The sequence below is a fragment of the Oryzias latipes genome, chromosome 6, assembly GCF_053564925.1.
Source record: "Oryzias latipes strain Hd-rR chromosome 6, Olatipes_Hd-rR_3.1".
NCBI classification, from domain to species: domain Eukaryota; kingdom Metazoa; phylum Chordata; class Actinopteri; order Beloniformes; family Adrianichthyidae; genus Oryzias; species Oryzias latipes.
In genome coordinates, this window is record NC_136242.1 from 10,014,892 (window position 1) to 10,303,249 (window position 288,358).

Genomic DNA, 288,358 nt, shown 5'->3' on the forward strand with positions numbered 1-288,358 from the left:
GATTTAGGTTCTTTCCTGCCAGCAGAGGGAGACAAAAGCTTGTTTTAAGTTTGACCAGTTGCTTTAAATCACAGTTGAGGTTCTTTTGTGAATATGTCGACAGGCCATTAGAAATGTTCAACTCTGGCAGTGGATGAAATTTGAACAGCCTGCAGATAATTTTCTCCATTTGTGCTAATGCATGGGGCTTAAATTGTTCTAATTGTAAATGACAGTAAAAAGGTTCCATAAAGTCATTTAGGTAAATTCTGTATACTTGTATAGCACTTGTCTACCTTTGTAGAACACTTAAAGCGCTTTGCAGTCACACTCCTACACACACAGATTCACACACGGATGGCAGATCAGCTGCTCCACACTTGCGCCAACCGATAACCACCAGGAGGATGTGGGGTTCAGTGTCTTGCTGAAGGACTCTTCGACACACACCGAGGCGGGAATCAACCCTGTGACCTTCCAATCAGAGCTTCACTGCTCTAACTTTCATCCACAGCCGCCAGTTTTAGATGGCGTATGGCGTATACTTATATAGCGCCTTTCTTCTTACAAGGACAAAGCGCTTTACAGTCACAGACCCATTCACCCAGTCACACACACAGTCACACACTGGTGGTCGCTCCAGATAACCAAAGCTTTGAGACAGTTCTTCATGTAGACGGTTTATAATTTTATGAATGAAAGTTCCTCCTTTGTTCCTTTAATTCTTTTTTCCATAACCAAAAAAAGCGTTTTGAACATAAACCTGGAAAAGGAGTTGTTAATAATCAAAATCCAATTGATTCAGTATTTTGTCAGTAGTGTTTAGCTTTATTAAAACGGTATACTGACTAACAGCAATAAAAATAAATGGAAGTATTTATATATGATCCTCATCAAAGACACAAAAACATTCTCCATTATTTTAAACAAGAACAGAAAAGTAAATATAAATTTACATTTGGTCCAAAGAGTTTTTAATTAAAGTTTTTGAGGGATCCCTCTGATTTTTAAAAAGAGAATAACTGTTCATCACAACCAGCTGGAAGAGCTCTGGGATTTATATTCGGTCTCTGCTGTTGATTACAAATGGTGTGATTCTGCTACTCTGAGGGGCTTTAAAAACATCAATAGAGTCAGAAAAAGATTTTCCTTGGTGTCAATAGATTCTAGCTTTGTCTTTCATTTTAGCAATAAGGCCCCAGTTCAGATCGGGGTTGGGAGCTGTGTGTTGCATGTGTGGGTTTTATCAGGGCACTCCGGCTTCCTTCCACAGTCCAAAAACATGCTTCAAGCTTAACTGGTGCCACTAAATTTGCCCCCTGGTTGTGACCGTCTGTATGGATGTGTGAGTGGGTGCTCTGTCTAAGCTGTACCTCACCTTTACCTAAAGGTTACCAGGTAAGGCTGTCAACCTCGTGACCCTGAAAGAGAAATGAAAATATAAAAATGCCTCAAGTCAAGCAAAAGAAAACAAACTTCAAGGTTCAACTGAGACTTTTCTAATCATTCCCCCTGAGCATAATGGCCACTTGTATAAATGCTCAGTAAACCAATTTCATGCAAACAGTTTCAGTCTGACATTCATCTGATAGCTTTTCAACCACTTTAGGAAGTTTGTGTCTCTGCACTCAGTCAACAACAGTACCTGACCTCAGGCTGGTGAGGTAGAGACGTTTAAAGGCTTCTATTGTTTTATCTGACCTCCATGTTGTGAAAAATGCATTTGAAATCATTGAAAGAATTCCCCATTTTAAACATGGTATGTAGAATTCCAGATGTCTTTTAGTTGTCTTGGGAAACAATATCAGGTTTTACCTTTGTAGTTTCATTTTGTAAGAAATAAAATAAATTACACCAGTCTGATAAGTTTTACTGTTCATTTGATAGTTTTTGATGAACGTTTCCATGAGGAGACATGACACGTTAATATCCATTCGTCCATAAATCAGTGTAGTAATTGTGGAGTTATTTCATAGCGGTGCATTCGTTTATATCCAAATTACACCCATATATATTCCTTTATAGCCTCCTTTAGCATGAATGCATTCAAAAATACTTTAATCCCAAAGGTTCAATTAGAAGTTTTATTACACTTACTGAGGATCAATGTGTTTTTATTTATGTAGACAGAAATAAAGTGTGTGACCTCAGGAAGCAACAACAGTTTGTTTCCATTTATCTCCATATCTTTTTCTCCAGATTACGGTAAACTAATCTGTAATTATGAGGTGTTCCTGCTCTTCTTTGGCTGCATTAGAGAAAAAGTGTGGATCAGCTTTGAGAGCAGCATTATTACAGTTTTTCTCAAATGCTAAAACATTTCACAAACGTGTCCTCCATGTTCTCCAATGTCTAAACATGACACCCTTTTCTAAAACTACGTAAACACAACCACACCTTCTCACTTCCAAACTCAAACTTTAACAGCAAAAGAGCAGCTCGAAGCTTTCAAAACTGTAAACACTATACACATCATTACACACTACAGCAAAACAACGGAAAACACAATTCTCAATTTGTGAGTTTTTTTTTTTCCACAACTGCCAATGCACATTTTTAGAAACTTTACAGTAATGGATGTTCTTAGATCTCTGCAGAGGATTAGGCATTTAGATTTGTGAGTTTCCTATGAAGAGTATAAATCTAAAGTCTGCATGTAAACTGCTGTAACACAACTCAATGGAAAACCAGAATCTATTGCACACTACAGTGCAATAGATCACATCATCCACATCGCAGGCTATATTGTCTCTTGCCAGGCACCGCGGGAAAAACGCCTGAAATGGCGAATCCATCCTTGGAATTTCTCCATTGGGATGTCAGCACAGGCCACTGGCCATCGCGCCCAACTATAATATCCTCTGTGAAAATGTGAACGTGCACAGGTGTTTACAACAACAGCCAATCAGACAGCACAGTATTATCCAGAAGTAACGTAGGCCACTGAGCAACACAGTATCTCCACTAACTGTACTGTGAACATGGATGGATACTTACTTGCACATGCTCATAACATAGGTCTTTGTGTCGCGCAGAGTTGGGCTCAAAAGGAACCCCATAGACTTGTTTCATCTGCATCTTTTGGCGCCGGAGAACTCTGTATATGATGGCCGAGCTGACATCATCAATGTTCTAAAAGTTGACATTATCGGCAATGACTTTGTGTCTGATCTCCTGGTATCTGATGAGGTTGTTCTCACGATCCATATCCGCAATGCAGGTTTCTTGTGCCGCTGTAACCATGGCAACCCTTCCACCTCTATGTGGCATTCTTTCAGCCATAAAGAAAGAAACGTGTTGTCAATTGACACGTTTTACAATACAGTAACAGCTGATTTGAAACCAATAGGCAACTTTCACTGGCTTGTAATATTTTATTGTGACAAAGAAAGCAATAGAGTACAATACCTGTTGTGTTGTGTAAAAGCCCTGATGATGGTGGCCACAGTGAACCTACTCATGTTTGGACAGACTCTTTGTCCTCCTTCAGCCATTGTCATGACATGGTCAATGACAATGTCAATGGCATCTCATCCATAATTATAGTACAAGGTTGTCTTGCTCACCCTCCTTGACCTCCTCCTCTCCCTTGTTGGGCTCCTCTTCCTCCTCTGATTTGAATTCCTCTTCCTTGTTGGGCTTCTCCTCTTCTTCCATGGCCAGCTCTTCTTCCTCCTCTGACTTGAATTCCTCTTCCCCTGACTCTGTCTTCATCCATTGTGTTTGGAATCTTCATCAAACCGTTCACTCTGAACTTGCTTTTATCCATGTGCTCACAGCATTAGCAACAAGTGTCTTCAATTTTGAGTCATTGTGTGTAATCAATGACACTAGGTGTGTTCATTGTGTTCAAATATTGCTGACTGTTGCAAGCATTTTGCATCACATGAGCTTTCATTTGAGTATATGAGCAGAGTTCTTTTACATGTTCAGATTTATGAGAACGGAGGATTGTGTTTTGTGAATTGTGTCTTCGTGTGAAATGTGTTTATGATATTGGAAAAGGTGGCTAGATTTAGTAAATGTGTTTAGACAACTGGTCTTTTGGTTTAGGTGATTGGCTTTTGTGTTTTAGCATTTGAGAAAAACTGTAACTGTCATACTGACATACAGCAGGAGCTTTGACAGTCCTCAGATGACCAAAGTTTACCTGATCAACAGCAAACCTGTGTGTTAGAGCAGCAGATCAGCTGATGTTGAGTCTTATGAAGGTCAAAGGTGAATTCCGAACCTGCAGCTGTGTTGGTTTCCCTGCATCTGTGTTCCAACCTTCACATGTAAATATTGCTCCTCAAGCCTCAGTGGAAGAACAGATGAGGCATTGTTTACTCAATCCATCTAAATTTGTTCCCCAAAGCGCTTTATTGCGCAGATTAGCAGATTACTGGCTGATGGCCTGTTTTTTTTTACATGGCATCAGGGGAAAAAAAAGAGCCTCAGTTAGAACTTCGGTCCATGAGGTTAGAAGGAGAAAAACTTAAAGAAAGTTAATAAATCTTATAGTAAATGCAAACAATCTACACAATGTAAAATTAAGACACACAATAAAAGATCACAAAGCAGAAAACAGTAGAAATTCAGCAAACTGATTCAATTAATTTGATTGATTTAAAAAATGTTATATGCTGCAAATCAAAACATTAAAATAAAACAAAAATAAAAATCTGGTGATTTATTCATAGAGCAAAAAAGAAAAAAAAAACAATTTTAACAAGTTTTGTCCAGAACTGTTATATTAGGGAAAGGCAAAAGAGAGGGAGATAAAATAGGGGGGGGTAAGGAAATAGGAGGAGGATTATAGAAGGGGGGCGGGGGGGGGGGGGGGGGGGAATCATAAAGCAGCAAGTTGGCTCCAAATATGTTCACATAGAAACATGTCAACACCCATACAACACAACAACAGCTCACACACATATACTTATGCATACAAACCATCACATGGAAAGTATTTCACTCAGTCACGCATCTATGCATCTGCCAGTGGCCAGGGCTCCAGAACGGGGCCCCAACCCGGAGGGAAAGCACCCCTAGCCTCAGACAAGCAGCCCACCACCACCCAGGAGTTCTGAGTATCCCGCCACCCCAGGCACAAGCCAGGGCCCCACAAGGGCTGTAGGCAGCCACCCACTCCGCGGGAGGTCCAGGAGAGCGCAAGGGCACCCAAGAGAAGTGAGGGTCCCCGAAGAGCATGGCCCAACCTGGCTCACCCACTGTTGGAATTTAAGAGCGGCCCGCCGCTCGAGGGCAAGGACCAGAACCCACACCATAGAGACACAGACACCCCCAGGCTCAGATGTGATGTGATCCCCGGCTCATGGTCTCACCAAAGAACTCAGGGGTCCCTCTCCCTGCATGGAGGGAGGGCCACTAGGCCCAAGAAGCGAGCACCCAAAGGACATGGCCGTCATTGCCAAGGGGCCTGGTTCTCTCTGCCAGGGATGGGGTAGAGGACAGAAGGTCAGAGGTCCCTCCTTTCTTGTGTGGTGTGTTTGTTTGTGTTTGTTTGTTTGTGTGTGTGTGTGTGTGTGTGTTGGAGTGTATATTGTTGTGGAGTAAAGGGTGTGTCTACTAAAGGAGAGGAGGATGTTTTCTGTCTAAAGCGCAGTTAAAACCATGCGGCAAGCATGGGAGGGGGGAACACTGCCAAGTAGTTCTCCCCCCGAGGTGCCTCGCAGTTTATTTTTATTATAATGCAAATGTTTTAGAGGAACTAATCAGTTTGTAAGTAATGTAGAACATTTTATTCAAAGTTCTGATAAGAAAGGTCAAAGTTTATATCTAAAGAGTCAAAGCTTCTGTCAAAAATCAGGATATCTTCATATGTGGAGCAGAAATCTTCAAAAAAGCTGCAGAGGAAAGAAACATACGAAGAAACTGGATCCAGTCTGGAGGGTTCTTATATTTCAAAGGATTCTGTTGTGTGAAAAAAAAACCTAACTACTCATATTTAATGTAGTCCACAACCAAACACCAAACATTCATTTGAATCCCTTACAGACATGACTGTAACATCCCCAGGCTGGTCACACTGCAGAGATCACACACGGTTACAATGGCTGCTTGTCACTCAACTCAGCTGTTCTTAAAATGTAATCTAATCCCTCCACCTGCTTACACCACCTCCTGCTCAGTGTGTACTCAACATTACACCATCCAGGATGTACCTTCCATCACAGGACCCCCTTCATAGCTGCCCCACGACGTCACCATCGCTACACTTCCCTCACACGCCCTGTGGCACTTTTATGCTAATTGGAAGAAAAAAAATCTGGAAATAATCTGGTATGACGGCACTAATCCCACACTACAAATCACAGGTCTCCTCCACCACAGCTCCACACGGACATCCGCGACTCTCTGCCATCATCTGCCTCAGGTAGGGTCTCTGCCTCCTTACCGCCTCACTTACTGGACAGTTAATGTATAAAAAAAACAAGTAATGAAATGAGAATATAATTGATGTTTTTATATCATCTTCACATGGGATAGATTTAGACCCTAAAAAGGTTTTGATTTATGCTTTGCCGCTCTGGATTTTAACAATATAATCTTCCATCTAAGAAAGGAGACCTTATTATTTTTATTAGACCCAACAGTCTAATAAGGTATTTAATAAGTGTGACTAAAACCCCACACTACTGATAACATTTAAGTTTTTGGCTGTAACGCTGTTTATAATTAAACTAAATGACTTGTCGGCCGTAAACCTCCTGACCTGATCAATCATCCATAACTGCCAAATATAGTTCAGTCTAAGTACTGAGTGGATGGGATGAAGGTGGATTAATTCAGAGAATAGAGTGGTTTTTCTTTTATTTACTGAAAATAACACATTTCCTGTTTTTCCCCCAGACTGTACAAGGCTGATTTAAAGATCTGAAAACATGGCTGTAGTAGTAAGTATCTCCTCTTTAACCCTAAGGAGAAAGGAGTGGTGTTTGGTTCCCTCCAGACTCGCAAACATGTCTAAAGATCCAGCCACTTGAGAAGTTTTTCTTTTTTCTTTTCTGGAAGCAGTGAACTGCTGCAGCAGTCAGCTGCTAATCTCTGATCCCTGCAGCCTGGGCCCACACATATTCCCTAAAATGTATTTACAGGCTTTGCTGGCCTCATGTGAGGCAGATTACCCAAACACTGAGGCCTATTGATCACAACCTCAACACTGCTGGACATGCATTTGTTCTCAAATGGATTTTGAGGCTCACACCTAAGCACCGAACCATGTGACAGAATTCTGTTGACATGGTGAAGGGCTTTGCGCCACTTAAGGCCCTTTTTTTTTTTTACTTCTGCTGGGAAAATGGCAAAAACAGCAAGAAAAAAATTGTTTCAAGAAAAATTATCTTATTTTCTGTCTTGCAAGAAAAATATCTCATCAACAGCAGAAAAAAGGTTCTAGTGACTAGAACCTTTTTTCTTAAAATGAGAACCATTTTCTTATCCTTTTGGCAGATTTTTTTTTGACTAGTTAAAGAATTTTTAACCCATTTTTTAAAGGACTTGTATTTGTCATGTAGAAGTATCACTAAGGAGCCACACTGTGGGCATCCAAAGTTGACAGATGTGCCATAGAGCCTCCATAGACGATGCCTGCTAACTGAGCTGGGATTTACCAGCGTTTTTCTGTGAAAACTGTATCTACACCTAGTTTATGATTGTACTGGTGTCAACCAAGATAAGAGAAACCAGGATTTGAACTGCATGTAAAAAGATTTGAGCTATTGTCTGCTGTGATTTCATGACGCGGCGCTCTGCGATGATAGTGTGAGTCAGTTATCAGTTGCTATTGTGTCAGTAAACCACACAGAATGGAAGCTGGCTGGATCTGTGAACAGGAAGTGCTCCTCTCATTGTTTAGGTGACTCTCTTCCAGGAAAAAAAAGAGACAACGGATAACAACATTGTAAAGAGCATGACTTCCGTGCAGCAACCTTTCTCACATTTACACATTTCAATGGTCGTTGTGGTATTGTACCTGTGGCCATTTGTGTCCTCTCCCATCAGAGTGGAACTTACCGCATGGTCTCAGAGGAGGAGCAGGCTCTCAGGGCCAAGCTGGAGCACCTCACCATCAAAGACCACGGGCCGGTGTTTGGACCCTCCCCCAATGTGCCAGACCACACCAGGCAGAAGGTAGCCTCTCCAGTTCCCCACTCGTCCACGTTGTGGACAGAAAATCCTCTCATACCTCAAAGCAGTATCCCAATCAAACCAAGCAAAGAAACAAAATCAACACACAAAAAAACCCAAAACAGACCTGGAGAACTTTGAAAAAATTAAATTGAATGGAAATATACTTGAAACCTCTTTAAATGCAGCAGCAGCAAAAAATTCTCTACTGAAAATAAAATTTTTTCATTGTTAAAAAGACTTTGACACAAAAGTATTGCATACAGTTAATAACACAAGGATATAGCCTAGGTCCTTAAATAAACACACAAACACAAAGAAAGTTGACTTTGACTTTTGCTAATTTTTAACTCAAGGATTTGTGTTTTATAACTACAGAAATGATTTAAGAAAGGCAACACTTTACCTGTGATGTTTGTAATTCTGAATTAGGTAAACCTTCAGGAATTTTGGCCTGAAGAAAGAAAATCCTTAAAAATGATTTGAAAACAGTTTTAAAGAAAATCGGTACTGAAAGGCTGTGTTATTGTGTACTAGTCAGTTTTCTACATCTTTTATTGCTTCTGTCAAGCTGAACCAAAAGTGGTCAAAAGTGGCCAAAAAGTAGTTTATTTAGGTGTACTTCAAGTAGACTTAGTCTATACTAAAAGTTAGGCAGTACACTTGAAGTACTTTTTATATACTATCTATATATTGTAAACTTAAAATTTTCAAATTTAGTCTAAAGAAGAACTCAGTTAGTATACGTTTTACACTACACATACAAGGTATATAGTATACTTGCTATAGTTATACTCACGTTTAAGTATACTATACTTGCTATACTTATACACATGTTTAAGTATACTATACTTGCTATACCTATACTCACGTTTAAGTATACAATACTTGTATACTTATACTCATGTTTAAGTATGCTATACTTGCTACACCTATACTAACGTTTAAGTAACTATACTAGATATACTCAAGTATACTTAATGAAATAAAGTTCAAGTTGACTACTTTTTGCTAAGAGTAAATAAAATGTAAGAAAACAAAAGTACCAAAAAAGGTTTTTACGGCATCAGAGATGATCTACTTCCTCTGCAGGCCAAGGATGAGCTGAACGAGACGGAGGAGAAGCGAGTTGCTGCAGTGAAGGAGCTGCGAGCGATGATCAAGGAGAAGGCAGATTCTGGGGATGAGTTGAGCAAGGGGGTGCAGGACACCTTTGGGGAGAAACCAGACGCCATGATGGTCCGCTTCATCCGCGCCAGGAAGTATGATGTGGCCAGAGCCTTTGAGCTCATGAAGGGTGAGCCAAGATGGAGATCCGGGAGATTTTTTTTTCAATCAGGTTTAACAGTTTTCATAAAGATCCAGTTTAAAGACACAAGTGGCATACTTCTGGAAAAAGTGTTGAAACATTTAAACCCAGAGCCTCATTTAAATGAAGCATCTGGAAAAGCTTCCACAAGGACCCAAACCTATCAGGTTTAAAGGGATCGTATTTTGTCTCCATTCAGGATATGTGCGTTTCAGGAGAGATTACCCTGAGCTCTTTGAGAATCTGACCCCTGAGGCTGTTCGCAGCACCATCGAGGCCGGATACCCAGGCATCCTGCACAGCAGAGACAAATACGGCCGCGTGGTTCTGCTCTTCAACATCGAGAACTGGGACTACGAGGAGATCACCTTTGATGAGGTACACCGTTTTGCGTCAAGACATGGCTGTCAATAAGATATCAATATGACACCTTAAAGATTCAGTAAATGTAACTTAGAGAAGTGCATTGTTTGAGTTCAGATCCTGCGTGCTTACTGTGTAATCCTGGAGAAGCTGCTGGAGAATGAGGAGACTCAGATCAACGGCTTCTGCATCATCGAGAACTTCAAGGGCTTCACCATGCAGCAAGCATCAGGAATTAAACCCACTGAGCTCAAGAAGATGGTGGACATGCTGCAGGTGGGAAAAGTCCTTCTTTATCAAGAGCGGTTCCAAAATGTTGACAGACTCCTGATCCTGTGGCATCAGCTTAGGCTGAAACAAACCTTCAGCCTTCCTCTCACATCTGGGGGGCTTGTAAGTCACCAAGTGGTGCTGTTCTTTGTGTTTCGCCAGGACTCCTTTCCTGCTCGTTTCAAAGCGGTGCACTTCATCCACCAGCCCTGGTACTTCACCACCACCTACAATGTGGTCAAACCCCTCATGAAGGGCAAGCTGCTAGAAAGAGTGAGTCAGATCCAAAATATCTGGATTTCACTGGAAGATAGTTAGAAGTTCTCCAATGAAGATATAAAAAGGCATTTCCTGCTTAAAAAGATCTCTCTTATTTTAGTTTTATTGACAGACTTTCAAAATAAGAGTCATTTGAACCTGGCACTTGGTAACCTTGATAAATTAGCAGCTAGTGTTCACTTTTTGTATAGATTAGATTAGATTAGATTTGTTTATTAATCCCACGAATGGGAAATTTCCTTGTCACAGTAGCATGGAGTTTGGCACAAGTATGTACAGACAGTAATGAACAAATACACATTTTGAAAGAATATATACACAAATAAGAGTTTTCTGAAATAGTAAACAGGGAAAGAGATTGCAGGAATATAGAGTATATTACTTCTCCATACAGTTGCAGCTTACTTTGTCATTGTTTTGCTTAGCCGGTTAGTTTTGGATTGATGTTTGCGGGGTCTTGAATTAGGCTAAGGAACCCCTGTCCTCCCTCCAGGTGTTTGTCCACGGTGATGAGCTGGAAAACTACTACAAGGAGTTTGACCCGGAGATCCTTCCCTCCGAGTTTAACGGAAAAGGTTCCAAGTACGACGGCAAAGCCACAGCGGCCAAACTGTTCGACTAAATTCACCTGCACTTCCTTGCCAAAATGATGAGAGCCTTCGTTTACTCCAAACCCTGTAAAGTGTGGAGAATTACAGCCGAATTTCGCCGTGTGGTAACATTTATGGATGAGAGATGTGAGCAAGACGTTCAAAAAGATCCCGATGAAGCACATTTATGTAGGAGGAGACTGTAAAATGACTTCGAGTTACAAACCTTTTTGACTGATTTCACCTCGTCATAAAATTCCTTCTTCAAGTCCTAAACCTAATTATTTATTATAGAACAATAAAATGTATTTATTTTGGTCAATTCCTCATTTTTGCTGATCATTTTAAATGTTTTAAAGTTAGCCATAACAGACAGTAGCTCCTGTTGCTTTATGTTCTTGTACAGAGACAGAAAAACAGGCAAGAATCAGTTATTTTCCTTGCTAATTACTGTGACATAACCTCAACAATATGCAGGGCTACATAACCACTGTGGCGGATTTGCATTCTTCAGCAGATTTTCAGGATTTTCAGGAGGTTAGGTAAGCCAACGCAGTGGAAAATAGTGGCTTCACCAGAGGTAGTATTTAACCTAAAATTCAGAAAGTAGTCAGCTTCGGGGAAGATTATGCAACACGCTGACGCTGAGCAACTCCTTTCTGTCTCTCCTTCACTGAAGTGTGCTTTGTTTGGACTTTGGCGGGTCCACACGGCCCGTTTTAACACTGGCAGGTCCCAGCTTTCTCAAATTCCCGTCTCCACTGGAAGAACACGGCTCATATTCCAGAAAGTGCCTCTCTTTCGAGTGTTTTGTGTCACTGCTCTCTTGTAAGATTATTTGAAAGTTTTACCCGCTGTGCACCGTTGATGTCAATAAATGTACATTACACGGTTGAAAATATGCTTTTGTCCATTTTTTATCTAAAAAAAAATATAAAACACAAACAATTTAAGTATGAAAACTTTATTAATGGAAGGGTCTCAGAATACAACACCAATATGATCATTAAAAATGATTTCTGTTAGGAACTAGTGCATGTTTAAGAAAAACAAAGTGCAAGAGACGTTGACAGTCAGTACTTATTGCACGTGAAGACAATAGCAGTCTAGCTGCTGCAGACTGTGATTGAGCTTTTTCAGATGTAAAAAGGTAACATTTTACAAGGAAAATTCGGACTAGATGCTTTCTTTCAAAGAAAACGTGGGAAGTGAAGTAATGAAAAGAGGCCTGTGGCTACAAAATAACAATAATAATAAAACAATCTTCATAAAAATCCTTTTCTCATCACTTCTTTGTTTGGGCCAGAACCCAGCTGAGCTCTCTGCCTCTGTTGGTTTAATGACGTTAAGTCCAACCCGATGACATGAGAAAGGCAGCTCAGAGTGAGCCTCCATCTCCTTTTATCTATTTATTTAAAACTACGGAAGCTCATTCTCATTCAGGACAAAAATACATTAAAGATCATAACGACAATTTAAAAAGCAAAACAAATAACAAGAAAACATTCATTTTAGAAATTAAAACACAATTCCAAAAACCAAAATGTAATTCCAAAAAACAAAACACAATTGCAAAAAGATGAAACGTAAACATTTCAGAAATCAAAAATAATTCCCAGTAATCAAAATGAAATATATATGAAACTAAATAAGAAGAAAGGTATTATGGGAATCACTGATTGGATGATGGCGTTTGAGGGAAAGCAGAAGGATGTTTTATCTGACCGTGGTAAGGAGTTGATTGAGCAATCACTGAACTTTTGGATAATAATAACCAAATACCTTCATTTTCCGCTTTCATACTTTGTTTCATTTTATCAACATTTCCTTTCGATTTCTGGAATGTAACATGGCTTTTTTTATTTTTAGTTTTGCTCTTTTAATTTTGATACATTTTGGCATTGAGTGATTAGTTGAAGTCATTTAAACTCCAGTGAACTTTTCCTTTCCACAGTCCATCTGCAGTCAAGGTGCTTTCCCTCCTTTCTTTCTTGTTCGGTTTGGCTCTAGATGATGTTTTACCGGGTATTGTTTGCGACAACAATAATTTATGCAAACTGAAACTAGAACCGATGAACTGCTCCTCAGATTTAGCAGAACACACTGAATGTATGAAGGCATAGAGAACATTCAACATAGCGGCAACAGTGCAGAGCTAAAGCATGTATAAAGTGCTCAGAGTTTGAAAAACAGCGACATTCTCTTCGCAAGTATTTTCATCCTAACGTGTTTAGGATTTGTGGAAAGCAACAGCTGGAAATCCACAAACCCATCAGTTTGTGGATCGGCTCAATCAGAAAAGTATTTCTAAAGCAAATATCTATAACTTTTCATGACAGCACAGTCAGTGTAGTTGATACGCTGGAAATTCTTCAAATGTTTTGCTTCATCTGATTTGTTGGTGATCATCTAGTTGTTTGTCAGCAGAGAATTTTGAAGAACACGTGTGCAACTTTTACAGAGAGATTACAGACGACCTTGGCCGTCCAGCTGAAGTCCATCCCTCACTTAGACTGAAAACACTGCAGCTATTCTTCCAGTATTATCCTTGAGGGGATTTACCAATCCTCTATCCAGTCTGCATCCAGAATCTATCCTTATTTCACATGCATACAAGAATCTAAAGACCTCTTGGTTCTGAAATGGAAGCACCAAATCCCAGATCTGACGCTCCTTTGTTCCTGGAGATGATCGTACTGTAGGAGTTACCTGCTCAGATCCACCCCTGGGCCTTGGTAGAAGGACTTCATGTACTGGTGGGGGCTGTTCTGTTAGAGCAGCTGTTCTTTCTCCAGTGGCAGATAGAGTCTGAATACTCCACTATGACCTTGTCCAACCAAGACAGAGGCTCTGGGAAGAGGACGGCTCCTTCAAAAAAACCCATGTGGCCTCCGTGCTGCGTCAGGGCGAAAATCACGTTGGGCAACTTCTCTGAAAGACAGAAGGAAGAAAAGAGACTCATTTGACTCCTCTTTTACAGTTTCCTCCACCCATCCATCCATTTTCAGACCCCAGTGATTCCCATTCAGAGTCATGGGGTAAAAGCCAACCATTGACTGTAAAAACAATAGACACCTCAACCCCTCCCTTCTCGTGTTTCCAAAAACAGGAAGTGCCATTTCTTTCTGCCATAATGAATCAGTCCACAGTGATTGGTCCGAGTGGCTCTGTATCATTGTAGCTATGGCAACTGTTGTCACCAGTGCTATACATATGATGACTCAGAGCGACTCGGACCAATCACTGTCGACTGGTTTCAAGATGGTAGTGCCCGTATCAGGAAGCAATGGTGAGGGATTTTGTTTCATGTCACAAGAGCTTCTATGTGTGATGTCACACCTCGATCCGATCATTGTTTTTACAATCCAGCTACTAATGGGCAAAGGTGGGGTACACCCTGAACACCTTGCCAGTCTGTTGCAGGGCCTAACACTCACATTCACACCTAAGGGCAATTTATAGAGTTGGAGAACCGGCGTGGCCTGAGAAAACCCACACACACACGAGGAGAACACCCAACTCCACACAGAACAGACCCAGCCAAGATGTGAACCAAGACCTTCTGGCTATGAGGTGAAAGCTAAGCACTAACCCCTCCACCACCATGCAGCCAGGTTCAGTTACTGAGTGCAAGTGTCTCAGTCTACCCCCAGACCTTCCTTTACACAGAGCTCCATGTAAGGAAGCTTACTGCAGACGCTTGGATTTCCTGACTCATTCCTTCAATCATTAACCAGAGCTAAACCAACAGCTTTTTGTTGTGGCACATTCTATCCAAGTATAATACTGCTGCTCAGAGATCCAATGAACAAGTGAAAGCTTCTCACATTCATTTTACCGGTGAATGTTTTCTTTATAGACCCACTCTAATGAAAACAGTGTTTTTGACATGTTCTTTGAGGAATAGAAAATTAAGCTTTAAACTGCTTTTTTTAAGCATTTTTTTTATTCAAGTTGTTGCAAATCAGAAGCAGACGGAAAAAAAAAGTTGTTGCATTGAAACTACAATCTGCGGGACACAGCCTCCCTGCTCTGCTCCATTCTGATGCAGCCACTTGTAGACAAATACATCTATGTACGTCTTTGTTTTCCTGTCTGAGCCAACACTGCAGTTGGAACGCTCCAACATTGCTCACTATTTTGCTAATGTTAAGTTGGGGGTGATAGGGGCTGTAAGCTAGTGGGAGAGAGTGTAAACAGAGGAATAATGAGAAATGAGCACAGACTTACTCCACACCAACAGCCCCACCCACAACTCAGAGGTGTATTTCTGACAAACTACTGCCACGCTGCAGAAACTGTGTTCTGGAAAACGACACAGCTTCTTTACATTTGACCTAAAAATCATCATTAAAAGACCACTGGGAACACTTTTAAAACAGATTAACAGATGATCTGAGTTGAACTTTCATAAAATGTGATTGCATTTGCTGAATTTCCAGTTCATGGTTAATGAACCAACAGGTGAAAACCTCAGCTGGAAAAGAGGGTGCTGTTGTTTTTGCCATAAAACAGGATCATTTAAAATAATCTTTATTTTTGTTAAAAAACTGAATTGTGTTATTTTATGTATTTTAGTTTTATTATAATTGCTGTTTTTTGTTTTATTTTAGTGCTATTTATTGTGGACTTTTATTTCTTGGTTTTATTATAATCTGTTTTTTCGAGCAATAACAAAGCCATTTCCACATTGTTCATCCATCCATCCCAGTCAAATGGTTAAAAAGAAACATCAAATTGGATGCTAATTTTTTTTAAATACACCTTTTGGTAAGCTGTATTGTACAGAAGCAAAAAAAAACAACATATTTTTCTTAATAGCTGATGAAATTCCAAACCTTTGTCTCCCCTTTTTTGCAGGATCCTGAACTTCAGGAAAAGGCAGTTATGCTTTTATATCGGCCCATGAGAAATCTCCTTCAAATGTGACTGGATCCCTTTAAGTTTTCTGAATTAGCATCTCAAGCCATTTCAACAAGGCTGCTCTGATCTTGTCCACATGCCGTAAATAATTAAGCTTCCCCTTACTTTGAAGTCTGCGCTATTATTGAAAGTGCTCACTGACCTCTGGTTTATGCTAAAGCCGGCAGTTTCCAGACAGAATTACATCATCAGCTTTTGTCAAGTTCACAAGTGAACGCAGCTGCGTGTAATTACAGGTTATGGCATCGAAATGCTGGTATGTGTTGAAGACCACGATGGTCCTACATTTATGTATGATGCAGCAGCCAAGGAGGATCGCATGTCTCTGAAAAATTCAACAAGACTGTCTGAGCTGGCTGCCGCAGCAAGACATGATCAGCACTGGGGGTGTCCAACCTTAAAGGAGGGACAGCAGGTTCAGACACTCCACATTAGCAGAGTTAATGAATGTCATTGGAAAAAATGTTTATGATGAATTCTCCATAGAAAACAAACAAACATGGGTGATGACAAAACAAAGCAAGTAGGACTAAGTGTCCTACCTGACACCAGGGGAATAACAGAAGCTCACTCAACAAAGCAAAGGTTACATTCCTCAGCATGAACAATATTTGGAAGTCATCACAGTACAGTACCAAGACCACAGTGAAACTCTACAACAGCTGTGTTCTGCCAGTGTTCCTGTATGGAGCAGAGTGCTGGAGAATGACACAGCAAGACTTGACAAAACTCTCTAACTTCCACACCAGAAACTTGAAGAGGATATTAAGAATTTTCTGCCCCCCCAAAGATCTCCAATGAAGACCTATTGTCCCGCAGCAATCAAGAAGACACGCCAACAATTATCTTCAACAGACTCTGGACACGGATTGGACACGTATTCAGGAGTGAAGAAAACACGATCATAAAGACAGCACTGGAGACCAGATGGAAAAGAAAAAGAGGACGGCCGAAGATCACCTGGCGCCGAACAGTAGAAGCCAAACAAAAAGAATTTGGACACACCTGGGGAACCATCTACACCTTGGCCCCCAACCCCCAGAAATGGAAAGATTTTGTTGCTGCCCTAAGTGTCTCAAGGCGTGAAGGGCAGTAAGAAGAAGACTCAACTTTTTTGTGTGTGTTAATATGATTTATGACTGCAGAACCAAACTCCACTCCACTGTAATGTTGAAATTTCCGGGCCTTGCAGAACCAATTTGTCTTTGGCACAGATGATAAGTTATACGTTGAAGTACTATCAAGTTGATAATTTGCATAAATATAATGAGATTTGTGCTTCAGGTCTACGGCTGAGCTTGTTTTGCTTATTCTTCTGCAGAAATGAAACTGCAGATTTGACATTTCTACTGTCTACAGTTCCGACTAAAACCTGTTGAAATGATTTGGCTTCTTGTCTATCTGTTTTTATTACATTTTAAATTAAAGGTATATTTGTTTTACTTTTACTTCTGAAAAACATTCAAGAAAGAGGAGCACTTACTCAGCCTAAAGAGCGTAAATTTACAAAAAAAGATAAATAATTTGAGTGTCGTCATACCCCCTGTGTCTGTGGAAACAAGTACAAAAAGTCTTTCCTTTGGAAACTAAACAAAACAATGTAAGTAGTCTGTTACCTGAAAGGTACAACAACTACAGACCTTTGCCATGCTAAACAAAACGTGAACCAACCTGCAAGTGTGTGTGGAATAGCCAGAAGTGAGTGGTGAACCAGTGGATCATCCATGGAGTTTATCAGAAGGAGTGGAACGTGGACCTGAGAACAACATTCAGTCAGTTATTTCAATGCCACGAGAGCTGCAGCAGCAACATTCAAATGATAGATGGAAGCAGACGCTCTGTGGTCTGAAAACACAACAGTCAAGAAAGACTATTCTTGGTTGTGCGATGGTGGCCGCTCACCTTGTGGATGTAGTGCACACAGCTCTCCTTCTCATAGTATTCCCTTAAAGAGCTGTGGCTGTGGAATTTCCTGCAGTGAAGTTCAGTTCATATTATCAGGGTCAGAGTTCAGAGACGGTTGGAGCAGTCAAACGTCAAAACCTTCATTCTTTACCTCATGATGGTGTCATCAATTTGCAGGAGAGACGTGGCTGTAAGCAGTCTGTTCACGTCTGCGGCGTCGATTCTGCTGGACGCCATGCTCAAGAAACTCCGCCTGTTGAAAAAAAGATTTGATAAATGAAAAGTCATTGGTTTGACAATTCTCCTTTTAAATTTTGACAACGGCTTTGAGACAAAAATCTTTCAAAATGAGGTTGATTGATTCATTTTCTCTAGAAAGCATAATAAGAATTTTTTTAAAACACATTATGGGAATTTCCTGATATAAATATTCATCTGCATTAGAAGATGGCGTGTTATTTTCACCTGTGAGAAAGGATGAGCTTCTTCATTTTGTCTGCCAGCACAAAGTTGTAAAGCCTGCGACACTGGTCCCACTGAAGGAAAGTTTCCTGGGCCCTAAGCACGAACAAAAACATACATTCAAGCGAACAACGTTTGACTGACAGCAGGATTTCTATTTGGATGCCAAAAGCATCGAACATTTTGTTGGGATAAACCCTAATGTGTAAATTCCAGTTGTCCAGTCCACCAACCTGAGGGCGCTGTATCCTTGGCAGATGCTGATGCAGCACAGCACTCCATCCTGATTGGATTGGTTTTCTCCCAGGAACTTACAGACGATGTTTCCTCCAAGACTGAAGCCCACAACAACAAGCTGTGTCTGCGGAAAGGAGCGTCTGATGTGGCCCACCATGGCCCCAAACTCCCACGTGCATCCTGAGTATAGGTCACAGTGTACTTTAAAAGCTAAGCAATGATCTAAATTTGCAAACATTCTCTTGTTGGTTCACTTCCCGTTTTTTCGGGGAACCACGTTTTTTCTTCTTTACCGTAGGTGAACATGCGGGGCGAGGTGAGCTCCACATTAGGCAGGGCTCCCAGGTGATTGAGGACAGCGCAGCGGTAACCGTTCCTCTGGGAGTAATCCACAAAGGTCCGGACGTAGTTCTGCTCGCTATGGTTACCAATCCCGGGGCAGATTACCATGGTAATGTCGTCTGATTCATAAACACACACATAGATGAAGTGGAATGCGTGCACAAAAGTGTAAACTTAAGTCACGAGTGAGTGTGAAAGCAGATGCTGATAACGAGTTGATTTAATTGCCTAACATCTTCCACGTGGGATTTTATTCAAGTTGTTTGTGCATTCACTCACAAATCACAAACAGCCAGCTCAGAAGAAAACTCACAAACATGCAACAACTTTTATGGCACCATGTTTGTTTCCGTCCTCAAAATCAGCACTTTAGTGTAATAAGCAACTATCAGGGGTCCCTGACCTTCTGTGCTATGGCTTTTGACAGGTTCAAACAGGTCAAAGGTTGCTGTGGCTCCATCCTGCATTGGGATGAACTTGCGAACGCCACAGGGTGTTGGGGTGTTCACACGCCCCATTTTGCCGTACAGAGCTGTCTGGAGATGACCGCTCTTCCCCCACAGCAAGGGAGGAATGTACCTGAGGTGATATAGTCATCAAAGATTGGCAATACTTCAGTGATGGCAGAAAATCCACAGCAAAGACAGAAGTTTTCTTTCATTTCTAGCCCATGTTTTCATGGAATGAACATTCTGAACTTTAGCTTAACGTGCATGCACACATGTAAAGGTTTGACACGATTCACTGAAAAGACAGTTCCTCAAATTGTCCGACTGGTATAGTCAATGCAAACAAACTGGACCTAATGACAACAACATGCATGTAAAAGTCCCTTCAGATCAAACACACACGTCGCTTAAGATTTATTTAAAAATACAGATTAAAAAAAAGTCTTGATGACTTTTTTGCGGTTGCTTAGCAGCTAAATTAGTCCCCAGAATTTGATTCATAAATGTGTATCTTTGTGTCATAGATTTAAAAAGTCTTATTGGGTAGTCTGTCACTTTTTCACTTTAAGTAAAGTTACTTTTAAGTCGTATCTTGAAACACAAATGGGTCATTTTAACATGCGTGTCATAATTTCAAATGTATTACACACAGTACTATTCATTTTAAAGTCACTGGAGAGAAAAAAAGAAGAACATTTTAGAGAACTTTTTCTTTAAATTGTAATTAAGAAGATTGAATAATAATTTACTATAAAAAAAAAACACATATACAAAAAGATCACAGTAGCTTCAATGGATAAACTTATAATCTCAATGAAACTACTTCAAGATTTAGGTTATATATTAAAAATATCATTTGAACTCTCTTTCCACTCAATACCAGTTTAACCTAAGATGCTACATTGCATACATTCTTCACATTTGAAACTACAGATTTTGAGAAAAATCAATTTTTTTACTGCCCAATACTGATCTGGATGGAAGATTTGAATCTACTGATCAACCTTAAACTTGAGTGCGACCAGTAATCAATGCTCCAAGAAATCCAAAAAAGGCCATGGCTATTTTAGCCCTGGGAAAAACACCCTCACAGTACTGAACCAGTGTTTTGGTTAAAGTGTTGTGCATGTAGCACCTATATGTAACAGAAAAGTGAGTCAAAGATGAAGCCATCCATAGTTTTCTATGTATTTAGGCTGCTCCCTTTAGGGGTTTACTACAGCCACACCTCCATCCTCCATGCTCAAACCAACAACCTTCATGTCCTCCTTTACTATTTCCATTAAATGCATACTTCACGAGTTCAGGAATGCCACACAGCTCTTAAAACATGAGAAACTCACTCTCTGGTCAGTGTTGGGCAGGACTTTAGGACATAGCGGCTGAGCAGTGTGTCCTGGTAGGTCGTCTGCGGTGGTGCAGTCGGACTATTCAGGTTCAAACAGCGGACAATAACATAGAGGACGGCGGCCACTGCCGCAAGCTTCATGCCATCAAAGACAGCAGGCAGATCAGGGCCATAGCTGTGCACCTCACTGCCCTCCAGGGTGGTCATTGTTGGTCAACGAAAAACCTGCAACAGGAGTTTATTGATAAACAAAAAAGTTAACAGACGTTTGGAGGATTCTAGATTAGAGACACATTTTATAAATTCAAATTCGCTGTAGTGTCGTCATTTTTTCCTACATAAATTAAACCCCAAAATCGTGTTTTTAAAGTCCCAATCCAATCATCTTTTGATCTATTGTGAAAGCGTTCCCAGTGTTCTTTTTAATTATGATTATCCTTTTTAGCCAAAATTAAAAAAACAAAAACAAAGGTGTGGGTTGTACTTTTGGCGCAGAGCAACCCCGCCCCCCTTCCCCTCCCTGCTGTTGAGACCAAGAAGCAGGAAGCTTGTGACCCACCCAGTGTATTACTACATCACAAACAAGCTCCTTTTTTTAAACTGCATTTTTAGTCTGCTACTGATTCATAAAATGAAACAGTCAGTAATGTAAAGCTTAGCTTTCTTTGTAAATGACCTTTATCATCAGAAAAATGCCACATAAACATGTCAAAAACACCAAAAACTCGTTTTAGAGCGGGTCAAATCTGATTTTATAATTATACAGAAATAAACTTTTAAAAGCATAAAATACATCGGTAAAGCGTATCCGTCTATGGTGGTCAATTTATTTTAGAAATTTACTACACAGATTACACAGGGGCTTAGTCAGAGACAACATGTGGGTTTATGGTGTATATTTTCAGTTATTTTCATGAAACTACATTTTATGACCAAAGTAAAAACTTGATTTTTGGGATCAGCCTGACCTGAAAATCAGCGGATTTATTTTTCTCCTTGGAGTTGCTGCACAAAAATACCAATATCAAAAAAGTAAAGATGTGATTTTCAGTCTCAAACATGTGTGAAAGAGCCATTAAAACCACAACTTAAACCTCTTTTCCAGAAACATATCAACAAGTCACCACTGACAGTTTTCAAATGTCAGAATCAACATTTTCACAGCTCAGTCAGAGCAGAACAGATAGTGTAGAGAGGAAGGAAGGGATGTTTGAAAAACTGTTTAAATATAAATACAGAATATGACAAACCCCCCTACATTTATTCGCTAAACTGGATCGGGGCAGCTTTCCGAAAGTTAGCTTAAATCAGACTGTTACTCACTCAGGTAAAAGCCGCTCCTAGAATACCGAGGTGCCGCTGAAGACTCCAGCAAAAGTGACCCAAACACGAACAACGCACACGGTGACGTTTCTGTGGTATTTTTTGAACATAAACGACACACTTCCGGTCTTACCGTTCAGCCTGAACGTCTGTCCGGGCTCGGTTTGGACCTTCACTGGGCTCTGAGCTCGACTCCGGTTCTGTTCTGAGAAAGAGCTGATGACCAGCCGCGAACTTTAGATGCCTTCAAGGACTCCTCTCAAAGCTCCGAACTTTATTGCACTGACGCAACCAAACAGATGAAACAGCTTACACTACTTTTTTGAATAAAGCAAAGTTTGAACAATCTTTGCTAACTTTTATTCATCTAATAAAAGAATATTTTTGCCACATTTCTATGCAATTTTTGACTCATAAATCCATTTTCACTTTTCATTTCTTCGTTTCTGTTTGTAAAACTAAAGAATCCTGTACTCGTGAAGGCAGCAAGCTCCGGGTTACTTCCTATCTAATTGAACCTTTATTTACAGTAACAGCCCTTCCCTTTTTGAGTCAGACGTCCCTTTTAGTAATGAAAGGAGTTTTGCGAAGCGGAACATGGAAAAAACAGAGAAAGAAGTTAAAAAGTTCTCTAGAAAGAAAACTGGAGTAAAAAGAAACCCAGAGTGAAAAGAAAAATACACCACTGACCATTAGAACATGTGATGAAGTAATGACAAAAGGTAGAAAGAAACTTTGTCATCTGGGGAGGGTGTGTCCTATTACATAAAATGGCTGAACAAAACTTCAGTTCATTGTTGTGGTAGTTGAGGAACAAATTTCTGACATTGATGAAATTATGAATAACTGCGGATCTCCCTTGGGGGGCCCTGGCTAGTACCTGAGTACGGGGCGGGGGGATGCTCAGAACTCCTGGGTGGTGGTGGGCTGCCCGTTGGGGGGGGGGGCGCTGCTATTTCGGCGGGGTCTTGATGTGGGGAGTACTGGGCACTCTCCCTCCTCACACAGGTGCTTTGTCACCTTTGCACAAACACTTTCCGTGACTGAATCAAATGTTTCACGTGTTGGTCTGAATGCATAAGCATGCGAGTGTGAACGTTATTGCATTGTGTTCAAGTTGACATGTTTGTATGTGAACATTATTGAAGCCAAAGGTGTGTTTGTAACATTTGAGTGTGTGTGCACAGGCCCCGCCCCTTTTACATTTATTATACATGTTGAACCACGACGATGTTGAACCACTACGATTCACAGCTTCCGATTCGCAAGGGCACTAAAGGATCCTTCCGCTGCATTTTTGGCATTTTAGGCACTGAGTCCACCTCAGACCAGGTCCTGTTCAAAAACCGCTGGACCTGGACAGCCAAACCTGGATTAAATTATAATTTAGATCGTAAAAAACACATTAAACACAGTTTCTGATTTGTGAAACCGTCCTCTGAATTTGTGAAAATGTGAAATAGAAGGACCACCTCAGACCAAAAGCAAAGTTAAGCGCACAATTCTCACATCTATTAAGTTGAAGGTGGAATTGCTCAGCCACAGTTAAAGCATAAAACTGTTACTGAAAATACGCATGGGATATACATTTTGTTTGTTTGGAAAACTCGGGTATGCCTACAGATTAAATCCCTGGGGGGGTGGTGGTTTGTGTTTTTATTGCCCAACAGAGGAGGTAAAGGGGACTTTACTAGTTTGGTTTACCATGAGTCATGAGACATGAGTCACACACTGTCTTTTTAGGGATGATTAAAAAGAAACGGTTGGGAAAATGACATAGCTGAAGTAATTCTCTCAACTTTGAGGAAAAATGTGTCCAAAACAGCAACTATTGTATCAGTGGAGCAATAATTTTGTTAGAAGTCATTTTGTGTGTTTTAACCATTTTAGCCAGTATTGTTTCTAACCAAGGTTGTACGGTGGCACAGTGGTCAGCACTCACCTTACAGCGAGAGGGCCCTAGCTAAAATCCTGACTGGGACCTTTCTGTGTGGAGTTTGCATGTTCTCATGCATGTCTGGGTTTTCTCCGGGCTATCCAGGTTCCTCCCACAGTACAAAAACATGCTTTATAGGTGCATTTGTGTCTCTAAATTGCGCCAAGGTGTGCATTTCATTGTGTGTTTTTTTAAGCGTGGGGTCCTGCAACAAACTGGGGACCTGTTCAGGGTGTTCCTCGCCTTCACCCAAGACTAGCTGGGTTGGCTCTGACAGCTTTGTGACCGTGAAAGATATTCAGCAGGTTTTGAAAATGGAAGGATTTTTCTAAACACTGGAGGGCGCCAGCCACCTACACAGCACTTCAATGAGTAGCAATAAGTTTGTTACAAATTCTTCCCAAAATAATGACAATATACACAGGTACATTGATTAAACAAGCAAACAATGTTGTAAAAAAATTACTTTTATAATGTTTCTTTTCAATTTAACTATTTCCATTAAACAAAGCCACAACCAAGAGTAATGTAAACAATATAAACACTGGTATCCAAATGACTAAAATGATATCAGATTTGTTTTTTATTTGTATAAAAAATAGTTCTCCTTTTTATATCTAGTCTATCAGTTTCTCTGCAGTTCTTTATGCGACTTTTTGTCTCGTTTCAGCCTGAGATCGATGTAAAAAAAGAACAAATTAAATTTGTGTTTTACAGGAAACTGCAATTCATGTGTTATGCACTCAGGAATTTTCTATAATATCTCTTTTAGAGGATTTTCACAAGATTTTGGGGTTGGAATAATACTGTGGTCTGGATCGAAGAGTAAAATCTAAAAATCTCCATTCTTTTTTGAAGTTAAGTTTTCTATCTCAAGATGTTTAACTCATTATAGTCGTTTTTGAGGAGAAGCTTTGTCACATTATGGGAGCACATCACAGGGCTCCCCCTTAACAATGAGGTTCAGCCAGTCAGTTTCTCTCTCAAGATTTTAGTGATGCACCACTTTTTAGTTTTCATTTTTTTTCCAAAATACAAAATCTTTAGTCCTTGTCAGATCATTCATTGCATTCTTTATGCCTATTTTTTTTTACATTTTTAATCTCCATGGCTTAAAACAAACTATAGCCAACTTTTGCAGTATAAAAATTTGGAAAATATAAAAGAAATTTGATAGAAAAAAGGCCATCAAAGTGCAGCTGCCTTTTTGCTTTATGTTTTAACGAAACACCAAATGTGGCATCATTACTGTCAGCTGAATTTGGGTTGCCCCAGCGTGTTACTGGACTACACAAAGGTTCCTTTGCCCTCCATGTTGAGTTTATCTTTGCATTTGGTGGCATCTATTGTTGAAGATCTCATTAAATGCTGAAGAAAAGATATGTACAATACAGGAAGCCTTAAAGACTACAGCTGCAGACGGTGTTCTGTCATAAATGCCAAAGAAGTGATTCAAAAATGGGAAATGGCTGACAATCCTGGAAATGTTATTTGACTAATAGCCATTATGGTTCATTTTCATCACATTTCCACTTTTTCTGATAGCACATAAATCAACCTTGACCCACTTCCTATACCAAAATACACTGGTTTTAATCTGCCTTTCAGAAAAGAGTGTCATACAGTTTAGATGTATGACATTTAAAACCAGTGTATCTAACTTGATAATAAATAAAAAGAACTTATGATGCAATGAAGTATCTACGCTAGTAATGATACAAGTATCTCAGAAAGAGGTACTTGACACAATGGGTGTAATTAAGGCAAGTCAAGCTTATTTGTATAGCACATTTTGTGTATAAAGACATTTCAAAATGATTTACATTAAGCATTAAAAACAATTAAAAGACATATAAAAATGTAATGAATTCTTTTTTTAAACTGAATTTGAATTAAGCTTAAAGTATTAGTTTGTATGTCCACTTTTACATACAAAATAATCAAATGCAGGAGGTGTGTCTTTGGGCTGGATTTAAATAAACTGGATGGAGGCTGGATAAAATAAAAGTGTTTTAGCTGATCTAAAGCTTTTTGGAAGTCTGTTCTAGATCTGTGAAGCAGAATGCAGCTTCTCCATGTTTGGTTTTGACTCTAGGAACTGACAAAAGACTGGATCCAGATGACCAGAGTGTAAATATAATATGTGTTTTGAACAGCTTTGGATAATATTTTTTGTAGTTTGGATAAAACTGAATTTTTGTCAACTCTAACTGAAATGAATAAATCGCTAACATGAATAAAATTGGTGTTTCGCTCCTTAAAGAAAAACAAATGTGATGCGTTTTATTCAAAGTAACTACATCTCTAATTTTTCTCTTTTTTTCTTCTTTTGCCTACTCCAGCTGCCTGTTTTCAGTAATGCTCAGTAGTTCAAAACAATCAAGAGGACCAAAATAAAACAAACGTATCAATTAAAAATAGCTTAAATAAAGTATTTGTCCCATTAAGCTGAAATAGGAAACACATTCCAGTTTTTGTAACTTGGGAGTAACAATTACTGCCTGTAACAGTTGTGTAAGTTTGTATGAGCTCCTTTAGGTAAAACCAACTGGAAACAATGATTTCACCAGTTAAATATGGTAATAATTGGCAGAATTGAGTAACAGTTCTTTTCTACTGAAGTGAGGTTAAGACTGCAATCGAACCAAAGCAGCATCTCAACCACAACAGCTTCCTACGGCTAATTTACTGCCCTGTTTTTTCCTCCTTTTTTTCCTATATCCAACAAAATAGAGTAGGGGGCGGGGAAACATTTAAATGGCTCGCCTTGATTGGCTGAGGGCGGGCACGCGCTCACTTCTCTGCGCTTGGTTGCTGCCTGAGGGTTCAGTGTGGAACCACCGCAGTAACAACCTCCAAACCGCTGCCGCGCTCCAACGGAGACACTGTCCGTCAACTAAGTGCAGCTAAAACTCGGACAGACAGCAGAAATGGAGGAAAAGGCGCGTGTCCTAGTCCTGCTACAACTTTTCGCAGTTTGTCTGCTTTTCGGGGTGAACGGTAAGTCGTTACAGCTAACTACCTTAGTTAATTAAATTAGCTGTTTCAGTTATCAAACTGTTAAGTATTTGTTGGACTAAGTTCCTGTACATGGGTCTGTTGTTTTGACGGAGCAGCGTGGGTTGGTTATGAAAGTAGTGAAGAACAAGCTCAACCAACCCTCGAAAATCAGTGTGGGGTTAAGACGGTGTCAGACGGATTTCTGTTATGATCATTGACGGCGGATGGATGTGAAAGTCTGTTGACCCCGGAGGGTCAGAACAAATGGTTACAGCGCGGATGCTGGGGGGATTTTTACACAGTGACTCCTTTAAGAAGCAACAGCAGGCTTTACATGTTGTCTTTTATACTCCAACTTAATGCCTTTGGCGCCAGACTTTGTTTGCTTCAAAACATTTAGGCCAGTTGGACAAAGAGACTATGGCTTCACTGCTCCCATTACTACTCATTCACGTAAAGGAAGAAATTCACAAAGTGATTCTTTTTTTTGTGGACACTTAATGTTTTTTATTACTAGCTTTAAGAACATTTCCTCCTTCAATCCCTTTTATTTGAACGGTTAAAATCCTTTTAGTTAAAATTTTATACTTCTGATTTAGATGAATTAGATATTTGGCAGAGCTCAAACAGAAAAGCACATCTCAACATGTTTGTCTGCTGAACCTTTACAAAAAAAGGTATGGTTGTCCTGGGATAATGATTAGTCATTTAGACAAACTAGTGATCTTCCACAAATGACAAATCTGTATGTTACATTGAGAAGGAGATTAAGAACATTTGAAATGTGTTGCTGCGGCTGGCAAAAGGTTTTAAATGCATCAGAAGCACTAGCTTTAACCTGACTCAGTCCACTCAGCGGGTGGATGCTTGACTTTTCTGTGATCTGCTGACATTAGAGAATCAGAAATTAGTTTTCTGTGTTGGAGCAGACAGTCTTCCCTCAAAGTAGAAAATCTTAAAGACCCACTCTGTTGAAAATTGTGTCTTTAACATGTTCTTGAGGCATTTTTCTGATGATCAGGACAGACTTAGAGAAAATAAGCTTAAAACTCCTTTTAAGAGTATTTCTTTATTCAAGTCGTTGAGAATCAGGAGCAAACGGGAAAAAAAATTGTTTTGAAAAAGCTTGTAGTTGTTACGTACAAACTACAATAGGCAGCTCCATTCTAATGCATCCAATTGTAGACAAATAGATCCAAGTATGTCTTTGTTTTCCTGGCCTGAGCTGGTACCCGGCTCAAAACTGTACGGCTGTATGGCTTATAATTTGCTCACCATTTATGGCGCACCTTTAATGGTAGGCTGGAGGTGTGAGGGGCTGTAAGCTAGCAGGAGAAAGTGTAAACAGGTGGATGACAGGAAGTAAGGGCAGGCTAAAATAATTGTAGTCATGCTGTTGTGTATTTTATGTGGACACGCACGTTTTCCTCTATTTGTAATTAATGGCCACTATAAGGTTGGGTTATTGGAGTCATTGTGTCAAACAGAAGATAAAAAGGAGTTTAATTTCCTGCTCGCTATTCATAATTCTTTTCTTATTTGATAAATCCAGGAACCCACTCACTTTTCTCAGTGTCTAACTCAGTTTAATCAATATCATCTAATGCAGTGTTTTTCAACCAGTGTGCCGCGGCACACTAGTGTGCCGTGGGAGATGGTCAAGTGCGCCGTGGGAAATTGCCCTCATTCACTGATCTAAAAACATTTTCCATCTCCAAGAAATCAGCTCTCTGTGTATCCCAACAGGCCCTGATAAAACACTGAGTAGTTAGGAATATAAAAGATCTTAAAATTACTTTTTCTTTGTGTTTATTTAATTCTCTTAAAGACATTTTGATAAGAATCACGGTACCGTGATTTAGCTGCAGCTATAACTGTGTAAGGAAAAGTCCCGCCCCTTTAACTGTCTCCGCCAATCATTCTTGAAGGCTTAATCACATGTCATCAGTTTGACCAATCAGAAGTGGTTAAAGTCTTCACTTCCCTGTTCTTAATTCTGCTGATAAAGTCGCTCAGTTCTAACAAAAATACCAGCTAGAGCTCGTCTTTAGCTGGTGGTTCATCTCTTAGAAAAAAACAGCCGCAATTTCCTGCTTTTTCGGCCACAATTATCACAAAAATCCACGTGAGATTGCAGGGCAAGCGGGGGGGGGGGGGGGGGGGGGGGGGCTGTCGATCAATACAGACCATGAATTTCTGCTTTTTTTTTTTTTTTTTTTTTTTTTTTTTTTGGATGCTGGTGTGCCGCGGGATTTTTGTCAGGGTTAAAGTGTGCCGTGGCTCAAAAAAGGTTGAAAAACACTGATCTAATGCATTACACAAAGGATGAATCCATCTTCCAAACTTAATCCCTTATGGGGTTGCTTGAGCCTATCCCAGCTACTGTTTGTTAAAGGTGTGTATGCCCAGGACTAGTTGCCAGTCTGTTGCAGGGTCAAACAACCACATCACATACACTCAAGCCTAAGGGACAATTTAGAATAATCAATTTACCTATGAAGCCTGTTTTTGGATACATGGCAAAATAACCCAAAAAATAATTTCCATTTCACTGCAACAGTTTAATTTAAATAAGAGTTAACCCTAGTCTACATAGAGGCCAACATCTAACATAAAAGAGCCCCATCCGATTGGTCAAATGCATAAAAGGATTTATTTGATTTGTCAAATACTTAGCTGCCATAAGATCTTTTGCGAAATGCGTGTTGCATAGCTTGAAATCGCAATAACCATAAAGTTGTGATTTATTGTGCAGGCCTACTTCATAGGTTAATTGGTTACTGTGAATTGTAACTAGGTGCACATTTGAGTGTGCATGGGTGTGTGATTTGTGGCCCTGCGACAGACTGGCGACCTGTCCAGGATGTCCCCTGCCTTCCCCCATGAGTGGCCAGGATAGGCTTCCCTGTGATCCCTAAAGGGACTAAATGGATTTAGAAGATGAAAGAATGAATAAGCTTGAGAATTTAGCTTTGAGAATTTATAAAGCTTTGAGAATTTATGTACCGTATTTTCCTGACCATAAGTCGCTCCGGAGTGGAGCCGGTTTAGCTCGTGCTGGTTTGCGGTGCCTTCCATCCGTGAAACCCAGGTTCAACACCGGGCTGCTCCCTGTTCCCTTCTCTACTTCTATGCCGGTCCCAAGCCCGGTTGCTTTGAGAAGGTTGCGTCAGGAAGGGCATCCGGCGTAAAACATTGCCAAGTTTACCATGCGACTCGGTCGCTGTGGCGACCCCGGATGGGAAAAGCCGAAAGAGAAACAAGTCGCTCCGGAGTATAAGTCGCACCAGCCCAAAAATGCATTATAAAGTAGAAAAAAACACAGATAAGTCGCACTGGACTATAAGTCGCATTTTGATGGTAAATTTATTTGACAAAATCTGAGACCAAGAACTAATAACTTGCACAACCTTATATGACACAATCATAGCAGACTGTTTATCTCATAATTTCACAGTAATTCTTTCTCATACTTATTTATTTATTCCTTTCATGAAGCATCATTGGCCAACTAATACTCTGTTTTCATCCTGTATTTGTAGAAACAGTTGTCATTTTTATTGCATTTCTGAGTCTATAAAATCATTGGAAAATAGAATATTATGTTGTTAGCCTTCAAGATCTTACTGTAAAAAAAGGTTTGCTGATTCTCTGAGTCACTTAACATACTCTGAACACTTAGCATACCTCATACATCAAATTGACCCAGGAACATCATCTCTGTTCCTCACAAATGAACATAACAGGAGGGTTAACAATGTATTTATTTCAATTTATTTCTAATATAAGTCGCTGCGGAGTATAAGTCGCACCCCTTGCCAAACTATGAAAAAAAGGGCGACTTATAGTCCGGAAAATACGGTAATATGTAATTTCAGCCACACAGTTGGTGTATGCCAGTATAACTAACAATATTATTACTTACTCTTTGCAAGAGGTTTGTTTCTGGTTTCTGGTCACAAAGTGGGTAAAATTATATAAACACAGGTGGTGATTAACTTTACTTATTTCACACATTATGGTCCTATGTTTGTTCCATCTACAAATGTCTGTGCTGTACCATCTGCCTGTGTTCGGTCTTCCCTACAGGCTGCTGCTATATCCATTACTGATGGCGATTTTCGTTAATCTTCCCACCAAACCCCTTTTGGAGGGGACATATCTGAATGGTGAATTGCTTTCTTAATCAATGTTTCATGTCAGCATGGAATGTCTTCTAATTTGGGCTTAAATAGAGTTTCTTGTCCTAGTTTCCAATCTGCTATGTTGAATATTTTACACACTGAATTGAGTGCCTTGAATACTAAGCCAAAGAAGAAATCATGGAGCACTTGACAAAAGAGTAAGACATATTTAGCACACTTTTGGTTTGAGCAGTCATGTGAAAATGCAATCAGATGGGTCATTATCAGAGAAACGTATTTAGTGCTGTGTCTTTTTGCTGTGCATTGTTCCCAGCTCTCTGCCAGTTACAGTATTTTTTGTAACTGATTTGAGCACGTTGCTTTTTGATAGTCCGTGACTTCGGTAGGTATTTTTAGTCTAGGCAGCAGATGGCTGTGTTCTGGAGCAGCATTTGCAGATTACACAAGGCTCACCTGGAGTTGGAGTCCTCTTGATTAAAAAAAAAACAAAAACAAAAAAAAAGAGAACTTTAATAAATGTATTTTGTCCTTTTGATTAGTTCATTTCCAGCTCAGTTTCCTTTCTTTTATAACCTGGTGTACTTTGTATTGTAGCTTAGTAGCAGGTATTTGGATTAAATGAGCACTTGAAAAAATGATAACCAGTTTTCAAAAATGCTCATAAATTGCTATGTAGTGTATGACATAACTTTGGTGGAACACAGATTTCCTGAACTGGCAGTGCTCACAATGACAGTTTGTGCAGGACACAGGCGAGGGTAAGCATGTTTTGTTCTCAGACGCTGAAACATTGTTAGCATGTACATGCTCTGATGACACAAGCTTTCATCATCGCTTTAAATAGCATACTTGACACTTGAGGTTCAGTACACGGTAATATATTTTATATTTGATCTTTAGCAGTTTAAGGCCAGTCTGTATGCGTTTTTGTCATCTAAAGGCCACTGTTTTATGAACAGTGCAACTTGGTGGATAAACACCACTATACATCTTTTATGTGAAAATTCAGGGCTGATTTTTGTAGCAAGGTTTTTTTTTTACCATAGTGTTAGTTCTTTGATATTTTTTTTCACTGAAATTTGTTTTGCTGTAATCTTTTTCTGATAATCGACTTGCATGAGAAAAGCTCTTCATAACTGTTAAAGGCAACTTCACCTACTCACACCTGAACATGTTTGTCCCAATTGTGGACAATTATCTAGGAATTCTGTAGTACACTTTTTGTTTTTTCACACTAAATACATTTTGAATCAATTGGAATTTCTGTGTTTTCATGGTCTGTTATTGAGCTCCATGCTTTGGCTGAGCTGTCATGCGAAAGCCATGGAGCATGACTCATAACACAACAACCCTGTATATGAGCTTTCCTGCCAAACAAAACTTCACATTCCTGCCCGTTTGTCCTAATCTGTTACTGCCTTGTCAAAAAGCTCTGCTATGCTGTAAATATTTAATGTAAAATAAGTAAAGTAAATTTTTATTTATATAGCACTTTTCTCAGAGAGCGACTCACAAACCCTAACCCTAACCACTTCACAATGTTAACTTTACATTAATATTGCTCAAAATAGTGGTAATATTTGTATTTATTTATTTGACAACAGTTGATCTAAGTGATTATTAAAAATTATGTTGAATTTCTATTAAAACTAAACTGTAGAAGACAAAGTACTTTGTGAAGTTTGTGTTTTTGCCAGATGTTTTAGCAGAAGATAAAATCATCAGGTCTGTGGTTTTCTCTAAAAAACCCCAGAACAGACCAGAATTAGAGTGTCATGAATGTTGTTGACCTCTAAAACAGAATTTTTCTTTAAAATATAAAATTAAAAATGTCAGTGCTGTTATCATTCTTGATGAGAGTTGTGTGCTGGTGGAGGAAGGAGGTTTGACTGAGGGGGTAGTTTTACCCAAAGATAAGCAGTCAGCATTGTTTGGATAATGATGTATCTGAGGTGGAGGGCAAGTTGGTCACCGAAGACTCCCATGAGTTGTTAAAGGCACTTGAGGGCCCCAGCTCCGGATACGACTCTGATAACACTTGACACTTATAGGAAGTTCACTTCTGGATAAACAGCCAAACAGGATGCATGCAAAGCAGTGCACTCGTTTTTTTTCTTCTTTCTCTTTAAATATGGTTAATTTTACAGCGCACCATCTTTATTGTTATGAATTTTGAATAAGAGTCAGAACTGGCCGACTAAAAAAAAAGTAGTTTTTTTTTTTTTTTTGTCAGCCTATTCTCAGTCTATGAAGACCAGCTTTTGGTTTACAGTTGGCTTGCAGAAAAAAAATCTTGTATAAGTGAAAGAGGGAACACAGTTGATACTGGCTGATGTTGCTTAAAGTTTTCTTAAGCACTATATCCCTTTGCTGTGAGACACAAGAATTTTAATGCAGACTGAGGGGAATGCCACAGTTTTCTTCAAATAAGTTAGTTGTGATCTGTTCTTGGGACTGGTAGCTGGTGCATTGGACTGATCCACATCAGTCGTCTTATGCTTGAACTTCATCCATGATACAGACATGTCCTGTCCTTTAGGTACAAGGTCCGTGGTCATCTTGTTGAGAATTATCTGGTCTGAAACAGGATTTTTACCATCCTTCTCCATGTCTGTGTTTTCACATGAGGTGCATTTTGAAAAGGAAGTAGTTCAGTAAAGCACCTAACCGTGTTGAAACTGACAGAGCTTAATTTAAATGACAGAACATCTCTATTGTCCAGACATTATGGATCATCAAACCACCCAGCCCCACTCGTGTGATTATAGGTCTTTCCTGCAAAGTCCTTTCTTTTACCTTGATGGAGATGCACTGTGAACACCCCTGTCTCCAACATTCCTCTACTAGATTTGCATATTCCCTCCTCCATCCTCATTAGTTTCCTCCATCGTCTCTACCTGTGGCACTGTTGGATCCAGCAAGAACTGCTTAAAAATGACAGAGATTACATCCATGTCAGCCCCAAGGCTGGTCTCGGAGATCCTTTGCGGAAATTTGAAATGTATTACCAGGTCCAACCTTTGCTGCCAATCATTTGCTGTTCCCAGCCGGCCAGTCTGGGCTCTGGGTTGGTGAAAATGAGATTTTGGGTCTTTGTGACAATAAGTGTTGTCTCTGGATGAGGGTAGTTGTGACAGACTCTGTATTCTAGTAGAATACCTGTTCATAGCATTAGCTGCCATCCTGTTGTTTATTGAAACTAAATTATTATTCTACACTAGCTAGAATTGCAGAGTTTTTTTCTTAAATCTGGTTTTAAACCCCCACATTAGATGTAATCAAACAATCATAAAATCCCTTTTGCAGATTAACACTGGAAATTACTCAGTTTGCGACCCTCCAGCTCCAACACGGTCAGTCTGCTCAGCTATTGGAGGAAGAGGTTTGGAAAAGTTTTAATGAAACAAAAACAGATATACTCATTTATTTGCTTTACAGTAAGGCTTGGGTACATTAATATATATATGTTTAAAATAATAAATAGAAAATGAAGAACTAATTTTGTCTAATGTAGTGTAAGTATATTTTTATTTCCATATCACAAAAACAGTCAAATTAAAAAGGTATGCAGAATGACCGGTTGGACAAAATTTACCAGCAGTTTCAGTAGGTACTTAAAAAAAAGTTTCTGTATGGAACGTGGCTGCTGCCATAAGCAACCTTTTTGGGGTCCAGGCTTTTGTATGTCCTACTCTGCTTCCTAATAACACCTAACTAATCCCAGGATGAACTCAAGCATTAGTTGTCTCTATATAGGAAATTAAAGGACATTGAAGTGCTCCCTTGAGTATGTGGGGCGTCAGTTCTGTCACCCATCCAGATCCTAAGTTATACTTTTAGTTTGCTTTGTGGTAGACATCACTGTGTCTGAAGCACCAGCTTCTCCGGAGGGATCCAACCTCAAGTTATGTCCAGCAATTATACAAATGATAAATGTTTGGGTAGTAAAACACATCCCTGTCTTTCTGGCTACAACACTACTCTGTGATTAGTTTATTTAGATGTTGTTATTGTCCCAAAATGTCCAGAGTATAATTTCAAAGCCACTTTTGCACATCTGTCTACATGTTTGCTGAAAAAAAAGTCCTTTTAGTTTGTATATTGGGAATGCATTTATGTGAAGTTTTTGGAAAGCAGAAACTGTCAGCTGTAAATCAGTTCTGCTGAACCATGTCCTTGCTTCTCCATTCCTGGTGTTTACTTCCAGCTCTAGCCGTCAGGATTTCCCTCATGCCCAGTGAGCAGCCAGATTGTTGGGTTCAGACCACACAGCCCTTCCCCGCAAGAACAATCCAGCATTGGTTGTGTTTAGAGAAATGCTTGCTCAGCTGTTCAGCCACAGTGCTAACAGTCATTCAGTACCATAAAAAGGTTAAGGGTTACCAAATTATAAATAAGGAAAATAAATTATTTGTGTGCTGTTACACTGAGTTTGTCATTTTTTTTAAAAAAGCTTAAGGAAATGTTATAAAAAGAAAAATAAGCTTGTCTTTTTTTGTAAATCCAATTGTCTTTTCTTTTTAAGTATGACCCTGGAAATAACAGATGTTATCTGACCTGCCAGGAGGTTTTACAGTGAAATCAGACACAGAACAGTATTTCCCCACGCTGCTTCTTTTTTCTTGATAAGATCGAAACTTTTTTTTTTTGGTAGATTTTCGGTTTCTGGTTGCTCCCAGCTGGAGCAGCTGTTCGTTTAGTCATGACGCTGTATCTAACCGTCGCTTCTGCTTTGCCTGCAGGGGATCCGTGTGAGGTGAATATGTGCAGCAACGGCGGAACCTGTGTGCCTGGGACGGGGACGCCATTCATCTGCATCTGCCATGATGGCTTTTCTGGAGATACTTGCAATGAGACGGAAACAGGTAATGCACACTTTCAAGTGGGAAATGATTATCCCCTTTCCAAATATTTTTAACATACACAGATTATCAGATATTTGGGGTTTTGTTTGCTTGGAAAAGTTCTGCCGAAGCTGCTCTTATTTGCAACTTTAGGGGATTGATACCTCTGTAGTTTTTGATCCTTTTGACATAGTTTTGAGCACTTCCTCATTTACAGGTGTGTTGTTTTTTCTCATGTCTTAAAGGAGCATGCAACCCCAACCCATGTCAGAATGATGGCGTCTGCGAAGCGACGGGGCACTCTCGCCGAGGTGATGTCTTCAACGAGTATGTCTGCAAATGCCAGCCAGGCTATGAGGGGGTTCACTGTCAGACCAGTAAGTCTCCCTTTATGACTGTTGATGGTGCTATCATAACACAATTTGGAGACCCTTTGGTAGATTTAACCCATGAAGTCCCTTATCAGGTTTTCAGACAATACAAAGACAATGCCCTTGATTAAGCTTCCTTTGACTGTTTGGTAAAATAAAAAAGCAGTTATTTTAAGTGTTTGCTGAATTCTACGGTGGCCCAGAAGGGTCACAACACAACAGATTAACTTTACACACAACACATTAACTTTACACACAACACATTAACTTAACACACAACACATTAACTTTACACACAACACATTAACTCACAACACATTAACTCACAACACAACACAATAACTCACAACACAACACATTAACTCACAACACAACACATTAACTCACAACACAACACATTAACTCACAACACAACACATTAACTCACAACACAACACATTAACTCACAACACAACACAATAACTCACAACACAACACATTAACTCACAACACAACACAATAACTCACAACACATTAACTCACAACACAACACATTAACTCACAACGGAAGTAAAGCTGCAATGGAAGTGCTTTTATTCTGAAATTTCCACTGGGCTGAGTGGCTAACTGCCTAACAGAAAGTAACGTCACAGTGAGCTGTGGAGGGAGCATGATTTTCTACAAGAGAAGCTACACAATGTTAACGCAAACTCCTCTGCGCTGCACTCGCACCCCTCTCTGTCGCTGCACGTGCTCCGCTCCTCTCCGTTCTTCAGCCCCCTCCTCTCACACTCACTCGGTCCCCAACACCCCCCACCCACCCACACACCCTCCCAGTCCCTGCACGCGCTCCTCTCCTTTCTTCCGCTCCCTCTTCCTCTTCCTCTCACACACGCACGCGGTCCCCAACACTTGACACGACAAATGTGGAGAGATCGCACTGTCAGGCTTTAAGGAACACAATTTCTAAGAGGCGGGGCGTTGCACTCCCCCAACAACAGGTTAGATGACAGAGCCCGGTCCAATAAGCTCTGCCGTTCACGGAGCTTCAGTAGAACTCCAAAAGCCACATGGCCTAACGTAGGCCGCTATTATATATTCATGAGTGGGAAAAAACCCGCTGAACCGACCTTAAAACCGCACAAATTATGCATTTTTGACCGCAAATTTACACCCAAAACCGCCCAATCTGGCAACGGTGCAGCTAGCTTCTCTTGTAGAAAATCATGCTCCCTCCACAGCTCACTGTGACGTTACTTTCTGTTAGGCAGTTAGCCACTCAGCCCAGTGGAAATTTCAGAATAAAAGCACTTCCATTGCAGCTTTACTTCCGTTGTGAGTTAATGTGTTATGTTGTGAGTTAATGTGTTGTGAGTTATTGTGTTGTGTTGTGAGTTAAAGTGTTGTGTTGTGAGTTATTGTGTTGTGAGTTAATGTGTTGTGTTGTGAGTTAATGTGTTGTGTTGTGAGTTATTGTGTTGTGTTGTGAGTTAATGTGTTTTGTTGTGAGTTAATGTGTTGTGTTGTGAGTTATTGTGTTGTGTTGTGAGTTATTGTGTTGTGTTGTGAGTTAATGTGTTGTGTTGTGAGTTAATGTGTTGTGTTGTGAGTTAATGTGTTGTGTGTTAAGTTAATGTGTTGTGTGTAAAGTTAATGTGTTGTGTGTAAAGTTAATGTGTTGTGTTGCGACCCTTCTGGGCCACCGTAGAATTCTCTAAAAACCCTTTTTAACTATGATAGTAGTCCCATTAAAAGTCTTTGTGCGAACTCTCAACAAAACCAACACCGATCCATGATAAAGCACAATTGTTTTTGTAGTCTGATTTTTTTTTTCCTTGACCACAGCTCACATTTCCCAAAACAATCTGGTTCTAATGCCACTGTTTCTCACAGCCATACAAGTGTGTTTGTGTTCCATCCACCGTTTAATGCAACAAAGTGCTTGTTTTTCTGATAGTCGAATTTATCCTTTTTTGCCAACTGTTTCTGTTGTAGAAATATACAGTTGTTTGCAACTTCATTTATTTGAAAAGAGTAAGGTTTTAACTTTGGAGTATCGCTTTGTCAACATTTTTAGCAATCACACCACTTGTGTACTGCACAATGAAGCAAACCGTGACTGCAAACCGTGACTGCTGCCCGTCGGCCATCGCTCAGCTTAATCTAACTTGATCTTGAATCTGATCCATCACATCGACCAAACAAAGTACTTTTTGGTCAAACATCAGGCATGGGTTGCCTTGTGTGAGTAGGCCAGACGTAACCCGTTTTAGTGGGACAAAATGTATCCCAATTATATTCAGATGCCCTTTTAAATGAAAAAAGTCCTAGGAAATTGTTTTATCATTATCATTGTTTAAATGTATTTGTTTAAATGGGTATTTAAAAGTTAACTCAGATTGACCTTTTTACCTTTTTAGAAAACAGTTATGTGTTTGTTCTGTTTCTCATCCCAGCTAGGAAGAGGGGGTTTTACGGCACACTGTCCTTAGCTGATAAGGAATACTGTTTGAACTTAGAATCCACCCAAATGGGTCATTATACGACACCCCCTAATGAACTTTTCTCTTTGTCTGAAATTGTTACCTCCTACTTAAAATCTTAATAAAAGCAGCACGAGGAGAGGCAGTCCTTTGAGAAGAGCAGCGTGGTGGATGTCTTCTGTCACACTTGCTTCTTCTCCCTCCTGCATGAGAAACTTGATTGTTGTTGTGGTCTGTTGTTTCTCATTGTGTTTTTCTTTAATGTCTAGATGCATTCATCTGACAGAAATAAAAACAAAAAAGGATCAGAGATCTCTCTTTGCTTGTCTAATGTGACACACAAACAAGGAAGCAGTTGTAGTTGGATCTGGCCAGCAGACAAACAGCTGCTGTCCATTTTGGAGACCCATTAAAACGTCACTCAAACCAGGTTGGGTTGGTTGAGGTCAGCTGGCAAAATAAAAGCAACAGAAGAAACAAGCGCTTCCAGTGCTGCACAGACACACATGGCTCCTTTTTGCATGAGATGGCAACAGAATAACCGGGGGCTACATTTACACAGTCTATTTAGTGCTGTGTGTGCAGGACTCTCTAAGTAAGTCTTAATGTATGTTTTTCACTGTGCATTCCTGTTTTTTTTATCACAGGTATCCAGGGGGCAAATTTAAATGCCAAAAAAGGTAACGGTGCAAATTAGACCTGAGAAGAATTAGCCGTGTGTTTTGCTCTGTTTCCTTTTCTTCTTTGGTACATGTTATCTGTGATTTCTTAACTGCATGTAAAAGTTTAAGAAGGAAAAATCGCACATTCAACATGTAGACGCACACATACCCACAAAGTGTGTAACTTCTTTGTTCAGCTTTATCTCAACAAGTTTCAGAGTCAAGGCCAGTTCCAAAGCTAGCAGTGAGATCATGCTGCTCTCAGACCTTGGTTAAATAGTGTTTGTCTTCTGTGTTTTCCTCTTTTCAATTATAAATCCTCTGAGCATATTCAGACTGCTGGTGGGTTAGTATAGTTTGAGATTTTAAACTGGATTATAATATATTGAAATGTAACCACAATATTTTCACTCATTCAAAGCCTTAATTCAATTTTGATTTTTTTGGTTCAAATTATCTCGCGGCTCCTCATAATGTGTCGATCCACTAGTTGTTTAGCACCATTTTTACCCGCTCAATATCAATGGGAGTTAAGACTGTTGGTGAGAAATGCTCTGAGGAAATGCTTCTGCTTAGCCAGCCTGCTTAGCAAGCATTTAGGCTAATTAAATAATATCACAAGGATAACAGTGGCGGGAATTCTTGTGAATGTCTACTGATTTATTTGATGCCCCCTGAGGACTGAATAGTCGGGGAGCGCTCATATTTTTTAGGTAATGATGACTGCTGTGACAGTTAAATTGGTCTCCAAGTCATGTGTCTCATTTTGTGGTCAGAAATGATGACTGTGCCTGCCAGTTCCAGTTGTTTGTGAGAAGCACATGAGGAGTCGCTGCAGATGGCTGACCGTGGTGAAAGCAAGAATGGCTATTGTACTCAAGTATTCAGCAAGCCTTCTTGAATACACTTTGGCTCAGAAACTTCAAAAATGTCACGACCAGGGGAAGACATCAGAAGTTTGATGGGAGACTCGGATTAATAAGTGATTTCAAACTCATAAAAAGAAGAAAACTGGAATCTGATAAGTAGGTGTGAGTGCTGAAAAGCCAAATGTAGAATAAGCAGAAACCAGTGCAGCTGGCACACTACAAACGGAAAAAAAAGAAAAAAGAACAAGATGTGGGTAGACTAATCCCTTTTTAGGTTTGGTATCATGCACAGAAAGGAAGCGCAAAAGACTCAACTGAAATCCTTGTAAGGGCATGAATCAATGGAAAAATTAAAGCTTTGATGAAAAACCCAAGTGGAAGCTCATGCACATGAACAAATGCACACAGCTCATGCTTACATGTACAGTCTGTTCAGCATTCACACATGACTCTTCCCTCATGCCAGTCCAGCCAACAGGAAGTGGCGGTCCACGCTGAGCGATAGAAACGTCAGCTCTGCCACTGTTGCCGGGTAAAGAAAAAAAAAAGTAAACACGGAGGCGGAACGGTGAATTATGTCTGCCTTCCTGACAATGTCACACTTGCTACTCAGGTCTGACTGCAGCAGTTCTGACTGGCCTGTGAAAATGGCCTGAAAGCTTTTGTGAGGCGCTGAGAAAGAGGAGGAGTTATTGTGTTTGAGTGTGTTGGAAGCTCGTCTCAAAAACGAAGGTGAAGCAAAGGGAGCAGCCGCTATCAGTCAGCTCAGGTCAAAGCAGATGGATGGAAACAATCTGGGGAGCAGACGCTGTTAGTGCTAATGATCCACTGAATTCCACATTTCAGAACCCCAGATAAACATAGCTTCTTTGAAGTCACCAAACGGTGTGCGTGAGTGTCCTGACGTGCTGTTTGGATAGTTTTAGCTATTCCCAAGATGTGGTTTTGTGTGGGCAGACTGGCTTTCCCTGAGGAGTACATCCAGGGTGTGTTGCCATGTGTGTTTGTGTTGTCATGGATTTGATGGAGAAGGACGGGACATTCCCAGTTCACTCATCACCACATGAAATGAGCTCACTTGACCTATTGGTTTTCTAAAGCGGCTTTTCACAACATGATCCCCGGTAACATGACAGCTGTTGGGTGATTTGACCGTGGAAACAAACTTTATAGGTCAAAATCAACATCTTGGCAGCAATCAGCACGACTTTATTTTTTTAACCAGGGTTAACAGACTATGTAAATTTGTACAAAGTTATATAGTCAAAAAGTTGATAAACTGTATCAGCCACTTCAGTATTATTGTATGAAACAAAAAATTAAATGTTGTATTAAAACAATAATTTAGACAATCCATCAAACTTTCTCTACTACTATTTAAGCCAAAATAAAAAAATATGAGAAAAATAAGTTCATATTAATTGAGTTAAAGTTTTTTTTATAACTTTAAGTCAATAGATATAGCAAAACATTTTTTTATTTTTTTTAGGTTCAAGTAAATCTGCTGCAGTAGGACGGTCTCATTTGAGACAGGGTTTATTTTATTTTGAAAGGAATTGTCTGCATGAGTGAAATAAGGTAAAAATGTCAGATGTAGAAAAACATATCCCTTTATCACTTTACTTATTTATTACTGTAATTCAATTATTGTAAATATTTAAAAGCAACATTTTATAAATGAATGACTTAATGTCCACAAATACAAAGTTTTTAAACAGTGAGGAGGGACTTTGCAACTCTCACTGAATTATGGTAAATAAGAAAATGACCCAATTGGTTCTTTGCCTGAAAGAGGTTGCAGACCCCTGGTTTAGAATGAGTGAACAGCTGGTGGCGGTTCAAGCCCCTGCAGGAGGTTGAGCAGGTAGTCCAATGATCGAAAGGTTGGCGGTTCGATCCCCGCTCCCCCCAGTCAACTGTCCTTGTGTCCTTGGGCAAAACACTTCACCCTTCTTGCCTCCAGTGTGGCTCAACTGGTGTGTGAATGCGTGTTAATGTTCCGGTGATGGCCAGAGGGGCCGGAGGTGCGAACTGGCAGCCACGCCTCTGTCAGTCTGCGCCAGGGCAGCTGTAGCTACAACCGTAGCTACCATCACCAAGTGTGAATGAACACATTGTAAGTGCTTTGAGAATCTGGAAAATGCAGATAAATCCAATCCATTATTATTATGATGAAGATGAGCTGTCCAGGGTCTGATAGACTCTTGTTCCCCTATAACTCTGATGACAAAGCAGCAGCTTTAGAACGCAAGGATGAACATATAGAGGTCTGAGTCAGATGTTGGTTTGTCTCCAGCAGGGAAAGCCCAATCTTTACTATTTTGGGTTCTACTAGCACTCCCTGGTGTGGTCCAGGCTGACTCTTTCACAATGCACTGAAAACGGCTGGACTAGAAACTCTTCCAGCCTTTTCAATTTATCCAGGTATTTTAAGTATTGTTCTTTGGGAAAAAATAGAAATAGGATCAACTTAAAGATTGGGCTGCCTCAGTGTCGTATAAACATTATGGATTGCACATCTTGTGGCCTGAGGTTTGCTGCAGGAAAATACACAGCACAGAGGGAATCGTAAGGCACCTTCAACTCGTGGGACTGGAGCACCAATCCTGGATGCAGATGGTTTTACAAACTAACACGCACTGTCAGATGAACTCTGCCTTTTATTAATTGGGGGCTGGATTTGAAAAAAGACACGCGAGATGTCTTCTGGTTCCCTCTTCATACAGGGACAGTGTTATATCTTTGTTACCATTATGTTTTTTATTGGTATGAAGAAGCCCAAACCAGAAGCTGAAATTTGAAAATAAGTGGGAAAATATGTAATTTTTGTTTTTCTGACAGTTTAGTTATCTAACAGAATTATCTACAGTTTATTCCAGAATAGATGCTTTTAAAATGTGCAAAACCGTCTTTAACTATTCAGTTTTTGATGTTCCTGTCTCAATGTTGCTGTTTGTTAGTGGGATACACACATTTATCAGCTAAATGGATTAAAGCCAGAAGCAGACGGGTGTAGTCTGGTCCTCAATCCTCTTAAAGGAAAGAGCTCCACCAGGTGACGCACCTCAACACCTGAGCGCATGTCGATTTGTCCTCAGAAACGGATGTAGGTCTTCAGGTACTAGACCTGCATGAGAAGGTTGTTTTTTGTTGCTTTTTTTTGTTAAGTTGAAGAATCCTGTGTAAAATGTATGAGTGCAATCTTGTCACCCAGAAACTAAGGCTGCATATTTCATGTTAGATATATTCCTTTTTTTTATGTGTGGAAATAAATGTTTGAGCACAGAGCTATTTATAGAAAGGGGTGTGGGCAGATCATGGATCTGTGTGTGTGCTCGTTAGATGCAACACATCAATGGTGCCTAAATTGTATATGTGCCATTTAGGCACTTCAGCATAAAGAGCAGAATCAGGATTGAGCCTGAAGGAATGTGTTGAAATCCCCCTGAGTCTGATGTTTTCATTTAAACAGCTTCATGCTGCAGTGCAATTTGGAGATTTTGGGCTATTTAGCAAGTTCAAAGCTGTTTAGTCACACTGAACGATCTGATTGAAAAGATCTAGAACACAGTTTATCTGCCTTTTGTCCTGAGGATTGTTTACCCTCTATCATTTGCCCTTTTTGTTGTTGTTGTTGTTGATTGTGAGAGCGCCATCTGCAGGTGGCAGAAATGATTTCAGAACATTTTGAACATTCAATAAATGCAATGTTATCATTTTCACTCTTAACAAATTATTTTTTGTATACTTTTCTCTCTATGATCTGCTGGTTCGCCCTTAAAACACCCTCTAATATCACTGTATTAATTCTCTAACAAACTCAAAACGTTTGACTCCTGTAGCCTCTGATGGTTCAAAGCATGATCAATAATTCATCTACACTTCTAACTAATCTGCTTTCAGACTTTGGCAGATATTAAATCTTCTGCTGTTCAATTGAAACCACTTTAAGAACAGTGTGATTTATGTCCCCGCAGATGTAAATGACTGTGCTGGCCAGCCGTGTGAGAATGGAGGCGTCTGCAGAGACCTGGATGGAGATTTCAAATGCCACTGTCCATCTCCTTTCGTAGGCAAACACTGCCAATTACGTGAGTGGGACTTAAAAGTACTTTGATTTTTACTTAAAAAGACCAATTAAAAAGATGGACGAGGTCTGTAATGGTCATTATAGATACAGTTCAACTGTGAGACAGAATGATTGATGATTGCATAAAAACTATATGATTTTTATTTCATTTTATTATTATAAAATGCTTTGTTTGAGTAGCCACTCCTTTGTTGCCCGAACTATTTACAGTGAGGTAAATACATATTTGATCACCCTGTGATTTAGCAAGTTCTCCCACTTAGAAAACATGGGTCTAAAATGTTCATCATATGTGCATTTCCACAGTGAGAGACAGAATCTGAAGAAAAATTCAAAAATCACGTTGTATGACTTTTTAAAACAATTTATTTGTATATTACTGTGACAACTAACTATTTGATCACAAATACTTATTGACCTCACTGTATTTGGGGTCATTGATATTCTGGTAGATCCAGCATTAGTCGTCCAGTCCCCTTTGTTTCCACTCCCATGCTTCACAGTGTGTATGGCGATCCTGGGATGTAATTCAGCATCCTTACATTCAAAACATGGTGAGAGTTCATACCAGAGTTCAATTTTGGTTTAATCTGAAAACACGCCTCTCTCCCAATCCTCTTCTGGATCATCTCAAAGGTCTCTGGTGGACTTTAGATGAGCATAAATTTCTGATAATCCACACTTTGAAGGCCATTAACCCGCTTATACCATGGTCACTTACAAAAGAAATAAATATTCAATGAGTTTTTAGGACTTTATTCTTGTTATTTTTTTCGCTTTGGATTGCTTTTTTCACAAAAAGTGTACTGTCTGTTGTGTGGTGCGGCAGAGTGCGTTATCACGGCGCTCCACTGCTCCGACCTCCGATATGGACTGGAGCGGCAAAGGAAAGGGACATGTATGCTAATCGTCAGGATGCGTTAAATAAAGCATCAGTTCAAAGAGAAAGTTCACGTCTTATTGCTTGTTTTTGTCCAGATGATGAAGCTAAAGTTTATTTTAAAGAGGTCAGCGCAGTGATATAGAACATTTAAGCCAGAACTTCTGTTTTAGGCGTGCGGTTATCACTGGATAGTATCACTTTTTAATGCACACCCAGCAGCCAATCAGAATTGAGTATTCAACCGGACCATAGTATAATATTTGTATATACATTTTTGCCATCAGGCTGATTAGCCATTAATTGGCTAACTCGCACAATAAAATAACAAAAAATATCAATTCCTTAATATAAATATATCAAAGAGCTAAAACAGAGAGGTGCAGTATTTCAAATTTTCACTAACCTTTGATATGTTATGATGACATATGATGTAGCTCTCCAGCCGTACAGTTTTGAGCCAGATTCCAGCTCAGAAAAAGGAAAATGAAGACGTTAATGTAGCTTTTTAGCCATTTGTTTCCAAGTGGATGCATTGAATGGAGCGGAGCATGGAAACTTTGTCCCGCCCACTTTAAGTTTCTATGTCACAACTGAGCTTTTTCAAAGAGCATTTTTTACCTGCTCCTGATTCATCACTATTTGAATAAAGAAATACTCAGAAATACAGTTTTAAGCTTAAATCATTTTTCACATTTCCTCTATCATGAGAAAAATGTTACAAGAACATGTTAAAAACACCAAAGATGTGATTTTCATTGGTGTGAGTCTTTTAGGAGAAGTAACAGCTTTTAGAAGGACAACATTCTTGACTATTTGTTGGAGCTAAATACAATACAAATAAATGCAAATAAGTGAATATTAAATCATACTGTGTGATTTCCTAGGTTCTTTTTTTGGCATTCTGTCTCTCACAGCAGAAGTGAATCTATGATTAACATTATTCATCTAAACTTTTTAAGGGGAAGAATTTGCTGAGACTATGATTGTCAAATATGTGTTTCCCAGTTGCAAAAATTACAGGATATTTTTATTAATGCTTTTGTAATGCAAGCATAGTTATGGTATGGATGGACGTGGACGTCAAAGACATCAAGTTTTGGATAAAGGCCAAACCCTCAGATCTAAGATGTTCAGGATGCCATATAAAGATAGCAGGGACCCTAAATTATAAATCAATGCTTTAACTAGACCAATTGGTTCAGTGCTCTGCTCCCTAATGATTTCTGTTACAACACGAGCAGGCTTTTAAGGATATTAGGAAACGATGCTCCCAGTGGAAAAGGCTGCCAACTAAATGTCCCCATCATCTCTTTTTTTTTTTTTCACAGGCTGCATCTCCCTGCTCGGTATGGAAGGAGGCGGCATTGCTGAATCCCAGATTTCTGCCTCATCAGTCCGCTACAGCCTGCTGGGCCTGCAGCGCTGGGGCCCTGAGCTGGCACGGCTCCACAAAAAGGGACTGGTCAACGCCTGGAGTGCAGCTGCTCATGACAAGAACCCATGGATCCAGGTGAGTACATCAATAATTGTTGGTGTAATACTGGCAGTTACATTGATTTATATAGAAGCCATGTGACAACATTATTCTAAAAATGTATTTTCATAAGAAGCTGCAAAACATTGCAAACATTTGTTACCCAAATAAAGTAAAAAGCGAATCAAAAAGTTATATTTTGGTTGTTTTGCAATAATTTTGGGGGGAAAAAATCAATGAAAGTGTACAGTTTGTTTACACTGCAGAAGCGTATGCTCAAACTCTTTATTTCCCAAGTCTTAAAGGGTTTATTCAGCCGCCTGTTCTCTCATTACCAGATCAACATGCAGAGAAAGATGCGCCTCACAGGCATCGTGACGCAGGGAGCCAGTCGCATGGGCTCTGCAGAGTTCATTAAAGCCTTCAAAGTGGCCTCCAGCCTGGATGGCAAAACATACACCATGTACAGAACCGAGGGACAGAGGAAGGACCATGTATGGAGATGTAACTCGAAAAAAATGCAACATTTCAATCAATGAATTTGCTTAACTTCCCCTAGTAGTCTAAGGGGAATCATTAAATGTCAATAAGAAAGCATTAATTTAACTGTCAAAAATGATGAAAATCTGTGTCTCTCTTGGAAAACATTTGAAATGGTGCTTTGTCATCTACCACAGGTGTTTGTGGGGAACGTTGACAATGACAGCACTAAGACCAACCTGTTTGACCCCCCAATCATCGCTCAGTACATCCGTATTGTCCCTGTTGTGTGCCGTAAGGCATGCACCCTGCGCATGGAGCTGGTGGGCTGCGAACTCAACGGTAAACTCACACGGATGCTGCTCAGTGTGTCGTCCCACCACCAAAAAAAAAAAGATTAAAAGAACTCTTCTGATGTCAAAAATCCACATTGGAACAAAGGAAATCCAGGATTTCCTTTTTTTTTAATGAGTTTCCAGTTCCTCTGTAACATTTTCAGTCCTCAACCCAGTAAGTCATTATATTTCAAGGGTTGACTCATAAGGAGAAGGAAGCTCAGATAAGCTGTTCATTCATGAAGAATTTCTCCAAGCCACAACACTCATGCAGCAGCATGAATATGAGTGTTCTTATCATTAAGCTCCAAGTTCTTTTAACTCGATCTGCACTGCAGGAAATGCCTCCATGTTTTAACAAACATCTGTGTGCTTTTGGCCTCATTGCATGAGCAGATGTTTGTGTAGTCTTCATCCTGCATCACTGCTTTAACTCTGCAACTTTTATAGCAGTGTTGTGATAGTTTTCAGTTTTGTTTGTTATTTTTACCAGATTAAAAAAAAGGCATCTATTTTTTATGTTTTTTTGTTACTATTTTACACACCTTGCCTCTTAACAGTGTTTTATAACGCAGGGGGACCACCCACAGACCTGTACTGGTCCGTGGCTCAGTGGCTACCGGGCTGCAGCGAAAATAACACACAGCCTACATTTTTTCTGTTTTATTTATAGTCTGATTCTCTCCACCACATCCGGCTCGAACACGTCAAGTCACTTGATCAAAAATTAAAAAACCATCCACTACTATCTTAAAGCGGCTGCGCTGACCGCTAAAATGAAGCTCCCAAGCTAGCAAATTTAACAAATACAAATGTATTTGGAAGATTTCTTTCAGCAGAAAAGGGGCAGGAAGGAAACATAAGAAGAACAATTTACTTCAAAATAATAGAGGGCGGCATTTAACAGACAAAAACCTTTCCTTCAAAAATGTGCAATTTTTCTGCGACGCGGACGTCACCATGTTGGAACCAGAAATCGTCAGTATGCAGTTATTGGTCTGAGTCAGTCTGGGTCATCGTTTCTATGGCAACTACTCTTGCCAATCAGGAGTGAGGTGATTGGAAGTCCACACGCCAACATTTGAAGGTGGACTGCATGAGACCACATACTTTTCTTAAGGAATCTGATTGGTTAGTTTATAGGTTGAGTAACCTTTGCTAAAGAAAAAAATATAAAAATATTAGGATTGGCAAGAAAAGTTTCAAATATTGTGGCAGTTGTTCCCACACATCAGAATAATAATAATAATGCACAATATTTAGCAACCAACTGTCTAATGTAATTATGATGCTGCTAATAAAGTTGCTCAAACAGCGCAAACATGTAATATTATAGTTAGGAAATATCTGTTTTAGTGACCTTTTTTTTGGTTGTGTTTTTTGGTTGCACCTTAAGTTGGCATCCGTTTTATTTTTATTTTTATTTTTTAGCTTCCACTTTGATAGTAATGTGTTAAGGGAAAATCCAGATCACATTTAAATGGGTCCTAAACAACTCTTCAGCCCCATACAGACCAGTCTGTGAAATTATTGCCTGAAATTAAACCGGTCTAAGGCCTGAAAAAGGTTGGGGACCACTGCTTTAAACCAAAGAATGTTCTTAATAAATCTTATATTTAAATTCTTCCAACCTTTTGGGTTTATGAAAATTTTCCCTAATACCTTTTAGAAAGATAGTTCATGCAGCAGCTGCTTTACTCATCTCTCCTTTGACTTTGAGTTTCACAGATTTAATCTCTCAGACCACATCATCATCCTCAACTGGAATTGTGACAAACAGTTCTTAGCATTTCTTAGCATTTCCGCATGCTCAGTTCAGCATGCTCCCCTCTGCTCAGTGTTTCAGTTGCTCTTGTCTCCTCTGTTGTGTCTTCTGTTGGTGCTCTACTTCACATCTCTGTATGGTCTGGGCTGGTTCTCGTCCATCCTCTTTCTATCACGCTTTCTTTTTCTTTTTTTCCCCCTTTGTTCTCTCGTCTTGGGTGTCTCCACTCTGCCCGCTCTCACCTCCACAGTGTATTCAAACACTTCAGGTTGCTCAGAGCCCATGGGTATGAAGTCCCGATTGGTGTTGGACCGGCAGATCACAGCCTCCAGCTCGTTTCGCACCTGGGGACTTGAGGCTTTCACCTGGCACCCACACTTTGCTCGGCTGGACAAGCAGGGAAAGACCAACGCCTGGACAGCTTCCACCAACAATCGCTCTGAGTGGCTGCAGGTAGGAGAATGCAGGTCAAGGAGCAATTTGAGTGTAGATTTTTGCTGAATTGTCATTTTGTAAACTTGTATGTTTTCAGGTCGACCTGCTGTCTCCAAAGAAGATAACAGGAATCATCACACAGGGGGCCAAAGACTTTGGCTCTGTCCAGTTTATCGTTTCTTTCAAAGTGGCTCATAGTGATGATGGGAAGTCCTGGACTGTAGTGAAGGATGAAACCTCAAAGACAGACAAGGTCAGTCTAACCTCACAGAAGAAAATCACTTTACCAAGACAGTTGGGACTGCAAACATAAAAAACAATCTCAAATGTTGCTCTCATTGATGAGATGTCATGTCTGTTAAAACCACTGACTGTATACGAGAACTGAACTGAGTGAGAGTACCGTCACCCACAGAAAATTGTTTACTTCTGGCTCCCACCAAACTAAATTAATTCATAATTTTTCCGGCATGTGGACGTCACCATGTTGGAACCAGAAATCGTCAGTTTGCAGTTATTGGTCTGAGTCGGTCTGGGTCATCGTTTCTACGGCAACTACTCTTGCCAATCAGGAATGAGATGGTTGGAAGTCACTTGTAGTAATAATAATAATAATAGGTACTTTATTGATCCCACAATGGGGAAATTCTTCTCCGCATTTGACCCATCCCCTGGGGGAGCGGTGAGCTGCAGCCTAACTGCGCTCGGGAGGCAGTAGCGCTAAGGGCCTTGCCTAAGGGCCCTCACTGGGTGATGTTCATTGCTCGCCATTGAAATGGTAATTGACTCAGTTTATTCCCCTCCGGGAATCGAACCCTGGATTCCTGCGTGGTAGCCGCTCACCTTACCAACCGAGCCACCCAGCTGCAAAAAAATGAGGAACGCTTCACGAATTTGCGTGTAATAGGTGGTCGTAGGTGGACTGCATAAGACCTCATACTGTTATTGAGGAATCTGATTAGCTAGTTTATAGTTTGAGTAACTTGCACTACAGAAAAAAATATTTAAAAAAAAATAGTATTAGCAAGAACATGTTAAAAAAAGTTTCAGAGCAAGAATGGTTATTCTGAAAAATACCAAGTAATAGTTGTCTATAGTTCTATAGCAGGCTATTTGCGGCCCTTAAGATGATATTTTGCGGCTCCCGCCTTATTATGAAAGTTTAATGTTAATGTGTCCCGCCAGTTTGTATAAATGACACTTTTATACAATATTTATACAATATGACGAACCAATCACAGTGGGGTTTGTGACTCTTGGGGGCGTGACATTGACCAGGCTTGAAAGCAGGGGAATATTTAGGGAAACCTGACAGCCCCCTCCCTGGACCACATTTAGTACTTACTTACTTTCCTTTTTAGAACGTATTTATTCGCATGTCATTTTCTAAATACATGCAGCCAGTATTGAACTTGTTTCTGGGTCGCACGGATCCAGAGGAAGGTTGGGGTTATGGTTACGGGGGGTTACGCGGCGGTGTATTAACCCCAACCAAATGGTTCTCGTGCGCTGCTGTCACTGCAGCACACCACTCCCGCCGGATATGGGCCAACTGAGGAGAATTAATGACCCATACCCACATGCGTGACAGCTAACGGGGCTTTAACATTAAACACGTGCGAGCAAAAACAAGATTTAGTCTTAGATCCACTAAAAATACGTGTGGAAAATCCAACAATAGACGTGTTTGAGATGGACCAGGATCGTTTGGTAGACAAGACGGCTGCAGGCCGGGGTGGGAGCGCGCTGAGATGAAGGCCAAGCTGCAGCGAGACTGAAGGAGAACAGGAAGTTGGAGTTGTCCTCTCATCTGTATGGGAGGAAGTGCTGCCAAGTGTCCAGCAGTAAGAAGAAGACAAGTGTAGGAGCCATGAATGTGATTGTAGTTCACCTTACTGCCAGTAGGCAGATTCTGTATGTAAGGGAAGACGTCACAGTGTTTGTCAGGTGTTTTGGCCCGGAAGGGCAAAGGGTTTTGACTGCAGTACCGCACGAGTGTAAGAACGCAGGCTGGTCAATGTCAAACGCAGGTATATGTATGTAAAACAACAGCAAATAAATGTCAATTTATCGCCATACAAAATGGGAGTGGACATTTAATGACTGGAGCAAACAGATGCGCGTCAACCTCACCTGGGTCAAAACAATCTCAGTACCTGAGTTGTAGGCTTAGCTCCTTCAACAGGAGAAACCGTGTTCAGAAGAACCCATTGTTAGAGGTTATAGAACTGTAGAATTGGAGTCTTCTTTTTTGTTCAATAGTTATAATTCAACAGTGTTAACTGAACTGTGTTAATAAGGACGTTTAAATCAGAAAACAGCAGATTTAGAAGAGTAAATGAACAGAAATGTATTACTGATTTATTTACTTATTGATTTTTTTATTTACGTATTTTATTTTATTTGAATGAGAGTTTTATAAGTACATTTTGTACAGAAAACAGTTAATAATAGAGTATAGTTAATAGTATATATGTTCCATAGAAATTTACTGTCTCTCAGACACTCATAAACTGCGCGTGTGTGTGCGCTAAAGTTACGGCCCAGCCTGAGCTAGACCCTGCCTTCAGTGGCCCCCGGGTAAATTGAGTTTTAGACCCCTGGCCTATGGGATTCTGGCTTCTTGATACAAACAGGCTCTGCCTATTTGGAATAACTGGGGGACACTCAGTCCAGTTCTCATATACAGTCAAGGGGTTATATGTAGAAAAGGTTCCGCATATAACATTATATTTGACATATTTTAGCCAGCGTTACTTTAAAAACAAATAAAATAAATTGTTTAAAATTCAGTATCTACTATATTTCACATTTAAACTTCACTATCGTACAAACGCTACATTTTCATTGTTCTCAGATGGTGATATAGGTTTACTTTTATTGTTAAATGATTATATACTTTATGTAATTGGGGTCAGATGTTTTGGAAATTATCATATTCCTAAACTTTTTTTAATCCCTACTTTTGTCTTAATAATTTTTACAAAAAAAAACGAGGGCAAAAGTGCTTTTTCCCAGTAAAGTAAACATTTTTAGCTAATGTCCTCTCTTTTATTTAATGTCTGCCTATTTTCTAAATGACTCTTTCCTCTTTGCATGTTATTTACAGGACTGTATCCCTACAATAATCCAAAATTGCTTCAAATGTCTTTATATAGAATATTTTATTGTTAATCACAGCCAACAGTTAATGTTAAACAATTAAAACTGTTTAATTTTATTAAAACATTCTCAAAATATAGAATAATTTTGAATTTTATAATAAATAATACATTTCCTCTTCTTCTTCTGTGCAGATCTTCCCCGGTAACTCTGACAACAATGTTCACAAAAAGAACATTTTTGAGCCGGCGTTCTACAGCAGATACGTGCGCATCCTGCCGTGGGAGTGGCACGAGCGCATCACTCTGCGCATGGAGCTTCTGGGTTGTGATGAGTAGCGCCACATCCAACCCATGTCCTCCTTTTTCTACCTCCTACCCCACCTTGCCCTGGTCCCTCACCCTTTCCCTATTCCTGAGTCACACCTGCACTGCCTTGCTCTCAGCCCTAGGTGGCAGCAAAGATCAGGGTGCTCATGAGCTGCGCTGAGACCCCTGACATCTGTACACAGGAATTTATTCAAGAAAACTTCTGCTTCATCTCTTTCCTTTTTTTTAATGTTATTTTCAGGTAAAATTTAAATTCTGCCTCCTCTGAAGAAAGTCTTTTTCCCCCCCGATCTGTTTGGTTAATAAAACCCGGTAATCCTCTGGTTCCTGTCAGACGTCAAGGGTAACAGGACTACTCTGCTGGTTGGTGTGTTACTTCTGATTCCAGATCAACTCTGACTTGGAGCACTGAACCTCTAAGACCCACAGCTTGTGATGTAAAGAAGCTGCATGAACCACCTCCTACGTGACCTTTTATATAAACACCGTCATCTTCACAGGACATGATCAATTCTGATTTAGAATTGTTTTCTAAAACAAATAAATCCTGATTGGTGCATTTGTAAGTTTCTTCAAATTTGCTTTTTCCCATCAAAGGATAAAAAAAAACTTTAAATGTATAGATGTAGACGTTAACAATCTCAGAGTTTTTTGATATATAGTTTGTTCCTTTTTTTTTGGGATTGCTTTAAAATGTTTAGATCGTAGAGCTGAATTGTGTATTTATAAAAAAAAAACAAAAACAAAGGATTGTTCTAAAACCAAAACAGTATAAATCCTAAAGCTTTGTGTTTTCTTGTGCACCTGACATTTGGCTGCTTCACATCAAAGTGGCCTCTTGCCAACATCTCTGCAGGTTTATGTGCTTTTGGATTCATTTGTAGAAATCTGCTAAATCCAGCATGGATGCAGAAGGAAGTGATTGTTGTTGGAGAGAATCCTCACATTCTGTCAGTATTGCAGATGTGAACTCTGGTCCAGGAAAGATAGACCGGATGTCATAAACAGATACTGAAGGAGTCTATGGCCATCGCTGCTTGATAAATAAAGAAAGCACTTTATTTCTTTGGAAACACAGCGAATGAGATTAACACACACTGCTGTAAGTGCAGATGCAGTGGGTTCAGACAGTTCATGCGTTAGTCCAGTATTATTTTCTGTATTATTTTCTACCAGCTTTTTTTAGTATTGTTTTATTAGCTGCTGTAGCAGATGTGAACCACACAGCGCTCTAGAGTTGGTGATCTGTTAGATTTATGGTATATTAGTTCTTAAAAAGTCACTTTTAATTGGAAAAATTAGAGGATAAAGCTATTTCCCCCTAGTTTACTTTGGTTAAAACCACTTCAGATTTAAAAGTAACTTTTTGGACTTGGACAGCTGTAGATCTACAACCTGATTTTACCTTAGAGTTTTAATACAGTATAATCCAGAACAGTGTTGGTATTATTTGGTAGGTATAGAATATTGGTTTACACATCCTCCATGTACAGTCAAAGCACTCTTTCATTCTCTCAAGTGGCTGTGATATTATCAGTGTTCACCCTATTTTAAGGCACTTTGATAGTCGTGTTTTGATATTGGTAATACTTAAAAAACAAAAAGAAACGAATTGCATTTTGGGTAAACATGTTTATCATCACATGTGCAGTTAAATTAAAATGGAAAGTGTCTCAGTTCAGTGTCTTTGTTATGTTGGTTGTTAATATTTGACATGTAGAAGTGGTGTAGCCGTACTGAGATCTGTCAGCATCAGTGGATGCTAATGTTTGCTGCAGATCATTTATTTTTAATTTTGGGTCCACTGTTGTTGCTCCAGTTCAAAGCTGCAGCCCCCGACACTGCTCTCAAAGCAAATCCAATTAAATCCCAAAGCTGCACTTTTATTGGACCTTCGCCCTGCAACTATATTCCAGACCTTACCCCCTATGAATTATGAAGTATGGGCTTGTGCAATATTATACAGTGCTAGTTTTGTTAACAATGAATAATAATCGGAGATCTTTAAAAATGCATGAGGGGATGGCAGCACCACATAGAGGTTGCACATAATTGTTAGAGTCGAGCGCTGTACAATGTTGTCATCGCTGCAGATGGTTCCAGTCTGCACTGGTTTTAACGGCTGCACGCATTTATGCTTTGAGTCAGTTCGAGTTGAACCCATTTGAGTCTCTTTTGTGACATTTCTCTTCCTTAGTGTTGAATCTGCAGTTAAGATTTAGTTTCTCTGTTTTCTACTATTGAAACATTGCTGTGTTTTATGGTATTTTTTGAATTTATTTGTTGTAATTGAAACTTAGAGTTGTTTTTTTTTTTATTCCAGTATTGTGTTTCTAACTGGAGCTAAAGTTTGGCCTTTGTATCCTAATGAAGAATAAAGATATTAGTTAAAAAAACACTGTTGTTTTTCCTTCAAAGTCCCATTAATGTAAAATCGTTAACAGTGGTCTGTTTATTATGATCATGCCATTTTTAGTCAAACTCAAAAAACCTGTGTTGTTTTCTAGATCCTAGTTTCTGCGGAGCAGCAGTAGGTTGCCTCTGAGTTCTGGGCGGGACAGTTGATGTGTAGCGACATCACCCCTCCTTCCCCTGTCCAGTGCTATAGAGCTTGGAGCAGGGAGCTGGTGACCCCCCCCCCCCCCCCCCCCCAGCGTATTTTCTTCATCACAAATGAGGTCTTTCTCTTTTCATCTGCTCCTGCTTCACAACAATTTGAATAAAGAAATACTCAGAAATGCAATTTTGAGCTTAATTTTTTAAATGTATGTCCTCTTCAAAAAGTTTTTACAAGCACATGTTTAAAACTTCAAAAACATTATTCTCATCAGATGGGTTTTGAATTAGCAGATTTATTCCTTTAAAAAGAATAACGTTAAACTTTGACAATCAACTAATATTCCAATGTTGAAGAAATGGGTAGATGTAAACATTTAAAAGCTTAAAAAATTATAAAACACAAATTTAGAGCAAAATGATAAACGATCTTTATGCGTACAGCAAATTTATGGAACAATCTGAGCAACAAATTGAGTTTTTGAAAAAAACAAACTTGAACTGCTGTGATGTCGACATATGATCGTCACTGAGGGACAGAGAAGTTGATTGATTGGAGATGTTCATCGTATCAGTAAGAAAGGATGTAATTACTCTTATGTCAAATGTAAAAAAAGCATCTTCAGAAGAAGTTCATAGATGGATGGATATGCTTTTACTGTCATTGTACAATGAAGTTGAAATTGAAGCATCATCACCATTTCAAATAACGAAATATAATATGAAATATATCAGTATGTCCAACATGTACAAATGTATAAATATAAACTGTAATAAAGAAATGTCCAAAAATTGTGTGCAAACATGTCAGATGTGCAAGAGGAAAAAACAAAACGGCAATGAGGTAGAGAGTGTTGACGTTGGGTAAATATTAATATAATTGGATAAGCATTATATACATATACACATATATATGCATATGTACATCTTGCACTTTTATGTGAAAGATAATTATTATTACATGTTGGGGGGGAAAAGGTACCAACACAGTTAGTTTTTTTAGTTAAAAAAAAATAAAAATTCATACAATTTTCATTTGTTTTGATATTAATTATAATACAGGTTTGACCTGTTTTCCATTTTGAAGGTGGATGTTTGGACGTCTTAACGCGCAGAAGGTCCTTTTGACTGTTTAGCATTCAAAGCCCCCAGAGACTCGGCTGCTCTGCAATCTTTCAGCAGCGTCTTCACTCGAGCAGGCACCGATTCTTCTCGTCTCATTACAGTGTGTGAAGGTCACTTCAGCAGTGAAATGCCTCTGTAGGGCCCTGCAGGCTTGTGCAATCAATATGAGAATGCGTTCAGACAGTGAAACTGAGGGTTCAATTCTGTAAACTGAGCCTGCACAAGCAGCAACCAACAACAAATCATTTAGTCACAAAGAAGCCTCTTATTCCGACGGATTGCATCACATTTTGGACTCAACTTGTAAATTGAAGGTAATGCTTAAGAAAGTTGAGCAGCGGTCACTGGAACAGCTGTTTTCCCTCTGGGTCTGCCAACAGTCATGAGTCTAAGAGGCTAATAGCAGCTTTCTACTTTTCTTTGTTTCCCCCTTTTAATCTTTGGCTTTAATCTCTGTTTTTTTCTTCTATTGTCCTCTCTCTTAAACAGCCTGAGGAGGAATAGTGGTCCCCAAAACAGTGAGTAAATCCCTCGCATTTAAAGACCCACTCTGATGAAAATCATGTTTTGGGTGTTTTTAACATGTTCTTGTATGTGTAGCAAAAATAAGATTAAAATTGTATTTCTGAATATTTCTTTATTCAAATTGTTGTGGATCAGGAGCAAACAAAAAATGGTGTTGGAAAAGATTGTAGTTGTGACATAGGACCTACAACGGCCAGCCACAACCTCCCTGCTCCGCTCCATTCTGATGCATCCACTTGTAGACAAATAGATCCATGCATGTCTTTGTTTTCCTCGTCCGAGTTGGCATCTGGCCCAAAACTGGATAGCTCCAATATTGCTCGCCATTTTTGTTGCACTGGTAATATTAGGTTGGTGGTGTAAACTAGCGGTAGAGTGTAAACAAAGGGATGATGGAAAGTGGGGGCAGGCTTACTCCATGCCAACAATCCAGCCCACAACTGAGAGGCAAATTTGTAATAAACTACCACCGCGCTGCAGAAACTATGTCCTAGAAAACAAAACCGGTTTAAATTTTGGCTAAAAACAGCATAAGACTTAAGTAAGGGTTAATAGCCGACAAAATGTGCACAGCGTGGAAGCCTGAACCGGTTGCTTCTGCGAAGTGCGTTAAAAAGTAATAAACGCACACTTCGAAGGCCATTAATCCGCTTATACCATGGTCACTTACAAAAGCAATACATATCAACCAGTTTTTAGTCCTTAATTCTTGTATTTTTTCCGATTTGGATCGCTTTTCTCACAAAAAGCGGACTATGTGTTACGTGGTGCGGCACCACCAACGTGGCGCGGCGCCGCACCACGTAACAACCACCGCTGCAGTCAAGATTCGGCGATATATATGTGCTGGTCTTTCTAATGGGCTGAATAAAGCATCAGTTCAGAGAGAAAGTTCACCTCTTACCGGTTGTTTTTGTCCAACTGATGAAGCAAAAGGTTGTTTTAAAGAAGCCGGCGCTGTGATACGAAACATTTTAGCTAGGTGACCGGGACTTTTTTTTTCACCGTGAGTCTATCACTGTGGTTCATCACTTTTTAATGCACACCCAGCAGCCAATCAGAATCGAGTATTCACCCAGACCATGGTATAATCATAATTAAAAGACCACTGGGAAAGCCTGCATGACACATGAAAAGAGGATCAGAGTGGGACTTGAAGCCCACTTTGTCAAATTACAGAAGACTTTATGCAAAAAACTCAAAGGTGATTGTTTGAAATAAAGCTAAATGGTTTCTTTTCTTTTCCACAACTCTAAATGATTAATAATGTAACTGCAGTATTACACATTTTTTATTGTTTACCACAAGAAATGTGCATTTTGCTGATATAAGGAGTTAAAGTTTCAAAAAGAATAAACTTGTGTATTATTTTAAAAGTAAAATTAAAGCCAATTACACGGACAGATGTCGTATAGCTGAGAGCATTTTATTTGCAAATCACAAAGTCATTTAAGGTGAGTGAATATCTGACCACGTTACAGTGTCCTGATTTGACGGCAAGCGTAGTATGGGAGAAAGGAACACTTCAAAGCAGGAAGCTGGAGGCGCTGCATCTGGTTAGAACAGGAAGGATCAGCTCCTGGATAACAACTGCTATTTCAGTACCCATGATAACGGATAACATGTCATCCAAAAAAAGAGGAAAAGCTATATTATTTTTGCTCTGATAAATGTTTTAAGCTGCTGACTTGACAGGCAATAATGGCCTTTTCCACAGCCATGTTCAAAACCACAGCCATCACTTTGGCATTTTGTGTACATTGGTGTGAAATAAAAATAAGAAATTGTAGTGTTGCTTTTTTTCATTACAGTTCATCTTATCTTATGCTTTTTAATCTGGTTGAAGCTGTCCTCCTGAGATGTACCTTTAAAGCTTCTAATGGTCTTTTATTGAAACGGTCCTCTTTAATCACCACAGTCGCTCTGACACCACACTCACACACCTTCTGGGACTAACTGGCCCTTTCTGTTAGCAGCCTCCTCTAATGACAGCGTGCCTGTGCTCACGCCGACACAACAAACTCTTCTTTGCTGTCTGCTCCGGCTCCGCTCATCCCTCTGGCCTCATGACTTGGGCTGCCTGTCGCTGACATTCTTGCCCTCCAAGCCTCAGTCACCCGTTAGTTCACAGGGGCTGCTGGTATTTAAGGCCTCGGGCTAAAGCCTTTCATCTAGGGCTTTGGGAAGAGCACTGGTCTGGTCCCTGCAAACAAACTGGGAGATAATGGCTTCCGAGACGCACGGGGAGGGGAAGGGGCAGCCACCACGCTTCAGAGTGGGGGGCTGAAGACAACAGACAGCCAGAAAATGGTTCAGGCTCATCATCTCATCCGCTGCTGAATACACAGACTTAATGAGGCCAGCCTCACATTTTTAGATGGTTTGAGATCATCAATGCTCTTCAGATCTGGGCTTAATTAATGAAATTAAGTCCTAAACTACTGCAATCCAGGACCTTAAGAAGTTTTTGAACATCCTGAAGGTTAAAAAATGCATTAAGATAACTTCCCCAATGTTTTGTGTTCCCATAAAAGCCTGAAACTACAGACGAGTCTTCAAGATCTTGGACAACCTTTTTGGGTTTCAAAGAAGGTAAAAAGGGTACCGTAGATGAGGGAACATTTTTTGAAATCTTTTCTATTATATATTAAATTCTGGCCCTTTTTTTTGTCATCAAGGTAATTCAAGCACTTGAATATGAGAAACCAGAGCGATAAGATGAGCAACACAACTTTAATGGTTCTTTCAGACATTTTAGGAATTTACACTTAAATCTATTCAGTTTTATTTTGACAAAACGGTTCTTCTGCTCGCAGTTTTACAATAAAAAAGTGATTTATTGAGAAAAATAAAGTTGTTCTGCTTTGAAGGTTTTCTGTTTTCTTCTGAAAGGAAAAGTTGCCATGATACTTGCCATCCACTTCTTTTTAAGATTATTGGTATAATTTTCTGTTGTCGTCATCTGAGGTTAATCGTTCTTCCACTTCGTGATTTTGGTTTGTGATAGAAAACCAGAAATTCTTCCTTTCCCGGATTCAGACTTTTATGATTTGGGACACAGTGGTCCTTTTCTAAATGCAGCCTCACATGAAAACAAAGTAAATCACACTCTGTCTTTATATATTGTGCAATAACAAAGCCAAAATTCTGAGGCTGAATGAAAGACACCCCCCACCCCCAAATAATTCCCTGGGAATCAAGAGAATTTAAAACATTTGGATTTAATGTTTTACATTTTTGAGAAAGATTGTTCAAAATACAAAGGCAGCATATTCAGTCTTCTCAGGACACCAAAAACACACAAGTCACTAAAATGATCAGAGAATTTAAAAGAAACACAGAGGTAACCAAAGCTTTTTTGTAAACTTACTTTTGACAAAATTAATCAAAAAATAACTTTTTTTTAAATTCGTTTTATTTTTTTTATTGAGTATAGAAAGATGGCTGAGATTTGCAGAAATCTAAATGTTCTGGAGCAAACATGGGTTGGAATGATGAGACTGAATGCAGGGTTGTCATGGCCTGACACTATTTGGTTTAATGCTTTTCAGCAAACACTCCTCATAAATACTCAGAGATGGAGAGTTGATGATTTGGGCTCTTAGAAAAGAAACTTGAACTCATTCATTCATCTTCTAAACCAGTTTCGTCCCTTTTGGGGTCCCAGCCTATCCCGGCCACTCATGGGGGAAGGCAGGGGGCATCCTGGACAGGTCGCCAGTCTGTCGCAGGGCCACAAATCACACACCCATCCACACTCACACTCACACATATGGAGAATTTAGATTAACCAATTAAGCTATGAATAAAAAACCACAGAATCAAAAAAGGATCTTTGAAATGTATTCAAGAGTGAAGCGAGCGACTAGTTTTAACCTGGACATTTTATAAATGACTATTCAGCCCACTTTGCCCTCTATTGGGAAAAGTAGTTCCACAGCAATAAGTAGAAGTAGCTAATTGAAATTCCTTCCATCCCTCTGTGTTTTCACTCAGAGCCCAAGGGTTTTACTAGAGTCCACCCCCAAAAAGTCATCAATCATGGTTCGGGCTGAACAGGTTTCCTGCACATCCAAATTCAAACCAGAGTTCTGATGGTTTTTGGACAAAGTCTTTAGCCCCGTTAGCCTATTGATGCAAATTTACATCAATATGGGGTGGCCGTGGTGCAGCGGTAGGGCAGTCGACCCATGATCGTAAGATTGCAGGTTTGATTCCCGCCTTGCTCACCGATGAGTCGATGTGTCCTTGGGCAAGACACTGAACCCCACCTTGCCTCTGGTGGAAGGTTGGTGCCAGTGTGCGAATGTGTGTGTGACTGGGTGAATGGGTCTGTTGCTGTAAAGCTCTTTGGGCCATGTAGGTAGAAAAGCGCTATATATATTTATATATATATATATATATATATATACATCATTGACAAATATTAGGAAATCATCAATACAGGCTGCTGTAGGCTTTGCTGAAGTAACAAAAGCAAAATTTTAAAACGAAAGCGTCATCCTCCAAAATGACTAGTTTATGTTAATAATAATAACAGATAAAACTGTTTGAAATGCGTATTTTTGATCATTTCATTTGTAAGGACCTTCCACTCTGTTGTTCTCATTTGCCACCTGTCCAAAGTCCAATTGTCACCACCAAGAAAAGACTTGAAGCTTCACACTGAAAGGAGCTATATTTGTGAAGGACACCTCCTCATCATCGTCATGAGCATCTATGCAGCTGACAAGATACAGAATAAAAATTAAAATGAATATAGAAAATCATTTGCCGACTGATAAAACTGCTGAAATATATAAATTAATTTAGTTTCTTTGTTAAAACTTCAGTTGTACTCCTCAGTAACAATAATACTATGGTTTCATTTAATATTATTTTTACAAACTATCTATACTTAAAGATGACAAAAAAAGCAGATTTAATTGTTCTTTTATAAATGTATATTTGAAAATTGGTTTTAATTTTTTTTATCTCAAACTTTACTAAATAGTTTTTCAAAACCTTAATAAGTCTCGACAGCATCTTGTTTCTGCTTGTTTCCTTTAGTGAAAAGTAATTTATTTAGCATATTTATTTGATACTCATAGTGACTTTGTTTACAATTATGATTAGAATAAATGAATGCAAGTTCTACAGCCATCACCATAGACTCTATGATTTCCTGTGATTTCATTATGCAGGAATAGGACATGAATACAAGGCAGCTTTGTGTTTTTAATTGAAAACATAGTTGTCAGAATTTGTTGATAAAAAGTATTTTACCAGCATTTATATTATCTGGTCCAAAATCTGTCTTTTACCAAGAGGACTTTCAGTCTGGACCTCTGGTTGTCCTCTGGGAGGGCTTTTCCCTCAACACCTCTAAGTCCACAGTGCGCCCCCACTCTGCTTCAGGGCTGGATCTGGTTTCTGTAAAGCTGACATTATCAGGCAATACCCCATGACTGGAAGCGTAGGGGCTTACATATCAGGGACGTTTGCATTCAGGTATTTATTTATTTGTGGTGTTGGTCTGCAGCACCTTTATGAGGGTGGTGCCTGGTGAAAAAATACGTTTAGTACCCCGGGCTGTTTCAGGGTCAGGGGGGGCAGCTTCCATCTGCACTCCAAAAGCCATCCTCTTCTCAGATAGCTGGGCGGAGGCATGGCAGTACATTCTCGCAGGCCCCCACAGAGACCTGAAATTGCTTTTGTTTTCCACAGTGCCTGCTTGTTCTTGCAGCTGATGGCAGAAATGTGAGACAGTGAGGAAATATTAGCAACACAAAGGCGAGGAAAATGTTTTGTCGACAGCAGTGTGCAGGAGCAACGATGTTGAGCTTTTCAGCTTTGTTTCCTCCACTACATCCACAACATGCCATGCTTTGAAGATCAGATATTCAACCTTTACTGGGACAAAAAACCCTTTTCATTAGGAAGAAAACATTTATGTTCCAAGACTCCCAGGTCAGGGTTTGGTCAGGCTGCATCAGTTTGAAAAAAAGCCGTTAAATCTTAACAATGTTAACTCTTCGTTGGGATCCTTCCCTGCTTTGAAATGAACCCAAACCTGGTGAAAGTGGCTGTTAGTGTTTGTACGAATGAAAAAAGGAGCTATTTTCCTGTTTCATTCTGGAAAGAAGCCATGAAAAACATCAGAGACACTACTTCTGTTGCCAAAAAGGAGAAAAGGTAGGTCAGTTTGGTAAAATGAGACCATGTAAGATTTACCAAAACATGCTTTTTGCAAGTTATAGTATTTCATAAATCTGTATGTTCAGCCATCACTCTTCGTAACCCTTGTGCTGTCCTATGCACTTTAACATTGGGAGTTGGGTCATCTAGACCCACTAGACAGTGCGCTGACATTTTTTCTTCAATGATTTGTGATCTTCACTGGTGTCCATGGATTACATGAAATCTTTCCACCTTTATCCACCTTTGTCATGGTAGGGAGAACACGTTAATGTAAGGGTGGGGTCATCTAAGATAGCACAAGGGATTATTAATAGCATTTCTGCATGTTACTTTTACAGCTGAAAAGGTCAATTCTCATGAAACCATCCACAATCTGAGCTGAATTTTTTTCTTCAAATTACCTTCACCTTGATATTAGTGGAATGTCATAGTCTGAAGATAAAGTTCAGCTTTTTCCATACACAGCGTGTTTCCCCATGTCTACCTACATTGGTTAAGGGGGTTGGAGGTTTTGTGTGTGTGGGGTTCAATTTTTATATTATTGCACTTTCGTTTTTATATACTGTTTAATTTGATTACCGTATACAGCAGTATGTGTTACCTTTAGAATGAAAAGCGCTATATAAACAAAGCTTGATTGATTGATTGATTCAAAATAAGACAATCGCAGTTATAGCTAGTTGATATCTTCTTCAATACTAGTCTGACACTGGGGTAAATGAATCTGTTTATATTTTCTGATTAGAATTGCCTTCTTTAAATTCGGTATCATTCAGTTTCAGCCTGCGTTTAGAGGATAAGATGCAAAAGAGAGTTTATCTGGCTGTGAATCCCCATTTAGAACAGGAGTCACACTGGATGCAGCTGTCAGGAACTGGAGGTGTAAGGGCCAAAATGCAGGAAACGGGGCATGGAGGCAAAAATCTAAAGATTTAATAAATAAACTTAAACAGGACAAAAACTGTGGAGAAACAAAAACCAGGTAAAGCAGATGACCTGACAATGTAAAAATGAAAACCGGACACTTCTGCTTACAGAAGACAAGTAACAGAAATGAAGACAGCTGTGGATGATTAACGTGAACCTGGAGTGACTTAGAGAAGTCAGGACATGACCAGAAACGCCACGGAAAAACCAAATAGAACCACAAAATCCTCACAGGAACGTGCAATTTCATAAAACGCTATTAGTAATTTCATCATTCTGGGGAAAAAGTTGTAGGATGTCTGTGTTTAAAAAATCACCATCTGTATTAAACTTGATTCATGTTAATTACGACTGCATCACATTGTGTCAGTATAGACAACCTTCAGTGTTTTATTGCTTTTATGTCTTCCAAGTCTATGACAAAGTGAACTCATGTTGACAATGATTGACAATCATTTGTTTACATAAAATAAAGAACAGTTGTTTCACTTTTACCTATACAGGTCACATAGCTGTGTAGTTATTTATTAGTAGCTTATTTTAAAATTTTACTTAATTTCTGTACTGTTTAAAGGGCAAAAAAAACTATTGCTTTTGATGCCGTTTTCCGACTTCTTTCCTCTAAAATCCTGTGCACGCCCCTGTTCCTGTATATAGAAAGAGCAGAGAAAATTAAATGTATTGATTCATATTTATACTTTTTTTGCTTAATATTCCTAGAAGTATATCTGAACTGTTTCTTTAACACAAAGCTAAAAACACTGTGGTCTTGAAAAAGTCTTCTGTTAATTGAGATGGTTTTGCACAACTGCTGATTCAGAATCAGATTGTCATTTCAAACGTTTTTTATGTGTTTGTCAGCCTAAACTGAGTCATCCAAACTGGTCTGGTTTTAGTTTTAAACCAACTGTTGAGAAAAATGCTTCACTGCAAAATTGCTGTGTAAATCAGTCACAAGGACTGTGAAGTTAAGTCTACTCCCCCCCCCAGAAAATGACAATTGTCTTTTGTGCAGCTAATCAGCAGTTATATCTGTCAGCTCTAGACTAAAAGGATGAAAATGTCTTTCAGATGTATTTTTCTTTAACATACTATATTCAGACCACTGTGTAAACATTTTTTTTAATTCAAAAACATGGCATTTCTGCAAAGTTTGAAGCTGAATTGAAAACATTCAAAGTTTCTTCAATCATACTGTTTATTTATGGTATTAACTGGTTGAAGCTATACAAAAAAATGACTGATTTCTGGCCAGATTCCTTAGCCCACTATGAAACCATCCTCCAATAAAGGTGATGCAGTTGTGAGCCGATGCGTGTCCTGGCGTGACTCCGTGCGTGTGCTGGGGGGGCTCCTGGAAGTCGAGAGCCCTCCCTGACGTGAGGGGATGCCTCTACTCGTGACGTCATCGCGCTCCTCCGGGTGGAGAGCACGTTTGTGAAACAGACAACAGAAGATGAGGAGACATCTGACTGGAGGCGCGCTGGACGGACTTCTGCTCATCTGTGAGGGATTCTGGAAAATACTGTTTTTCTCTCTCGTTTTTTTTTTTTCTAAAATTGCACACCTTTACCTACAGCCTATTCATTTTTTCTAAGTTTTAAAATAGGATTTATTTTTTTATTGTTTTAATTTCGACTCAATTTAGTGAAGTTTTAAGGGTAAAGGTGCAGCTGGGACTACTTTCCGAGGCAAAAAATGATTTTTGTAAACATTCAAATCTGTTGTTTACGTCACACACTTCTTTGCAGAAAAATCTCTCAGTATTTTGATGAATAATTAACAATATAAAGGAAGGTGAAGGAATAACTACAATGCTTTTTTGTCTTGAGAAAACTGAAAGATTAATTGTAAAGAACAAATGTAGGTCTATATTGTTTATTTTTGATTGATATTTTTCTTTTTAAAAGCAAAGGCAGTCAAAACGCATTTATTAAAGAGTAGCCTACAAGGTTCAGGTTTTCCATAGCATGTTATATGTTTAGTCTTAAAAGTGTGACTTTTTTTTATCAGGAAAAATTGTTGACTCAGTTTTCTGAGCACAAAACACCTGGAAATATTAAAAGGCGTTTCTAGTAAATTTAAGTGAATTTATCATTTATTTGATCTAATTGAGTGCATAAAATGAGATCTTAACCTGCTTCATGCATTTAGTGTTTTGCAGACTTTAGGCTTTGGGCACTGAGTAAAATGGATCGTTTAAATGCATTTGTCCCCACAGAGTCATGCCGAGTCTGCACCGCCCCCTGGTGGTCGTTTGGGTGTACCTCCTGCTGCCCGGAGGCCGGAGCAGCTTCTATGGGTTCAACAATGGCTTTCACTACCAGGATATCAGCAACAGGAATGGGAACGGAGAGAGTATGTGCTTTTTATTTAGCATGAAGTCAAAGGAGAACTTTTATTTGAATATAGTCAATAATGCTAAACTCTGTCATTAGGATGTGTTTTTTTCTTTTAACCACACAGAACAAATCTGCTGCTTCTTCACCAGTGCTGTGCTAATTACTTCCAAACTGTCTCTCATTATATTCCAAATAATGTCATCCTGATGCAACTTTAATTAAGAATTCAAGAAAGTTAAGTGAAAAATGACATTTTCTTCTTTATTAACTTTGGTGCACCGTCTTCCTTTGTCTCCTTTTACTATCAAATATAAGCATGAAAACATTGGTGTGGAATACAATTTAAAAGAAACACGTAAAAGCAATTCTGTACTCTAAGAACTCTGTCTCTGAACAGCAACTAGACACTGTTGTGCTGCAGAAGATAAAAATATGTGAGCTTTGAGATTATTTCAATAATTAACCACTCTAACATTTGATTAAATCTTTTACCGTCATTTGGATCAGCCATCTGACTTGTTAAAATCTGACAGAACCTGAAGGACTTTAAGCTAAAATCCTTACTTGTTTTAAAATTATTATCTTTTTTCCAACGAGCCACATTGTAGGGATAAGGGAGCCGCATGTGGCTGCAGAGCCTCAGGTTGCAGACCCCTGGTTTTGTCCACAACAGATTTACAAAGGGAAAACCGAGACCAAACAGAGAACCAAGGCTTAATTTAAACAAAATTAAAATCTGCATAACTATTAGCAGGTTGATATGACTGAATCTAGCTTACAGCAACCAAACAGACAGATGTTGGCTCTGTGAAGAAACAAGACTAAGCACAATTACAATGAACACTAAACAATACTTTTTGGGGTCTAATAAGGGGATGTTTGGGTCTTATAAGGGAAAATGGTATGTTTAGCTCAGTTGAATTAGCTCCACACTGATTACAAAAAGCTTAAAGTAATCGACCACTCGCAGAAAAAAAGGATTTGATTTGTAACTTAAATAACCACTGGTTACAACAGATGTCTGCAGAAGAGCATCTCTGAATTTACAACATCCAACCTTTAGGCAGACAGACTACAGCAGCAAAAGAAGTCCACACAGGGCACCACTCTTGTCAGTTAAGTACAGGAAACTGAGGCTACAATTCACACAGACTCACCAAAATTGGACAGTAGAAGATTGGAAAAACATTGTCTGGTCTGATGAGTCTCCATTTCTGCCGTGACATTTGGATTGTAGGATCAGAATTTGGCATCAACAACATGAAAGCATGGCTCCATCCTGCCTTGTATCAACGGTTCGGGGTGGTGGTGCTGTCATGGTGTGGGGGATATTTTCTTGGCACACTTTGGGCCCCTTAGTACCAATTGAGCATGGTTCAAACCCCACAGCCTACCTGAGGGTTGTTGCTGACCATGACCATCCCTTTCTGACCACAGTGTACCATCTTCTGATGGCTACTTCCAGCAGGATAAGGGGCCATGTCCTAAAGCTGGAATCATCTCAGACTAGTTTCTTGAACATGTCAATGAGTTCACTGGACTCAAATAGCCTCCACAGTCACCACATCTCAACCCATTAGATCATCTTTGGGATGTGGTGAAACGGGATCATTGATAGCAGCGGACAAATCCTCAGCAACTTCGTGATGCTATCATGTCAACATGGACCAAGCTCTCTGAGGAATGTTTCCAGTGTCTTGTTGAATCTTTGCCACCAAGGATTGAGGCAGTTCTGAAGGAAAAAGGGGTCCAAGGTATACTTAGTAAAGTGGCTGGTGTGTGTACTTGTGCTGTTTTATTTTTGGTACTATGCATCAACATCATCAGGGCTTTCAGTCAGAAGACCCAGAAGAGGTTAAAATTATTAGGATCTTAGATTAGGATTCTCAGTTTTAGTAATTTACTCACTGATGTCAGTATAAATTGAGATTACATCATTCAACACATTTTCCACTGTTTTCTGCCTTCCGAAGTCTACTTCAATGGGATCCGTCTTCTTGTGGAATCGCCCCAGTCTTCAGTGTCAGGCACCAGGGGCAGCAGCGTCACTCTCCCCTGTAAGTACCGTTACGAGCCTGAGCTGACCGCGCCACGCAGGACCCGCGTCAAATGGAGCTGGTTACCTGCTAACGCCATCACAACAGCTGTTTCCTCTGATGCCTTCACCACGGAAACCGAGGTGATGGTCGCCATGGGCAACCGTCACCGCAGCTACGGCGGCTTCCGGGGCCGCGTACGACTGCGGCGCTCAGCTCCAGGAGACATGTCCCTAGTCATCAATGAGCTGCAGCTGAATGACACTGGGCGGTATCGCTGTGAGGTGATCGACGGCCTTGAAGATGAAAGTGTGACCGTGGAGCTGGAGCTGAAGGGTGAGATGCTCTTCGAGACCATCTGTTATAGTATACTGGCACTACAAAACCTGTTAAAAAAATGCAAGTACACTCTTTATTTGGTCTTCATACTTTTGTGATTTAGTGAAATAGCTTTCCTCCAATAGTCAGCACACATTTTTAAGATTTTGAGCCTTATAAAAAAAGAAAAGAAAGTATTTCTAAATGTATGTTTTTATGAAGTTTTGTTTAAAAAATTGGTGTTTATTAATCTACAACACAACATTTTAAAAGCAAAATATCTTAAATTAAAACATTTAAGATGTCACAACAATCCAACATTTGACGAAAGCAGGAAAAACTGCTACAATGATGTTTGTTTTGTGGAAAACAAATGCATTATAGCTAAAACAGGTTTGGGCAACCTAAGAAACTGCAGCTTCATGGTCTCTTGTTTTATTGCCCAGAAAATTCCTATTTATTGACTACTAAATGATCTAAATCTGTATATTCTGTTCATAGGTGTGGTGTTCCCCTACTACTCCAAGAAAGGACGTTACCATTTTAACTTCTTTGCGGCCCATCAAGCATGTCAGGATCAGGAGGCCACTCTGGCTACAGTGGAGCAGCTTTTCTCCGCTTGGGAGGAGGGCCTTGACTGGTGCAATGCAGGATGGTTGGCGGACGGCACAGTGCAGTATCCTATCACGGTGGCGCGCCACAGCTGCGGAGGAGAGGACCTGGCTCCTGGTCTGCGCAGCTATGGTCAACGGCATCGTTTTTTAAACCTTTACGACGCTTTCTGCTTCTCTGCGTCTACGAAGGGTGAGTGTGAGCACGTCGCGGCAGGAGTTTTAGCCTTTTCACTGACTGTTCTGTTCTGCTGTAGGGAATGTCTACTTCTTAAAAGATCAGAAGAAGCTCAACTTCACTCAAGCAGTCCAGGCCTGTGTTAGGGATGGAAGTCAAATTGCCAAAGTGGGTCATCTATATGCTGCATGGAAGCTGGCGGGATTTGACCGCTGCGACGCAGGCTGGTTAGCTGATGGAAGTGTCCGTTATCCCATCACCAAGGCTCGTCTTAACTGTGGTCCACCACAACCAGGAGTGCGCAGCTTTGGATTCCCCCCTCTGCATCGGAAATTTGGTGTCTACTGTTATCGTCAGCCATTTTTAGAGAACAAAAAGTAATTCTGACAGTGAACTGTTTTAAAGCTGCACTGACAGTGAACTGTAACTGCAGAGAGGACAAATAGAAGGAGTTGGTTAATTCTATCTGATTTAAAGTGACAGTAACTCTTTTTTCTCACTTTTTCCTTATCATAATTTATCTTCTATTAATTGTGTCAAACTATTCATACATTCATCATAATCATTGACTGTATATGTAAACTAGAATGAGTGACCCCTACCCCTAGGGTTACAAATAGGAAGTACCCACTGGCTCCAAGAAGCCAGACTCCCATAGACATCAATGGAGAAATAAACAGCTATTACTCTGTCATATTTGTCAGAATAACCATTCTTGATCTGATACCTTTTTTAACTTGTTCCTAATAATCCTAACTTTTGTCATAATATGTTTACTGCAGTGCAAGTTATTCAAGTTATTAACTGACCAATCAGATGCATTCAAAATATTTTAATTGATTGACAGATTCTCCTGAGCCCGCTTTTAAATGGATTTGAAGGGGTGTGGACTTCCGACAAGCTGATTGGCGAGAGTGGTTGCCATAGCAATGTTGACTCAGACCGACTTGGACCAATCACTGCTTATTGACGTAGTCTGGCGACAATTTTGCAGCATAAATATAGCAAATAAAAGGCAACTAAGGTAGTGTGGTTGATGAAGGACCCAAAATGCAGAAACGGGAGGCAGGTGGTTCCAAGAAAAAAGGGATTAATTCACATAAACGAAAGTGCTGCCGAGCAGGGAAACCAAACAGAACCAACTCTCTGTGTAACCAGGTAGACATGGAAGAAGACAACATGGACCAGCACAGAGAAAGGGAGAGACAAGACATATACAAACAGGACTGACAAGACACAGGTGAAAACAATCAGAGGAGATTGGGACCAGGGAAGTAAAACTCAAAACTAAGACATGCAGGAAACCTTCAAAATAAAACAGAAAGCAGAACTAAGGCATACACAACTCTAATCATGACTGTAACAAAACAGTAGGCAAGAATTAAGGCAAAAAAAAACCCCAATCATGACAGCTACATTGACTATTGATTGGAGCCACGAGTGGGAGTAAGCCAATTTTTTTGTGGGTGCCGTCACACTTACTCAGTCCAGTTCTCATGTACAGTCAATGATCATAATGTACCACATGAACATCAGACCCGATGTAATCTGAACTGACTTAAATTCAAACCTGTAACTTTTTTTATGTTATCATCCTTTCTTTGAAAACCCTAAAACCACAGTTTAAAACCTCTGAGTTTGCTCTCATTTAGAGCATCTTAGTATCAAGAGAAGTTGATCAATATGTCATGTGTTGTTCTTTTGTTCTATTGTGGGGTTTTGTCCCAAAGCTGTTGGATGGACTGGAGATCATGGTGGAGAAATGACCGTCAGGTTCGTGCTGCATGAAATCCACACAGAAAATATATATATTTTTGTATGGATCTGTCTGTCAACAAGATCAGGTTCTTACTGTTAAATGTATGACACATAAGATAAGATAAGAGATAAGATCAAACTTTATTCATCCCACAATGGGGAAATTCTTTTTATCTCCAGCAGCAAAAAAAAAAAAAAGAACATTCAGAAGTACAAACAGCAAACAGAAAATAACTAAGAAAAAATACACAGCATAAGCAACTGTGGAAGAATAAAAAAAACTACTGAAAAATAAAGACAACAACAGTTTACAAAATAAGTTAAATGAGTGAATGAAAAAACAAAACACCAAAACACAGAGGGTCCGTGGAGTGTCACTGTAACGCGGTGTTGTACAGTCTGCTGGCTGTGGGGAGGAATGACCCGCGGTAAAGCTCCTTCTTGCAGTGTGGGGGCAACAGTCTCGTGCTGAAGGAGCTGGTCATAACTGAACATTTTAACACAACTAACAAGGCAACTCATCGTGTATTAATTCTTTGTACATTCTCATTTTAGAGGTCTCTTACAATAAAGGAGAATTTGATCCCAGATGAGTTTATTGTTTTGTGGTATTTTTGTGCCCTTCCATTGTATATGTGGGGTTTCTGCTGGGAAAAAATATGCATGTCTATAGTGGGTCTTTGATTCCACATGGGTTTCACAAGTAAAGTCAGTGCATTCATGTTTTGCAGACATTCAGACTCCTCCTCACCTTCCAAAAAAAGGGAAAACCTCTAAAGTCTAAAGGTCTGTTGATTTCTTGAAGAGTTCAGGATCGTCAAACACTCATGTATGTTGTTTCCAGGGCACGCCTACCAACTGAATGTTAGTTATTAGAATAGTTTTGAAGTTTATGCAAACGATTCCTAAAATAATTATTACAAGTGTGGAATCTTTCTTTGGGGTTTTGTCCTGTTAAAGCAATCTTTGAAAACATTTTTTTTTATTTGTTTAAGACAATTCATAGCTGTCAGATCTAAGTGTCCTTAGATCCTATCCTTCCAGTACTTTGTACACATTTTATATACAACAAACTATGAAGCATACATGTTTCCTCTGTTTTAGTCAGAGTTCTTCAAAGTGCTAATGTTAACTGTTACATAAGAAATGACAAATGCTCTACTCTTAGACTTTCTGCACTAAAATCCCAGACTTTTGAGCAGCATAAGGGCACCTTGATGTTTCAAGGGAGTAGAAATTCCATCCCCTCATTTTTCTCTCAAATCTTAAATGCCAACTTGTGATTGTTCTCTGATTAGATTAGAACTGCCATGGAGTCTTGGTCCAGTTTAAACCAGTGTCAAATATATTACGTCATGTGAAATGTGCTGTTTTTGAATGATAACTAAATGGTTGTCAGCTTTATTCTAAATTCTTGTAATATATAAGCTACATTGTTTACATAGGTTGTGGAAGAGGTGACTGTTCCATTAAACATATATTAGTTTGTCATTGTTCTTATGCATTTGTACTGTTTTCCACGGAGTAATTAAAGCACTACAGTACTCTGCTACTTTGCTGTTGTACAGTTAATTGCAAAACAGGTTAGGCTGACACAAATTCCACTCCAGAAAAAAGCTGCTAGTTTTCTGAGTTTCATTGGGCATAGCAATCAAACTATTGTTCTTTAAAAGAAAAAAATATTTCCCTCTTTATTTTATTCATATTTTTCCTTACACTCTTTCCAGCAGGGACTGGTGCTGTAAACAGCTCCGACCTACTTCCGGTGGCTCACCTGACTCAAGTCTGTGAGCCGCGACCATTGACTGTGAAAACAATGGACACCTCAACTCCTCCCTTCTCGTGGCCCAAATAGGAAGTACCATTGCTTCCTGATACGGGCGCCACCAAAATTAAACAGTCCACAGTGAATGGTCCGAGTCGCTCTTAGTCACCGTATCTATAGCAATGGTGAGAGTAATTGCCATAGATACGATGAAAAAGAGCGACTCGGACCATTCACTGTCGACTGGTTCCAACATGGTAGCGCCCGTATCAGGAAGCAATGGTGAAGGATTTTACCTCATTTTGGGATGATCTGGTGGTAATGCATTTTCTATGTGATGTCACACAATGTAATTGTAATTTTATGCCATAAATTGAGCGTTGGAGCGTCTTTTGACATGGGGGATTCATTTTGTCCCATAATATTATGCCGTAGCTCTCAGTAGTGTGAGTTTGGTTGATAAAATGAATGGACATGTAGCAGGAGTGGCTCTGAGCGCTGACTTCTGCCATGAGCCACACCTGACCATACACTGTAAAAAACAATAGACGTGACCAATCACCTGGGGCACTGCACAGCGGGCGTCACAAGAGGTCCCACAGCATCTCACAGCTCATGAAAAGTTGAGCGTGTCATGTGGAATTGTTGGATCCACAGCTCCTCTGTAAAATCACCAACCACAATTTCCCAAAATGGCTTCATCCATAGCCGCTCCCACGTGTCAGAAGCTTGCCGCTCCACGGCCTGAGTAACCCTTGTGCTATCCAAGGCACTTTAACATTGGGAGTTGGGTCATCTAGACCCACTAGACAGTGCTCTGAACCTTTTTTCTTCAATGATTTGTGATCTTCACTGGTGTCCATGGATTACATGAAATCCTTTTCACCTTTATCCACCTTTGACGTGGTAGGGAGAACACGTCAATAAAAAGGTGGGGTCATAGGAGCACAAGGAATAAGGCACAGACGTCTCCTTCGATAGATGATGATGACCGCCAGTGCCGTGACAGTGATTTGAATGTATCTGCTGTAAATCAAAGTATTGTTCACATCCAACGCCATGTTTTCGAATGATTTATCGTTGTGTTTATTCACATAATTAGGATTTGATGGAAACTGTGTAATTGCAAAATTGTGTTTTTTGACATTTCTAGAACTTCGATAAAGTTTTATGCAAATCTGTAATGGAAACACAGCTAATGACTTTATCTCTGTGTTTCTAACTTCACTTAGGCGCTGGCTTTATTGTAAATCCTCTGGGTTTAGTTTTAATTGCCATTTGTCCCTGATGGTTTTTGATGCCAAAGATTTCAGTTCTATTACCATGGGGATTCTTGACTTATCCTGTCAGAAAACATACAAAGTCAAGGATCTGACAAACTCTGTGTTTCCTGTCATTATCTACACCTCACTGATGCGTATGTTCACAGATTTTTAGAAAGCTTTACATTTTCAACCTAGTTATTTTCTTTTAATGCTGCATTTAATGACATAGTTGTTTCAAATCTGATTAAAAAAAGCATACAGCATTTTGAGAGTTTTTTTGAGAAATTAGGTGTTTATAACTAACTTTAAAATGCATTCCTTACTTACTGTAGTTCGTCAGTCGGCGTCCTTACTCCGTTTGATTACTCTTCAGCCAAAAATGCTGGGGTTTAAAAGTGAGATGGGGTTAAAGAGTCTTATAAAACAGCTTCCATAGGGCAACAGAGGCCCCACTGAGTATGTGGCGTGCAGCTTTTTTCTAAACATGTCCGTCTCTTTCACACCACTGGACACACATGAACCCAAACACTCACACTTTCATTATCACCCTGCTGAGATTGTGGCACACATGTGGCCTGTTATTACAACTATAGCACGTGGATCCATAAACGTGCAGAACATGTTACTTCATATACGTATGGCTGTACCCTCTGTGGAAAAACACACAGTCAAAGAGCAGGCCTGTTTGCAGAGATGAAGGTAGCTACTGTAGAAGCGGATGAAGGAGCTATTTACTGAACGTTTCGTTTGCACAGGAAAGTAAAAAAAAAAAAATCAAACTCCATTCCAGGGTTGCTCTCTTTGGCTCAGCTGAGTTCTTTCCAAGAAAAGGGAGCAAATTCTAGCATGTCATTTTCACAAACAGTAATGCAACAGAAAAGGAGTAGCAGTGAGGACATAGAATTCACAGACACGAATGGTTCCAGATTTTATTTGGTGCAGCTCAGTAAGATGGATTTCTCACATCAGGATTCATGATCTGAATTCACAACAGAAGTAATGTCTGTCTGTACGGCGATTTATTGGTAACACAATTTATATTTTTAAATCAATCAATGAAACACAAGCAGTAACACAAAGCCACCAGTTTTCCTCTTTTATTCTTCACACCTCGGAGGTTCACAAAATCCTGCACAAGCTGGATCCAAGTAGACTAGCATCAAATACCCAATGTTTCTGCTCAGCATCACAAAAATCAGTGTTTGGAATAATCAGACATAGACTTAAATATCGTTTTGCTCTCAGAGTGTAAGTAAATCTTGAATTTTAAAAGACACTGTCAGCACTTCTGGTTCAGCTCATCCACATGTTTGATTTTCTCTGATTTCCTTTCTTCATTCTCCACCAAAGTGTCTAAGCCTGCGATCAAAGGTCTTCAAATGCTCTGTTTTTGATTTTGTACACTTGGCTCCAAATGAATCAACACACATGTAAAGGACGAGTAAATCAACAAGTTTCAATGGTTTGCTCTAAAGAGGTTTCACACAGATCCTGCTGTTCAGAGAATTTTAGTAAGAATATTTACAAGGAAAAAAAGCACAGTAGAGAGCAAACACTGATTGTAACTTCAGTGCTGACACAGTTCACAAAACTACATTGATTTTAGGGAGCGGCCCCTAAGTGGATGTGCAGCGTCTGCACCATCAGAAGGTGATGTTCATTAGCGTAACCCCTTGTCAATTTGTTAGGTGTCCGTTACTACAGAAAAAAATACTTTTTGTTGCTCTTTTTTTTTCCTGTTAAAGGTGCACTTGATTTAAGATTCCAGCCAAGATGACAAAAATTACTTCAAAGTGCATGAGTGCTGATTATTTTAAATTCAAGGTGGGTGCACTGAAGTTGTACCTTAAACATGGATTTCTATTCAACTTAAAATAGAAATGAACAATTATTTGATCCTCAATTCTTTTACATTAGAATACTAAATGTGAGATTGTGAAAACAATAAATATTTATGAAGTGTGTTTTGTTTGAGGATGAAGGTGAGGCAGTATTTTGCAAGCCTCGAAATTTTCTTTAAAAATCACACACATCTAAAAAAACTATAGATGTATTTATTAATAATAGTGAGGAACAGCTTCATGTCCTTTAAAGAAAACATAAACTGTAAATGAATTTTTAGATTGTTTCTTCCTCTTACAAAAAGCAATTGCTGTGAAGTGTAGATGTGTAAAATTGTCGTATAATATAGAAAATATGGACTAGATTTCTCTCCATTTAACTGTTTAGAAAATCCTGAATGCTTTTATATGCCTGTATTCTAGCACTGAAATAAATTGAAACTAAAATAAATTAAATCACAACCAGTCTTTTTTGTTAAAGTATAAACTTTCTAAATGTCCATCCATAAAATTAATGCACTGCTGAATATATTTAAAAGTATTGTCATTTACCTTAGTTGATGGCCCAAAAGCAGGAGGCGAGGGGTGAGATTTTGGCACAATGCTCTCATTTTTTATTCAACATCTGACACGGCAGTGTCATTAAAGAAGGCATGGTATCTTTTGATGGGACATTTGCATTAGTGTCCATTCTTCTTTGCAAGACGTCTCGTTTGTGACTCTCTGCTTTTTGTCCTTTCAGTCCTGCTCAGAGCAGCTTCCTCAGCTCCTATTGGCTGCTGACGCCTTTACTTCTTCTCTTCAGGGACCTTTTATGTAATCTACCATTGACATCTGAACAAAGAAGATATGCATACTGGTTACATTCTGAGGACATGGAAAAAATGCCAAATAATAGTTTGTCTGTTAAAAGGCATTTTGATTTATAGTTTTGAATACAAAATATATAATGATACATATCTAAATTGTATCTATTTAGGTAAAACAATTGGAGTGTATCATACACCACAAAGTTAGTTGAATATTTTATGTATCTATTTGTAGACTGTGTATCCAGATGCATATCCAGTCATGTGAAAGGGAAAGATACACAACCCTAATTGTAGCAGTAGACAATAAAACCACAGATGACTAAGAGCAGATTACTTTGCGCTCACATTGGCCATGTTGCTTTCTTTGTTCATTTTTAAAATAACAAAGTAAATCATAATAAAATCTAATGAATTAAAAAGTTGTTGTTTGTCTGAGTTTGTATTTTTCAAGCTACCTCTGACTGACCTAACAGTGTGGTAACTGGCTGTTTTGTATGGTAGGATAGTAAAAAAGGGGGTCGGAATGAACCAAAACTGTGTCTGCTCACCTTCCGTACACTCCACTTGTGGCTCTTCCCACTGCCCACTCGGCATGCAGCGTATGAAGGGTAGGTGGCGCTGCCCGTAACCAGCGTCACACTGGTAGCGGACTGTAGAGTTGACCGGGTAACTTTCTTTGCTGGCTCCAATCAGACTTGCATGTTCCACTGCAGGAGGAGCTCCACACATAACTAAGAAGTGAGGGGAAAAACGGAGAAATCAACACATTTTATTTCATCAGCTATCAAACGATAATAAAATACATTTAAAATTGGTAAAAGTAATTTATCGCATTGTTTACATGCATTTTGCTCGTGTAGAGACATGCATTGGGACACCTTAAATCTGGTAACACCCGACATCACTTGACCAAATCTGATCACATGTTTTTTACACAGCAACTTTGCCGTATGCCATTTCAAGAGTCCATCTCCCTGCACATGTCCACTAATAGCTTTTCCCACAATGACCACTGGTGTTTAACGTTTCTTTGAAAAAAAAAAAAATTAATGATGAGACCTAAAAGATTTGAAGGCATTATAAAATGAAAACTACAGCTGGAGTAAAAGGGAACTATAATCAAAATGTGTTAAAATGGTATGAGATTTTACCCTGTTGAGAAACCAGTTAATTGACCTGTTGCGAATAGAAGTTTATGGAAACTTTGTTTGAAAAATGTATAAATTTCTGTTTGCATGACCTCATGGACTGTGTTTTGAACATAAAACATACTCCAGACCTGTGTGCTGGATGTGTTCAGCCTTGCAGGTGAAAGGAAGGTGGTAATTGCAGGGCACATCATTCCACTGCCCATCGTCGTGTCCAATCGCCACGACACAGTCCTCCCCAGAACCAAAGTAGTTGTCTGGCTGGTTCGGCCTCCAGTTCTCATAAGTCTGGTAAAAGAATTGAAAGAAGTTGTTATCATTCCAAAGAAAAGTACATCTAGAAAACATTCAAAAATCAAGGTGAAGCTCACCCGAGGGCTCCCATCTGTCCAGCGGAAATCATTCTGCACATCTTTATCATTTAGTCCAATCCAATGGTAATCTTTGCTGTTGGCTGGAAAGAAAAATAATTTGTCTTTTACCCATGAATGCAACCGACAATAGACATTTTATTTAAAGGTCCACTCCGATCATTTTTTGGTCTATTTTCAAAGTGTTCCCATTGGTCCTTTAGTAACGAATAATATGTTTTTAGCAAAAAACAAACAAAACCTGAGTCGTTTCCTTGGACACAATTTTTGCAGAGTGGGCAGATTTTTTTAAAATTCACCTCTGAGGTGGGGGTGGGACCATTGGTGCAGAGCAACCCTGCCCCCACCTCCCTGTTGGTGAGAGCTCTCTGTTTAAGCGGAGCAGAGAACTTCTGTTTCACCCAGCGTATTTTCTACATCACAAATACAATCTTTTTCAAAGAACTGTTTTCATTTGCTTTTGATTATTAACGATTTGAATAAAGAAATACCCAGAAATGCATTTTAATCTTAATTTTCTTTATATATATGTTCCCCATCACCAGAAAAATTCCACAAGAGCGTGTTAAAAACAACAAAAACACAATTTTCATTATAGTTGATCTTTAAGACCCAAATGCTATTGAGACCATGATTATCTTATACGCAGACATCTGTAAGGTGACATTAGATCTAAAGGTGACCTACCGTTGATAAAGTGCTGCTCTTCCTGTGAGCTGATGCTGACCAGGTGACTGTTGTGCTCCTGACAGTGTTGCTCTGCATCCGACCAAGTCTTTCGATCCTCCACCCGGAGGTAACAGCTGCCCCCAAACTCCACCCATTCTTCGGGACAGTCCTGGACACCTGCACACAGTCACAGATGAAAAAGCTCTATTAAGGAAACTCTTATTCCACGTCTGACAAGAGCACCAATGAAAAGCCAGAGAATTCACCTGCGATCAAGTCTGGCATCTTCATGACAGCAGGAGTTGCCAATAACACGGAAGGTTTGGTGGTAGGACTTGTGTAAGCGACTTCTGGAGTCACTGCATAAGCTGGTGGTTCTGTGTGTTCCGCCTCACTGAGCACATCTGATCCAGATGGATCAACAGTTGAGCTAAACTCTGTGTATGTTGATGTATCAGCAGGCTTTTCAGGAGTGACTCCACTACCTGATATATCCAAAGTTCCTCTAACTTCATGGCTAATGGCTGACCCACTACCTTCGCCGCTCACCTCCACCCTACCTGAAGTATGCTCCTGGTGTGCCCTTGGTGTTGCAGCCACTTTCAATACATCATCGGTTAGATAGATGATATCAGGATACGGTTCAGGAGACTGTCCAGAAGCAGAGCCACTGCTTGATGTGCCTGATGGGAAACTTCTAGGGGAGCCACTAAAGAACCCTGATCCAGAAGTATCAATTCCTGATGCTTCCTGCTCTTTAGACTGATGTGATGTAAGATCAATGCCATTGTGGTCGATAAAGAAAATGCTATCTCCAGAACCTGACGCAGACACATCTCCTGATCCAGAGGATGATGATTCTCCTGACCCAGACCCGCTTGTACCAAAATAGCCTCCGCTGAAATCAATTCCTCCCTTGCCTAGTTCTTTCTCAGTGGGCTTTGGGGTTTTTGTTACCTCCACCATCTCTTCATCCACAAAGAAGATCTGTGAATCTCCACTGCCACTAAAACCCCCACTTCCACTAAAGCCCCCACTCCCACTTCCGCTTCCACTTCCACTACCAAACCCACTCCCAATTCGAGATCCACTTCCACTCCCACTACCAAATCCAGTCCCAATTTTAGATCCACTTCCACTACCAAATCCAGTTCCAATTCCAGATCCAGTTCCACTGGTGAAGACTGATCCTGATGAACCAGAAGAGCTGTCAATCCCAGATCCAGAAGCAGAACCACTACCCGAAACTCCGGGCACGAAGCTGACAGTACTTCCTCCTTCCGCTTCTTGTGGACCTCCGGAGGAAGACTGGTCTCCAGAATCACCACTCGTGTGACCACTGAAGCTAATGTTGTGTCCTGTCCCAGAATCCTCCCCACTGGTGCTGGTAGAGCCAGACTCCCCAACAGTATCATTGGTGAATGAGGGCTCAGATGTTGGAGCTTCTGAAATGTTAAGACAAATTCAAAGATAAAAAAATCAAACATTATTTTAATAGTCTTATTAAAGGCTTTGATATACTATGTAGATTTTTTTTAATTTAAATAAAACATCTGGTACTTTTTTAAAAACTAATATCTTTCTTAAAAAAAAGAGCACTTAAATAAATCCACAGAAATGCTGAAAAATAAATGGCAGTGATTTGTGCGCTTCAGTGGTTTCATGCATCCATCTTACCAGTAAAGGCAAACTGGTTGTAGATAACAGTCTTGTTAATGACATCACCAATCAATGTGCGATTTACGCTGGTTTCATTTTGAAGAAGAACAGGAATTTTAGCTGGAAGACACAAACAGAACATGCTTAGATACATTTTTGTTGTGAATCAAACTGTGGTTTAGGAGGTTTGACTTTTGAACGTTGTGTTTGATTCTGTTTTGAAAACTTTGAGACAAATGTTTATGTGTAGTTCTAGAGTCCAAAGTCCAGTTGGAGAGAAACTGACTGATGTTCCAGCTGAGTCTATAGTAAGCTTCAAGATGATCTGTTTTTTTTCCAACGATGAGGGTACTTGCTTGCATAGTAAGTTTAAATTGCCAGAGGACACTATATAACTTTGTACAGTTTCCTTTGCTTTTATACACAACCCTCAAGAGCTAAATAAAAAAAGAGACTGTATAATCTCTACATGTTTTGCGTAGTATTTTGATTTCTGCTGACCTATTCTTTAAACCCAGAAGGAGGGTCTGGTAACACTACTAAGGATTTTCTGTCTGTGCCTTAAGGCCTTCATCTCTTTGAACTACACAGGTGCTCATCACAGAGCCCTATACCTGCTTTGTGCGTAATAAGTGAACTCAAAAGTGTTGTCACACATTGCTACACATCACGGCCTATTTGGGAGGTTAGATTATAAAATAAATATTTTAGATTAAAGAGTAAAAAGAGAAGTTATGACTGCAGGTAATGCGCACATGCAATCTAGGTTCAGGACATTCTGAACTAAAAGTAAAAAGACTTTTTTATTTCAATGAGTCACTTAGGCTTGTAATTTGCATTATCAGGAAAGTCGTTGATAAAGACTGAGTGTACTAAGCCAATCTGTTGACCTTTCAGACAATCCCAGAGAAAAATGTTTGAAATGTGTTTGAAGAGGAGGATAAGGTATTAAATTCAGCTATCTCAGCAAGTGGATCTCAGTTTCTGTATTTGTTCATCTGATCCAAGCTTAGGCCTTTTTTCAGTAGACCACACCCAACCTATTCCTACCTGTGAAACAGTAGGCGTCATAGCGTGAGTGCTCATCTGGGAAGCCCGTCTGATTGGGAAATGCATGGATGGTGTGGACACCAACCAGCCCACCCCCACACTGCGACTTGGGAATCGTGATGGGGAAGCGGACACTGCGGTCCATCAGCCAACCTGGGTTGCACTTGTCAAATCCTTGTTTCCAGGCAGCATAGAGCTGACCAGGGGTGGCCAAGGTGGAGTTCAGGCTCTGGCAGTGCTGCACAGCCTCCTCGTAGGAGAAGCTGTCGTAGTCACTGGCAAAGAACACCTCGCCTGGAAGACAACAATGGTTAAATGAAAAAACACAGAGCTTTGGCATGATACAGTTGTTTAGTGTTTTGTGCAGTGATCCACTCAGAATGTCATAGTGCTTACCATTCAAACCCCCCACATAACAATATACATCGTAGCGTTCTGTTGCTGATCTGAAGCCGTAAGATCTTACTCCTGGGCGTGTGTACAGGTTTCCATAACAATGTTTTCTTGGTGTCACCACTGGATACCTAGAAACAAACATTTGGTGGGTTTATATTTCTAGCCTGTAAGGACCTAAATATGATACGCTTGATAAACAGAGTTAAACAATAAACACTTAAAAAAGGGTAAGTCAGTGAACTGGTCCCCACCGAACGGTTTGGTCTTTCACCCAACCGGCATCACATTGGTCTAGTCCATTTTCATAAGCCTCCTGTAGCTGCTGGGGGCTGGCGATGACTGCCCCAATATTCCTGCAAGCTTGCTGAGCCTCCATAAAGGTCAGAGTGTACCGGCCTGTGATGGGTCGGTAATGAAACACCACACCTGGAACAAGAAAAGGATAAGGAAAACAATACAACCATGTCACTTGAACTGGTGTTGACATTGATGTTCTTCTGTCTCACTCAACAGTTCATTTTAGCTTTTAAATTTGGTGTAGCTTGCATAGGAGTGCTGTGTTCTAGTTTCCTTTTGCCAAAAAACAAACAAACATAAAATGTACAAAGAAAACCATGAAAACATGCTTTCATTAGGATTCCTCATGGTAAAAGACATGGAGATTTTGTAAAGTCATACATGGGAGCACACACTGCAACATTACCTCCAAGCATACCTTGAAATGCATAGCGAACTACTATCCTAAAGTATCATCCCCTGAAAGTTTCTTTTTAGTGTTTATGTGCGTTTGTGAGCTTCATTTCTATTAGAGATATGAAGAGTTTAGAAAAGCTCAAGGCTTCTTTGGCTCACCCGTGGAAGAAATGTGCTTGATTGAAATCCCAAACTCACTTTTTTTATCAGTTGGACTAGGTTGAATGGGCAATATGTCCACACCTCCTGTCTTCATTTCATGAGTCCCAGATGACGGAGATGGATCACCTGTCAGTCCAAAGATCCCCGGGGGAGGTGTCGTCAGCATTAAATCTTCAGCTGAGAAGGAAAAAGCTAGGATGGATTTTGAGGGCATATTTTAAAATCTGAAGCTACTTTCAATTAAAAATAAAAAACTCACTTCCGAAGCAAATGGCATCATAGCGGTAGTCTGGATAAGGGTATCCAGTCTGGTTGGGAAACAAGTAGACAGTTCTGACTCCCACCAGTCCCCCTCCACACAGAGGTCGAGCAACATTTATTGGATATCGGACGCTTCTGTCTCCCAGCCAACCAGCGCTACAGACATCCATACCATCCTTCCAGGCAAGGTAAAGCTCTCCAGTGGTGGCTAGCCTGGCACCGAGCTTGGTACACTGATCTTGTGCTTCATAGAAGGAAAACTTTTCAACTGATGTTGAGTAGAAGACTTTACCTGAGAGGAAACAGGTTCGAGAAGAGGATGAAGCATAACAACATCAAACCAAGTATTTATTATCTTAAAACATTGATTCTCAGGAGAGTGCACAGTACCTGTTAACTTCTCAGCAAAACAGTACACATCGTAGGTCTCATTTACATTTCTCAAACCATAGGTTCTTACACCAGGAAAGCTTTCCTTATCTCCAAAGCAACGCCAGCGAGGCTCATGGATGGGGTACCTGGAAATGACAGTATACATTCGAGATAGTGATTTCTTTTCCTGACCTGAATTGCATTTAGAATATCAAAAACCTTCAATCTGTCTTCATTAGATCAACTTTGCTTTTTTGAGAACTGTCTTTAATTGTTCAATTCCTCTTTCATGCCTCTTTTCTTAGCTTAGTCTTCATTTTAGTGAGGATATAAGAGAATACTATCAGACCTGACTGTTTGGTCGGACAGCCATCCGGCATCACACTGCTGGAATCCGTCATCAAAAGCAGCCTGCAGCTGTGCGGGTGTAGCGATGACAGCACTGTTTTGAATACAAGCGGCTTTGGCTTTCTCAAACGTCAAGGTGTAGCGACTGGTAATGGCACGGTAGTGGAACACAACACCTGTACGATTTACAAAATGAGAGGATGGAAAAGTTGGAAGTTGGTTTCAAGAGACACAAAAAAGGGATTCTGGTACTTTTATGTCTGCAGTTTGAGTAAATTTGACAATAAATTTGACAATGTGTGTGATACTTTAAGTCCTAAAAAAAACTATGAATATTGTTGGCATACCCTGAACCAGGATGTCCACAGAGCTGTAGCTGTCCTCCATGCCTTGCATCACCTCACAGTGGTAGGTTCCAGAGTCTTTGGATCTAAGCTCTGTCAGCTCTATGGAGGCATCTGTGGGGACCATGGGGTAGTTGACCATTGTCACTCTGTCTTCATACTCTGGCTTCACATTAACTTTCCCTTCTGATGCTAGAAGGATGGTGATCATTTTCCTGGGTTCCTTAGTGACAAAGGTCCATTTGATGTGGTGGGAGAGTGGGCTGATGGTGGGGGCTCCTGGGTCGTTGACAGTGTTGTCTTGGAAGTAGCATGGCACCATGACTTTGCCACCCAGCAGGGGGCGAAGAGGCGTCTCTACAGGGATGCTTACGTGTAATTTGCCATCCATCTCTGCCAAAACATAAACAAAATGTGTTTTCCCATTAATCCATTAGAATATAACATATGGTGCTGTGAAACCTGCCTGCCTTCATGTAAAAAATTAAAAGCTTTAGTGTCTAAAAACATTTAAAAACAGAAAATATTAAGTAAAAAAAGAAATCAATGCTTTTCCCTTGTTTTTCCTGTCCAGCAGCAGAGCAGACAGACAAGCTGAAATCCTTTGGTTTTATGAATGCAAGTGGGTTTCTATTATACACTTACTAATTATTAAAGTCTGCACTTTTGTTGAAGTAATGTAAAATACCAAGTTTTGCTAAAAATGCAAATATTAGATTTTCCCCTTTGCCTTCAAAAAAAGAAAAAAAAAAATCCCAGAGCTTAACTTTACGAATTTGATATGAGATAAACTTCAGATCTTTTAGACGTCTTTTGTGAAAGTGGTCTTTTAATTATGAACACAGTTTCTGCAGAGCTGCAGGAGTTCATTAGAAATTCACCTCTGAGTTGTGGACAGTTGGCGCAGAGTAAGCCCACCCCCATTTCCTGTCACCCATCTGTTTACTCACTCTCCTGCTGGCTTACAGCCCCTCACACTGTCACAACTACAAGCTTTATTCAACACTACATTTTTGCCTACTCCTGATTCACAACGATTTGAGTAAAGAAATAATCAAAAACACTATTTTAAGCTTGATTATCTCTATATATACTCTGTATGATGAGAAAAACGCAACAAGTTACATTTACTTAAAAAAGTACCATATTAAAGAAAATACAGCCAAAAATAAGTCGGCTGAAGCTTTTTAGATGATCTTACATGTGTTTCATTGAATTTGTTTCATTGAATTCCAGGATCCAGGCTTAGTGTCACATCAGTAACTCACAGAGAAGGATACGCTTGTTCGTTCATACTTTCTTGCAAACTCAATGGATGTGCAGGTTTTTTATAAATGCTCCCTACATTTACAGTTGCCACAGAGGCATCCTTACCATCATAGCTCACAGTTGACATCGCCATGGTGATGGGCAGGGACAAAAACAGCAGAAACAGGGAAGTCATGGCAACCTGGCAAAAATAAAAAATTGGAATTACCTTCTATTTTTTGCAAAACAGACTCATTCAAAGTTTCTAAACACGTTTTCTTTTACATTCTTTCCAGCTTTGACAAACGTTTTCCGTGAAAAATAGACATAAAAAGTACAAAGAAATAAACAGTAATTTAACAGCAGCATGATTGGTAATATTTTTTTAATGTTTCTTCTTTCTTGTATGTTTTTCTCTCTTTTTGTAAAGTCTTGCATTATCTGGAGTATAAAGAGTGTTTGGTTTTTCATCACACTTGTTGGGAAAAAGAGTGTTTCAAGTGTTTCTAGAAACCATTTAACCACAGAAAAGCAATGAAAGGTCCTTTTTGTTCTTCTGCACACATGAACTATTTAACTCTAAAATTAGTTTGGGCTGAAAGGAAAAAGTCTGGTTGATTCATTACTTGCTTTATTTCCATTAGTTTTAAAGCTGCAGCTTCACTGTTCATTTCTTTGAAACTCATGAGCTTTTCCCATAATCCCAGTTGTTTCTGTTTATTATAGCTGTTAATTTTTGTGGGATTTCTCTGCTTCTGCTGGTCTTTGTTTTGGTTCTTATTGAATGAAACATGACATTTTGTTCGGTGTGAGCCAGCTGTAATAGTGATGTGTTTTAAGGAGATGCTCCAGCAGCAGATGGAAGCTTAAAGTTGCTGATCAATAGTCAACAGTGAAGTAAGTCAGTCTTGGTACTGTTGACACAAATTGTACATATATAGTGCACTAAAACATGGAGAATATCTGAACTCTGTAAGATTGTGGTCCCTAAATAAGTACTCTGTTCTGCCTTACCTCTACGTACCAAGTTTTGAGAGTGTAGGTGTACAGTCTGAGCAGCTGGTGTGTGAGGTGCAGCATGTTAAGCTACTTTGTAAAGAGCCAATGACTCATAGTTGCTTTCATACCAGAGATATGGCGATACAAGTCACAAAACCTATTGAGAAAGCAGACGTATGAATCACAAAACTGACTGCTCCTAGCTTTTAAACTATTTGGGAACGAGCTACACAATGGGGTCACATTGACTTCTCAAAGCAGTGGATTCCAAAGGAATCTTCTGGTATATTTTTGCTTTTCATGTGTGATAGCAGGTAATAATTCAATTCTATGAAGGTATGTCAAATACAAACTGCCCCCCCCCCCCCCCCCCCCAAATAGAAGAAAAAACATTTTTATGGTCCATCATAAATTGACATTTTCTAACAGAACATGTTGTATTGTGATGGACATTTAACCAACCTGCTGCCATAAATCGATGTACGGTTATTGAAAAAAACCTTTAGTACCATGAAAAACTTTTATTCTTAACAAAATCAAACACACATGTCTAAACACAATTTGAACTGTGATTCAGTACTGCTGATTCTGCTCTCACAAACAATTCTTTTTGTTTTTTCCCTTCAGAACATCTATATCAGTTCCAGCATCACACTTTTTCATTGTTCATAGATCCAGCACATAAAACTGATGCAAGTTCTAACTGAACCTGCTTTTTTTCTGCAGGACGGGCCTGAGAATGGAAAACTCACTGAACCTTAACCTTCTGTCAACCACCTTTTCTCAATTTGACAATGAATTTTGGTGGCTTGACAGAAAATGACAAAAGATTAAAAACTAAGCCCTGTTAAACAAAATAACTTGTTCTTAGATTCATGGCTACTATTTGCAGCCACATTCACTTGTTCCAATCTCTGTGGTAAAATATGACATGGATGAATGCATTTGCGGGGGCTGCTGGTGTTCCTTAAGGATCTAGCACTTCCAGTACAGCAAGACCAATATTTGCCCTGCTGTCTACGATCTATCTTGAGAGTGAATGTCGGCCCAGTTTGACAGGAAGTACAAAATACCAGACTGTGTCATGCAAAATGAATAAATCAATCCAGTAATAATCATATTTTGCAGAGTTCTGCATATTTTTCTCACACTCAGTTCATGTTGCCTTATGACAAAACTTGATTTTGTCTCTGACTTTCAGCTTTATCTTGATGCATTAACACAATACAAGTCTTTTAGTTATTTTGCTAAGCCAGCCAAATACTTGGTTATTTAGGTCGTGCTTTTCAGTCCCCTAAGAAGTACTCTGCTCTTTTTAAATGCATCATTTGAACTTAATGACGTGCACTTGGATTTGTGACCTAATCTCTCCAGGTCAGAGCAAGCCAATCAGCCGCCTCTCCACAGAGAACCCATTGAGCCAGTGGGGTGGCTGTTTTCTCCCCAGGTCCACTGCTGTGGTATGTTCTGCTCCCAGCTGAGGTGGAGGGCAATAAGGGCTCGGTCTGTTCCATCAGTGAACAGGGGCAGGGCCCTGGGAGGTGTGACCCTGCCAAGGTAAACACACGGCGGGCATCCAACGACACCCCTTCCCCCAACACACACACACAAACACACACCCCACCACCTCTGCTTCCACCCACTCCCTGCTAACTGAGTCCCTCAACAGCAGAACAGAGCTGACATTGATATGTGTGCACACAAGAAACAGACTCCGTCTTATAGATCACTGAGGGGATGTGAGAGAACGCACGTCTGATACTGCTGCGTGCGCACATACACGCCTAATGACACATACTGTAAGGCCCGTGTGTGAAACAGCACACAGGTTGTTGAAACAAGAATTCATGGATGCAATTAAACGATGGTTTGTAAAAATGGATCAAACTTCTGCCACATGAGTCTATTTAGCACATAAATGTGTACCAAAAGAGCGCACATCTTCCAAAATAACTGTCATCATGAAAATAGCAGCGAAAGTCTGCAAACTGTTCATTTCAACTTTCAGAATTACGATTCACAGCATGTGCTTGTGCACCCTGATGTAACCATAGTAACAGGATGCCACCAAGCGCCAGTTTGCTTCGATCTCCCTTCAGTGAAACTGTGTGCTACGACCAAACTGAGGCAGGTTTTTAAAAAGTGTTGCATAGAGTGTGTAAAGACAAAAGAAACATTTCTGTGTTTCCCCACAGAAGACAGAAGAAGAAACCCTGCATTTTTCCTGTATAACTGGGGCCTCCTTTGTTTTAAAAAGTGTAGACCTGCATTCTGTCTTTTCCAGTTTAGTCTAGATCAATTGACATTTACTTTTTAGACTTTAGTGCACTTTTATTTCTAAAGTCTTTAAGCACTTTAAACACATACATTTTTTCCATTCATCCATTTTTAGAATCCCCTAAATCTCTGACTATTTTTGTCTTTCCTGCATGAAATTAATTTTAAAACTAAACAATTGCCTTTTTGAGATGGTATTTGAGAAAAGATAGAGCTTAAAAGTCGTAACATGTAAAAGGGCATCGAGTCAAATCCGACAGCTTTTGTAAAATAAAAAATGTGTTTAGTCGCATTGATTAACCAACAAATAAATGCCCTAAGTCTTCAGAAAAAGAAAGTAACAAACTGAATTCTTTTAGTGATAAACTTCTAAAAGTTTCCTTTTGTTTGACATCTAAAGAGCTCAATAACCATATCCTTGAATCACTGGATAAAGATGTGTAAAAAGATCTCTATACCTCCTCACAGATTCTACCGGTTCTTTGCCAAAGTGTTCGTTGGTGAGCTGTGGACGTACCGTTAATGCCGATGTGCTCCCAAGACCAACGTCTCCAAGGGTCCTGGTTGACTGTGTGCAGGGGAACAGAAAGAGGCACTATTCAGTGCCTACCTCCCATTTAGATGCTGGAAGAAGAGGGAGGGACGCAGAGGGGGAGAGTGAAATGTGGAACTCCTCTACCAGTTGCTCCAAACACCTCAGACTGTCCGATCAGGAGCACAACCCCCCCCCCAAAAAAAAAAAAAGAATCAAGATCCTGACTGAGCAACTACAGGGACTGTTGCACTTTTTGATGAGTTTTCAGCTTATCTTACGTCAGAAGATTTCACAACCGGTCGTGAAACATAATCAGAAATAACATCCATTCACTTTTGTTTCCCTTAGTAGATTTTATACATTTTTTTTATTTTTGTCAGACATGAACTTAATTGACTTTATTTTAGATACAAACCCTTTAACAAGCCATTTAAAATCTACTTTGTAATATTTTGAATTTTTTTCTTCATCAAAAGAAGTTTAGTCGGCTTTTCCTTTAGTTAAACACTTAAATCTAGAAGGAAAATACACTTCTTGCAGTTCCTTTCCTTTGGGCTTTTTCCTTCAGGGGTCACCACAGCGAATCAGCTTCCTCTATCTAACCCTGTCTTCTGCATCCTCTACTCTAACACCAGCTACCGTATCCATGTCTTTGTTCACTGCATCTATAAACCTTCTTTTTGGTCTTCCTCTAGATCTCTTTACCTGGCAGCTTTAGACTCAGCATCCTTTTACCAATATATTCACTGTCTCTCCTCTGATAGGAAAATACACTAAAGACTGGTTAACAGTTACTGGCCTTTGAGATTAAGCTTTTATTTAACATCTGAGGTGATATAATTATAATCAGTAAAATTTTTAGTAGAAGCTGGACTGAACAGACTCAGATTGTAAAAGAAGACAATCTGATTGAAGCAGTACAATTTTCCAAAAAAGAAAAAAGTCACGATTGTATTTCTTTGAGCATATTTGAATGTATTTGGACGCCTGTTTCAGCATGCATACAGTGCACACTGTGTCTGCTGTTTGTGTGGATTCAGTTCAAAATCAAACATGCTAATGTTGGAATGAGGTCGAGGAAAGGCGTGTCTCCCACTCGTCTACAACCCAACCCTATTCAGGGCTGTAAATGCTGACTGTGTGCCGGTGCACCGACGTGCACCTACTCTGTCATCTTCAAAGAAAACAGCTGATTTGCTCTAATTTTGGTCTTGTTTGGGGAGCCAGTGCTTTTCCAGCACCTCCCCACAGATGAAATGGAAACATTGGGTTTAGTTAACGTTGCTTATATCAATTAGCTGTTGTGTGATGATGTACATTAGATAAGTATAGGTACATTTCTGCTTTCTTTAAGGAGGGAAAGGCATATCATCTGTTATATTTAAAGTGCACACATTTCTATATTTATATTTGTGTTTATAATTACACAGAGGCAGTACCTATACTAAAAAGCAACAACTATTTGTGTTGAAGACCAGACTTGAATAGTGAAAGATTCCTTGGTATTCCAGGCAATCTACCTGTAGATACACTTACTAACAATATGCAATTTTTCAAGGTAACAGGACTTTATAGGTTGATCATTTAAACTTTTTGGTATTAATTTAAGTACAATTTACAGTTCGTACTTGGATCCACAGTGAAACGTCTTATAGACTGACCAGTTGGTCTGAAGAACCTGTATAACCTAAGATAACCTGGATGATCCATGAAATCGGAATTTCATGTGGCTTTGAAATCAAAGTGATTTTCTTCAGCTGTCTACAAAACATAAACTTGACATTTAGATTTTTTTTTTAAACTGAAATGTTTTTGCGATTTAGGCTGCACTGACCCCTATGACCCCACATGGGATGAAGGGGGTATAGATAATACATGGGTGGTTGATTTAATTTGGGGATTGTGTTGATTTGGAATAGTTTCCCGTTTACTTCTCTGTGCCACAAGTACTTCCTTGCCATTGCTTGCAGTGACCAGTTTTCCGTTCATTGGTTTTCTTTGTGAGTGCAGAGAACATTATGCTGCTCAGAGCCGACGTGAAAGACTTCTCTGAGTGGGTAAGCACAGAGATACTTGTGTTTTCCTGCCTCTCGACCTCCAAACACGAGAAGCCGCATGCTGGAAACAAGTTTTGCTGACACAGGTTTTCACGTAGCATCGACGTTAATTGAGGCTTTTTTTGCGGGGGTAATAAATATGAACCTCAGGAAAAGTGCTGAGGCGTTTGATTCACTTGATTTCTGTTTTCATGCAAATCACACAAATACACTTCTGTAAAAGGTGACATACACATCACCCTTACTTGGGTAAACAGTATGCATAATCCAATGAATTTAGAAACTGCATAAAAATAAACAATTTAACATCTGTCATGCAGTCAAAGTCCCCCTTCAATGATCATTTCTTTTGTAAAAGCGCTCCCATTTGTCTTTTACTTATGATTATCATGTTTTTTCCCCCAAATCAAAAACCTATATTTTTTTCTCAGGCCTAGTTTCTGCATCACCTCTGAATTGTAGGCGGGACAGTTGGAGCAGTGTAAGCCTTCCCACACTTCCTATCATCCCTTTGTTTACACTCTTTCCCACCAACTTGCAGTCCCTCACAACATTACCAGTGTAACAAAACTAGTGAGCAGTATTGGCGCTATCCAGACGTACAGTTTTGATCCAGAGTCCAGCTCAGAAGAGGAAAACAAAGACGTACATGGATCTTTTTGTCTGCCAGTGGATGTATCAGAATGGAGCAGAGCATGGAGCTTCTCATCCACTGATATTAGCACCCCAACTGAACGTTGACTCCACTGACATGAGGTGAACCAGCATGTAGAACTAGGATGAAGGTCTAAAAGCTTGAAGTCATGTTTTCAGTAAACAGCGCTTTGCTGAACACCAATGAAACTATGGCAGACAGATAAGTGTCAGGAACTGGTGGTGTAGGACCCAATATGCAAGAGACTTGGCTTGGTAGCAGAAACTTAAAAATTTAATAAATTAAGCAGAACATGGATGGAAAAAAGTCACGGAGAAAGAGCCAGTCTCCGGATAAAGTGAAAATACAACAGGAGGGTGACAGATAAACAGGGTGGAGCATAGAGAGGAACATTTTTACCATGTCCCTAACTCCGTCACCTGACTTCAGCCCCTGAGACTAACTGTAGACGCTACCTGCTTCTTTTTAAGGGTGGAAATGGTTACCAACATTTATGAACAATCCTTTCTTTCTGTTTGTCCGTACTAATCTGACTGGTATGATTTCATAATGTTTAGCTCTCTGAGTTGAAACAACAACCTGTTTTTCATCATTTTTTTTTCCACTCCAAGAGACCTATTAGTGTTGGGAACCCAACAAATTACTGAAAATGAGTCTCATCCAGGGTAATTTAAAATTAATTGCATTATATGAAAGGTTAAAGAGTTTTCTTGGGTGCTAATAGGTAACGAAAGAAGGAGGATGAGAGAGGGTGGGAGAGGAGGTTACTATTTTATGGAACAGTGCGTCCTTATGTTGTAACAAAGACCTGCTTCTCTGGTTCTGCTGCATGATGGGGTAGAATCTCTCCACAATTTCTTGACAAGCTGCCAGACTCACATCATCCACACCAGCTTGTCTGGCAGCAGCAAGACCTGATCTGGCTCTGGGAGGGCACAGAAATCTAAGTGGGGCTTTTTCCAAATGTCTCTGGACTGTGTGTGGTTTCCAATGAGGCAGTGGAAAAAAAAGTTAAATGAAAACTTTCAGGGATTTTTATTACAGAATTTATTTAAGAGTAGTTTTCTTGTGATGATGGCGTTTTAATTTTTCTTCCAGCATACGATATTGTGTCCCGAAATGAAAAGAGCAATTGCATTAGCACTGCAACCTTTCTTAGTTTAAATGCATAGTGTTGTTTATCCAAATATAAATACTAAACTCTGGTGACAAAGCAATGAAGCTTATTCTCTAAATTGTGAAGCATAAAACCTGATTCTATCAGGAAATTACTGCATGGATTTAGTGTTACTTACCCTTATGTAACAGATCAGTTTCAAGGCAACATATTCACATGGCTATCCAGATTCTAATTAACATCATGTTAAATTTGCAGGCCTATTTGTAAGGCCTTAGTCACATGCAGAGTGCTGCAGGGGTTTGGGTTGTCTGGCCCATGGGGGGGGTCATAGAGAGGAGTGGCTGCATCTTAAACGGAGGGCAGGTGAGTCCTGCATTTCCCTTGAGGCTCGTACTTCCACCTTAAGGGAGGTCATGAAAATGGAATGCACCAATGTTGTGCGTGTGGTAAATGTATCAGGATGTATTTGTAAAAATAATGTGAGTTACAAGAACTTATGGCAATGCTATCATACTGTGTCTTCACGCCGCTGTCTAGTCAATAGTAAGGTGTGCCTACTGGCTCTTCACCAACCACACGCAAATGATGGACACACAGGGTGTGCAGGTGATAAGTGACTGCTCGTAGGAAGTCCACAGAAATTACGCTCCGACTGCCTAATATCCTCATTTCCACCTGTAAGTTAAAACATTTTCATCCAGTTGAACAACTACATGAACACAAACAGTCTCTCTGACAAATTTCTGTGAGGTTTCGGGCAGTGGCGCTAAAAGTGGGCATGCAGCATATGGGTCGCATAGGGGCGCCAGCCAAAGGGGGCGCCAAACCCAAGTGGCGAAAATTATTTTATAGTCCGTATTTTTTAATTTCACTGCTGTTTGTGCACATATATGATATGATCAGTAACAGAAGCACATTGTAATTGATTGGGCGCCCCCGCCGCAGCCGCTCTTCCTTCCCTCCCTCGGGTCTTAAAGAAAGAGCGCAATCCAGCACGTGTCCGGGACAACGTGCTCTCGCAGAGACGCGTGCGGGGGTGCGCAATTGATTGTTTTTATTTGAATTGTGTGATCATCTGATGACAGGATTAAATGGAAAGGCAAAAGAAAAAACAATCAGAGATCAAAACAGACAACACAAAAGGGACAAAGGTGTGGTGTGATGAAGAAAAGTTTCTCTAAATGGTTGAGAGAGACACAGCAGGTACGTTATAGCGGTGTTAAAAGCAGGCTTGGAAACAAACATTCAGGCCAAAGAAGCAATTAGTAAAATGGTCAAAAGTGACTTGCAGCTGTACTGAGCAGCATTTACAGTATGAATAATCATGAAGAGAAATAAGGAGCTTGTATGTACTGATTTTGTTTCAAATAATTTCTTTAACTAGATGTACCAAAACACTGAAAAGTTTTTTATCCTTTGACTGAAACAGCACTAAATGATGATAAAAGCTGCTCCTATGGGCATTGTGGGAGAAGTATGTGTGGTGGTGGGTTAGATGGTGTTTTTGTTTCTTTTTATAATTGTTAAAAGTTTGGATAATTATTATTTTTTGAGTGACTATTTAGTTAACAGCCTTTTGCTTTTAAAATCACTTTGGCTGAACGACACTTTAGATTTTAGTTGAACATTTGGAGATGTTTAACAGCAATAAATTAAAATATTCTATTCTGTCATGGCCTGTCAGTTACTCCCTCCTCCCCCCTCCTTCCTGTGTTTGACGTGACCAGCTGGATCCACTTACCTCATCCACACCTGCCTTCATAAACTCCTCCAGGATCATCAGCCGGTGCCAGTTCGTTGTTCCTCCTGTGGACGTAAACCTTCTGGATCCTCACCTGGTCGCAGTTCTCCAACGCTGCAGTCACGCCGCTTCAAGAAACCTCCAGCCAGCCGTCTCTCCTCGCCTTGGTTCAAGCTTCGCCTATGCCGTCTCTAGTAGCCTCCAGCCAGCCGCCTAGCCTCGTCTTGGTTCAGCCTCGCTCCCGCCGCTGTTCCCCCTCAAGGAGATCCCAGTTCAAGGTTCCTCCAGCCAGGCCACGCTCTCTCTTCCTGGAAGGAAGTCCTGTCAAGTTCTGGTTCTGATTAAACCACTGAAGTCTTACCGTTGTGTCAAGCCTCTTTCCGGGTTCCAGCATCTGGGTCATTTTTGAACTCACGTTCGAATCATGACAGAACGAACTGGCCAGACGCCTGACCCAGCTGACCCGGAGGGACTTCGTCACGCCATTGCCTTCCAAGGTAACCTGTTGAATCGCCAAGCTGACGCTTTGACGCAAATGTCTTCTGCCCAGCAGGAATTATTTCGCCGTCTCGACGGCATAACGCAATCTCTAATGGAACTGACCGGTCAAACAACTACCCTCGCCACCGGAGCCACCTCCACAGTTTCCGGCAACAGTGCCACTTCCGCTTCCCAGTTTACCCCGGAAAACGTTTGTCTGCAGCCGGAACCCTTTTTCGGGGATGTTTCTGCCTGTGGAGGGTTCCTACTACAATGTGACCTGATTTTCCAACAAGCCCCCAGGTATTATCAAGCCGACCACGCTCGCATTTCTCTCATAGTAAATTCTCTCCGCAGTAAGGCGCTGCAATGGGCTCAAGCCTTCCTAGCCTCTCATCCCATCACGCATCTGCCATTCGAATGCTTCCTGGGAGAATTCCGCCTCGTCTTCGACCAACCCCGAAAGCAGGAAGAAGCCACCCGGCGGTTGCTAAGTCTCAAACAAGGCAACCGCCCGGTAAGCGAACACCTCATAGACTTTCGAATTTTTGCTGTCGAGGCCGGATGGCCGGATCCCGCGCTCAAAGGAGTTTTTTACCAGTCTTTAAATGAGCGTATTAAAGACCATCTTTGCACCCAACCAGAAGCGGACACTTTTGAAGAACTCGTCACGGCCGCCCTTAGGTCGGACCTCCGCCTCCGGGAACGCCAAACTGAGCAAAAAAGTAAGCCTCCGTCGTCACTTGTCAATCCCGTTCGCCACTTACCTCTGGTTGCTCCTGCTAACCCTGCTTCGCCTTCGGTTAAACTAGAAGAACCCATGCAAATTGGTCACTCCAAGCTCTCTTTTGAAGAGAGAAAGAAACGTCGGGATGAGGGATTATGTTTTTACTGTGGGCAGGCGGGTCATCAGGTCTCACAGTGCGCTGTTCGTTTAAACCCCCGAACCCCCCGTTAAATGACAGGCCACGGGGGGTTAATTCGGAAACTTCTCATGTTCCCAAGTTTCTGTATGTTCCTGTCAAAATATGCAATCAAAGCAAAATTTTGGAAACTAAAGCACTTGTAGACTCAGGGGCCGAACATAGTTTGATAGATCAAAGTCTCGTTCATGAACTCTCTCTCCCTGTCGAAGTCCTCGATAACGCTGTTAATGCAGCAGGGCTGAGGGGTAAACAACTGTCATGCATCACCCAACGCACCGGTCCGGTTCTCGTTTTCACCTCCGGTAACCATCGGGAGTACCATCACTTTTTCATCACCCAATGTCCGCAGACACCTTTAATTCTCGGGTTTTCTTGGCTCCAAAAGCACAACCCCTGCTTAGATTGGGGGTCATCCCGTGTTACCAACTGGAGTACTTTCTGTATGGCTAATTGCCTGCAGTCGGCCGTACCCCACACCAAGATACCTGACCCAGGTTCTAGTAATGAAATCGATCTTTCGAACATACCTACCTGTTACCATGACCTTCGTTCCGTTTCTTGCAAATCCAGGGCTAATGCCTTACCTCCTCATCGTCCTTACGACTGCGCCATCGAATTGCTTAATGGAGCTCCTCTCCCTAAGAGCAAATTGTACAATCTTTCTGGTCCGGAGAAGAGCTCCATGGAGGCTTATATTCAGGAGGCACTATCCCTTGGTCACATACGTCCTTCTTCTTCACCGGTCGCTGCTGGTTTCTTTTTTGTGGAGAAGAAGGATAAGACGTTGCGTCCATGTATTGACTTTAGAGAATTGAACCAGATCACTGTTAAAGATAGGTATTCTCTACCGTTACTTGAGTCAGTTTTCAATTCTGTTCAGCAAGCTAAGTTTTTCACTAAGCTTGATCTCAGGAACGCTTATCACCTGGTACGCATGCGCGAAGATGATGAGTGGAAAACGGCTTTCAACACCCCGTTGGGCCACTTTGAATATCTCGTTATGCCGTTTGGTCTCACCAACGCTCCTGCGGTGTTCCAGCGTTTGGTGAATGACGTTCTCAGGGATTTTCTGAACCGATTTGTATTCGTGTATCTCGACGATATTCTGGTCTTTTCCGCCGACGAGACCCAACACGAACATCATGTCCGTCTGGTCCTAGAACGTCTTCTTGCCAATCAGTTATTCGTCAAGGCCGAGAAGTGTGCTTTTCATGTTTCCTCCGTCCCCTTCCTGGGTTATATCATTGAGGCGGGTAATATTCGCCCCGACCCCGCCAAAATCGAGGGCGTCGTACAGTGGGAGACACCTCAATCCCGTAAAAAGTTTCAACAGTTCCTTGGGTTCTCCAATTTCTACCGTCGTTTCATTCGGGACTATAGTACCATCGCTGCTCCCCTCACACGGCTTACTTCCACCAACCGCCCCTTCGTCTGGGACTCTGCCGCTGATGCCGCTTTCAAACGGCTCAAAACCCTGTTTGTATCTGCTCCCATCCTCATTCAACCCGATGTGACCAAACAATTTATCGTGGAAGTTGACGCCTCAGACTCTGGAGTGGGTGCGGTGTTATCCCAGCGCGAGGACAGTTCTGGGAAGCTCAAACCATGCGCCTTTTTTTCACGCAAGTTGAGCCCAACCGAACAAAACTACGATGTGGGCAATCGTGAATTGTTGGCTATCAAACTCGCGTTGGAAGAATGGCGCCACTGGCTGGAGGGGGCGGAACGACAATTTATCATCTGGACCGATCACAAAAACTTGGCTTACCTACGCAGTGCTAGACGGCTCAACTCACGCCAGGCTAGATGGTGTCTATTTTTTGACCGCTTCAACTTCGTCATCTCCTACCGACCAGGCAGTCGTAACGTCAAGCCGGATGCCTTATCCCGGATTCACTCCATCACAGAAAACCGCACTGACTCGACCATATTACCTACGTCTTGTTTCATTGGAAATCTCACTTGGGAGATCGAGACCAGGGTGCAGCAGGCCCAGAATGAGATCCCCGCCGGGGTTGCCGGTCCTCAGGGCTCTCTCTACGTTCCTGACTCCCTCAGATCCGATGTCCTCGCCTGGGGTCATACCTCCCGTATCGCCTGCCACGGCGGGGTTTATCGCACTATTCGGCTCATCAAGCGTCGCTTTTTCTGGCCCTCCCTAGAACGCGACGTTAAAGAATACATTGCGGCCTGCACCACATGTGCCCGCTCCAAGACCTCCAACAGACCTCCCTCTGGTCTCCTGCAACCCCTACCTCTTCCGAGCCGCCCCTGGTCCCACATTGCGGTGGACTTTGTCACAGGGCTACCACCTTCTCAAGGTCACTCAGTCATACTCACGGTCATTGATCGTTTCTCCAAGGCCGCCCAGTTCATCCCTCTCCCTCAGTTGCCCTCCGCTTCCGAGACAGCTGACGTCCTCGTCAATAATGTTTTCAGGCATCATGGTATACCTAGTGACATTGTCTCTGATCATGGTCCCCAGTTCACGTCCCAGGTCTGGAAGGCCTTTTGCTCTGCCCTGGGGGCCACGGTCAGTCTGACCTCCGGTTACCACCCTCAGGCTAACGGTCAAGCGGAGCGGGCCAATCAAGAGCTGGAGGCCGCCCTCAGGTGCCTGGCATCCCAGAACCAGTCTGACTGGTCTAAGTATCTGGTTTGGGCAGAATATGCCCACAACAACCACTCCTCCACTGCCACGGGCATGTCCCCTTTTGAGGCCTCTCTGGGTTACTCACCCCCACTGTTTCCTTCCCAGGAATTGGATCTGGCGGTGCCCTCGGTCCAGCTCCACCTTCAACGTTGTCGGGACATCTGGCTTCAGACCAGGGCCGCTCTTCTCCGGACCGTCGAGGGTAACCGCCAGATAGCCAACCGCCACAGGGGGGTGAGTCCAGAATACCAACCTGGCCAAAAGGTGTGGTTGTCCTCCAGAAACATTCCCATCCAGGCTTCGTCCCGTAAACTGTCACCTAGGTTTATTGGGCCTTACACCATTGAGCGGGTCATCAACCCCTCATGTGTTCGACTTCGTCTCCCGGCTGCCCTACAGATCCACCCTACGTTTCACGTGTCACAGATCAAACCAGTCTCTGAGAGCCCGTTGTGCCCGCCGTCCGCTTCCCCACCACCCGCCCGTACCATCGATGGGGCTCCCGCCTTCACGGTCTCTGCGATCTTGGACGTCCGGCGTCGGGGTCGTGGGGTCCAGTTCTTGGTGGATTGGGAGGGGTATGGTCCGGAGGAACGTTCGTGGATCTCGCGTTCGCTCATCCTGGACCATACCCTCATCGACGACTTCTATGCTGCCCATCCTGATCGTCGCCCTGGTTCGCCTGGTGGCGATCGTTGAGGGGGGGGGGTACTGTCATGGCCTGTCAGTTACTCCCTCCTCCCCCCTCCTTCCTGTGTTTGACGCGACCAGCTGGATCCACTTACCTCATCCACACCTGCCTTCATAAACTCCTCTAGGATCATCAGCCGGTGCCAGTTCGTTGTTCCTCCTATGGACGTAAACCTTCTGGATCCTCACCTGGTCGCAGTTCTCCAACGCTGCAGTCACGCCGCTTCAAGAAACCTCCAGCCAGCTGTCTCTCCTCGCCTTGGTTCAAGCTTCGCCTACGCCGTCTCTAGTAGCCTCCAGCCAGCCGCCTAGCCTCGTCTTGGTTCAGCCTCGCTCCCGCCGCTGTTCCCCCTCAAGGAGATCCCAGTTCAAGGTTCCTCCAGCCAGGCCACGCTCTCTCTTCCTGGAAGGAAGTCCTGTCAAGTTCTGGTTCTGATTAAACCACTGAAGTCTTACCGTTGTGTCAAGCCTCTTTCCGGGTTCCAGCATCTGGGTCATTTTTGAACTCACGTTCGAATCATGACACTATTCTATGACACCACTAACTGATATCCAACACAAATATTATTTAAAATGAAAAATGTTTTCATTTTTACTTATAGTTTAGTCAGTGTATTCTTTGAAAATCTTCCTAACACAAAGTTTATATCAATGTTGTGAGGATGGAGAGAAAGACGAGAAGAGAGAGAAAAAGAATCAGGACAGAAGGAGGAAAGAAACAGGTTGGTCTTATGGTGGACATTCAGGGTAAAGCCAGTTAATACCAAGTCACTCATTTTCAAATAGTATTCTTAATTAAAAAATAACATGCATTAGCAAGATGTTTAATTTATTTAAAACATGAAATAATTGATGCTTGGTCGTATGCTTTAGTGGAGAAGAACACAGACAAGAGGTGAAGGAGAGAGACATGAGGTTGGTGATGCATCTGATAAAAAAGAGAGCAGAGATGACTTCAGGTAGGAATAATTAAACTAATGAAGTCACAAAAACCTAAATGCTCATTCTGGTTTAAACATCTGCTGATCACCTGTTCACTAATTTTGGGAAAACAAATGCAGACATATATGACTGTCATGGTGCCTCTGTCAGTTCTCCTCCCCCTCCCCTCTTTGCTTGGCTCCTTATGCGACACAGCTGTGACCACTCAACTCCTCACCTGCTTGCCTTCTTAAGGACATCCTGGACCAGCATTCAACGCCAGTTTGTTGCCCCTGATGGTGCATAGCATGGTCTTCACGTTCTTAGTATCTGTTTCAAGCCTCTGCCTAAGTCTCGCTATTACCTTGTCTCCAGGAATCCATTACCACGAGTGGTCGCCTGAGTCTGCTGCATTTCCGGATCCCAGCCTTGTCATTACCTCCTGTCAACCTGAAAACTCATCTGTGTCTCCTTCCGGGTTCCAGCGTTTGGGTCTGTTTAGTTCCACTAGTCACGACAATGACAAGTCAGTCCCAACAGAAAAGAACAAGGAGAGAGGTTCAGATGATGATGATGATGATGATAGAGAGAAAGGGGGAAGATTAGCTGATGATGAAGAGGGAGAAGAACAGAGAGGTACAGAGGAGAGGGCCAGGCAAGGCATTACTCAGAAGATCCTTCTGAATGGCCTTCACCACACAAATTTGGGGAATCATTGAGGCAATACACGGTTGAAAATGGCTCACAAAAATGTTCTGCTGGGTCATATCCAATCAGATGAGAGGTAATGAGATTTATACATTTAAACAAAGGTGTTGTGTGGATGTAAGCCTTAGGAGGCGCATTTGTTTTATAATGTGCATGTCTGTGTGTGTGAGTGGTGGGGTGTTTTTGTAATGTGTCTGCATACCCCTATGAAATAAGGTAGTTCTGCCCCTGCTTTCGGGCAAAGCAGCCTCACTGAGACAGTACTTAAGTCAACGTTACATAATCTCCTTGCCAACGCTGACTCGGAAAAAACATCAGTTTTATTCCTGCTTGAACTGAGTTCAGCCTTTATTACTCTGAACATTCAAATCCTTATTAATAATCAAAATAATATTAATTGATTGGATTTATCTGCTTTTTTCCAGACTCTCAAAGCGCTTACAATGTGTCCATTATTCATTCACTTCTTATTCATTCTTGGTGATGGTAAGCTACTGCTCAGCCCTGGGGCAGACTGATAGAGGCGTGGCTGCCAGTTCGCGCCTACGGCCCCTCTGACCGTCACTGGTAGGGGGGGGGGGGGGGGGGGGTGATAATAGGAGGGGAAGGGGGATAAGACCGTGAAGCAGCATAAAGCAACAAGTTTACTGGTAGTTAATCATTATGGTAAGGTTCAAATGTAGTACAAAAAGGGCGGGGCCTGTCCACACACACACTCAAATGTTATAAACACACCTGCTAGCTGCAAAAATGTCCACCTGTCGACATGTACACAAAACAGATAGTGTTCACACGCATACTTATGCCTTAAAACCAACTAGTGTGAAATATTTCAGTCATTCAATCATGCAAACTGTTAGTGCAAAGGTGAGCTAACACCTGTGCTCAGGTGAGTGTTTATGTTCTTCTAAAATGGATGGTGGAACGTGAAAAGAAGGAGGGAGAGTGCCCAGCCATCCCCACCCCAAGACCCCCACCGCAGCAGCAGCGGCAGCCGGAATCCCCCCAACGCCACACGGGAACCGGCAGGGAACAACCGCCGCCCGGGCGACCAAGCCCGCCACCCAGGCCAGGGCCAGCAGGACCGCCGCAAGGCCCCCAGAGCCAGAGAGCAGGGAGGCACGGAGGGAAAGAGAGCGCCGCCCCAGCCCAACCAGGAGAGCAGCCCCCCGCCGCGCCGGGAGAGCCCAACGCAGGGCCCCACCGGAGAAGGACGCCCACAGCCCCAGACGAGCACCCCACCACCACCCAGGAGTTCCAGGCATCCCCCCGCCCCAATCCTAGGTACGAGCCAGGACCCCCCAAGGGAGACCCGCTCCGCACTCCAGGCAACCATCCGCCCGGCCCACGGTTGGTCCAGGGAGGAGCAAGGCAGGGGCCCGCCGCCCCCGCCCAGGAGGGGGGAACCCCGGGGAAAAAAGAGGGCCCACAAGGGGTGTTGTAAATATGGCCCGACCAGGCTCGGCCACAGTTGGAAATTTGGCGGGGCCCAGCGCTCAAAAGCAAGGACCAGAACCCACCCCCCAGGGACACGAACACCCCCGGCTCAGATCTAATGTGAACCCCCCCACCACGCGGAGAGAGCACCGCCGGGCCCAGGAAGCCGGCACCCCGGGGACACGGCCGCCGTCGCAAACGGGCCCGTACCCCCCACCAGGGAAGAGGTAGGGGACAGATGGTCCTAGGTCCCACCTTCCTTGCAAAATGTGTGTGCGTGTATGTGTGTTTGAGAGGGTGTGTGTGTGCATGTGTGTGTGTTTATGTTGGGATGTATATATTGAGGGGGGAGGGGTGTGTGTACTAAGGGGGGTGCAGTTAAAATTGGCGGGTAGGGCACTAAGGGGACATCTCCTGATTACTCACAGTGATGTCCCCTCACCCTCCCCACCAAGGGGCCCTAAATGTCTAAGGTGCGGTTAAAATTGGCGGGTAGGGTGCTAGGAGGACATCTGCTGCTTGCTGGCAGTGATGTCCAAGCACCTCCCCTACCAAGGACCCTACATGTCTAAGGTGCAAATAAAACCGAAAGAGGGGGGGCCCACTCCATACGGCAACCATAGGAGGGGGGCCACTGCCTAGTAACCCCCCCCCCCAAGGCTCATCGCAGGCTAAGCCCCCCACCCCCTCACCCTAATATGAGGTTATATGAGGAAGGGGGTAAGTTGGGGACAGCTGGTAGACTGTCCCCCGGTGGTCAAACAGCTGTCCCCTGCCCCCCCCCCAGCAAGGGGGCCAGGCCCACCCAGCCCAGGGGCCCCACCCCCGGAGGCGCCGACACCCCAGGCCCAGCACCACCCACTCCTTAACTTTCCTTAGCTCTTCAAGCAAACATCATGATGCATAAGATTCTCTGCTGCTGCTTAAAGCAACAGAACTCCTAAATGCAATGTCTTCAGTCAAATATTGACCGACAGGAAGGACTGCAGCTTAGCTAAGAACTTGTTTCTAGAGGAATAAACACCAAAAGTCAAGTTAAAAATCATGTCAGCTTTGACTGGAGATGCTGAAATTAAAACCACAGCTTTAATCAGTTTTGTACAATTTCAATTAAACAAACTCTGACATGACTGTCAGTGCTCACATTAAAGCAACAACAAATAAAAAAATAACTGGTACCTGTTTCATTTTATTGCAAGACTCAGATGTCTTATTTGAAGCGAAGGCAAGATTAAGTTGATTCATGCCTTCATCATTAACAGTCTTCTGTGTGCTCCTCCAAAACCAGTTTTAACCAGAGCTATTGGGAACCGATCACATCACCTCTATTCCCAAGCCCTCAATGCTGTTGATAGTTTATAAAAATAAAAAATAATGATGTGGGACAAATACTTATCAGATTTTTTTTTAGATCTCAAACTCAACAGGGTTCAGAGATCTACAGGAATCAATCAGCTGGTAGAACCAAATAGTGTGGAGCTGCTTTTAGCTGCTATGTTGAAAAAAGATGGAACCATCTTCCTGATGATCTCTGATACTCTTGGACTACATCAACATTTAAGTTCAAACTAGAATATTTTTTTCTGGTGACATTGTTTAAAATACCAAACTCTAAAATTTAATGCAATAATTCAACCATTTTTTTCTTAAATTTATATCATGTTTTGTTTTTAGCCAATATTCCCATGTTTTTTTAATCTCACTAAAGCCCTCTATTTGAAAGTTCTTAAACAGGATAAACCTGCCATACCTTGCCCATACAGTGCCAGTGTTTTTTTGATGTGATTTCTTGTAATATTTCTCCCCATCTAGCACCAGAACACTGCTTAATAATAATAACAACAATAATAAACAAACAAACAAACAAACAAACAAACAAACAAACAAACAAACAAACAAACAAGCAAGCAAGCATAAAAAATAAATAAATAAATAAATAAATAAATATTCTTGTCTTGGGTTGGTTCGTTGTAATACAACACTCTGGCCACTAGATGGCAGCAGCGTATCTGCTGTCAAAGCAAAAACTTTATTTTGGATGGTGGTGGAGGAAATCAAAGAAGAAGGAAGGGGAAGCGGCGGCAACAAACGGAGGGAACACACTAGCAATGACGGTCGTGAGTTCCAAGCTGCAGCCTACTTTTCAAAGAGTTTTCCAAACAGAAAGTATTGGGACAGCCAGTCTCCTTATGTTTAGCCACTAGAAACTAGGAAGTGAGCCATAAAGTGACTTCCCGTTAGTTCATGCCGGTAAGTGTGTCGCAGTTTTTGAAGCAGTACTTGTCGGTTCTGTTGTCAGTAACAATATGGTTTCGCTTGAAGTTAACCATGGATAGAAATGGGTGCTCCGCGTAAACTTTCCTAACGTAAACCCGAGCGGCCCATGGCATAAGTCAAGCCGTACTAGGACGGAGGGCTGAAGTCAGCTAGTCGCGCATCCTAGTTTGGTTTTTATTAAGCATTGAGTCACTCACAGGTTGGAGTTAAAACAACCTGCGGGAATAAAACGCCTCTCGATGGGCTGCTTTGTTGGGTTTCTGTTCCCGTTGCTTTCTCTAACATGAGTGGTCGCTGTGACGCTTTGTTCTGTGTTCACTGGAGGCTGAGGCACTGACGAGTCTAGGATTACTTTGTTAGTCAGTGGCGAGCACCGTAGAATATGACTTTGTGTAGTAAATCACACAGTACTGTACCTTCACTAATCACGGTACCTTACGTTATAGATGAAATTGCTATAAATTTTGAAAAGCACCTTCCTATGACATTTACTATCACATTTTAACACAATCTATTATTATATTCGCATGTTGGAAATGTCAACTATAAATTGTCCCCCTACCGACAGTAAGGTGACACCTGGGGGAACAACAATGGGGGTTCTCTCTCTTTCTTCCTCTCCCTCCCTCCAACAATCCAACTGGATTGCCATGGCAACCGACATTAACAGCCAAGTTAAGGTCTATTGGTTGTGGTTTTGTGTGGGAGCTACGTAAGATGCTGTTTAAGGGCTTCCATCATAAAAAAGGGTCATGAAGACGATCCTAACCCTTTGGATGATCTACTAAGATCAATCAATGTATTTCACTTCATGAGCAAAACAGCCACATTTTAAATTGATCCACTCAGGCAAGTTAAACTGATTCAAAGCACACGCATGCACGCACGCTCACACACACACAAACACACAATGCAAGGAGAAGAGTCTTCTACATGTCAATAGATATTAGAGATTTAGTATTTATAAAAAGGTCTACTGAAATAATAAAATCAGATATTGTTACTAAAATTATGTCTGCGATTTTCGGGATTTTTCTTTTAGCTTCTGGCTGGAAAAACTTCCCTTTTTTGTTGTTTTTTAGTGCAAGATGTTTAAATTTATGAATCAAAGCTCTTTCTTTTTCCCTTTTTTTTACATGCATAGCCAAACAATTGGTTTAGCATTGAATCCAATTGAATCTTGTCAGTGTTTACGCAGTGACAGGATGTCTTATCTGGTGTGGTGTTGCTGCCTTTTATGTTTTGTTAATTCTCCTGCTGTTTTTCTTAAAATTAAATTCGGTTTTAAGATTGACGAGCAATGCACTTACTAAGTTAATAATCAAAAGAAGTAAGATGTCCCGTATCTTTGCATGTGTCATAAATGAATTTATGGAGAGCAGGTCAATGAGTGAGAAAAGGCAAGCCTCCTTCGCGGGGCCACCAGCAACTGTTTTAATGCTTTCTGCTCACAGTAATGAGAGCTCACATGATAGCAGGCGTGTTATCTGCTTCCTTAAGATTCTTAGGGGACAATTATCTCTTGATCCCCAACGGCATTTAAAATGTTTTGTTTGTTAATGTTTTAGTTCCTCATTTTCCTCCAGTGAAAGCAAAAATTACATCTTATCTTGGACAGAAGAGACCAGCAGTGAGCATGTTTTTCTCCATTGACAAGTTTTTATCATCCATGACTGACAGGTCAAGTGCTGCACAGTGGGTTACTATAAGCTTGATAACTTATCATGGATGATGAGTGATAAGAGGCTCTAATGAGCAGCTCCTCCCGGCAGTCAGTCTTCAGCTGAAGCCTTTTGTTGTAGCTGTTTTGCATTAACAGAGCTAAGTCCCCACTTGCCGACGTGACAGTTAGGTATGTTGTTAATCTGCTTCCTAATTTATACGATGGTAAAGAAGGGTTTTATTCTTCCAATAAATGCAGTCTGCCGGGCAAACAGGAGCCAGTTCTGAATTAGATTGGAGTTCCCCCCCCCTCTGATTTCAGCTAATGGCTGCTGTTGTCTTTTAAAGTTCAGTTTTCTGATCCAAGATTTTTGTTCAACCTTGAACTTGGCTCGCAGTAGCTAGTAAGGACAAAAATATATCTTATTTTATTCCCAAAACAGACTTTATCTAAGGCTAGCAAAATATTTATTTTCCGTTACATGAACAGGAAATACAAATGCTATTTATTGTTTAAGGAAGTCGTTTTTCAAGAAATGTAAACATCTCTCACTTTTTGATTTTTTTATGTGAAATAAATGCAGATATAGACTCATAAATGTTTTGTAGCTTTTGATTTTATAGTTGCAAAGTTGTGGAATGATGAGATTATGGTGACAGATTGCTTCTTTCTTTGTAGGAAGGGGAAACCACTGCTCATTCAGGGCTTCTCAGCTTTTTCAGCTTTTATTTCTTTTCATCTGCACTGAGTAAAGCGTAATTTTTTTTTATCACATCCTGATAGCAGATCCACTAGGGATGTCACAATTCTCTATGGAAAACCTTTTTTTTTTAGTTTTTTGTTGTTGTTTTGCTATATACAAATCATAGATCGATCCAAAACAAAATGATTGGAACCGAATCGTGGGGAACGTGAATCGTTGCATCCCTAATATCCACTGTTCAATGTAGAAGTGAGTCTCACAGAAATATAATGGGCTGTAAAAGACAGTTGGATCTGAAGAATAAAGAACTTTAGATGGTTAAAAAAACACACACAACACATTTGACACTGATAAGCAACATGTGTGTCTTTAGAAAATGATATGAAGCATTTCTTTTCTTTTTTTTTGTTTTTTTTTTGTAGCAGAAATACTCATGAGCATGTTGGTTTGGGGTTCATACAAAGTTTCTGGCCTTGTTTAGACCAATTGTTGGGAAATGTAGCGTTTTGTGTTGCTCTCATGGTAAGCACTGACACCAGAGGGCATGATCAGGCCACCTCCATGCTGACTTCCAGATACTCCAGTTCATTGAGGAGGTCTGGAAGCTGATGGCACACAGCAAAACCTTTTCCGATCCCTAAATACTACTGGCTGGTCATGTGTGGAAAAATGTTTGCAGTACTGGAGTTTCTGTCTACCAATTTTTGTATTTTTAAGTTGTTTAAAAAAAACGTGCAGTTTTTCAGAGAACATATTTAGAGTTGTTTTTATTGATATTAAAAAAAATCATCTTTTTATGGTTCGCAATTTTTGACAAAATGAACATTTCCTGAAAAAATATTGTTTTCAGATCACGAAGGAGGTGACTGAGACATTTCTGTTTAGCAAATACTTCATTGATTTTCATAGTTTTTAATATTGTTGTATGCAGAACTTCCCTCAAAACATTTCATTTCATGTTTTTTTATGATAACACTCACACATCATCTGTACTGATAGTTTCATTAACGGAGATGTGCCTGGGAATTTAGTTTTTTTTTGCATAGGTTTTAGTAGACTTGCTGGTATCAGGTGACTGTTGTGTCTCTGGTGTAACAAACTCCTGCTCAGCAATCACATCAGTTATATGTCTTTATGAGTTTATCTTTGTCAGTGCTCTTCGACCCTAGTCCAGGAGGAAAGACCTCCCCTTAGTTTAGTGCAAGCTGTCATCGCGGCACAGGTTCATAGTGATGAGTTATCTTTGGGTTGTGTAGTTGGCACCCAACAACCTGGACTCTTATCCACCACTCAGCTCTCGTGTAGCAGGAGCTGATGATTATTTCTGGGTACAGAGTTGAAGCTGGGTGGCATGTGAGACTCAGATGAAGTATGTACTGTCAGAAAGGACAGAATGTAGAGAGCCTATGTCTGATCTTCAGCTGCCAGGATGGTTTATGAAACCTGATCAGAGGGCTGTTTGTGAGTGGAAGAGGCTTCAGACTCTTCTTCTGCCTGTTTTTTGGGGCTTTTTTTTTCTTTTAAATCAGCTGTTCTGTGTAGTTGGATGGACTTGCACTGATGAAAGACACCCAAGCTGAATCTGGCTGTGTTGTGTTTGCACATATCTAATTGCATGTAGTGTGCTTCTTCCATTTGATTGGCTTTATTGCACGCAGGGTTTGTTTGTTTTGATCAAAGGCATGATCCATCACTCCTGTTTCTTTGTGTGGAGTTAGATTAAATAACAGGTGACCATGTGTTTCCATTTCAGCCTATAAATATCTTCCTCCTGCTGGTCAGACCTCAATTATGTCAAGAAGAAATTGGAAAAGATTTGATTGAACACTTGAAGAAAAACATGAATGGAAAGCTCTGCTCCAGAATTTCAGTGCAGATATGCTGTTTCCGTTCATGGTTTTCAAATTTAGATTTTTTTTGTTTTTTGTTTTTTTGTTTTTTTAAATAATGCTTCAGTATGAAAACTTTTTTGCAAATTTTTGAAACAGTTTAAGTGTTAAATCCACAAGTAATCCATAAGTAGTTGATCACCAACTTAATCAACTGCTCTAAGAGGCTCAAACAAACAACATTTGAGTGACAGAGTGAATTAATGGCTCAGATTTAACATCTATCGGGATTATGAAGGCATTAAGGGTGAAAGCTACTTAATCTTTGGGAGAAAATATGTCTGCGGTATACTCACATGCAGTTATTGATCCTGATCAGTCAAGAAGGTGATATTGTGAAGGAAATTGAGTTTGTTCCTAATTTTACTTATATTTTTAATGCATTTGAGTTTAGCTAAAACTAATTACACCGACAGATCTCCTGTGGTCCGTAACAAGGTCTTCCAGATAACGACTATCTCCCACTAACACAAGGTTTCTCCTAAATGATGAACTTTTCTGAGTATATTGTGGTCGCTTCCCTTTATTTGGCTTCTGCTTGGAGGTTAGACCAGGAGTTTAGTGGTGTTTGATGAAGTCTGGAGTACAAGAGCAGCCATGTATGTGCATCATATGCATAACACAGAAAGACGATATCTGACATTAGTAGGATTCTCAAGGGCAAGAAGGAAGTCTACAGTGGTGCGACTATATTGGCTGTAATTTTTTCAAGTATCTCTATCAGTACAAAATGTAAAATTAAATTGAGGTGTAGCACTGAATAATTCTGGGTTTACTTCAAACTAAGGAACAAAATGGTACCTGGTAGTACAACCAGGTACTCTTTATTTTACTACAGAGACTTTCAGAAATTGTATTCTACATGTGTGCAAGCCGTCTTCAACCAGAAAAGACCACTTCATGGATCACTTGGATCACAGCTTTATGTAACCAATTAAACTGAGTTAACATTAGGGCTGTACGATATGAGGAATACTTGTGATGAAGATATGACTTGCAATACCTGGAAAATAGCAAAACAAAGAAAAACTAATACTTCATTTCACTTCAACCGTTTTATTTAAATGAAAGTCAACGTAAATGGATGTTATCTCAACAGGGGGCCAGTAAGAAAATATATGTCACCAAACACACGAAAGAACAATTATCTACCATTCTGGTAGTACTGGCCAAAACTTATATGGACAAATATAAAGAACAATGTAGTCAGGGTAAACAAGGGCTTTTTTAAAACAACATAATGATTTCTCTGTCTATTCGTGTGTCAACATTTAAGCTAACCATTTATCACAGTTTATGCCATTTTTTGCAATGTGTGTATTGCATAAGCTAATATCGCAATGTCGATAAATGTTCGATTTATCGTGGAGACCTAGTGAACGTTGTTTTTTTCTTTGCCTCTTTAGCTATCATCATTGCTACCTTGACCTCCTGCTGTGAGGGGCCTCTGGAAGCTACCATGACACACCCGGGTTTGTGATGTCAGGGTCCAGCGACGGACCAGAGGACAAACAGGAGTGGAGACACAAGGACATTCCTCGGTTTGTAGTTGGATGTGAGGAGGATGAGGAGGACGACGACATGGACCAAGTGGAGATTGATATGAAGAGCGACAACAGTCGCGAAGAGGACATGGAGGAGGACGACGACTCTGTAAGTCACGGTTGTCGTAAAAAAAAAAAAAGAACTGTAAAATGTTAGACCATTGACAAAATTGCAGTTAGTGTATGGATCACCAGTGATATATTCAAAAGTCTTAACAGCTTCAAACATTTTTGCAATGTATTCAATTTCAAAAGAAAAGACACCAATATACTATCACAAAGAACATACCATTTATTACAGTACTAGTTAAAACCTGAAAAGCTTGAAGAGAGAAATGATGTAGAGCAGGGGTGGTGAACAAGTTTGACACGAAGAGAAGAATTTTTTCACTGTGTGAGTCAAAGAGCAACACTGCACACTGACCTGCTAAGACGTAAACACGCAATTACTGACCTGCTAAGAGGTAAACACGCAATTAAAGCCGTATTCTTTTCCATAAAACACTCCTCTCCCTACAATACAACAGCAAGTATTGTACTTGTGTTTATTTCAAGGAAAGTGTCCACCCTCAATACACGCATCAAATGCAGCTCAGCCAGAGTTTACAGAGTTAACCCTGGAGGTCAGATACCCCCTCCACACACACAGGCACCTATGTCATCGCACAAACACACTATCTCTCAATCTCACTCTTTTGTCTGCCTCTCTCTGACACATACAACTCCTCAGTGACGGGCGGTGAGGTTGATGGCTGGTGAGTCTGAATCTGAAGTGCGATTTACGATAATAAAAACTGAATATTTCACCATTCATCCAACAGAATTTAACAGATAATTCTTTGTATCTCGACATTCCTGTTTCAATGACACTTACAGCAACAAATAATTAATATTTATTTTTGATACCCTCTAATGGATTTGACTGTGGTTTAGGAGGGAAATAACTATAAAATGAGGCACAGTATATAGAAAATATGATGAGACGCAAAGAGCCGCATGATTATTGGCCGAGAGCTGCATGCGGCTTGAGAGCCGCGTGTTCGCCACCCCTGATGTAGAGCAAATAAACATCTGTCATTTTTCCCTGAGTCAGAGGTCAAAGCTTAGCCTGAAAACTTCACATAATTACAGACATTTGAAAGTCCTTTATCAGGACTCTGGATGTAGGTTTCTTTTAAAATTAACCTTGGTTACAAGATAAAATATATCTTGTTTTTTTCCCTTTAACTTTATATTTTTGTCAGAAAACTGCTCTGCTGTTAGTTTTTGATGATGCATACAACACTATTAAAAATTTATTTTACATCAATTATTTTACATTAATTATAAAGAAACTCTTTTCTTTGTTACTAATGGAAAAGGTTTTTATGTCGAACTGAACTGGTTTGAACTATAAACTGTAAATTAATCTATTAATTTTAAAATCTGAACTGAAATAATTAAAAAGAACGAGAGAGAGAGCCACACCTAACATTGTTTCCACTCATCTGAGCTGTGAACAGAGCATTTTGTTAAATGCAATATTAGTTTGTTTAAAATGAGTTTGATACACAACTGACAGTACTTTTTTTTTAACCTGTAATCCCCTCGCCTTGCTCAGCTAAAACATTTGCTCTCCCGTTTTCCTCCAGCTGAGAGGACAGATCGTCGTGGGCATATGTTCCATGATGAAAAAGTCCAAGTCCAAACCCATGACTCAGATCTTGGAGCGACTCTGTAAGTTTGAGTACATCGACGTGGTCATTTTTTCTGAGGAGGTGATCCTGGAAGAACCCGTGGAGAAGTGGCCTCACTGCGACTGCCTCATCTCCTTCCATTCCAGAGGTAAGCTGCAGCACGGGTAGGACACCTGACATTTAAACACACATGACAGCACACATGTTGAGTAACAGGCGTGTTTTAGACACACAGCGGGGAGATTTTATTCATTGGAAATGTGCTTACTTTTATTAAACTTTTATTAAAGCAGGTTTTATTAAAGTTACTCCTGCATTAATGTCTGGTGCTTTTTCAGAAGCTCAAATTTCTTTGTACCATTTGAAGTGAGTAAAAATAATCTGAGTCTTGAGAGCTTGCACAACCCGTTTGGTTAGTTTGAATAGGTTGAAACCCCCAAACGCCATTAAAACTAGTATATTTTATTGACAATTAAACAACCTATAGGACAGGTGGCCAACTTCTTTTTAAAATAGATTCTTTTGTGGATGCTTTTTTCAAACATTTTTTATAGGAATGACTTTTTCTACTCTGTCTTTAAGGACATGGAATCCCATTTGAACCAAGAGACTTCTTCTTTGTAGAAACGGAAATGTTTCTATTTATCTAAAGTATTAAAATCCCAAACTTATCTTAAACTAACAGAACATAAACTGCAAAGAACAGTTCATTCATGATACAAATGTCCCAGCGTTTGGGTAACGAGGTTCACAGAATAAAGGAAAAACAGCTTATCAGTGGTTGAAGCATATCTTTTATGCTGAGGTTTTCAATGCTTGCTGACTGTTGTTTCATTTGAACTGTTCTGACTCTTCAGAAAATTATCACAAGTAAAAAAAACAACAACATTTTAACTGCTAAAACATGGCTTTAACTGTAAAGTTAAATAAAATCCAGAAGACTTGATTAAGAAAATTATAAAATGTTTAAACTCTAAAAAAAACCCCGCTAATTTTTAATATATTTTAGCTACTAAGACATAAAACAAGTAAATGTTAATGAAAAGCTGATGCCAATATATTTTATATGAACACCAAGCTATGCTGATATGTCAATTTTTGTGCCTCTTTTCTCTAAGACATGATGATAAGAAACCTAGTTAGCGGTCTGACTCAGGAAAACAAACATAAAGCAATAAGCATACTAACTCCAGGTTTTTCCCTTCAGGTTTTCCTCTTGACAAAGCTGTCGAATACGCCAAGCTACGAAATCCGTTGCTCATCAATGATCTCAACATGCAGTATTTCATTCAGGACAGGTACAGTCATGCCACAGTGGCAGCTGCTGTTTACTCAAGCGCATGGTGTCACTTGCAACAGAAATCTACCATCAGTCAGTTGTTACCATTCTCAAGGCTGCCGGAGCCTTTCCCTGCCACTCGTGGGCAAAGGCATGGGATGTCCTGGACAGGTCACCGGTCTGTCGCAGGGCCACAATCACACTCACCCATACACATTCGCATACACATCTATGGACAATTTAGAGAAACCAATTGGGTTATGGTGGGAGGAAGCCGGAGTCCGCATGCACGGGTTGGTGTTTGGTTGGTTCAGGTCCCCCAGCAAGGACTTGAACCGGGGCCTTTTTGCTGTGAGGCAAGAGCGCTAACCACTGCGACACTACAGCGTAACACATAGCACATTTGCAAAATTGTTTTCATCAACTATTTGGCACAGAGGCCTAAATTGCTGTATTTGTCTACTTTTGAAATGTACCTCTGTATTATTAATTTCAAAGCCCACCAGTTTGCTTAACCGGTATCACACTTTGTCGTTTTTTTATTCACACAGTGGACATGAAGTCATATGAAAATAGAAAATTCCTTCTGGAAAAAAGTGTTTAATTTTGCTGTCAAAAGCCAAAAAATATTCAATGAACGATTTTGAATCCACTTTCTTATTCTTGAACACTTCAGAACCTTTCTAACAGTTGTTCTCTTTAAAAACTATTTTAAACAGGAGTCAAAGATTTGAAAATGAAAATCAATTTGTGTTATTCCAAGCATAAAACATTAATTTTGTGTTATAATTGTTAAGCATTACCCAACCTGAGACAATGCTGACATCTGGGGAACCCGTGCTAGCAGATAGTTGGTGAAACACAGTTTAAAACATTCATGCCCTGCAGAATTTGGCCACATTTTCCAGAGTATTTTCATTTTTTTGAAATTCTTTAACGTGTTTTATGAGTTGGAACCCTCAATTAATGTTGTTTATCTTCTTTATTTTGATTTTGATTGCTTGAAATGACTTGTTTCTGAATCCTGATCAAAATTTGAAAATAAACAAACAAATACTTGAAATCAATTTAACAATGGGCACTGAATCTATATTCTATGAAAATTTAAATTGTTTGAATCAAAAATTAGGGAAATGTATACATTTTTTCCATGATACTCTAATTTTTTAAAATGGGTTTGTATGCTGAACTTAGGTTATCCTGACCTACATTCATGAGGAATTTACTGTTAAGTTTTAACTTATCAATGGGGTTTTAGCAAAGAGCTAGTTTGTTGCAGGTTCTGTTATGTTTATTGTAATTATATAGACAAAGATTACATTGATTTGCTGTTAGAAATCTATTATCAATTATATACCAATAATATTCCTCATCCTGGGAATAAATGTAGGACTGCTGCTAAGAAAAAACATAACTAGATTAATACTGCTAATTTTACCTTTCATCACTTATCTACTTAAGTGTATTAAAGTAATCTAGCAAAGTTACTCTGAGGAGTACATTTTCCAATAAGTTACTGTAAATTTACCCATCTCTACTTAAAACCAAATTTATTTTAATTCTTTTTCTATTTTTGTACAATATGTTTTAAATAGTACAAACCCAGTAGAGTCCTATGGATGCAGCTTAAACTCACTTTTGTTGTTGTTTTTGGGGCTGTCAATAACACCGTTTTAATTCCACACCAGGAGGGAAGTTTATCGAATCCTGAAAGAAGAGTTTATTGAGCTTCCTCGCTATGCTGTTTTAAACCGAGACCATCCTGAGGGTGAGAAAGACTTTACACTTAAAAACGTCTGGGCACTTTTTTTGAAGCAACAATTTATAAACTCCATCATCAAAGTCATCAAGTTTAACCACACCCTCATATACGTAAAACAGTTTACTGCTGCAGATTCTGTTTGTCCATTTGTTCTAATATACCTTTTATATTATTTTTACCATTGTTTCTTGTAACACCTGACGGTTTAAAGGTTTGTGTTGAATTGTTCAGAGTGTAACCTGGTGGAGGGGGAGGACCATGTTGAGGTGAACGGGGAGGTGTTCCCAAAACCCTTTGTGGAAAAGCCGGTGTGCGCAGAGGACCACAACGTCTACATCTACTATCCCACGTCTGCAGGTGGAGGCAGCCAGAGGCTTTTCAGAAAGGTAACTCTGCAGACAAGCAGGCATCTGGATCACTTCAGCCTCAGTCGCTGAGAATTCAGTTAAAGCAATTTTTCAGTCAGAAGTAAAGACTTGTAGCCAAGACTGCCTCACCCCTGTGTGATTATGCTACATGGTTTGTTTTGTTATAACTTACACTGCTTCATGAAAACAACAATGTGTTGATGCATTGTCTGGTGCTGTTGCTGCTGTCAGCATAACAATAAACGCACAACAACCCAGAGCATTTCTGTGACTGATTGCGTTTGTTGCTCTGTGTGCGTCTTCGCTGCAGATCGGGAGTCGCAGCAGCGTTTATTCTCCAGAAAGCAGCGTTCGCCAGACTGGCTCCTACATCTACGAAGAGTTCATGCCAACAGATGGTACTGATGTAAAGGTACCGTGAACTTTAATTGCAACTCCGGATCTCCATGAAGCACATTTTGTCTCCGTACATTTAAGCCATGCTGTTTGTCAGTGTCGGGACTGGTTATGATCCATTATAAGAGACTTTCTGCCTGTGTGAATCCTCTGAACGTCTCAGGTTTACACGGTGGGTCCTGACTACGCTCACGCCGAGGCCAGAAAGTCCCCCGCTCTGGATGGGAAAGTGGAGCGAGACAGTGAAGGGAAGGAGATCCGGTATCCGGTCATGCTGACCGCCTTTGAGAAACTAGTGGCTCGCAAAGTTTGCCTGGCGTTCAAGGTAAACTAGAATCTCATGAAAAGAGTGCTAAACTAAAACTCAGCTGAAACAGGTTAGTTTTTATTAGGAACTATTTAGTGTATTTAATATAAAGGTTATTTTGGTGAAGGTCAAGTTTTATAGATAATGGTGAAAAAGTGAAAAGCTCTAAAATGCTTCATAACTGACTAAAAGTGAGAAAATATTGACAATAATATCTAAATACAGTATAGGATCAATAATAACAAATGAGGCATGTTGTTATGTCCCCTCCAGAAACTACATATGCAAACTTTTTGAAGGAGAAAACTGAAAAAAAGACTTGCAAATTATATTAGATAACATGAAAATGACTTCTAAAAAAACATATAAAAACAACTTTTTAAAACTTGTTTTTTGCTTGTTTCAAGTGTGATTTTTCAGAAAATGTCATTCTTGTTTTTTAGCAAACGGTATGTGGCTTTGACCTGCTCAGAGCCAACGGCCACTCCTTTGTCTGTGACGTCAACGGCTTCAGCTTTGTCAAAAGCTCCATGAAATACTATGATGACTGTGCCAAGATCCTCGGGTAGGTGAAGCCTTGCTCTGCATTGTTTTAGACCAGCACAGAGCAGCGTTCTAATAGAATAACCTTAGATAATACATTTGTAGTACAGGGAAAATCAAAAGTAGAAAAAACAATGTTGCACACAAAGTTAAAGGTTTTCCACACATTTTAATTTATTGTTTTGTCTTTACATTAGGGAGTGCTGGCTAACACAATTGTTGTTCTCTGCTTCGCGTTATCAACAGAAACATGATAATGCGAGAGTTGGCTCCAAAGTACAGCATCCCCTGGTCCATTCCCATAGAGGATGAAGACATTCCCATTGTCCCAACAACCTCTGGAACCATGTAAGCAAAGTCTTCACAAGCAATTCAGGGAACTTTTTAGACAATTTCTTGGAAAATGTTCCTTAGTCGAAGAATGTTTTTGTAAGAAAAACTTTTTTTTCATTGTCAAGTTTGCATTTGGGAAAAAATGACAAAAATATGCATTCAACTTTGCTGATGCCTCTGCTTTCTCAATCCTTTGTTTGTTGTATTAATTGGTCATTTTAAAAGCTGGCTTTATTTATGATTCATTCAGGATGGAGCTTCGTTGTGTTATCGCCATCATTCGCCATGGAGATCGAACGCCAAAGCAGAAGATGAAAATGGAGGTCCGACACCATCTGTGAGTCTCTGCTTCTGTCTGGAGATGGTTGTAGCTCATGGGGTTAAGCAGGCAGTTTATGGGCCAATTGTTTGGTCTGGTATTTGGTCAGCCGTTGAGTCTTTGACTTAACTCCACAATGCTCTTGATTGTTAAAAAGATAATCTGTAAATTGTTTTGGTTAAAACATCAGCTTTTACAGGCTCATTATCGGTTTTCTGCTTGCTGTCAATTCAATTTTAGTCAAAGGTTGTTGTCAAATAAAACTGTGAAGCAGAACTCTTTGCTGCCTGGAAAGGATTATAACGGATTTGGAGAGATACCTACTAAGTTGAGTTCTGTAGCACACCGAATGAATTTTGACAATATGAGACTCCATCACATTCAAGTAAAAGGTGTAATTGGATAGCAGTTGAGCTTTGATTTGACTTAAAAAGATCTAATCTACATGTTGCTTCTTTTGAGCAGGTTCTTTGAATTGTTTGATAAGTATGGAGGATACAAGACAGGAAAGCTGAAGTTAAAAAAGCCAAAACAGCTACAGGTAAGTAAACAGAAAGCTATTTTATTATTTCCATAGTACAGATTTATAACTAACGTGAGGCAAATAAGTCTTTGTCGGTAAGAGATTCTGCAAAGTCTCCCACTAAAAAGATGAGAAAGGTCTGTAATCAAAATTACCATGTACACTGCAACTATAAGAGAAGAAAGTTAAAAAAAAAAAATCCAGTAAATTACATTGTACATTTTTTGAGGAATTTATTTTTTATGACGGTGCAAAACATAAGCATTAAGATCCTACAAACAAGCAATAGTTGTTACTTTTTCTTTAAGAAGCTCTTCTATCTTCCACTTTTAACCTGTATTAATGTCACCTGGCTATCTCTATAGAAGACACCTGTCCGTAACTTTTAACAGTCAGACTGCAAGCAATTCTTAGAAAATGGAAGAAATGCACGATTACTGACAATCTCCCTTCACTTGGAAATCCATGAAAAACCTCACCCGATGGGGATCAAATGATTATGAGAACGTTGAGGAAACAGCCCAGAACTACACAGTTGAACTAGCCGACGGCCAGAAGAGACACGGAACAACAGTAACAAAGATTACTATATTAAGACACTATGTCATTATGGATTTAAATCTTGCAGTACAGTAAACCCTTGTTTTCGCGGGGGTTACGTTCCAAAAAGAACCCGTGATAGGCAAAATCCGTGAAGTAGAAACCTTGGTTTTTCCTACAATTAATATACAATTAAATACTCTTTTATACATTAAAAGAAAGAACAAACCATTTTCCAGGCTCAAGCATTTGTTTTCACAAATAAAAGTACTTTGGAAACGGTTTTTTTAACAAATAACTTCTGTACTGTACTGTCTAATAATAATAATTTTAATCATCGATGTGAACAGAAGGCTTCAAATCGCGGAGATTAGCCCCGCCCACCGCGACCAGAGTAATTGGGAGTTAACGGGAGAAAATGTAAAATGATTATGAATAAAATACAAAGTACAGTGGGACAAATAGTGACTCAGGTGTATTTCACTGCTCTTCAGACTGAGCTGCTGCATCCTGACTCCGCTCTGCAGTGTTTTCTTCTTTTGAAGCTTGCGGTGCAGCTGTGTTTGTTCGGGAGAAGAACATAGTGATAGGCAGTTGTTGTCACTCTTTTTCTATGGGTTTTAGAGAAACTCGAAATTGCAAGAGAATTTGCACGTACGTGTTGTAAATTTGGCAAGCTGATTTACGTACGTGTACATACTAAACTGCAGCGTTATGGACACACAGGTAGAGAAGAAGCAGAGTGATTTTTTAGCCAATCAGAATGCAGAACACAATGCACGATGCAAATCCTTGAAGTGGCGAAACCGTGAAAAGTAAACCGCGTTATAGCAAGGGATCACTGTACTTCAAAGTTTTCCCTGCCTAACAAGCACATGTCCAGGCCTGTCTAATGTTCTCCAGAGACATGGGTAGCGGAGTAGCTTGTAACCTGTGATTAGATGAAACCAAAAATGGGACTCGTAAGGGTTACCATGGTCACTTACTAAAGAAATAGACAGAAACCCGTTTTTGGTCCTTAATGCTTGTCTTTTTCCAATTTGGATCGCGTTTCTCACAAAAAGCCGTCGTGCCGCCCCACCGCTGCAGTCAAGATTAGCCTAAATAAAACGATATATATATGCTGATCTTTACGATATGTTGAATAAAGCATCAGTTCAGAGAGAAAGTTCACCTCTTACTGGTTGTTTTTGTCCAGATGATGAAGCAAAAGGTTGTTTTAAAGAAGCCGACGCAGTGATACAAAACATTTAAGCTAGCTGACAGGCACTTCTTCTTTCACCGTGCGGTTATCCTGTGGTATATCACTTTTCAATGCACACCCAGCAGTCAATCAGAATCGAGTATTCGCTCGCATGGTATAATTAGTTATAAATGTCACTCGCCATGTTTGGAGGAAGATGGATGCTGAGATCACCATACACACTGTGAATCGTGGGGGTAGAAACATTAGGTTTTGGGGCTGCTTTTTTGTTTTTCTGATACCAAACACACTGCCCAAAACAGAGACTACATTACCACCAAGTTTCTGGAGTAGCCTATCTAGTCTCTGGATCTTAATCGAATAGATAATCTGTGAAGGGAGTCAAAGGTCTATGTTGTTTAGCAGCAGTCCCAAATGTTCACAGCTCTAGAGAAGATCTGCGGAGGAATGGACCAAAGTAGCAGCTACAGTGCAAACCTAGCGAAGACCTACATGAAACTTTAACCTGTGTCATTGACAACCAAGGTTACATTACAAAGTATTGAGGTAAATTTTTGTCATTGACAATTTACTTATTTTCTGCACCATTATAAAAAATTAAGGAAAATCTTTAAGAATCAAACTCAGGCTGAATCCGAATTGCCTCCTAACCCCTACATTTATCCCTCCAAGCGGAGAGATATGGAAAAAAATAGTTACTTCAAATTCGGATGTTACTATCGGTTTAATGATGTCATCAATAGTCAGTCACCAGTGAGCTTAATTAGCGCGAAGCTGCCAGTGCTACAAAAAGACACTTTTTATGTAGCAACAAAAGAGCACGCGAAAAAAAAAAAGCATTTCTCTTCTGTGCCACATGCGCGTCACGGATCACCAAACCAGCGAACGGATAGTCAACGCTAAATCCTTACTGCACCTATTTAAAAAAAAACTTTTCGGACACTGCTACAGCTTCAAATGCCCCAAAAATGGGAGGGATAGGGAAGTCGATGTGAATTCTAGGTTCCTTTTTTTACACTTTGTCTTTCACAGTTGTATCTATGATGGTCATTACAGACCTATGTCCTCTTTTTAAGTGGAAACAACCTGGGAGTATTGGTGACTGCCAAATACTTTTTGCCTTGGTATCAAAGCTGTTTGTTTTCCTGCAAAGCTCTCAAAAGTCTCAAATAAATAAAGCTGCCTTGCCTCGCAAATGCGAAGGATATTTTTGTTTTTGAAAGAGACTTTCCAGTTAAGGTTGAACTCCACTGTGTTTCCAGGAAGTGCTTGATATCGCCCGCCAGCTGCTGGTTGAACTGGGCCAGCACACCGACTGTGAGATTGAGGAAAAGAAATCCAAACTTGAACAACTCAAGACTGTCTTGGAAATGTAAGTGGCAGCTGAGGCAAAAGAAGGACTCCCTCCAAACCACACAAGCTACCTATCCTCACCCTCTTGTTCCTTTCCGTATCAATAAGTCTCAGATTCTACAGGGTCTGTACTTCATTTTCAATGATCTTTTACTAGGCTAAATGTTTTTGTACTCGTTACCAGACACACATTTAACATGAAATCGTTCCCTTTCTCTTGTCCTGACTGTAACTCTCTTTTTTTTCCTCCCCCCTCTATCCTCCTTCTGCCCATCCATTCGCTCCTTCTTTCTTCAAAAGGGAGTCCAGCTTGAATGACACTCAGTATGCACTCTCTCCCTTCTCTGTAAACGTTGAGGTTTCCCCCCCTCCTAAACATAAACTCTGTGTACAAAGTATTGGGAAAATTAAAAATTTATTAGTCAGTATAAGCAAGTTTTTTGTAGTTAGAAATGTAAGTGGTATACAGACAGCCTAAATAAGTGAATACACAATCCCTTTTGGTGCAACACAAGAATTTTCCTTAAATATTTTAAAGGTATTCCTAATGTTTTGTACACTTTATCACTATTTTTTCAAAGCCCTTCATTATTTTCCATTAACATTTGAAATGTACACAGTCAAACGATGCTTTCACTGTGTCTCAGTGTGTGTGTTTTGCTTTAGTGTGCATGCCGTCCTCACCACACCACACACACGCTGGACTTTGATCTCCTAATGTCTTCCGTCATCCTGCCTCTTGTGTGCTTTATTATCCATGTGGGGATGTTGTTGCAGCTGTCCGTCGTATAAACTCAGGCCTGCAAAAAAATGTTTTGGAAGACATGGATGATCGAGTCTTCACTGAGTGCATGGCTCAGATGCAGTGGAGTAAATGTCAGTAAAGTCAGTAGGATGAAGTGAATGAGAGGTGAAGAGAGGAACAAAAGGTTAAGAGGACCACAGGTCCGCAAGTCTTTTGTATATCTACTCAGGAGGGTTACAGTTACTTTGGTGCAGTTTGTTGCTCTTTGGCTGATGTGAAACTTTAGACATGACACACTGGAGTTTAGCACGGCTTGTCCCCTCCATTTAACGTACCTCCATTGGTACAGAGACTTATTCAAGAAGATCAAACGACGGTCTCACCTCCTATTGGTTTGTGCATCCAGATTTGTTTGTAACTGCCTCTGACTTGTATATGAGAACTGGACTGAGTCACCCCTCCCTCCTGGTATTCCAAACAGGAAGTACCTACTGGCTCCAAGAAGCCCAAATCCCATAGACTTCTATAGACTTTTTCTGCTAGTCCTGTGTTCAGACTTCAAGGGTTTCTGGGGGAAACCTTTCATTTCTGTTCTCCTTCACTCCCTGCGCCGCGCCTCTCACCTCTTGCGCTGCATGCAGCTCTCACTCCCTCTGGCTTCCTCTTCTCATACACACACATTTGTGCGGTTTCAGCAGCACACACACATCCTCATTCTACAACAGAATTTTCCATCTCGTGAGGAAATATAACAAATTTTCTGCGTTCTAATTACTAATTTCCATTGTATTCATTTCCATTGTATTCATTTCCATTGCAAGCTGCGTGCGTTCTTGAGTGCGCGACACGGCCGCCCGCCGGAGGATTTTGTGTTGGGGGGGGGGTGGAGGGGTGGTATTACTGTTCTCATTCACTCCAGTTAACTGCAGCACCGCACCCCCTGCTGGTTCATCACCGCGGTGATCAAAAATCCCACACCATCACAGCTCTACACTCCACGCATATGCTCCTGGTCCGACCCTTCTATTAAATTTTAGAATCCTATGTGGCCCACGAACCAAAACAATTGCCCACCCCTGCCTTAGAAGCTGTGATGGAGAGGAGAACTTTGAATAAGCTCATATCCTGAAGCTAGGTTGTGAAGCTGTAACTTTAATGACTGAATGTATACTGAACACATCCCTGGGAATTAGCAGGCATTCAGGCAGAACTGTACATCGCCATCAAATCTTTTTTTTTTACATGCTGTCACCACTCTGACCTTTCAGCTCCCTTGTATTTATTCATGTATAGGGTCTGTGGTCGGACGACTATCAAAAACGCACACTCAACTGCTCAGAAAACTAAGAAATCATTTGTCTCAGCAGAACGACCCAAACTCTAGAGGGAGCTGAACGTAAAGGGCATATGGAGGCCTTCACTTCATCTTTTTCTCTGCTCACTCAAAAAACAGTTGCACACCAAAGCCACACCACAAGTTCCACTCAGCTACTCATGTTCACATGTTTAACTCCAAGGTACCGAATGAGTTACTGAATTAATAATGTTTCTGAGATGTGTGCTTCTTGGGTGTGCTGCTTTTAGAAATGTTTTTTTTTCTTCTTTAAGCTTTTACTGGTAGAAATTAAACTAGTGTAGATGCGTTTAGTTTTGAAAATTAAAGTAACATTCTAGAAAATGGAGTGAATTTAGTTGCCTTGGTTGGCTTGTTAAACCAGTGTTTGCTTGATGTGTGTGTGTGTTCATCTCCCTCCCCCAGGTATGGTCATTTCTCAGGTATCAATAGGAAAGTCCAGCTGACCTACATGCGAAAAGGCAAACCTAAAACCTCCAGTGAAGAAGAAGGTACAAATTAAGTCGAATGTTACCAAGCCAGCCTGTATTTGAACAAATAATAGACAGGATGACAGAATTACCAGAGATGTTGTAGATGTGTTGATTCAAAAAAATGTTTTCTGTATTTTCTTATATTTAATTAAGTTTATTGACGTTTTAATTAATTTTGGAAACAAATGTCGTGACGCCTTTGGCGGAGGAACAAATTAATAATAATAATAGATTTTATTTAGAATGCGCTTTATATTTTAGGTAAAATCTCAAAGCGCCTAATTCCTTCAACATTGAATGCATCAAGTCTCTGATGATAAAATAGATCTCCAGAGACTTTTGCAATAGATCAAAGGATGGTCCTTGTATTTTATAAACTATTCTTTATAAATGAGAGCTAATGAAATTATGAAACTGTAAGATTCAGCACATTTTTCATTTTGGTTTCCATAAATGACCTAATTGGTCAGAAAATCTTTATTTTGTTATTTTTTTTGGATTTAAATAAAAAAAAAGAATGAAATTTAGCCAAAACTTTTCTTTTTATTTTCTTCCTTCTCTAGACTGTAAGAAGGATGGTCCATCTCTGCTTTTGATTTTAAAGTGGGGTGGGGAGCTGACGCCTGCAGGTCGAGTACAGGCCGAGGAGCTGGGCAGGGCCTTCCGCTGCATGTATCCTGGAGGTCAAGGTACCAATCCAAAACACACATACACTCTCACACAGGACCTTTGCTCTTAGACCTGTTAGGATGTTTTTTAAATAAATATTTTCATGGTTGGAGATCATACATGCTCACAAATGGATGTGCATAGTTTTATATGGTCTTAAAGCAGGGGCGTCAAACTCCAGGCCTCAAGGGCTGCCCGGTCCCCTGCTGGTTTTCCAGAAATCCTGCCTTATCTTATACTGATTACCTGATTCAGGCTTGTTTAGCCAACAAAGATTTTTACTGGGAGGATGGTTGGGAAACATGCTGGACACCGGCCCTTAAGGTCTTGATTCTGACACCCCTTAACAATTTCTGTCTGTTTTTTCCTTTTTTAGCCTTTCAGTCTTTGTGTTACATATCTGTTTATTATTTAGTCATAAACAGTGTAATTAATGCTGAAGATTATTCATATAAGTTACATAATGTCAAAAGGAAAATACAATGTAGAACAAAGAAGGTTTTAGGGGAGCGGGTGATTCTAAATTCTTTTTTTTAGCATCAATGCTGTAGACAAATGCAGACATAAAAACCAAGACTATTTAGTATATCCCAACAAGAAAAAAATCCAAAGTTGATTTCCTGTTTGGTTTCTTAATTTTATTCAGACTACCAAGTGTATTTTTCTGAATGATATGTTCTTATTAGAAAAGTGGTGACTGGTTGTGAATTAATCGTCCATCTTTATCATCTATTATGTATCCCCACATTGTCATCCTGATTTTCTTATTACTAATTTCTCCAGGTTAGATGCATAAAATAGACTTAATTGAACAATTGAATTATAAATTATTTTAACATTGATTTGACGAGTTTAGCTAGCTGATGAAGAGCGTGTGATCAGCACAGACTTTAGCCTTAAATTGATGCAAAATTTAAAAAAACGAGCAAATGAAAAATTGTATTCAGTTTAACAGTTATGAAGTGAAAATTAAATGGAAAAAAATTACTGACCTTGTTTTTGTTAGTCGTGAGATTTTGGTGATATGGATTGATGAGTACCGTAAATTCCGGACTACTAAGCGCACCCGATTACAAGCCGCACCCACCCATTGTCACGTGTTTAGCTGATTTTAAACATACAGAAGCCGCGTCGGAGTAAAAGCCGCATGTATTAGGCAACATGGTAAGCCTGACCAATCACATTCTGACTACCAAAGTAAATGTGACTTATTACCACATAGTGGGAGGAGTTTGCCTTGCCTCAGGCTCGTGCATTTGAGTATACCCACACCTGCTAAACCGCATGGAGCTCTATTCTGTTCACAAGTTCCTCAGTTATGGTTTTTTTAATTTTTTTATTTATTTTTAGTTTTTTTTTACTTATTGACAATCTAGGTATCATACATAAAATTACAAACAGTAACCATATAATCAACATTACATCCCTCAGTTATAATGAGGAAATTTACATCCGCGATTCCCCATTTCCCATTAGTCTTAGGGGCTAAAGGCGGGGCCAACGCCCGGCTCGCCACACTGTTGTACATGTTTAAGAGTGAGCAAGTATCAGCAGTGCATGGAGGGGTGAACGGGAACAGCTCTCCTTCCGCTTGTGTCGCGGCAGCGTTATGGGAGTAACAGGGCTGGTTAAAAAACACACCAGTAAAATAAAGCAGCGGCGACTGAAAAGCGCGCGCCTCAGCGCGGCGCGTGCGTCAGAAGTTTCCTACCACAACAAACACTGTTGCTCTGTGGACGCCTCTCTGCGCTCGCCCCGCGCGCTCCCCTTCCTATCGTCTCCGACACCTCTGGCCAGGGCGGCTCCAGGGAGGAGCAAATCGTGTCTGTGCAGAGCAATCGGACTTAATACTGTACGTTTTGTGGGTGAGGGGCGGATGCGTTGTTACGTGTGGGAGCCATCAGACTGCCATCGGCCCCGCAGAACATGTCTCCAGCTCACACGGAGGCTGTGAGCTTTTCAATGCAAAATTCCGGTCAGTCCTTTAGAAACTGTAAAAACGATCACGTGGATTTGTGTTTTTTGCAGTCGTGTCCCGGCAAAATAAAGGCTGATGTTATTCCCACATAATTACAACTACCCCTGGCTGCAGCCTGCAGAACTGCACAACATAACAGCCAGGGCTTACTCCATATTTACGTGCAGCCAGCCGAGTCACTATGACTCAGAGGTAAATTCACTCCTGAACATGCGCTGTTTTCTCCGTCACGCAGCTGACCGGCTTTTCCAAACCCGTTGGTGATGGTGGATATTTTCACGCTGCTTTTAACGATTGCTTTTAACTTGAAAGCTTCATCATAGTGTAGCGGCGATCACGTGCACGTTGGGTCTAATGGCACCAAAGGATTCTGGGATGCGGCCGGGCATGCGTGTTTCGTTTTGTTGAACCATGACTGAAGTGTCTAAGACCTGAAATGAGATCCATGCTGTTTGGCTGTTTTGAGTGTTGAAAAACAAATGACTTGTGCTTGGTTATGACAAAGAATTCAAACCATTCACTGAGTCCGAAAGTACGTACATGGCGGCCGACAATTAAATCCATAAATTAGCCGCGACACTGAATAAGCCGCAGGGCTGTAAGCGCAGGAAAAAAGTAGCGGCTTATAGTCCGAAAATTACGGTACTTTAAGCCTGTTTTTTTGTTCTTGTTTTTTTTTTACTTAATCTAGTTAAGTTTTCCATTTTACTAAACTACAAACTAACTTTATTTCATATTTCAAGAAAGATATCTCAGATTGGTATGAGTTTGCTCAGGCATGTCAGCCAGTACAGCTTTGTGTTTCTCATTCCACCATAGTTTGGGTGTGGAGTGGAGCTCAGAAAAACAACTTAACTAAACTGGTCATTTTTTATTGAGAGAGTTGGAAAAAAAATACACTAAAGTTTTCCTGGGTTATTTTATTGATTTATATACTGTATTTGTTTACGCAGTAGAAAGATGGTGGTACGATAAAATTAAGCAAAGGAAGAACAGACATGGACTTTGGAGAAATGTAATCTAAACACTGAGATTGATGGCTTCAGCATTGAAAGGTCAGAGCAAAGCAGGCACATAGGACGTATGAGAAGACAACATTCACTCTCCCTTCCTCCTGCTGAGGATTTAACCAACATCTCACTTATTCATGATCTCTTTCCCAGGCTCCCTTCCTAACGTTTTTTTTTTACATGCATGTTAGACGCCTCCCAAACTGCTTGAACTACTAGAAGAAGAACTAAAACTAAATGCTGCGACACAATCAACCTGTCCACTTGGTGCTTCTTTTTTTCTTCCTCATTCCAGCCCCTCTTTCTTGACCACCACTTTTATCCATTAACTCATCTCTTTTCTGTTGCGCTGTGTACACTACTAGCTGGTAATCGCCGGTCCCTTGGCTGTGAGTCCCCTATTGACTTTGGTAAGAGAAGGGTTTTCCTGGCTGTCACGGCCACGCCCATCCTTTCCTTACGAATGTTTGCTGCTCCACCCGCTAACTCTTTCTGATCTCTCCCGGTTGTGATTTGGGTTAATCACACTTGTCGGCTTGTCCTGTTCGTCTGCACCCAGATTGCTGTGGATGGTTTTTGTTGCGGTAAATGTGTTGTAAGTGATCCACTTAAGAAATTGTTTAGCTGACTTGCTCATGCACTCACAGGCAGGAAAAGTCTGCGCACCTTTCCAAAAGCAGATCATCTAACTGCAACTAATTTAGTTTGCTTTGCATCTGAAATCTTCAAGGTATTTCTTTCTTGAACCCCAACATTTATTGTCAACCTGAGATAAATGCATGAAGTATGAGTGTGATTTGATCTGTAGACTTCCTTTGCACTCAACGCTTTGCAGTAATTAATGTATTTGAGCTTGGAAAAAGCTTTAAAATCTGTCATAGAGTGCCAATCTAAAGTATTTGATCACATGTGCAAAAAGGCTTCCTAATTTTGTGTTTAGTCAACATGCCTTCACTTTCACTTCATAGTTTTTTACAACTTTAACCACACCATTCTAGTTCCTGTTTATATGAAATGAGCCAAATTAAAATGATAAACTGTTAGACTTTGATGCATTTGAACTGAAAGTGATGTATCTGCACATGCGCCATAGACTTGATGTTTAATGGAAAGCTTTGGTACGTTTGGGTGTAATCAACACATCTTGGAACCATTTCATCAAGTCACCCTTCTCATAGAAATCAGGGTGCAACCTGCCATGTTAATGGTCGTGCTCCCCTCTACATGTGGTCATCCAGGTGACTTCGCTGGCTTTCCTGGCTGTGGCCTCCTGCGTCTGCACAGCACCTACCGCCATGACCTGAAGATCTATGCGTCTGACGAAGGCAGGGTGCAGATGACCGCTGCAGCTTTTGCCAAGGTAACTGCCTGCATGTGAAATGCAAAATGACAAATGAAAGTCCAGCAGAAAGCAACATTAGCCACAGCAGCATGACCCCTTAGAGTCGTTCAATCATCTTAGTCTTATTTACTCTTGCAAATGGCATAAAGAATGACTACAATTTTACGTTTTTGTTGTTGTTTTTGATTTGCATTTCTCTAGAAAAGGTGCTTTCAGTACAAGTTACATTAATACTGGTGTTTATTAAAAGGGCTGTTTTGTCTGAGGAGTTATCCTAAAAAGCAAAATATAAGAAATGGACAGAACTAATTCACTTTAGCTGAATTAATCATTTAACTTTCATCTAAAAAATCTTTCCTTTAATATATGTAGCCCTCATTCAAAAACTGTTCTGAGAAGCAAACAATAGAAAGAACCTTACTCAGAGCTTTTAGGCTTTACCAAGAATTCATTAACTGGATATATTCCACTGCCTTAATTAAACATAACCTATTAAAATTCTAGATATTGTAACAATTTTTGAACATTATATAGCCAAAAATACGTTCTGTTACTTTTTTGTGTGTAATTATTTTGTTGTAATAGCTGAATATATTACATTTATTGTTATTTTAGTCCAAAATACGTTTAGGTAAAAAAAAAAAACATTTAGCAATTAGCAATTTAGCAAAGCAAATGCAGAGTGAGATTATCTGGAGCTGTCAAAATAAAGAGGGAGCTGTGTTTATTTAATCTTTTGCTTCTTTTGTTCTAAAGCAATAACAGGCTAAAGTAGAACAGTGACGACTGCTCAGTGTTTATCAAAGTAGGCTGATATTTATAAGATTTGGATTCTTAAGAGTTTAGGCTCAACAAAATTGCAACCTTGTTTGTTAATTCTTTTAACGCTATTTATTGTTACAAAACACTGAGACACAAGACAGCATATTCTAATTTTATGTAGGTATTCTTTCAAAGACAAGAATATAATGTATGAAGAAAACTACATTATATTTTAGGGTTTACGTTAGAGGTGTAGCTATTAATTAGCAAAGTCATGTGACCAAACAGTGTGCTGGAATGTTCTAAGAATATTCCCTTTGGATTATTTGAATGTGGAACAACAACAGTGGACTTAACTGTAGGAAACTAAAATGTGAATGAATTTGACATTCATTCTTGTTTACTTGCTTGTTTGTACACATATTTAATTTACACTTGATTACCTTGAAGAAATACAAGGAATGTGGAAAACTTCCCCTGCACTGTTCAGTACCAGCTTTTTATCTCTTGAGTCACACTAGTTGAAGTTTTGGCTATAGGTACTCTGGATCCATTTTTAGGTCATTGAATCGGATGAAACCGGATCATTAAAAATGAAAAAATATCGAAATGAATTAGATCAGCTACCACAAATTATGAAATGAATCAAATTGTTGTTAAAATGAATTGTTGCATCACTAGTTCTCGTGGTAACACCCCTGGAATTGTTCTGATTTCTGTGCAGGGCCTGCTGGCTTTAGAGGGTGAACTCACACCAATTCTTGTTCAAATGGTGAAAAGTGCCAACATGAACGGACTGCTGGACAGCGACAGTGACTCTCTGACTGACTGCCAGCAGAAGGTGAAGGCCAGGTTACATGAGATCATGCAGAAGGACCAAGAGTTTATGCAAGAAGACTATCATAAGGTATTTGAATAGTTACATTCTAAAGCCAGTTTGATAAGACAAATGCAGCAATTGGTTTAGTTTGAGTGGTTTAGCTTTGTCACAGACATCATTTAACTTATCCAAACAACTAAGGTTGTTGTGTTGAATTGCTATGTGCTGGAAGCTACAAGTGTTTGATGTGTTCACTGTCTTCCAGCTGGCACCAACAGGAAGTCCATCACTAGTGAACTCCATGAACATTATTGAGAATCCAGTCAAAACGTGTGATAAGGTGTACACACTCATCCAGAGCCTTACCTCACAGATACGGAAGAGACTAGAGGATCCCAAGTCTGCAGGTATGAAACAAATCTCTGCTTTGGGATCTTGGTCTCCATTGATGGACTGTGTTTTGGTTGATGTTAATAAGGCAGATGTTTCTGCGTTTTGCTTCAGACTTGCAGCTTTACCACAGTGAGACTTTGGAGCTGATGCTGCAACGCTGGTCGAAGCTGGAGAGAGACTTCCGCATGAAGAACGGCCGCTACGACATCAGCAAGATCCCAGACATCTATGACTGCATCAAATACGACTCGCAGCACAACGCCTCGCTCAGCTTGGAAGACACCATGGAGCTGTTCAGACTGTCCCGTGCTCTGGCTGACATAGTGATTCCTCAGGTTCAGATTGAATAATGTTCTTCTCTAGGGCTGTACCCCATGTACATGTTATATGGTAGTTGTAATGTCTTTTTACCCTTTTTTTATCCTTCGTATCATCTTTAACAGGAGTACGGCATCAGCAAAGCAGAGAAACTAGACATCGCTCAGGCTTACTGTGTTCCTCTGATGAAGAAAATCCAACTGGATCTGAAAAGGACCCATGAAGATGAGGCGGTCAACAAGCTGCACCCCCAGTAAGAACCACTAACTCACACACATCTCTGGGTTTTTGCTTTCTTTTTGGAAAGCTTATATCTGGTGTTACTAACCTTTTCTGGCTCCTTCTCCTTCAGGTATTCCCGAGGAGTAATGTCTCCTGGACGCCATGTTCGCACACGCCTGTACTTCACAAGTGAAAGCCACGTCCACTCTTTGCTCAACATGTTTCGTTATGGAGGACTTCTGAATGTATGCAGTGTTTTTTTTTTCCCTTCATGATATTGCAGCTCATGATTTCACCAGAAACTCTTTCCAACCTTGGTCACGGTGTGCTCACACGCCTCCCTGCTCATCTTTGTTTTGTCGCTTCTCTGCTTCAGGGGTGTTTGGATTTATGTTTTAAATGTTGCAGGAGGAGAACGACCAGCAATGGAAACAGGCGATGGAGTACCTGAGTGCTGTGAATGAACTCAACTACATGACTCAGATCGTCATCATGCTGTACGAGGACAACAACAAGGTTTGCTTCTTGAGTTTGTGTCCGGAGTTCCATTCACACGGCCAGCCACTTAATTCATGGGCTCTGTTCTGTGTTTTTGTGTGTGTTTTCTGCATGATGAGCAGGACTTGACCTCAGATGAGCGCTTTCACGTGGAGTTTCACTTCAGCCCAGGTGTTAAAGGCTGTGACGATGAGGAGAACGTACCTCTGGGCTTTGGTTTCCGCCCAGCCTCTTCTGAGGTGTGTGAGGATGTAAGTTAGATATAATGTATGAAAACACAGCTTGTGGGTAGTTTGTAGCTTGGACATTTTTGCAGGAATACTTGCCAAATTTTATTTCCTGCAAGACTAAAGCCAAGTTCACGCCACCCTCGGCAATGCACTTTCAGGTGACCACTTTTAATGAAAAGTCTATGTAACCACGCTTAAATGCCCGTTTCAGGGTTCCACGCTTAAAAACTCTCGCGTTCACATGTCGCTACCCAAGTTTCTACAACTGTTTTTGGGCTCTAAGGACAAAACGTGTGGACATTGAATGTGTGTTGCAAGTTAAATCAGGTCAAACTTTAACCAGTCAGGGACTTGGATTTGGTAGTGATGTATGAATGGCGCTTCCATTAATTCAGTGAAGTACCAGCCGTTAGAAAATTGATCACGAAGAAGAAATTATTAAATGCGATTTTGTCCGGCTGGAATTCTATGAAACCAAAGCTCTCAGATATTGGAATATAGCTGTAAAGAAAAGCCTGGAGCAAGATTTGTACTGCTATGACATTTCCCACCAAGCCTCCTCCAACTGTAGGACATGCGTTAGTAAACAGGGGAAAAGAAGACGACGCCCTTACCAGCCCCCCCAGTGTGGGCTCCGTAGGTGTAGCGTATTCTTGAACATGCGTCACATGCCCGCTGTGAACGTAGCATTCAAGGCTCTATCATAAGTCATGTCAATATTTTGTTAATAAAAATATAGTTTTGTATGATTTCCATTCTGTTCATGTTTAGGGTAAAAAAAAAAAAAATTATAGAATCCAAATCAAACGTAGAAGGACGTTATGTTTGAGAACGGTGGAAGGAAGTTGATTTTGTGCTGAAAGTGTTGCGTTGTGGGTGGTAATGTATTCAGAGCATGGACATGGGGCATTATTGTTCTCCATAGATTTCTACCTCCCCTTAAAAATGCAACGATTACAAAATGAATCTACTATATGAGACTATATTTAATGATGTTGGCATTTAAGATTCTTTTGATAAAGTTCTGGTTTTATTTAGCTGAAAGTCTAGGTTAGTCCCTGCTATTTTCTTTTTTTTTTTTCTTGAATGGAAAAAAACATTACTTTCTTTTCTTGCTGATTTCTTCAATCAAGAATGAAGACAAGAAGACAAATCAGGGCAGTCTGGAGTGTCTCTCAGAAGACCAGACTGATCGGGCACTTCTAGTCTCAGATCCAATAAATATTCAGCGGAAGTCTCCAGTTATCCGCAACAGGAAGACCGGATCCATGGAGGTAGCACACTTTAACACATTTAAAAGATGCTTCTTCACATGTTTAGTTCTCGTTACTTGTCTAGTTACTGACTTGAGTGGGAGGCATGCCAGTTTAAAGGTCTTGTCTCCACGACTCCTGTCAGGTTCTCTCTGAGACAACCCCAAACCACTCCTCCAAAGGCGGCACATCCCAACGATTCCTTCAGTCCTGCTCCCGTCAGTCTCCTGAAATCAAACCAACTGGAGGTTTAGGTGGGCATCTCATATTTGTTAAGTGTATCCCTAAATGTTTGTGCCTACAGCGACTCTCGTGGCACTCCTATTTCTAGCTGTCATCCCTGACATCCCTCATCATCTCAAACAGCATTTTTCTTTTCCTCATCCTCCCAGCTATTAATGTCTCCTAGTTAGTTGCTTCATTCTGCAGCCGGATATTTCTCCATTGCTTCCGTCAGCTTCCCCTCTTTCTGTTTTCTGATGGTCGCATAGCTTCCAGCACAGCTAACAGCAGCCAAACAGGATCAGACTGCAAACTATGCAGCATGAGGTCAGGAGGGAGGAGCTGTGTTCACAGTGGCTTTGATATTCCCTCTGGGTGAAAGGCAGCGCGCTGGAGATTTGTCTCTCAAATTTCTCATTGAATGTCAGGGCCTGAAATTCAATCATAGGGTTCAGTGGTCCCAGTGGTATTCTCAGTCTGAGGTGCAAATAACATTAAATTAGTCAAGCATATAAGATTAGGGACTGGGCAATAACTTCTGGAGAAAGTTCACCCAAAACAAACCTGAACTTCATAAACTCATTTATTATTTATTAAGCTTCTGTGTTTCACACAAATATAGAAGCAAAGGTATTTTTGCTTCCAGGACTTTATGCTTTCATGTAGCTTTCAGAAGAACCTCAATTTGCATTGTGGGAGACAGCCGGGTAATCGTTAATGGCACTCTTGGTAGGCAAGCCACCTTTAGCTGTAAGGCCCCTTTCAAAAAAAAAAGAAGTCTCCTGTTGCAGTTGGTTTAAAAAAAACAGTTTTAATGCTAATCCAGTGTTTATGCCAGACTTTAGAAAAGAAAAAAACTTTATTGATACCAGAAAGGGGAGGTTAGCTAATAATTATTTTAATTACTTATTTTTGTTTACCTGTTTATGGAAAAAATAATGCAAGTGTTTAGTGTTTACTCGTTTAGTTCATCATTATATTCATTTGAAATGAGGGGAAAAAATAGATTCCCACAAATGCCTGTTCACCAGTTCAGATGTGATTTTATGTTATTTTATATTTAAAACCACCAATAAATTAGATGAAAAATCAAGTTCTGTTCACTTCAATGAGTCCTGATGTTCGACAGTAACAAAGTCTTAACATGTTTTCGCTCTTAATCCCTCTCCTGGCAGTGTTCGTGTGCAGCTCCCAGGGAAATGTAACCTTTAATAACCTGCTAAGACGATGGCGCCAAGCATGAAAGACTGCTTTCTAAATCAAGACACGTGAAAAAAACAATGAAATTCAGAATGTGAGAACAGAGTGGAAACAATGCATGTCATGTGGCAGCCACTAAGCTGCTTCTTTCTCCACATGTGACACTCTGTTGCCAACTTCAACATCTTCTGTCTTTCTTTCAGTGATCCCTAACAGTTTGAGGCTGGTTTAAATCTGCGTCCAGCATCTTTATGATGCTTCTCTGCATTTCTAAACAAAGCCTGGCTTTTGTCAGACAGTGAGTTTAAAGTCCCCCCCCCCTTTACCTCTAACCCTGGTCATCTCACTACTACAGATGGAATTTATCTAATTCTTAGAATAAAAACTAAATACAGGACCAAGAACAAACATTTCATCTTGAAAGGCAAACCATCATAACAGAATAGATAACAATGATAGACTTAATATCTGCACACTTCACTACTGCACCACATTGATGCTTATTTAGCTTCATGAGATAGGACGAAACTGGTATATTAGCGCAACATATGATCAATTATTCAGATAACCATAGCATCAAGAACATGCTAACATATGACGGAGTATTAGGGCCACCAAAAAAAAAAAAATTAGAGCCACCAAAAAAAAAAAAAAAGTAAAATTACGAGATTTTATCTCGTAAATTTAGGAGATAAAAACTCGTAAATTTACGACTTTTTATCTCATAAATTTACGACTTAAAATCTCATAAATTTACGAGAAAAAAGTCGTAGATTAAGGAAAAAACACCGAAGTTGTCCGTTTATCGGAACCTAGCTTGAAGATGAAGTATGTGGAGCCTTTTGTGAAGCTTCATTTCCGGATTATTATAGGTTTAAAACAAAGAGATTCTGAACCTTTTGGCGACTCAAAATCAGATTATTTTCCGTGTAGCAGTCTTTCCGGGGTTCAGTGTCAGTAAAGCGGAGTTTAATATGTAAAATAAGGAGCTCAGAGACACGTTTGGGTGTAGAGGATCGCTGCAGCCTTTATTCTCCTTTTCATTCACATATCCTGAAGTTCATTTGTCACATTACGTCATGAACCTGTCATCCCAACACCAATGCGGAAGTAAACAGTGTTACAAACGCCCCCTCCTGCAGATGAAATGTCCCGTTTCAGCATAAAACAATATAGAGGAATGAAAATAGTGTTTTATATTAGCTTTGGGACGTTGAAAATGCCAAAAAAGTGCTCCTCCTTTTGTGTGACGGAAGCGTCACACAGACGTAGAGTCTTGTCTTTGGTGGAGGAAGAAAGGATTCAAGCGAACAACTGCAGGGACACCGACGACGGCTTCATCGGGCTGCAGAGATCATGCAAACCAACCATCAATAAATAAAACTTTAATGAATCGTAAATCAAACAAATGACCTTCCAGACATTTGGAACGTTATCAATAAACATTCAGCTCACCTGTTCAACAAAGTTTACTCGGTCTGCTCTGCTGCTGCACGGCGTTCACCTGCTGCTCTGGATGCTCACTTCCACTGTAATCTCCTAAAATTACGAGTTTTTTTCTCCTAAATTTACGAGTTTTTATCTCCTAAATTTACGAGATAAAATCTCGTAATTTTACTTTTTTTTTTGGTGGCTCTAAATTTTTTTTTTTTTTTTGGTGGCCCTAATACTCCGTCGTACCCTTGTTCCTTGTGTGGTCATAAACCACTTTATGCATCCCCTACAAAAGAGAAAACCATTTAGATGAAAACTGTGTTTTGTTGGCGTTTTTAACATGTCCTTTTGGCATTTATCTGATAAATATAGAGAAAATTGAACTTGAGATGGCATCCTTTTACTCAAATCGTTGTGTATTAGGAGCAGACCGAAAAATGCACTTTGAAAAAGAGCTTATTTGTGACAGAAATAATGCAGTGCGGGCCACAAGGTCCCTGCTCCGAGCTCTTAACTATGGAATTCAGCTTTAATGCCAGTTTGTAGAAGTTAGAGCTAAAATGGTAGTTTTGTTTATAAATTAAAATAAGTAAGCCTGTTATTTGATCTACATCTGGTGTGAAAGTGATGACTTATCCAGTGTTCATCAGCTGCAAAATTGAGGAAGAAGCCATCAACAAAGGCAGAAAGTAAATCTTGCAGCTTCATCATTCTGCAGCCAGCGTTGCAGATGCCTCCTCATCATCCCCCTCAAAACACTTGTGTTTAGTTTTTTTTTGGACTCTTCAGATCATCCTCTGTTTTTTTTACTTCACTCCCTGAAGAATTACTTCATTGCAAGCATGCACAGTTCATGTCACGGCTGTGAAAACCTTCCAGCCTCCGTCAAAAAATGCCATGCGGAGTCAGGTCATCAAAGATTTTCTATGAATTTTTATTTCCATTTTAACATAGTTTACACTTAAGAGGAAGGCCTCCAAAGTAGCTGCAGGGTTTTCACACATCCTCTGGGTTGGGAACAATAAAGCTTGGTGTGTGTTCATAAAAATACTCACAATTGCACTCCCCCCACCCCTGCACTTCCCCCCTGGCTCCTCCTCACACAGGCTCGCTCTGTTCTGGCCTCTTCAGTGCCTCCGCCCTGGGGGTGTCGTGTAGTGCCCCCAACCTGCAGGACTACGTCCGCAGTCACAACCACCTCCGCAAACCACCTCTGTCCCCCGGCAGTCTGCCATGCAAGATTGGCGTGTTTGGTATGTTCACCGTGGTGCCGTGGGGCGGGCGATCTCATCTCAACCCTTTTTTCTTTTTGAAAAAAACCTGACGACGCATTTTTCTTGCCTCAAATCAGCATCTTTTTTCTCCTTTTTTCTGAAAAGATTGAAGGCTTTGAGAAAATCTTTATTCTTTTGTCTCTTCAAGCAAAAGTTCCCCAGTCTTTGGTTCTTTTTTTTATAGAACAACCCTATGGAGTTAATTCAGTCTCAATAATCAGAAATGCACACAACCTGTTTTACAAATGCACACGCTCCGATTCACAAATGTCATTTTATGCAAACGTGAAAAATAAATTCGGAAATACACACCCTGTGTTTCACAAACACACAGATTGTGTTTCACAAATGCACACTAAATGTTTTACAAATGCACAATAAGTGTTTCTCACAAATGTGCACACTGTGTTTCACAAAAAACATTTTAGAAATTCACAATAAATGTATCAGAAATACACAGTAAGTGCTTCACAAACATGATTTTTAGGTACACATGTGATGTGAACTCACAGATCATTCGAACTGCAGACTGTGCATTCAAAATCCCGTTCTCGTTTGTGAATCTCCCCGTGTGTGTGAGAGATTTTTCTACGGTGAATATTGAGACTCATCTGACGGAGCGGGTCGACTAATCTCACCATTGGCTAGTGAATCTGTCAATCAAACTCATCGGCAAAGCAGGCGGGTTCGCTTTTAACCAATCGAATGGCCCCTTACACTTTCTCTACGCTTTCTGCAGGTGGCAAAAGCCCCGCCCATATTTGATTCTGTACCAGTCGGTCGTTAGCGTGTTAGCTTTAGCATGGCTTGTCGGTTTATTGCCTTCGGTTGTCAAAAATTACTGGCTTGTGCAACTTTTCAGTGGACCTGGAAGCAAGGCAACAGTGGTTGAATGCAGTTGACATTGAATCCATCGAACTCTGTACTGGTCATGAGATTTAAAATGAACGTTTCACTCGGGATTGTTTGTACGTTATATTCTCTTAGCTTTCATGCTAGCGTCATTTCAACACTCAGACACGGTTTTGATCATATGAAGGTGGAGGAGAAAAATCTTCAACTTCCACAGAAGGTTTTGTGGAGAAACTGGCATCACTTTGCTCCGTACCACGCAGTGGGACTACATTACCTCAAGTTCATCTCACTGTCAATCACAGATACCCAATACACCTGCTCAGCCCGAAGTCACTTGGCTTGACCTTAATTTTATTTTTTTAATAACTCAAATGTCATTGATTTTATATTGTAACCATATACATATACACCTCTTGGCCAGGTCACCCTTGCAAAAAAGATCCTCATCTTTCTGGGTTTTTTAGCTGGTTAAATACTACACAACAAAAGATGGTCATAGAACAACAAAGTGCAAACATTCACCCTTTATTGCAGAGTAAAATTCAGAGAAAACATGGACAGATTAAAACATCAAAATTTAAGCAAATGTGGGATCTCTACTGATTTGAATTTTATTTAAACTGGAACTAATTTTCATAACATCCTTACATACAATGAAGTCCCTTGAACAATACAGCAGTATTGATTTGAACTCTGTCTTGCTCCCCTCAGTCTCTCTTCTTCTGTATGTAATTATGTCGCCTAAATTAAGTTCTAAACACACTGGACAGTAAAGATATAGGTCCACTCCCAAACGGTCTGAATTCCACAATGGGTTGATGTCGTCTTGCAGTTCCAACATTTGTGGACCCAAAAGAGGACTGTCCCATTCCAGGACATTGATCCCAGGATGACGTTCAGCCATGGATCCACTCTCCTCCCATTCAATCTCTGGAACCAGCATACCCTGACAAAAAAAAAAAAAAAAAGATACTGTTTATGAACAGCACTGTTTTTTTGTGTTTTAGATTATGTAGGAACAGAGACCGACTAATAATAACTTATATTGTTGCTGGCAGGCAGACCTCATATCTCCATAACTGTTTATAATTTTCAAATAAGTGATTCTTAAAGTAGTGACATTAGTACATCTGATGGCTCATAAGGCCATGCATTGTGATGCATTTTGAACTTGCAGATGTGCTATTCTTCCTACAAACAAACAACTTAGGGAAATTGTTTGCACCACACAACAATAATCCTTTTCATTCATTTTCGATGAAAATTCACTGTAGTCATTATGATTTCATGATACTCTTCTTGATACTTTCCACTTTGGTCAAACTGCACACAAATCAGTTGTCCAGTACAGTGAGATTAAATAAAGCATTTACCCGGGGATCAGAAACAGGGTTCTGGGTCAAGCCCAACTTCCACAGCTGATTTGGTGTCATGCTTTGCTCCGTCCTGATTGGATGGCTGTCCCACGCGTCACTAAAGACATCCAAACTGGCCTGAATGCGTGGTAGAAAAATGTAATGGCATCAGAATACGTGATGTGACTGATATTGAGCAAGTCTTGGTCCTCAGGAGAGTGCAGGATGTTGTAATATAAACCAGTAACACTCACGAAGACATCACACCAGAGGAGCTCAATCCTGTATTTGGAAAAAAGCAAAAAGAAATATTATATTATTGTCAGATTTATTTTTAATACATCATTCACTTTTATGTATCAGGGCTCCAAACTAACTTTTTTCACTAGGAGCATAGTGGCCCCTAACTGAAAATTTTAGGGGCACAACCAGAAAATTTAGGGGCGCATACCGTAAATCAACATTCTAACCAAATTACTAATTTCCACTGTATTACAAATAAATACTTTAATAATAGATGCAGAAATTACAATGTGCTGTTTCTAATTCAGTGTCACATTTTATTCTGCACTTTTGAAGATGCAACATGAAGGTAAACTGACAGCACCATTGCTGTCACGACAGTACAACTAAGTAAAAATAGTAAAAAAAAAACATACATTTAGAATAAAAAAAAGTTTTTAGTAAAAAGTGATTACCGTAGTAACCTTTCGTAATTTCACAGTTTCAAACAATACTTAAATGTATGTAAATATTAGAGGATGGAAATTCATGTTGGTGACACCAAATAGGTTCAGCCAAGATGCACAATAAGCGTGTTTGAGATCACCCAGATGGACGCAACGCTGCACAGATCACCTGGTGTGAGATGTATATTTTTGTTTTTGCTCCAACATCACCTGTCAATCAAAACAAAAATATCACGAGAAAGGGGTGAGAGCAAGACACCAATCAGAGCGAACGCAGCTGGAAATTTAGTATTGAACTGACTAAAAGCTGCCCTACAGACTAGGGTTGGGCGATGTCCCCTAATTTGGCCATTGAAGATGTTTGCTGTCAACCATCGGGATGGACGATGACATCGTCGGGGGGGGGGGGGGGGGGGGGGGTATTTTTACATTTTTCGTTCTTATATAACTGCTATTCGTTATTTTGCTTTTTTCATTTTATTTCCCAACTAATGACTAATCCACGATGATCCAGTATAAACTGAGGGAAGTGACTTTAACAAAAAAAGTAACAAGCAAAATAGAAAAGAAGTGGTCCGCTCCTGCACTTAACTAGCGAAGTGGACCCGCAGCTCTAGGGGTACGAGCTACCAAACTCAGAACCGGGTCTAAACGTGTGTCTGACTGAGCTGTGCACAGTTCGGATCGTCAGCAGACACACAGCGGTTTGAGCTTCAAAGCAGAAATTTCGCTCAGTCCTTAGTCCGTGTTTCCAGTCGTGTCCCGACTAAATAAAGGCTGATGTTATTCACAGGATGCAGCGCCACCCAAAGCTAATGTTGTTAGCCCGTGTTAGCATACTGCTAATCCTGGCTTCGTTCAGAAAAAGCACTGACCACACGGATTAAAATTTAAATGATGAGCGAACAGGTGTTTCATAATAACCGTAACATTATTAAAAGCACGTTTAGAAGATCATCTCGTATTTTACCGAGCTGACATGTCAATATATATAGCTGCTCGCCGCTGTTATCGTTTTGTATTGAATTGTTACCTTCAATAAAGTTTGGAAAAAAAGCCGCTCGGCGGAAGTTGTATCCTCTTCCGGTTTTCAAACTGCGCATGTGCGAATACTGCGCGTGTGCGAATGATTTATTCCGACCGAAAGTGTGACCTTAGTGAACGTTTTTATATTCTGAAAACATTTTTCTGGGCCCATGTACACGGTTGGATTCTAATCCGACCATTGATCCCATCAAGATATTTTGTACATGTATCCGCGGCTTATGATGTCGACGCGCAACGTGGCGGGGGCGTGGCATCACGATGGTGGTCTCTCCATCGGGATGTCAGTCACCCATCACGATGGACGATGATATCGTCCATCGGCACAACCCTACTACAGACTACAAAACAATGCATTATGGGACATGCGTCCTGATGGGTTTTTTGTAGTTCACTGATCAATTAAAATAATTTAAAATACCAACTGATTAAAAAAAGGCTACATCCATTACAAAACATTAAAATAATTATAAAAGATGTAATATCACAGCTCATCCTTAGGGGGAGAGGCATATTAAAACGAAATTGAATGTTAAGGACAACTCCTAATTCCTGGTCTCTTTCAGTCTCGCTGCAGCTTCGATTTCATGCGAGTTTGAGACCCCTGCTGTACACTCCGTCACTGGTACACTAGCTGCAGGTCGGAAGAACGAATCAATAGTTCGCTTGCTCATAGCTCAGACGCACATATCAGGTTGTGATGATATTTGTCTCCGTTTCCTTCCCACGGATGTTTACGCACGCTCGATTATCTCTAGGCCCCGCCCCTCCACATATTTTGGCCACTTGCAGTGACTTTCCCTATTCTTCTCACACGCATTGGCCGCCTCAGGCATCACTCAATGAAACGCGAGTGTGTGCTCGCGTGTGCTCCAGTCTCATGAGTATTCGCGCCAGTGTGTGTGTCTGCCTGCGTGCGTGTGCGCTCGCGTCTCATTGATGATTTCATCTCTCATTTCATCGATCATTGACTTGCTCCTTTCATGTTTAATGTATAAAAAATACGGAGGGTGGAGGAGGCCAATTTACTGGTAGCACATGTGCGACTGGGTGTAAAATTCAGTCGCACACTCTCAAATTTTGGACGCAAAATGCGACCAAATGGACGCAGTCTGGAGCCCTGTGTATATATTAAAGCTTCTAAAACTAGGTTCAACTCACCGTTGATTGTGTGTACACTTTTCCCACAATGAAGCCGTTTGTGTCAGTTGTACGTACTGTGAGCATTAACTCGGCTATGCCCACATGTTCTCCTCCGTGATCTCCTCTCACCCTGACAATAACATGAAAATCATGTCTCAAACACATAATTACAAATGCATCGCCAATACGGTACACATCAGTTTAAAATGTAATGTTCTTATGTATGATGCCAATAAGTAGAATTTCTAGGTTAAAAAAATGGCAGGATTGGGTTACATGTATCACTGGGAAAAAATGAGGTGAGAGAGACTGTTAAGGGGGGGGGGTAAAATGTTATTCATGAGGGGAAAGTTTTAGAGTTGCCTTTGTTTATGGAGAGGAGTCTAAAAAAAGTAATTTTATTTTTGTACAAATAACCAAGTACTTATACTGCCTGATATGTGAATAAAATATTTCTTTATGAATGACATTAATACCTCAGAGGAAAGCCTTACACGTTCACAGCGTCACTGAAGAAGGCCAAATGGGTGTCTGCACAGTTGTTCTCTGCTATCTTCTCAGGTACAAGATCTATGGAATACAAGTACAAATACTTTCAACTGACAGATGTTTACGGCGGCAAAAATGCTAAATTCCCAATTGATAGGTAAAACAGTAATACAATAGGATGATAAAATATGAAATAGAATAGAATAGAAGGGTATTTAATAATCCCTGAGGAAATTTTTTTAAAATGGCCATCTTAAAAAAACACATAAACACACATGCATTACAAATAGAAATATCACAAAATAAAAAGATTGATAAAAAAAAGATAAAGAATTGGAAAATCAGTGGGTAAAATTAAAAGAAATTACTTGTAAGATGCCCTGCCAGAGAGTCGTATTGCCTGATGGCACGAGGAACAAAAGATTGTCACGCTGTCACGCTTCAGTAATTCCTAGAGAATAAATAAAAACACAACAAACATGGATTAGATCATTTAGCTGTCTGATCTTAAATTACATAATGTTCAAATATATGAAAGGGGAATTTTTTTAAAACACTCTTGCTATGATTACTTGAGCTTGTAGTAAAGAACACCTTTAAAAAAAATCAGAGACAAGACACTGATCACAGGAAGCCTGTGTGTAATACTTACAGTAACTTCTACTCTAATCACTGTTGACAGCTGATTTCTCCCATCCACCCTTTCTGTGACTACTTATCGACTACAAAACAGCCTAAAAACATCATAATGTTTGGGATTCTTGTCATTACGTCATTGGAAGTAAAGATACGGGGATTTTAGTGGCTGTCACTCTGACACAATCTCACAGGGCTTTTCAGCACAATACGGGTTCTAACGTTAGAAACTTAATGAGGCTTCTTTCATTCAACAGTGGATTCATGTATGTTATATTTAAAAAATGCCGTTTTCATGAATGTCATATTAATTAACTTTGTTGCACAGTCCACCCCGTCTTAAAGTCTGGATTGTGAAAATGCTGTGTCTAACTTTAACCCGGATCGCGTTTACATAAAGGCAGCACACGGAACAGCTAGCTAGTTAGCATAGCATCAGTGTTTAAACAATACTTAATACTTAATCAATACTTTTTATTAAACTTTCTTTGCTGCTGTAAATCCGGCATGCTTTTCCCCTTAGTTCCTTATGAATCATGTTAAGAACCTACAGATCATTGGCTACAGGCGCTAGCTTGAATCGACACTCACAGGCAGCCACAACTTGCACAGGCTAAGCAAAACAAAGCTAAGCTAATTTGCGGTGGGGGTACTCTGCAAACGACTCGGCTGAAGTGCTCATAAAGCATTCACACATGTCACTTGGCTAAGGAGACCGCTTCAACTTAGTATTCAATAACATTACAGGACGTACAACGAGGGAATTATCAAATAAATGCATTACTTACGGGCTGAGACTGATCCCGTTCAGAAGACCTCTCCGCCATGTTTGCCGCCCGCGTCCTCCCAACTGCTGTGCTGAACAGCTCCCTCCCTCGTCACTTTGAAAGTGAGGAGTGTAAGGGGCCATTCGATTGGTTAAAAGCGAACCCGCCTGCTTTGCCGATGAGTTTGATTGACAGATTCACTAGCCAATGGTGAGATTAGTCGACCCGCTCCGTCAGATGAGTCTCAATATTCACCGTAGAAAAATCTCTCACACACACGGGGAGATTCACAAACGAGAACGGGATTTTGAATGCACAGTCTGCAATTCGAATGATCTGTGAGTTCACACCACATGTGTACCTAAAAATCATGTTTGTGAAGCACTTACTGTGCATTTCTGATACATTTATTGTGAATTTCTAAAATGTTTTTGTGAAACACAGTGTGCACATTTGTGAGAAACACTTATTGTGCATTTGTAAAACATTTAGTGTGCATGTGTGAAACACAATCTGTGTGTTTGTGAAACACAGGGTGTGTATTTCCGAATTTATTTTTCACGTTTGCATAAAATGACATTTGTGAATCGGAGCGTGTGCATTTGTAAAACCGGTTGTGTGCATTTCTGATTATTGAGACTGAATTAACTCCATACAACCCTGGGGTTTCAAAGTGTTTCATCACTTCTTTAAGTGATTCACTCCACCTCTGGTGATGATGGTGCTGGGTTCGAGTGACAGCCTGTCCAGAAACCTGCAGTTCTTGATGCTCTGCAATAATCCAACTGATTCATTTCCTCATCAGCACAATTGCATCTGTTTGCTTAGGACTGGGACATGTCTGTCTGTGCATGGTGTGGTTGTTTGTGCACTATGTCGCTGTAGAAAATCCTAAAATCTATACTGAAATATTTCTTGTGATTCAAAGCAATAAAACTCATTTTGAACTTCTTTAAATTTACCACAGTTTGCAATAATCCATTCTGTCATTTTAAAGCTGTGATTCAGAAATTTAATCCGTTTTCACTTTTCCCACCTTGACTTTTACAACCTTTAATAGCTACTGCACTAAATGATCATTTCACATCTTTAAAGTTCCACAAGTTAGATTCAACTTTTCTGGAGAAAATCATTAAGATAGACCTTCACATTAGGTAAGTTATACCATAAGCATTAGCAGCACAGCAGGGATCATTGTTTGCAGTGAGCTGCTTAGTTAGGCCACTAGGTGTCACTGTATCGTCAAAGATGCACACTGTGAGAGACAAACATTAAATCCTCCAGTTTATTGTCTTACATCATGTTGTGCGAGGCAGGTGAGGAAGACTGTTGTTGTCAGTGCAGGTCATTTTAACAAGATAAAGAGTAAAATCAGGAAAATAAGTGAACCCCTTTATCCCCACAGAGATGCAGAGAAACATTTCCATCCTTGTGGATGACGTCAACTCTAAATACTTGTATCGCGAATTCACACGCCTGTTCCCAGACAAATGTGCTCTTTCATTAATATGTTCTATTTGAATGCCGTTTCAAATGCTTAATTACAGAAAATTCATTTTTTTATTATTGGACACGTTCTTGTCAGACCTGAATCTGCTGACACTGAAAGAAGCTGCTCATTTATTGCTCCATTTCACTTTAAGAAGCTGGTAATGTGAATATACTATAACATTGTATTTATTCTGTAATTTCCCTTAAAAAACAACATCTTTAATAATATATATGGATAGAAGTTTCTTTTTCCTGTAGGTTTCCCACCAGGACAGACATCCAACTATTTAACAGAAATAGTTTTTTTTTTAAATCGGTAACAGCTTTTTTTACATGTATTTTTAACATTAAGAAAAATTCCACACATAAAAACACCCTTTAATGGAAATGTTTACAAGCCTGTTTTTATTTTAGGTTTTGAACCACAACACAGAGCAGCATCTCCCAACCCTGGTCCTCAGGGAGAATCGTCCTGCATGTGTTTCCATGTTGCCCTGCTTAAGCTCATCTCATCATCAGGCTCTGCAGAAGCCTGATCATGGCAGTCATCACAGGCAGCTGTGTCTGCGATTGAAAAACTGCAGGACCAGGGTTGGGAAACACTGCAATAGAGACAATGTAAGAGAAGCAATCAGAAATGAAAAAGTTACTTCATTCACTCATTTTAAATATTTGTTTTCAGTTTGGGGAAAAAACAAAACATTTTGATATTTGAAAAACTTTACAGTAAGTTCCTTCTTTGCTCGCTTGATTAATGTCTAGTACTTCTAAGGGATTAAACATGAACCACATAGTACACAGAATCGGCTTGCATTTATGTATCTTTCTGTTCTTTAAACATGATGACATTTGGTTGCAACTTTATGCCTCATTTATTTTCTTTAGTGTTCCCTCTTTTTTTTTAAAACTTCTTATAGAGCAGTAATTATGTATTTTTCACCCTTGAAGTGTCTAAATGATAAATTAAATTATATTTTATTTATAAAGCCCAATATTACAACAAAAGTCATCTTAATGGGCTTCATACATGTAATTGTATGATATACATGAAATCATAAGAACATGAAGTCGTAGAATTCAACAGCTAATGCTTAAACTAAACAGACGAGGCTAAATTAGGCATCTCTGCCCTTAGACCCTCCTTGGTAAGGAAAAACTCCTAAGAAAAATGGAATCCGGAAAATTTGAAGAAACCTCAGGGGTGTCAACAGGAAGGAGGGATCCTCCCCCAGGACGGACAGGCGATGTACCAGAACTCTTAGAGAAGAATTAACTTATCTAACCCTACAACTTAAACTTTAAATATTCCAGGGACAATGCATGAATCACACTGCACCAAACAGAGACATGGAGAACTAAATGATCAATAAACGATCAAGAATAGAAGAGGAGAGGAAAAGTAGATGAGAATAGAGGACAGAACCCCAGTGCACCATACTTTCCCCAGCTTCAAACTTCTAGCAGCCTACTAACAACTCATTGTTGTTATTAAGTTGAAGTCAAACATGTTAATAGTAAGTAAAATATTCTCTGATTACTAGCTAGCCTGGCAATAAGCCTGAAACTGTTTCAGCCTCTTACATGAAGAGGAAGTTGAATGTTAGGATGGTCCAACTGAGGAAAGTTGTGCTCCAAAAATACTTTCCATATTTGTTCACGGTTTCTACTCAGAGGCAATACAAAGAGTCATGCCTTCCATATAAAAATGCATGACATTAGCTCAAATGCCCAAAATGATGCCCAAACTAGTTTGCACAAAAAAGGGAAAGACTGTTTTGGATTGTTTTTCTGTGAAAATGTCATAAATCTTCAGATCATAACTGTCCATTCCACTTTGTTTTGCATCTAGTCTAGTTTTACAAATCCATCAAATTTCCCCTCATCATTGACTTTGTGTGATCTCCTTTGAATTTATTCAGACTTTTTGACTTGATCTTTGGCCAACAAATGCTGATGAATTGGTCAGCAAACTCTTTTATTTCTTCATGTTTTTCCTCTTTTTTTGTGTGATCATCTTCACACAAAGGCAGGTTTACAGAGGCCAGGCAGCTTCAGTAACACCGGTTACCTTTCTTATCTCCTCAGAGCTGTTCTCTATGCTGGCAGTAAAGAGATTTTCTGTGTCGTTTGCCAGGCATCCGACCAATGGTATGTCCGCTTTTATTAAAGTATATTTCGACAGTCCTCCAGTGTCGCTGTTATCTTGCATGACCCTTTCATGGGAAAACATTTTCTGTGTTTTCTTTTTGGGTTTTGCGTTAATGACACGACTTGCAGGTTTTCTTCCAAGGCGTTTCTGTTCCAGCACACACCCTCGGTGCTTGTTGTCGGAGCTCACCTCTAACACCACCTGCTCTGTCCCTGTAATTTGCTGCTTTACTCACTGGAGGTGCTTTACATGGAAATACTTCCATGCATACGTACCGGTGCACACATTTAATGACTTTTTTCCCCTTCAGTTTGGACTGCAAATGTAAAAAGTTCTGATCCAGGATGTACTGCCTGCCCACTGACATGCGTGGCTTTCCGTCGTCACTGCATGACAGACCTGAGGTGACGAGTTAACCAGGTGATCATCAGGCTGGTTTGTAGATCTGACCTGCATGTGAGCTGCAGCTTAACATGAGAAGTTCTGCCTAAACTCCCACAGAGGCATCTTTACTTCTGCAGCAGGTTCTGGTTTAGCCCTGCTGCTCGGCTGTGGTACTCCTGTGTTTGTAGTCGAGCGAGGTTTCACCAGCGTGGTGGTTGGGCTTCACTCCGTGTTTTTTGGTGACGTGACGTTGGCCATAAGTGCTGATGTCACATTTTATAGTTGCATCCTTGTTGTGTGTACAGGACGAATGTTTTGTCCATTTGTGGTAAACGTGGAATACTGGACTGTCTGAGCACAGAAATGAATGTAAAACTTTCAATTAAAATAGAATACATACAAGTTGGTTCTTTTAAGTGCCCTATAAACTAAGAGAAAAACACCAAAAAGATTGAACACAGCAAGCCCAGCTCACACACAAAAAACAAACGGTAACAATCAATACAAATTCAAAATTCAACTTTAACATCCCACTGACATACTTGGTCTGGTTCAGAGAGATGCTCGGAGTGCTGATGATCCAGTCTTTATTAAACAGTTGAATTTCAGGCAAGTTTCTCTCAGGCATTGAACACATTCTCACAGCTGTCTAATCATTTACCGGTATTCTCTATAAAAACTAGTTTGGACCCTTTTGCTGTGGAGTAATGACAACCATGTCAATGGAGGACTATACCTCACAGTAATTCAAACACAGGCTGTCAATATTTTCATGACAGCTCATAACAAGTGTCCATTTCCAATGACAAATATAATCTGCCTTCGCAATGTTTCTGTAATTAAATTTAGGAGAATAATCAGTGTTTCTGTTTCCAAAATTGCAGTCGTTCTGAGGGAAATCGGGTTTTCAGATTAAAGTATGTTATCAGATGAAGAGGTGAGATTGTGATGAGATTGCGGTGCCCACTCAGAATCACTTATTTGATCTGCAGGAGTTCATCTAGGGTGACACTTGGCAGAGGCTGTGAAAACAAGCAGAGGAAAAAGACTGGATGCTGCCATTAGTTTTTTTGAAAGATTCTTTTTTTAAAAGGCGTCTTTCCTCTCAGAGTCTAACGTAGAAACCACGCTCTACTGGTCCATTATGGGTTTAATTTAAAAAAAAAAAGTTCTGTCCTAAAGGAATCCTTACTTTATGATACTATAATATCATAATATCATTGGGGCGACAGTGGCTCAATGATCGGGTCGTCCAATGATCGAAGGGTTGGCGGTTCGATCCCCGCTCCCCCCAGCCAACAGTCGTTGTGTCCTTGGGCAAGACACTTCACCCTCCTTGCCTCCAGTGTGGCTCCACTGGTGTGTGAATGCGCATGAATGATCCCGGTGATGGTCAGAGGGGCCGTAGGCGCGAAATGGCAGCCACGCCTCTGTCAGTCTGCCCCAGGGCAGCTGTGGCTACAACAGTAGCTTACCATCACTAAGTATGAATGAGGAGTGAATGAATAATGGACATAATGTAAGCGCTTTGGGTGTCTTGAAAAGCGCAGATAAATCCAATCCATTATTATTATTATAATGTTTAAAAGACAAAGCATCAGTGCTGCCTTTTTTACTGATGTGGAATATCAAACATTATGACGTTGTATTTGTTTAGTCTTCCATATAGTAATGCATACCTCTTTGAGCAACAGGTTGAAGGAGCACAAAATGACTGCAATGCAATACATTTATTTTATGCAGTAATTTCATTGAACTCAATTGACTTCAACCATCTGTACCAGATAGGAGCTGCTGATGTTTGAGGGGGAATCCTGAATATTACATGCAGCGTAGTTTGCTGCTTGAAACCTGAAGTATTGACTTCTGCTTTCTCTCAGCCTCTACTGGCTTCCTGCTGCCTGATGTTTAAGCTGTTAACGGTAAAGCAGGGGCTCGTCGAGATGCTCTATCTATGGGTCAAACATCAAGATGTGTCTGCATTCGGATGGACCGAGGGACACTAATGTGTTCCCTGTGCAGTCTGCTGTTTCAGCCTCAAATTGATGTCATGGAACCAGAACGTGCATTTTCTTCATTTCCCTGTTTTGACCTTCAGTTTGATCCAGCACCCGAAGAAGAGCACGCAGAGCTCTGACTTCTTCTGCCCCACTGCTCTTTCTCTTCATTTCCTTCTTTTCTCGCTCTGCCTCTTATCCCTCAGAGGCCTCTGATGAACTTGCTGAGCTGGCCCTGCTGGGTCTTGGCCCTCAGGCTTTGGATAGGGCCATGTCCCACCACCTGCACCACTGCCCTTACCACCTCTACCTCCTCAAAGCCCAGCTGATGTGTGGTCAGAAGCTCCCAGAGTCTCTCCATGGTCAGCGTCTGTAGTTCCTGCACACGCCTTGCTGCCGTCTGGCTTCCCGTTAAAAGCTAGAGCAGGAAAATGGGATGCAGCCTGAGCCGGATGAGATTTGCACCTGCTATGGTTCAGCTTGTTATCGCTTATATAGTTTTCTAGCCCTGCATTTTCCTTCCCTGTTGATGCACATTGATGCAAACGCTTGCATGTCTGCTAGACTCTGTCTTGTTTACACATAATAGTTTAACTTTCTCCGTTATTTGCTGGTTTAACCTAAGAACTGGTCATGCTACTGGAGTGTGAAAAGGATTTGGATTTGACTGAGGTCTCTAAATGGATGAAAACATAAAGTGCTTCTGAAAGAAGAACTCTACCTATGATGGATGAGGAAGCAGCAGAGGGGTTTAGCACAGCTTAACCTTTACTTCTTCAACACAGAAATGGCCTGGATTAAGAAAATGGATTAAATTAATTTAATAAAGAAAGTCGCACAATTTTTTGTATTTTAGATCTTATTATTTTGATTTGATTTGAAATGGTTTATTTCAAGCAATTAAGTAGAAATAATACACAACAGCAATATAATCATCAGTTATACATTCATACATTAACTAATCAAACTTAGGATAATTAGACATATTAATAAATATTGCTTGAAAGGGAGTGGGAGGAAGCGAACTTATATAATCCCACCCCGATTGTCAGATAGATCTTATTACTATTTATGTAAAGCAGCAGCTGCTCCAATCACATCCCAGCATCTCCGTTTGTAAGAAATTCTTTCTTTTAAAATATTTGTGCCACACATAAATACTTTTTTGGACCGATGTGCAATCAAATGTGGAGATGATGCAAAAATCTCTTCTTTTTTTTCAAACCAAAACACAATTTCTTCTCGAATCCCTGAGCAGCTTCTGTTTTAACTGCTCAAAGGCTGCTAAGGCTCATTTCATTTCAGCTGGCCACAGTTTATTTAGGTTTGTGTGCATTTGAAAAGCTTGCATGAAGAACTGGGGTTTTTCTGGGCACTGGTTTTGTGGATGCATTACCAGCATGTTTTTTATCCGTTTATTTTAGGCCATTTTGAAAACTTTTATTTGTCTGTTTTTACTTGTGAGAATTTAGAACCAACAAGAAACCTTCATTGTTTGGATTATGAAACATTAGACGAGAAACTGTGTTGGTAAAGCATTGATATCAGATGAAACGTTATGAACCGGATAATGATACATCATGTAATAAAATGGTTACGGTAGAACAGGGGTGGGATTATATAAGTTTGCAGTAAGAAGGCCGTTGCTTAAATTTGCATGTTCCCTTTGTGCATGCGTGGGTTTTCTGCGGGCACTCCGGTTTCCTCCCGCAGTCCAAAAACATGCTTCATAGGTTGATTGGTCACTCTAAAGTGTGCCTAGATGTGCATGTGTGAGTGTGTCTGTGTGTGTGTGTGTGTGTGTGGGAGGGGGAGTGATTGTGTGCCCTTTGACAGTACCCCACCTTCACCTGACAGTAACAGCCTTGTGACCCCATAAGGGATATTGCTAATTCAACTTTTGGATCACGGGAAACATCTTCAGTCATGGACGTCATTAAATCTACATTTTCTTTAGCTTTTCTTTGCAGCATAAATCAAAATCTCAAACATTAATTTTCTAATAATTCAATTCAGTTTGATTTATAAAGCCCAATATTACAACACGGTTGTCTCAATGGGCTTCACTATTTGTACAAAGCATAAAATCAGTTATAAAATACAACAGCTGATTGCTAAACGAAACAAAAAAGACTAAACTAGACTGGGCATCCCTGCCCTTAGACACTAAAGGCGGACTCCCTTCCTATAATCCATGTTTTTTAAAACAAGAACACAGATTATCACATTTTAAAAGAAAAGAAAAATGGTTTATAATGTTATTATTGGAGGCACATATGAGTCATTATATTTATTTGTTTCTTTGCACTTTTACCAATTTTAAATTCAGCCTTATTGACACAGACATCATTCCACTGTGTCTGTCATCTTTCTCTTCTATGACCTTTCATTCACTTTTCCAGTATCACCATAAAAAAAAGCCTTTTTGTGAAATCCAGTATAGACATATGTAAATGCAGGAGACACTTAATGTCTAGAAGTTAATGTTAGCCCTTTTTTTAGAAAACAGGACAAGGTTAGTTGTTTAGTTTTGTTGTGTAGTTTCTGCCTGAACAGACTACATCAGCTGCTGGACTGTAACCGTCACTCATCCTCACTCTTGCAGTCGTCTAAAACAGTGTGGGGCTGGTTAACAAACCAACATGGCTGCTGGATTTTGGTCTGCATGCAGCTGAAAGTGCAGATGTTTGACAGAGAACCAAATTGCTCTGTGAACATCAGTTCCACTTTCCTGAATCTGAAGAGCTGGAACGGTTTTTCTCTTTTGTGCGTCTGTGTTCTCCATCTGAACTGCAGGCTTTGAAGGCTGCTCCATGGTGCCCTCCATCTATCCACTGGAGACGTTACACAACTCGCTGTCGCTGAGGCAGGTGGAGGAGTTTCTCAGCAGGGTGTGTGAGAGCAGCAGCGAGGCGCACGTCAAAACCATGAAGGGTGAGTTTGTAAAATGAGGCGGCGTGAATAATAAAGAACATACCGCCGTTATTTTCTCCAGTAATATTTTATTCTTTGGCCCAATTTCTGCTTTTTAAATGACAGAACAGTTGTGTGGTCTTCTTGGAGGATTTATTTCCCGTTTTTTAAATAATTTTTACTGCTCTTTTGTCTTTACATTTAAGGTCAAATCTAAATGATTTAAATTATTACCTTAATAAGTATGCACTGCTCTCATTTAAAAAGTTACATTAACTTTCCATATTTCTCTGTGAAAAAATGCTCTGCAAACATTTATCTCCACTATTTAGAATTTTTATTTTGTTTTTACACCTTATTTTTTATCCTAATGTATATATTTTTTTATCAGCTTGGGATTTCTAAAAAAGTAACCACAAATTACAGAAGTACTCCGCTTTCATTTTAATTCCATCATTTACCCAAAAAACCTTAAAGATTTTAGCTGACAAAAACCGATTTCTCAGCTCTAAATTCACCGACTTCCTCCAGAATGTGCTGTTGGTGTGTTTACTATTTGCTCTTGCACCTTTTTCACAAACGCCCACATTTAAATCTCTCAGCTTTTGACAGTTAAGCTTTGCTAACCGAGCTGTTTGTCTTTTGTCCTCCAGCTCTCTCGGGTTTGTTTGACTCTCAGAGCCAGAGCTCTCTGTACAGTATGCACCATCCTCTGTCCACCTCTGGATCCGAGGCGTCGCTCCGACCGCCAAGCCAGACCGTCTGCCGTAAGTATTTTATTGATACCATTTCTAAAGCAATAGACTCCTAACTTCAATCCCTCAAACTGTGGCTTTACAGTAAAGTGTGGCGTTTAACGACAGCTGCAAAGAAATTCCACAAATTGCTGGTTTTAAATATTGATTTTGAGTTCTTGAATAAACCAAATCCAAAGAAAAGTTTTTTTTTTTAAGATGCTGGTGATTGCTGGCTTCAAATCCTGCTTCCAAGAGCTTTTCCCATCCGTTTTGGGAGTTTAGGAGCTGTGATGCTCTGCAGAGCAGCTTTTTGGTGTGAAAAGGAGAAACTGTAGACCTGAAGAAACTTATTCTCTGCTGGACTCTCTTCTCTCCTGCATTCAGCTCGTTCTTAGATAAAATCAGTGGTTGTATAGCTCTTTTCCAGCTGATGGGACTCAAAGTGCGTTACATTAAAGAAAATATTTTAAAATGTGGAACCACCATTTAATAAAATGTAAAGCGGTGTACTGTGTACCAAGACTTTTTTAAGGAGGTCATTGTCTTCCTGGTAAAACGAGACTGCAACCTGAAGGTGTTAAAGACCCAGTCCAATCATCTTTGATCAATTTAAAAGCGCTCCCAGTGGTCTTTAATTGTGGTTATTCTGTATATATAAAAAATAAAATAAAAAACTGTTATTTTCTAGGACATAGTTTCTGCAGAGCGGCAGGAGTTCTTTAGAAATTATTGTGAGTTGTGGGCTGGACTGAAGGCATGGAGCAACCTCCCTTGTCCTCACTGTTGCTAAGAGCTCTCCCACTAGCTTACAGCCCCTCACAACCCCAGCCTAACATTACCGCTGCAACAAAAATGGTGAGCAATATTGAAGCTGTGCAGTTGAACAGTTTAGATCCAGATTCCAGCTCAGACGAGGAAAACAAAGAACATGAATCTGTTCTTCTACAAGTGTATCTTCATTCATTCATCTTCTTCGGTTTTATCCCTTTTGGGGTCGCGGGCCTATCCCGGCCACTTGTGGGCGAAGGCAGGGGACGTCCTGGACAGGTCACCAGTCTGTCGCAGAACCACATATCACGCATACATTCACTCCCAAACCATATGGACAATTTAGAGTTCCCAATTAACCTATGGAGCATGTTTTTGGTTGGGAGGAGGAAGCCAGAGCCCGGAGAGAACCCACGGGGAGAACATGCAAACTCCACACAGAAAGGTCCCCCATTGGTGTTCTGTTTTAGGTCCCCCAGCCGGGACTTGAACCGGGGGCCCTCTTGCTGTGAGGCAAGAGTGCTAACCACTGCACCACCGTGCATCACATCACATCACTAATAAGCTCTTTGTTTCTCTTTTCTCCTTGGTCATGACAAGTTTAATTTCCTTCCACCCTTTGGGTTTTCAAGCATCTGCTAGGAGAATGTCTTGAAACTAGTTTGGTTTTTCTGTAGTTTGTGTTGTTGGAGCTGCAGAGCAACCTTTAGCACAGTGTGTGACTGCAGCTCCATATTCGTTATGCAACACCGGGGGCGCTCTGATGATTTCACTTCCCAACATTTCTAAGAAAAAGACGGGTCGTTTCACGTTCGTGTGCTAGAATATAAACCATAACTAATAGATCATTCGACCCTTTAGTCAGATGCTGACATAAATTAGCTCCACAAGTAGAAACCCACCAAACTGTTTTCATAAATGTCTCCATGGAAACGGCAGGGGCATGGTGATGTTTTCCTGTTTTTGTTTTTATGTCATCTGCCTTCATGGTGCTCGTATAAAATAACAACAAATGAAGCAAAAGAGGCAGAAATATTGCTCTGAAAAGAGGTTTTAATGTCACAAATGAACAAAAACACCAACCGATCCACTTAGAAAGACCTCATCATGAATTCTTTCTAACACTCTGGTTTTCCAGGAGACTTTTTGAGGAGGTTTTTTCATGTGTGAGTTGTTTGTGGAGTGAGGCATGTTGCAAGAAAAGACGGTCTTTGTTTTAATTCGTTATAAGTAATTAAAGTGTGGATTTTATTTACTCTCACTACAGGGATTACACAGAAATGTCCAGTGTATCTTTTTGGTCACTCATATAGATGAGGATTTAAATGATGGTATAATATGGCTTCAGGAGGTGATTGGGGAAGAATTCGAGCACTTTAAGGTTAGCTTAGCTTTTGCTGGATGGTTTTATTGTTGTAATCCCTTAAAATCACTCTTTAAAAACGTTTAAAATACTTCCATGTGGATTAAAGGTCCCACAGCATGAAGTCAGACTTTAAACATTTATTTGTCCATTTCTGATTGTAGCCGGCTTTAGACCCTCACATCCCTGGAAAATGTCAAGTAAATAAACAGATTTTTGATCAAACAGTAAATAAAGTCGCTTTATGTCATTTTTGACCTTTTTAAAACATAGTAGGTTTGTTGTTGTTTATACCAGCGTTTGGTAGTTGTTGTTTTTTTTGTACCATTAAATAAAGTTACATTTGTTCCTATCAAACAGGATCATTTTGATTGTTGGTTTGAAAAAGGGTAACACAGCAATGTGGTTTTACGGCTGTTGAATTGGAAGATGGATTATGAGTGTTGTGTGTTTTCTCCACAGATGGCAGCGTCCCCTCCAGCACTGTGTCCAGCGCGGGCCCCTCCAGCCCCCCCTCTCCAAACACTGAGACCTCTGGCCAGAACTTTGGGGTCAGTGGTTAGAACGTCAAGCTGAAACCCCCACAGGTCTTGATTGACAGAACAAGATTCAAAGCCCTCATCTGGACAGCCCGTGTGCTGTTAGTCATCCCTCCCCTCACATTTACCTCGGCGCTGATTCTAAAGAGATGAAACTGGATCAGAACTGCTGGACTCCTGAGGGAGAAACTCTGAACAGCTCCACATGAAAATCCGGAAGTTTGCCGTTAGTTTCCGTAAACATTCATCCTGATGGCATCAAACCAAGCAGCAGTGCCTTTTGATTAATCATGATGCAGTTTCCACTGAAAGAAAGCTTCCTGCTGTTCATCCTAAAGGAAAACACACAAACTTCCGTCCGTTTTGGAATTTTACATCTCAGTAGTAGGAGCTGGAGCCTTCACGAGCTGCCATTTGTATTTTAGAGTTTCTGTTGAATAAATCAAGTGTTTACTCTATAGTCTGGATTCAAATGGCTGCTTGAAGGACTTCAGTTTCCATCACACCTTTTGTTCAGGTTATTCATTTATTCAGTCTCCACTCTGTGTTTGAATGAAAGGTGCTTTACAAATACAGCAACTTGTCTTTATGGTATCAAGCTATACTAACAAAGACAAAGATATTTTCTAACCCTTTTTTAAAAACAGGACTGTCGGTCAGAGGAGTCAGCAGAGATGACGGGTTCCTCGGCTCTGACGTTCCCAAAGAACCCAAGTGTCATTCAATGCTAACTACATGCAAACGCTGTGATAGCTTTTGTCACACAGTCCCAACTTGATGATGACTTTATTTTACACACAGCTTTTCAAACATTCAGTTTCTCTATAATTGCTTTAAGATTAGTCTTTTACAAAAGTCATTATAAAAATCCAATCAAGCATCACCAAAGACTCACCAAAGCAAGTACAGCCATGATGCGGTATGTGCTTGTCATCAAGGGGTCAGGCCCCATGACTATGCAAAAAAGAATAATCAGGTTTTTCCTTTGGATCCCAAACTCCAGCCTCTCCTGGATACACAGTGTCGTTGTAAATGTTGTAAATGTGCCTTTGAGGTTTGGAGGAGTTTAGCCTGGTTTCCAATGTTCCTTTTGATAAACTGCTCTTCATCAAAGATTCTCAGGTATTCAGACAAACAAAAGCGACTCTGCTTTTTTCTGCACTTGGCTGAGCTGGGGTTCAGTTCCTTTCTAATGGTGGCCCCCCATATTTGCTGTTGGTGTTTATAAATGTGGCCAAAATTCACAATAATGAAACAAATTCAAGTGCTTTATTTCCAATGGTCCAGTTAAACACAAGATTTTCTCCAAAGCTTTTGAAAAAAGGCCCACAGGTTAGATTATTATTTTTTAAATAAATTCTTTTAAATATTTTTATTTTATTGTCAGTGCCAAATTTTTGCTTTAGATGTCTAATTATATGAATGTTGTGTTTGTGTAATGTGTTAACAGCTGGCCAAAGACTTGTGTTCTGTGATGGATTCTGAAAAACAATAAAGTTTAAAGTTAAATATCTGTGAGGTTTTAATGTTTTGGGGTTGACGTGGGACTCAGCTGTTACTGGTGGGTAAATATACAGGAAAAAAATTAAGTTTTTTTAAATGCTGTAAAGCACAATTCACTGCTTGCTGGCAGCAGCCACAGACCTCTTAAAGCTTTAGCCCCTGTGAGTCGCCACTAATGAGACAGTTCAGCTCGTTTTTCTTCTTTTTTTTTTTTGCCCTGCCATCTCACCTCCGTCCACGTCCGCACACACATCTTTCACATTTTCTTTCACCTTTGTTCAATTTTTTTTTTATCTGCTCCATCTTTTTTTCCCCTCTTCACTCATTCGCTGTCAATCTTTCCTTCTCCGTCACTTATTTTTAGTTTTTCTTCCACCGTTTCTCTTCTTGTGGAAAAACAGAGCCGCAGAGAAGACCCCACTTTCAATCACCCCCACCCCAACCTCTGTCTCCTCTTTAAATTGCTTGAACAATACTGATGACTCATGCCTCTTACGGCTTCCAGCCGTTGCCATGGTGACTCCCCCAGATGTAATTGACTCCTGAGCAACGCTGGGTGAATGAGGAGACGGAGACCGCCAACTCACCGGAAGCCAAAGCTGATGTCATTCCTGCTGTCTAGATGTCTGATCTTTCTTGGGGTTTTTTTTTCTGCATGCACGCACACACACACACACACTCACAGGATTTTCAATAAGCTCTCGTACACACACTGCCTGTTAAAAAACAATGCGTTTTTTTTCTCTCACAGCTCACCGGAGACAAACAGTCTGGTTACCTAATAGAGAAGATGTTCAAGCACGGGTCTCTTAAAGGATTAAAAACAGGAAAATTAAAAACATAAAGCGTAACATCTGATAATTTAGACATGTAATGTAGAACATTGAAAGCTGAATTTCTGAGAATCTTTTCTTCTTCCAGAAACTGGTCAAGAACAGTACATAAACATCTGCCTCAAAACAAAAGCATAAGGATTCTAGCTCTAAGTACATCCTCATCAGTGTTTTTTGAGCTAAGGCACACTTCCTTGATAAAAATCTCATGGCACACCACCAACTGACATTGCAAAAAAACACTATGTATGAAGAGTATACACCCATTCGTAAAGTGTCTTGAATGAGATTCTAATAAATAAGTCGTATTACAATTTGTCATATTTCTACTTACTCAGCGTGAAACCACAACCTTTTTGGATGAACACAGCTGATGTGCTGGCTATGGTCAATGATTAATGTCCAGGGCGTCCCCTGCCTTCGCCCACAAGTTGCCGGGATAGGCTCTGGCAGCCCTGTGACCCCGAAAGGGATAAAAACGGATTTGAAGTTGAAAAAAAGGTTAATGTTTTTTAGACCAATTACCGGTAGGTGAAATAGAAAAGTTTTCTCGGTACACTGGTTGAAAAAACATAGATTTATACCAAATTTGAAGATTGAAATTATTTTCATAGCTTTAAAAAAGTATATTTTTATTTTAATAAATCAAACTTTAAATAAAGCTCTTGTTTTGATGTTCGGCAGAAATTTCAGCTGTTCAACTGCACAACTTTTAAATATACATTCAGTTTCTTATTCCTTAAACATTATTTTTTACTCTATTGAGTACCTTTTTTATTAACCTGCTGTATCCCAGGGTTACTGTAGACTCCACACAGTCTCAAGTAGATTCCAAACTCCACACAGAAAGAACTCAGATGTGATTTGAACCAGGGCCTTTTTGCTGTGAGGCAAGTGAGCAAACGACTGTGCAACTGTCCCTATACATAGTATTAACACTTATGGATACAAGATGTGCTGTTTATCGATATATTTAGTTAGTCTTTTTTATTTAATAACATTTCTGGTGAATTTAAGATGTAGTTAAATTTCCCTGTCACTTTGTGGGACAGAAGGGAAACAAACGGCTCCAAAACTATTTGAGAACATGGCCAGCAGGGTAGTAATGTATTCATCATGTTGTCGTCTCACTGGAGAGCCAAACATCAGATTATAGGGCAGCATTCAAAGACTCAGAAGCTGAATGTGAATCAGGCCACAATCACCAATTCTTTTGTCGTTTTCTTCTCTCCAATGTTTGCAGATGAGGGGGCAGGGGGGGATAGAGGAAGGGGGGCACATCTGCTACCAAAAAAACAGATTATGTTAAAGCTACTTATCACCAGTTGAAATGAAGTCGCTGAAGAAGATTCAGGAGCAGGTGTGGAGTCTTCATGCTCCATCTTGGTGCCTGACCCGATCTGTTTTGTATTTTTTCTTTAAGTTATTCTATTCACAGGGATTTGCAACTGCTGCACAGAAAACCACTTTATCTGTACTGATGAGACGTGAATGAGGATGGAGCAGCAAAGCTTCAGTTACTCCTTTTTTTCGTTCAATCTTTTACAGCCAGTCAAATAACCAAAATGGACAAAGAAGTTAAAGGTAATCAGATTACAGTGATTTTCTTCAGGCTTTTGAGTTGTTAATGTGGTGTTTCATCCTAGTCTTCTTCTAAATTTTGTGTAATCCATCTGAATCTTCATGGCTAGTCATAAACTGATCATTAAGTATTTTTGAATCGAAAAGCAGTGAAAAACTTGAGTGACATTCCCTTTAAAATCCATAGGGTTGAATTTGCTTCCAGCAAATCTGTAAACAAGCTTTCCACAATTTCAGGAGTGTAATTCTGGGAATGTTTGTGCATTCCTCCAGAACAGAGGTGGACACCGAGGGCGGCATTCTTGCTTGTTTTCCAAGATACCCTGCTCTGCATGTCCTAAATTGGCAAGACACACCTGATCCAGGAAATCAAATATGGATATCTAGAAATTATGCAGACACACCGGCCCTCGAGGCCTGCAGTTGCCCCTATCATAGAAGCACATTTGTGAATAATGTTGGTAATGTTGGTAGAGAAACAAGTGTTTCGCAGATGATCTTCCTCCACAGAACTGAACTGGAATTCCCTGAGCCTCTGGGAGCCTCATTTTGTACCAAATGTTAGTGGAAGCAGTCTGTCAGAGTCATGCCAATGTGCAGGATTTTCTCTAGATGAGTTAACATAAAAACAAGGAACAAAGCTTTAACCCTTGTGCTATCCTAGGCACTTTACCATTGGGAGTTGGGTCATCTAGACCCACTAGACAGTGCGCTGAACCTTTTTTCCTCAATGATTTCTGGAAAAAAAAAGTTCCCTAAAATTAAACTTTTATGTGCGCACAAATTTGCAATTGTGGCCACAAATTTTTATTTTGTAGACACAAATTAATATTTTACTAGGATCATGGGCACAAAACTTCTAAAACTTCTACTAATAATTTTTAGCCATGTTAATTTGTTTGCACAAAACACTTCTTTCTGACCATAAAATACTATTTAATCAGCAGTTTTCTAAAAAACTAAAGGGTCAAGGAATCAATTTATATTCAATGTGACTGTCTTGAACTAAAAAACCTATAGCTGGTCTAAAAGAATGTCAAATCTAACATTAAATTGTCTGAATTACCAAGATGCCTTAACCCTTGTGCTATCTTATGGGGTCCAGATGACCCCACCCTTGCATTGTCATGTTCTCCATACCATGACAAAGGTGGATAAAGGTGAAGACGATTTCATGGACAGCAGTGAAGATCACAAATCATTGAAGAAAAAAGGGCACTGTCTAGTGGGTCTAGATGACCCAACTCTCAACGTTAATGTGCCTAGGATAGCACAAGGGTTAATGTGTGATTGCATAACTGCCCATTGTGTTTACACTTCATTGCACTCTCATTGTACTTTTGAAATCTATGTACAAACCATAACAGTCTGTCAGTGACTGTTAGTTACATTTACCAACTTGTTATATAATTTTTAAAGTGAAATATTAAATGTATAAATAGGTAGGTAGGTAAGTAGATAGATAGACAGACAGACAGACAGACAGACAGACAGATAGATAGATAGATAGATAGATAGATAGATATTAGAACCACAGGAACATGCACTGAAATCAGCAAAAGAGACCACGAGATTGAATTTTTATTGAAGTTTTATTGATGATCACCAAGCTTTTTCCCTTTTACAATGAGTCTGCAGTAGTTCTAGTTTTACCAGTGAGTTTCAAACAGACAGAGAGATAGTGTATATTGAGCCGAGAAAGAAAAAAAAACATGGTTAAGATAGTTACAATGCAAAAAGAAAGAAAGGAAAAAGAGAAAGAATTAAAGAGAACTGCCAATACAGAATCGTCTTAACAACATGTTATAGGGCAAACAATGAAAGCACAGCCCAGTAATATATTACTGTAGGTCATATTATTACCAGATAAGACAATAAGCATATTTTAAATATACCTCTTTAAAATAGCATTGTATCATTATTTTAATATTGTTTTCATATTAAACAATTACATTCAAGATTATAACTAAATAAATCACATGCAGAAAGATTAGATGGACAGATGAGATCGTTTGCTGTTTGCAATTAAATGATTTTTTTTCATCTTTAATACAGACGCGGAGAGAAAAATGAAAAGAGACTTTTTTTTCTTTCTTTCTGTTCCTTTTAGCTTTTTGTGTCATTAAAATCTCCTTAATAATTGGAATATTTATCTTTATTTGTCAGTTTTGCTTGTTCATGATCAGTAGGTACATATTTGTGTACAGTACATTTTAGTGTACATTAGTTTCGTTGATGGCATTTTGAGTCTGCATGTGTTTCAAGTCATTTTCAGGAAAAGAAAAGGAAGTTGGAGCTGGAGTTTGTACCGTGTCTGTTTTACTGTCGATGTGGTTTCAGTGGGATTGCTTTCCTTTTAAATCAAACTAGTATATTTTTTTTCCTGTCTCACCTGTTAGAGAACCAACGCTGCACCGAAAACAGGAGTCTGTGCAGGTTGTGATCCACTTTACAATTATTGTTCATTTCTTTGTTTCTTGTTGTGATTCAGCAGCATTCGTACGGTTGTACCAACTCTACATTCAATAAAAAAGAGATCTCCTGTGTAGTGCATTCGGCTACTGTAAAGTCATACAGTTCATTTTTAAGTGATTCACAGCATTCTGTTAAAGCCTTGAAAATCTCTCGGCTGGCGATTTGTAATCTGCCAACAGCATCATCAGAACAAACCCTGACAAAACATGAAGCCATTAGGAAAAATCAGATTTAGAAATTAAAATCATTTGTTGATTTGAAAAAAATTCTAAGAAGACTTAATGCTTGAAACATCCTAACTAGTTTTGAGACCTGTTATAAAATCAGGATCAGATTTTTGGATAAAAAGAAACTGAGAGTATTGCCTCACCATCTGCAGAATTTTAAAAATGTTTTAGATCTTTAGAAAATAAACCAAGTTTAACTGTAAGCATCAAACTTTTTTTGCTTTTACATGTAACTTTAATCAGACTGGTGCAGTTTTTAATCTTTAAAAAAATAAAGTGAAAAAAAAAGAAGTAAACTTCTTTTCAATATAAATTATAAAAAAAAAACTAAAAAAAAACCTTATTTCCTTAGATGAATGGCCAAAAATAATTTCAAAGTAGTATTTTTTTCCAAGTCTGGCTGCAATCAAGCAGAGAGACCTTCACAGTTAACTTACAATAACAAACCATGCTCCTCTATGGAAAAAAAACTGTGCATTCTAGATTCGCACACACAGAATTAACCCCAAAGCATTCCTACTTCTTAACAGTGTCCAGTAACAATCAAGACATTCATGCACAGTCTGTAAATATTTCTCAGGGATTAATATCAGCTATTTGTATTCAGTTTGGAAGAACATTTCAACACATTACAAACGCTCTGTACTTCAACTGCAAGCACACTCAGACAGTGAATCCCCATTTGGTGCAATAATCTGCTCAAAGACATTCATTTGTGTTTGAACCTGGTATTTTTAGATTTTGCAAGTTAAATGGATTATTTATCAGATTTATTTTGAAAATTGGCATCATTGGAGTGAAAGATTTTATTGTCTGCGGAGGAGGTGTGCGTGAGCCGGTTGGTTCTAACTCTGATCTGACTGGCTTCTGGCTCTGCTTCATAGTGACTGACATGACCTGAAAACACCCCCGTCTCTCCAAAAGCACAAGCTAAAGGCACGTACATTAAGAGAAGCTTCCATACTTCACACGTCTAAACCCTTAACAAAAATAGCTATTGCCCTGTTCCGCCCGCCCGTCCCTGTCCGTGAAGAACTGCACAGACAAGCTTTCGCTGCTACATTTGTCCCAGATCAAAGCTAAAATGAATTTCTTCTCCAAAGCATCCTCAAGAACATCACTCTGGCTTCAGTTTGCTGCATAATCACAAAGAATTTGTGGAGAATGACCTTTGAATAATCTCACATGTAAAGGAAAAAAACAACCAAAGGTTGCAATACAGCCTGAACACAGAACCATTCAATCCAGCAAAGAAATGATTAAAAATGCCATCCATTTGCCTTGCACTTGAGCACAGACATCCAAACAATGTAGTTACCTATCAAGACTATACTGCATCCCACACTTGAGGGCTTGCTAGAGAAGGTTTGGTCTACGCAGCTCACAGAGAGAGCTACAACACAAGCATCATGCAGCAGCCAAGCCGTAAACGCTGAAAACGTGGAGCTGCTCCTAAACTTCACTATGTTATCAGAGAGGAGCTTTCGAGTTACGAACATCAGTTTGTGTCAAAACCGACAACATTCCAACGTTTGATGAGAGCAGAACGCAACTATAAATAAGTGAGCGCTGATTGACAAAGAAATGGTTTTTGGGAAAATTGAGAAAAACAAGATTTTGTGTTTTAACAGCAGCTTTTGGCCCCTTTAGTGTCCTAATAATATCTAGTTTTACTATTTTTCTTTAAATGCTTTGTTTGAGTAGTTCTCAAGCATGGCGGGACTATTGAATGTTATTACACTGCCGTTAGTTTAGGTATATTTAAAGTGTTAGATTGGACTCACCAAAGAAAACTAATAAGAAGAGCTGTTCTATTTGCGCAATAACCACAATAACACAAAGCATCTGGCCGGAATGACTGACTTTGCAGAATCTACATTATCGAGGGCGGTGGTAAATGTTTTTAAGACCAGTACCATGACAGAATGAGAAGAGGGCTCTCTGCTCTCTTTCAGTAAAAATGGCGTAGCGCTGGAGAATGGTGGGAAAGCAGAGCCAGGAGCTCAGAACTCAATCTTGCATGCAGGAAAAGACTCGTCCTGCATGACTACGGTGCTGCTGGAGGCCAGAACCATGATGTTCAGGTCCTGCTGCCTCTCATGGGTCTGCTGGTACCAGTCTCGAGTCACCTCTGTGTCATGGGTTGGTATCAGAGTTACCTGAGAATGTAAACACAAAGAGAGGAAAATTCAAGAAGTCGGTCTGGACCTTGCATCTTTGTTGAAGCAACTAAAACCTGTGAAGTGAACATTAAACTGTCTGTTTAATGATGTCATACAAAGGGATCAGAGCTACAAGGCCAGATATAAGCATGGTCAAGGGGGGGGGGCTGTAAATGCAGTGACTACAAATGGTACGTTTGGTTTGTTGTCTGGGGTCACTCAATTCATTCACAGTCAAGAAGACATTTCTGTGGAGGTTGGTTAGTTTACAAAAAAAAAAAAAAAGATTCATGCAGTTTTCTGAACACTATTGTGATTGGTAGTTCAAGATAAAACCAAATGCAATGGTATAAGTGAAACACAAGAATCATTTATATTGGAATTTATATTAGAAAAAGTCATTGAAAAAAGAACAAGGCAGGAAAGAGGAAGATTGCAGGTGAGGATGAAGATGTAAAATCTAAAAATAGTAGGAGAAGAAGAAGAGGAGACTGAAGGAGGTGTGAGATGCTTTGGAACCTATGAAGTGGAATCCAGTGCCATATGTCGAAACCTGGTTGGGAATAGACAGAGGTTCAGCACAAGTGGCATGGCACACAGTCACCCAACGACTGATCAGGTTTAGTACAGGCCTCTTTGAGACATTTTTAGATAATTAAGTTTAGATTTGGTGCCCGATCAGTTCCTGCATTTTTCAAGTTATTTAATACAATAATTAAAAAAAAAATATATATATTTTTTTTTACAAAGGCCAACTAGACTTTTTTATAGTCAAATTTTATTCTACACTGCACTTGTGTGCATTTACTGATATTAAAAGTATTCACATTGATGTCATTTTTTAGAATACTGGCTCTACTTTAGCCCCTGCCTATAGTAGCCCATAATGGGACTGGCTAAATCCAGGTCTGCAGATCAACAAGATTTTTAACATTTTTAACAAATAAGTTGATTCATGATTTTTCCTAATGTAACATAATTTTGCACATATTTTTAACTTTTGATACTTGATCAATTTTGCTATGAAAACTTCTGAAACAGTGTTATGTCTATTTTACTGATATAGTATTATTTTCTAATCATATCAATGACTTTTATGAGTAACATAATCTGCATATATTTTGGATACTTCATTGCCATGTTGATTTCTAAAAGTTATTTTTTACTAAATAATTTAAGTAATTCATCTTTGTCATGTGCTTTGTTGATACTTCAAGATTCTCAATCCTGACTGATAAAAGCTAGGAACCAGATATTGATAAATCATGTAATAAAATGGTTACGGTAGAACAGGGGTGGGATTATATAAATTTGCTTCCTTCCACTCCCTTTCAAGCAATATTTATTAATATGTCTAAATATCCGAAGTTTGATTAGTTGTTGTATGAATGTATAACTGATAATTGTATTGTTTTTGTGTATTGTTCCTATTTGATTGCTTGAAAGAAACCATTTCAAATCAAAAATTCAAATCAGAAGCATTAATCAGTATTAGAAACTCAATCATTTAGTTCAGCTTCAACAAAAAAATAAAAGTAGAAGGCAAAGCAAAGAGTCACTTCAAGCTTGTTTCAAAGAGCTAAATTAAAAATGAATTCAAACACTAAAGTAAGCAAAACATTTTCTGAGCCAATACAGATTATTCCAATAAGACCAAATTCACTTGACTGTATTTGATGCATCTGCGTTTGAATGTGAGTGGAATTCATGAAGTGCTTTTGTCCTCAGAAGGTAGAAAAGCACCATATATTAAGCAAACACTATTCAACTGACAGACTGCATTGCAGAATTTTCTGCATAATCTCCCATGCTGAACATGCATTTGTGGAGAGAAAAAACTTCCTCTGAATGAATGGATGAAATAAAACCTCTGGCAGAATCAGACTCAGTACCTGTAAATTTGAACCCCACTGAGCCTTGCCATCCAGCAGGGCGTCCAGGACTCCACGGCTCGGCTCCCCGCTGCTCGGGTCATTTCCGCTTACCACGTAGTATGCAGCTCGCACTCTCTTGAAGAACTCCTGATCGACGTTCTTGGCACTGCAGTGGTTGGGCACGTAGGCCAGGTCAACGTAAAAAGGTGCTCCATAGGCGGCAGAAACAGAACCGCTTTTCTGGGTGTTGTTTCCTGCTGGTGAGTAAGATTACTAAAAAATTAGTTCCACAAAAAATAAATATATATAACAGTATATTTACAACAATTCATTGCATCAATATATAACATATTTTTTAGCTGCATTGTATTGTTTTATTGTAAAGTGAAGTTTTTCACATGGATGAAGAAATGCTTTTCATACATTTTTTTTAAATCTCAGGCTTATGCAGTTTCTTACCAGTTATATGGTGAATATTAGCTTTTAAAATGTCGATTTTGTTCCTATGAAAATCACTTAGACTTCAAGTTAATATTTGCAATTTTCATGATTTTCAAGGAAAAATAATACAAAACAAATAAGTTAAATGTATTTGTCCAATAAATATATATATGATTTTTTTAAAGAAATTGGGGTTATTAAAGGCATTTATTAATACTTGTTTTAATTCATTGTTAATTCATTGTTTAAAGCGTCTGTAAGCATGACCCATCAGAAATGCCGCCGGTGGGAGTAAACAAGCAGGCTGCTCATTTAAAGCTGCATTATCCTTCTCATTGAAAGAGAAACAACTACCACTCAACTGTGATGTGGGTGAGGAAAATAACAAGCTTTGTGATGATGTTAAGGTGTTCCCTGGGAAAGTATGTCAAGTCTTGACTTTAAAGGGGCCTGTACCATGCAAAATTATTTTTTGAGCTTGTAGGTGTATTATAATGTTTATTCCTCACAAAAAGAAACCCCTGAGCAAAAAAACTGCGCTCTGGGCACCAGCCCCTCCCAACCCATGACACGAGCCGGTTCTCACATTGTGACGTAGACCAGTGAGAAGAGCCCCTTCCAGGAAGAGTCTGCACTGCCAGCACAGCTCTATGCTTATTTTTCTCTCTCTATGCATAATATTCACATCCATCTTTACAAAACTTTGGATGTCGTCCGTTTTTGTGGGTGATACGCAGACACACTGCTGAGGCTGGCTCTGGATTGACGTCGTGAAATGGGCGGCACCCGCACGGAGTGAAAGCCGGTGCCTCAGATATCGAGCCGTCTTACCTCTGGACTGGAAAAGAACTCAGGAAAAGAACTCATATTTAATTTAAAAAAATCATCCTTTTGTGTGCCAAGTGTAATATATTATCAAATACATGGATATGGTTTACTACAAAAGGCTTAAGAATAGCATGGTATCTGCCCTTTAAATAATATAGTTTGCTCACTAATCCACTGCATAAAGGAAACCTTCAACTATTTTAATTTTTCAAGAAACAATTAATGTTTTTTAATCTTCTAAATTATTGAAAAAGAATGAAAGTAGAGCTAAAATACATTATTTTTGTGTGGTGAACAAATAGAATATACAGTAGTGGGGTTCCATGATTTTCTGGAGTAAACATAAAAAAAGTAAGCTTGCTTTCTTTTTGTTTGTTTGTCTAAGAATAGACAAATTGTGTGTTGTGTTATTCTCATTTTCTTTCAAATGAGATTCAGAGTTTGGGTAATTGCTGAGTGTATTTCACCTGCTGCAGATAATGGATTGCTCTTGATGCCGTTGACCAGGCCTTTTCCTGGGTTGAGAAGCTCACTCCTAGAGCCTTGACTCTCCGACATTTTGATCAGCTTGGAGGTTCTATCTGTCTCCTTCCTCTTGAGGGAGGCGGATCGAGGTGAGGCAGAGCCCTTTGTCTGCTTCGCGGGAGTGGAAGACCTCTTCCTGCCCTCCCCCTTACGAGCAGGAGATGCTGACTTGGGTTTGCTTTTCCTCAGCCCCTTGGTGGTCTTGTGCTCCTTCTTCAGAGGTTTCTCTGTGCTGCTGTGATCATTAAGAATAGCCTCTGGGTCCACCATGCACACATCAGGGTGGGGAGGGTGGGGAAGGGGATCCTTCACTGGTGTGGGAAGGGGGTCATGAGTTTTCTGAGTCGAACGTGGTGATGGAGAGTGGTGGGATCCGTCAGCGCCAGCGGAAGCTAACTTGTCCACGGGCAGATGCTCAGCATCCTCATCAGAGTCCAGGTTCCCCTCAGCTGTTATGGAGGGACACTCCTCAGTCTCTGGGGGCACGTCGGAGTCAGACTGGGAAGGCATGGATTCACTCGCAGATGTGGGTGGTGTTTCCTCACCCGCTAACGTGACAGTCAAACCAGACTGGTGTGGTGCTGCAGCTGCCTCTCCATGATAGTGCCTCTGCTTGTGGGATCTCCGTTTAACTGAATGTTGCTCATGATCATCCTCACTCCCTTCCTGGGGTCGGTAACCTTGGTCATCCTGTTCACCTTCATCGCTAGAGAGGAGATGAGGACTGGGGTTGATAAAGGACGGAGAAAGCTCCCCTTTGTGATGTTTATATTCACAGGAGGAGTACCCTTGAGCAGAGGCGGAAGAGGAAGCTGCACCAGTGTTCAAGTCGCACGGCCGATCAGTCTTCACGTTCCTAGATGTTTCTTTGTGGTAGGCTTGAGTTGAGAACATAGATGTGCCGTGGGAGGTGCTCATCCATTCCCTTGCTCTTCCCTCTGTCTCTTCCTCCTCCTCATCTCCATAACCTGGAGGGACATCGGGGAAGTCGTCTGGTTTTTGTATGAGCTCCCAATCAGATATACTGCTCTTTCTTCTTGATGCTGACCGTTCTGATGGCATCTTCAACAAGCTTTCTTCCTTTGCTTTATCTCCTTCTTTTTCCAGTTGAACATGTTGACTCAGTTTAAACTCAGCTGGTTCTCCATCTTCTGTGCTTCTTCCATCTTTTTTCTGTTTACTTTCTGTGTCTTTCAGTGTTTCTGTTTCTTCTTTTTCTCTAAAGGTGGTCACTGACGTTTTGGCAACATCCTTCATGATGGCTCCACTTTTTTTCCCCTCATCTACCTGAAACATTTCCGTTTTACTTTCATCTGTTTTGGGCAGGCCTGTTATGGCACATGAAGCTATGGGAGCTCCACCATCAGCTGGTGGAGTGACCGAGGTTGTTTGTTGGAGTGTTTCCATCATTGCGTCAGGCTTAGACACAACAGTGGTGGAGGTAATGGTCACTGTCTTTGTGTCCGTGGAGTACATGGTACTCTGAAGCAAATAGGACTCAGACACTGATGGAAAAGTCTCTTTTTGTTCAGCCACTGGGATTTTTCCACAATCAACGCGGCATGGAAGGGTGCCGTTCTCCGTTTTAAGTGCATCAGGCTCCTTGACATAAGGCCCACTGTCAGAGAGGCCAGCCCTTTCAAGAGGAGACACATCAAAACAAGATTCTGGCATTTTTAAAGGCTCTACCTTTTGTTGAGAGGCTGGTGTAGTACATGTTGTAATGGTGGAACTCAACTCTATATCTGTTCTTTGTTCTTTGTCCTCAGGATGCTTGGCAGTGATGGAGGAATCCAGAGAGGATGGTTTGGGCACGTCTGTTGCAGGTTTTGTCATTACCTCCATGTACTCATCTCTCTGAAAACCTCCAAAGCATGAGCTTGACGATGCCACTGTCAGTGATGGCTCCTCTTGGACTAAAGACACGTCAGACACTGCTGTAGCTTCAGCTCTATCCCCTGAACGTTGGCTCAAGAGAGCTGACATTGAAGCAGAAGAAGTGTAGCTGTATGATGTAGAAGAGTGTGGTTTAGCAGTATCTGTCAGGGAGGTGTAAGTGCAATCTGATGGGGTGGTTTCCTCACATTTGTTTTCTGTCGTCTTATCATCCAGATATTCTTCTTGGACATCTCTTTGGCCTAAAAATGTGTAATTATCTGACTTTGAGAGATGGGAGGGATCTGAAAGCAAAGGGGCTTGTTTCATCCCATGCTTTGACCCATCTTGGCTTTGAAGACTTGGAAAATGCTCAGAATATTGCGCCAACCTATTCAGTCCAATATCAGCATAGCTATCAGTTAGCGAAGAGGATGGGCCAGATGAAGGTTTGGACTCTGAGTGAGGAGCTGGCAAAGAGCGGCTTGGAAATGTCTTTTGACAAGTTTCTTGTGTGACACCTGTAGACTCTGGTGAAGGTGAAACTTGCTCTTTGTCTGTTTTCTTGGACTCTGATCCTTTAGATGAAGCAGTTTCTGTCAATGTTGAGGAAAACTCAGTGGAAAAATGTGTTTTGTCTTTATCTTCTTGTTCCTTGTCATGTTTTAGAAGTTCAGCCACTGCAGACCTGCTCTCATCTGCTCTGACTGGGCTCAGGTCAGGCAGTGGAAAGGTTTTGCTGACATCTTGACTTTTCATCTCTGTAACTTTTGATGTTGTCTCAGCAAGTCTGTCTTCTTTGTCTGGTTTCCCTCCAACATCCTTCTTGCTGCTCTCTGCACCTAGAAAACCAGAGTCCTCATGAGGAGTTGTTTTACAGACAGGTTCCTGTGAAGGTTGGCTTGATTCAGGGATCTGAGCTGTTTTATTTGAGTCTTCTTTCTCTATTGACCTGACGGTGTCATCAGAATCTTGCTTGCAGATCTCTTTCTCAAACTGCTCTCTGGCACCCTTTTCCATGTCAACATCGCTTGACTCATCCTCCTCTTCCTCCTCGTCTTCATCTTCATCATCACCAACGTTAAAATCCTCACCTTCTACCAATAGCCTTTTATCCATGAAGCTCTCTTTACCCATGAGAAAACTCACAGACATACCTGGATCGGAGCTTCTGGTGTGACTGTTATCAAAAGCCAAAACATTCTCATCTGTTTCATGTCCTATAAAGGTGGCTTCAGACTTGGAGTCCATTGCTGTTTCATGTCCAGCTGACTGTGATGCTTGTTGAGGTAAAATGTCTTTTTCTGCAGGGGAAGGCCGACCAGATGGAGATGCCTCTCCTGGACTGTGACAGGAAGTCACTGTTTCCTTGAATAATTCCAAAGATTTCTCTTTCCTTTTGTCTGTCGCGTCTTCCTCTGTGAACTCTACAAAAGCTCCGCCTGCAGCTGAGGCACTGAGATCTGAGTGGCTGAATGAGGGAGAAGGCGTTTCCTGTCTTAATGAGGGGGGTGCCGAAGAAATGACAGAGCTGGCCGTGACAGTACCACCTAGTCCCTTTGTCAGTTTCTGAGAACTTTCTTCTGCTTCTTCTTTCTCTCTCTCTGACTTTTCTGGTTTATCCTCTTTGGGAGTAAAAGAATACCAGTTGGCAGCTTGGGACATTTTGTTATCTTGGATATCTGAAGATGAATGCTTCATGTCAACACTGGAAGGACTGAGTCCTGCCTCTCGATCCTTCTCCTGACTTTTCTCCCTGTCTTCATCTTCATGAGAGGCACTCGGGCTGTGGTGGCTGCGTCTTTCACTCTCCGTGAGGGAAGTTGGGCTGTAGTCAACTCTACTGAAGGACAAAGGTTCTTCTTTGAATTGATCATCCAGAAGGTAGATGGCTCCTGCATCATCTGTTGGGCTTGTCCTTCTATTATCGTCAAAGCACATGTCAGAGGAATGATCAAAACCTGGAGAGACCTCACTTTTGTCTCTTGAGTCGAGATTGTGATCTTTTAAGAGAGGCTTTTCATACGGCTCATATTTGGACGGACCAACATCTTGAATGTTTCCACCAATGACTTTGCTGTCTGAGCTCGTTTTTTCCCTAGTTTCCATTTTTTCTGGGTCAGAATGAGTTTTGGTGTCTTCCGGTTCTTTGTCCAACATGAAATATGAACAATGCTGGGATAGCCCTGGGGAAGCAACTTCCCTTTCTCTTTCCATCTCCTTCTCTGCTTCCTTTCCTGTCTTCTCATCCGGCTTGGCCACCTCTGAGCCTATGCATGGTGGTGTGAGCTTGACATCATGCGAAGTTTCCTCTAAACTAGACTGACTTTCTGTGCTGGAGAGCGTGGAGCTCTTTGGTTGGCTGTCAGTGCTGGATACCGTTGACAGCACAGGCTTTTTCTCGGCTGATTCTGACAGTTTTTCTGCTTCTGCAGCTCCAGTGACACGAGGTGTTTCCTCCTTTTTGGATGTCACATCAAAAGACGGTTCTGGCTGAGCTAGTGGTGCGGAGGCTGTTTCTGTTGTCACAATGTCTTTTTCAGCTTCAGATGAAAGGCTGCAGGTGTCTTTTCCGTACTCTTTCAGGTCTTCATCCACGGAAGGCTCCTGCATGGTGAGTGTCGGTATAACCACTGTGGGCTGTTGACGTGGTTCCGTTCGATCACTTGTTTGTGGAGTCTGGGTGAAAGACAATCCCGCAGAAGGAAGGTCAGTCTCATATTTTTGAGGCTCCACTGTCAAGGGTCTTGAGCCTGCTCCTCCCATGCAAATTTGTTCCTCCTCTTCATCGTCTCGGCCTTCCTCTGACGACTGAACAGAGAAGGTGGGCTTGTAATCTGACTTGGACCCTAAAAGTGTTGCTTCTGAAGGAGACTGCTTAACGCTTTTGTCCAGGTCCTTCTCCTGAACTTCCTCTTTCTCCCATTTCTCCTCTTTGGAGAGCTCCACATCAGCAAGCTCAGGCATTTCATGCTCCATCACTGCATCCGTCTTTGTCTGAGTAACAGTCTTTCCTTCATTCGTCTTCTCATCTTCTACTGGTTGCACCTTCTCATCTCTAATGTCTTCAGTTTCGTAAGTGTAGTATTTTTCCTGTTCTTTCTCCATTTTCTGTTCTTTGCTCAGTTCAGCAACATGTGCATCATCTTTTTCTTTCTCTGCCTTCTCCTGACTAATGACCTTTGACTCTTTTGCATGCAGCTGGGTGGGAGAGAATGTTTCTTTCTCTGTCTGAGGTTCAGAAAGCCTGTCAGCGGTTTTTGCATCTTGAGTACAAACATCAGGAACATCGTCCTTTGCTGCCTTCTCCTCTTCAACAGCTTTAGGCTGAAGGTTGTCCACTTCTTTATCAGTTTTCTTGGAATCAGACTCAAAAGAATATTTATCAATGCCTATTATGTCTTCTGTGGGTCCACTCGTCAGGGTAGAGATCTCCTGCTTGACAAATTCAGCACCAGAATCTACAGCTTTCAATGAATATTTTGTTTCTTCTCTGTCTTTTATCTCCATGAATTTCTCATCCACGTCTTCTTCTTTTTCTTTTTCACCATCATCCTGCTCCAAAATGGATTTTTGGCCAGTCATTTCAGAATCTTCATGCTTTTGTGTTTGTTTCTCATCAATGTAACGTGCTTCTGCTCTTTTGTCATCTTCAGGGGTTTTAACAAAAGCATCTTCTACATCCTTTTCCTTTCCTTGTGGTTTTTCAGGAATATCAATTTTTTCATCTACTGTTTTCACCTTAATTTCTTCCTCAGATTTTGTCATTCTCATTTCTTTTGAGTCATCGTCTATGAGTTTTTCTTCTGAGGTGCCAGCCTTCTCCTCCGCATTGGCTGTGGACTCAGTATTTGCGTCTTTATTGAGTTTTATGTCTGATATTGTTTTTGCAGTGGAGTCCTTACTATCCTCTATTTGCTTCACAGAAATGCTTTGATCCTGAATTATTCCTTTTTCTTCTGTTTCGGGTTTGACACTGAGTGTTTCCTTCTTTTCTGCTAGTTTCTCCTCCTTTATTTCTGCATCATATAAATATTCTTTGTGTTCCTCCTGTGTGGTGGGTGCAGCAACCATCACTGCATCCCTCAAGACCGTCTTATCTTTGGATGTTTTAACATCAGGAATTTCCTCAATGGTTACATCGTCTTTTATCATTTCAGGGGCACAAATGTCTTTGGTGGCTTCTTGTGCTTTTTCTCCTGCACCCGTTGGTTTGTCAGTGTGATGTGTTTCTTCTGCTTTTGCTATGGTTGGTGTGTCAGAGAAGCCAATATCCTCATGTGTCATTACAGGCTCATCCCTCAGGGGAGGTTTACCTGCACCGCCAGCATCTTTACTTTCTTCATGCTCTGTAGGACTCCCCTCCTGACTAAGCAGATTATCTTTTTTTTCTGAAGAAGAAGGTTTAATAAATGCTGTGATATCTTTGTCCAAGTGCTCTTTCTTATCCTCATCAGCAGGTTTTGGAGAGAATGGCCCTTCCTTGCTGGTTGTGTTGTCATCGTGCTTGCCAGGTTTAATCTCCATGCTATCTTCTTGGCTGGTCTCTTTTTCTTGCTCACTTGTCTTAGCTGCAAAAGTCTCTTGTTTACTAATTGTCACATCTTCTACCTTGGTGAGGTTTATGGATGATTTAATATCTTCACTTCCTTTTTTCTCCTTTTCTTCTTTCATTGTTGCTAATGATTCATTACTCTTACTAATAACTTCTTCTTTGCTGAGCTCAGTGATGGACTCCTCCTCTTGTTTCTTTGGCTCATCTGTGAGGGGTTTGGTGACGAGCTCACTTTTTTCCATCTCTTTTTTCTCTTCTGCTAGTTCAATTTCTGATTTTTCTTTCCCCTCTTTCTTCTGATCATAGCTGCACTCAGGAATTGATGTGTCTACTGCAGAATCTTTCTCCTTCTCTCCTTTGATGGTTTTAATATCTAAAGGTTGGACATCCTCTATTTGTGTCTCGTCAGTCTTAACAGAGCAAACATCCAACGTGTCTGTCTTTTCTGACTCTTTCTTCTCATCAACTTTTAAAACCTTCCCATCAGGCACTTCTTTCCTGGCTTGTGTTTCCAGGTGATCATCACCAGTTCTGAGGTCAGATTGATCTCCTTGGGTTGCTTCCTTGCATTTCTCCTCATCTCTGACCTGTTTAACCTCAGATGGAACAGTTTCCATCTTTGCTTGTTCACTGCTTTTGACCAAAAGCTCTTTGTGTTCATCTTTAACTGCACCATCAGTGACAGCAGCGTCTTTTTTCATTTCCTCCTTGTCGAGTTTATTAACATCAGGAGTTTCCTCCTTTGCTGCTTCTTTCTCTGCTTTTCCATCTATGAAGGATTTGGCGGTGGAGACGTCTTTATTCTGTTCATCCTCCATTCGTTTGACATTTAGGGTGTCATCGTTATCTTTGTCTTGTTCCACAAAGCTAGTTTTAATGGCAGATGGACTGCCATCATCGTCTTTCTTGTTATCCTCGTCATCACTAAAGGACTCTCTGGACTCTGGACTTTTTCCTGGTGCCGGCCCAGTAGAGTCCCTTCCTCTGTCCTGAAATGAGTGGAGGGACTCCTTCCCAACTTCTGAAGAATGCAGTGCAGGAGTAAATTCTGCCTCTTTTTCATTATCTTTTGGCACAAATACAGTGTCTGACTCTTTCACGACATCTTTCTTGTTAGGTTCATCAGATTTCTCCTCAGATCTCACAATTTCAGTTTCACCTCCTTTCTGACTGTCGGCTTCTTTTCCCTCGTCCTCTTTCTTCTTATCCCCGTCGGGAAGCCTCTCCTGCTTTTGAAGCTCTAAATCAGGGAAGGTCTTCGTCTTGTCATCCGACGGTGACTGTCGGAGGGGAGAGTGAGCGGCACTCGAGGGCCCAGACTGCGCTGGAGAAGCCAGTTTTACAGTGATATCATCCGGACTGAAGCAGCGCTCTTCACTCTCTGACGTCACGGAGTCCGATCCATACGGTCTAGTAGGCACGACAGAGGAAATATCTTTAGGAGCGACAACATCTATATTTTCCTCTTCGACTGGTAGATGCACCGGTGTGAGGTCATGGTGGGCCTTTCCAGGAGATCCTTGGCCAGAGAGCTTTTCTTCATCTGTCTCTTTAACTTTTGGAGTTTGAAATGAAGCATAACCCTCTTGAAGTTTTTCCAGTGAAATATCAACATTAGGGGTTTGGTCTTCCTCGTCTTCCTCCTCTTCTTCCTCCTCCTCCTCTTCAGTAGCATGAGGGGCCTCAGCTACTGTCCTTCCTGCTCCAACAGGAAGCTGTAAATCCTCGGCTGAAGGCTTGGACTGTTGATCATCTTCCAAAGAAGGTGGGGACAAAGTTTCTGCAGAGCGCGGCTGCTCTTTGCTTCCAGCAGTTTTAGGTGTAGTTGACAGAGGAGATGGAGTTTTGGTCAGTTCCTCGGCAGCAGGAGCTGCAGTAGACGCCACAGACTGATCTTCGGCGATTGAAGTAGGAAGAGAGGACATTTTGTCGTACTCTGTGATGGACGTTGCAGAGGACACGTGCTCTTCTTCGGCTAGAGGGGCCGTCATGATGTTGGTGAAAAGAGACACTTGCTCTTGAACACCCGGAATAAAGCCTTTCTCGGTCATGGCTGCGGCTTGCATTTCCCTCATGCCATGAATGTTTACAAAAGAGCCGGTCTGATCTGGAACAGAGATGTCATAAACGCCAACGTCGTACTGAAGATGAGGTATTCTGTCCTCTGCTTCCTCGTGTATCTCCTCATCTGAGATGGTCTGCTCTGTCTCCGAGTAGCCTGGAATTGTCTCATCTTGGATGTAGGAGATGGCCTCGACTGGAGCAGCTCCTGGAAGAGCTGAATGTATGGGAGCCGTGGCTCCTTCGACTTGTGACAGGTAGCCCTCTTCGTCCTCTTTCTCATATTTAGCTGCAGTCAAAATGTCCAGAGTTTTGCTTTCTGCAGCATTTCCAGGTTTCTCGTTGATTTCCTCATCTGCGATCACATCTAAGTCTTCCACTTCCTCCAGTTCTGCCTTTTCAATAGCCTCCTCTTCCTCCTCCTCTTCCTCTATGTCATCCTTGGCTGGTGACATTTTAAGCTGTACTGTCATTGCCTTGGCAGACAGATTTTCTGATTTCTCCATTTCTTCTATCTCATGCTTCCTGTCCAGCTCCTCGTCTTTTACATCTTGCCCCTTGGAGTCATCCTCATCTTCACCTATCCCCATATCTTCCTCTTCCTCCTCCTCCTCCTCTTCTGGTACTTTCTTTTCTGCTGCGGGGAGCTCTTCTTCTACTTCCTCCTCATCTTGACTTTCCGCTCCCTCATCCTCAGCCTCTTCCATTTCTTTCTCTCTGTCTTTAATGTCTTCTTTGGATTCAGGGACCTCTTTTTCAGGAGACTTTGCTCCTCGCGGGATCTCTGAAGCTGTTTCTTCAGCTTCCTTCTTCTCTGGGATGGGACTCTCAGCTGTTGGTTTTTCAGAAACGTCATTTATTTCCATTTCAGCTTTAAGTTTTTCCTTTTCCAGTTCTTCAAATTCTTTGGTGAGGTCTTCAGGCGTGGAGAGAGCAGAAGTGCCTTCAGCACATTTGCTCTCAGTGGACTCTGGCTGCACAGCAGTGAGTTTCACATCTTCTTTTGGCTCAGCCTTTGATGCTTTGCCTTTTGCGGTTTTGGATTTACTTGAAGCCTTAGCTTTATGCAAAGTTTTTCTCACTTCTGGGGTAAGTGGTTTCAGGTCAGGCTTTGTGATCTTTCTCAATTCAGGTTTGGACACGTCTTTCTTCTTGTCCTCTTTGGACTTGGCATCTTTTTTCTCGTCTTTTTTGGCAGAGTCATCTTTCTTCACCTTTTTGATCTCTTTCTTTTCCTTGTCCTTTTTTTCTTCTGTTTTTGCCGACTTTTCCTTGGAATGCTTCTTCAGTGACTTTTCCTTCAGAAGCTTCTTCTTTTCTGGAGTTTCGGCTTTAGATTTGATAGTCTTGGTGGGCTTTTTCTCTTCTTTCTTCTCGAAGACCTGTTCAATCACAGAGTCGCTCTTTGCCTCTGTGGCGGCTGACACATTATCCTGCAAGTCACTTTCCTTCTTTGAAGCCTTTGCTGTGGTCTTTGGAGAGGACTTGAGACTCTCTTTGCTGTCAGTTCTTTGTTTTAATTTGGTTTGTTTAATGACAGGTGGAGGAGCTCCAGAGGAAATCTCTTTTTGAGTGGCTACAGGGTAACGCAAGAAGTCAAGATGCTTTAACTTTTCCAGGCCTTCCAGTATCTTGTTTTGTGGTGCATTCCCAGGGAACAACACTCTGACGATCTTTTCTGTAGGGCTGGCAGGGAGCCACACCACCAGGGCTGTGATTGATGTCAGGTAGGGCACAGAGATTTCTCCCTCCTTCCCATTTGGCAGCACTATGCCAGTCTTGGCCTTGCTGTTACCGGCCCACTTTTGCATTAAAAACTGCATCTCTTTGCTGTCCTTCACGGGGTTCAGAACGTACATGTCTAGTCTTCCCACGCCCATCTTATGGAAAAGCGTGATGGGCTCAATGGTGTTACTGACAACTCTAAACAAAGGCTCTGGCTTGACTCCAAGTTTGCTAAGGTACTGCAACGTAAGCGAGGCCTCTTCAATGCTGCGTTTGACTTTAAGGTTAGATTCCGGCATGCGGAGCTTCTCCGGAACATTAAAGAACACGACACCAAGCTCGGGGGAGATGAGGTTTTTCATCCAGTCACTGCAGTTCATGGAGCCCTGTGAGTGCTCCTCGTCCTGCTCTGCTATCTTCCTCTGAAGAAGCCCATTGATGCCTGGAAGATTGTCGGCACCGATGTGTGTGAGCAGCATGGAGTCGATACGGTCCAAGTGACGGACCAGTTTCCAGAAGCAGGATTTCCGTTCTGAACCTCCGTCTACTAAAATGTTGAAGCCGTTCACTGCGAAGAGAGCAGAGTCTCCTCGTCCACCGGGAAAGATGTAGCAGCATGGCTTTGACAGCTTCAGGAAGCCGCCAGAAGTGGGGGGCTCCAGGAGGTCAAAAGGAGATGGGACGTCAACAGTTTCAGAGACATACTCTGTGAACTCTTTGACTCCGTCCATCTTGGGGAGGACAGGCTCTGGATTTAGTTTGTAGTCCACGATGTCCCGCAGAGGCGGCAGCTGTCCCAGGGAGCTCCAGCCCACCTCCCCACGGCAGGACACAGTAAGTGTTGCCTGCTGCTTGGGGGCTGCTGTTCCCAGTAACGCAGTGACCTACAAAAAAAACACACAAAGTCTTCAATTATCCTTTGGTGGGTCAAACAATTTTTGAGGATGTGAATAGGGAGGTTTTTTTTTTGTTGCATGTCCAGTTCTAGCCTCACGCTACAAATGACATATGAAGGATTTCCTGCACATCACTTACCCCAGGATCAGTAATGACTCTGGAAAAGATCTGGTAGTTGAAGACCCCAGTTTGCAGGAGAAGGCCGCCGTGATCTGAGCTCTGGCCACTCAAGACCAGAAGCTTGTGTCCTGCTGAGTCTGTGAGCAGAGTCTGGATCTGGGACAGGGAAAAGATAAAACAGATAAAGTAGAGACAACACTCCTGAGACATACAACGGGAGAAAAAATTAGTTAAAAACATCTTCCTTAAATGCATAAATGAACAAAATCCCAAAAAACAACAACAAAAAAACAGAGATATTGTATTTCATAGAACACATAAATATCAGTGATGCAGCATCTCAGAACATGAAGCATACCTCTGATATAACAGAGTCTTCAGAAGGGTTGACCAGCACAACAGTCTCTAGGACATCACTTCTGTGGTGGAGCGTCCTTTGTCCTGGAGGAAAAGAAAACTCTGTATGACTATCCTTTGCCCCAAAAGGTGAAAAGTAATTTTTTAATGGCATTTGAAGGTAAACAAGGAGACCAATACTTTTTCCAGACATAGAGCATCATAAACTCACTAGCTCATCATTACAAGAAAAAAGAGAAAACAATAGTTCACTAACTCCAGATGTAAATTACAACAAATCTAATCTTAAAATCCATTTTTTGACAAAAAGTAGTTTTGGCATCAGACACATCAATTCACAACCCATTTCCATAATGTTATTCTTAGCTGTAATTGTAATCTTTGTTTCAGCACAGATCAAAAATGCCCACCACAGGGAGTTTCTTTTTATTTTGGGTGTCAGACTGTGAGTATTAAAATAAATTGGGTGTAAATGATCCCGTGCAGTAAAAACCGAGTTATAGAAATGCCTAAAAAAACGTTGAAATGTTACTTTGCAAAGCTTTGTTACTCAGACAGAAAGAGATAAACTGTTTTGGCAGTAAGCTTCTTCTGTTGGGAAACTGGGCAAGAAAAAAAAGGTTATATTGCAAAATGTTAATCTGTTGGATAAAAACTGAGATTTTCTGTTGATAGAGGTAAACAGTTGAAACAACTCAGTGGCATAGTGGTCTGCTCTGAAACTGGAAGGTTAGAGGTTCAAACACATGGTTATGTCATACTAAAGACTCTAAGAACAGGACCCAATGCCTCCTTGCTTGAAACTTAGCAAGAAGGTTCCACTCCAATCATCTTTTGTATTGTATTGTATTTTGTATCTATTTTCAAAGTGTTCCCAGTGGTATTTTAATATGATTATGTCGTTTTTTCTAAAAACGACATAATCAAGAAAAAATAAAAAAAATAAAAATAGCTGTGTCGTTTTTTAGGGCATAGTTTCTGCAGAGCAGCAGTGGTTCATTAAAAATTGGCCTCTGAGTTGTGGGCGGGACCGTTGGCGGAATGCAATTTTGTCCCCATTTCCTGTCATCCATCTGTTTACATGTCTCCCGCTAGCTTACAGCCCCTCACAACCCCAATCTAACATTAGTGGTGCAACAAAAATGATAAGGAATATTGGAGCTATCCAGCTGTACAGTTTTGAGCCAGAAGCCAGCTTAAGAAATAAAGACATTAGTGTGCCTATTTGTAAGTGGATGCATTAGAATGAATCAGCCAATCAATCTTTATTTATAAAAAGTTCTACTTGGTGCAGCTTGAAGTGCTGTACAATTAATAACGGTCATGCATGAGTTTTAGTGCAGCCCCATGAGTCTTAGCACACCATACCCGTCTGCATGAAATCCATGCCTGCCTCTGTGTGAAGTTGGACTTTAAAGCTGCAATCACTGCAGTTGAATACGGACACCCTGTCAATGCTCTACATGCAACCGAAGGAGAAGTACACTCTGTTTCCACATGAGTCAGCAGAAAGCCTCATTATCATGGAGCACAAGGATGAAACATGCTGCAAATGTGACCTGGAGGTTTTGTTCAACTCAATTAGACATAATTCAGGAATAATTTTTGCAAATTATATTTAACACTTGGAGTGAAGTACACATTTCTATGACAATGCATATTAATGTCTCACAACAATTCTCATCTATCTAACAACATTTTGGGTATGAAGTTGGTCAAACTGTTCTCACTCACAACTATTGCAGTTGTTTACAAACCAAGAATAAACACATAATTTAAAACACTGTTCAGTGTTAAAGCTTTTTTTTTTTTCCAACACAGATTACTGAACTTCTGGTCAACAGCCAATAGAAATTGAATCAAACTAGAAGATGTGGCTCCCTCTGTTGATGTTACCATGGTAACACACCGACAGGTATGTTTTCCCCTATAGATGGGCTAAAACCGCCTTAAGAACAAGGTACTATGACTCATCCGAACTGGTTTAGAAAGGATGAAAGCGGATCTCTGTTTAGAATAATGCAGAGAACATGCTTGGACAGCGGTCCGGTAGGGGGGTTTCTGTCACTTCAGCAGTCTTCTACTTTGTGGCTGGATGACAGGGGGTTGCTGAAGAGCACTGAGGAAATGTCACAGTGAAGGACACTGGGAATACTCGCTCATCCACCTACACCACGTTTGCTAATCTGCTGTGAGCAGAGCCCGGCCCAGAGACACAGAGCGTCCCTTTGACCTCCAGATGCGCCTTTCTCAGGTGAACAGAGGAGAATGATTCAGCTTCTGTCAGTGGCTGTGTCAGACTGGTACAGAGAGACACCACACCGACAAAGGCCATCTGTCTGATAGTCACTGATAGTCACTGACTGATCAGAACCGCTCCTCTAACTGTTCACAACTGATGGATGCGCCGCCTGCACAAATACACCAACATGCGATATTTTCTTTAAATTCTTTAAGTTTGGATTGCAACTTGAGCGGTCAAAACCTGTTTCTCATTACAATTGTTTACATATAGACATATTGTTAAAAAATATATTGTTTTTGTCCCCTTATCACTACAGAGATAAAAAAAACAACAACTCTGAAGTTAAGACTGTCTAATCTAATCGTCTTTACTTTCCTCTCTTGAATTTTTTCAAAAGGTCGCGTATGAAAAATTCTTATCTTTGTTGTTTTGTGATAAATGTTTGGTTATTTTGTTTGTGATGACAAAATCCAGCTGTGTTGTTTCAGTTAAACTTTCTCTACCCATCTGAGAACTTTTTAATTCATTAAAGTTAGGAAATCCTGGCTTGTGAAGCAGGGACATGCTTGGGAATGTGAAACCACTTAGATCCCTGATGCTACAATCCAGAACCTCAGATGGGTCGATGTCTTATCATAGACAAAGAGCCTTCAGGGTTCAGCTATGAAGTAGTAACAGCATGACTTGTGTATTGATCTGTAGATTAACAAATTGTGCTTTTGGCTTGGATTCATCAGTCCTTTTAACTAATATTCATACAACTTGGGCCGCCTTTACACTGCATGGTTCAAGTGACCCAATTCCGATTTTTTCCTCTCATGTGGCACAGATCGGATATGATCGGTGAACGTGTAAGCAGGACAAAGGCGCATGGATTCCGTTTTTCTCAGATCGGATACAGGCCTCTCTCATATGTGGAAATAAATCGGAAACGAATCGGATACGTGCATCTGCGTGTGCCATGTAAGCAGACAAATCGGATATTCCCCAGTAAATGCGAGTCGTATGTCAGTGACATCAACTCAGGACACCACAAACTGAGATCACATGACTTATTAAGGTGCTTTTTGTGCGCTGATGTTGCTGTCAGCGTGTTACCTTTCAGCCTCAGGCTTCAGACTGTAGTCGGAAACCGCTGTTATGTCTGGTCCGGACGCAAACGGTAATTAATGAAGCTGGACACCGTTGCTATGGAACAGCAGGCTAGAAGCCGTTTATTTCTTTGGGAGGCGTGTATGATGGGGACCGTGTGTGTGTGTGAGCGTGCGCGCGCATGCTTGCGCGCGTGTGTGTAAGGAGAGAGGTGGGGTGTGAGCGCGGAGCGGGGGAGTGTCGGAGAACCGTAAATTAAAAACAAGGCATCTCGCCCAAAAGTTTTGGAGTCTTTCTTAACCCACTCTGGAGGCTGAGGGTTCAGAACGGAAAAGAGAACCCTGAGGAAATCTCCCGTGTGTTTCTGACCACGGTCGGAAAAGAGAAGTCATCGCGCAGGAAAGGTTCAACACTTGGATCAAACTGTTAGTACATCACGTCTTCAAACACGTCCTCATTCAAAACTCAGAGAGAGCCGAGCAGCCCTCCCTTTTCTCCCCCATGCATCCCCTCTGGAGCGCCCAAGGCCACGCCTCCTTCCGTCGCCGCCTTGCCTCCATGACAACCGCAGTCACAAAAGTCCGAAAGAGGTCCGCGGAATGCTGAAATGCTGCTACGTAGTCCTCAGAACGTCTACGTTTGATGGTTTCAGCATTGTATAGTGTAAATGCAAAAATCAGATACGGGTCACTTTTAAAAGATGATGTAAGCGGGTCGTCAAAAAAATCGGATATAGTCAGAAAATCGGATATGAGTATCAAGACCTGCAGTGTAAATGCGGCCTTAGTGGTGCATGCAATTTCTTATTTTATGTTCTGAAAACAACACTATAAAATACTACTTCTCAAAGCACAGTTTTGTAAACAAAACTCAATTTGAAGCTGTTTTTACCAGAAAACTGCTGCTTTGTGAAAAAGAGAATATTTTAACTCCTCAGAAATCTGCTAAAAAAATTCTAGAATTCTGTCTCAAATCCGTTTGTACATTGTTGGAAATGTGGTTTCTTCTACTCTTTACATTTATTTTGAACCAAATATAAACATGGGAATATTAATGTAAACATTCATTTTGTTAATTAATGCAACTTTAGTGAAACTTAAAGCAAATTAAAATAATTCAGTAAAAATTAGTGAAGAAACAAAGAAAAACACTATAAATGAAACAAATCACGCTACACAAACTTCTAATGACAGACAATAATCTAACCATTTTCTGGTCAACTTTAATGTTTCACAACCTCAGAAAGAAAATCTTGTTCCTTTTCCTTTTAAACATATTAAAATGATAACTCTTTCAGGACTTTTACTTATTCCTAGCTTTTTCTTTAATCATTAGGGGTGTAACAAATAATCGATGAATCGATTTCTGTTCCTAGGATGGAACCAGATTAATCTCTCTGATGCAGAATCAAATCAAATTGACAAAACCATTCAAAAATCGTTTCAAAACTGGATAAATCGATAGTCAAATTGAAAAAAGCATCAGATTTGTTATGGATGTGAAAAAGGCTTTACTGGAAGCTGTAGAATATTTCATAAACTAGGTCTTCTGGCTGTTTACAGATTTCCTCCACCCATCTGTCTGTCTGTGCTTTGAAAAATAGAATCCCATTTGTAAAGGACATCCACGACATTCACAATAAAATAGAACATTTCAAGCCAAAAATAATGCTGATGCAAAGTAAATGTATTCAAATGTAATAGTATTAAAACAGTGTGAAGTGGCCTCGAAATAAAGTTGACAACTCCTCTTCATGGATTAATCAGCTGTTTGCTATTCATTCATCTTCTAAACCCATTTTAGTCACAGGGCTGCTGGAGCCTATCCTGCCCACTGCTGGGCGAGGGGAGTGTTTGTCACTACTTCACTGACACAGGGCTACAATCACACACCCCTAGGGATAATTTGGACGGTGGGAGGAAGCTGGAGTCCCCAGAGAGGGTCCACACAAGCACGGGGAGAACATGCAAGCTCCAAACAGTCCCCAAGCCAGGACTTAAACCAAGAGCGCTAACCTCTGCACCACACAGTTATTTACTATGTAAAGTCACAAACGTTTATACTATCTACAAATATCTAGAAGATAGATGATTTAAAAACATATCATTGATGTTTATGCCAGCCCTGCTGGGATTTCCACCACAAACCTTTAGGGTTTAAGAGAACGCTCCCCAAAAAGAGGAAATAACCGAAGGACTTGGGAAAGTTGATGGGTCAAGATGATAAATAGGGTTGTCTCTCATGCTGGAGGTTTTTCTCTCTGACCTGAATTAAGGTGGAAACTGACTCCAATAAAGAAAACTTCCGCACAGGAGCAGAACCGCCTTTTTCTGAGTCTGTCCTCCAGGCTGGAATCTGTGTGACGAAACATGAGAGTAAGGCAGAACTGGAACTGGGAACAGTACCAGTTTGGCCTACTTTGAATCCTTTAAATGAGACAAACTAAAACCTCATAACACTTTTAGAGAAAACAAGTGTAAAAAATCTCTATCATACCAATCTAGAGAATAATTTTGAGCAAAAGAGCTGTTTCTGAGACACGCAGTGAAGTGAGTCAGTCTTTAGGATGTCACTCCGCTTTTCATCCTAAATGTGTTTGTGTAAGAGTCCTAACGGCATCAGTTTTCAGCCTCATCCGCTATTCCACATCCTTTTAGAGTACACACATCCCACACAGACAGGTCACATCCTCCCATCGCCTGGTGGACAAGTGGAGACAGTTATAGAAACTTAAAAAGAAGAACTGTAAGAGTGGTTGATAAAGTGTACTTTTTAAAGTACTAATAATATAATCTGTAAGGCTTTAATGGAATCCCTTTGTGAGCTGATTGGCTTTTTCTCACTCCATTTTTTTCTTATTGGAATAATATGTATGAGATTTTAAAAATGTGGATACTATCTGCATGCCATCTCTCATCCTACTTTTTACCTGTAATTCACCACAAAAGACACCTACAGTAATTTCAGGATTTAAAAAAATTAATCTGCAGCTGAACTCTACGTTTGTGGCGTTCAGGGATCTGCCAAGAGACACTGTGAGGAGCAAAAAAGCTGGAACAAAAATTTCCTGCAAAGAAACGTTCAAAACCAGGCAAAAGAAATTTTTTTAGAAAAAAGAAGAATTTAAAGCCTTTAACTAGCACTATCCCCTTGATGCTTATTGATGCAAATGCACATCAAACCACTTCTGCTTCGAACTTACCGTAATTTAACATCTACTTGAAAGCAAAAACGTTATTGAGATGTTTTTTTCATAATGGACATAAATTCAGGTGTTAAAAATATCAAAAGTGAAATACCAAAGGTTGCATTTAATTAAAAAAAGGGTTTCATAAGTAAAACACACATTTGTTCATTTAAACATTTTAAAGTCTTTTATATATCCTGAAGCAGGCATCTCCTGTTCTTATACAGAAAGCAAAAACTAAAATTTGAAATGAATAGCAATAAAATATGAATCAGTTATATTGATAAATATTTTTTTGAATAAAAATGTATTTAATGGAGTAGAAAATGATCAGCAGATGGAATTATAATGTTCTGTCTCCATTTTTCCATATGTTTGATAAACAATAGAACCGCCCCTTTGACAGTTTAAATCTTTTAGCTGTAAAAATCAAGTTTTCTTCACTTGCATTTATACTTAATTATGTTTATTTATGTATTTGTTAGTTGAGCTTCCATAAAGATCTGATTTGTTCACAAAAAATGTGGATTGGTAGAAAAGCTGAATGTCTTCTTCCCTGCTTGTGCTGAGAAACTTCATGATTTTGGGAGGTGAACTCTTCACTTTTCTTCTCTCTTCAGCTCAAATCTGTTTATAAAAGCTGGACCCAAAGGAAAGAAGGTCATTTGTCAGACGCTGTGCTTCTGCTCGTTTTGGCTCTTCCTCAGCTGACCCGTTTGATATAAATATCCATGTCTGAACTCCCAAAATGAGAACACTCTGTTTAAAGGTAGCTAAAGCGGAGCAGCAATCAACCGAAGGGCCAGCTACTGCGTTGCTCTAGTTAGCCTGTTCCACATATGGAAGTGCAGGGACGATGGGGAGAGGAAGGTTCAAGGAAAACCAAAGGTACAGGTTCAAATAAAGAAACACACACAACAGCATTTCAGCACTGGACTAAAGTCTGCTCAGATTCTATCAAAATAGAGCTTTCTGACCAGACCACAGATTGAGTTTTCCTTTTAGAAAAAGAAGCCTTTTAATTCTGAATCAATAAAGCAAAAACTGACAGACAACCTGAATGTGAGGTGAAATAACTGTGCTTAATAGAGCATCATATTCTATGTCAGCACAGATGAACAATGTCAGGCGGATACAGTACAATGTTTCATTTTTGCTAACTCATACAGTTATGTGTTATACAGCAAAGTAATGATCGTTTACAGAAAATCCTGTTACTATAAATAGTCTGCATTTCTGGTGATGATAATAACCATAAAGTTTATGCAAACAGCACCACATGAAAACTCACACTGTGTTTTATTTGATTATTAAAATAAGTATAATGATTTAATAAATCGTAAAATATAAAAAAGGAATGGGAATAAGAAAATTCCACTAGTAGAGGTCATAGGGTTTTAAAGACCCACTGCCATCATCGTTTGATCTATTGTTAAAGTGTTTTTAGTGGTATTTTATAATGCTTATGCAGTTTTTAGCCAAAATCCAAAAACCTGTCATTTGAAGGACATAGTTTCTGCAGTTGCAGGAGATCATTAGAAATTCACCTCTCATCCCTCTGTTTACACTCTCTAATGCTACCTTACACTCAATAACAGCCCCCACCTAACATTAGTGGTGCAACAAAAATTGTGATCAATTTTGAAGCTATCCAGTCATACAGCTTTGATCCAGATGTCAGCTCAGACGAGGAAAACAAAGACGAACATGGATCTATTTGTCTGAAAGGGGATGCATTAGAATGGAGTGGAACAGGGAGCTTGTGGCCTGCCATTTGTAAATGTCTACGTAACAATTACAAGCTTTTTCAAACTGTATTTTTTTGTCTGCTCCTGATTTACAACAATTTAAATAAATACATACTTTAAAACGCAGCTTTAATCTTTTTTTTTTTAATTATGTCCTCCATTGTCAGAAACATGCAACAAGAACATGTTATAAACACCAAAAATACATCAGAGTGGGCTTTTAAATAAAACAGAGAAACTCAATTCAGAACAAGTCTGTTTTATTCAAAGACCCACTCTGATGTAGAGCAGCTTGTTTGGGATAAATTACACAAAAAGCTTCTCAAAGTATTGGATCCAAACCAAACTACACTTTAGAGCACAAAATGTTAAGACAATTACATAACTTCTCGTGTCGCATGCTGATCCCTAAAAGTGACTCGGCGTAAAATCCGAATGTAAAGGAAACAACAAACAACACTGTGCTCCGCAAGACAGACAAGAATTTAAGCAGAGAGACTAAAATAAGAAAAAAATGTTTCAAAGGGCCTTTTCACAATTCTGGTTCCTGTTTGCTGGGTTACATCCACACTCAGAAGTCCAGCAGATGGACAGAAATACCTATAGTGACTTTGCATTTAGCACCAAAATTCACCCAAACATTCATGTTCACAGACTCAGATGAATGCGAGGGAAGAAAAAGTTGATGCAATATTGTAATAACTGATTTATGGTCACCCTTTATTTATCATTTTAAAGTTGGAAGTCAATTACTATTAAGAAAGAAAAAGCATTTTCTTTTTCCTAACTACCATTCTGAAATCAAGGATATTATCTTCAATAAAATAGCAAAATGAAGCAAAGACTGCCGTTAGATCACTGTTCTCCTCATCCTGGTACTATGTACCATTGAAAATAAATGAAGTGAAATTAAGTTAAGTAAAAAGTGAGTTAATGAGGGTGAACAAAAGCCTTGGGTTCCATATTTATACACTCACCAGATTAGCAGAGCTTGATTGGAACCCACATCAAAAGGTTATCTCCCTGTTCTCAACCTCATTTGCCTAAAATGAGCTCAGTCCTCTCTGAAAGCTCGGTGTTATTGTCTAGGCTTTAAGAGAAAATGGTGTGAAGTGGCTCAGAAAATGAAATAAAATGATAGTCTGGGCTGTGTCATTTCAGGAGGGAGACGTGGATCACACCATCTAAGTTTAGATGATTGTGTCGCTGCTGAGCTCTAACATGTGGGGTGTTTTCAGGGAAAAAAATGTTTGAACTCTTTATAGTTTTGCAACTACACAATTTCTGTAAGTTCTTTACCTAATTAGTTGTTAAAGAATTTTTTTTTAAATAGTCCTTGTTAAAATAGTTCATGGGTAAAGTGCAGCCTTTTCTTCCTTCTTCCAGGTTTCAGCAGCAGGAAGCCAGAGATTTAGCTGGTCATGCTAATCCTGGTCTTGTGATTTGGCAGTAACCAAACATCCAGCAGCTTAGCAGGTAAAAGTCTCCCGTTATATCAGCAGCAGCTACCTGTTAGTCTTTTGTAGGAAAAAAAAGCCAGCATCCCGGATCTGATAAATTAAAAAATATTAAAAACAACAAAAATATTGCAGATTCTCAGTGAGCAATTCAAACATTAAACAGAATTTTTTTTATCGGCCTCAAATTCACAAAAATGCACTGGGAGGATAACGCATCTTAAAACATGTATGAAATAAAAAAACAAAAACAAAGGAGGTATATTTTACCATCAAATTAGAAGATAGTGATAGAAATGCCACATAAATTGGAAAATATGATGCATATAATTGAGGATTAAAGAGAAAAATGAAAAACCTTTCTTAGTCAGTTGTCATCGTGACATGTTTTTACAACAAAAGAGAACAGCAAAATAAATGTCAATCTTAAGGCGCCCTAATTGAGAAACTTGCATGCTATGCATTATTCACAGTTCACAGTTACAAAACACATCTTGCATTCTGAACGTGATAAATCTCTGCATAAAATCATCCTCACTGCAACATTTATAAACATTCTGTTGACTGACGACACATAACAGAATCTAAAGGTTCAGGATTTTCTCACAAGCATTTATAAAAATGTCACTACAAAACAAAAATTTAAAACCATAACTCTAAACACAGGAAGGGCTAGATATGTTTTATATAATTAACATAAAATAAATTGAGTAAAACAATCAGTAGCGCAGTGGTCAGCACGTCAAAGTGAAGGGGTCCTGGTTCAAATCCTGGCCGTGTCCTCTCAGTGTGGAGTTTGCATGTTCTCCCTCTCTGTCAGTTTACACTGGCTTCTTCCCACAGTCCAAAAACATGTTTCATGGGTTAAATGGTAACTCTAAATTCTCCCAAGTGTGATTGTGTAGCTCTGTAATAGACAGGAGACCTGTTCAGGGTGTCGCCCAACAATAGCTGGGTTAGGCTCTGGAAGCATTGTCCTCCCAAAATGAGTACAGAGGGTTAAGAAAATAAATGGATGGATGGAAAATGATCTTTATAATGCAAAAAAAATTGTTTACATTTAAAAAAAGGGGTTTCATTTTCTATTATAAGCATTTATGTCAATTCAGAAGCAGAAATAACAAAATTATTTCCATATTAGTGAATTCTAAAACAGTTCTGATCAGACGTAAAGCAACTATTCATAATGATGAGAGCAAAGGCGTTACATGACAGTTAAAAGTTCACTTTTCTATCTGAGGAACTCTCAACCTTTGTTGTGTCTGTAGCCGTCACACAGAATTGAGCAGCTATTTGTAGAACAGTCAAAACTCATATTAAATCCTTATCCAAGACAGGACCCACGAGTAGTGCAACTTTTAGAAACTGACCACCTAAACTTTTTTTTTCTATGTCGTCCTCCTGAAGAAGATTCATCAAAAGGCATCACTCAATCTTTGTGTTTGTCAGCTCTCACAAACACATCTATATTCATGCAGAGGATGACTGCAACTTTTCACAAAACAGCAACGAAACGTCCTTTCACTTTTAGTCAACTGTTCAATAATGTCAAAAATTCAATCAAAGCTTACTATGATCAATCTCTGTGATAGTTCACATTGCAGAATTGAAGGAAGAGTGAAAGAGACACAGTCAGGCTGACAGACCACCCTGAGAGTGAGGAGGTGCCTGAGAGCGCAGAAAGAGCTGCTTCTAGAAAAGGGCAGCATTGGCAAAGCGCTATTGTCTCTCAGACCACAGCATGCCAACTATGACATCAGTGTTCTGTCCCTCCACAGACCAAAAGCCTGAAGAGACCCTGAAAGAACTGCCAAACATTGTTGGAGTAACCAACAAAGTATTTCTCCTCCCCTTCTGACCTTGTAAACTAATACCTTTATGCAACTTTATGTGACCAAACATTTTGGTAAATTAGAGAAATGCTAGAACTTTTTCTGTCCTTAGAAAAACCCTGATGCTGGCGGGTCTTTTGTGGTAAAAGCACTAAATTTGGCAGGTATGAACCTTAGGATCCCCTCTTTCAGAAAAGCATGTTAGCCAGTTTTGAAAATAATTTGCATATTATGGTATTCTGTAGGTAAACCCCTCAAGTTTAAAGACATAAATCTGTGCATGAAGAGCCCATATTGTTTAGACTACTGAAAACACAGACTGAATATTTTTGTAACAACTGTGCATTTGGCTGCCATCTTTACAAATGGCTGCCATTTTGGATTTTTTAACATACTTTTCTGAAAGAAGGGATCCTAAGGTAGATTTATGTCAAATTTGGTGCTTGTTCCACAAAATATACGATTTGTCTGAAATTATTTTGTCTGAAATATCAACCTAACCGGGTCCACTAAAGCAGGGTGGGGCCTGGTTGGAGACTCACTGGGACTACCAGCTGCAGTTAGATACTGCGACCACATGTGGGCACCTTCCAGTATTTCTTTACGTTGGTCAGACGGGTAGTAGACATTGACTATATATGAGAACTAGACTAACTGAATGTGACCTCACCCACTGAAAATGAATTATTTCCAGCTCCAACTAAATGAGGTCAATTTTGTGCGACATGGACGCCGCCATGTTGGAACCAGACAACGTCAGTGACCAGTGTCAGGTCCGAGTCAATCTGAACCAAAGTTACGATGGCAACCATTTTAGCCAATCAGGTGTGTGCTTGTTGGAAGTCCACAACCCCACCAGTTGAACGTGGGCTCAGTAAAATGTTTTGAACGTTCGACGCAGGACCATCTTTTTTTATTGAGGAATCTGATTGGCCAGTTTATAACTGGAATAACTTCCACCACAGAAAAAAACTATTGTGAAAAAATGTAAGAATTAGCAAGAAAATGTTTTAAAAAAGTAGAACATAAAGAATGCAAAGAAAGGTTATTCTGACAAAGAGAATCACTGAGTAATAACTGTTTTTTTCTCTGTAAATGTCTATATTGGTTTCTTGGTGCCAGCATGTACTTTCTATCTGACACACGATGAGGGAGGGGTCACTCAGTTCTCATGCGCATACAATGGTAGCAGCCAAACAGAGAAGCAAACAAGTGTGTTATGTAAAGAACAGCAAACATTTAAGAACTGAAGATCCACTTCTTACAGCAATAACTCAATTAACATCAGAGCATTTGAACATCTTAGGTTTCAAATGTTCACCTAGACCTCCCTTCTTTTCACTGGCTTTAAGACTCAGTCCAGTTTGACATTAATCCTAATTGAAAATGGGTATACTTGTTTGGGGGAGTTTTTCAGTCGTTTTTTTATGTATTTCTTTACTTTACTGTCTCATGTTTCTTCTGTGTGATGTTTAATTATTGTTATTACTCTGACTTTCTGTATGTTGTTTGTCTGGCTGTATAATACTGCACATCACTTTAGGACATCAAAAGTTGCTTAGGAATAGTTGCTTAAGAATGTGCTATATACAGCATAGACCAAACGTTTGGACACACCTTCTCATTCAAATGAATGGGAAGGTGTGTCCAAACTTTTGGTCTGTACTGTACATCAAATTGACATTAACAAATTGATAATGAAATAAACCAAATGTTTGTGTGTGTGGAAGGGAGAATTAAGTTCGAATTTTAATTAGTCGTCCCCAATTTTTTAACCACTCCGGAGAGCTGCTGTGCTTCAGACCAGGGGTCTGCTGCATGACCCAGTTTTTTTTTTTATCATTCTACCCGTGGGACTGGCAGCCACAGTTTCACAGTTTCTCTGTGTGTCACTGCTTCTTAACATTAAGCTTTTATTCCCTTTTCCTTTTAATTTGCATTTTCTGACTCCCCTGAGATTCATGCTCCATATTTTCCACACAGACTTTTTTCATGAATCCAAAAAACAATAAAAGGACTTTTCTGAGAGTCTTTGTTTATAGATAAACGTCCAGAGTTTGCTAAGAAAATATTTGTTTTTAGAACTCATCGTCTGACTTGGTTTATTTTGCTGCAAAATGCATGTTTAGCTAGTCAGGAAGATGAGAGCTCTTTAAAAGGCATGGAAGCAAAAGAGCAGAGGCACAGGCACATCTTCTTCATAACAGACTCCTTCTGCAGGGTGGAAGTGTATCTGTTTTGAGCAAAGGACGGAAGGGAATCAGTTCGCAGTAGAGATTGGTACTTAGAACCGCAACAGCTTTGTTTCATGTAAATATTGGACGAGTGCAGCCTGTAAATGTTCTTTCTGTAAATGTTCTGTCACCAGCATTCAGGCCTGCAAGAGAAGCAGTGAGGTGCAAAAGCACTGCAAAGACTGCTCACTGCTGCATTTTGTGAGCCAGAGTCTCTCCTCCTCCATCGCCATTGCTGGTGACCAATCTCAAATTTCAGAGCTCAGCGTCCCAGCTAGATCTACGCCCCTCCCAGTTTTTGAATAAGATTAACCAGAATATAGAATTCATAGATATTGGATTAGAAACATGCACAGATTGCAATATTTTTAATAAACTGAGGCATTACATTCAACTATTTTGTGCAAAAATGTATGTTGAACAATAAATCTAATGACAAATTGCTCTCTGATACCTGCATTGACACAGCACATACTGCAGGAATATAAACTGGATTGGAAAAAAAGTTTTTTTTAATGAATTATATATGAACTGGAAGTGAACAGTCTTTCCAGCTGATACAGTTGAGAGATACTCAGTAAGTCAAAAGGTCTAAAGTAACCCCACAGCTATGATTTTTCAAGATTCTTGTTACATTTCAGAGGTTTGCTTAAACCTTCTGTTTGCTTGTGCAGAAGACGGTTGTATGCAGCTGCTTGTTTCTGCAGCATTTGATGCATTTACATGCAGATTCTCCTGCAGAGTTTGATAAACTACACCAAACACATTGCTAACAATAATAGCTGGAAACATCTTACCTCTGCAGCTACAAGGAAACTGCAGAAAACATAGAAATAAACCTCCAGCAATATCCCTGCTGCATTAGCTAATTGCTCAGTACAAATGATGCTAAAACTGTCATTTTCCACTAACTTCATACAAAGATATTTAGCTGGGTCATAAGCCTGTTCTTCGAAAGAGTCACTGCAAGTTGAAAATTAAACAAAATGATAAAATTGCTGTCTGAAACATTTCTACAGAATCACATGAAGATGATGGAACAGAAGTTTATTTCACAAAGCGGAGCGCAGCAATTTACAATAACGTAAAGATTGCAGCATTGCAATATCTGCATCCATTTTTAATATCTTTTTATGCTCTGAATTAGTGTTAGGATTTCAAGATTAGTTTTTCCAATCATTAGTTTGTAGTTTTGCTTGTCGCTGCTTCAAACCAGACATAGAATTGTGGTTTGATTGGAAGAAATTAAAGAACACTTTTTAGGTCCCATCAACTCAGATCATTTGCTTAGCCCAGGGTTGGCCAACCCTGGTCCTCAAGTTCTCTACGCCCAGCTTTGTCCTGATTAGCCGACTCAGGTGATCCCACACCCTGATGGAATGAACACACCTGATTCAGGAAGTCTGCATCAAGCAGTCCAGGGAGAGCTGAAACACAGGCAGTGGCTCTTGAGGCCCAGAGTAGGGTGGCATTGAATTAGCTTTCAAAAATTAAGCACAAAAAAAATCAGAAAGTACAAAGTACAAATCATTTCAGCAGTAATTACGAGGAATAAAAAGCATGGGGGGGGGGATTACATAAATTTCCTTCCTCCCATTCCCTTTACAGCAATCTACTGAACTTCTTTTGACAATCTTAATAGTTAATACTCAACTAAACCTCACATCAGTTCATACTTACCCAGGATTGATACTTGTTCAAATTTTTAAGCAGATCAGATTCACACCACATTACAGAGTAGAAGTTCTTTTGTGGACTAATTCTAAATAACAAGTTTCTGTACGTTTCAGCAAAAGAAATATACATATCTTTATGGCATTTTCAGCATGTTCTGAATAACAACCCATTAGCGGCCTATGGTTTTATGACTCAGCATATTGACTCCAGTCAACAGCTTTCATCCCTACTTAAAAAACATTAATATTACTATTACTATTGCAGTAGTAATATTTGTATGAATTAAGTTTTTTTTTCCTGATTTTATAGTATAATATTGTAACTGGGATATTTAAATTTAGTACAGAAAAACTGTTTTATGTTTAAGTTGCAGCTAATAGAATCTTGTAAACTAAAAAAAAACAAAAAACAGAAAGAAACAAAGAAAGATTTTTTTTAAAAACAGCACTATCTGAATTGGAGCATACATACAACAACTGAAATTAACCCGAACAGTATTTGTTTCTTACAGCCTTTCACTTTACATTCCAAACTTTACAATATTTACTGCCTAAAAAATCAGCCACTGAATTAAAATTCCAGTTGAAACAATCAAAAATTGTAGCTAAATAATACAGAGCAGAGTAAAATTTCTAAATATTTTTAAACTAACTACACTGACTTGCAATGGAGACATAAACAGTGATTTAGCAATTTGTAGTACCACAGTCCTTTTACTCCAAGCCTCTTCTAAGCTAACACTACTGTTGTTTCATTAATCTAAGTCACAGATGTGGGCTTGGTCTGCAAATTGCTGCTATAGATTAGATTGGATTAGATTGGACGGACTTTAATTTATCTCTCACTGGGGAAATTTGCAGCATTCCAGACAGCTTACAAGTCCAGGATAGAAAAAAAACATGAAAATAAAAGAGAAGCAACACCCAACTACCCATCCATCCATCTTCAGAAACAGATGAATCTCTCTCAAGGACATAGGGCTGCTGGAGCCAACCATAGACTGTAAAAACAATGGACGGCTCCAGGTGTGACGTCACCCATAGAAAATGCCTTACCTCCGGCTCTCGCGAATTGAGGCCATATCCCTCACCATTGCTTCCTGATACGGGCGCCGCCATGTGGAAACCAGTCGACAGTGATTGGTCCGAGTAGCTCTGAGCTCACAACCTGTGGCCAACTGTATGTGGCCAAACTCTCATGAACCCAGACATGGACATGTGATTATTGATGCTTTTGTCGAACTTTTAAAAATAAATATAACCGATCTCTTAACCTCTTCTTCCATGCATTGTAATGATCTAAATACAGACCGAAATTTGAACTTATTAAAGTATTGTTCACATCTGTGTTTTTGAATGACTTGACTTTGAATGCAAACAGTCTGATTGCGTTTTTTCGACATTTCTAAAATTAAAATGAAAGTTTTGCACATTTGTGTAATGGAAACACCGACTTCAGGTTTCCCTTAATACAGTCAATAACGAAGGCTCGGGATAATTGTACAAGCCATTGAGAGAGAAGCGTTCGAACAGCAATTTCGCATTTGTTAACCTTTATTTCTTATTTCACTCCTTATTCATCCGTGTTGAGCCCAAGAAACATGAGAAAAATGTTTGTTGTTGATTTTTTTTCGCTTTCTAAAGAATTCCTTCACAGACGTCATGGATGAAGTCTGCTGCCATTGGCTACACAAAATCTGTCAAACGCCTCAGGCGTTGGACATGAGACTCACATACTTTTATTGAGGCATCTGATTGGTCAGTTAATAACTTGAACAACTTACGATAAAGTATATATATATATTAAAAAAAATTAAGATTAGAAAGATGATGTTAAGAAGAAAGTATGAAAGCAAGAATGGTCATTTGGTCAAATAAAATGACTGCGTATTAACTGTTGTTTATTTCTCTATAGAAGTCTATGGCATTTTGGCTTCTTGAAACCAGTTGGTACTTCCTATTTGGGAACACGAGAAGGAAGGGATTGGGCTGCCCATTGTTTTTTCAGTCTATGAAGCCAAAGCAGCAACTTCTTGGCCACACACTCACATGAACATCTAAGGCCAGTTTAGAGACACAAATCAACCTTTTTGGACAGTTGGAGGAAGCCAAAGAGAGCAAGCTCAGATTCAATCCAGGGAATTCTACTAGAGTGCTAACTGCTACACAACCGTACAGCTCTACACCCAACTATCTTTTGTATTTATTTTTTTACAATTAAAGTAAAAAAAATACTCAAGAGACATCAATTATTAATAAATATTTCAATTTTTTGGAGCATTGCAAAGCCATAAGTATTTTAATAAAAGTGTGATGATTTCAAAAAGCTACTTTTCTGGCAGAAATCTTAGTTATAACACACTGAGGGTACACGCTTTTTTGACTAAATGAACAAGTTCGCAAACTGTACAGATTTTAAAACGTTTTGTTTTAAATGTGTTTCTTAAGTTTCCAAATGTTAGTCTGCCAACATTTTGCTCTCTGACAGCTTACATGAGAAACATGGCTTTCTCTTCTTTGGATTCTTTTTTGTTTGGACAGAGAAACTACAAGGTAACAGGTGGTTTTTCTGCCGTCAACAGGAAACAGGAAAAATATCAGTATTTCTTTTTTTTGGGGGGGGGGGTTGTATGCTTCTTAAAACTCAGCCCGTGTTTTTTGAAATCATGGTCTGGCAAAGCCGATGCTCTTATCAGAACCAAACAGGTGTGGGATTGTTGGCTCTTCATAAACCAGAAGCTGCCATCAAAGCCACGAGTTTCTTGCTCTGTCTTTCACTTTAAAAACTGGGCTGTGCTGCTGCGTCTGCAGGGAGCAGATACTGGCCTCTGGATCCTTCACTTCTAAAGACAATGTGACCATTTGCACTGAGCAGAGGGCGCAGATGCCCCAATGAGTCAATCAGAGGTCAAACAATGAAAACCACAAACAAGTTTCTAAAAGCAACAACTCCCTTCTCCAACTTGATGACTAAAATAGAAGTCAGTTTAAGCCGATCTCAAGTGCTGCATGTACATAAACCAGCTGGTCGCTAACTAGAAAGTCTTTTAATGTCCCTATATGAGTGTTTACCCCATGATAAACCAGCTAATGCTCTATTAAGGTAACCGAATGAGGTGTGTCTTTTCCAAGAGAGGAGTCCAAAGGGGTTTCTAACAATCAGTGATTACACCAGTCAGAGTTATCTGGGGTGTGCTGCGGCATGTGTGGGAAAATGTGAATCTGTCTGTGGTCCATGCTTTTTAACCCGTCACGTGACACATTTACCCCAGATGTTTCCTCCACCCTGTGATGCCTTAAGCTGCCCAGCAGCTAATCTGTGGGCACACGTGCTCCATTTTCTCTATCACAGCTTAGTGGGGGGGAGTGGAGGGAGCACAAGACTGATTTAATAGGCTGTCTAAGCTCAATGACAGAGGAAAAATACAGTGGGGGTCAACTTGGACTTCAACATCCTCTCCAAGGACACATAAGGAAGGACAGCATTGAGGGTAAAAGAAGCAACATGCTGACAGACAGGCTGTCACTCCCCGCTATAGTTGCCATGGAGGAACCGAACAAGCTCAGGCCTCCTGACCAACAGAGCTGCGGGTTTATCTAAATATTGTGTAGGTAGGGACGCAATGAGTCACTTTGGTTCAATTTGGCTCAAACTTTGATCTGTGAGTCGTGGTTTTGTTAAGTTTTGATATATCATTTAAGTATTACAAAAGAAAAGCGAAAAACAAAGAATACAGAAAAATATTGTCTTTAATTTGCTGGTAAGCAAGTAATTATAAATAAAAACCTTTCAGTCAGCTTACTGTATACCAACCCTGGTGTGGTGTCCTAAAAAATGAATCCTCCTTAAATTTAGCACAAATGTTTGACACTTTTAATTTAAACATACTAATATGCAGTATAGGGATGCGATGATTCACTTTCCCTATGTTAAATGTTACTCACAACATCTAAGGATTAACAGGACTTTTTAATCAGCCATATACTGTTTAAATTCAGTTTCTGGATGGTAGTTAAAGTCCGGCTCTAATGAAAATTGTGTTTTTGGTGTTTTTAACATGTCCTTGTGGCATTTTTCTCACGATGGAGGACATAAATAAAAAAAAATAAAGATTAAAACTGTGTTTCTGTGTGTTTCTTCATTTAAATCGTTGTGAATCAAGAGCAGGTGCAAAAATGCTGTTGGAAAAAGCTAGTAGTTGTGATGCAGAATCTGCAAAGGTAAGCTTCAAGCTCCCTGCTCAGTTCCATTCTGATGCATCCACTTTCAGACAAGTAGATCCATATGCATCTACATTTTCCTCGTCTGATCTGGAATCTGGATCAAAACTGTACATCTGGATTGCTCCAATATTGCTCACCATTTTTGTTGTATTGTTAGGTTGGGATTGGTGGGGGCTGTAAGCTAGCGGGAGAATCTATAAACAGATGGATGATGGAAGTGAGGATGGGCTAACTCTGCACTAGTGGTCCCGCCCACAACTCAGAGGATAATTTCCAATTTAACTCCTACCGCTCTGCAGAAACTATGACTAAATTTAGGCTAATTAAAAGACCACTGGGAACATTTTAAAAATACATCAAAAGATGATCAAACTGATTTATTATAAATGGCAACCACTAATAAAACATAAGGCAAATATAACAACATTGGGGTTTATGAAAAAGAGTGCAATATTTTAATAAAAATAAAATTTGCAGGTTTGCAACACAGCAACTTGAGACAATGAAGATCCCAACTGCATATCTCAACAAATGTTTTTTTACGTTTACAGTTTAATTTGACTCCAAAATCACAGCAGACATTAGGCTGCAACGTCATTATCGGGATGATGTTCAGAGTGTGAGGGACACGAGAGGAAAAGGAGGATGAAAGGTGACAGATATGAAAAAATACCAGCTTCAAGCTGGGACCGACATAGAAAGGACAGCCCACCACGCACGAGCGCGCGCGCACTCTCGCGTGCGAGCGCGCACAAAGGGAAACTTCACTGCAACATCCTCAGCATGAATGAATCATCAGAAACACAGATATCTGTGAGAGTACAGATGAGGGATGCTGGTTTTGCAACACAAACGCATACCTGCCACCCACAGTAAAACCCACACACCGTCTCTACAGTTTTATCCCAAAAATATTTTTACGACAAACTGATAAATAAAAAGACGAGAGACAGATTTTATGATAACAGCAAAAAATAAATACTCTCAATAATATCACAACACAAAAACATGTCAACGTTGCAGTTATTTCCCTTCGCTGTGGTGAGGTCACTGAGTTCATCCGCATGAACAAATGAATTTTCATATCCAGAGCAGTTTATAGTGACTAAGAAGAAATCAGCTCAGTTTTCCAGAACAATCCCCCTTTAAAATTCTTCCATTTTGTGCACTTCTCGTGATAAAATACAACAAAAAAACAGTTTCTTTGTCTTTGATCCTCTCTCTCATGCAGACTCAGAGGAGGGAGAGCGGGGTTGCAGCCGCTGGTGTTTGTCACCTGTGCTAAGTGGATGAAGATGAGACTTGGCTAAATCCTGTGGCTGAACCTCGTACGCCTCTTCTTTTTTCAGAGCAAGTCTAAGCGGACTGATTGTTTAACGAGTTTGTGCTGTCTCATGTCCCACTTCCACGCAGACGACTCCTCCCCGGCTCCTCCACAAAACTGCGCATGGAACAACTACATCTTTCGGATCGCGGATGCTCGGTAATATTTATGCAACAAAAACAGACAATCACAAACAAACCCAATGGATACGCAGTGGCGCTACGTCACGTCTGTGCGAAGACGATGGAGTCAACACGAGACCCCCCCCCCACACACATACACACTAAAAAAGACACAAACATGATGCAGCATCACGCCAGGCGACTGGGATCATTCAGAAACTGTTTACATACCGTTTTGCGGGATTTCAGTAGTGAGGCGCGCGTCTACAATCAGGAGACGAGTGTGCGCGCGAGTCAGTGCGTCAGACTTCAGACAGCGGGACAGAGGAGGAGATTTGGCACATTTGGAGAAGAGCGCAGCGCCCAGGGATGCGGCAACATCCGACTGAAAACAGTGAAGAGCGCTCCAACCAGGGAGGGGCGCACCAGGCTCACACACTGCACCAGCAGTAACTCATTCGGTGCCAGGGCGCAGTGGGTGGGTGCACCACTTTAGTGCGCAGAGAGGGAGAGAAAGCAGTGGTGTGTTGTGTGAGTGCTGATTACTGCCGCGTGTCCTAAGTATTTTTTTTTTTTTCAAAAAAGCTTCCAGGAATTTGGGAGACTTTTGTTGGAGTGCACCCAATTTTTAAACTTCAATGAAACCCCGCACATGACAACAGATTATTCCGTCAAGTATAAGGAACAACTTCTGCATTTATTTTAGGGGTGTAACAGATCTATCGATGAATCGATGAATTATTCCCACGATCCAAACTAATCTGTCTGACGCAAGTTGTTAATGAAATCGACCTTCACCATTAACACATCATTTCAAAATGAAATCAATCCAGTCCAATGTGTGGAAACAACACGTTGAATGTAGCAGAGTCATGTGACCATACAGTGTGCTAGAAAGTTCTAAGAGTGTTCCGTTTGGATTCTTTGGACGTGGAAAAACAACAGTGGGCTGAACGGTATGAAACCAAAGTGTGAATGGATTTGCCATTAATTCTTGTTTACTTGTTTGTTTGTATACACTTATTTAATTTACACTTGATTATCTTGCAAGAAATACAAGGAATCTGGAAAACTTCTTCTCCACTGTTCAGTACCAGGTATTTATCTCTTACACTGGTTGAAGTTTTGGCTAAAGATGTTTTGGAGCGATTTTAGGTCAGTGAATCAGATGAAATCGGATAGCTTACAATGAACCAATATCGACAATGAATCGTATCGTCAACCAAAAATTATAATACAAATCGAATTATTGTTAAAAATAATCGTTAAACCCCAAATTTATTGTATTTGATAAAAGAGTTTTTTGTTTGCTTTTTTTCATGGGGAGTGGGCTTTAAAGTCATTTGACTAAACGAAATCCAGACTGTATCAGCAGCAAATAATCAAATACTGTTTTAATGTGGGGATTTCTTTCAGTAAATGTTATCTGTATTTTTTTCTGAAGCAACTCTTTCAAAATAAACTTTGAAAAGTATCCTACACTTAAAAGAATAGCCACCACCACGCAGACTACACAGAGAAAATGAATATTGCAAATTATACCTGCAAAACAGCTACTACCACTGCTGCTGCAGCAAGAAGCTGTGAGCTGCTCAAGCCTCAAACTGTGTCAGTGTGGCTGAAATGAATTCAGACAATTACTGGTTCAAAAGAAGGAATAAACAAAAATATAATGACTCAGCATGATAGATACTCAGACAACCAGAGGCAATGTGAAGATCACCACTAGAGACTATACAGAGCAAAAAACATCCAAGAAAGAGAAGTCATCTGAACTTCAACACGCAGTAACCTCTGGGGTCATTTATTCACACCAACCCCTCCACTTCCATTAGATGGCAATTCTGGGAGGGGCAGGATGGAGTAATGAAAAATCTGAACAGAGAGGACATGGAAATAGTGCAACAATCAAAGTTTATGAATGGCATCTTTGTTTTTGTTTCAATAAACTGTTAGGGTTCAAAAATCCTGCTTGCTTTTAAATGTCCAACTTTCAGAGTTTTGTGGACTTTTAAGTTTTCTATCATTTTACTCAAATGTCAAACATTCCCAACTTTCTTTCTCAAGTTTGGCAGATCTTTGAAGGTCTAGTCTCACCAGCCAAAGGCTGCTGTCTGTATTTTTACAATCCCACTTTCCCCTTGTGTGGATTCCAAAAAGTGACTGAAATGTGTTTTTTGGAGGAGCTGCCATAGGGGGTGCTTGGAGTTCATGCATAAAGAACAACTTAATCCTGGGGAGGTGTGAGTGTATACGTTTTGTAGATATCTGTGATGTCAGAGATGTAGACCATTTAAAACCTTTACAGGGTTTTATTTTGCAACAAACTTGTCCTGAGAATGAGACCCACCCAGATAAAAATGATGTTTTAGATGTTTTTAACATTGTTATTGCAGCATTTTTCTGATAACAGAAGACATCCTGTAAATATATTAAAGGGCCTATCTCATGCTTTTCTTAAGCCTTTCAGAGTAAACTATACCCATATAGGAGGGGCTGGTGCTCAGAGCACAGGCTTTTAGAGGAATACTCAGAAATGAGTGAATGAATCAAAAGACCACTTTGGGGTTTCTCTTTATGAGTAATAAACATCATAATACACTTATTAGCTCAGAAAATGGACCTATAAGGGACTATATCATCAGCACCAGCTCCTCCCAATCAACGAAACGAGTGGGTCCTCACATTGTAACGTATGAATATGAGGAACAGCCCCTTCCAGTAGGGGTCTGCCAGCACCCCCCTTAGGCCAACACACACCCACTTTCTCCATAGAGCTAGCGGTGACCAGCAAAACACTTTCCTTTTATATGCACAATATTCCCATGAATCTTTGCTCCGTTGGGGTTGTGAGGGGCTGTAGGCTAGAGGGAGGGAGTGTTAACAGATGGGTGATGGGAAATGGCGGCAAGCTTCCTCCACGCCTACAGCCCAAAACCCATTGGCATATTTCTAACAAACTACTGCTGCTCTGCAGAAACAATGTTTTAAAAAAAAACGTTTTAATTTTTTTATTTTGGCTAAAAATAGCATAATAATAATTAAAAGACCACTGGGAACTTTTTTACAATAGATCAAAGATAATTGAAGTTGGACTTTAAGGGAAAACCTTTTACACAAGTTTCCTCACATTTAGTCCTTTCAGAATCTAACATATAAACAATAAAGCCTTGAAACACATTTACCCGTTAGAGTAGTGAGTGAATACTAGAGTCATAACCACGACACACAGTCCATTGTGATGAATCATTTTGTTCCTCATTAAGGAGGAAGAACCTCAGGGACAGCAAAGCTGCAAATAGATGTGTAATAAATGACACTCCAGTTGGATTAAAAGTAATTTACTCAACAACAACGTGAACACCAGTTAGCAACAAGCTGTCACTGCAGGAACAGATAAATAAAGGACTGAAAGCTGTCTCTGAGGAAAAGCAGGAAGGTTTTCGACACAAGAAGAATACTTGTGATCAAGAAAATTTAAGGCAGACATCCTATTTTTAAACTCCTGGATTAAGGTAATTTAATAATAATAATAATGATGATAATGGATTTGATTTATCTGCGCATGTTCTTGGTGCTTAAAGCGCTTACAATGTGTCCATTATTTATTCACTCCTCATTTATACTTGGTGATGGTACTTACTAATGTAGCCTCAGCTGCCCTGGGGCAGACTGACAGAGGCGTGCCTGTTAGTTTGCACCTAATTCACACAATTATTGTCATTTCAGTCAAATATCTGAACTCCAACTACAGTTAATGGTAGGGGGAATTATCAAGTTGACTATTTTTTCCTCAAAAATCAAAACAAAATAATGATAGAATAAATTGATTGATTATCTGATAATTACCCATTGTGTTCCAAACTTCACCAAACTTCCACATCAAAATTGTATGAAAATATTTGTTGAGGTTTTTATACAAACAAAAACAAGTTTCCTTATGATCTAGCAATAAAAACATTTTATTGGTACAGTTCTCTGTTTTTATTTAAAAACAATTAACTATCAAACTTAAAGAGAAACTTTTCTCAAAATATAAGATGGATGGACAAAAATCATGAAACATCCAATTGTCAATAGTAAAATGTTGATTGTGGAAAACAATAACATATATTTATAAATAATGGATTAATAAGTGAAACACTTTTTCTTGTTCTACATATGTTCTACATAAGATTTTAAATCTTGAACTTGAAAAAGTAGAAAAAGGCTAAAATAAGCGTTGGCTTCTGCCTATGTCTCAAAACAGGCAGACGGCTGGATCAAAATGCAGCAGGTTTATTAGCTCAGCTAAAAGTCCACAAAGCTAAATCAGGGTCAAGCAGGCAGGGGTCAGTAACAGGTGTCAGGATCCAGGGGAGATTCAGGGCAGGCGGCAGGCAAACGGAATCAGAAACAGGGTCTGGAGATAGAAGATCAGATCCAGATATAACGCTCAGAAAAGAAGGCAGAGTGGCTCAAACAATAGTTCTCATTTATTGAGACTCAGTGCAGAGCTATTTTATAATTGTGTGTGTGTGTGTGTGTGCAGAGCTCAAGAATGCTGTGATTGATTTGGTGAACGACAGTCAGCTGGGGTTGCTGGGAGATGTATTGCGTCTACACCTGCTGGTGACCAGAGGGGGAGACAGAGCTCTGAATTCTGACAGCCTATCCTCTTCAAGCAATTTTTTTAGCTCAGTCTAAATGATACTTGTTTATTTCTTAAGCATTAAAGATGGGGATTTTATTAATGATTTTTTATTGTTTTACATGTTTTGTTGCGCATGTTTGAATCAAATCTGTTTAAAAGCACTGATGCTAAACCTTTCCTGCTCAGCATCCTCACCCAAAGGTGTCCATTTGACAAGTCTGTGTGAAGGTGAAATATTTTTCAACAGATGGATTAAAGCTACAAAAATATGTTAAATCACATGTGGATAATTAAGAGGGAAAAAAATGTGAGCAGTATCACTGGGATCGTGAACAGTGGCAGATGTTGGTGTCAAATCAAAGGAGTCCATGTTTACATCAGATCATGGAGGATCTGTGTTGTCGAGTGTCTTTCCGGAGCTCACAGCAGTGCTGATCCCTGGAGAACGATTCATTTCTTAAGATTTCACTCTCTGCTTCCCCCCACTGGAGCAACTTCTAAATCGGGCTATTTTTATCAGTGAAACGGCAAATTAACTGTGTGAATCCACAGCTGCTGTCGTGCATCATATGGGAGGCTGAAAACAACTTCATTGCTTTCTTACTTTCACTGTTAATGGGCTGTCTGCACAGCCTCAGCAGTCTCATCTCCCAAGTCGCCTGATCTGTCCACATCAGATCTTTCTTCTGCTGCGTTCTTCCGTCTCCCCCTCACTTTTCTCTCATCCCTCAGACCACAGTAATGCCAAACTCTGAGATCAATATCACAGCTTTGCATAATTCAGCTGCTGCCTCAATTAAGACTTATAAAAGATGCCTCTCTCATTGCCCTTTTCTTGTCGCATTATCACCTGTTACATGTGACTTTCAAGCCTTCATTCCTTCCTTTTCTCCTTTATCTCTATCCAGCTGTGCGTAAATGAGGAGAGGAAGGACATTCATGAAAGGCCAGTCATCTGAAAGTGTGTAGGTTTTTAGACAGAACCAATAAGCCCAGACACAAACCCATACATTTCTCAAATGACCACGGCTCGTTTCAAAAGTGAACAATTTTCCATTGACTCACATGTCAAAGATTTGAGGCACAAAAAACATTTTAACATTAATTTCTTTACTTTCTACTGATCTTATCTGTATGCATGAGGACGGGGAATGCATATTTAACCTGTTTTGGGGGTTTTTAGAGCTCAAATTTCTGAATCATTAGAGTTTTTTTCTTTTTTTTGGATTGACAGGTGGGTGAAGCTGGAGTTCATAAATGTCTATGAAGAGCAAAAACAAACTTCGGATCTGATCCAGGATATTCCTGCTCAGTTACAAATATGAACAGTTTGCACGTTTTAAAAAACAAGTTTTTATTTTGCAGCAGCAAAACTGTAAAGATGTAAAGTAGAACAGTTTTTACGGCACAAGGTTCCGTTAAATGAACTGAAACCATCTTACTTTTTAGGGATGGCTGATAAAAGAAATCAAACAACACAAAGTCATGGAAATAAATATTAAATAAATATTGTTCCAAAAAATATATACGTTTATGAGAGGAAACACTAGGATTTTGATTCATCAAACTGTCAGCATGTTTGGTAAAGTCTCACCACGTCCAGTCATTTATCCCTCCACCTTTTGAAACCCACAGAGCTGCTGGAGCAACTGTTAGGGGAAGGTGACTACATCCTGGACAAGCTGCCAGTCTGTCACAGGGCCACTCACATTCCCACCTACTGGTCAATTTAGAGTCATCAATTAACCTATGAAGCAGGTTTTTGGACTGTCAGAGGAAACCAGAGTAGACAGAGAAGACCCAAACATGGGGAGAACATGCAAACTCCACACAGATCATGTTTAGCACCTTCTCACTGAGATGAGAGTGCTAACCCCCACACCACCATGTAGCCTGTAACATCACGTATCAAGCTAAATTTAATTAACATCACTCAGAATGTATCTCAGACTCAGGTCTGATACACACTGCATTTTAAAGCTGAAAATAAATCTGTGTCAACAAACACAGTTTTAAACAAATTTCAGAGAATATGAAGTCGATACCTGAAATGTTCCTTCAAATCTTGGCTCAGATGCTTCAGAAAGGCTTCTTCTGCTGTTCTAAAAGAGCAGGAATCTGGTTAAATGCATGCATCTTTGAATTCAGTCGCATTCGATCCAACATTGCTCTGAAACAAATGCACGTGCTGCTCTCACCCACATGTGACGGGCTGCACAATCTCAAAGAGATTACAGGGCTGTCTGTGATGACGCTGCACTTTAAGCACGTTTGGATTAGCATTAGTAAACACACACTATTGTGGATTCAATCACATCCATTCAGCTTCATGTGGAATGGTTGAAAATCTTCACAAATAAAGCCTCAAAAGCTAAAAACAAGAAAGCAGGATGTAAATGTTTGCATGACTGGAACCTACCAAAGGAAAACACAGTCAATCAAAAGGACATGCATGTATTTGACTTTACTTCAACGACTTTACATTTTTATGTTCTGCCAGATTTCAATCTACACTCATTAAGATTCACATTTCCACAAATGCCAAAAACTAATCAACTTTGAGAAAAAAAAGTTTGACATAAAATACCAAACAGATGTTTTTTTCTTCCATTTTCTTCCAGATTAAAATTTTTACATTTACAAAACAATCTTTATAAAATAAATACAAAATTGAAATAATAATTTTGAATCACAAAATTGTTAAAAACAAAAATTTGAATGAAATTATAAATTCCAAGAATAAAGTTTTTTAGATAAATTTGGAATCACAAATCATATTGAATTACAAACTACAAAAAACTATGATTTTAAGCAAAGTTCTTTAATTCAATTCAGCATTATGAATATAAAATCATGGTTCTGACAAAATGATGAATATTTCTGTATATTGAAGGATACTCGTGTCATTATGCCATGATTTTTCCGGAATTAAACCAAGTTGCATTTCTGATCTCCCATCTGGACTTGGAGCTCAAAAGTTCTGCTCTTTTCCCCTGATATCTTTTAGTTCAACACAACATTATGCTTTTTATCACAGCACCCATCTTGGTGATTTGATGTGTTGAAACATCTTTCAGCTGAAAGTTAGTTTGACCTTGAACACTTGTTGGGATTTTTTAGACTATGCTCTTAAAACCTCAGACTTTATCATTTTCTTTTACAAAAAAATTACATATTTTGTTGCTCTACCTCTGCTGCATTTCACCATTTTTTCTTTCTTTGTTCCCATTGCCAAATATCTTCTCTAAGAGTTTTATTGAACTTTAATCCCTCTGTTTTCTCCATTGGGGGCTCCATTTGGACCAATTCTGCAATCCACCAGCTTCATGTCCCCTCTGTCCCTGAAGGACCTTAACTTCCTTCACCTGCAGTCTGTGTTGAAAATCATTTTATCTCCATCTTCACAACTTCACAAGGAGCTGACGGGAATGCAGATGTGCCCCAGCTGCAAAAAACCCAAGGCAGCTGCGTTCAGCTTCAGTGTTGGCGCGCCTGTGGCTATGATGTGAAGGGACAAGGCAGTTCTAATTGCTAACAACATTCATGCAGAAACAAATATCAAATTTTCATAAACTGCTAACCGGCTGAAGCCTGTCAAGCTCCAGCCTACTCGCTGCCCTCAGGCGCCAGGGGAGCGTTTTACTAGAAAGCATAAGACAAGACGATGTGCAGGGAGGGAGAAAGAACAGACGACTAAGTGCAAACTGCCTTTTTTTTCTGGTTTAACTCTGATCCGGAGAAAAAAAACCGACAGGCCCTCAGACGCTGTTATAATAGCTGCTGCAGTGCAGACTGTGAAACTACTGTGTGAGCACAAAGGAAGGGTTCTCTTATAAGTCTTGGTCAGAGGTAGAAGGTAGAGAAGTGGGGATTTATGCAGGTTTTCAGGATGGCTGTTTTGCAAAAAGAGGCGTACAGACAGACATTTTATTCCAAAAAGTTGTTGTGATGAAAAAGAAACTTACAAGTCAGTCAAATAAAACAAAAACAAAACATATAATGACTAGAGGAAGAAGGAGTTCTTCAAAGTGTGCTTGTTTTATAAGGGCTTAATCACGGAAAGACGTTCCTACTTTTTAACTCCTCCTCGTATTCTTTTGTACATTTTTTAACACATAAAATTTAATTTCAACCATTGTGCAATTAAATCTTTCAGGAGATTCACAATGGTGCTTTTGCTCACTTTTATGGTTGTTGAAATATTAAACTGTGTTATGCTTAATAAAACTACATGAGAGTCAAAAACTTCAGCAAATGTGCAGCTAAAAATATGACGCAAAACGTTTTACAAGTTATGTCAGCGGACGAATCACTTTGGACTTTATTTAAATTGTTGTTTTGTTTTCTTTAAAAAGGTTTTCCTTTTTTTCAGTCAGATATATTTAATTTTTAAAGTCCAAAATCCTATTGAGATGGGAAAAAACTATATTTAGAGTAATTCCAAGGGCTAAACAACATTTACAACACAACTTTGTCCTCTGAATATTTATCTTTTTTTTTAATCTTTAGTTTCTCTAATCAGTTAACTTTAGGGAAATTATTCTGAAAGTACTTATAATTACAACATTATTCTTTATGACCTTTTTTAAAGGCCCTATACCATGCTTTTCTAAAGCCTTTTATAGTAAACAATATCCATGTATATCATAATATATTACCATAATATATTAGAAAAATGATTAAAAAAAATATATTAGTTCTTTTCCTGAGTTCATTTATACCCAAAAGAAAGACGACTCGATCTCTGAGGCACCGCCTGTCGCTCCTTGTGGGTGCCGCCCATTTCATTACATCGACCTAGAGTCGGCAGCGTGTCTGTGTTTCTCACAAGAAATTTTTGAAAACATCAGAACTTTTGCAAAGAAGGATGAGCATATTGTGCATATAAAAGGAAAGAGTTTTTCCCGAGACAAAAAGCTCCGTGGAAAAAGTGGGTGTGCCTGTTAGCCTGGAGGCGGTGCTGGCAGCAGACTCTTCCTAGCCCTTGTGCTATCCTAGGTACTTTACCATTGGGAGTTGGGTCATCTAGACCAGTGTTTTTCAACCTTTTCTGAGCCACGGCACACTTTAACCTTAAACAAAAATCCCGCGGCACACCAGCATCCAAAAATTAAAAAAAAACAAGGAGAAACTCATAGTCTGTATTGATCTACAGCCCCTCCACAATCTCACATGCATTTTTGTGATAATTGTTGCAGAAAAAGCTGGAAGCTGCAGCTGTTTTTTCTAAAACATGTAATAAAAGTTAAGTTAGAAGATTTAAAAACAGTTTGATGTGTGTTCGTTGGTTTCAAGACGTTTAACAACAGATCTCCTTGTGCCCTGTCACTCTCACAACCCAATGCATCATGGGAGATGTAGTGCATAAAACGGCCGGAGATCGCTTTTCGGAGCCTCATTGTTTTGTTCACTTGTTCCACGCTCTGATACCGGATTCTGTGGAAAGCTACACCGTTAAAGACGAGCTTTAGCTGGTATTTTTGTTGGAACTGAGAGACTTTATGAGAAAAATCGGAACAAGGAAGTGAAGACTTTAATCACTTCTGATTGGTCAGACTGATGACATGTGATTAAGCCCCCCAACAATGATTGGTGGAGACGGTTGAAGGGACGGGACTTTTCCAAAATACAGCCGAAGGTGCAGCTGAATGGCGGTACCGTCATTCTTATCAAAATGTCTTTAATAAAATAAAATAAACGCAAAGAAAAGGTATTTTACGATCTTTTATATTCCTAACTACTCAGTGTTTTGTCAGGGCCTGTTTGGATGAACAGAGAGCTGATATCCTGGGGATGGGAAATGTTTTCAGATCAGTAAATGAGGGCAATTTCCCACTGCACACTTGACCATCTGGTAGAAAAACACTGATCTAGACCAACTAGACAGTGCTCTGAACCTTTTTTCTTCAATGATTTGTGATCTTCACTGGTGTCCACGGATTACATGAAATCTTTCCACCTTTGTCATGGTAGGGAGAACACGTCAATGTAAGGGTGGGGTCATCTAAGATAGCACAAGGGTTAAAGGAATACTCAGAAATGTGTGAACGCATCAAAATACCACTGTGGGGGTCTTTATAGTGATGGATGAACTTCAAAATACACTTAGAAGCTAAAAATAATAGTTGAATTTGCATTATATAGGCCCTTTAAGTTCTTTAAAAAATCTTTATGCTTTTCACTGTAAGGTTTTTTAATTTTTTGGGTTTTTTTTGTCATAATGAATTGATTCAAAACTTTTGAAGTGTAAAAAACATTTAAATTTGCTTATTTACCATTGCTATATGCAGTTTTATCTATTGTTTAGCTTTTTGGACTCTTTATAGCCTCTACAATTTCACTGAACTTTATTATATTAAATGTTTCCATTAATTGGATTTATTTAGCTCTACTGGTTGAGTTAAACACCATCGGGTAACCCTTGTGCTATCCTAGGCACTTTAACATTGGGAGTTGGGTCATCTAGACCCACTAGACAGTGCTCTGAACTTTTTTTCTTTAATGATTTGTGATCTTCACTGGTGTCCATGGATTACATGAAATCTTTCCACCTTTGTCATGGTAGGGAGAACACGTCAATGTAAGGGTGGGGTCATCTAAGATAGCACAAGGATTAATTTAGCAGTTATCTGGAGGTTTTAGAAATCTCAACCATATTTTAGCGTCTTCAGGGACCAGCTTCAGCCGTCAGTATTTTTCGCAGGACATGTAACTTTAAAATACCCTTTATATTCCATTTCCATGCAAAGCGGACTGAGATATAGCCATTATAGGTATTTATTATCCCACTGCAAAATTGTTTTACTGATAGCTTACACAGGCAGCAGCACCAGCAGAAAAGTCAGTAGATGAAAAATGAACTGTGTGGGAGCTGACGGTGGGACAAACTACACTAAATCTTTTTATATCAATGGTTTTTTTTTTTCCGATTTGGGTCATTTCTTTGAGGATTCTGTGTTAAAGGCAGGATTCAACTGTACTTAAACTGCAAAAACAAAAAACCTCACAAAAAACACAGACAGCATGTTTGTCAAGTTTCCATTTTAAGTATCTTATCACTTGGTATAAGACAAAACTAGTAACTTCTCAGTGATATATAATAACCTGCTTTAAGATGATTAACACCTTGTTCAGTCATTCAATCTTGAAAACATCTTATTTTAATTAAAATTTTAATATTATTATAATATATTTTAATATTTTGAAGCGGAGGAAGACTTGCTTGAAATAAACTGAAAAGTTTTATTTTGTCTCACAATTTAAATATAAATTATAAGGCAAATTTGTTTTTAATTATGTGAAGTTAGTTTCATTAATTGGATATTTTTTGGGGAGGGGGGGGGGTATAAGCTAATATACAGACTTTTAAGACATAGCACTTTTTAGAGTTATACATGCCAATTATAGCACATAACATTTCCAATTACCAGAAGAAAATACCTAAATATATGTCGTCATTGCCAATTTATAGATTGTATTTTTGTTTTAAAAGGGCAGGACATCAGAACTTCCTTTAGGAAATCTTTCCAAGACAGATTCTATTCGTTCCATTGGCAGATTACAAGGTGAAGCAGCTTGTATTCTAAATTTTTGTTTCAAGTTACTGAAGGGAAAAGCATGACTGAGATGTTCAGTACAAATCTTTTGTTTTCTATTCTGTTAAAGTCAAATGCTTTTGTTGGAATGGATAAAAGATAGAAGAAATGTAATTTTCCAACATACATTAATTTCATGGAAAACAAAGTAATTGAGACAGAAAACACAATATTTTTGATTATGTGTTTGAAGTTGGAGGCGAGGCTAAACAGCAAAACAATAAAAAAACAAAAAAACAATTACGGGGATTTAATCGGGAAGCAAAATCCTATAGCACTTATCACTGTTCCAGGCAGTTCTAAAGCAAAACCCAGAAAGTAAGAGAACAAATGTGAGGACAGTCAGTCTGACCTTCACTGCTCTACAGAGCACAGCACTGAAGTAAGAATGAATTTGATCACGAGTTAATTCTTTGAGCCAGTACATAAATCAGATCAATGGCAGCATCAGACAATAGAAATACCTCAACATTTAAAACTCTATCGCAATCCTTTATTTACTTAACCCTTGTGCTATCTGAGATGACCCCACCCTTACATTGACGTGTTCTCCCTACTATGACAAAGGTGGATAAAGGTGGAAAGATTTCATGTAATCCATGGACACCAGTGAAGATCACAAATCATTGAAGAAAAAAGGTTCAGCGCACTGTCTAGTGGGTCTAGATGACCCAACTCCTAACGTTAAAGTGCCTAGGATAGCACAAGGGTTACAGGAAGAAAGTGTAAAATAGTTCTGACATTTAACTTTCAAACTTGTGTTGTTCTGTTAATCAGCATTACTCATCACATCCATTCATCTATTGTCTAATCCAGCTGAATCCATTTTGGGGTCACAGGGCTGCTGGAGATGACCCAGCTTCTGTTGCACAAAGGCATACCCTGGACAAGGCGCCAGTCTATTGCAGAGCCACACAAGCACACACACACTCACATCTAAAAATGTTCAATTAACCTACAAAGTATGTTTTGATCTGTGGAAGGAAGCTGGAGAGTCCAGAGAAAACCAACAAATGCAGAGTCATTCGTTACTGAACCATTTACTGCAGTATTGGATAAAATTAACAAATTAGTTAACTTAAATTAACTTAAGTTAACTAATTAACTTACTAATTAACTTCTAAACTAACTTAAACAGTTAGTTTAGATTTGGTTTGAAAGAAGAAAAAAAAAAACCAATAGTTTAAAACCAAGCTTCAATCTAGCAAGAGTCTGTTTACATTTTTACTAGAATAATGGAGCTGTACATTTGCACTACTATTGTTAGAGCTGTTGTCTTAAAGTTGAGCTTTTGCAGGAATTTAGTTTCCAAAACTTTGTTTTTAAAGTTAAAAAAAAACAAAACCACAACCTCATGTAAACTTTTATTTACTTTTATTATTATTACATTTATTTTTATAATCTTTTAATTTTTAAGCTCATTATTATAATTGCTTGAATGTGTCAAGCATTAGATGTGTTTCTTGCATATGTTCTATTCCCAGTACTGACCTTCCATCTATGACCCGTGGGTAACTTTACTATCTGGTTTGTACAATGCAGCTTGAAAAAATAGAAAATACTCTGTCATTTTCATGTGCAGAATAGTATGTAGCAGTCTCTGGGGCTTCTGGCTATAAATATAAAGAAATAAAATGAAGCCAGTAATGTACCTCTGCACTAAAGGAAAGAGCTGTGAGCTTCTAAACCGTTACATCTGCTGAGGCGGCACAGAAACGATTCCCACAAGGCCACGCAGCAGAGCTCAGTGCTGATAAAATCCTCTCCCACCACTAGCGTGTAATATAGAACATGGACCTATAGTTTGAGGAAGTATTTTATAGCCAGGAATGATTAGCAGTGAGAAAAGGAAGGAACCACCCTGTCATAAAAGCAAAGAGCTACACCATTGGATGACCGCTTCTGTAGTCACAGAGTAAAAGCGCCAACCTGAGTCCAATTTAAATAAATTCAAAAACTTCACTTATCAATTTTTATCATAAACTGAACCAGATTAGAAACTGCTTTGGTCCTCTTAGATCCTGAATGTCATTAGAAGACCCAATTTTTTTCTTCTACACTACAACAAACAAAAAAAGAAGCTTGCTTTCCTGATCAATGATTCATTCAGTTTGGTTTTAGAATAATCCACGAGTCATGATTGTTTTCTCAGCAATTGTCTTTCTGTAGTTTTTCTGTTTGTTATCTACAGCATTAATGTCATGGCTGCAGTAAAACTTTCTAAACAAACATGGGCCTAAAGTTTATATTTCATTGACTTCATTTTGTTTTTGAGTCAGTGGATGTTTTCACACTTGTTTGTTTTTGGTCAACTGCACCCTTTATTAAACTCTCAGAGGATTGGAAATGTTTTGTTTTGTTGCAGTTTTATACAATTGTAATTTTGACAGTTTTCCAGCTCCATGTCAAATCATTTTGACATATTTACGCAAAGAGCGTCCCCCCACCCCAGTTCCTTACTCTTAGCAAATGTTAAGTTTCACATCATTCAGTTGATGTTGGATTGGTCTCTACGGCAACAACCATAAATGGCATGTTCCCCAGGTGCCAGGGCAAATTGGCTCCACCGATGAATGTGGATCATTAATCACTCTGTCCTGCCTCCAGGGCAACTGTCACCCCTGCTACATCCACAGGAGACGACACAGCAGGATCAGATTTCTCTCATGTCTGTGTCGCTAAACATTGATTATACACAAGTACACACGGCTAAGGTAAGATACATTTTGAAGTGTTTGTTTATGTAAACCAGAACATTTGCAAGGACATGGCAGCCTGCATGAATGAGCAGCAGCATCTCTGCTGCACATCATCTTTGAAGTTTCTTAAGAGGGATTTTGATCATGACTACAGTCGTTCTTGAGCTCCCCGTCTGAGTAAGCCATCTTGCCCAGTGTGTGTGCACGTTCACGGTATGTGTGCATCCAGGATCCACATGCTTACATCAAATGTATTCTCACACTTCTTTTTCTGTCTTTCCTCTCACATCTCCCTCAACGAGATTTAGAGAGGGAGAGAGATGGAGAGAGCATCAGAAAGAAGAAAGGATGTGGTGTTATTTCACTTCAAAGGATCTCTGAGCCTTTGGGAGATGGAGGTCTTTTTTGTCATAAGCCAATAGGAATTTGTTGCAGATTCAGAAACATTTCAGAGAACCTCCTGTTCCAACTGACTAAAGCAGCATGCACAATTTATTACCTACACTAGTTTAAGCTGACAGATCTGATTTTTTTTTTAGAACTTCTTTTCCAAACGCTTTATCTTTGCATAGTTGCAGGACAAATAATGTGAATCAACTGAGGTTAGGTTTCTTAGTGAACCAAAGTTTCACTTTGAACACATAATCTGTGTAAATGACACACCACTGTGTTTTCCGTACTTTAAGGTACACCTAACAGCCTAATTATTTTCTCCAAAATCAACAGTGCATCTTATGATATTGATTATAATGGATACATTCTGGTTGTGCTTATTGATGTCAATGTCTTTTTGAGAGCTGCACAGCGCTCTGTTATAATGTTAAGTTGGGCGTTATGGTGAATTCACTAACACGGCTAATGTGTTGTGGTACTGGACTGTTTTTTTTGCATTTGTTTTTAGACGTTTGTGTTCAACTAGGGGTGTAACAATTTGATTCATATCATAATTTGTGGTTTCTGATCCAATTCATAGTTGATTTTGGTTCATTTTGAACGATCCGGCTTACTGCCTAAAATCAATCCAGAAAATCTTTAGCCGAAAATTCAACCAGAGTGATTCAGATATTAATACCTGGATACTGAACAGAGCAGTTGAAGTTTGCCACATTCCTTGTATTCCTTGTATTTCTTGGAAGATAATCAAGTGTAAATTAAATTGTTTTGCTTTTTAAATTGTAGTTGGGATCTTTAATATGCACTTCAAAACCACTTTCGTTCCGCCACTTGTTACTGTCTCGTAACAGTACTGCAGTTGTGTAACAAACCGTCCAGTGGGGTATATGGCGAACTGACCTGGCTGAAGCTTCAAACAGGAAGTGGTGTTGCCCCTTAAGAAAAATGAGACCATTTTTATCTTTGAAAAACAGCTGCTTGGTGCCTGTATTGGAACATGTCACCTGAAAGAATCCAAACTGGCAAGAGTCCTGGATAATCAATAGACCCCCGACCACCTGGTTTGACGAGTGAACAGTTTGGGTTTCTCCTTTTCACCTCGTCTCCAGACTTATCAGATCAGACTGCAGGAAGCTCCGCTGCTGCTTTCTTGCTTCAGAAATCTTGCTGTCATCCCAAAGCAATGTGATCCCCATATCTATTTCTGCACTGCAGCAATTGGATTAGCCTCCATTGAAGTGTTATTGATTTGTCTTGTGTGCTAAGAAGAGGGTGGGGTGATCAAAGGTAATCTATACTGTCTGTTCCCTTCTTTGTCCTTCAGCCTCAGCTGCCTCAGTGATCAGGTGGGGAAATCAAGTCTGTCACTTATGTAAATGAAAGCACAGGTTTGAATCTACCTGAAGGACTGTTTGTAAGTTTCATGTTGGAATACAAACAGTCTGTTGTGTGGCTGTGTGCCTCACATCTCCTTGGTTTCATCTGCTAGGAGTCTGAGGAAGAGGCGGTCTGCAGTCACTGAGTTTACATTCTTTGATGTCCTGTACTGGGAAGCCTCTCTCAGAATGAACAAACAGTTTACCCTGAAAAAGGAGATGTTGGGGGTGTGATCAGCAAAAAAAAGAAAGAAAAAAAAGTCTCCCCTCTATTCCCAAAGCTAATTCTTTCCTAAGAAGAAGCTGAAGATGAGGCAGAGAAGGTGATGTAAATGTTGGGCATAATTTCACAAACCTTTTGTGCATCAGATTTTATAAAATTGCCAGAGCATGAGTATGAGGTCCCACTGTGGTTGAAATCTTGTAAAGTCACAAGATCCAAACTCAGCTGTTCCTGCACAACGTTTTTAGAAGAAACATCTGGAGCCAGGAATCCTGGAGCCAGTCACTCTGTGCCGTATCTCATTTCATTGCCTTTAAAATCAATAAAGCTCCACCTCAAGCCCTATGATTAAAATCAAGAGCCATAAAAGGGAAGAATAATTGTTGCTTGAACAGAGAAAACAAATAAGAACAACAACAAAAAAAGATTTGTGCATCATCACAATCTGCAATAGTGGCTCTGGTGTTAATGTTCTTGTGTGCTGCAGATAGAGCAGATCTGGAGGAAGGTCATGAATCATCAGTTCAGGCACAGCGGTCGTAAGCCCGAGAAAAAACTGTTTGAGTGTGGAGGAGTCTTTCTTCGTAAAAGTAGCCCGTGTGAACAGACGGGATAACAGATGGGACAAAGGATACGCATAATTATCTGTAGTCCTTCAAAGGGATTCCTCAGTTCCTTTGACAATGTTTGTGCTGTTTAACAAATGTGGAGAAATGCTGTGTCATTTCCTGGTGACTGCATGGCACCCGTCTCTAACAGTCTCTTTTGTTCTGACGTGTATGTGTGTGACTTCAGCCAGCTCTCACCTGGAAGGTATTTGAACATCTCATGCAGTTTTTAATGGGAACAACTGCAACACAAAGGAACAAACCAGCCTGTAAATGCAGTCAAGTCAGCCTCACACTGCAAGGGCCAGGTCTCCATTTTCAGTTACCATAGCGATAACACTTGCATTAAAACTAAATCCCTTTACCTATGCTATGTAAATGTATCAAAGATTTGAGCTTTTATATTTCTATAGTTTTAATGTTCTTGATAGGAGCCTCATCTTAAGATGGGAGAATAATGTCTGAGTCACATGCACCAGAACGGGGGGTTGGTCCGTATGGGTGCTGCAGGTTTTTAGGTTATCCGGGGCCTCTGGAAGGTCGTAGACAGGAGGGGCTGCATCTTAAGAGGAGCTCAGGTGTGTTTTGTAGTTTCCTGAAGGCTAATACTATCACCTTAAGGAGAGTCATAAAAATGGACCGTACCATTGTTGTGCTTGTGGTTAGTTTATCGTGAAGTATTTGGAAGGATAGTGGAAGTTGCAAGCACTTATCAGGTACGGGTGATGCTGTCTCTAACGGTGCTGTAATGCCACACTCGTTAATATGGTATACGCATTGGATCCTTACTGACCCCATTCAAATACTGCACACTCAGAGTGTGCAAGTGACGCATAAGTGCCTGTAGGAAGTCCACACAAACTAGGCTCTGATCGCATAAATTCTTAAATTCTGTCAGGTTCCTAAACGGTCAGATTGCGTGCAAAGGGCGGGCAACGGCCACGTAAGGAGGGGGCGCTTATTTCTTAAACAGCACTAACAGGTTTCTGGCACAGTGTGCAGGGTTCAGGGGAGCTGAAAACAAAAAACAATGTGTCTGAATCTCACCTACTTAACCCTTACAAACTCTTACGTGTTGTTGAAGTGTTCACAATGACCTGACGCCTGCAGCATGCCAGCACAAAAAAAAATGTCTATGAACATTTTCGCCTTACATGCTCTACGATCTTAAACGGCCTATATCATGCAAAATCAACTTTTTGAGCTTTCAAGTGTATTATAATATTAATTCCTTACAAAAACACCCCCAAAACAGTATTTTGATCCATTCACACATTCCTGAGAATTTCTCTTAAAACAAATAGCTATCTGAGCACTAGCCCCTTCCAACCCACAAAAACAAGTGGGTTCTCATATTGCTACGTAGATAAGTGAAGAATAGCCCCTTCCAGGAAGAGTGCGCTGCCAGCATCGCCCCCAGGAATAAAACACACACCAACTTTTTTCACGTTTCATTGTTCTCTCATTGTCATATCTTTTTTTTGACAAACATGAACTTTTTTACACCTAACAAGAGGGATGTCTGTTGCCCTTTTTCCCCACCACCTCTGGGTCCGCTGCATTCACTATTTGATAAGCTGTTGTTGCCTAATAACAGAAAATGTGGCAGAACAAAGCTGTTGTAATCTGATTTTTTATTCAGCAGAGCTTTTGTATCAAGATAATTTCTTTTCCAGGGGATCAATAACATTCTGAAAAGTTGAATTTTGTTGTAGTTTATTAAATGAGGCTCACTGCGCATGCTCACTCAGTTGAATCGATGTTTCGGGACTCGAAGTATACGCCTATGACGTATTTCTGACAGGTCGTTAACAGGGAAAATTTTGTATTCAAGACAAGCAAAAGTCGTATTCAAAACAGACATGTCAAACTTAAAACTAAATGTTTTATTCATATTTTTTATTTTAAGTTGTGCACAAAGTATTAATTTGGTGGGACTCCATGGAGTGGCGCTCAGCTTCCTGCACTTTTAGGTTATTTTGTTGGAGCTGTATTTAAGTGTTTCAGAACTCAGTGTCAGAGCCTTAGTTTAGTTCCTGGTTTTAGCAGTTCTTGCTATAGTTATGCTGGTTTTGAGTTCTGTTATGTTTGCAGATTTTTCCCACCAGAGTGGTGCTTTTTGTTAACCCTTGTGCTATCCTAGGCACTTTAACATTGGGAGTTGGGTCATCTAGACCCACTAGACAGTGCTCTGAACCTCTTTTCTTCAATGATTTGTGATCTTCACTGGTGTCCATGGATTACATGAAATCTTTCCACCTTTATCCAACTTTGTCATGGTAGGGAGAACACGTCAATGTAAGGGTGGGGTCATCTAAGATAGCATAAGGGTTAAAGAAGTGTAGTTCCTCACTGTAGTTTGCCATCTTGTCCTGCATTTGGGTCATCCCGATACATTGCAGCAGTAGTATTTACTTAAGTAACTTTTAAAAAGCAGACAAAAATGAAGTGATGAGGAATGAAAGGGACTTGGGTCATTTGTAATAAAATCAGCAAATCAATAATGTCTCCTCTGGTCAGACTTGGTCAGTCTTTTGCATTTGTGAGGACTAGGACATGTTCTATACACACATGAACCCAACAAATACTTCTACAATTTCTCAGTTTTTAGAACAGAACATAAATGTTTCTTATCAATACGTCTCAATTTAATCAACCAGAAAATATCCAGCTTTTTTCCAAAATAAAAGTTAAAGTGTTCCTTTCTTTTATGTTAACAGAAAGAAGCATCAAACTGACCTCTGACCTCGGAGGAGAAGTGGGCAGAGTGACGCGTTATAAACAGCTGCAGCTGCTGATCAAGGTCACATCTTTGGAGGTCCAAATCCCAGGATCGAATTCCTGCCAGGAAAGAGAAGCAGATTGAATAAGGGCATCAGCAAAAGCACTGAAGGAGAGACAGACAGCAGTGAAACCTGTCTGAGCTTCTTTTGTTACCCTGAATCACACTCTCCCAGTGTGCAGACATTCATGCAAGACGGTTTCCTTGTTTTGTTCACGTCAAGGGAAGCTAACCTTCTTCCATCTGTTGCTGAAGCATCTTCACTTCCCTGCTCCTTCTGTCTAAACAATATCATGGGTAATAACCCCCTTGTTTGTATGACGCCTTTTTGTCCAGTTTCCCTTATTTAACACAATGGTTTTTTAAATCTATTAAAGTCCCACTCCAATAATCCTCTGATCTACTGTAAAAGCATTTCCCGGTGGTCTTTTACATACAGGTGGATTCTATTTATCATCAATAGTCAATTAGGTCAATATTGGATCATTCAGAGATCCTCAGTGAATATCTGGAGATTTTTTATTTGTAAAAAGGTTTGATATATTCAATAAATTTCGTTCTACTTCATGTTTGTGTCCCACTTGTTGTTGATTCTTCACAAAAAATTAGTTTTATATCTTTATGTTTGCAGCCTGAAATGTGGCAAAAGGTTGAAAAGTTCAAGGAAAGAAACTTATGTTAGAAAGAAACTGTATCCTGAAAGGACTGCAAAGTGGAGGAACTCCAATATTCTTTGTTTCTTTGATTTGCGCCGTCCTCATAATTCCTGGCCAATGACTGAAGAGATGTTCAGTCGTGTGCTTTTGTTTACAAGTTTTGATTTAAAACATAAATGTCCAATGGAAAGCAGTCTGAATACAGACCAAGTGCAAAGTCCAGGACTCGATCCGGACCAACAGACTTTTCCTGTCTGAATACACCGTTAAAATCTACAGATTAGAATAAATGTACAAAGAGTACAGAGGCAAATGTTTTAGTACAGAGTACCAAAAAAAAGTAAAAAATAAAAAATATCTGTAGGAGCATAAATTCTCTTCCCACTTTCTTAATTCATGAGCTGCAGGTTGTTTGCAGAGAAAGAAAGAAAAAGGTTCTGTGGAAAACATGACTGTTCATCAGGGCCCTGGCATCATTTACCACTCAGTTGATAATGTTCCTGTGATGAAGATCATGATGCCTACACAACACACTGAGGACACCTCGGGGTGCTGACAGCTTATGGTTCTTAATATTATAAATCAGAATTTAGATGTTTCATTACAAGAATGGATGTCACATATTTCTATGATCAAATAATAATATTATAAATATATTTACTGCAGGCTGGCGCATTGGTCCACTCTCTTGCCTCACAACAAGAAGACCCTGGTGTGAATGGGTGTGTAATTGTGGCCCTGCATCAGACTGACAACTTGTCCAGGGTCTACCCTGTGTTATTAGTATAAAAATGTTATCACTATAAAAATGAAACATGTAGAAAAGTTAGAACATTTTCTGGGTCTGCAGAGATGATTCAGGATAGAACAGATCATTGCTCAGTCACCCACTTGTATGTCTCTCAGTTTCTATCACTCAAGCACAAATGTGGGCACACACGCATCGTATTCCACTTATCTGAGTCAAACTTTAGTGGATACTTGTGTCAGATCCATTCCAGCAGGATAGAAACCTTCTTTTATCTTCTCTTTTATGAATTCATTCAGCTACAAGGAGGAATTAAATCCTATCAGGTTGTCAGACCTTCTTTTATTTAACATTTCCTCCAACATACATTTTATTTTGTTTTATTTTATTTACAGACCTTATTTCACCTTTCAAAGAGGTGGCCATTCAGAATTTTGCACACTGCAGTCTGATGCTGGAATGCTGTGAAACTGTCTGATTTTCTATAATGGCATTGTGTTTTCTGTTACCTTCTCCGACAATGAGCGGTAATTTAAAATCAGCTAAACGAACAAAGAAAATGTCAGATTAAAATGAGCATTCTTTTGTTGAAGATGTTAGAAATGGGGTACAACGCATTTAAAAACCAACAAAAGGTCTTTTGTAATTCTGTCCATGAGCAAAAATCCTTTATTGATTGGTCTGTTGATGTTTTTGTGTGGTTACACTCTTTTTCAAGCTTAAGAACTAAAGCTTTTGTGTTGAGAGTCTAATGACTGTTAAGCATTATCAATACTTGTGCATTACTCAATAAACCAACATGTTACAGAAATCGCTCACCGGCCACTTTATTGGGTACATCTTGATGGTACCGGGTTGGACCCCTTTGCCTTCAAAACTGTCCTAATCCTTGGTGGCAAAGATTCAACAAGGCACTGGAAACATTCCTCAGAGAGCTTGGTCCATATTAACATGATAGCACACGCAGTTTCACCACATCCCTCAAGATGATCTAATGGGTTGAGATGTGGTGACTGTGGAGGCTATTTCAGTCCAGTGAACTCATTGACATGTTCAAGAAACCAGTCTGAGATGATTCCAGCTTTGGGACATGGCCCCTTATCCTGCTGGAAGTAGCCATCAGAAGATGGTACACTATTGTCAGAAAGAGATGGACATGGTCAGCAACAACCCTCAGGTAGGCTGTGGGGTTTGAACCATGCTCAATTGGTATTTTCTTGGTACAAAGTGTGCCAAGAAAATATCCCCCACACCGTTACACCACCACCACCAGCCCAGACCGTTGATACAAGGCAAGATGGATCCATGCTTTCATGTTGTTGATGCCAAATTCTGATCCTACAATCCAAGTATGGCAGCAGAAATGGAGACTCATCAGACCAGACAATGTTTTTCCAAACATCTGTTGTCCAATTTTGGTGAACCTGTGTGAATTGCAGCCTCAGTTTACTGTTTTTAGCTGACAGGAGTGGAACCTGTGTAGTCCTTTGGTGCTGTAGCTTTGCAGCTTTAATGTTGGACGTGTTGTGCATTCAGAGATACTCTTCTGCAGACTGTCAAACCGAAGACTTTGAAAATGGGACTCTGCTTGACACTCAGCATTGGGGGTTGAACCACCAAATGGTTCCCGTCTGCAGCTCACTGTGGATGATGTGGAGAACGTATGGCACACACCTAGGTGCATCAAAAAGGCATTTCCTGCCTACACTGCCCCTCACTGGGAATTTTCTCTTTTTCTGACTAATCTCTGTAAACTCTGGAGATGGTCGTGGGTGAAAATCCCAGTAGATCAGAATTTTCTGAAAAACTCAGCCCGTCTGGCACCAACAACCATGCAGCGTTCAAATTCACTTAAGTCCCCTTTATTCCCCAGCAGATCGTCTACATGCCTACATGCATTGAGTTGTTGATATATTGGTGGATTAGAAATTTGTGTTAAGAAGAGTTGTACAGATGTACCTAATAAAGTGGCCAGTGAGTGAAGAGGAGCACCATGAAGAGAATCTTATTAGCACTGGTTACAAGATTACAAAACAGTTATATTAGAAAGAGTTTTTGAAAAAAAGGTTTTGACATATATTCAGTCTAAGAAAAAGGGACAATGATGAAATTGGATTTTGGATGAAAATCATGATTTGATTTTAAAAAAAGCCTTTTCTGTAACTATTCCATCACAGGCTCAGTAATACTAGAACTGTCTAGAGACACGTCTGACTTCTTTTAACTAAATAAATACATGTTTCTAACTTGCGTGTCCTGCTAGCTTACATTAGCTGCATTTCTTAAAAAACAGCATAGATTTGCTCAAAAACAAACTACAGCATATTTTCTATAGCCTTTCTATAGAATACTGCAGTGTAACTGCCTCACTGAAGGCCAAAGGAGCTTTCTGAAGGATAACTCAGGAGTAAAGTGTTTATAATGAGGGTGGATGGCAGGCCACTCTCACTGAGTCATGCTGAAACACTGACCAGGGCGAAAAGATCAATGCTGCAATAAGCCTATGTGGGCAAGTGGTCCCTCCTGCCACAGAGCAGCAGGGCTGTCAGCTCCCAAACAGAGGTATAGAGGAGGTGCAAGGGAGGAGATGGAGCTACAGGAGGAAACTGCTGACTGGTCTTCCTGTAAAAACACAAGCTTCATAAAATGCACAGTGATCCATTCAAATTCTGAGGACAGCTCTGCGAGGAAGGAATGCCTGCAGCCTGCTGCATTTCTCCAGGAGGAGGAGGAGGAGGAGGAGGAGGAGCTGAGATGAAGCCCAGTCAGAGCCAAGATATTCAGCTGAGTAATGACAGCAGGAGGAAGCGCTCATCTCCACACCAACACGGCTACATCACAGTCCCATTCCCGACAACATCTTTCATATTGTAAATAAAAAAAGTTATGACCTCACTAAACTGAAATGTGCTGCATCTCTTATTGAATTCTGCTGGTTTTGCTGCCCAGTTTCATTCTAATCAATATAAAACATTATGAAATCTAGAATATTTAGATATAACTTGTAAGCTTAAGAGGAGATTTGTTACCCAACCCTGTAACAGATGAGGGTGTTAAAGTCATTGTGGAGGGGAGGATGCTTTTGCAGAGTCCCATGGTGCAATGCTGCAGCAACTGCCTCAGCCTTTCATTTCTGCCCTCTTATTGCGCAAAGACCCTCTCTGCTGACGCCGCTGGTATGTTGAAGTCTTTCCCGCGAGTCAACATGCCGAAACTGAGTGCTGAAGCATCACAGCAACTTCTGATGAGGGGCAGCGCTTCATCCATCACTCACCGCGCTCTATCTGTGCTCTGGCGGTCTCCAGCTGCTGCTCTGTGCCGATCTCTCCGATCACTATCAGCATGTAGTGACTGCTCTGGTTGAACGGCAACCCGCGGCGTCGCCTCTCTGCTCCCCGGCGATATTGAAACCGCTCTTCGGACCCTGGAACGCCGGAGCCCTCGTCCTCCTCCACCACCGGGAGCGTGCCTCTCGCGGATATCTCCATGGCAACAACATCAGGAGCCGACGCCGCAGCTGACTCCATCGCCATGACAACTACCCGTGTGAGAGAGGCGACGATTGCTGTAGGGTGGAGGAGGGGTGAGGAGGGTGATGGAGCTGATGAGGGGTGAGGAAGAAGAGAGTGAGAACAGAAGACAGCTGCAAACACATCCAAGAGGACGACGAAAATTGACGAAAATTGTCAGGATGCAGACTGGGTCACAGAGGGTCAGGAAATTGGAAAATACTTTTTTCTCATAGGTCACATCCGAACTTTATAAAAACACCAGCTCATTGATGTGATAAATTTTAAAGTCCCACTCTAATCATCATTTGATCTGTTGTTAAAGCATTCCCAGTAGTCTTTTAAGTATCATTATGCAGATTTTAGGCAAAAACTACGAAATCTGTCACGTTTTCCAGGACATAGTTTCTGCAGAGCAACAGTAGTTTATCAGAAGTTGGCTTGGGTTGAGGGCAAGACTGCCTAGGGGAGTAAGCCTTCGTTCAGTTCCCATCATCCCTTTATTTACAGTCTCTCCCGATAGGCTATACAGGCACATTACGGGTGCAACAAAAAAGGCGAACAATATCAGAGCTATCCATCTGTACAATTTTGAGTCACATAACAGGATCTAGACATCTACAAGTAGCTGCATCAGAGTAGAGCAGAGGGGGGGCAACCCAGCATATTTTCTGTTTTAAATATGTTCTTTTTTAAACAGCAATTTTTCTGGTCCTGATTCAAAATGATTCTAATAAATAAATACTCAGAAATGCCATTTATATCCTAAATTTGTTAATATATGTCCTGTGTGATCAGAAAAAAGCCACAAGAACATGTTAAAAACACCAAAAATTTCCATTGGAGTGGGTTCTTTAAAGAGTCCCAAGGAAAAACAACTTATCTCAACTTATCAGCTTGGATTTGGATTTTGGTGACATTTTCCTTGTGTTTGTCATGTTCTGAGTTGTCCTCTTGTTAGTCACACCAGGTCTAGTTTGAACCTCCACAGCTGTCTTCTATTAGTTAATTACCCTTAGTGTATAAAAGTGTCTGGTTTTCATTCAGGTCATCTGCTTTGTCACACTATGTATTTTGTCCTGTCTGAGTTTATTTATGAAATGTTTACGTTTCTGCCATCAAGCCACGTCTCCTACATCCTGGGTCCTGCACCAAAAGATCCTGAAAATGTAAACAACTCAACACAACTTTGTAATTATGTCTTTGAAACACTGAAAGACTGCTCTGTTTCCTGATATAAAACAGACCCAGATAAGATTTTGCCTCTCTAAAGTTCAGTCAGGTTTGCTTTTTTTTTTCAATTTTATTTTGCTTGAAAGAAAATCACATTCAGCTTTACAATGTGTAATTTTACATCAGTTATGCCTCACACCAAAACCAAAAGTAACTTTAGGAGTGAGAAAAAAAACAGAAAAAAATAGGAACACAATTGGTGGACTACATCAATGTAGTTTAAAACACCTAGAACTCTTCCTGAACCTCAGAGTTGGACTATTTTTAACTATGGTGTTTTTACAGTGTACAAGCTGAGCTATAATTTTTTACAAAACATTTGTCTGAATAGATTAAGCACATACTGTCCATTTTGACCCCATTTCATAAAACCATTCTGTCTGAATTTGAATTGAGAATGATTTTTTTTCACAATGTAATTGTTATGAGTAATAGTGATCCACTCTGTTGTTGATGTTTCCCGTCAGAATTTTTGTCTAGCAGCCTTTTTACTTGCTGACAGCAGAAATCTATAGTAGTTTTTTTAATCCAATATGTTAAATCCACTAATTGCCCACTTACAAAGGTGCATTCCTTTAAATTTAGATTAAAAATCAATCATTAACACTTTCCCTAAATATTTGTGAATTTCAACCCAGTATTTCTGAACAGTTCCAAAATAGCCTATTTTAAAGTGGTTGGCCCCTTTAATTCTTTGTCTCCAGCATTTATCTCCAGTGTTTCGCTACTTTGCTCCTTTTTTGTAACTGAATTGGTATAAAAATCTCACATTTTTTCAGCAGAATTCACACCAAGAATTTGGCCCAGTTGTGACCAATTCCATCTGAATTGTCCTTTCCCAGACTTCTTCTGAGTTGTGCTACATTCAAGCTACATACATACCAAAAGCGATCACTTTCAATAAAAAGTCTTTGTAAAGGTCAGTAAACCTGCGCTTCGGGCTTCTACAAACAAAACTTGCATGTTTAACGTATTGCTGCACAAGTTTTGAAGTTTGTCTTCAGGGTTTACGTACAAAAAAGGCGTTCATTAAACGGCCGAACGTTTGACTGCTTGAACATCAAACAGGTGAACTTTGTCTTATTAGGGACTAGGATTTGGTAGTACCATAAAGGGAAGAGAACAAATGTATACAATATAAAATACATTGACAATAAAAAACAGCCAGGGGGTTTAGTTACATAAATACATGTAAAAATACACAAATATCAATAGTTTTGAGAGTCTGTTAGCGAAGTATGATTAATAAAAAAATTAAGCAATTAGTAACGTTTACATCTTTGAGAGATTGGAAATAATATGGTGTTTTATGATTAAATTTACATTTAATCAAAACAAGAATTTCAGATGAAGATGATCAAATAAAAGGCCTATATAAATTTTATTCTTGAACCTTTCCAAGAAAACTATAAGATAACATATTGCCTTTCGCACAAACTAAATTGAATGCAATTAAATTCAGTTTTATTTATATAGCCCAATATTACAGCAATCGTTGTCTCAATGGGCTTCATACCAGTATTGTATAATAAACATGAAATTATAAAGAACATGAAGTGATAGAATTCAATAGGTAATGGCTAAACTAAACTATACAGACAAAGCAAAAATGGGGACCCCTGCCCTTAGACCCCTCTTCTCGATAAGAAAAAAACTCCAAAAAATAACGGATTCCATAAAAATACAAGTTTTTCAACAAAATCGTCAGGTGGCTATGCGGTGCCAGTTGTAGTTGTGAGGCAGCAGTTGCATTTTTTCAGGCCAAAGGGGCAGCTGCCAAGGTTTTAATTTAGCCATCCTATGGGAAATGTCATTATATGTTAACAACAAGCTAGCAGACTTTTTCATTGCTGTTATGCGCTAGGTCACCGGAAAAGTAAAGGCATAAAAGATCATCTCTGCTTTTATGAATCGATTATTGATCTAGTAAGCTTGGATAGATTCAGATACATTTTCACAACCCAGCCCTAATTCATACAGGTAACGAGTGGAGGTCAGAGGATCCTCTTACAGAGGAAGTTACAGGTCTACAAGTGCCAGAAATCTTGCTTGTTTGTAAGTGACCAAATACTTAATTTCCACCATAATTTAAAAATTAATTCTTTAAAAATCAGAACATGAGATTTTCTGTTTTTTTCCCTTATTATTTTAGTTGAGACATACCTTATACCTTTAAGTGGGAGAACTTGGACAATTTGTGGCTGACTAAATACTTTTTTGCCCCATTTTACACTTCATACAATCACCACTGCTGCTGGTCCGCAATCCGGTTGCCATCCTCCTGGAACCACCCAGCTGTCGCCCTGTTTCGTAAAGCCTTCATCTCTGCCTAACAGATGACCGCATAACTGCCGCTGTTTACACTTATGACCACACCAACAATTTTCTAAAAAATAAGGCGGCAGCAGCTAATCTTGAAGATCCTACTTTTGCCTCCTCATTGGACAGTGACAGTTGTTTATGTGACTCTAGCATTAGCAGGTACAGTAGAATGATGATAAAATGCTTAATTTTGGTCCAATTTTTAAAAAAAAAACTTTGATTATAAAAAAAAAAACCCAGGCCATGGTATTAATGTTTTTGTACAAGGTACAACAGGTGAAAGGCATTTCAAACAACATCAGACCCCTTGCTCTCATTATGGGCTGGTCCCTGCCTTGTGCAGCCTACGTGTTCCTAGCTCACCCTAGCTAGGAACAACCTACCTCATCAAATTCAGACAACTTTGTGAAAAATGACTCAAAATAAATGACACATGGTCTATGCCACTGTTTAAAGTGAGATGTAAAAAAATCTTTATGCATATATTACAGTTTTTCTCAATTGCTAAAACACATTTTTTGACAATAAAAGGCCTATCTTATGCAAAGCAAACACCAAACACAATTTTCAAAATATAGGCTAAATATACAAAATACTTGAGCTCACTGTCATGGTGGCCTGTCAGACTCCTCCCCCTCCAGCTCTGCTGCTCATCCCTCTCAGCTGTGACCACTCTACTCATCAGACACCTGTTACTTAAGGAGACCCAGCTTCATCATTCTCCGCCAGTTCGTTAACCCTGATGTTGCCTAGTCTCCTGAAGCTCTCTACGTCTGGCCCCCTTGTCTCGTCCCAAGTTAACCTTGACTGTTTTCTTCGCTTCAGGTCCTCACCTCATGCCAAGAGTGTCACCTGAATCTCACCTCCTCGAGCAGCAGCTGCCATAACACTCCTTGTCGACGTCACCTGTGTTTGTCAGCCACAGTGTCTGTGCTCCTCTGGATCTCCAGCCACGCCACGAACTCTGTCTGGCCTCCCAGCTCTTGGGACTCTGCACGTACGGTACCGGAGACTACAATCAAGAGCCGCAGCCACGTTACCCGCAGCCTCGTCAGGAATCAGCAATAACTTAAAATAAACTCTTTACTTACCTTTCACTCACCTGTCTCTGCCTCTGGGTTCCAGCGTCTGGGTCCGTTCCGTGTACTAGCCATGACACTCACCTCTGGTCACAATTATAACTGCCAAGACTTACACACACAGCAAACACACTACACAACAAAACACTTGACAAAATAGTTCACAAAATAGTTTATAAAGTATGGTAACATTTACCCCAAAAAGGAAAATTAAGAGTATGTAGGATTCAAGATTTCTTTTTTTATGTGTACTGTAATCCCAGGTTCATATTTATTGCACTTCACCAGCTTATCTCTGTGTCAGGTAAGACCAAAGGACTTCTTCCACGTCACAGGCAACGTTCACCCCAGCCACACAACAGGAAAAAAATGATCGTGTCTGCCTGATCCAGCCTCGACAAGACACAATTGAAATGTCATCACGAGCCGTGTCTATGGCCTACAACAGGTTTTGTGGAGTATATGGTTATCTCTCGTAAAACTTCCAATGCCAAGCAGAAAAAATAATCTTTAATTGGGTCAAGGAATAAAGAACAAAGTGGAAGAAAACTAATACAGGATTTTTATTGAATTACTGTCTGATAAACAAACTTTTGTGAATCTGACAGAGTCCCAGACGACAACAAAATCTTGTCATTTTCTTGCAGAATGTCCAAATGAATGATGCCAATTACAGTTTTTCTAGATTGTTAAGATACTTTTCTTGGAAGCTGCTCTCCTTTTCTCTAAACTGTAAACACAAAACTTCGTTTTCAGGCTACAGTCACATTCCAAAATTTCACCTTTAAAACAGTTCAATCTGTGTTCAAAACTGGACTTTGTTGTGAAATCGTGCCCCGAGTCAGTCAAAATTAAAAGAAACATTGAACAGTCACTAAACACTATTTAGAAAAATAGAAAAGACAATGCTCAGGACTGTAGGCTAAATGCATGTTGCAGAAAACAGAAAAAAAAACAAAAAACTTGTGCATTTACACGTAGCGCTTGTAAAAGCAAATGAGTGTTTGTCATTAGTATTTGTCACATGTAAAAAAAAGTACAGAAATATAAAAATAAGTGCATTACTCAGCCATAGCATCACGTCTCAGGCCACAGGACTTCCTCCACATCACAGTTCACATTTTGTCTGCCCGGCAACGGGCGAAAAAACCTCTAGCATGCTGTATCCAGGCTTGGCATGCCTCCACACCAAAGGCAAGTTCCATGGCTTGCAGGAGATTTACCCTGGTGTAAGGTTGGCGTTCATTTATCTTCCACTGCCATGAGGAGAAGAATTCCTCAATAGGGGTTAGGAAAGGGGGGTGTGATGGAAGGCAAAGATTGATCAAACCTTGGTTCATATTGAACCACTCTCTAACCTGGAGGGGTTTTGTGAAAACTCACATTTTCCCAAATGGGGGGGGGAGAAGGAAGCTGCTTGATGAACGGAAGGTACGGGTATGTTTCTGGGGAATGAGGAGTTCCTGGAGGTATGGTGGTGCCTGACCGGCCATGCATTTATAGGTGATGATGAGAAGTTTGTACTCAATCCGGGATGAAACAGGTAGCCAGAGCAGTGATTTCAGGACTGGGGTGATGTGCTCATATTTCCTGACTCGTTTTAGGATTCTGGCTGCACTATTTTGGATGTACTGTCATAGCGACAATAATAATAAAGAAAAGGTCCCCTAGTTTTATTTTTTTTTCACCTCTCGGGTTGATACGCGACAGTAACACAGAAACACAGCGGAAGCGACTGTCACGCAGACAGCTCTCAGAGCAGGAGTACTTAAATGGAGACGTGATTACCGGTATTTTTGTAGAGCTAGTCGTAACAAATTAACGTGATCTCTCAACACCACTGCATCATCACATACACAGACACCACTCCATGTAGCGATCAGGCTAAAAACATTAGCTGAAAGCTCCTCCAACACAGGGCCGCGGCAACAAGCTCAGCCACATTTTTTTTTTTTTGCAGTTGTTTTTTCTTTTGGTTTGCAGTTGCTTTTTTTTTTTGCTGTGACCACGCACAATTATGATAAATAAAACCAGCTGCCATAGATATATGTAAAAATAATCAATTTTCAAATGGTTAGCACTTCCGTAAATTAAATAAGACACTACCCTTTGTCACTACTAAACCCGAGTCCCTAATTGATCAAAGTTTGACCAGGTTTAACTTTTAACACGCGTTCACTGGACATGCATTTTGCACAGAGAGCCTAAAAACTGTCTTAAAAATTGATGTAGCGACACGTGACCACGAGAATTTTGAACATGGAAACTCAAAACGCACATTAACATTGATATACATCAATGCTCTTTGTGGCAATTTTGAGGCACTGGCAGAGGAGTGCCAAAGGAGCCAAACATCTCTGAGGTATTTAAACCTCTGATAAACCTGACCAACCAGCGTCATACCAGAGAACATGCCAATAGTTAACATTGAGCTGGAATATTTTGGTTGATAACAGAACAGATGGTATCTCTGTGAAAACTGTCAGCACCACACTGAGGTGGAAATGAGAAAAAAGTCTGGAACAAATGAAGGAGCACAAAGTCTAGACATTCTGATTTCTCACACATTTTAATCAATTTTCTCCTTAAATACTGTGATTTTACAGTAAACTAAGCACAGTATGCAACAATAGACACTCTACATTTCAGTCAGCTTGGCAAAAGTCAAAGGCAGAAATGAACAGTTGGTAGGAAAGATGCCTTGTATGGGTATTTTTGCCTCAGCTCTCTGACAGTGACTCAGCACTACACTGTCTGCAGCTCAAGTGCTAAAGTTATGGCTCCACCTGGTGGTGACATTGCAAATAATCCAGCAACTGAACACTTGCAAGGTATGCGTCCAAGTCATGACAGATACTGCAGGGGACACGCCCCATTTACACATTCTGGTTCTAATTTTCTAATGAGTCCAGAATCCATAACAGCAGACAGGATTTATGCAGGTCTCCATGGTGACCCAAGCTGTCAGTAAACCTGTCTTCACAAAAGCACAAACATCTTTATTCTTTTTTTTCATGTGCGTGATTGAAGTGAACTCACATTATTTAACACAATTGTTCACTTGAGGTGTGTGGTTTGCACAGGAATTACAAGAGCAGACACAGGATGATGAATAGTAGAATCATGTCAAAGTTTCTGTTGTACTGCAGATTCTGGAATGCAAGAAGCATATGGAGTTGGAGTGATAAAAATGAGAAAGAAATTACCAGAAAAATAATGATGATGAAAAACAAACAGGTGAAACAAAACAGGTAAAGGTACACAATATTACCAAAAATATTTGGTCACCCAAATAATCATATTTAGGTATCCTAATCACTTGGCCTGGCCACAGGTGTATAAAATCAAGCATTCAGGAATGCAGACATTTTTTTTTAACCAACATTTGTAAAAGAATGGGCCGCTCTCAGGAGCTCAGTGAAATTTAGCGTAGAATTGTCATAGGAACCTGTAGAACAGATCCAGTCGTGAAATTTCTTTGCTCCTAAGTATTCCAAAGTCAACTGTCAGCTCTATTATAACAAAATGGATGAGTTTGAGAACAACAGCAACTCGGCCACAAAGTGGTAAACCAAGTAAACCGATGGGGAGGGATCAGCGGATGCTGAAGCAGATAGCGCAAAGAGGTCGCCGACTATCTGCACAGTCAATTGCTACAGAGCTCCAAACTTCATGTGACCTTCAGATTTGCCAAAGTACAGAACGCAGAGAGCTTCATGGAACGGGTTTCCATGGCTGAGCAGCTGCATCCAAGCTGCACATCACCAAGTGCAATGCAAAGCGTCGGATGCAGTGGTGTAGAGCACGCCACCACTGGACTCTAGAGCAGTGGAGACGCCTTCTCTGGAATGATGAATCTTGCTTTTCCATGTGCCAATTTGATGGACGAGTCTGGGTTTGGAGGTTAACAGGCGAACGGTACATTTCAGACTGTATTGTATGAAATTTGGTGAAGGAGGAATTATGGTGTGTTGTTTTTCAGGACTTGGGCTTTGTCCTTTAGTTCCAGTGGAAGAAATTCTGAATGCTTCAGGATGCTAAAACATTTTGGACAATTCCATGGCTGCGTTTTTGGGCAAAATTGTGAGTGAGCCCACTCCCTTGGATTAGAAGCAACCCCACACATAAATGGTTTCAGGATGCGTATCGCCGGGTCCAAGAATGGAAAGGCTGATGAGCTGTCTCGTCTGTGCAACTCCTCTGCAGAAGAAACAGTAGTTCCACCAGAACCTGTGTGCCCTCATCATTAATCCTAGCTCCTATTCAGTTGGGCATAATGACGGAGTTGTCTAATATCACTGCCTCAGAGGCTCCACCGCTGTCCTGCCCGGCTGATAGGGTGTACATTTCCCCGTCTCATCTACAACGGGTTCTCCACTTTGTGCATGACGTATCTGCAGCCGGACACTCAGGTATGGCCAGCACACAAACACTAACATAAAATTCTTTCTGGTGGCCCACGCTACCGGCTGACGTAGCCCAGTACGTAACCCAATGTGCATCCTGCCAATTGGCTAAGTCATCTCGACAGCTTCCGGCCAGCCTCCTGCATTCACTATCCATACCATAACGGCCCTGGTCACTCACCGCAGTGGATTTCATCACTGATCTTGTTCGAGAGGTAACACCACTATCCTCTCAGTGATTGGTAGTTTTTCCAAATCATGCCAGTCCATCCCTATGCCTAAGCTGCCCACACCTCTAGAAACAGCAGACCAAATCATTAATCACGTGTTTTGGCACCACAGTCTTCCAGAGTACATAGTGTCGAACCGTGAGTCCCAGTTCACCTCTCAAGTGTGGCAAAAATGTGCAAGTGCCTTATATTATTGTAATTCTCACCTCCGGCCACTACCCTCAGTCCAATGGCCAAGTGGAATGCCTGAGGCACGTAGGAAATTAATAAGAAAATAAAACATAGCTATCTCACAATTTAAAAGCCAGTTTTTGTAAAACTGCTACGTTTGTCCCTGTGGACAGACATAGCTACTACACGTTTTGGTTATTAACAGGTTTCTATTGGCTCCATTGAATGCATCGCCTGCATGCTTCCTGGCCCCACCCCAACTGTATTGGCTGTGGTTTATCGCCCTCCTAAAACAAACTGTGATTTTCTGGATGAACATGGAACTCTTCTTTGCCACCTTTCATCCCTCTCACCCAATGTCATAATGATGGGTGATTTTAACGTTCACTTTGACAAAAGCATTCTTCCTCTCACTAGAGACTTCAGCTCATGTTTGGTCAGCCTTAACTTCACCCAGCCTGTCAGTTCTCCTACCCACTCTAAAGGACATATCTTGGATTTAGTTTACTGCTCTGGATTAACCCCCACTAACTGCTCTACTGATGAAATTCATGTAACTGATCATTTTCTTGTGTCCTTTAACATCTCCATCACCTTATCTGTTACCCTCCCGCCTAATTTCTTTTCGTAATGTTAAAAATATCAATGTGAAATCACTTACCTCACTCATACATGATATTCTGATTCCTAACACACCAAACCCTGAAGAACTCATATTCTCGTATAACAACCTTCTTTCTGATTCTCTCAACCATCTTGCTCCTGTCAAAACTCGCCCTGTCTCCTTCTCCAAATCTGCTTTCTGGTTCACCCCTGAGCTCCGTCACATGAAAGCCAAAGGTCACCAGCTAGAGCGACTCTATAAAAGAACTGGCTTAACCGTTCATAAAGAAATCCATAAATCACATATCACTCAGTATAAAGACCTTGTTTCTACCATAAAAACAAACTATAATGAACTCATCTCCACAAACAAAGGCAACTCCAAAACTTTTCTCTGAACACTATTTCAACCCGCCTGACTCTCTCGCTCCCCATTTCTTTTCTACTGAAACGTAACTCCCTCATGTCATTCTTTTATCAGAGAATTCAAGTAAGTCATCAACAGCTCAGCTCTTCTCTCCTCCCTCCCATCCCTGACTCTTTCTCTCTCAATCATAGGTTTTCCTCCTTTTAACTGTCTCATAACAATGAAATTTCATCTCTCATCCTAAATTCCAAACCCACCACCTGTTATCTCGACCCCCTCCCAACATCCTTAGTTATAGCCTGCCTCCCCTCTCTCCTTATAACCGCCATTATTCATTCCTCATTATCAAATGGTATTGTCCCATCACTTTTTAAAATGGCAGCTTTTAAACCAATCCTAAAAAATGTATTTATTCAGTAATCTCCGTCCAATTTCTAACTTTCCCTTCATTTCCAAAATGAAAAACTTTAACATTAGGAGTTGGGTCATCTAGACCCACTAGACAGTGCTCTGAACCTTTTTTCTTCAATGATTTGTGAACCTCACTGGTGTCCATGGATGACATAAAATCTTTCCACCTTTATCATGGTAGGGAGAACACGTCAATGTAAGGGTGGGGTCATCTAAGATAGCACAAGGGTTAAACAGAATAATCTCCTGAAACCTTTTTTGTCTGGTTTCTGTCCCTCACACCACAGCAGTGAAACTGCTCTGCTCAAGACCACCAATGACCTTCTCATTGCAGCTGATTCTGGTCCACCATTCTCATCCTTCTCGATCTGAGTGCAGCCTTTGATACCATTTCTCATTTCTCAGCTTAAATCATTTAAATCTCAGCCTTACTCTGTCTCTTCTGGTGTCCCCCAAAGTTCTGTCCTTGGTCTTCTTCATTTTATTACTTATCTTCTACCCCATGGCAATATTTTACGTACATTTAATGTTAATTTTCATTGTTTTGCGGATGACACCCAGCTCTATGTATCAAGCAAACCTGACTCCTCTCTTCTACCCACATCCCTCCACTCTTGTCTATCTGAAATCAAAAACTGGTTCACCTTAAACCTCCTCAAACTCAAAAGTGATAAAACCGAGCCACTTCTCGTTCCACATCCACTCTCTCCAAAGCCACAAGTGTTACTCTTTCCATCAACTCTTCTTCTGTCTCCCCCTTCCCTCAGGTGAAGAGTCTGGGTGTCATCCTAGATAGCTCATTATCTTTTCAGTCCCACATCAATAACATTGCTCGGTCAGCCCATTTCCATCTACGTAACATTAATCGTAGATTAACTCTGCATTTATCCACTCTGCATCTATCCTGGTTCACAGTCTGTTCCCTTCCCGTTTAGATTATTGTAATTCCCTCCTCTTTGGTCTCCTTCTAAAAACCCTCAGTAAGCTCCAACTGGTCCAGAACTCAGCTGCCCACATCATCTCCAGAACCCCCTCCTTCAGTCATCCAACAGCTGCAATGGTTTCTTATAACCTGGCCCCTCCTTATCTTTCCGACCTCCTCCATATCAAAACCCCCTCTCATTTTCTTTGGTCCTCCTCCTCTGTTCAGCTCTCTGTTCATTCGGCCCGACTCGTTACTATGGGAAGCCTAGCCTTCAGCTGCTCGGCTCCCAAACTCTGGAATTCATTACATAGACTCTCTACCAACTTTATTTCTGCCTTCCCATCCTGATTCACTTTTGATTTTTCTTTTTATATATTGATTTTGCTTTTAATGTTTATTTTTAACCTTTGTTTTGTAAAGTGTCCCTGGGTTTCGTGAAAGGCGCTTTAAATAAAATGGATTATTATTATTATCATTATTCTATGAGTCCAGTGTCCTGCTGCCAAAATTGGTCTCATTGGCAAGTCAAATGGTTAGTTATCAGTTCTCGGCCTTTTAGCTAAGATCAAGTGTAGTATCTGTTATCAGTTAAGAAAAGATGGTCTGTGATTTTTCCTCCAGGTATGACACAAACCTGATCTGGATGGACCTGGTCTTACAGACAGGAGCACCAGGTGGGGTACCTCCTCTGAGCACCACACAGGAGATCCATTTAATGCATTCATGAAGAAGACTGGATGGCCACCGGGTGCCTCACTCCAGCCTCCGGAATGAACCCCCTATTGCTAATTGAAGAACTCTGACCATTGCAGTTGTACCTGTATAAATCAATGATAAGTCTGTTTTTATCAGTTAAGAATAGATGATCAGTAATTTTTCGTCCAAGTATGGCACAAACCTGATCCGGATGGACCAGGTCTTCTGAACAAGGTGTTGGTCTGGTGGCAAGGAGTTTGCTGAAGAGTTTACAGTCCACATCGAGTAAGGATATGGGTCTCTAATTCTTTAAGTCTGTCTTATCTTTTGTTTTGTAGATAAGTGTTACCATACCAGTCCTAAAGCTGTCAGGTAATTTGTCTAGGTTTTTAAATTCTGTAAACAAGGTTAACAGATTCCGATGCTAATAGTTCCCAAAAAGTCAAGTAGAACTCCACAGGGAGCCCATCCTTACGCGGCGATTTTCCTTTCCCAATAGTAGCCAGACACTTGGTTAATTCTGTCAATGTTATATCCTGAGCTAACATCTTAAAATTTGAGTATAGCTTAGGAGTGCACTCCACTTAATTCAGTTTTTCATGTAAATCGTGTCTGTCTTCATTTAACTCTCTAGTGCCATACAGTTCTCTGTAATATTCATCTAGGGTCATGAGTAACTCTTCTGTGGTTTGAGTTAAAGTGCCATTTCCTTTTTGGAGAGTCACCAGGGTGTCATTGTTACTCATTACTTTCTTAAAGAAAAAGCGTGTGCACTTTCCCCCCTCTTCTATCTCTCGTTCTCTGCTTCTGATAATTGCTCCTTTACTAACTTTCTCTGTTAATTCAATCATTTCTTCTTTTATGGCTTTGATTTCACCATTAAAATCCATCCTTTTTTTAATTTAAGTTGTAGTACCTTTGTAAGCGCCTCTGGAGGTCAGTGATGTATCTTTTATCTTTTGCCTTTCCCTTTTGCCAGCTGTTTTACAGAAGCTTTGAGCTCTTTTTTTAACCATGTCCCACCAGGGGGCCCTATAAGTATACAAGTCTTGTAGTGTTTGCCATTCTTTGTTTTGTTCTTTATAATCTGCCACTACGTCTTCCTGCTTTAAAAGTGAACAGTTTAGTTTCCAGAGACCTTTTTACGGTGGCCCTGAAGTGCAAACCATTCAACAAATCACTCGATACAAAAACATTTTTAAGATCACAACAATTAAAAAAAAAAAAAAAATGTTAAAAAGACGCATTACATTTTAGAAAACAAAACAAAAATTCAGAAACCAAAACTTAAAAAACAAAAATAAAATAAAAAATTTCAGAAAACAAAATTAATTTCCAGAAAACAAAATGAAATATTAAAAAATGAAAACATTTCTCTCTAGTTTCTTCACTAAAGGATTCCGCAGTGAAATCCTCTGTTCTGCCCTTCTTTTCTACTGCCAATGTTACCGATGGCAGCCCTAGGGGTAGCTGGGCGGTAGCACACAATTAGGGTGTCGGTGTTGCCAAAGGCGGTACGCCTGCGACTGTGGACAAATCCTATCATTTTATAGCGGAGCCTTCATTGAAGACAATTTCACAATAATCAATATTCCATATTGCCAATAGGTAAACACAATAAAATTAACCAATCTGTCATGGTTTGGGTTTGTTGTCTTGTTTTTCGTCCTTGTTCTGTCTTGTTTGTTTCTGTTTCCTGTTTTATTTTGAAAGTTCTCCTGTCTTGTCTGTTTTCTTGAGTTTTACTTCCTTTGGTCCCCATCTGCCCTGATCGTGTTCACCTGTGTCTTGTCTGCCCTGTCTGTATTTAAGTCATGTCTTTGCCTTCCTCCTGTGCTGGTTCATTAGTCTTGTCATGGTCTTTCATGTCATGCTGTCTCTTGCCACGTTCCATGTTCCTCGCCACGTCAAGTAAGTTTTGTTTGTTCAGAAATCCTGCTCTGCAGCGCTTTGTGTTTGGTTTTTGTTTATTAAAACCCCTAGTCCCTGATCCTCGTGCCTCCGCCTCTGCTACTGGGTCCAACCGGCTCTCAAGCCACCCCACCACCGTGACACAATCTTTATCAAGGTTCTTCAAATAAAATTAAAAATATTTAAAACTCCAGAGAGATCACGAGGAATTAAAAGTGGCTTCGCTAACAAATGGGCATAAGTTTTCCAAAGACCTGCAGGCAGAACGTTAGAAAAATAAGATCCTTCAGCGAGAACTGGAAAGTCTTAGACAGCAGCCGGATTCCAAAAGTCAACAATCCAGAACTGAGACTCTCCTGAAGGAAGAGATTGAACATCTGAAGGCAGCTCACCAAAACCATAACGCCCAGATTTCAACTACCAGAAAAGAAGTGGAAGTCCTGCATCAATGGCTGGAACATGAGAAATCTGTTTTCTCACAAGAACTGTTGATGAAGCAGCAGATCATCAACAGCCTCAAAGCGGAGCAGGACATTTCACTCCAAACCACGGCCCAACAGATCGCCACCATGACCGTCGCCACCTGCAGAACAGAACTGAAGTTTCAGGGAAAGCTGCAGAGTCTGAAAGTTCAGCTTTCAGCAGCAGACAAAGAGAGCCAAATCCATCAACTGCTGGAAGAAAGATCTGTCCAGCAACAGCCTCCAGTCCCTGTGGTCACTGTGATCCAGACCACAGAGGACACTCAGGACGCCCACCCAGTCCAGGAGACCAGCCAGCAATTGGAAGATGGAGGTCTTCAGGTCATCAAAGAGGACCAAGAAAAAGCCAAGAAAAAGTCTCCATCCTTTTGGAAAAGTGCAAGACATTTTCTGGGCCTGAAAAAATCCAAAAAGAACAAGAATTCAGCCAGTAAAGCCGCCTAAAAGAAGGACTCTGGATCAGAGCAAAGGCCCAAACAAAAACCTTCTATGTCTAATTCTCTAGATGTTTAGTGTGTTGTTAAACTGGTTTAGGTAGTTTAAAGATTGTTTCATGTTTTAATTTAGTTTTTTTTTTTAATATTTGTTATTATAAGTTCTTTTTTTGTTACTTCATGGATACTTATTTAATAATAGTAATAGTACATTTGTAAATGGCAAATAAAAAAAGTCATCATTAAAAATATGTTAGAAATAATAAAACTACAAAAAAAGACATGTTAGAAATGATTTTCTGAAGGTTTCAGCTCAGCTTATGTCCAAGACTGGGTTTTATTGCAGTTCAGCAGTTAAAACAAGCCCCTGATAGATTTCAGCTGGATTCCTTCACCCCCACTCCCCAAAATAAGAAACAAAGGTGACGGGCACGCCTACGGATTTATCAATCCAAATTTCCTTCAACAATTCGGCCACTGACTGCCAGGTCTGTACCTCCAAACCCAAGCAAAACATCCTTCTCCATAAAATTTTCTCTACACTCTGTGGAAAAATCCCCCAAATCAGCTTCAAAAACAGGGGCAGCAGGGGTTGGTCTGTCGGCTGACAGGACCGCGTCTGCGTGGGTTACCTCCGAGCGCTATGCCCCCCCCCCACTTTACAAATGGATTAGTAAATATTTTGTGGGCTTCGGTTTCCCCACAGTAATTTGTAGTAATTGTCTAGTGACTGATGAATTCCCCTCCCTGAATCGCCACCTTATCGTGGTGGAGGGGTTTGCGTGCCCGTATGACCCCAGGAGTTTTGTTGCTGGAAGCATTTGCCCTGTTGGGCTGTTTCATGATAAACTGCTCCTGGGAGACAGGCCAGACTAAGGGCGATTCAAACAAAAAAATGTTTTATTACAGGATACAATTATTCCTCCCAAGATTTACCTGGACCTCAGCCTGGAGCCAGAACTGGAGGAGGGACTCATGAACTAGTTTGTAATGGCTGTTACTTTCAGCATGTTTTCTTCTGGGCTGCAGGCCAAATGAGCTCCATGGCTACATCTTTGATTCTGTTTGTAACTTTGGTGGACAGCACTGCTTTGGGCAGCCAGACACAGAGGTTTTATTTCAGCAGCCTTAGAATGACATCTAGACTTTTATAAAAAGAGTGGTGCCTGGAGAGTGGGTCCTTTTCACAGCTGAAACAAACTCAGACTAGGAGCTATGCTGCTTTCTAAACAGTTCAGTTTGTATTTTCACCATTTCAGTCTGGACTCAGGGGAGGAAGTGGAGGGGGGTGGAGACAGTCCAGTAATCTGAAACGTGTTCGAAGCACAAGACTTTCCTAGCTTCCTTTCATGTTTGGTCAAAAAACATAAAGATACTGATAATGGTATGCCTGCTTTAGCAGGTTAGGGTTCGATTCCCTATGGTGCTCTGTAAAATATTTGGACTTTTATACATGGAAAGATGAGGAATGCAACCATAAAGCTGGATCAATGCTTATGTCCACCTTAGGACCAGAGAAGAGAATGAGTGGAAGACGGCTTTCAGCATTTGAAATGCTTGGTTCTGCCATTGGGCCAAACTGACGCCCCCACTGTCTTTTGAGTCATGATGAACAGCGTTCTTCATGCCTTTTGTATCTCTCTGTTTTTTATAACTTGATCTTGATTTTCTCCAGGAATCAGTCCGACTACGTTCATCATGTCTAATTGTTTTTGCAGCCTTTGCTGGAGACCCTTTGCACATTAATGCAGAAAATTGTCAGCTCCTTTCTCCTTTTTTGCCGCTTTTCTTTAACTTGTCCAGTCCAACAGCTGAGCAAACAGATGAGAGCTGAAGGCCTCTTGCGTTGGACATATTATACTTATTTATGACATATATACTTTTACAATAGGGGTTATGAATCTTCTGACACACCAGATGTATGTTTGAATAAACCTCTTTTGTAATATATACAAAATTTTATTTTTATTAATTATATTCGTAACAGTTTTTGTTGGACCAGACGGGAAAGACAAGGAGGGAAAAAGTGAGAGGAATGGGAGGGTGATTAAAAAGGGGGGGGGGGGGGGGGGGACTATTGAGGCATCATAAAGCAACAAGTTTCTGGATGTTTATTATCATTACACTTAGGTTCAGTCAAGTCAAAAGGGGCGGGGCATGTCCACACACACTCAAATGTTACAAACATACCTTTTAGCTCCAAAGATTTTCACATACAAACAGATAAACATTGTCATAAAACAACTGACATTCAAACACGCATTCTTATGGAACAGAAGAGGTTAAAGCAGGGGTGGGCAAACTTTGGCACGGGTGCCGGATCTGGCCTGCCTCCATGTTTGGTCTGGCCCACTGAACAATATCAGAGACCCATGTTTTTGTTTTTTGTTTCTTTAATCTGGCCACATGATCGAGTCCCACATAGATCGTTACATTTTATTCCAACCTTTTGCAGTCTGTGCCCCGATCTGAATTCCTCTAAAATCTCTGTCAAGCAGAAAAGTCGCCGGTCTTACCTCTCTATGTCGCAGTTCATCTTTCACGGTTTCGCTCATTATTTTAGAGCAATTATGCTTTTTTTTTTACAGCACACAATGTTCTTTATCCTTATTAACTGAAAACCTGTCTGAGAAAAGTGGTTTAGTGTGTTGTGAGGAGTTCTTTTTTTGTGGATTTCACTGATCACAGGTTCTTTTTAACCCTTGTGCTATCCTAGGAACTTTAACATTGGGAGTTGGGTCATCTAGACCCACTAGACAGTGCGCTTAAACTTTTTTCTTCATTGATTTGTGATCTTCACTGGTGTCCATGGATTTCACAAACGCAGCTCAGCGTTTCCATCTCCAAAATCCCAGAAATGCTTCCAGAAGCTGCCGTTTCCTCATGCGTGTGCTTTTCAATCCGACTCTTCCCGTGTTTACCTGGACTGTACCACTTCGGTCACCCCCCTTCTGATTCTCAAGTAATGGCACGAGCCTCGGCTCTGCTCACACGTGATTGGCTAAATGCTGTGGTTCACAGATCATAGATGACATTAAATGACATCATCTTTGATGAAAGACACAATGATGTCATTTGATGTCATTTGACGTGACAATAAGTCATTTGACGTCATTTGATGTGTAATTACATCATCAAATGACATCACTGGGCAGTGGCATCGCTCCAAAAAAGTTCTTAAATATGAGACAAGAGTCTGGTTTAAGAACTCTTTAGAGACTCAACGACCTGAAGAGATTTTAGACACTGTGGTTTCAAATCGGTTCTCACATTTACATTTTCATCGACTTACACCTCAGAAACATGAAAAAACACGGCAAATCGACTAAACCTGTGGCCTCTGAAACCAAACCTCCAGCGGTTCCACAAGTTCAGAAAATGTCTGACGAGGAAAAACCAAAAGGCCCGTCTGTCAAGAAGGATTTGTCTGCCCTGATCCGAGAACGGGACCTTTTACTGAGCAAACTGTACGAAAGGAATGAGCAGCTATCTGAACTGAAACAGAGAAGAATTGCCACTGAGGAGAGCTGTGTCCTGCACTGGGAGTTGCTGCAAGACATGGAAGTGGCCTTAGAAGAAAAACGCCGACTCAGACAAAGACGTGAAAAAGAACTCCAACAATGCAAACGGTTGGTGAAGGCAAAAGCCCAAAAAGTCAAGCAGGATCTGGAGGAACAGGCCAGCTTCAAGCATCAACTGTGTACAAAATTGCAATTGGAGATGACACTGGCGAACCAACTTGAGTCCCAGGTGGCGGAGCTTTCTGAGGAAATGACAACACTGCAAGCATCTGTTCAACCTGTGGAGTGTGCTGGCCAAAACGAGGGTTTGCTTGAAGAGAGCGTCCCACAACCGGAAAGATCTGAGACTGTGACAAAGGATGCATCATTGGATGTTACAGTTTCAGACCCACAAGCAGTTCCAGAACCTTCCAAGAAGCGCAAGAAGCGTAAAAATAAGAAGGGAAAGAAAATTCCTGCCCTGGAGGAACTGGAAACCGGAGATTCAGTCAGCGCACCTCTGGCTGACCAAAAAACTCCAGAAAACATCAGTCTGGATCAAATAAAAACAGAGGAAACCGACTCACCAGCAGCAGAGTCCTTTCCCCAAGAGACTGTCACAGAATCTAGGGAAACTGTTGCTGAGGAAGCTCCAGTCCAAGTTCAAGTTTCAGACCAAGTGTTTGCTTCTGAACAACCAGTGACTGCAGAACCTTCCAGAAAGCGCAGGAGACCTGTGGAGATGGACACAACAGAATCTCCTCCCATTAAAAAGCAGAGGATCTGTAAACCAGTCCTTGTAAGGACTCGTCTGGCCAAACGAAGGATTGCAGTCAAGGCCAAACTTCAGGAGACAACAGACAAAAGTGCCTTAGGACTGCCATGGACCTTTATCAGTGAGAATGACCCTGAAACAGAGGAATCCATTGTGTCTGAACTTCTGAGAGAAGAAACAGATGGTTCCAGTCAACCAGAGCCACCCAAAAAAGAAAAAATCTCCCTGTGGAGGAGATTCAAGAAGGCTCTCACACCTGCAAGATGGCGCAAGTACAAGAGCGACACTCCTGTGGTCATCCCAGATCAAAGATTGACAGACACTGCAGAGGCAGTTGAACATCTGCTTCAAAGTACATCTGTGGATGATCAAGACAGTGACTCGCTCACCTCTCAGTCTACTGATTCTGGACTGACTGAAGAGGAAACGTCAGATGAAGAAGAAACTTCAGATGATGAGGATGAAACGTCAGCTGAAGAAGAAACTTCAGATGATGGGGAAGAAAGTTCAGATGACCAGAAAGAAACGTCAGATGAAGAAGAAGATGAGTCTTCCGATGTTCAGAGGATTTCTGTGTGGAGGAGATTTAAAAAGGCTCTCACACCAGCAAGCAAACGCCAGCATAAAAATAGACTGAAAATCGAAATTTGAGCCAAAACAAACACGGGTTTTCTCCTGGTGCTCAGGTTCGCCCTTAAAAAAAACTTCATCATTTATCATTTTTTTATTGTTAGGAGATGAAGAACAAAACCTTTTTTTGGTTATTTGTGTTTAATCTGTTTGGATTTTCTCCTGGTGCTCAAGTTCGCTCTTAAAAAATGCATAAATCAGTGATATTTTTTTATTGTTAATAGATGTAAAACTAAAAACCTTTTTTTTATTTGTGTTTAATGTGTTTGGGTTTTCTCCTGGTGCTCAGGTTCGCCCTTAAAAAAATGTATTATTCATTTATCGATGTTGTGTTTTGTTAAAAGATTTAAAAAAAAAATTGTTTATTGTTTGTAGGGTTTTCTCCTGGTGCTCAGGTTCACGAGATAAAAAATTTATAGATCATTTATCGATGTTGTTGTGTTTTGTTATGAGATTAAAAAAACATAAAAATTAAAGTTTTGTGTAATGTTTGTGGGGTTTTCTAACGCTGCTCAGGTTCACCCCAAAAACTGTAATCACTTATCGATGTTGTATTGTTTTGTTAAAAGATCAAAAAGTACAAAAAAAAAAAAATGTAATTTATTTGTAATTTAGGTTGACTATGCATAAAAGAGGCTTAAAAAAAAAGAGTGTATGTGGTTGTCAGTCTTTGTGTGTCACTGTGTTTGAATGGAAAACTCTCCAGTGTGAATGAATGAATGTGTAAATAAAGAAATGAATGTGTGAATGATGGAATGAATAAATGAATGTGTAAATAAAGGAATGAATGAGTGAATGATGGAATGAATGTGTAATGCAACCACAAGGGGGAACAATCCAGTGCTCTCTTGTGCCGGTCCCAAGTCCGGATAAATGCAGAGGGTTGTGAGAGAGAAAAAATGAAATTGAACATGTGAATCACAGAGATGAGTTAATATGTGTGTGTCTGTACATACATGTAAATGTATGTACACAAATACATATATGTGTGTACATACATTTAAATACAATATGTACAGGTATATACACACACACACACACAGCAAGGCACAATGAGTGGATGCTTCCATGTTCAGTCAAAAAAGCAAAAGCCACTGGTAGATGGTACTCTGGCTTCAGCTAGACGGGGTTCAACTCCCTGCAGTGTCCTTGAATATTCCATGACTTGGACTTGAAACATCAAAGTAAATACTTTTTCAAAAAAGATTTATTCTGAAGTTTCAAAGATTATTCTATGTTGATCAAGAATTGTTTAGGAATGAATGAATATAGCAAAATTAAATATATATCATGTAAATATGTTCTTTTTTTTAACTGAATTTGTTGCATTAGTTTGTATTATAATTGTTACAACCTGACAAATTTTTTCTCTTAAGTTTCAGATGTGAAGAAGCAGCTGCTGTTCCTGGAATTGCCTTGTCCTGTGAAACAGAAGATTGATGCTCCAGTTAGACAATTGTTGTAACCCAAGGGTGGGCAAACTTTGTGACTCATGGGCAACAAAGGGTTGTAAAATTTGATAGAAGGGCCGGGGACCAGGAGCAGATGCGTGGAGTGAGAATGAAATAACATGGAATCTGGATGAAAACATTTGGATTGAAAAGTATATTTTAAAACAGAACATTTTTGAGTTTTTAGTTTAAAACTTGTTCTCATTTTTGAGCCAATTGCACCAACGGCTTGATGTACCTCGTGTAAAACTTGGAGAAATGCTGCGTTCATGTGGTGATTGAGTTATCGGAAGAATGAAAAACAACAAATCTTCCGACACCACATGGATGCTAGAGCAGGGTCGCCAAACTTATTCTTGTGAAGGCAACAATAAATGTTTTTTCTTTAAAAATATATACTTCTTTTGTCTTTCTTTTATTGTGAAGCCCTTTAACCCTTGTGCTATCTTAGATGTCTCCCCCCTTCCATTGAGGTGTTCCCCCTACCATGACAAAGGTGGATAAAGGTGGAAAGATTTCATGTAATCCATGGACACCAGTGAAGATCACAAATCATTGAAGAAAAAGGTTCAGAGCACTGTCTAGTGGGTTTAGATGACACAACTCCCAATGTTAAAGTGCCTAGGAAAGCACAAGTGTTAAGGAGTTGTAAAGTGCAACATATGAATAAAGTTTCATTCATTCATTCACTCATGATCCTTTTAATAAAATAAACAACACTCTTTATAAAATAAAAAATGACCAAATAGCTCTGTGATTTTCAAAGACAAAAAGTCAGGAAAAACAACACTAATACATTAAAGAAGAAACAATAAACAGTTGATTTTCTCCCATCATCGTCCCTTTGAGGGCTGCAGCTCCTCACACATCTCACAGTTTGCGTTAAACTTCCAGAAACAAACTGAGCAGCTGTGCTGTGTCCTGCACGTCTGTTTCTCCAAAAAATAGTCAATTTAGGTTGACTATGCATAAAAGAGGCTTAAAAAAAAGAGTGTATGTGGTTGTCAGTCTTTGTGTGTCACTGTGTTTGAATGGAAAACTCTCCAGTGTGAATGAATGAATGTGTAAATAAAGAAATGAATGTGTGAATGATGGAATGAATAAATGAATGTGTAAATAAAGGAATGAATGAGTGAATGATGGAATGAATGTGTAATGCAACCACAAGGGGGAACAATCCAGTGCTCTCTTGTGCCGGTCCCAAGTCCGGATAAATGCAGAGGGTTGTGAGAGAGAAAAAAGGAAATTGAACATGTGAATCACAGAGATGAGTTAATATGTGTGTGTCTGTACATACATGTAAATGTATGTACACAAATTCATATATGTGTGTACATACATTTAAATACAATATGTACAGGTATATACACACACACACACACAGCAAGGCACAATGAGTGGATGCTTCCATGTTCAGTCAAAAAAGCAAAAGCCACTGGTAGATGGTACTCTGGCTTCAGCTAGACGGGGTTCAACTCCCTGCAGTGTCCTTGAATATTCCATGACTTGGACTTGAAACATCAAAGTAAATACTTTTTCAAAAAAGATTTATTCTGAAGTTTCAAAGATTATTCTATGTTGATCAAGAATTGTTTAGGAATGAATGAATATAGCAAAATTAAATATATATCATGTAAATATGTTCTTTTTTTTAACTGAATTTGTTGCATTAGTTTGTATTATAATTGTTACAACCTGACACATTTTTTCTCTTAAGTTTCAGATGTGAAGAAGCAGCTGCTGTTCCTGGAATTGCCTTGTCCTGTGAAACAGAAGATTGATGCTCCAGTTAAACAATTGTTGTAACCCAAGGGTGGGCAAACTTTGTGACTCATGGGCAACAAAGGGTTGTAAAATTTGATAGAAGGGCCGGGGACCAGGAGCAGATGCGTGGAGTGAGAATGAAATAACATGGAATCTGGATGAAAACATTTGGATTGAAAAGTATATTTTAAAACAGAACATTTTTGAGTTTTTAGTTTAAAACTTGTTCTCATTTTTGAGCCAATTGCACCAACGGCTTGATGTACCTCGTGTAAAACTTGGAGAAATGCTGCGTTCATGTGGTGATTGAGTTATCGGAAGAATGAAAAACAACAAATCTTCCGACACCACATGGATGCTAGAGCAGGGTCCCCAAACTTATTCTTGTGAAGGCAACAATAAATGTTTTTTCTTTAAAAATATACACTTCTTTTGTCTTTCTTTTATTGTGAAGCCCTTTAACCCTTGTGCTATCTTAGATGTCTCCCCCCTTTCATTGAGGTGTTCCCCCTACCATGACAAAGGTGGATAAAGGTGGAAAGATTTCATGTAATCCATGGACACCAGTGAAGATCACAAATCATTGAAGAAAAAAGGTTCAGAGCACTGTCTAGTGGGTCTAGATGACACAACTCCCAATGTTAAAGTGCCTAGGAAAGCACAAGTGTTAAGGAGTTGTAAAGTGCAACATATGAATAAAGTTTCATTCATTCATTCACTCATGATCCTTTTAATAAAATAAACAACACTCTTTATAAAATAAAAAATGACCAAATAGCTCTGTGATTTTCAAAGACAAAAAGTCAGGAAAAACAACACTAATACACTGTAAACCCGAACAAGTTACCAGAACTTAAAAAAATTAAGGCAATCATTTGCCACAATTTTTTTGAGTTGATTAACTAAAAAGTCTGAGTTTTCCACAACATAAATGATTTAATTGTGTGCTACTTGTATTTCTTTATAACAGTTAAATTAAAAGTGTCAATTCGTGCAAGTCAAATATTGGCATTGAATATTACTTACATTTACACATTAAGACAACTTAATTGTCATCAGTCACTATGACTCGCAGTTTTGAGTTTCAAAGCCACAAGAATAAGTTTGCATAACTTAAAAAAATAGGGAAAAACAACAATTTTATCTTAACAGAACTCGATATATATTAGTTACCTTCTTGTACAGGGATAATAAATTTGTTTGAGTCAGTAAACTCAAAACCATGCTTTTCAAAACTTATTTTCTTTAGGCAAATGATTGCCTAAAAAATAGAGTAATGGTAACTTAAAACACTCTAAAAAGAAAAAAAGTTGATCCAACTTAATTGAATTACTTCAGTTGGTAACACCTAATTGAATTGAGTTTATGCAACTTAGTTTATATGGCTATTCAACTCAAATTGATAAGTTAGTCTAAATGAAAAAAGATATGCAACAATATACATTGGCTCATTTTTCTAAAGTTTCAACTACTGGACCTTGATTTATTCACATCAAAGACATGAATGACCCAGCAATGTCATATAGTTCAAGACAAGAGCTCAGCCATTGTGAACTCTGCCTTTAATAAAGGGACATACACTGTTTTGTGCTCTACGGGGTTGGTCATCATCCTTTACCAAACTCTAACTTATGGTGCAGAAAGAAATAAAAATAATAGTTTAAATTACTAGTTAAAACAGAGTAAAACAGCTACACAACAAAAACCATGGACAAAAACGCACACCTAAACCCCAATCTGCCCAGATTGGCAAAGAAAATGGTATCCCATAATTCCTTGCGCTGCCTTACGTTATGACATCATGGTGCATTTACACCAAAGTTACACCAACTTAATTCAATTAAGTTGATTGAAAGTAAAAATAACTACATCAGACAACTACATGTTATTTTTAAGTTGAATGAACTAAAAAAAAAAAGATTCATTTTCACCAAACCAAATAATTAAGTTAGAACAATGGAAAAAAGTTTATCTTTCCAACTACAGCCTAAATGCTCTTTTTAGATTGTACAGCAAAATGTTGTAAACACCTGCCTAACAATATTAATGACTCACTCCTTTCTGTGCAATGCCTAAATAAAACTAATAAAGGTACTTTTCTCTACATTTATTAATTTAAAATAAGGAATAAACTTTTAAATTCATATTTAAATTTTATACCTACAAGAAGTATATTATCAAACAATAAATTCTGTTGTGCAAAGGAACTTTTGCTTCTGCATGCTTCTTCCAATTATTTGAACACACACACACACACAAACAGCCAAACAGCATGCATCTCACTTCTGCTTCCAGCCCTCTCACTCATGGTTTTCACACCAAGATTCCCCACTTCCCATGAGTCTTAGGGGCTGAAGGCGGGGCTGCAGGTTGCTACAATATTTAGAAAAATAAAAATTTGAGAGCATGCACCACCTGAAACAAGAGAGATAAGAAATCCAGGATGCAATGCTTAAATCTATATATTACACTTTAATTATGTTATGGGTCTTATGGGTCTTCCCCGGAGGCCCCGGGGAAGACCCAGGACACGCTGGAGAGACTACGTCTCTCGGCTGGCCTGGGAACGTCTCGGGGTCCCCCCAGAGGAGCTGGAGGAAGTGGCTGGGGTGAGGGAAGTCTGGGCATCTCTGCTCAGTCTGCTGCCCCCGCGACCCGGTCCCGGATAAGCGGAGGAAGATGGATGGATGGATGGATTATGTTTTAAGTTTAATTTACTTAATTTAAACATATTTTATTTTAAATTAAAAATTATTAGTTACATATACTCAAAACAGGGGATGTGTTGAACAAACTTTATATGATTGAGTTAGAAGAGTTTTTTTAAGTCTTTGAGTATTAGCTACTCATCATATTTAATTACTCTGAACGTTCGGGTTTACAGTGTACATTAAAGAAGAAACAATAAACAGTTGATCTTCTCCCATCATCGTCCCTTTGAGGGCTGCAGCTCCTCACACATCTCACAGTTTGCGTTAAACTTCCAGAAACAAACTGAGCAGCTGTGCTGTGTCTTGCACGTCTGTTTCTCATCCAGTAATACTGAAAAAAAGGAAATTTCTCTGTCTTCTGCTGCAGCTAAGCATATAGCATATATAAGCATATATAAGCATATATATATATATATATATATATATATATATATATATATATATATATATATATATATATATATATATATATATATATATATATATATATATATAAGCATTACATTTTCACCATTACAGAGTTCCCTCTTTTATTGCAGAAGTTGTAAGTTACGTTTCAACCCTTCTTCTATCTTAGATGACCCCACCCTTACATTGACATGGTCTCCCTACCATAACAAAGGTGGATAAAGGTGGAAAGATTTCATGTAATCCATGGACACCAGTGAAGATCACAAATCAATGAAGAAAAAACGTTTCCACCTTTATCCACCTTTGTCATGGTAGGGGGAACACCTCAATGGAAGGGGGGAGACATCTAAGATAGCACAAGGGTTAAAGGGCTTCACAATAAAAGAAAGACAAAAGAAGTGTATATTTTTAAAGAAAAAACATTTATTGTTGCCTTCACAAGAATAAGTTTGGGGACCCTGCTCTAGCATCCATGTGGTGTCGGAAGATTTGTTGTTTTTCATTCTTCCGATAACTCAATCACCACATGAACGCAGCATTTCTCCAAGTTTTACACGAGGTACATCAAGCCGTTGGTGCAATTGGCTCAAAAATGAGAACAAGTTTTAAACTAAAAACTCAAAAATGTTCTGTTTTAAAATATACTTTTCAATCCAAATGTTTTCATCCAGATTCCATGTTATTTCATTCTCACTCCACGCATCTGCTCCTGGTCCCCGGCCCTTCTATCAAATTTTACAACCCTTTGTTGCCCATGAGTCACAAAGTTTGCCCACCCTTGGGTTACAACAATTGTTTAACTGGAGCATCAATCTTCTGTTTCACAGGACAAGGCAATTCCAGGAACAGCAGCTGCTTCTTCACATCTGAAACTTAAGAGAAAAAATGTGTCAGGTTGTAACAATTATAATACAAACTAATGCAACAAATTCAGTTAAAAAAAAGAACATATTTACATGATATATATTTAATTTTGCTATATTCATTCATTCCTAAACAATTCTTGATCAACATAGAATAATCTTTGAAACTTCAGAATAAATCTTTTTTGAAAAAGTATTTACTTTGATGTTTCAAGTCCAAGTCATGGAATATTCAAGGACACTGCAGGGAGTTGAACCCCGTCTAGCTGAAGCCAGAGTACCATCTACCAGTGGCTTTTGCTTTTTTGACTGAACATGGAAGCATCCACTCATTGTGCCTTGCTGTGTGTGTGTGTGTGTATATACCTGTACATATTGTATTTAAATGTATGTACACACATATATGTATTTGTGTACATACATTTACATGTATGTACAGACACACACATATTAACTCATCTCTGTGATTCACATGTTCAATTTCATTTTTTCTCTCTCACAACCCTCTGCATTTATCCGGACTTGGGACCGGCACAAGAGAGCACTGGATTGTTCCCCCTTGTGGTTGCATTACACATTCATTCCATCATTCACTCATTCATTCCTTTATTTACACATTCATTTATTCATTCCATCATTCACTCATTCATTCCTTTATTTACACATTCATTTATTCATTCCATCATTCACACATTCATTTCTTTATTTACACATTCATTCATTCACACTGGAGTGTTTTCCATTCAAACACAGTGACACACAAAGACTGACAACCACATACACTCTTTTTTTTTAAGCCTCTTTTATGCATAATCAACCTAAATTACAAATAAATTACATTTTTTTTTTTTTGTACTTTTTGATCTTTTAACAAAACAATACAACATCGATAAGTGATTACAGTTTTTGGGGTGAACCTGAGCAGCGTTAGAAAACCCCACAAACATTACACAAAACTTTAATTTTTATGTTTTTTTAATCTCATAACAAAACACAACAACATCGATAAATGATCTATAAATTTTTTATCTCGTGAACCTGAGCACCAGGAGAAAACCCTACAAACAATAAACAATTTTTTTTTTAAATCTTTTAACAAAACACAACATCGATAAATGAATAATACATTTTTTTAAGGGCGAACCTGAGCACCAGGAGAAAACCCAAACACATTAAACACAAATAAAAAAAAGGTTTTTAGTTTTACATCTATTAACAATAAAAAAATATCACTGATTTATGCATTTTTTAAGAGCGAACTTGAGCACCAGGAGAAAATCCAAACAGATTAAACACAAATAACCAAAAAAAGGTTTTGTTCTTCATCTCCTAACAATAAAAAAATGATAAATGATGAAGTTTTTTTTAAGGGCGAACCTGAGCACCAGGAGAAAACCCGTGTTTGTTTTGGCTCAAATTTCGATTTTCAGTCTATTTTTATGCTGGCGTTTGCTTGCTGGTGTGAGAGCCTTTTTAAATCTCCTCCACACAGAAATCCTCTGAACATCGGAAGACTCATCTTCTTCTTCATCTGACGTTTCTTTCTGGTCATCTGAACTTTCTTCCCCATCATCTGAAGTTTCTTCTTCAGCTGACGTTTCATCCTCATCATCTGAAGTTTCTTCTTCATCTGACGTTTCCTCTTCAGTCAGTCCAGAATCAGTAGACTGAGAGGTGAGCGAGTCACTGTCTTGATCATCCACAGATGTACTTTGAAGCAGATGTTCAACTGCCTCTGCAGTGTCTGTCAATCTTTGATCTGGGATGACCACAGGAGTGTCGCTCTTGTACTTGCGCCATCTTGCAGGTGTGAGAGCCTTCTTGAATCTCCTCCACAGGGAGATTTTTTCTTTTTTGGGTGGCTCTGGTTGACTGGAACCATCTGTTTCTTCTCTCAGAAGTTCAGACACAATGGATTCCTCTGTTTCAGGGTCATTCTCACTGATAAAGGTCCATGGCAGTCCTAAGGCACTTTTGTCTGTTGTCTCCTGAAGTTTGGCCTTGACTGCAATCCTTCGTTTGGCCAGACGAGTCCTTACAAGGACTGGTTTACAGATCCTCTGCTTTTTAATGGGAGGAGATTCTGTTGTGTCCATCTCCACAGGTCTCCTGCGCTTTCTGGAAGGTTCTGCAGTCACTGGTTGTTCAGAAGCAAACACTTGGTCTGAAACTTGAACTTGGACTGGAGCTTCCTCAGCAACAGTTTCCCTAGATTCTGTGACAGTCTCTTGGGGAAAGGACTCTGCTGCTGGTGAGTCGGTTTCCTCTGTTTTTATTTGATCCAGACTGATGTTTTCTGGAGTTTTTTGGTCAGCCAGAGGTGCGCTGACTGAATCTCCGGTTTCCAGTTCCTCCAGGGCAGGAATTTTCTTTCCCTTCTTATTTTTACGCTTCTTGCGCTTCTTGGAAGGTTCTGGAACTGCTTGTGGGTCTGAAACTGTAACATCCAATGATGCATCCTTTGTCACAGTCTCAGATCTTTCCGGTTGTGGGACGCTCTCTTCAAGCAAACCCTCGTTTTGGCCAGCACACTCCACAGGTTGAACAGATGCTTGCAGTGTTGTCATTTCCTCAGAAAGCTCCGCCACCTGGGACTCAAGTTGGTTCGCCAGTGTCATCTCCAATTGCAATTTTGTACACAGTTGATGCTTGAAGCTGGCCTGTTCCTCCAGATCCTGCTTGACTTTTTGGGCTTTTGCCTTCACCAACCGTTTGCATTGTTGGAGTTCTTTTTCACGTCTTTGTCTGAGTCGGCGTTTTTCTTCTAAGGCCACTTCCATGTCTTGCAGCAACTCCCAGTGCAGGACACAGCTCTCCTCAGTGGCAATTCTTCTCTGTTTCAGTTCAGATAGCTGCTCATTCCTTTCGTACAGTTTGCTCAGTAAAAGGTCCCGTTCTCGGATCAGGGCAGACAAATCCTTCTTGACAGACGGGCCTTTTGGTTTTTCCTCGTCAGACATTTTCTGAACTTGTGGAACCGCTGGAGGTTTGGTTTCAGAGGCCACAGGTTTAGTCGATTTGCCGTGTTTTTTCATGTTTCTGAGGTGTAAGTCGATGAAAATGTAAATGTGAGAACCGATTTGAAACCACAGTGTCTAAAATCTCTTCAGGTCGTTGAGTCTCTAAAGAGTTCTTAAACCAGACTCTTGTCTCATATTTAAGAACTTTTTTGGAGCGATGCCACTGCCCAGTGATGTCATTTGATGATGTAATTACACATCAAATGACGTCAAATGACTTATTGTCACGTCAAATGACATCAAATGACATCATTGTGTCTTTCATCAAAGATGATGTCATTTAATGTCATCTATGATCTGTGAACCACAGCATTTAGCCAATCACGTGTGAGCAGAGCCGAGGCTCGTGCCATTACTTGAGAATCAGAAGGGGGGTGACCGAAGTGGTACAGTCCAGGTAAACACGGGAAGAGTCGGATTGAAAAGCACACGCATGAGGAAACGGCAGCTTCTGGAAGCATTTCTGGGATTTTGGAGATGGAAACGCTGAGCTGCGTTTGTGAAAGGAAAACCAGACTTCTGGATAGATTTTGGAACTGCCCATTCATCCATGCGGCTGCAGGAGAGAAGACAGGCGAGCTGCAGCCTCGCAGATTTCCTGAAGACTTCAGGTAAAACAAGTTCTTCCGCGACACAAACTGGTCTCTTCCAGACTTTAAACCCCTTTTTAGGAGCCACAATCAAAGAATTTTTCTGATTTTAAAGGTATCTATCAGTTTGTCAATTCTAAAGTCAAGTAAGAACAAAGACTTCAATGGAAACTCCAAAAACTCTTAGTCAGAAACTTATGCTTGTTAATTAGAAGATGAAAATAAAACAAATCCGTCTTTTAACCAGAAGAGAGAAGCATTTAGCTTCATGCAGTGGTCCTGAAGTTCTTATCAATAATAATTTTTATTCTTGAAATGTAACTTACAACTTCTGCAATAAAAGAGAGAACTCTGTAATGGTGAAAAGGTAACGCTTATATATATATGCTTATATATGCTATATGCTTAGCTGCAGCAGAAGACAGAGAAATTTCCTTTTTTTTTCAGTATTACTGGATGAGAAACAGACGTGCAGGACACAGCACAGCTGCTCAGTTTGTTTCTGGAAGTTTAACGCAAACTGTGAGATGTGTGAGGAGCTGCAGCCCTCAAAGGGACGATGATGGGAGAAGATCAACTGTTTATTGTTTCTTCTTTAATGTATTAGTGTTGTTTTTCCTGACTTTTTGTCTTTGAAAATCACAGAGCTATTTGGTCATTTTTTATTTTATAAAGAGTGTTGTTTATTTTATTAAAAGGATCATGAGTGAATGAATGAATGAAACTTTATTCATATGGTACACTGTAAAATTCTCTAAAGGGCTTCACAATAAAAGAAAGACAAAAGAAGTTTATATTTAAAAAAAAACATTTATTGTGGCCCTCACAAGAATAAGTTTGGGGACCCTGCTCTAGCATCCATGTGGTGTCGGAAGATTTGTTGTTTTTCATTCTTCCGATAACTCAATCACCACACGAACGCAGCAGTTCTCCAAGTTTTACACAAGGTACATCAAGCCGTTGGTGCAATTGGCACTAAAATGAGAACAAGTTTTAAACTAAAAACTCAAAAATGTTCTGTTTTAAAATATACTTTTCAATCCAAATGTATTCATCCAGATTCCACGTTATTTCGTTCTCAGTCCACGCATCTGCTCCTCGTCCCCGGCACTTCTATCAAATATTACAACCCTTTGTTGCCCATGAGTCACAAAGTTTGCCCACCCCTGGGCTACAACATTTTTCAGTATTTTGATTATTTCGAGTTGCCAGCTTTCTGCAGGTTTTTTTTCTTTTTTTTTTTCTTGTAGTTTGTTTAAGTTATTAAAGCCCTTGTTTCCCTGGAACTTTCTGAGTGCTTCCTCCATCCCCCGCCATAACATTATGGACCAGCCATTCTTCTACCCAGCGGAGAGGAACATGCAAGCCTCAGGGACATTCTGCCAGGAGTGGCAGAGTGGCCCAGATCTTTCTGCACTTCTGATATGTCTCAGTTCCACTCGTCATTTTTTAATGGGAGTCGTCTGGCCGTGGGAGGGGTCTGTCGTCGCCTCCGCAGCCCTCATCATAAGTCCTCCCCTGTTTCCGGGATGGAGCTGGACGCTCTCCTGCTGCGGTCCTTCCTGGACTGACTGAACAGACCATGTGGCTTTGGGAGGGCTTATACCTGGAGGAGGAGGGGGTCGAGACTCATTGGGCTAATGACAGTTTCCAGTTCCCCGCCTCTATCTTTGACGGGAGTCGTGTGGTTTTGAGAGGGGGCAGCCGTTGTCGACTGAGGAGGTGGAGGTGGAGCTAGATGCACCCCAACCCGTCCCCGCTTCTGGGGGGGCATGTACATACCATATTTTCCCTTTCATGTTGGACATTTAATTGACACTTTCTTACGGTCTTTAGCGGTGGTGTTCAAGTCAGAAACTTGTTTCTTTCATTCTGTTGTCACTGTGGCTCTGCCACACCTCACCCTGTCTTTTTCCCCACAGTAACTGGTGCATACTTATATAGCGCTTTTCTATCTTCCATGAAGACCTAAAGCACTTTACATTCACAGTCCCATTCATTTGTCAAAGTCTGAAAAGTTTTTTTTTTTTTAAAAAACCTTTCAAAACCATTTAAAAAATCTCTTTGGTTTGCTTTCTTTTTTGATCTGCAAAACTTTTTTATGCATTCTGCAGGTTTGTTTTTGTTTCTCCTTTGGCTACATCTTTTCTAGAAAGATGTGTGTAGCAACACAATTCCATTGGAAAAATGAAGTCCTTGGAGCCAAAACATGTCTATTTTTTGTTAGTTTAACCCTTTAACGTTTGAAGGTTTGGCTCCAGAGTTGACATTCTTTCGTCCCCCAGAATTTTTCAACTGTTTGCGCAATTAATGTAATTCCACGAGATTCTGAAGCGGAGATAAGTGGTTTTGAGCTGATATACAACAGGTATTGGTGCAAAACCGGTATTGAAGGCTGCTTTTCTCTGCATCAGAATCAGCTGATTCATGGACAAGGATTGTGAAGAAGTGCGTTTGTTATTTAGGTGACAAGCATTGGTATTGGAGAATTTGGGACTTGCTGCATTTGCTGTGACGTCATTTCCGGGTGAGCCTTTCCCAGTACTAGTCGTGTTTGACTGCTGTCCTCTTGTTTGGCATTAGCCTGACTACTATTGCTTACTCTAAGGGTTATCTGGTTAAATATTCACATGTAGCACCTTTTAGTAGCGAATACACTACTGTTAAACCGCTTGCTGTTCACTTTCTCATTTTGCTAAAAAAAACACTTCTCTTTACCTAAACACCGCTAGCCTTAGCTTAGAACCTAGCATGGCCACCACTCCTTCCCTCCTTTCCCCCTTTCTCCTGCCCCATGTGCCATGTTTAGTGATGACCCTGCCTCCTTTAGTAAAAATAGCGGTAGGTGCATTAAATGTAGTCTTGTGTTAGACTTGGAGGCCAGGCTGGAGCAGTTAGAAGCACGGCTCCGCACAGTGGAAGCTAAGCCGGCTAGCCAGGTCGTTACTCGTAGCGCGGGCCGCGCTACCAGGGCTAACGTAGTTAGCACCCCAGCGCCCTCCCAACAGCCGGGAGACACACAGGGGTTTGCACCGGTTGGGAGGAAACATAGTGCAAAACGCAAAAACTTAGAGCACCCGAGACTCCACGTTAATAATAGGTTCTCCCCCCTCAGCGACACACCCGCTGAACCCTCAACTTTGGTTATAGGCTCTTCTGAAGTTAGAAACGTGGAGCTCCCAGCGGCTACACTCAGGTGTTATCCGGGGGCCAGAGTTGGTGACATCGAGGGGAACCTTAGGATGTTAGCTCAGAATAAGTCCAGGTTCCGTCGAGTCGTGATTCACGCAGGCGGTAATGATGGCCGACGGAGACAATCAGAGGTGGTTAAGTTGTTGTTAACGTAGCTTCGGTGTGTAAACTGGCTAAGACGATGTCCGACACTGTAATTTTCTCTGGTCCCCTGCCGAACTTAGTCAGTGATGAAATGTACAGCCGCTTTTCATCATTTAACCGCTGGCTTTCTAGATGGTGCCCAGAAAACGGCGTTGGTTTTGTGGATAACCGGAGCGCGTTTTGGGGGAAGCCCGGTCTCATGCGGAGAGACGGCGTCCATCCCACTCGGGACGGTGCCGCTCTTCTTTCTGGAAACATTTCTGCTAGCCTTAGTCTGTCAACCTGACAATCCAGAGACGAGACCCGGGCGCAGAGCAGCAGTGTAAAACGCTCCTCTGAGCCTCCCTTAGGGTTAGTGCTAGTGCAAAACCCATGCAGGGAAAGTCAAGCAGGTCCTAGCTTTAGCTTATGTGCTGAAAGACAAATGAAAGGAGCGCGTCATAGAAACCTTAAAGTGACAGACAGCAGGACCCACAAGCAGAATTATGATGTAATTAAATGTGGTTTATTAAACATTCGATCCATTTCCTCCAAGTGCCTCTTAGTCAATGAGTTAATCATTGATAACAACCTTAGTCTTTTAGCCTTAACAGAAACTTGGCTCCAACAGGATGACTATGTTAGATTGAATGAAGCAACCCCCCCACTTATGCTAAATATCAGAAATCCAGGATTTCAGGGAAAGGAGGTGGTTTGGCAGTAATATCACAGTCTAGCTTACTTCTCAGCCCTAAAGTTAAAAATGCTTATAATTCATTTGAAAGCATCATATTGTCTATAAATCACCCAAACAGGAAAACTCGAAAACCTGTTTTACTCATAATTATTTATCGCCCCCCCGGCCCATATTCAGAATTTTTAACTGAGTTTTCCGACTTCCTATAGACTATTGTCTTAGATTCTGATCAAAATAAAATATTAGGGGATTTTAATATTCATGTTGATGACCCCAGTGACTGTCTAGGAAAGGCTTTTGCAGCTTTATTAGATGATGTTGGTTTCACCCAAAGTGTGAATGAACCCACTCACTGTCATAAGCACACCCTGGACCTTGTTCTAACCCATGGTATAGAGATCAGCCAGCTGATCCTCTTAATCCCATCATTTCTGATCACTTTATGATTACCTTTCAGTTTACACTGGAACATCCTTCTGCCCCAGTGAATAAGAAACAGCCTAGAAGAACCTTAACTGACCGTTCTGTGTCTGAGTTAAAACACCGAGTTCAGCCAGTACTTAGTGATATTCTGAGAAAATACTCTGAGTCCAGCTCCCATAGCATCAGTCCTAGTATAAATGACCACTTTGTTAATGATGCCTTACAAGCCCTCAGGAGTACACTCGATGTTGTTGCCCCCCTGAAACCTAAGTCCGTTAGACAAAACCGAGTAGCACCGTGGTTCAACGCTGAAACTCGTTCTCTTAAACAAGAAACCCGTAAGTTGGAAAGAGAATGGCGCCGCTCCGGTTCAGAGCAGTCTCTGGATATCTGGAAACATAGCCTATTAAATTATAAAAAAGCTCTGCGTAAAGCTAGAAGCCAGTACTATTCAACCTTAATATCAGAGAATGGAAACAATCCAAGATTTCTTTTTAGCACTATTGCTAAATTAACTCGCAGTCAAAGCTCAGTAGAACCACATGTTCCTGTTTCTCTCAGCTCTGATGATTTTCTTACATTTTTTGATAGTAAAATCTCAAATATTAGACATAAGTTAAATCAAGTTATTCCTACTATCAGCCCAGAACAGGCTGAAGCGGTAGAAATGGAGGCATCCATAGAAACCTCTGTAACATTATACTGCTTCACTATTGTGGATCAAGCGGAAATAACATCAATTATTACGTCCTCCAAATCCTCAACGTGTCTGTTAGACCCAATTCCCACTAGACTTTTTAAAGAAACTTTTCCCCTAATTAATGATCCCATATTAACAATGATAAATACCTCTCTGGAAACGGGTTACATCCCACAATCTTTTAAATATGCAGTTGTTAAACCTCTTCTGAAAAAGCCAAGTTTGGATCCTAGCATCTTGGCCAACTATAGACCGATATCAAACCTGCCCTTTATTTCTAAAATCCTAGAAAGAGTTGTAGTTAAGCAGCTTTACTGCCACCTACAGGACAACAGCCACTTTGAAGACTTTCAGTCGGGGTTTAGACCCCACCACAGTACGGAAACTGCACTAGTTAGAGTCTCTAATGACTTGTTATTGGCCTCAGAAAAGGGACTACTTTCTATTCTGGTCCTGTTGGACCTCAGTGCAGCCTTTGACACTATCGACCACAGTATTTTACTCCATAGATTAGAGCAGGACATAGGGATCAGAGGATCTGCTCTCCAGTGCTTTAAATCCTATCTGTCCGATAGGTATCAATGTAAGTGGCCACTCCTCTCAGTGCACTCGAGTCAACTATGGAGTCCCACAGGGCTCAGTCTTGGGACCGATCCCGTTTACGCTTTATATGCTTACCCTAGGAAACATAATCAGGAAACACAGCATTAATTTTCATTGTTATGGCGACGATACGCAGTTGTATTTATCCATGAAGCCTGACCAGAATGACCAGATAGAGAAACTGAACGCCTGCATCAGTGACATCAAGACCTGGATGACAATTAATTACCTCCTCTTGAACCCAGAAAAAACTGAGGTCATTATACTTGGTCCTAAAAACCTCAGAGATGCTCTGTCTGCTCAGATAGTCTCCCTGGATGGCATAAGTATAGCCCCTAATTCCACAGTTAGAAACCTTGGGGTTTTATTTGACCAGGATTTATCATTTAAGGCTCACATATCTCAGGCGTGTAGAACTGCCTCTTTTCACCTGCGGAATATTGCTAAGATCAGAAATATACTTTCTAAGAGTGATGCTGAAAAACTCATCCATGCATTTGTCACGTTGAGGCTGGATTACTGTAACTCCTTGTTAGCAGCGTGTCCTAGGAGTTCCTTAAGAAGTCTCCAGCTTGTTCAGAACACAGCAGCTAGATTGTTAGCTGGAACTAGCAGAAGAGATCACATCACTCCTGTGTTGGTTTCGCTCCATTGGCTCCCAGTTGATTCTAGAATAAAGTTCAAGATCCTCCTGTTAACCTATACGGCCTTACATGGCATGGCCCCGTCCTATACTAAGGACCTTGTTAGAGTTATATAATTATCATTTGCTTGCACACTATAATCTCCATAATATGTTTGTCTCATTTCTATCTTTCAGTAAGAAAACAATGACCTGAAAAGCTCTGATTATACGAGAATAGGATGTTCTTGTTGTTTCTGATTAAATGACCCACATTCATGTCTGCAACCTTCAGTTTTCAATAAAAGAAGGCTCCATGCACTAGGATGGCAGAACTCCTCTGTGACGGTTCACGCTGTCACAGACCGATTCTCCTACTGCAGAAGTCTAGCAAAAGTTCTCATCTCCTGTGTGGTTATTCTCTTTATTAAGGAAAAAGTCAGAACCCTGACAACTTGGTGCCGTGAACCGGATCTCAACATACCCACCGGTGGTGGACTGAGGATGACGCGCTGAAGCCGTGATCACGCCCGGACAATATAGGCTGTCCGGAAGAAAGTCCCGGGAGGTGAAATTCTTCGCCGGGCCAGCGTCATAGGTCTAACCCTCATCTGCCAGCGGTGGCTTGACGAGATCCGACCGGAAATGATGAACCACAGGACTGAGTGAGTTTTGCATACGATCCCAGCGCAAAGAATAAAATAGCAGAAAAGGTTTCTGGCTAAAACGGGTAACCAGTCCCAGCATGCAAAAGAAAAATAGCAGAAAAGGTTTCTGGCTAAAACGGGTAACCAGTCCCAAGCGCAAAGAATATAAATAGCAGAAAAGGTTTCTGGTTAAACGGGTAACCAGTCCCAAGCGCAAAGAATATAAATAGCAGAAAAGGTTTCTGGCTAAAACGGGTAACCAGTCCCAGCATGTAAAAGTAAAAGTAGCAGAAAATGTTTCTGGCTAAGGGAAAAAAAAATAAAAGAAAAATAAAAAAAAATAAAAAACATTTTAAAAGGAAATATATATATATAAAATTGTATTACTATATATATATTAATTTCGTTTCCATTTTTTTCTTACATTTATTTATTATTTAATTTTTTACTTTTTTTCTTTCTCTTTTTCTTTCTTTCTTTTCTTTATTTTTCTCCTCCTATTTTTCGCATTAATATCAAAGTGACCTTGGTGTCGGAGTTTCGAGCTAGTTCGATCTCCCTGGACCAGGAACTCGGGACATAGCGTGCCATACCTCCTGGTTGGCCAAGGTCACCAAAGTAATCTCGGATTGTTTGCATGTTTTTCCTATCATTGTATAAGTTTATATGTTTTCGCATAAATATCAAAGTGACGTTGGTGTCGGAGTTTCGAGCTAGTTCGATCTCCCTGGACCAGGAACTCGGGACATAGCGTGCCATACCTCCTGGTTGGCCAAGGTCACCAAAGTAATCTCGGATTGTTTGCATGTTTTTCCTATCATTGTATAAATTTATATGTTTTCGCATAAATATCAAAGTGACCTTGGTGTCGGAGTTTCGAGCTAGTTCGATCTCCCTGGACCAGGAACTCGGGACATAGCGTGCCATACCTCCTGGTTTGCCAAGGTCACCAAAGTAATCTCGGATTGTTTGCATGTTTTTCCCATCATTGTATAAATTTATATGTTTTCGCAAAAATATCAAAGTGACCTTGGTGTCGGAGTTTCGAGCTAGTTCGATCTCCCTGGACCAGGAACTCGGGACATAGCGTGCCATACCTCATGGTTGCCAAGGTCACCAAAGTAATCTCGGAGTTTTTTTTGTTTTTTTTGCAGCCTCAAAAGTGTGGACCGCAGACGATTAAAATTGATTTGTGTTTAAATTCACCATCCTACTGTTGTGACTATGGGTAGTAACGTGAGTAAATCCCCTGACGGGGCTCCTTTACAGGGGGACGAAAAATATATGGTACAAAAACACCCAAACAGCCTGCAATATATGTTAAAATGGAAGAAAAAGTATGGTGTGAAAGGACAGCTAAAAACAGAAGAATGGAAAGAAGTAGTTGTTAAACTAGAGGCAAGTGTAGCTGGAAAAACCAGAAATAAGAAAAAAATGGAAGAAAAACAAAAAGAATTAGACTGTGCAAGACACTGGCTTAGAGAAGCAGATAAACGTAAAAAAGATATCCAGGCTGCTAAAAACAAAAAAGCAAGCAAGTCAAAAGAAGCAGGGACTCCTATCACCATGTTTGTACGTCCAGAAGATAACGAAACCCAGCTCTGCGGCAGACGCCATCAGGCTGCGGGAGTAGCCGACATGCTACAGTCAAAAACTGAGGAAACACCCGCAGTACAACGCTTGTCCCTGACGAGTCCCCGTGTCTCCCTTTCATTATACCTAGACCTTAGCTCTCTGCCCCCACCTCCACCCCCACCTGAGCCCCCTACTTACGACTTTAGAGACAGATCTGAGCTAAAGCCTCCGCTCAGATATCGGGCTGAGAGAACAGAAACGTATCCAATGATTCAGGTGGCTAACCCAAATCCAGGCGATAGAGGGCCCGAACACCTTTATGTGTTCCGACCCTGGACCCTAGAAGAAGCTCGAAGGGCTGTTGAAGATCTGACTCCCATTGATGAAGATGTAGAGAAGTGGATAGAAGATATGAGAGATCTTATACTCTCGTACAGACTAAATGGGTATGAGGCTGGCCAAGCAGCCCAAACATCAGTGGGAAAAAATTGGGCTAGAGTAAGAGGGGATTATACAGGCAGAGATGGCCAAAATGAAGTTTTTCCTGCCCCTGTCGATGCACTGTCTAGCAGCTATGACAGAGCCTGGACAGCTTTGGAAGGCAGGATTAGAACAATATTCAGGAAGAAAGCAAACTACTCCCACCTTGCAGGGATAAACCAAAAAACAGGGGAGCTGGTAGACGATTTTGCTCTCCGCTTTGAAAAAGAATTTAAGATCCACAGTGGCATTACACACAGTGAGGACCCGGCCTCAGCTTACCAACAACAGTTAAAAAATGGTCTCCTGAAAGCATTGCGACCAGAAATTAGTGAATGGGTTCGTACCCATCACGTTGAATCTGATGACAGCTCAGTACCACAAACCATGACATGGGCCCGTCACGCTGAAAGAATTACAAAAGAAAAGAAAAACCCTGATGTGTTTTTCACCTCAGATGCTCTTCCACACTCTGCAGTGTTTTTCCACGGACCCACACCTCGCGGGCGAGGGCGTGGGCGTGGGCGAGGCAGAGGACGTGGTAATCCCAGGGGAAGAAAAGGCCCTAATCGCTCAGAAGACTGTTGGTGCTGTGGTGGCCACGGCCACTGGTCAGCAGAATGCCCAAACAACAAACAAGGTCCGAATCACGGACAACCCAATAAACCACCTAATCAGCAATCATGCCATTTGCATGGGAATGATTTCTGACTAGATGATGACCAAAGCAATCTTAATGAAATAGTAGACGTTTGCTCAGCTTGGAACATTTTAAACACCCTTTATGAAAAACCATGGGTAATGTTAACATTAAATGGCAAAGACATACCATTTCTTTGTGACACCGGAGCATGTAAAACAGTTGTGAAAACGCAGGTACCAGGAATAATGAGATCCAAACATCAAATAAAAGTAAAGGCAGCAAATTGTCACATCGAAACTGAAAACGTGTCTAAACCCCTAAGCATTATAGACCCGGAAACAGGAAAAGAAATCAGTGCAACAGTAGTCATGTCCCCGAAATGCCCCGTTAACTTATTAGGACGTGACCTAATGGTAAAACTAGGAATTGCTGTGGTTCCAGTAAAAGACGGCATGCGAGCTTTTAGAACACCACAAGGTTCCTACTTCGCTGACACTGAAATAGATCAGAGAGTGTACTGTTCATATGATTTGCTCCCAGACGACAATCACATACAATTGACCTGCATGCTGTCCACCGCACGAGAATCGTTAGAAGAACCGCAAAATGAAATGGCCTATAGTAATTTTCAGATTACTATGGCAATTTACAACGACCCGTCTGACCCAAACATTTTGAACTTCTGCTCTCAGCATCAGATCCTTGTAGGAACGACACATTTATATACAGATAGGCGTTCACTCGCAGCCGTGCATGTGGTCCCACCCTCAGAACCTCCATATCAGTTAGACGCAGTCCCCCACATTCCCCTTTTTAAGTCCAAAAACATCTCATGGACAGATGTGGGACAAAGGCTAAAACTGGCATGTGCAGCCACTGATTATAACTCTGATGACTCTCGCTGGGCTTACAGCCCATCCACCAACATGTGGCGCACTACACATACTGGAGTGCTCACTGGAACAGCAGCAGTCCACCCCCTGCAATGACAAGCTGAAATTTACCTTACAGACAGAGATTTAGCAGACCTGGCCGAGATACCAGATGACCTATGGACCAAAGGTCCTACGGATGTAGGGCTACTAAGGTCCATTCCACCTGTTCATATCACCCCGAAATCATCTTGGCATCCCCGAATTAGACAATACCCCTTAAAACCAGAAGCTGCAGTCGGTATAAAACCAGTCATAGAACAATCACTGAAAAGTGGCATTATCCGCCCATGCCCTGACTCCCCTTGTAACACACCTATTTTCCCTGTACAGAAAGCAAACAAAACAGATTGGCGTATGATCCAGGATTTAAGAGCAGTAAATGAAGCAGTGCAGACCAGAGCCCCATTAGTACCAGACCCACACACACTGCTGAACTCCCTCAAGCCAAACCATAAGTTTTTTTCAGTGGTAGATCTAAGTAATGCATTTTTCTCTATCCCAATACATCCAGATTTCCAATTTTGGTTTGCATTTACTTACAATGGTGCTAAATACACATATACCAGACTCCCCCAAGGTTTTGCAGACTCTCCCACTATCTTCACACAGGCCATTATGGCCTGCCTTTCTGATCTGCAGCTATCACCTAAAAGCCAGCTCATAGTGTACGTAGACGACATACTAGTAGCAAGTGAAGATAAAGAAAGTTGTAAACAAGAATCCCTTGCGCTGCTGCGCCACCTCCACAAGACAGGAAATAAAGTAAGCCAGGCAAAACTGCAATGGGTAAAGGAGGATGTCACATACCTAGGTCACACTCTGACAGCTGCAGGAAAACAAATCCATTTTACCAGAAAACAAGCTGTGGCAGACACCCCCAAGCCACAAACTAAAAAGCAAAAGATGTCTTTTCTCGGGTTGTGCAACTACTGCCGTGCTTGGATACCCCACTATGCGGTTGTCACTCAACCCCTCCTTGACCTGATTCACGCAAAACTAATGACCATGACAGATAAGATACAGTGGACACAAGAGGCGGAAAAAGCATTAATAAACCTTAAACAAGACCTAATCAACACTACCACATTAGCACTGCCTAACTATTCCAAACCGTTCGTGCAGACAGTGGACTGCAGGGAGGGGTACATGACCTCTGTGCTCATGCAAAAGCACGGAGACAAATTACGCCCCCTTACATTTTACTCCAAAAAGCTTGATCCGGTTGCCCAATCTCTACCACCATGTGTACAGGCCGTTTGTGCTGCATCGATGGCTGTAACCTCCTCGGCAGATGTAATATTATTTCACCCTTTACAACTTTTTGTCCCTCATGCCGTTGACGTTTTACTTCTACAAAGCAAAATGAACTTGCTTTCACCTGCGAGACATCTCTCTTATGTTGTTTCTCTTTCGGCTTTTCCCATCAGGGGTCGCCACAGCGAACGAGTCGCATGGTAAACTTGGCAATGTTTTACGCCGGATGCCCTTCCTGACGCAACCTTCTCAAAGCAACCGGGCTTGGGACCGGCACAGAGGTAGCGAGACATCTCTCTTATACAGCTACGTTATTAGCCCAACCACACATCACAATCACTCGGTGCAACATTCTAAACCCAGCAACATTGCTACCTCTCCCAAAGGATGGAGAGCCACACAATTGCCTGGAAGCAACCGACAAGTTACAGTTACCACGTCCAGACTTAACTGACACGCCTTTAACGACCGGCATGACTTGGTTTGTTGACGGTTCTTGCTCAAAAACGGAAATGGGAAAAAACCAAACTGGCTACGCCGTTGTCCAGTTACCTAAAACAATCATTGAAGCAGCTCAGCTCCCTCCTAGCATGTCAGCACAAGCAGCTGAAATTATAGCGTTAACTAGAGCATGTGAATTAGCCAAAGGGAAAGACCTTACAGTGTACACAGACAGCCAGTACGCTTTTTCCACACTTTTTTATTTTGCCAAACAATGGGAACGCAGAGGAATGAAAACTTCCACAGGCAAACCCATCACCCACGCACAACTTTTACTTAACCTCTTACAAGCCATAAAGGCCCCATCAAGGTTAGCAGTTTGTAAATGTGCTGCACACACTGCAAACACAGACACAATCTCAATAGGGAACAGGCTTGCTGATAAAATTGCAAAACAAGCTGCAGCAGGACACCACAAAACAGAAACATACTCTGCAGAAACAGAAAACACACAACTCATAGACACTAGCATCTTGCATGACATGCAAAGCCCAGCTCCACTGCAGGAAAAGAAATTGTGGTTATCAAAAGGAGCAGAAATAAATGAAAAACAAATTTATGAACTGCATGGTGAACCTGTACTCCTGAAATCATTGTTCAAAGCAGCAGCAGTTGCGACACATGGGCCATGCCATGTGTCGACAGGAGGAATGACAGTGCTCATACAAAGTCACTTTACCGCATTTGGCCTACAATCGTACTTAAAAAGGTTTTGTACATCATGCCCTACCTGTATACGGAAAACCCACAGGGTAACATGCGACCAAAGCGGGGAGCTTTTCCTAAGCCATCCTACCCTTTCCAGGTATTACACATGGATTTCATTGAACTTACTGCAAGTGGCCCCTATAAGTACTGCCTTGTGCTAATAGACGCATTCTCAAAGTGGGTAGAAATAATCCCTACCAAAAAAGCTGACGCGATCTCAGTAGCAAAAGGTATCTGTAAAACCATCATTCCCAATTATGGAATACCAGAAATTATATATAGTGATAATGGAGCCCATTTTGTTAACATCATCATCCAAAACATGGCCGCCAGCCTAAAAATGACGTTGAAAAATCACTGTGCATACCACCCACAAAGTGCAGGACTTGTGGAACGCACAAATGGAACAGTAAAAAGCAGACTCAAAAAATGCATGGAAACTCAGGAAGACCATGGCCACAGTGTTTAGATCTAGTAAAACTATACATGAGAATCACACCTACATCAGATGGTCTGACACCCTTTGAAATAGTCTATGGAAGGCCCTATAGGTTACCTATAGTAGCCACAGACTTACAAAAAGCAAATGAAGAACAAACAATAGCAGATTTTATCATAAGAATGATAAACCAGAAGGAGGTGTCCAATGCAAATTTACTGCCATCTGACTCCTTATCTCCACAGGAAAGCTCACCGGTGAAACCAGGTGACTGGGTGTTCATCAAGGTCCTAAAAAGGAAGAACTGGGCCAGCCCACGGTGGGAGGGACCATACCAAGTCCTCCTAACAACACCCATGGCAGTAAGAATAGCTGAACGCCCCAGCTGGATACATCTCAGTCACTGTAAGTTGCAGCGTGCACCAGAGGCCTAAAGGAGGCTGTTGTGGTGAAGTCTGACTACAAAGGGGTTCCGTCTTTTAGTGGCGGTTCGTCTCAATCGTCAGCGAAGAAACCAGCCGAACCCAACATCCATTAGAACTTGGATCTTTGAAGTGACCCTGCAACCTAGCAGCATGGAAGGCCCACTGCTGGTAGACCGCAGCAGGTGGGCGCGGAGCTGCGCTGTGACTGTAGCATGTCTTCTTGTCGCACTGACTTTCCTAGCAATGGAGAAACCGGGAGAAGGTGGTATCAACCTAGCCCGCCGCTCATGGGATCTGTATGAAAAGACAACTCACCTCAATATTGCCACCCACGATCATTCCTACAGTACCAATCTCTGGTGGCAACTGATGAACAGAACTGCACACGACAGCAACATCACCAGCTGTTATGTGTGTACTTTCATGCCGTATGCTTCCCACAATACAGGTCTCCGCCCAGGCAATTTCACCAAAAGACAACAAAATTGCCTGTATGAACTTAGCACACACCCTGGCTACAACCGAACTAACAGGACAACATTCAACTCCTGGAGCAAAAGGAATTACTCTGAGCGGTTTTGGGTTCCTCCCAATAACCCCCGTGGACCGTGTGGCCCAATGAGAGACCTGTTGCCACTACCACAAGACCCCATTAAGCTCCCGGAGGTGATATCTTTGGTGAGCATGAAGCCTGGCTCACTTGGACGTTGTGTATACAACAATGGCACAGTGAAAGTGGGCATGGTGCCCTGGCATCTGTGTAACGTTACCTTAACCTTCTGTGACTACAATCTTACAGTTCGATCTAACTACTCAGCTTGTATGAAGAATGCCAACAGGATCAGAGGAAGCTGTGGATTACTCCTGATCAAACGAACATTTGACATAAGAAACCAGACCAAAGGTAGGCAAGACCAAGCGGGTTGCAGCCCCATAGTGCCTGGGGACCGAGGATCCAGGGTCCTGGCTGATTGGTATTTCCTGTGCGGACACACTGCCTATGCATCCCTTCCTCCAAACTGGGGAGGCCTTTGTACTCTGGTCGCTCTAGTTCCACCTGTGTTCTTCATGAACAGAACCGTCCCGACTCGGAGTGGGAGAAATAAGAGACCACATCGAGATCAACAGGTACGCATTGCTGAGACTCCTTAACACCACCTACAAGTTTTGCAATGCATCAGCAGCAGAGATGTCGGCCATAAGACCTATGGTTCTGCAAAATCGACTCGTGCTCGACCTCCTAACTGCATCATCAGGAGGTGACTTTCATCCCGGACAGCACCAGTGATGGGCAGGACATTTCTACCGCACTGCATGACTTAACAGAGCTGCAAGCCTACGTTAAGTCTGCGACTCCTGGCGCCAGTCCCACCAGTGACATCTGGTCCTGGCTGACCACAGGCCCATGGTGGCACCTCCTGCTGAAGTTGTTGACCCCTATACTCATGGTTTTGTGCCTATTTTGTCTTTTTACAACATGCGCTCAGCCTTGTGTCATGTCCATGATCGCAAAGGCTACCACGCAGGCTTTCATTCGTTACCAGCTTGTCAAACAAGCTGAAGAGGACCCCTCCCCATGTGAATACTCCTACGTCAGAGGCATCGTATGAATCTCTCACTGAAAGTGCCAAAAGCAAGTGGTGAAATGATGATGTTTGATGCCCTGTTCTAAAAATAAAAACCATAAAAAATAATAATAAAAAAATAAAAAAAAATAAAAATTTTCACGTTTGTACCTTCCCCTTATAGTGTTTATGATGTGTTTGAAATGATAAAAAGGGAGGGATGTTAGAGTTATATAATTATCATTTGCTTGCACACTATAATCTCCATAATATGTTTGTCTCATTTCTATCTTTCAGTAAGAAAACAATGACCTGAAAAGCTCTGATTATACGAGAAAATGATGTTCTTGTTGTTTCTGATTAAATGACCCACATTCATGTCTGCAACCTTCAGTTTTCAATAAAAGAAGGCTCCATGCACTAGGATGGCAGAACTCCTCTGTGACGGTTCACGCTGTCACAGACCGATTCTCCTTCTGCAGAAGTCTAGCAAAAGTTCTCATCTCCTGTGTTGTTCTTCTCTTTATTAAGGAAAAAGTCAGAACCCCGACAGACCTCATAGTCCCTTACCATCCAATAAGAACACTTCGCTCGCAAAATGCAGGACTGCTTGTGGTTCCTAGAATTAGTAAAAGTACTGTTGGAGGTAGAGCGTTTAGCCACCAAGCCCCTGTCTTATGGAATAAGCTCCCAGCTCATGTAAGAGAGGCCGACACAGTTTCTACATTCAAAGTTAGACTGAAAACATTCCTCTTTGGACAGGCTTATTGTCAGACTAGTTAGTATTCAGAGATTATTTAACTTAATGTTTATTTGTTTAAATTAAACTTAATAATAAGCTAGAAGTTGAAGCTGGGGTAACTATGGTGCACTGGGGTTCTGTCCTCTTTTCTCTTCTACTTCTACCCTTCCTCTCTTCTCTATTCTTGATCATTATTCATCACTTAGTTCTTCATGCCTCTGTTTGGTGCAGTGCGATTCATGTATTGTCCCTCTTTTCCTCTCCCCTCCTGGGGAGTGGGAGTGCTTCCAGACTCCTGTTGGCTCATCCGTGCTCCAGTTCCTGACCGTCTACCTCGCCTTTGCTCCCGCTCCTACACCTGGCTGTGGATCCTGCCTCTGGCTCATCTCTAGCTCGTCTCTTCTCTGTACCTGACCGAGTACCTCGTCTCTGCTCCTGCTCCTACACCTGGCTGTGGTTCCTGTCTCCGGCTCGACTCGCGCCTTTGACTGTCCCCCCAACCACAGCTGGATGAAGCTCGTCTGCTGGACTTTATATATGTAGTTGTAGATTTAGATAAGTTAATTCTTCTCTGAGGGTTCTGGTAAATCGCCTGTCCGTCCTGGGGGAGGATCCCTCCTTCATGTGGGCACCCCTGAGGTTTCTTAGTTTTTCCGGAATCCATTTTTTTTGGGAGTTTTTCCTTACCGCGAAGGGGGGTCTAAGGGCAGGGATGTCAGTATAGATTAGTCAGTTTGTTAGTTCATTTTAGTATTTTCCTATTGAACTCTTTGTACTCGTGATCCTTTTGAGTTCATGTTTTACTTCGAAGCCCATCGAGACGACTGTTGTTGTGATTCTGGGCTATACAAATAAAATTGAATTGAATTGAATTATTAAAATTTTAAAATCACAACAATTAAAACAAAAGCAAGACGTAAATGGCATTGTGTTGTGGGTACAACCTGTGAATGGAAGAAACAACATGAGGTTTGTTCACCGCAGGTCAAACAGGCCCTGGGCATAAACAGAGAAAAAAGAAGGATCCACAACCCCATTGCCACATCTTTTTAAAGAACCTTATACAACTGCACGGAAATGACACAGATCAGATAGATCCCTGTATGCTCAAATTTAGGAGAGGAATTAACTTACTTTACTTGTAGCTTTTTTGTCTATTATAAATTGCTATGAATACTTCCAATGGTAGATTTTTTCTACAAATACAAATGAAATTTTCTATCCATAAAATGAATAATCTTAACAATACTTTGAACAGCATCTGACTTGTGCAGCCACATAGCTTATTTCAACTTAATCCAAGGGTCAGCCACCTTTTACACTTTAGGAGCCATTCAGGTTTATATGTGGCTCAGCAGGAGCCACAAAATTGTATCTTATCCCTTAGAAAAATAGAACACACCCCAAAAGAATATAGACACTCACTCGAGCACAGGTGTTATCTCACCTTTGCACAAACAGTTTGCATGACCGAATGAAATGTTTCACATGTGTGCGCGTGTGAACATCAGTGTCAGTATGTCCATGTGGACTTGTGTGTGTGTGAACACTTTTGGAGCCAACATATGAGGTGCCGTGTAGGACATTATTCAGAATTAGCATTCACATACACATGTGAAATCTCTCACACACACTAGTGAAATGCTTGTATACATACAACTGAAAATGTATTCATTCACATACACATGTGAAATCTCTCACATACACATGTGAAATCTCTCACATACACATGTGAAATGCTCTCACACACACTACTGAAAATGCTCTCACATACACATGTGAAATGCTCTCACACACACTACTGAAAATGCTCTCACATACACATGTGAAAATGCTCTCACATACACATGTGAAATGCTCTCACACACACTACTGAAAATGCTCTCACACACACTACTGAAAATGCTCTCACACACACTACTGAAAATGCCCTCACACACACTACTGAAAATGCTCTCACATACACATGTGAAAATGCTCTCACATACACATGTGAAAATGCTCTCACACACACTATCCAAAATCCTCTCACATACACATGTGAAAATTTCAATAAAAACGGAAGGCATTTCAGTAGAAACAACGTTTTTTTTTTTTTTACTTTATTGTTAGAAACGAAGTTGCTCGACTGAAGGCATTTCAGTGGAAATGAACCTGTGTCCGAATTCCTGCCCTGATCCCTAACTACTAAAACCCTATATAGTGCAGAACTATATAGTTCTATATAGTTCTCTGAATTTAAAAGCAATTCAGACACCCGTGCTCAGTACTTTTTTCTTTTGGGTGTTGTTCATAACGCGCTTGACACGGAAACAAAGTGGCGCATTACCGCCACCACCTGGTCTGGAGGCGAACTACTCCTATTTAACGCGGAGAATGACACTTATTTGTCAGAGTAAAAACATAATAAATATGAACATTTTACAGAGACTATTTATGAATCTGCTGTGTTCTGATCATGGAAAACGTGACTGATTTATAAATAATTAAATTACAAACACTTTGGTGTTGATTTAATGTATTTGTTCATAAATAAACCCCCAAGTTATTTTTTCATGCCAATATTTATTTTGTTTTTGTGCCACTGAACGATTAACGGGCTCTTGCAAGGAGGCATTTTTTTCTGTAGTTTTCTTACACCTTACTGAAAATGGCTTTGAAAATGAATCTGTCCGTGTTCCTGGCAATAATTCAACCGTTTTTCGTGAGATCAAACTGAAAACGAGCAGATGTGCAGCATCACAGGACGGCAAGGAGAAGCAGACATCTCAGAAGATTTCCTCTGGATGCCCTGACCAGACAGAATAACTTGTGAGTTAAACTTAAAGCTTTTTTTTTAGTTAAACCTAAACTTTAACTTAAACTTTGTTACTAATCATGCTCAAGGTTACACAGTCTGCTGGGTAAGAGTTTAACATTCTTTTTCAAGTGAGTTGTGTAGTCCAATTACATGAAACACTTGTGAGTTCAAAGTTTAGAATTTTTTATTCAGAGTCAAACCATATCACTTGTTTTAAACAAAAACAAAACAAAAACTTTCATTTTTAAAAGTTTAAATGAAAATCCAAAAACCCAGCCAAATAAAAACCACGAGATTTTCCAGAATTAATAAATACTTCATAATCTAAAATGTAAGACATCAAAATAAATAGAAACATTAAAAAAATGTGATTTAATTTCCTCAATGAAATAATTAATGTTGCATTTTCCAGGGTCTTCCACGTCTCTACTGCTTTACCAACACAAAGGTGTCTGTCCTGGCCCTTTACGCTGACGGTCAGTCCGACACAAGACTGGATTTTCGGTTGACCCGCAGGACCATCGAGCATCTGGGTCGATGGTCCTGAAGCATCAGCTTCGGGTTCCTCACACTCTGGGGGGTCACAGGAGACTGACGTCCTGGTGTTTCTTTTCTGGCTGGTGTGTGGCACATCTTACAGTGTGGTAGCCAGAGTCTTTGACATGACACGGTCCACCGTGAGCGATGTTGTCCACAGGACGGCAGACCGCATCCTCCAGCTGATGAGCAGGGTCACCCAGCTTCCCAGTGGGAATGAACTACCATAAGTCGCCTCTGGATTTTAGCAGCTCGCTTGGTCTTTCTCCTTCCAAAGGGTCACAAGGAGCATTGATGGCTGCCACATAAGAATAAAGGCCCTAAAAGATAATGCAGCTTGTTATTTTAACAGGAAGCTTTTTTATTCCATTAAAATGCATGCTGTATGTGACTCTAATGCCAAATTTATAGATATTTTTGTTGAGAATCCAGGATCAATCCATGATTCACAGGTTCTACGTAAAAGCCCAATTTATGTAAATCAAACAAACCCACCTGAAGGATCCTTTTGGGTGATGGTGGGTATCCCTGCATTGCACATCCCATCATGCTGCTGACACCCTACAGGGAACCCATGAGGAATGCCATTGAGGCAGTTACAACCAGAACCACTCCAGAACACGCTCTGTTGTGAAGAGAGCATTTGGCATGATAAAGATGAGGAGGAGAGCAATATTTCTGGGGGCACTGGAAGTAAAACCAACCTTTGCAATGAAAATCATTGCCTGCAGTTCAATTCTGCACATTCTGTGCATCAGCAAAGGCGACTGCTTAGCCACAGATGTTGAGCCACAGCAGGACAACACCAGGAACATGCAGGACGAGCAGAGTCACGTCTGTCTGCAAGGACAAATCTTTGCTTTCCTTTCAGCTCCAACTGTGACACACATGACTCTAGAAGACCAGGATTATTGTTAACATGTATAAAAATAAATATTAACATATAAAACGAAATTCTAAATATGTACATCTGATATTTATATGAAAATCCTTTTAAGATTGTTAAAAATAGCTCAGATTTAAATAATACATGTAAATTATTCATTTTTGTTCATACATTTATTAAACAAATTGGAAAAACAATGGCTGCATTACATTTTAGAACAATAATTTTCAACTCAAGTAAACTTAACAGACTCTCCTGTCGCTGTTCCTCCCTTCTAGCCCTTTCCTCCTCTCTCTTCTGGGTCTTTAACATAAACCTTTAACCCAGTTCGACAACGATTAACCGTTTATTAAAATGAAGTCAAATCTGATCATGTGTCTCTACCCATCTGGCACGAGCTAGCTTGAAAACAAACAGGCTATCTTTCTCCATCCGCAAATGGATCGGATTTTCCTCATCCTCGTCTGTCCCTACATATATGAACACATTTAAAACATGTGTTAATAACTTGTGACTACGGTTAGAAGTCACTGCTTTTTGATGTAATATCTAGCGTTTGTTTTTAGCCTTCGGCGCTAATTCGCGTTAGCGTTAGCTTTAGCATTACTGAAATTGATGAGCTTCAAAACAATCTAGGTTGTTGATTGAGGAATATAACATATTAAACACATCATCCTAAGTATTTACAAATATATTTTACAACAGATACTGGATATTTTTTAATATACTTACACGTTTCGGTGGTTTTCCTTGCGCAACCGGCTGCCATTTTCGAATGATTCAGACGAATGATTATCTCGCGATAATCAGCCAACTTCCGTTTCTACTGAAATGCCTTCTGTTTCTGTCGAAAATTTCAGTAGTGTGTGTGAGAGCATTTTGGATAGTGTATGTGAGAGCATTTTCACATGTGTATGTGAGAGGATTTTCACATGTGTATGTGAGAGGATTTTCACATGTGTATGTGAGAGGATTTTCACATGTGTATGTGAGAGGATTTCAGTAGTGTGTGTGAGAGGATTTCAGTAGTGTGTGTGAGAGGATTTCAGTAGTGTGTGTGAGAGGATTTCAGTAGTGTGTGTGAGAGGATTTCAGTAGTGTGTGTGAGAGGATTTCAGTAGTGTGTGTGAGAGCATTTCACATGTGTATGTGAGAGCATTTTCAGTAGTGTGTGTGAGAGCATTTCACATGTGTATGTGAGAGATTTCACATGTGTATGTGAGAGATTTCACATGTGTATGTGAGAGATTTCACATGTGTATGTGAGAGATTGCACATGTGTATGTGAATGAATACATTTTCAGTTGTATGTATACAAGCATTTCACTAGTGTGTGTGAGAGATTTCACATGTGTATGTGAATGCTAATTCTGAATAATGTCCTACACGGCACCTCATACCAACAGGTGTGCTTTTAACGTTTGAGTGTGTGTGTGTTTCATGCAACTTAACCTGTCAGTTGTGATTATAAAGCTACAGCAACTTGTTGCTTTCTGACGCTTCATGATCTTACCCTCGCTACTATAAATGCTCCTGTACCCCCCCCCCCCCATCTGTCATCCCTCTCTCTTCTTTCTTCCTTTTCTTTTCCGTCCGGTCCAACAAAAAAGTATTTACAAATATAATTAACATGAATAAGGTTTAGCTGGAATTACAAAAGGGGTTTATTTAGATATTAATGTGGTGTATCATAAGATTCACAACCCCTGTTGTAAAAGTAAAAGTAAAATATGTCCAACACAAAAGGCTTTCTTTCAGCTCTAAACTGTTTGCTTAGCTGTTGGACAGGACAAGTTAGAACGCTGGTTTGTATTTATCATGATACTGTTACTCGTGTCATGGTCCCTCTGGGAGTCCTCTCCTCCCCCATCCCTTGTCTGCTCTGCTCTCAGATTGGACCCAGCTGTGGACACTCACCTCATCAACCTGCCTGCTCTTCCTAAGAGGAACCTTCCCCAGCATTCTTTGCCAGTTCGTTGCCCTCTATGGTGCAGTACTCACATAACCTGAAACTTAATCTAGTTCCTCTCTCGTTCATGTACTCACATCTGCCTCCTTGTCTACAGTATCAATCTTCACTAGTGCCTACCTGGTTACTTCCTTCTACTCTCTGTCCGGTTACGCCTGAGCTCTCGCCCGCATGTTTCGACACGTATCCGCGCCAAACCACGATCCCACTCCACGCCTCGCCTCCCTTTTGGAACGCTCTACTCCACTACAGGTCCTCAGTCCATCTCCTTCATCTCAACCGTCGCTACTCAAGCTCCTCTGACATATCTGGAAAACAAATCTTTCTATTATCCACTACAGACTTGCGAGATCTTTCCGGGTTCCAGCATCTGGGTCTGTTTCCGTTCCTCGAAATCATGACAACTATTATGTTATAAATGAACTATTTTCGGTGAGCATTAATATATAAAAAAAAAAAAAAAACAGAAAGAGAAAATAGCCTTTTTCTTTTCAAAATATGAATTAGCTTACAACTTTTACAGTTTCACACAACTTTCTTCCAAAAGAAAAGACCCTGTGCCACATGTCAATGCAGCAAATGTAGTATAGGTAATGTAATATCAGCGAAGATTAAAAAAAGGAAAAATATTTTTGGTGGATCTCAGCCAGAATTTAATAAATCTAAAAAACTAAAATTAAATCAGAAATAATTAAGAGGCCCTTACCGTATTTTTGTACCACAGGGCATAATCAAATGTCTTGAAATTGCTCAAAAAAAAAAAAAAAAAAAGTCTACCTTTTAATTTAGTGTGCCTTTAATAATAACTCTGGTTGTTCTTGATGACTTCAAAGTGATTTTCTGTGCTGCAAAGGGCTTAAAAATCTGTCAAAATTTTTTGGTCCAACTTAGTTAAACTACGAAGCCACAGAACTTGATGAATTCTTGGAGCATTATGGGTATTGTAGTCAGGAGCCTCAGGGAGTGATATAGTCTATAGTCCTTCAACTGTTTGATAATGAGTTGAATAATGTTTGAGCTACTTTACAGCACTTTTTTAATACCTCTCTTCTTACTTTTTACGCTACAGTAACTTTTTAAAATTAAAAGCTTTTTTTTAATTTTCTTTATCCAGAGTCACAGTGGAGGAGTAAAAGATCCAGATGTGAATGTGGAGCCTCAGGATGCAGACCCCTGACTTAAACAATCCATCGAAGGCTGAGTAAGGATGTTTTTTTAAGATACCTTTAAGACACCAAAGAATAACAGTGCAATTAGCCCCTCCTGCTTTAAATAAAGTCCACACAAATGTAAATAGGTGTCATGACAGCTGCCGCCCCGCCCCGCAGCTGCTGCTCGTCACCTCTGATTCACCCCACCTGTGCACCTGAGTATGTATTGCTGCCATGCAGTTCCACTCACTGCTGGAACGTCAAGTCTTCTGCCTGATTCCCAGCTCACTCATGCTCTGTGGTTTCAGTCTGTCTGCAAGCCTGCCTTTTTCTCCACGCTCTCTCCCTGCCTCCCTGCCTGCCTGCCTGCCTGCCTGCCTTCCTGCCTTCCTGTCCCAAAGTTTTCAACAATCAACTTACCTGCCTCCGACCTCCATTTACTCATTTCCAAGTCCTCTCTCAAGATACCAAGCAGTAAGACCTTCCTCATCTACAAACTCTGTTCACGGACTTCCTCATTCCAAGACTGGCTCTGGACACTGCTCCGTTCCATTCCTCATCACCCACAAGTCTGCCTCAGCGCCCTCTGGTGTCAAGTTTCAGCCATCGTCCCGCCTGCTCTGGTCCTCAAATAAACTCTGAAGTTCTTACTCCTGGGTTGGTCATATTTTGTTGGTCCTCAAGACCTGGTCCTGACAGTACGTTCCAGCCAACATGGACCCAAAGACGGCCCAGGAGTTCCAGGCTCAGGTAGAAGGTGCTTTTCATAATTATGACATGCGGATGGCTGAATTTACATCTAGCCTGCGTGAAATTACTGAAAAACTCTCTGCTATGTGCATCTCCCTAAGAACTCCTCCTCCTATCACTGTGCAACCTGTTAACGAAATTAAGATTAATCCTCCTGATAAATATGACGGAAATCCTGCATCATGTAGAACCTTCCTCTGCCAATGTGAGATAAATTTCTCGCTACAAGAATCTGCCTTCTCTTCTGAAAGATCTAAAGTTGCCTATGTTATTTCACTGTTAACTGGTCGAGCAGCTCAATGGGCTACCGCTGAGTGGGCTCGGGATTCTGTCATCTGTTCTTCTTACAGACAGTTTTCAAAGGAACTCAAGGCACTTTTCGACCCTGTGAAACCCCATCGGGAGGCAGCACGCCAGCTTACAAAGATACGTCAAGGTACAGAGACTGCTGACGAGTACATTATACGCTTTCGAACCATAGCATGTAACAGTGCATGGAATGAGGAGGCCCTCTATGACATGTTTTATGAGGGACTGTCGGAGCGCGTTAAGGATGAGTTGGCAGCACGTGAACTCCCAAGACGGATCAATGATTTGATGTCACTGGCAGCCCGCATTGACAGACGCATTCAGGAGCGAGGAAGGGAGAGACATCGCAATTCACTTAACCCTAGAGTCTACCATGAACCCCAGTGTCGTTTCAGTCCTAAGCCTTCTCTGATTTCAGGATCCAACATGGAGGAGCCTATGCAGTTGGGTCGCACACAGCTCTCCAAGGAGGAGAGGGACCGTCGGTTCCAGCAGAATCTTTGTTTCTACTGTGCTGCTCCGGATCACCGTATTGAAAACTGTCCAGTAAAAGGTCTGGCTCCACACGAAAGAAGGAGACGTGTGTGAGCCTTTCCCTATCATCCTCCTTCCAACCTAACCCAAGGACTAAAGCCACGTTTCATGTCCGGAATCAGGTACTCTCAGAAACTGTACTAATTGACTCTGGGGCAGACAGTAATTTCATGTCAGAGGAACTTGTTAACAAGTGGGGTGTCAAAGTCTTTCCTCAGCAGAAGCATTTGAGTGTCAAAGCCATTGATGGACACGTCATAACCAACAGTCACCTGGTTACTGAACCAGTGAAGATGCAAATGGACAATCATTTTGAATTTTTCAGATTTCATGTTCTCAAGAATACTAACATTAATGTAATTTTAGGTCTGTCCTGGTTGCAACAACATAATCCACAGGTTGATTGGCGATCAGGTCGGATCCTGACTTGGGATACTGGCTGCTACAGTAACTGTCTAGGCGCTATGGAAACACCACTGTCCGCAGACCATAACAGGACCACAGGTGACAAATACCCAAATCTCACCAAAGTACCTGCTGTGTATCATGACCTTAAGGAAGTATTCAACATATTAAAAGCCTCTGCTCTACCCCCACATCGTCCATATGACTGCTCCATTGAACTTTTACCAGGCACATCACCTCCCCGAGGCCATACTCTCTCTCGGCTCCTGAAAGGCTAGCCATGGATATTTGCATCAAGGAGTCGCTGGCTGCTGGACTCATAAGGCCTTCTTCCTCTCCTGCTGGGGCTGGGTTTTTCTTTGTTAGGAAAAAAGATGGGGGGCCTGAGACCATGTATTGATTACAGAGGGCTCAATGAGATCACCATCCGTAACCGCTATCCTCTGCCCCTAATGTCATCTGCTTTTGAACTTCTTCAGGGTGCCAGTATTTTCACCAAGTTTGATCTACGCAACGCCTACCATCTGGTCCGGATCAAGGCAGGGGATGAGTGGAAAACAGCCTTCAACACACCTTCAGGCCACTTTGAATATCAGGTCATGCCATTTGGCTTAACTAATGCTCCTGCTGTTTTTCAAAACCTTGTCAATGATGTATTGGGAGACATGATTAACCACTTCGTATTCATTTATCTGGATGACATATTGATCTTTTCACGTTCTAAGGCTGAGCATATCCAACATGTACGCAAGGTCCTTCTCAGACTACTACAAAACCAACTTTATGTCAAAGAAGAGAAGTGTGAGTTTCATGTCACTACTACCTCTTTCCTGGGGCTGGTCATCTCAGAGGGGAGTGTCAAGATGGATCCTAAAAAGGTGCAGGCAGTATTGGAGTGGCCGAAACCCGAGAACCGTAAACAACTTCAACGATTTCTTGGATTTGCTAACTTCTACCGGCGCTTCATTAAGAACTACAGTAAGATTGCTTCACCCTTACATGCCTTGACTTCATGCAAAAGGAAGTTTTCCTGGAACCAGGAAGCGGAGTCTGCCTTTCAGGAATTAAAGTACCGTTTTACTTCAGCCCCTGTTCTGATTACACCTGACCCAGGTAGGCAGTTTATTGTAGAAGTAGATGCTTCGGACACAGGGATTGGTGGCATCCTCTCTCAGCGGAGCCATGACAATAAGGTCCACCCGTGTGTTTTCTTTTCCCGCCGCTTGTCTAGTGCTGAGAAGAACTATGACGTCGGGGATAGAGAGTTGCTGGCTATCAAGGCCCTGGAGGAATGGCGTCATTGGCTAGAAGGGTCTGAAACTCCTTTCGTCGTGTTCACAGATCACAAGAATCTGGAGTACCTGAGAACAGCCAAGAGGGTTAACTCCCGCCAAGCCCGCTGGGCTTTGTTTTTTAACCGGTTTGATTTCTCTCTTTCCTATAGACCAGGCTCTCTGAACACGAAGGCTGACGCACTATCCCGAAGGGACGCCTGCCCGTCACGGGAGGAGACTCCGGAATTCATCTTGCCAGTTTCTGCTCGACTAGCGATAATAAATACTGATATTGAGGAGGAGGTACGATCTGCTAATCAGGGCTCCCAATCTCCGTCAGCCTGTCCCACTGAATGTATTTATGTTCCAGATAATCTCAGAGCAAAGGTAATACAATAGTTCCATTCATCCCGCATGTTTTGCCATCCTGGTCAGAGGAGAACTTTAGCTATTGTCCGACAGCGGTTTTGGTGGGCAAGCTTGAGAAAAGACATCACTGAATATGTCTCTGCTTGTGCAGAGTGTGCTCAAGTCAAAGCTTCTACATCTCCTCCCGCTGGGTTGCTACAACCGCTGTCAGTCCCTGGAAGACCCTGGTCTCACATCTCTTTGGATTTCGTCACAGGGCTTCCACCATCTGACGGGAAGACTGTTATCCTAACTGTGGTGGATCGGTTTTCAAAGATGGTGCACTTCATTGCTCTTCCTAAACTCCCTACAGCCAAGGAGACCGCTGAGGCCCTTCTCAACCATGTATTTCGCATCCACGGCATTCCCAGAGATATCGTCTCGGACAGAGGTCCCCAATTTACAGCCAAGTTCTGGGCAGAGTTCTGTCGCCTACTAGGAGTGTCTGTGAGTTTATCTTCTGGCTTCCATCCACAGTCTAACGGCCAATCTGAACGGCTTAACCAGCAGTTGGAGACTAGCCTCCGTCTCCTCTGTACCCGAGAGCCGGCTTCATGGTCCCGTAACCTCATCTGGGCAGAATACGCCCATAACATTCTTCCTTCATCTGCCACAGGTTTGTCTCCCTTCAAGGTGGTGTATGGATACCAGCCCCCTCTGTTTGCCTCCCAGGAGGGTGAGGTCTCTGTTCCCTCAGCCTATGCTTCTGTACGGAGATGTCAGCAGGCCTGGCGCAGGGCCCGGCAGACTCTCCTAAGGACTGTGGAGACCTACCGTACCGCTGCCAATAGACGGAGAGTTGCGGCTTCTTCCTATCAGGTGGGCCAAAAAGTATGGCTTTCTACTGCTAATCTTCCCCTCCGTTTGGAAAACAGGAAGCTGGCACCGCGGTTCGTTGGACCCTTCCCTATCTCCAAGGTGGAGCCAGTTAGGACCAGTCCCCTTGTTCCTTCTGCCAATGCCCCGCCTCCACGTCGGTACATCGACGGGGGTCCTGCCTATACCGTGAGACGGCTGCTCCGTTCTCGTCGTCATGGAAGGGGTTTGCAGTTCCTGGTGGATTGGGAGGGCTATGGCCCGGAGGAACGTTCCTGGGTTCCTGCTCAGTTTGTTCTCGACCCCAACATGATCGCTGACACCGGAACTGGTCTTTTAGGTTGTCCATCATGAAGTAGTCTGTAGTCATTTTTCATAGTTATATCTTTTCTTAAATTTTGTTCAGCATTACCATCATCTTCCTCTAGTTCACTGACTGGGAGGTTTTGGAGGGGCTCATCATCTTCGTCAGTTATCATTCGGCTGATCTCCTGCAGGTGTGCTGCATCAGGAGGAGTCTCGTTAATGGGGTCAATCACAGGTGTATCAAATTTACTCTTCCCAGTTTTGAGTTTGTTTGCAAACGACTTAGGGCAGTTTCTGAAGAGGTGGTTTGTCTCACCACAGAGATTGCATTGGCGGCCATTTGGGCGCTCCTCATACACATGACCGATGTTTCTACATTTACCACAGAAAGGTTTTGAGCAATCTTCCACTAGATGGCCATGCTCTCCACACCTTCTGCACAGTTTTGGCTGTCCTTGGTAATGAACATAGCCTCTATTCTCCCCCAGCACTATCAGTGATGGGAGATATTTTAGGCCTTGGAAGCCCTGTGGGTCTTGCCTCAGGTTGATAGGCACTCACCAGGCACAGTTCCAAATACCGTCTATATCCCTAACTTTAACAGCTTGGCCTTTTGCGGTACAGTATCTGCCCAACCACACACAAATATCTTCTGCATTAACTGTTTTGTGAAACATTTTGACAATCACTGTTTTCATTGAATTGTCTGTTATCTTTTCTAATGTGAAAAGAGAAAAATGGGATTTTACGTTTTCAAAACGAGTCTAGAATTCGCTGAGAATAGTACTAGTTCGAAAGCTTACATCAAAACCTTTATTCAGTGGTAGAGTCAAGATGCAATTCAGGTCTTCAGGTTTGAAGCCTAGAGTTTTCTGGACCAAGTTCCTTGAAAAGTCCAGTCTGGACATATAAGTTACCTTACCTTCAATTACCTGGAAGATGAACCGGACACTATGGTGCCTCCGCATGCCTGCAGAAGCTGCTGACATTTTGGAGGCACCACAAAGGGGTGGACTGGACAGGAGTAGATACCTTAACTCAGGTTGCTCCGGGGTGCCTGTTAAAAAACATTGACAGTTCGGTAAGAAGTGAACCTTTACAATTGCG

At 40.4% G+C, this 288,358-nt stretch overlaps 7 protein-coding genes, 2 long non-coding RNA genes and 1 pseudogene across 61 annotated transcripts; 5 read left to right on the top strand and 5 right to left on the bottom strand.

The window, feature by feature from the left end:
• The first annotated feature begins 6,167 nt into the window (after window positions 1-6,167).
• On the top strand, window positions 6,168-11,819 carry rlbp1b (retinaldehyde binding protein 1b). The gene is made up of 8 exons (XM_004069409.5): window positions 6,168-6,355; window positions 6,832-6,875; window positions 7,984-8,112; window positions 9,202-9,406; window positions 9,618-9,796; window positions 9,899-10,057; window positions 10,214-10,324; window positions 10,824-11,819. The coding sequence occupies exons 2-8, from the start codon at window positions 6,864-6,866 to the stop codon at window positions 10,950-10,952; spliced, it is 924 nt and encodes a 307-aa protein (XP_004069457.1). The 5' UTR covers window positions 6,168-6,355; window positions 6,832-6,863; the 3' UTR covers window positions 10,953-11,819.
• Window positions 11,820-11,868: 49 nt separating this feature from the next.
• abhd2b (abhydrolase domain containing 2, acylglycerol lipase b) lies at window positions 11,869-22,175 on the bottom strand. 2 transcript variants are annotated; one of them, XM_011475798.4, is made up of 10 exons: window positions 22,043-22,175; window positions 20,582-20,811; window positions 19,193-19,368; window positions 18,741-18,908; window positions 18,444-18,627; window positions 18,214-18,306; window positions 17,900-18,001; window positions 17,746-17,815; window positions 17,515-17,599; window positions 11,869-13,851 (listed from the first exon to the last, which is right to left on the bottom strand). In XM_011475798.4, exons 2-10 carry the CDS (start codon window positions 20,791-20,793, stop codon window positions 13,667-13,669), a joined length of 1,275 nt encoding a protein of 424 aa, XP_011474100.1. In that variant the 5' UTR covers window positions 20,794-20,811; window positions 22,043-22,175; the 3' UTR covers window positions 11,869-13,666. The 2 variants fall into 2 exon arrangements, with proteins under 2 accessions (XP_011474100.1, XP_004069503.1); XM_004069455.5 differs by having other exon boundaries at window positions 21,910-22,142.
• Window positions 22,176-26,468: 4,293 nt separating this feature from the next.
• mfge8b (milk fat globule EGF and factor V/VIII domain containing b) lies at window positions 26,469-53,657 on the top strand. Of its 4 annotated transcripts, none has more exons than XM_011475799.4 (11): window positions 26,469-26,845; window positions 35,733-35,855; window positions 36,080-36,211; window positions 39,315-39,347; window positions 44,176-44,289; window positions 46,500-46,681; window positions 46,984-47,139; window positions 47,323-47,467; window positions 49,476-49,678; window positions 49,758-49,913; window positions 52,957-53,657. In XM_011475799.4, the coding sequence occupies exons 1-11, from the start codon at window positions 26,776-26,778 to the stop codon at window positions 53,098-53,100; spliced, it is 1,458 nt and encodes a 485-aa protein (XP_011474101.1). In that variant the 5' UTR covers window positions 26,469-26,775; the 3' UTR covers window positions 53,101-53,657. The 4 variants fall into 4 exon arrangements, with proteins under 4 accessions (XP_011474101.1, XP_011474102.1, XP_004069458.1 ...); XM_011475800.4 differs by having other exon boundaries at window positions 49,494-49,678; XM_004069410.5 differs by lacking the exon at window positions 39,315-39,347.
• Window positions 53,658-65,807: 12,150 nt separating this feature from the next.
• Window positions 65,808-73,199, top strand: hapln3 (hyaluronan and proteoglycan link protein 3). The gene is made up of 5 exons (XM_004069411.5): window positions 65,808-65,909; window positions 66,626-66,762; window positions 68,720-69,118; window positions 69,602-69,904; window positions 69,969-73,199. The coding sequence occupies exons 2-5, from the start codon at window positions 66,630-66,632 to the stop codon at window positions 70,268-70,270; spliced, it is 1,137 nt and encodes a 378-aa protein (XP_004069459.1). The 5' UTR covers window positions 65,808-65,909; window positions 66,626-66,629; the 3' UTR covers window positions 70,271-73,199.
• A 2,393-nt stretch (window positions 73,200-75,592) lies between these two features.
• Window positions 75,593-90,057, bottom strand: acanb (aggrecan b). 6 transcript variants are annotated; one of them, XM_078948417.1, is made up of 17 exons: window positions 89,845-90,057; window positions 86,178-86,253; window positions 84,807-85,196; window positions 84,461-84,635; window positions 84,130-84,257; window positions 83,738-84,031; window positions 83,515-83,655; window positions 82,875-83,049; window positions 82,624-82,751; window positions 82,228-82,521; window positions 81,196-81,297; window positions 79,785-80,963; window positions 79,537-79,695; window positions 78,850-78,932; window positions 78,610-78,766; window positions 77,879-78,061; window positions 75,593-77,352 (listed from the first exon to the last, which is right to left on the bottom strand). In XM_078948417.1, the coding sequence occupies exons 2-17, from the start codon at window positions 86,245-86,247 to the stop codon at window positions 77,288-77,290; spliced, it is 3,723 nt and encodes a 1,240-aa protein (XP_078804543.1). In that variant the 5' UTR covers window positions 86,248-86,253; window positions 89,845-90,057; the 3' UTR covers window positions 75,593-77,287. The 6 variants fall into 6 exon arrangements, with proteins under 6 accessions (XP_078804543.1, XP_078804542.1, XP_078804541.1 ...); XM_078948416.1 differs by having other exon boundaries at window positions 83,515-83,670; window positions 89,845-90,008; XM_078948415.1 differs by having other exon boundaries at window positions 83,476-83,655; window positions 89,845-89,983.
• Window positions 90,058-105,286: 15,229 nt separating this feature from the next.
• On the top strand, window positions 105,287-158,954 carry ppip5k1b (diphosphoinositol pentakisphosphate kinase 1b). Of its 38 annotated transcripts, XM_023955601.2 has the most exons (33): window positions 105,287-105,500; window positions 111,189-111,435; window positions 112,958-113,150; window positions 114,210-114,300; window positions 115,970-116,049; window positions 116,275-116,429; window positions 116,722-116,823; window positions 116,971-117,132; window positions 117,558-117,679; window positions 117,904-118,005; window positions 118,241-118,327; window positions 118,775-118,850; window positions 121,839-121,948; window positions 122,230-122,253; window positions 124,434-124,519; window positions 125,065-125,190; window positions 128,524-128,568; window positions 129,397-129,518; window positions 130,987-131,169; window positions 131,348-131,489; window positions 131,587-131,810; window positions 131,919-132,046; window positions 132,146-132,260; window positions 132,424-132,531; window positions 132,636-132,764; window positions 133,877-134,017; window positions 134,142-134,250; window positions 137,959-138,105; window positions 148,681-148,743; window positions 151,332-151,487; window positions 153,922-154,059; window positions 154,692-154,805; window positions 157,369-158,954. In XM_023955601.2, the coding sequence occupies exons 2-33, from the start codon at window positions 111,262-111,264 to the stop codon at window positions 157,467-157,469; spliced, it is 3,855 nt and encodes a 1,284-aa protein (XP_023811369.1). In that variant the 5' UTR covers window positions 105,287-105,500; window positions 111,189-111,261; the 3' UTR covers window positions 157,470-158,954. The 38 variants fall into 38 exon arrangements, with proteins under 38 accessions (XP_023811369.1, XP_078804548.1, XP_020559467.1 ...); XM_078948422.1 differs by lacking the exon at window positions 128,524-128,568; XM_020703808.3 differs by lacking the exons at window positions 122,230-122,253; window positions 151,332-151,487 and adding an exon at window positions 124,042-124,191.
• On the bottom strand, window positions 139,749-145,264 carry LOC144992421 (uncharacterized). 3 transcript variants are annotated; one of them, XR_013656341.1, is made up of 7 exons: window positions 145,126-145,264; window positions 144,070-144,152; window positions 143,689-143,782; window positions 143,231-143,342; window positions 140,591-140,618; window positions 140,355-140,474; window positions 139,749-139,927 (listed from the first exon to the last, which is right to left on the bottom strand). It is a non-coding gene; the product is annotated as an uncharacterized LOC144992421 (long non-coding RNA). The 3 variants fall into 3 exon arrangements; XR_013656342.1 differs by lacking the exons at window positions 139,749-139,927; window positions 140,355-140,474 and having other exon boundaries at window positions 140,485-140,618; window positions 143,707-143,782; XR_013656340.1 differs by lacking the exons at window positions 139,749-139,927; window positions 140,355-140,474 and having other exon boundaries at window positions 140,485-140,618.
• Window positions 158,955-162,935: 3,981 nt separating the features above from the next.
• On the bottom strand, window positions 162,936-227,918 carry map1ab (microtubule-associated protein 1Ab). Of its 5 annotated transcripts, none has more exons than XM_020703813.2 (7): window positions 227,613-227,918; window positions 222,892-222,993; window positions 181,486-181,568; window positions 181,146-181,283; window positions 169,837-180,994; window positions 168,119-168,354; window positions 162,936-166,223 (listed from the first exon to the last, which is right to left on the bottom strand). In XM_020703813.2, the coding sequence occupies exons 1-7, from the start codon at window positions 227,869-227,871 to the stop codon at window positions 166,068-166,070; spliced, it is 12,132 nt and encodes a 4,043-aa protein (XP_020559472.1). In that variant the 5' UTR covers window positions 227,872-227,918; the 3' UTR covers window positions 162,936-166,067. The 5 variants fall into 5 exon arrangements, with proteins under 5 accessions (XP_020559472.1, XP_011474117.1, XP_078804546.1 ...); XM_011475815.3 differs by having other exon boundaries at window positions 168,119-168,357; XM_078948420.1 differs by having other exon boundaries at window positions 168,119-168,357; window positions 222,899-222,993; window positions 227,613-227,828.
• A 12,215-nt stretch (window positions 227,919-240,133) lies between these two features.
• On the top strand, window positions 240,134-240,282 carry LOC111947559 (U2 spliceosomal RNA; annotated as a pseudogene).
• A 37,790-nt stretch (window positions 240,283-278,072) lies between these two features.
• Window positions 278,073-280,182, bottom strand: LOC144992531 (uncharacterized). Its single transcript, XR_013656568.1, has 4 exons — window positions 280,062-280,182; window positions 279,148-279,337; window positions 278,939-279,068; window positions 278,073-278,763 (listed from the first exon to the last, which is right to left on the bottom strand). It is a non-coding gene; the product is annotated as an uncharacterized LOC144992531 (long non-coding RNA).
• Window positions 280,183-288,358: the final 8,176 nt, after the last annotated feature.

What these genes read in the sequence shown, in the direction of transcription:
- rlbp1b (XM_004069409.5), top strand. An exon ending in CAGACCACACCAGGCAGAAG is followed by an intron (nt 8,113 to 9,201) that starts GTAGCCTCTCCA and finishes CTTCCTCTGCAG; the next exon opens with GCCAAGGATGAGCTGAACGA. An exon ending in AGCCTTTGAGCTCATGAAGG is followed by an intron (nt 9,407 to 9,617) that starts GTGAGCCAAGAT and finishes GTCTCCATTCAG; the next exon opens with GATATGTGCGTTTCAGGAGA.
- abhd2b (XM_011475798.4), bottom strand. Translation starts at nt 20,793, where the DNA reads ATGACCACCCTGGAGGGCAGTGAGGTGCACAGCTATGGCCCTGATCTG. An exon ending in GCCCCGCATGTTCACCTACG is followed by an intron (nt 18,628 to 18,740) that starts GTAAAGAAGAAA and finishes ACCTATACTCAG; the next exon opens with GATGCACGTGGGAGTTTGGG. An exon ending in TATTCCACACACACTTGCAG is followed by an intron (nt 13,852 to 17,514) that starts GTTGGTTCACGT and finishes TCTGTCTTTCAG; the next exon opens with AGAAGTTGCCCAACGTGATT.
- mfge8b (XM_011475799.4), top strand. Translation starts at nt 26,776, where the DNA reads ATGGAGGAAAAGGCGCGTGTCCTAGTCCTGCTACAACTTTTCGCAGTT. An exon ending in GGGGGTTCACTGTCAGACCA is followed by an intron (nt 36,212 to 39,314) that starts GTAAGTCTCCCT and finishes TTTTTATCACAG; the next exon opens with GTATCCAGGGGGCAAATTTA. An exon ending in GGTGGGCTGCGAACTCAACG is followed by an intron (nt 47,468 to 49,475) that starts GTAAACTCACAC and finishes TCACCTCCACAG; the next exon opens with TGTATTCAAACACTTCAGGT.
- hapln3 (XM_004069411.5), top strand. Translation starts at nt 66,630, where the DNA reads ATGCCGAGTCTGCACCGCCCCCTGGTGGTCGTTTGGGTGTACCTCCTG. An exon ending in CAGGAATGGGAACGGAGAGA is followed by an intron (nt 66,763 to 68,719) that starts GTATGTGCTTTT and finishes TGCCTTCCGAAG; the next exon opens with TCTACTTCAATGGGATCCGT. An exon ending in CTTCTCTGCGTCTACGAAGG is followed by an intron (nt 69,905 to 69,968) that starts GTGAGTGTGAGC and finishes GTTCTGCTGTAG; the next exon opens with GGAATGTCTACTTCTTAAAA.
- acanb (XM_020703805.3), bottom strand. Translation starts at nt 86,247, where the DNA reads ATGACTTCCCTGTTTCTGCTGTTTTTGTCCCTGCCCATCACCATGGCG. An exon ending in GTCAACTGTGAGCTATGATG is followed by an intron (nt 85,197 to 86,177) that starts GTAAGGATGCCT and finishes ATGTTTTGGCAG; the next exon opens with AGATGGATGGCAAATTACAC. An exon ending in CAACCAGTTTGCCTTTACTG is followed by an intron (nt 80,964 to 81,195) that starts GTAAGATGGATG and finishes TTAACATTTCAG; the next exon opens with AAGCTCCAACATCTGAGCCC.
- ppip5k1b (XM_023955601.2), top strand. Translation starts at nt 111,262, where the DNA reads ATGTCAGGGTCCAGCGACGGACCAGAGGACAAACAGGAGTGGAGACAC. An exon ending in CCAACAACCTCTGGAACCAT is followed by an intron (nt 118,006 to 118,240) that starts GTAAGCAAAGTC and finishes TGATTCATTCAG; the next exon opens with GATGGAGCTTCGTTGTGTTA. An exon ending in GGAAGACCGGATCCATGGAG is followed by an intron (nt 134,018 to 134,141) that starts GTAGCACACTTT and finishes GACTCCTGTCAG; the next exon opens with GTTCTCTCTGAGACAACCCC.
- map1ab (XM_011475815.3), bottom strand. Translation starts at nt 227,871, where the DNA reads ATGGCGATGGAGTCAGCTGCGGCGTCGGCTCCTGATGTTGTTGCCATG. An exon ending in CAGAGCACAGATAGAGCGCG is followed by an intron (nt 222,994 to 227,612) that starts GTGAGTGATGGA and finishes CTTTCCTGGCAG; the next exon opens with GAATTCGATCCTGGGATTTG. An exon ending in CTTCTCCTCCGAGGTCAGAG is followed by an intron (nt 181,569 to 222,891) that starts GTCAGTTTGATG and finishes CTTTTCCTCCAG; the next exon opens with GACAAAGGACGCTCCACCAC.